General features: G+C 41.1%; 4 protein-coding genes across 4 annotated transcripts; 1 reads left to right on the top strand and 3 right to left on the bottom strand.

Annotated features, from left to right (window-relative positions):
* Positions 1-6445: 6445 nt before the first annotated feature.
* elp2 (elongator acetyltransferase complex subunit 2) lies at positions 6446-40637 on the top strand. Its single transcript, XM_073463518.1, has 22 exons — positions 6446-6581; positions 6736-6814; positions 14963-15033; positions 15109-15253; positions 17364-17441; positions 17744-17808; positions 17937-18003; positions 21343-21489; positions 21798-21893; positions 23201-23301; positions 28895-29026; positions 29556-29705; positions 30520-30711; positions 31223-31292; positions 31491-31586; positions 32901-32958; positions 34007-34079; positions 34860-35052; positions 37833-37954; positions 38079-38221; positions 39266-39379; positions 39951-40637. Exons 1-22 carry the CDS (start codon positions 6450-6452, stop codon positions 40141-40143), a joined length of 2517 nt encoding a protein of 838 aa, XP_073319619.1. The 5' UTR covers positions 6446-6449; the 3' UTR covers positions 40144-40637.
* Positions 40638-47953: 7316 nt separating this feature from the next.
* gabbr2 (gamma-aminobutyric acid (GABA) B receptor, 2) lies at positions 47954-239093 on the bottom strand. Its single transcript, XM_073463307.1, has 20 exons — positions 238988-239093; positions 237563-237688; positions 180732-180869; positions 137309-137479; positions 127276-127377; positions 121115-121180; positions 120070-120258; positions 119249-119491; positions 113298-113358; positions 106641-106721; positions 105541-105691; positions 105093-105225; positions 103133-103240; positions 98738-98860; positions 61352-61462; positions 59446-59670; positions 59090-59272; positions 58324-58453; positions 51270-51387; positions 47954-48888 (listed from the first exon to the last, which is right to left on the bottom strand). Exons 2-20 carry the CDS (start codon positions 237572-237574, stop codon positions 48723-48725), a joined length of 2511 nt encoding a protein of 836 aa, XP_073319408.1. The 5' UTR covers positions 237575-237688; positions 238988-239093; the 3' UTR covers positions 47954-48722.
* A 14103-nt stretch (positions 239094-253196) lies between these two features.
* On the bottom strand, positions 253197-266614 carry galnt12 (UDP-N-acetyl-alpha-D-galactosamine:polypeptide N-acetylgalactosaminyltransferase 12). Its single transcript, XM_073463542.1, has 10 exons — positions 265701-266614; positions 265290-265459; positions 264033-264222; positions 263544-263729; positions 263319-263436; positions 262640-262816; positions 259759-259890; positions 259397-259510; positions 257712-257867; positions 253197-256307 (listed from the first exon to the last, which is right to left on the bottom strand). Exons 1-10 carry the CDS (start codon positions 266051-266053, stop codon positions 256170-256172), a joined length of 1734 nt encoding a protein of 577 aa, XP_073319643.1. The 5' UTR covers positions 266054-266614; the 3' UTR covers positions 253197-256169.
* A 3771-nt stretch (positions 266615-270385) lies between these two features.
* On the bottom strand, positions 270386-287650 carry poc1bl (POC1 centriolar protein homolog B (Chlamydomonas), like). The gene is made up of 11 exons (XM_073463621.1): positions 287523-287650; positions 283891-284325; positions 281005-281174; positions 279325-279514; positions 278948-279133; positions 278130-278247; positions 276497-276673; positions 274651-274782; positions 274071-274181; positions 272665-272817; positions 270386-272122 (listed from the first exon to the last, which is right to left on the bottom strand). Exons 2-11 carry the CDS (start codon positions 284274-284276, stop codon positions 271991-271993), a joined length of 1755 nt encoding a protein of 584 aa, XP_073319722.1. The 5' UTR covers positions 284277-284325; positions 287523-287650; the 3' UTR covers positions 270386-271990.
* Between the last annotated feature and the right edge of the window lie 348 nt (positions 287651-287998).

The raw sequence follows: 287998 nt of genomic DNA, 5'->3' as shown, positions 1-287998 counted from the left end.
AATCCCACATTATCCCCTGGAGCCTGAGAATCCCTTATCATCCTCTCCAAATACACACCAGATATGTCAATCAAACCCAGCTGCACTGAGCCACATGGGACAGCTATGCTGACTATCTTTTTAAGAAAAGTTGCCAACTTTACCTTTTGTCTGTCTGGAGAAAGAATTCACTCTCATCTGAGCAGATGCAGGTCACCCAGGGTCCAAAACTGAGGAGGGGGGCCCTCAATGTAAATGAACTGTGGTTCCAAAGTGTTTGTTTATGATCTCAAACAGATCTGGTTTTGGTTAAAATCAGTAAAACTGCTGTTAAACGTTGTCAAAAAATGTAACAGAGCAGCTGCTGTTGTTTTGATATCTAAGACAAACTGCAACATAGATCTGGCTCGATTTTCCTGATCAAACTAAAAGAGAATTATCCTCTGGGGACAGATTTCAAAAGTGCTGAAAATCTGTCTGCCAAAGCTTCGCATGAAACCCATCAATAAAACCCATCATTTCCATTAGACTGTTTGAAGTTGTGGATTGCTGGACATACATTAGATGTGTTGTTGTTTTTTTTTACTTTTTCATTAAGGCAGAATGATGTGATGCATAAGGCACACATGGGTTTAACTCCCCCACAGGTGCATTTTTGCCTAAGATGAATGGCACAGTGACATTTTATTTCAGACAAACTGACCGACTTGGAGGTTACAATGACTCACAGGCATGTTATTTCTAGATGTAATAATTATGGTGTAGGGAAGAGACTATCCAGCATCCTCAGCTGCATGAGGTCCATAATTTGTACCTAATACATTCTTTTGTCTATATCTGGCAGCGTCACTTTATGTCATCTGTCTGTATCAGACGGTCTGGAAACTATTCTGTGAGGAACAACCGTTTTATCTGAGCAATACATCGCCCCTCTTCTTATTTTGTGACCCAGTGACTTGTATCCATAATAGGACTCAAAATTCTTTATCACCACCTGGATCTGAGCCCAACCAAACTTTTGCCAAATTCTTTGTATCCTCAAGTGGCTCCAGTAGCTATTTCTAACTTTACAAGTGCAGCCACTGGATGATGAGTGGTGAGTAACACTTAATGTTACACACACACACACCAGATGGCTGAGAGCAGATATGGCTTATAAGCACTGTGGCACTGTTAGCGAGGGCTTTTTGCTGCCTGCTTTATCATCAACTATGGTGGCTGGCTAGCACTCCGTCAGCAGTGGAGACAATGGCCATGTGTGTGTGTGTGTGTGTTAAGGCTGTCTGCGCTCTCAAGCCCAGCCAGTATTTATTTAAAACCCCAGAGCTATGCTTTAGTTTAACCCTCCCTGTTTACATAGGTTTCACTCCACACACACACACACTGCATCATTATAAAGGCATGCAAGCAGTTTGGCTGCGAGCAGACAGGGCTGCGTTCCACTTTGATGAATGGCTCTACTACTAACTAGATAATATCTGTATATGTGTTTTTTGTTTGTTTGTTTTTTTTTGTTAATCTGCTCTCAGGCTCTCTCTTCCAAGCGATGAGATGATAACAAGCGCCACTCGCAATGTGCTGTATCAACTTGTGCTGGCTTAAATGATTCTGGTCACAGAACTGGTCACAGAAGATAAGTCCAAGAGGCAGAAGAAGATAAGACATTATGATACATCCTGTAATATTTCAGTGGAAACAGTTTAGTTATCATCCAGACAAATAGCTGCCAAACAACACAATAGTTTGCATATTCTCATTGAGTTTTGTCAGTGCCATATATTTCTAGCTGTGAAGCAGGCTTGTTTTGCTAAATAGTATCTCATTTGTTCTGGAATATTCAATAATTGCTCCTCTGTCTCTAATCTCTTTTAGGCACATTGCATTTTGACAATTTGCCTGAAAAACCCGTACAAGCAGGAAGTCCCTTCTGTGCATACTCATCTGCACAGTCCAAGGGTATTACTCATTAAATAAAAGATGCTTATGCATAGTGTGATTGTGTTGCTAACAGCTGCTACTGTCTCTTTCCGTGCTTTAGAAGTGCTGACTTCTCCTCTCTCTCTCTTTCTCTTTCTCTTTCTCTCTCTCTGGATTGCTCTTTCTCTCTGGCTGTACAGCTCCTGGGACAGGAACTGCTGAGCCTGAAGAGATAGTGATTTTGCACACTGCAAAATGTAAAATGAGTGCACTCAGTCATATTTCCCTGTTGGATAAGAAGGTTGAAAATTTGGGATTCAAAGGAAGGATTTTCGGTGGAATGTTCAAAGATTTTTCCCCCCTGCATTTTGAGATCTCGAGAAAACAATTCATGCATACCTTGTGTGTGTGTGTGCATATACCGTGTTCTTGGTCCCCTTCATGCATATTTTATACAAGATTATGTTTCATATATATAGTTTTCACACCACAATTCACACATTAACATTTGCCTCCAGGGGAGAGATAAGCCTGAGATCGGAATACTTGCACTTTAGGTTAGCGTGTCCTTGACAGAGACCTGCAGCTGAACTCGTCCTCTCACAACGATACAGTGACCGGAGAGGCCTGTGTGAAGGAGAAGAGGTCAAACTGAGGTGAGGTATCCGGGTTGCATATTTAAGTTGGCCGCACACTGGTTTTTACTGACTAACCCTGAATAGTTTTACAGTTTAAAGGTCCAGGACTATTTATAATGTTAGATGAGTTTAAACCTGGCTGGCTTACAGGTTTTCATGTTAATATGGACTCAGGCTCAGGAAAAATGACACTGCTCACAGTGCGAAAAAGACGTGCCGCAGACTTAGAAACTGTATAAAAATCAAACATTTTAATATCTTCAAATGAAAAAAAACAACAACCCCAAAGCAGCAGTGCTAATAAGGCGTGGGTCATCTGTCATTTACAGCTCTCCTGCTGCCAAGCAGGCACCCCTCAGGGGCAAGGCTAATTTAATTGCATGTAAACACAAGCAGGCAGCAGCAAAGTGCCATGCAGACACACATCCCAGTAAAGCTCGGCTTTTCTGCATCTCCATTTCTGCTGTTACATAATCACGGATGCCACACATTTACTCATTATCATTCAGATTGCGTCCAGAACTTCTTTGTTGAAGGCAGACTCATTTGTCGGAGATGTTCTCTGCAGTTTGAAATAGCAGCAGGTAATACATAAATGATACATTAAGTGGGACCTGTGTGTTTCAACACATCGGTCACTTCCAAACATTGAAATGTGTCCATGTAAAACAAGAGAAACTCATACATTACATTAAAGAAATCGAATTAAAAAATATTTATAGTCTTTGATGGTGTATTTTCATCTGATACCGTAGTCTGGGTGAGTACTCAATTCTGATTGGCTGCAGGGTGTCAATTAAATACAGACACCTGTGGAACTACTAAGTAGTTCTTGTGGGAATGTTCACTGTTCTAAATTAATGCATTATAGCCTGTATCTAAAATGAGACTTTGAATCTTGCTAGCCCAAGGTTAGCTTTCTGGCTAATAGCTGACCCAAAGGGTTCTCAAGATAATGCTCGATTAGGTGTCCATTAAGAGGTATTAATGGATGACGGGGAGGCCAGAACATTGTTCATTCATCATCCTGTTCTTGTGCTATATAAAAATGTGAGAAATGTGTTTATTTAGTGTATTTTACAGTGTAGTTTCTAAAGGGGGTGTAACATGATGAAAAATCAGCAATTAGTAATCACTAAACAGTAGATTTGAATGTGATTTTAATTCCCTTCAAGGAGATAATGTATGTCAGGGAACATATTTATCTTATTTCATTTTGTAGATTTATTATTTTCATTATTTAAACTTTCACTTTTATATACAATACCAAGCATACTTTCTTTTTACACTACACCTCAAGCTCAGACAAAGCATTCACAGTGAACTGTTGCTAAATACTATTATTACCTGAGATCTTAAAAGTGTAATCGAATAAGTTTAGAGTCATTACATGCGCTTTCTTTTAGCCTGTCTCAACCACAAAGTTAAAACATGCTTGTTTGTCGGCGATTGAGTAAATGGCATTGAATAAGAAAGAAACTCTAAATGCCCCAAGAATATTTTAGTGTTAAAAGAAAAACAAAATGTCTCTCTATCATCCCTCAACCAGTTCATTATGGTAATTCCCTAAATTATGATCCACTCTCCTAAGAAAGCTTCAGAATTCCTCAGGCACACTAAGTTATTGAGCACTTGCACCAACATATGGCACAATGAAATGAATGAATAAAACATTTAAGGATATTATCTACATTGTAAAACATTTAATTTTCCTCTTTCATAAATACTTAAAGCATACCACAGTGAGATGGAGATCCTCTTAGGCATTACATGACAGATTATCACATTATCATGTTTCAGGATCCTGCTCGACTTCACTATTTTAAAGACAAACAAATCAAACAAATCTCAGATTTAACACCCACTATATTTGCTAACATGAACACAGATGCCATTTACTAATCATAAATAAATACACTACAATATCGCCACTGTATGTGTTAAGAATCTGACCTCCCAGCAGCAAACTAATTAGCAGGAATATGGCTTTCAATCTGTTGAGCGCTGTAGTCATATAATGAGGGCGTCAAAGCCGATGCAGAGTGTGTCCACGGGCTAAATCAAATTGCTTTCCTTGGATGACCCCGTCATTACTGGCAAAGAGAAGCAGTTAACTGCCACCCTGGTGCAAAAACATGTTCAGAAAACTCATCATAAAGGCCTATCCTTACACAAAATAGGACAGGAACGCTCCTAAATAAACCTCCTCTCTCTTTCCTGCAATGACCTGTTAAATTTGATCAAACTAATCCTGCGTTGTGTAAGCAGGTGGAGAGATTTCACCAGGAGACGATGATGAATGAATAGCCAGAGCGGTACAAAGATAATAGAGATGTTTTGCACAGACGCAGCTGTTTGGCTACGCCCCAGCTTTTGCCTTGCTGCCACTCCCGAGATGAGAGCCATAGATGCATGGGCATTCTCCACAGAGAGGTCGTCTCACCCTGCCAAGTCTGTCTAAATCCTGTCTGAGGCTGAGTGAGGAGGGACAACAATAGCAAGATGAACACAATCTATTTTCTCTTCAAGTGTTGGTGACAGTGCGCCTGTTCTGTCTTTGTCACACACATAAACCACAAGTCAGTCCAGTCAGAGGCAGGCCTAAAAAAGAAAAATAGACCCAGCCACCCCTCCTCCATCCCTTCTCACTTCCTCATATTATCTGGCTCTATCCCTGTTTGTCTTTGCTACATTGTCATTTATCATATCGTCTCAAGGGTTCACAGATGCCATCACGTTTCTCCCCCCTGATCATGTCAAGTGGGTGCCTGGAAACTCCTTGTGACAAAAGTGTCGCCTCAACCTTTGAAATCTAAAGAACCCAGGGGCGTTTTTTTTTTTTTAAACAGGCAATGCTGTCCGGCTGGCAGCTAGCTCAGCTGTGACCAGTCACCCTCGGTCAATGCTTGGCAAGGGGATAATACAGTCCGACACAGCGGTGTGTGTATACTGTGGCATCTTGATTGTTGATGGAACAAAATACTGCAAAGTGTCTTCTGTTATTTAGTTCATATATGTGTCGTCTGCTTCTCCTCTGCCTTAGACCCAAGCAAAAAAATAGACCTGCGTAAGTTTGCATTCACCTTTGCTATGATATGCTTGAACTTGTTGACCCTTAAACAGCCTACAATAATAAAGACACATAAGCTGTCCTCATGCACCCACTTCATACCCTGTGCATGCAAATGCTTTTAGCTTAGCTGCCACAGTGAACATTTGGGCTTAAAAAAAGTGTAAATAACATCTTTTTAAAATCAATTTGGGACCTCTGGGCTACTTTATGTCTGTTTTATCACGTTTTAAATCCAGTCCCCATCTTCTTCAGATGTTTAGGGTGAATGCTGCACTGCTGTTATGCTGTGAAGCTCCCAAAATATGGCACGAGATTGATTACATAATGACTGACTTTTCATTTTTGGGTGAACTCATCCTTTAATGAATGTAGGGACCAGCCTCCATCCACTGAAATCTCTACAAACAAAACTTTAAATACCCACCATCTCTGTTTTGTCTGACCTTTTAAGTTAAAGAAAAGCATCTCGCCTAATCAATCAACTCATCATTACCTTTTTACAGAGCTGTTAAATTGTGCTAATTAACTGCAGAGTGACAAAAATAAACGTGTGACCATCTAATTTGAAGTATCGTCTCTGGATTTGTGTGTGTATTCCGCCACCTAGTGGACATTCATCACCAGTGCACTTTAGTGAGTTCAAGCGCTTATTGTTTGTCTATCACCGACATTTAAACCTATTTAAAATGTAGTAAAATAATGAAGATATGATTTATTGTGTGAAAATGTTTCTAAAACATTAAAGTTTGCAGTCGACCGCTGGATATGGAACGTTTGTTAGCACGTGGCGGTTGTGCTACGGCCACATTTACAGTGACACCACAACAACTCCGGCTTTCAAGATGGCGGCGTCCGTATTTGAAACATGTCATGTAGCTTGTTGTGCAAACAGGACACCAAATGTTGTTTCTTGGAGTCGTGGAGGGACTATTGCTTTTGGGACGTGTAACTCCGTGGCTCTGTACGACCCACAGGTAGCAAAATCTGTCTAATTTCTACAGTAAAGTTAGTTGTCGGTGTTAGTTTTCACAGCTCATGATAGCCGAGCACCATTAAAGTTAGCTAGTTGTGAATAAACGCATATTTTCCACAATGCTTGATTAAACACACCCATTGGTTTTGCATTAGGAGAGAAGAGTCGCCGCTGTGCTGAACGGACACACAGGCAGAGTGAATGCTGTCCAGTGGGTTCACAGAGAGGACTGTGGTGAGTGTGGAGATGGAGGAAAGTGATGGAGCTGTCAAACAAATGGCTGTGATCTGTTTATATTGGTGCCTCGGCTATTTGATGTGCCACCGCGACAAATGCACAGGGGCATATGTATGCGAGGAGAAGTAATATGTATGCATCTAAAATTGAATCATGGGTGTAAACTAGTCCTCAAACTAGTGACTTCAAAGCTAAAACTTTGTGTAAAGTTTCTTTGTGGTATCTCCTCATAAGCTTTGTGGAATAAACACTATATGGTCAAAAGTATTTGGACACCCTAAAGTTAAACATTCCTAATTGTGAACATCTCATACTAAAAACCACTGGTGTGATTTAGCTGCCTTTAAAGCCGTTCTTCATGAAAGGCTTTCTACATGAGGCTATGTTGAAGGAGCTCAGTCCATTACTAAGCTACTGAGGCATTTATCGCGGAGTAACTTGGTTGACGCGCCACTCGCTATTGTTCGTTTGTTGTGTTGAATAAGAGTCCAGATGAGAGTCCCTTGATTGAATAATTGTGAATAGTTTTATTCCAATTCCAAAGTATATAACAAATTCTCCTTAGCGCCATAGCGGTCAAAAACCATATGCCCTTCCGGGTCAAAACACCTGCCAACAATAGTGACGTTGCTTCCTATATACACCTGTGCCCCTAAGTGACAGCACAGCGACACCACACCCACACAGTGTGAACTACAAAGACACCCATACAACATATTTGGCTCCTATACACCGGCCCCTAATTGTTAATGGCAAATAGACATAACAATTCAAATATAACAAAAAACAAAACAAAAAACAAAACAGAAAATGAGCCAAATGTTATGACAATCCAATTTACAATTCAGCATAGACACATTTATATTTCATGTACCAAACAGAGTTTTGTCACAGGCCTTTCAATAATGTTGGTCTTTGTCTGCAACCTCACAGAACGCACAAGTCCTTGTTTGTCTGGAAAAACCTCCAGAACCTTGCCAAGTGGCCAGGAACCACGTGGAGCTGAAGAATCCATTATAACCACAATATCTCCAGCTGTCAAACTTCTTTTCTTCTTGTTCCACTTTTGCCTCTCTTGGAGCAAGGGCAGGTACTCCTGTATCCATCTCTTCCAGAAAAGATCTGAGAGGTACTGTACTTGTCTCCAGCGCCTTTTCACATACAGGTCATGAGGTTCGAACACTCCAGGTGGCAATGCTGGTTTACCCTTTAAGAGAAGTATGTGGTTCGGCGTGAGAGGTTCCAGGTCGTTGACATCGTCTGAAAGCTTGGTGATTGGACGATCATTCAAAATGGCCTCCACTTCACAGAACACTGTATGAAGTCCATCATCATCCAGCTTCTGCTGATGTAGAACAGAACTGAGAACTCTTCTTACCAGGCGGATCATCCTTTCCCATACACCACCATGGTGTGAGCCTGCTGGTGGATTGAAACTCCAATGGATTCCAACCTGTGAGAGAACTCCTCGAATCCTGTCCTGATTCAAAGCAGTTAGAGCCTGCTTCAGTTCTCTGTCTGCCCCAACGAAGTTAGTGCCATTGTCTGACGTGAGGTGTGCCACCTGTCCTCTTCTGCTGATAAAACGCCGCAGAGCATTGATACATGCATCTGTGTCCAGTGAATTAGCCACTTCAAGGTGTACGGCCCTGCTTGCCATGCAAGTGAATATCACTCCGTACCGCTTGCAGGTTGACCTTCCTCTCCTAACTTCAACTGGTCCAAAGTAATCTACTCCTGTGTTGGTAAAAGGTGGTAGATCAGGAAGGATTCTCATCTTCGGCAGATCCGCCATTTTTTGTTCCACGGCTCTTCCATTGTAACGTCTACAAAAGATGCATTCCCCAATGATCTTCCTGACAGCTGAGTTGGCCTTTGTGATCCAAAACTTCTTCCTAACCTTTGACAATGTGTGAGTCCGTCCACTATGGCCCAGACTCTGATGTACATGCCTAAGAATGAGCATAGAGACGTGTTGATCTTTGGAGAGAATGAGTGGATGCTTAGCTTCCTCCGGCATGGCTCCTCTACTCAATCTTCCTCCGACTCTCAAGTGTCCATTCTCCAAAACTGGATCCAGTCTGTATATGGGACTCCTTCGGCTCACTGCCCTTCTCCCAGATGATAAAGCAGAAATCTCCTCACCAAATCTCTTCTGCTGACAGTAACGAATTATGGCCATTTCTGCTGTCAATAATTCATCCAGCATCAGAGTGCCACTTCTGGATTTCGTTGTGACCCGCTGTCCTTTAGCCCGCCTTGAACTGTTCTGACTGCTTTGCTCCTGACAATTAACCACAGAAGCCTCCAACTGCTTCTTCGAGCGACTCTGCGCCAACAACATGGCCTTCACTCTGAGGACCCAGGCAACTGCTCTCTTGAGCCTCCTCCAATCAGAAAAGTACGTAATGAGCTGGTCAGTAGGACTAGAGATGTCACCCACACTGATGGTATTCACTGCTACCTCTTTCCTGACCTCTTGGTCATCAGAGTCCATTGAGACGTCCATCACAGTTTTAGGCCAGTCTTCCTCCTGCTTCCAAAGAAATGCAGGACTTTTGAGCCACCTGCTGTTGTTCAGAAAGTCAGTGACCTTCATTCCCCTCGATGCATCATCCGCTGGATTGTCCTTGGAACTGACATGCCTCCATTGTGAGGGTTCAGATGTTTCCCTGATGGTCGAGATTCTGTTGGCCACGAACGTATGAAAGCGTCTGTCCTCGTTGTTAAGATATTTCAACACTGAAGTACTGTCTGTCCAAAAGACTGAATCTTCCACCTGGATGTCCAACTCTGCCTTCAGCAACGAGTCCACTCTGGCAGCAAGAACAGCTGCTGTCAACTCCAGTCGAGGAATAGTTACAGCCTTCAGTGGTGTTACTCTGGCTTTCCCAAGCATAAAAGCCACATGGATGTAATTTTCATGGTTTAACATCCGGATGTATGAGACAGTTCCATACCCACTTTCACTGGCATCTGCAAAATGATGTAGTTGGGCACATTTGATCTCTCCGAACTCCACTGGCTTTACGCACCTTTCCACATTGAATGCAGCCAACTGATCCAAGTCTTCCAACCACCTTTTCCATTGGGGTACGATATCCCTCGGTAGCTCATCATCCCATCCACAGCCTCTTCTACAGAGTTCTTGCTGCATAATCTTGGCTGACAAGGTGACTGGTCCCAGAAAACCCAACGGGTCATACACTGAGCTGACAACGGACAGCATGCCACGTCTGGTTAGAGCCTGTTGTTTCACCTCCATCTTGAACCTGAAAGAGTCGGTCTCAACACACCATTGTAAACCCAGAGCTCTTTCCACTGGAAGCTTATCCCGGTCCAGATCCAACTCTGTTAGGTCCTTGGCTCTTTGATCCTCTTTGATGGCTTGTAATACCACGCGACTATTGCTGATCCATTTTTCCAAAATGAAACCACCCCTTTTACATAGAGCACAAAGATCTTTTATCATTTGAATGGCCTCTTTTTCAGTGGCTGAACTCTTCAAACAGTCATCCACATAAAAATTCTGCTTGACAGACTGAATCACCTCATTCAAAAACTCAGACTGGTTGTCATCAGCAGTTTTCCTCAGTGCATAGCTTGCGCAACTAGGAGACGATACAGCGCCAAACAGGTGTACTGTCATCCGATGTTCCATGAGGTCCTGAGTGATGTCCCCATTTGGCCACCAAAGAAAGCGAAGGAAATCTCTGTCTTCCTCAGCGACTTTGACTTGATGAAACATAGCCTGAATATCGCCCATAAATGACACTGGTTCCCTCCTGAAACGAAGAAGAACTCCCAGCAAAGAGCTGGTAAGGTTAGGACCCTGCAGCAGTTCGCTATTCAAGGATGCACCTTGAAATGTGACTCCACAGTCAAACACCACACGGAGGGATCCTTTCCGTGGATGGTGGACACCATGGTGAGGGATGTACCACACCTTCCCCTTTTCACGATGCAGCTGTTGCTGAGGCACTTGCTCTGCATAGTTCTTACTAATGAGTGTGTTCATGTACCCAGCATACTCCTGGTGAAAGTGTAAATTCTTCAGGAATCTTTTCTTCAAACCCTGGATCCTTTGCTTAGCCACTGCAAAATTATTAGGCAAACAGATCTCCTTGTTCTTATACGGCAATCTCAAACAATATCTTCCCTCCTGAAGTACTGCTGAGTGCTCCATAATTTCCAGGAACTTGAGGTCTTCTCTGGACATTTCTTTCTCCTTTGCAGTCTTCTCATTAAACTCGTGGTTGTACTGCTTAATCAGCATTTCTTCGAGTTTACCAATAGAGATCCTGTTCACCACAGCCAAGGGCAGATCCGCTTCTGAAGCACCACTGTTTCCACTCAGTGGACCATTAACAACCCATCCCAGTACCGTCTTGACAGCATACGGGCCACTCCCGCAACTGTTAATGACCTCCCACGGTTCTAATATTTTAGGAGCGTTGGTTCCTATCAACATGTCAACATTTGCATTTATGTTCGGGATGTTCACCTTTGACAAATATGGCCAGTTTGCCAGTTCTTCAGGTGTCACCATATCATCAACAGTGACCGGCATTTTCATCTGGGTGAGAACTTCAGGAAGAACATGAAAGTTATTGCTGTCCAGATCAGATACCTCCAAACCAGTGAGAGAGTAAGCTGGAACAACTCTTTTTTGCCCCATTGTGCCCAACACAAAGTTGATTTTTTTTCCTGTGACATTCAACTTCTGCATTAGGTGCTCTGAACAGAATGTGGCTGAACTTCCTGGGTCCAAAAACGCATAAGTTTGAATGATGTGATTTCCTTTTGCGCTTTTAACCTTTACAGGAAGGATGGATAGCACACAGCGGTCCTTACCGGCCCCTGTATGTCCACATGTTTTGAGTGAAGTTGACTGTTTAGATGTTTCCAATGGTTCCAGGGCTGGTTGCCTTTTGATATGAAGCACAGTGGGATGAGTTTGACCACAAACCTTGCATGTCAGGCGCCTCTCACACTCACGGCTCATGTGTCCCACACATAAACATGCAAAACAAATCCCCTTTCCTCTCAGAAACTGAAGTTTTTCCTTATGCTTCTTTTCCATGAACTGCTTGCACTCCTCTAACGAGTGGCTACGAGCACAGCAAAGGCATCCAGCCTTTTCAGCCTTCCTTGGATCTGACATTGACTCTTTGCATTCCTCGGGCACTTCCATAGATGTTACTGTGGTGGCCATGACATTTCCTTTTATGTTATTTTTGGGTTGTGGCTTAAACCCAGCACCAGTCCTTATCCCAGCAACACCAAATGGCTCCTGTATTTCACCAAACAGAGGATCAGACAGAATACTGACACGACGCTCAATAAACACGACCAGATCAACAAAGCGAGCTGGTTGACTAGTTGTCTCCATTTTATCATGAGCTATTGTTCTCCATTGCTCCCTCATTTTGAATGGCAACCTGGATAAAATGGCTCTCATGTTTACGGCCATGTCCAGTTCCTGCATATACTGGAACTCCTCCATTACGTTGCAGCATCCCCTCAGAAACAAGGCATAGGATTGGAGTGCTTTCACGTCCTCAGATTTTATTGTCTGCCAGGCCAGAGCTTTTCCCATATAAGCCCTTGCAATTGTGTACTGATTTCCAAAATGTTTCTGGAGAAGATTCTTTGCCACTGCATAGCCCCGCTCAGGAGCCATATGCTGGCAGCTACGCACCAGTTCACGGGGCTGTCCTCTAGTAAATTGTTCCAAATAGTACAAACAATCTGCCATTCCTGCCTTTTCCTCCACTCCTTGCTCAAATGCTCTGATGAATGTCCTGTATTGTAGAGGGTCCCCTTCAAATGTGGGAATATCTCGTGGTGGAAGTGTCATCAGATGTTGTTGCTGCACCAGAGATGCTGTGATTTCATTTTGCCTGTGCATGATGGTAAGTACTTGTTGATGGTTTGCAGGTTGAGCAGTTGTTGAGTGATGTTGAACATGTTGTGTCAAATCATTTTGCTGTGTTGGTTTCCACACTTCAGGCTGGTACTCCTTTGCTCTAGGATTTAACACACTGACAGACTCCTTTTTCCTTTTTTCCTTTTCCAAATAGGAATTCATGCCGTTATTGGTTCCTTGAGATGAACTTTTCCCATCCGACGCCTGTAATACTGCCAGCCTAGCAGTAGATGCGGCTATTTCGGTTTCCAAGTCAAGCTGCTCTTTTTTCCTCCTCAGCTGCTGTTCCTGTTCCTCCAAAGCATGTCTTTCCTTTAAAGCTGCAGCACGAGCAACAAGTGCAGCCTTTTCTGCCTCTGCCTTTATGGCTGCAGAAGATGTGGTACTTGACCTGCAACTGTTATGGCTCTTGTGACTTGAGCGTTTGCTTACATTGGACACACTGTCATTAGGATTAATATCATCCATAACATTACCTTTTTCATTTGCATTATTTTCATCACATGAAATCCACTTTTTTGTATCAGCAATACAATCATTGATGGACAACATTTTTGCCTTGAACCATATATCATGCTTTTCTTTTTCATCACATGGCAATAAACCCAACAGACAGGTATGCATGTATTTTATCTCATCACAAACTTCAAACAATTCCCCAAGAGCTTTAATTACCTGTGGTTTATCATGCTGCCACATTAAACCTTGTAGTGATTTTCTTATATTGGCTGCTTTGTTAAACTTGGCTTTTCTGCCAGCTTGCAACCTGTCCAGCTCATTCGCAAGCGCCTTTGCAGTGAGCTTAACCACGCGTCTTGGAGTTTGCGCCTCATCACCGCCAGATGCACCGCTGAGCTTTTTAACAGTTTGCTCATTAGTTCCGGTCAAATTAATGTCAGACACCGCGTCATGAGTCTCCATTGTAATAGTCACTTAAGTCACTTAATCCACAGATCGGGCAGAAAACGAACCGACGAAACGCCTATTGCTCCCACCCTTCGGCAACCAATGCATTGGATTTATGTGTGCACACAATTTAAATGGCCATATAGTGTAGCGCTACACATACCTCCGTGCCTTGGGTGCTTTGCAGAGATCTGGCGGTCCGATGATCAGCTGATCCCACAACCCGGCGGTCCTATGGCCCGATGCTCCACAGCCAGCACATTAGCACCGCAGCTCCTGCGTCCTCCTCCAGATGCAGACGTTTTCCTCACCGTGTCACCGCTACTGTCCTCTCCAATCACTCCGATCCAAACCAAAACGTGCCGAAGTGTCCAAAAACAAAGCTCCAACTGATGCGGGAACCCGGCGGTCCTATGGCCCGATGCTCCACAGCCAGCACATTAGCACCGCAGCTCCTGCGTCCTCCTCCAGATGCAGACGCTTTCCTCACCGTGTCACCACTACTGTCCTCTCCAATCACTCCGATCCGAACCAAAACGTGCCGAAGTGTCCAAAAAACAAAGCTCCAACTGATGCAAGGTTTTTGACTAATGTTGAAGGAGCTCAGTCCATTACTAAGCTACTGAGGCATTTATCGCGGAGTAACTTGGTTGACGCGCCACTCGCTATTGTTCGTTTGTTGTGTTGAATAAGAGTCCAGATGAGAGTCCCTTGATTGAATAATTGTGAATAGTTTTATTCCAATTCCAAAGTATATAACAAATTCTCCTTAGCGCCATAGCGGTCAAAAACCATATGCCCTTCCGGGTCAAAACACCTGCCAACAATAGTGACGTTGCTTCCTATATACACCTGTGCCCCTAAGTGACAGCACAGCGACACCACACCCACACAGTGTGAACTACAAAGACACCCATACAACATATTTGGCTCCTATAGGCTAGTTGCAGGGACCTGCTCTCATTCATCCACTTGTGAGATTGGCCACTGATGTTGAGCGATAATCCTGGCTCGCTTTCACTGTTCCGGGTAATCCCAGAGGATATGTTGGTTCAGGGCTTCTGTGCAGGCTTGTCAAGGTCTTCCACACCAAGCCTGAAAAGCCATTCCCCTTGGAGCACAGAAAGCCTTCCTCGAACTGCTGCACCATAGATGGAAGCACATTGTTGTCTAAAAATATTGTATGCTTCAGAAATAAGTTGTACCTTAAGTGTAACTGAATGACATAGCCCAAGCCATGAAAAACAGCCCCAGACCAAAAGTGTGCAAAAGTATTCAGTCATCCACAGTGCATTGTAATTTTTTCACAGCTCCAGAGAGTCATCTTGTGTCAGGAGGCTCAGATAACCGGATCATCATCTGGGAGGCTCAAAATGGGAAGGTAAGCCACAAATTTTTATCAGTGTTTCAGCCTCTCATTGTAGATATCTCCTAAAATCTGCTCTACTATTTCCAGTTCGTCCAGTCAGTGGAGTTTAAGGGTCATACTGGTCCAGTTTGTGCTGTGGATGCAATCTACGTGGAGGACTCAAAGATCCTGGTGGCCTCCACGGCATCTGACTCCACAGTCAGACTGTGGCTCTGCAATGAAGCCAAAGAAGGTAAGATACTGGAAAATACATTTTATTAGTGTCAGCATATCGAGGTGTTTTGGTGCAGTATTTTGTTTCTTTTTTATTTGTGACCCTACAGGTGAATTAGTAAGTTTTTACAAACAGCTATTACCTCAAGACTGAGGTAATTAAGATACATAAAATATGTTTTGTATTTCAAATATCCTGACATTTTTAGGTGTAAATTTGCAAATGAGGCAATGTCTAATCAAATATGTGCTAATTTGCATATATTCCACAACATAAATATGAACATTGAATAAAGCAAGGATCAAAAAATGTTTTTTGCCTGTAGTGTCTGGTTCTTAAAGGGATTTGTATGAGGTACTTATCTGTAGTCGTTGTATTACCTACACTAGACGGTGGTTGAAATGCCCTCAGTTTGGAGAAACAACAGGAGTACTGGTGAAGGAAGCTAATTTATGCACTGCAGTAAATGTAGTCATCAACAAACATATATTTTAGCCTCCTGAAAATAGCCAACCTAAAGAAGTCAGTATAAGTTTTCACTGCCATCAGACAGCCTTTCCTTTGGCACTATATTTTCTAAACCCTAAACAAAACTCTGCACACAACATTGAAAATACTGTTGTTTGCACAAATCATTTCTCTTATCAAATAAGCCAGATAGACATTTGGATAGAGAGACTGCTGTACACAGCCATCAGATAAGATAGCGCTAAATACTTACAAATAAATTAACTACTTAACCATCAACCAGTAGGTTATTGGTTACACATACTGTAGCTTGTACAGAATTTTCCCCTCTCCTTCAAAAATCATCACTATCCCATTAATATATAGCAACATCTACTTGAGACCTCTGTTCACAGGGTGGATGTCTGAGCAGTGCGATCAGTGATTTTTCATTCTCAGAGGGTTTAATTTTAATAATTCCAGAGACATTAAAAAGTAAAACTATGCTGAAAATAATGGACAAATGTCCAAAATATGAACAGAATTTAATGTTTATGCCCAAGTAATCATTTCATGACCCCATTAATCCATCCTGTGACCCCTTTTACAGGTTCAGACCCCCAAGTTCAAAACCCCTGAGTTAACCTGTAGGATATTGTCATGAAAAAAATCCTCACTCTCTTTAAACATCAGCTGTGAAAGAAAGGATAAAACTGGTCATTTTTTCCAAGTGCCTTTCATTTTGGGGGGGAATGTTGGACTTAATCCAGAAAGTAACTGACTCACATTTTACTTAATAAATGAATAATCCATTATATTCAATAATTTACAGTTAGAATATTTGCCCATAGTGGCTGCTATAGGACATGGCAACATTTACAAACATGATAATTGTTTTGTCACCTCTGCGGTGCTGTAGAACTGTTATGATTGCATCACACCCATGACAGTGTGTCTATATTATCTTTATCTACACTCAAAATGGTTTTCCCATCGCTTAAATTCTAGGCCTAACAAGAAAAAAAGTGAGACATGTTTTTGCCACGTTTCCCGGACATAACTGACTAAATACTGTGTAGTGTTACCTTAGTAATGTAAGTTGACAGAATTACAGCAGCTGTGTTAGTTTCAATATTGCTTTAAGTTCTTCACATAGTTGAATATCGGTGGTCTTCCAAGCTGTCATCTGTTTTCCTTTTGTGTGTGTGTGTGTGTGTTTTTCCAAAGCTGTCACTACAGATGAACACTGATGCTGCTTGACAGTCATAGAAAGGGTGTGTGTGCGTGGACTGGACATAACCCTTGGGTGTATTCCCGGATAAAAATACTTTCTATGTCATGTTGGTGCCTGTATGCAGATTGTGGCAGATTGACAGACCCTCAGAAGCTGAGGAAAAAATGTGTCTTTAGGCAAATATCTCAGACAGGAAAAGTCAAAAGAAGTATTTTCCTTTGACACAAATATAAACACATACTATATATATATATATGTGTGTGTTTGTGTATATATATATATGTATATATGTGTGTGTGTATGTATGTATATATATATATATATATATATATATATATATATATATATATATATATATATATATATATATATATATATATATAAAATTGTGTAGCAGTGTTAGTCCTCAGCAGGAAGTTTAATTCCATGTGCATGTGTGTCCCTCAGCTCAGTGCCTCCATACCTTATCATTTGGCAGCGGTTTCATGATGGATGTGTCTCTGGCACTGTTGCCAGGCAGCAGAGGTAAGCCTAAGCTGTTCCTACATCCTTTAAGTTGTGAGCTGCATACACTCAGGCACGCAGACATTTTTCCTCTCATGTCATCCATCTCAATTTGCACCACTGCTTTAGTGCCTGTAACTGAATGTCATATTCAAAATGCTGGCCTGCCTTTGAAGTGTCTCATGTCATTTCGGCTCTCTAGTTTACATGCCTTTTCGTCTATTTGATGATGTTCTTCATCCTTCTCTTCCACCGCGCTGCCTCCATAAAGTCTAGTCCTACATGTAAATGTGTGCAACCTGCCGTTTGTGTGTTTCTCGCAGTTCCCATTCTGGCCTGTGGGGGTGATAACTCTCAGGTGCATCTGTATGTGCAGTCTGAAGGACAGGTGAGCTCAGATCAATACTCTCTCGGGGGAAGATCGTTTGTGTGTTCTGTGCCAAGTCTTTAATTTGAATTTCTAAAGTTTGAGGTCACCATTTTCACCTTTTTTTTTTTTAAACCACTCTACAACAGCTCCTGAAAGCCATGTCCCTGCAAGGACATGAAGACTGGGTTCGTGGAGTGACATGGGCTTCTTTAGGTGAGTGCTATTATTACTATCCAGGTATGCTTTCACATCGAACTTAACTCAAAGTTAGATATACATACAATATATATGTAGGTGGTGATCTGAAAAATGAAAGCAGAGAGCCCTGGTTAGATATTTCCAAATAGAAAATATCTACAAATTTTGGTCTTTCAGCTGCTCGCAAATCACCAGCATCTTCTCAAGACCAGTCAGATTTTTGGGGGTACCAGGGCTGAGATTTGAGGTGAGATTATTATTGATAGGTGGTGACAGTAGTAACGAAAACCAGGTTGGGTGTTGGGAAGCTAACAAAGCAAGCTAGCAAGACATTTTTGATCAGAATTATACATGTTTAGATTCTTAGAATTAAAAAGGGACTTGTTACCTCTGCGAAGGAGCTTGCATTTTCACCCCGGTCAGCGTGTTTGTCGGTTTGTTTGTTGGTTTGTCAGCATGATTACACAAAAACTACAGAACGGATCGCCACGAAAAACGATAGGTCTTGGCTTAGAATAGATCTCATTAACTTTTGCTGTGGATCCAGATAAGGGACGGATCCAGGAACTTTTTCTCACTTTCCTTAACATTACGAGATAGGATGTTCTTCAACATTTCGTTAGTTTCTCAGAGAATAATGCGTGGATTTTGATGGGAAAAATCCGGTCTATTTAGGCAGCTGGTATCTGAGTACAATTTGATGAATTAAAGGGGACTCTACTGAGGGTCGTTCTAGTTTTATTGTGTTAGTTTAATCAGAAAGGGATGTATCTTTTTTAGCTTGGAGTCAGTAAGAGTCACTATACTGTTGTTTTTTTCCTGCTAGAAGTAGCAGAAAAATTGATTTAGGTAAATAACATAAATTTAATTTATTACAAATGGAAGCTAAAGGACCAAACGTTTTGTCAAGAATGTTTTCCAATTGTATTGATTATAGCAATTTTGAAATTTGGTGCACCTGTTGTTTCTGATATGGTGATTTTTGTCCTCTGAAGTCTTAAAAGCATTTGTTTGTGGTCCGGATTATCTTAAGGATATAATATACAGGGTTTTCCTGTATTAAAATGTATAGAATCATACAAAAATAATCCCTCTCATCCTCACTTATGACCCACTAGAAGTATGTGGCGGTGTCTGTATCTGCAGAGATTCTGGCCTCTGCCTATATTTTCTTTATCTCATTAGTTTGATATGCTTGGGACATTTCTGGGTTTCAGTGATTCTGGGGAAAGATAGTTGATTGATGAGTCTCATTCCTAGGTCGTTAAATATTGACATTTGGGTTGGTGTTTGTAAACAGACTTTTGGAAGGTGTGTTTACAAACAGCAACCAGAAATCCTGTATAGTATGACTAAGCAAGCCTGCACAGCTGGAAAATATCAGACTTTGAAAGAGTCCGATAACGGGACTGACTGAATGCTGAGAGTTCGGAGGAGATTTGCAGTCACAACAAGTCAAAAGTGTATTTTGACCTTGATAAAGCACAAAGCAAGGAAGAGACAAATGTCTCTTTATAGAACATTAGATCATTATAAAATTTGCACTGGATACTGTCTGTTGAGCTTTTTAAACCAGTTATTCTGAGTCCTGCTTCACCAACCAGTGTGCTTTTCACAGTACTGTGATACCACATGTGCCACGTGTGGATCCAGTCCAGGCTCTACTAATTGTGTAACCCTCTTCAAGGGCACTTCATTACTGCACTGTTCTGCCTGTGTAAAAGCTATTTCATCTCCTCAACCAGCCCTCTCCACCAGTGTCTCCGTCCCACTCACAGTCTATGACCTACTCCACGCTGCCAAGCTACGAGCCAGCAAAGAGACGGAGAGAAGTTTGTTTATACCAAATATCCCCATAGGAATGACAAAAACCCCTCTACACTGTGATAGTAGTTAAATAAATCATTCTGTTCTTTTATGACTTGGCAGATGGCAAATTGCAGCACTAGAGGTGCAGTTTGTCATAGCTATCAAACACTGGGATTCAGAGCATGATGCTATATTCTAGTTCTGTGTGTCTATCTGTGTCCTATTTTGGAAATCACGATTTTCTTTCCATAGATTTTAGTAGTAGAATAAAATCACCACTATTATGAAACGTGTCTATCGCTGATTGTAAATTAAAGTTTTGCTGACCGGTGTGTAATGTGTGTAATTGTTTGCGCCAACAGGACATTCCTGGTACATTCAAGTGCACCATGTAAACTCAGAATTCTATATTCACAAGGCCATAAAGGTTGTTTTTGTTTTTTTCTCTTTCTCTTGGGCTTTAGTGTGCAACTTTGCGTCTTTGGAATACCTGTCTGGAGGAAATGTCCTCAACCCGCCTAGCCAGCGACTTCACATCATGTTATAACTTAATTATGATGGACAGTCAGCTGTCTGATCTCATCCCCACCAGGCTACAACATCATCTGATCTGATTCATATTTATTTTTAGGCTGTTATTAAGCAGACACAGAGTTCGAGCTTGTTCGTGGCTCACAAATTCGGTGGCTTTAGAACTGTTTATTTATCAGCTCTTGAATCAAAATTAGAGAGTGGCTGTAGTTTTTGCTTGCCATAAATGTCTGTTTGTTTTGAGATCTTGGCAGAAGGGTCTGAAAGCCGAAGATTCAGCCACCCTCTCCGCCCCACTCAATTTTGTACTCTTACCAAGGATGTTCAAAAATGTAATGAGTTAAGTTTACTTCATATGTTGCCTATGGGTAAATTCACAAATCTGCAAGTATCAAAAACAAAGCTCTATCAAAGAAAAACTAGTCACAAATGCAAGTAGTTTCAGCAGAGTTTCAGGCAAGTAGCAAAACAAATCATCATCGTCATCATCACATCATGACTGACTAACAATAATGGCCTCCCTCCCACCTCTCTCAGCATTCAGGAGGCCTGAGATGGTAACAACAGAGGAATTTTGATTATGTCTGTTTATCTTGGCAGAGGCAAAACTGGGCCAGTGGCCATTGGACTAAACCTGAAACGCATAATGTGACAGACGTGGGGGCACTCAGAGATAGTGGCGTGTGCTTTGTTTACCACCTGTCTGTCTATATTTGGCCTGTGCTCCTGCTGTCTTACTGGCCACGTCACAGTCAGCAGCATTCTTTTATAACGCCTTGATAGCGGTTCCAACAAAGGATTGAAGAAGACGGTCTGCTGGATGTGTAGATAAGCAACTATTTGCTAGCATGTTCACAATATAAAATGTGTAAGGTGATAATAAATCAATGTTTAGTTTGCTAAACTTCACTTTATTTGATAAGAACACGCTTTTATCAAAGCACCACACAGTGGATAGAAAATGTCTTTCACTCGGGAAGGTTTTCAGGTTGTCTCTCTCTGTGTCTCGTTCAGGTGGGGGGCTGTTATTAGCCAGCTGTTCACAGGACTGTCTCATCAGAGTGTGGAGGCTGTGTGCCAAGTCTGGGACAGACGCCGGCACAGAGGACGATCACACCATCATCAAAATGAAAGAGGACGTTTTTGAAGTGAAGGAGAGAGGTGAGCTGACGGTGCAGGCTTGATTATAAAAAGGGTGCTAATTAACCAAATGAAGAGACGTGCTTTTTGAAGATTTTTAATGGCAAATGGTGGTTACTGACCTTCATAAAATACTAATCGTGTGTATGTGTGTGCTTGTTTACCTTTTTAACACAAACTTAATTGATTTTCCTTGGAACCTTTGGAATTGCATGTAGTTGGCAACAAAAAGAAAGCAAAAAATCTCTACCTACCATTCCCTTTTTAATAGCCTAAAACTGGCATCTTGATAACAGTGTTCATCTGGTCTCTCTGTCTTCCTGCTACAGACGAGTCCTCAGTGTTTGCTGTGTCTCTCGAGACGGTCCTGGCGGGCCATGAGAACTGGGTCTATGGAGTCCACTGGCAGCCTCCTCTCTACAGAGGTACCTTGATAAAAAACTAGGGAAATGATTGGATTTTAATCACAAAATATGCAGATAATTGGCAGTAGATTCCTGCTAAAATGTCTTAGTAGTGTTTGTCACAATGTTTTCTTCTCAGAATTAGACAGAGTTGCCTCTAAACATTTCAATCACTTGTTCTTTTTTTCTACCGCCAGTGCAAGTAAACGCTTAGCTTGCACATCAGCTGTGAGACATTGTTTTTCCCACCCTTTGTCTTAAGATGCTATTGCTTACAAAAGGCAGAAGGAGACGGTGACACTTTCAAAGAAAAAGAAAAAAACGGGTGTGAAAAGTTAGTGGCTTAATTAGTTCTCAAGGGAAAGGCTGATGGATGTGCTAAGTCTTCTCTTTGAACTTTGGTTGCCTTAAAAATGTGTTACATCAAGATCACTTCACAGCCATCCGAGCGTTTGTGTACATCACACATTACACACACGTGTGTAGATACTTAAAGCAAAGCTGCACAATTATGCAGCAATTATGCAGAGGGCAAAGGTAGTCGCAGTTATTTTGTTCAAATCACATTTTCTGTCTTGATTATTTTTTTGATCATTACAAACAATATTTTTGCCATTATTAAGCATTAATTATAATAATTATAAAATGGCATGATACCATGCATACTGTGCATGAAAAATGCTCCCTGAGCTGATATCGCTGTGTTTTATGCTCAGGCCCGAGGGTTGATTGATATACATGACACAGAAAACAAAGAAGAGGATTATCTCACACTATATGGAGTATATTTAGTCAAATTTAAATTGAAACTAGCCAATGCTTTTTAATAGCTTGGCAGTCACTATGTTTTATTTATGATCAAAGTAGGATACTTTTTATTTTATTCATTCTCACAAACATGGGGAGGACTCAAGTAGGCCTGCATATAGCTCTGTATTTATACTCCATTTCACAGTAGGCCTACACATGCCAGTGGATATTTTCTTCATTCTACAAATGATCGGTTTTGTGTTAAGCTGGTTATAGCATCCCCCAATAAAAATAAAAAACTGCAAACACGTTTCTTTATTGTAGGCTAGTTATATAATTTCACAAATGGCCAAAAAATGGTAGTAATAATCTTGATAGGTGCATTTAATCTAATTTGTGCATTTGATCAGATTTTGTGGTCAGTGAGGGGGGCATTAATGGCTCTATTGACAGTAAAGCTGGCTTGTTTTTCTGACTGATCCCTAATCTTTGCTTTTTATTGTTAAAAATAGGATAATATTGAATCTGTATGCCGGTCTTGTGTGTGTTGTTAATTTTCACTTTGTCTCCCCCTGCAGGTGGTGAGCTGCAACAGCCTCTCAGTCTGCTCTCTGCCTCCATGGACAAAACCATGATCCTCTGGGCTCCTGAGGAGGGATCTGGAGTCTGGGTGGAGCAGGTAAGTGTTGTCTTGAATGCAGCTAGAGTGTATGCAGATCCACAGACCCTACAAACACACACATACACATGGTATGAATCACTCTTTGAAGGGAACACAGGGTTTGCCCAAACAACCACACACCAATTTCCCACTCTATTTCTGCCGGCTTCCCTTTCAGTAACTCTTGACATGATCCGGAGCTTGAGCCCTCCCCTAGTATTCTCTCTCTCCTGCTGTCAGTGCCCCTGTGTCGGTCTCCACTCTCCCTGACATTGAGGTGTCAGGAATAGAAGTGATAGACAGTGATGAAGAGGCGCGTAGCCCGGCGCACCACTGTGAGTTTAGACAAGCCGAGGTTGTCCTCCCCCATCTCCCCTTCTATCACTCACTCTCACTGAACCCCCTCTTTTACAGCCCATTCCCCAACACATCCGACAGGGGATGGAGAGGCTGGTGGAAGACCTGCCTGCTCCGCCTTTCTCCTTATTATTTTTTTCTTCTACGATCTGTCTTTCCATTTCACTCCTCACTCCCGCCTTCTGTCATTTTCTGTCCGCCACCTCCTCTTATTCCCCCACCGCTTGCCTCCCTTTCTCTTCCCCTGTCTCTCTCACATTATCTCTCCCTCCTGCTTTGCTTTCTCTCCCCCCTCCACCTCGTCTCTCTTAGCTCCCAACAGCTGCTGTTGTGCCAGAATGAGGCTAAATTTAACACAAGTGTGGATGGCGAAGAAAAAGCAGTTCTCTGCCCATCTGCCCCACAGCTTTTTTTTTTAATATAAATTCTCGAGTGGTTTAGGAGTACCTCAGATTACCTTTCCACGTAGCTGACAGAAACACGTACTCATGGGCACAGTTGCAGAAATATCAGACACAAACCACTGACAGAGACGTGCTCACATACACAAAATGTATCCCACAAATAATGAATAGACAAGCAAACATCCTGGCTCACCTCACCATGGCAGGCACCTTTGGTGTGATCACACTACGAGGTGGTGAGCAAGATTCAGCACTTGATCACTTACATTTTTGCGCCTTTGATCTAATTGTTCACATCCACAGCGACGAGCAACAAAGACCACAAAAAGGAGCAACCATGAAAGTCTTAGTTCTCTTCTCTGACAAAGGGGTTGATGATTAGGGCCTGAAGCCAGCACGGATGTCGCATATCCTTCTTCTTCTTCTACTTAGACAAAGGTGTTCAGTGTAAAAGACGAGCAGCAGTGGGTGTTTGAAATCAAGTCTTGTGTGGTCAAATCTCCCTCTACAGCTCAGGCCTTTCTTCTTGGTGCCAAAAATAAAAAAGAATAAACCCCCCTACCTGAAATAACCTTTTTGTTGAGTGTGTATGAGTCGCTCCTCTATTTCTGTTCCTTCCTGACCTGTTTTTTTTTTTTTTTTTTCCAAGCAAGACAGCCAAACCCTTTGAATTGATAGGTTCCCTGCCTACAAAGGAAGCTTAACCTCTGAAGCTCTGTCTCACACACAAACAACCACACACACAGATGCACACATGCAGCAAAGAAATGTCACTGAGTTAAACTGTTTTTGCATTTTCTTTCTATCTCTACACATTAGACAGAATTAAAGGCCTTTGGTCCTTTTTGAGTGTTTTCTTTAATCTGAAATCGCCTTTTTTCTACAGGATGTTAAAGTTTTTGGCAGAGCAGATTCCACAGCGCTAAATGACCGGCCATGTGTGTCTTAATTAGCCGATTTTTACAAAGAAGTGCTCCACTTCTTCACGCTGATTAGAGTAATTGGTGAGATTTAATGGAGAGCGGGGTTAGCAGTGGGGTGGATGGGGCCCACCACTGCGTAAAGCACATCTTACTAACGAGACACGCTGGTAATTAACATCTCAGACTGACCACAGTGGGCCACTACAAAGCCTGGAGGGATTGTCAGTTTGTGTGTTTGAGAAATAACCTATTTTCAGGCCTCAGCTTGTGTACTATTCTCAAGTTACACATGACCTTATGGCAAAATTAGTTAATATTTTTGAATATTGTATATGTGCATGTGGAGTAGGCTGTCTTTTAAAGAGTAACTCGCTTTCTGTGGTTGGATGTTTCACTGATAGGTGTGGTTTGGTCTGTTGAACCTGTAGCCACACCCAACAGTGAACTCTCCATCTTTTTTTTTTATTTTTACAATTCTGCTAAACGATTAGTTGTTTAAAGCTGCTCTGATCAATATTTTTACATGAACAATCAAATAAGTGTATTCTATGTTAAATGTGTTGCTTTTAATGACAAAGTACAGAGAATTATCACCTGATTCTGCAGAACCCCACTGGAGCTTTTTAGCGTATTTTAGCTTGTTGTTTTGGTTTTGGTTCACCGCTGTCAGTCATTTTTTAGACAGCTGTTTGCAGTAAAAATTTATTTTACATTTTGTATTTATTCACCCACTGTAAGCTACCTGCCCAGCACCAAATGGTAGACAGACAAAGTTAGCAACTAGCTGGGGAACGTAGTAGAGAATTTAGCAGCCAAAGAGCAAGGGGTTTTTTTTTTTCAAGAGTTGGTGGTGACCAAAAAAGAGCTCAAAAGAGAATAAATGTTGAATTCAGATTCCCCAAGTGGCCAAAAACACGATTTCAATTGATAGGTGAGTATATGTCTTTGTTGTGTTTACAGCTTGTTATGCTGCCAAAAACCACCAAAAGCAGGTTAAGTTTTTAGCTTGATATTCAGACTGAATTTCCAACAATGCTGTAGATTTTTGTTTCATTCCGCAGTTGCTGAAACGTTCAGAGATGTGCATAGCGATTCAGAGGTGTGAAGGCAAGCTTTTTTAAGAAAATGCTGAACATTTGCTCATTTTAATATAATGATTGTTTGCTTTTCTTGACTTGATATCATTATAAATTGAATATTTCGGCACAAAACAAGGATTTTAAACATAACATCTTGGGTTCTGCGGTATTTATTTTAGATTTTCTAGCTGAAACGATTGTCAACTGATTGAGACAAATCAACAGATTAATGATGAAAACCATCCTCATTAAAGTCTTTACTTTATGTTGTACATCTCAACAACAAAGAAATTGGAGGGAAGAAGCCTCAGTATGTCAGTCAGTATTTCGGCCTGAAAAGTTGATTCGAAAACCTGTCCTCCACACTGTATGGGTTTTCCCAGCAAGGCTAAGCCCATTCAGCACTCATCACCCACTTTCTCTCCTTCCAAGAATGATATATGCCTCCCCTTCTTTGCTGTCCTTGTTCCCTTCCTCCCCCACACCCCCGCTGGCCAGCGATAAGGCACGCCGTCCATCCATATTGTTCCCCCTCTCGTAAACAAGACAGATGACGGCTTTTTGCCTCTGTGAGTTTTTGCATGATTTACGGCGGGCTCTTGTGTGCAGAATTTTAAAATTAATCTGCTTAATGTTGCATCTCCTTCTCTCTCAATCTCACCATCTATGTTTCTACCTGACCGTCTCTCTGCCTCTGTCTGTCCCTCTCTCTCTCGGGATGGCTGCAGGAGCATGCCATTCAAAGCGAAGGCATGCCTTTATCGCTGTCATTAGTTCCGCTGTGTTTCAGCCTGCAGACAGGCGTTATTTTGAAGGTCATTGATGACCAGTGCAAGCTCCCTAAGAAGGCCGGATGATTGAGGACACCACTTTGCTGCCACATACAGTACACAGACATAGGGCAAGTGTGTGTATGCGCCCTTCAACGTGTTTGTTTAACATGTAATTAGTGCACAGTCTTGTGTGTTTCTCCTGCAGTTTGCCTCAGGTCACTGCTGCAGCTAAACGTGTCACTTTAAGAAAAGATAACAGGCTAAGTTGTACATATTTCCAGATTGTAATCACTCAAGTGTGAATTTAGCGCTTCTCATATTTCCTCACAGCCAATGTCTATATCATTTAAGGCCCAAGCTAATTAAAGATGGAGGAGATTTTATATATAAGTAGCCATACATGCTGCCGAGGGAGCAGCGTAGCGCTCTCTAGGGTTGTTTCAGCTGATATCGATTTGAATAGATCTGCCCTCTGGGCCCAGTTTACCTCCAAGGCCTCAGGACACGATAAAGCTTTTAATTGTTTGAATTCCTCAGGGCAGTGAGAAGCTGGCCTGGTCCACACTCTCAATACTCTCAAAGTCCTTGACTAAATAGTTTCTCTTTTGACTGTTTATGTGTTGAAGCATAAACTCACAGGAGAGAGTAGATACTAATGAATATTTCTGACGTGACTTTTACTGAAAGCTGTGAATATAAAAGTCTCTTTTATTGGGGATGAAGCTCGTTTTCGTCTTGTAAAAGCCTGAATATTGTCAGCTCAAGCTCTCTGTTGTTTAAAAAAGGGATTCCTGATTATTCAGATTTAAACATATTTCCATTAATGTCCGAATTGTTTCAAGTTATTTCTGTATAGTGCCATAATCCTTTATTGAATCCTTCCAGTTATGCAAGCAGCAAGATGAGATATTAATATAGTCTTGTTTTCTCTATTTGAATATGTAAATTCTGTTCTTTATGGATATTTATGTCACTGAAAGGATGAATGAATACAGGCTGTAATTCAGTTTTTACATTTTTGGAACCAATCAGAAGATTTTTACGTCACTTTATAGCTTAATATTTTTAATTTTTAGTTGTAATCAATTCATGTTTCCCCTGGTACACCTCTGTTTACTTTAAACACACCTGTTTTATTATTTAGATTTATTTTATTTTGTTCTCTGCTTCGCAAAAGAAACTAAAGAAACTTAAAGTGAGTTAGAATGACCTCTCTTTGTAATTGCTAACTGCATTTAAATCAAAATGGGCCTTCTGCCCCAGGTAGCGATTTGAATCCCCCAAACTCGATACAGAATTGTCTTGAATGACAAAAGCAGGGTGCTTGAGATTGGACAGGTGTTCACAATCTTAACGGAGCAATTTCTTATTTTCTAGCATTTTTCCTCGCTGAGAGGCAGTGATTATGGGTGTTTTTAAATTGGATTGGTTTTTCAGTAGAAGATCAGACCTGCTGAATGCTTCACTGTCTATATGATCTGCCCTGTGAACGTGAGGCAAGGGTCACAGCAGGCTCTCACCCAGATCCAATTTATGTAAATCCTTCTGTGTTGCCATTTTTCATGATTATTTGTTGAGCGTGTCATGCTGCGCTGAAATTGCATTCATTTTCTATTAGACAAATGTATTTTGTCAGAAAAAACAACACAGTTTATTCAAGTCTAATAAGTCCCATTTTGCATAATTTCTCATCTGACTTGTCAGCTTAATTTGCTTTTTTTTCCTTCTGTTTTTATCTGCCGTTATGGGAACTGTTAATAAGTCATAAAAGGAAGACTGAGGAGACATTTAAGAACTTTAACTTTTTCTCTTATATGTCTACTTCATGTATAAATCTGAGCCTGTAGCTTTACATGAATCTCACTAGGTATATGCTACATGTCTGAATGTCATATATGATGAACGGAGATGCTCATAACTCTGTCTCAGTCTCAGTCTACAGCAAATCAATGATTCTGACCCAGAAACTGAACACTCTTCACCCACCTGATGTCACATCTGAGTGTGTTGAAAATGAGTCGATGCTTCTGATCGGTAACGCCTCCACAACTTGTGTTTTTTTCCTGTCATACCAGGTTCGTGTAGGGGAGGTTGGTGGCAATACTCTGGGTTTCTATGGCTGCCAGATGAGTCCAGACGGCTCCATGATCGCGGCTCACGCTTTTCATGGGGCACTACATCTCTGGTGCAGAGACCAGAACAAAGAGGTTACTTTCAAATCAATATGATGCCAATTTTTGTAGCTTGTTAAGTTAGAAATATGCAAACTGTTTGTTTTTTTGCTGCAAGAAATGTACAAGTCTTTACTGAATACCTGGAATAGTAACTGTGCTTGAAGTGTTGTGCATTGCTACACTGTGAGAGAGACACTGATTAGTGTGATTAGTCACACCAAGTCTCCTGTCTGCCACTCAGTTTGACTGACTTTGCATGTGTCTTTGTTGGGTGTCCCTGTGAAAGGTTGGGGTCTGAAGTCACAACATATGTTCAGAGATAAACCATTTCAATTACGTCTGCTGTAAAGGTGAATTTTAACATTCAGCTCGAAACTGAAGGTGTTGATAACTAATTCAGATGCTTCAAAGGAGATCGACTTCTCAGACAGCAACACCTAAATTATAATCACCCACTCTCGTGTAGCTGCCAATCATAGTCAGCAGTTCTGGGGTTTTCCACGGTACAGCGAGTCAGAAGTTGAAAAGTTGTGAACTGACCACTGCAATACCTTCTGACCAGGGACTGTGGAGGCCTGGGGTTGTGATATCAGGCCACTTTAACGCAGTCCAGGACCTGAGCTGGGATCCCGAGGGTGAGTTCATCGTCAGCGTGGGCTCAGACCAGACCACCAGACTCTTCACTCCATGGAGGAAACAAGATGCCAAACAGGTAAAACAGGCTGAGAATCATTGATTATGTGCTGAAGCAGAAGACTCCATAAAGAGGCAGTTCTGTCTGCTCGTGAACACGCAGAGAGCAGAATCCTCCTGGTGACTTAGAGAGCGATGCGATGAGACGATATAGAAAACAAGTTTCACACGTTGACATAAGGATTTAGGCTTCTTTATTTCTTCTCGTCTCCTGTAAGCAATGAGTACTTGGTATACTTCTTTCATTTTAACACCAGCCAGTTGCATTAACCTTTGTGGGATATGTTCTGTATCTAATACATTTTCTACTTTCTGTGGTTTGCTTAAAAAATGTGAAGGCTGTGTCTCTGATTGAACTTCAGGAGGCTGTGAAAAGTTTCTTGAATTGATCATATATTTTTGAAGGAAGGAATCAAGACTTAAGTTACAAGGACTGATTGAGCAGCACAGCAAGAAACTCTTCACCCACATTCAGTGGGTTTTTCCAAAACCATGATTGTCAGTGGGTAAATCATGGTTACAGTCTTCTTTACATGACACAACGTCAAGATGCCAGTTTGCCAAAGGAAATTTGGTCGTTGTGGTCCATCTTCTCTCGTGAGAACATTTAGCATCTTAAGCCGGAGGTGTTTGATATGAACAAGAGTTTCATTGTTGTATTCGGCTTGGTTACAGACGCCTGCATGTAGAGGCCAAGAAAGCCAGTTCATACAACATCAGAAGGTCTATTGAAACGCTGGTACTTCCCCATGACAACCACATACAGCTGGTTGGCATCCTCATGACCAGAACTGCATCTTTATGATTATCTCTCTTTCTTTTTCCTTCTGCAGGAGACCTGGCACGAAATCTCTAGGCCACAGATCCATGGATACGACATGCAGTGTCTGGCGATGGTCGGAAGGTTTCAGTTTGTGTCTGGAGCCGACGAGAAGGTCCTGCGAGTATTTCAAGCGCCACGGAATTTTGTGGAGAACTTTGCAAACATCTCAGGGACCTCAAGAGAAAAGCTGCTGACATCTAGTGTGAGTGCCAAATTATATGAAAGGAGCTCTATTCTGCTTTTTCATTTTGTTTATACCTTTCCTTCAGTGTTTTATATAGATTCTTATGCACGGTAAGTGGCACTGCCTGAGGCGTGTGTGAGCTGACCAATCAGAGCAGACTGGGTATTAGGGAGGGGGGAGGCCTTAAAGAGACAAGAAACTAAACAGAGCATTTTGGACGGAGGGGGAATACAGTGCTGCACTGGACAGTATGAGAAAAATATGTGGTTTTTGAGCATTAAAACATGTACGTATGTACATGTATGTACACAAAAATGAGCTTCTTTTAATATCTATGATTATATTTTTTAAAATTAACTCTAGAGCCACATGTCCCTATGTCCAAAGATCGAATCTCACCAAAACTTTCTTTGTAGTTTCTCTTTTAGTTTGTTTTCCAGCTGTAAAATGTGCTGACTGGGCTGCCCCCACTCTCACATGGTTATTGATGTCTGTGTCTCTGTTGGTTCATTTATCTGCTCGTTGCCAGGACTCTGCCAACCTTCCAGAAGGAGCCAGCACACCTGCCTTGGGTCTGTCCAACAAGGCCGTATTTCAAGGTAAAATACTTGCTCAGCTCTGCATGTGAGTGTTTCAGCGCCGAGGGTCGAGCCAAGTTTTGTCTGATAATCAATTTTCATGAGCTCATTGCAGCAGTTCGAGAGAGCCTTTATTAAATTTTGGGTGTGTTTAACATTTAAGTTGTTTTATATTCAAATAGTCTTATATATTTATATGAATGTCATTTTAATTTTCAGGTGACCTTGTCCCAAAAACCAATGGAGAAGAGGGGCAATTCAACAGTATATCTGATCAATATCAGGAGTCTTACTTCCACCCGCTCATCATGACTGGTAATGTCAACCTATTTTCTGACATAAAACCGTCATTTCTAAAATGTAGTGGTTCATCTAAGTAAACCCTTATTCAATTTCAGCCTCCTTGATGAATACGTTTGGAGCCGAAATGCATCCCCGTCTCCTCCACAGCCTGATTTATATTCCTCGTTGCAACCCTCTCAGTAGCCTCAGTACACATTTAAGAGTTCCTGTCTGCCTGTCGCTTGCTGTTCTTATAAGAGACAATGATATGCTGCCAGACGGACAGTTAGTTATTACAGCTCTACTCCCACAGTGCCCGAGATCTGCTGGAGGCCAATGGTATTACAGCAGGAGAGGGGATGAGAGGAAAGGAGGATGGGTACATGTAGAGGGTGCACAGAAGAAGAGCAGTTTAGAAACAAAGGCAAAAATAGAGAAAGTAATTGTCGGAAATGCGCAGAAGGGAAATGGATGAGAGTGGAATGAAGAAAGCGTAGCATGGTGCTTTAAAACCCCTGGGCGAGAGGGGTGTCAAGGGCTGTCATCAGCATGATTGAAGGCACTCCTTAATCTGCAATGCTAATTAGAAGCAGGCTTATGTGATTGCAAAGTTTAAGTATCGATGACCCCGGGCTATGCAGGGAGCAACCAAGTGCGGAGACTGTTGTTAACAACGCATTTTCACTCGTCTGATTTGCTTCCGCAGGCAGGGAGACAAATGAATAACTCGGCAAAACGAGAAGATGACCAATAAAAAAAGAACACGCGCGGTGTAGCTTTCAATTACATGCAACACGAAGGCACCGCCGGCTTGTGCAGAAGCCTGCGGTGAGAGGGAGCGGATTGGCGACCGGCTAGATTTGATCCCCCTCAAAGCCAGCAGCCGTTAAGAGTCGGAGATAAAGTTGCAGTTGTTTCAAAATAGCTTTTTTTTTTTTTTTTGGAGAGGGGTAAAGCGGCAATTTGCAAGGCTGAGGGTTTTTACGCAAGCTAAATGCTAAAAGAGGCCGTGTGTGAATGTGAGAAAACATTGTCTGCGGGCGATCAGTCGTGTTCTCAGTCTGCCATGTAGCTTATAGTTCACTCTCTTCACTGTCTTTTTTTCCCTCTTTAAGTCACACACACACGCAGGCACTCATTCAGTACCATATCCGTCGCTCTTTGGGTTAACAGTACAGGGATTTAAAGGAGAGAAGTGATAATAGCCACGTGGGTGTAATCCTCATTTAGTAAATTAGAAACTGGTCGTACTTGAATTTTAAAACAGTTTCAGGGCCTTGCAAGTGACAGTTATGTAAGGATTTTGAAGTCTGTGTGTAACTCTACGTCCGTTGTGTGTATGTGTAGAGCCCCCACCAGAGGATCATCTTCTCCAGAATACACTGTGGCCTGAGGTCCAGAAACTGTGAGTATCCAAATGTCTCTCTGCTAACAGCGTGTCCAAACCCTCTCAGCCTGTCTTTAGTTTCAGTTACTTGCTGGTACAAACAATATCCAGAGTCCTCAGACGACATACAATCACAATTTCCACCATATATTTCCATTTTATGTACTTCCGCTCCATTTAAAGACATCAGAGTTTCCATAATCTGCTCTTAATGAAGCAACATCTCCAGATGGAGTTGTGTGTGTTTGGTTTTGCCCAAAGGGGTTATTGCATCTGCAAATGATGGACTTCCCAAAGCTCTTGGTTGTCTCTCTCCCTGCATTCAGCAGCCAATCAGGATCCAGCGTCCTGCCATCCCATGAGCCTCTTTTCCAGGCTGAATATATTGCCTCCATTTGTGGCCAATGTTAAATCCATTTACCTGTCAATCCGCCGTAAACATGACGTATAGCGTGGCCGTTTATTCGAGGTGTGGGCATTGTGTGTGTTGAAAAGCATTTTTCTACCTCCATTTGGCTTTGACTCACCTTTTGAATCATTTAGTGCATAATAGAAACATTAAGATGAGTAAGTGGTCAAATTATTTTCGTGGCATAAATAATGCTCTCACCATCGTGGCCAAATTGCTGCAGCGTTTGAAAGCGTCACTGCCGGGGAGTAGTTTCTCTCCACTGAGTTTGCAGGCTTTCACTTTAAAACAACCAGGTGATAGTCAGCAAGCTACAAAGTAATTAGGCTGTGAGTGATTAGCTGTGGCCGTCATCATTGTTCGTCTCTGTCGGCGGGAGAAGAACCAGTCATTGCAGATCAGTATTTTAATTTCACACTCTGTCTGCTTATTTACCTGTCAACGAGCAGCGATGGCTCGAGCCTCGGAGCTTGTCAGGGTGACACTTTGGAATAACAGAACACTTCATTTACTGTCAGACTGAAAGCGCTGTCTTTTGTTGTCGTCTTCTTTCACCTGTCTGTCTCTCAGATCCCTGTCTGTCCTTCCACTTGTTCAGTTCGGCTGTTATCTTGAATCCTGAATGTCTGTATGATTGTCCTTGTTTGTCTCCTGCAGGTACGGCCACGGCTTTGAGATGTTCTGTCTCGCGTCAGACAGCGCCAGGACGGTGGTCGCCTCTGCATGCAAGGTCAGTGTGATACGATCGAGGCAAGAGACCGCACCCCTCAATTAAAATAATTAATCGTGATTAATCGCATGATTGTCCATAGTTAACTCGCGATTAACCGCAAATTATTAGCTATCACTGTTTAAAGTTTGTCTTATGCAGAGTTGTCCAGGTTGCTCCTTTTTAAATGCAGTGTGTTCTGCCTTTGACGAGGGGGGAGGAGGGCTCTCTGAATCAGCTGTCTGCTTGGCCAGCAAGTGGTATTTGAGACTCGATGTACTATGAGTGGAAACGCAGGCCACATCGACAGTAATTGCAAATAACTTTGTTCTTGTCAAGAGAACCATCTGGCAGGGCTTTGAAGCTGAATTTGCCATTCAAAAGACCCTTTTCTTTAACCATTTCTGCTCAAGGAGGTTTGTTTCTGCTTGTCATCCACAATTGCCGCATCACTTCCTGATTTCACAAACTATGGAGCGGGCCGAGGGTCATAATGTGCGTGCGTTAATCGCACATCGTTAACTGCTGTTAACCGTAGCTGTCATTAGCTAGTTAGCTAGGCTAGTCGTGTAGCTAGCTAGCTCCTATTGGCTGACTCTGCCCGGACAAGGAGCTTGTTTACTATAAGACTATCACCTCATGAGGCAGTTTTGTAGTTCCAAAGTGCTCTACAGAAAAAAGAAAAGGCAAAGAGGGAGGAAGAAAAGATAGAGAAGACAGTAAAATAAGGATAAATTAGTGTATAAATCAAGAAAAAGACATTTCTTTTTATATCTAAGCTAATCTAAACTTTCTTTCCAGGCATCTAAAGCCGAGCATGCAGCCCTCCTGCTGTGGAGTACAGCCACATGGCGTCAGCTGCAGGTGCTTCCTTGCCACACCCTCACCGTCACCCAGATGGCCTTCTCTCCCAATGCTCGACTCCTATTGGCCGTTTCACGTGACCGCACGTGGTCTTTATGGAGACGGGACCTGCCTACACCTGAAAGTCCCGGTGAGAAAGGGGGAAGGAGTTGTCCACCTTAAAGGACTGAGTTATTTCAGGAATTTGGTTTGGAATGCAGTACAGCTCATTATGAGGTAATAGTTCTTCATGATGCTTTGCGAATAAATTTAGCTTAATTAAAAATGCGTTTGAATGAATTTCAAGACAAAGAGACAATATTGGAGCCTTGCTGGCAGACAACACCAGCTCCACTAATTCAAATTAATTAAAATAAGGTAAACCCACTGAGCAGATTTGTTCCAAGTCAAGCTGGCCTGATTGGAAGGACTCCCTTAATTAATACTGTGAAGAGCCAAACAAGTGATGCGTTGACTGAAAGTAGTCCAAAAAGGAGCTAATAAAGGAAAGATTATTTATTTATTTAATTCAAAATTTAACCACATTTTCTCTGCATATTTGTGTAAATTGACCACAATTCCCTTTTAGCAAACGTATTATCTTAATTGTAGGTGATACTTTGGATCACAAAGTTTTTAAATGGGTTACGAGGGCTTTCAGACGGACACTATGCAGAATATAACAGACAGCGCCCTGTAGTTCAACCTCATTTATTGCCGGAGGGCTTGTCAATATAGCAAAGTTGCAAGAGATTGCAGTAGCTCAAATCTGTAAAACATGCATATCATATCAGGATCAAGATGAAGAAGAAAATTCAACACTGTAAACAAATTTCTAGAGTTGCGCAACCCCTTTTTGAAGAATTATAGACACCAGGGTCGAGCGGTGGACACACCAACATCAATACAGTTTGTTGTCTTTCGCCATGTTGCAAACAGGAGCACCTGACACAAATTTTTATTTACATTATATAACATGGAGCAGCCAGTCATCTCCTTGTCCTTTTTTCTACAAGAAACAACTCTTTTTGTTTGTAATCACTGTCGATACATCTTCTTTTTCTGCACTTGTCATTATGGTGCAAGTTTCTCTGTATTATATAATTTCTATAATGCACGTCCTCTACCAGCAGAAGAAACATTAATCCCCATTCGGATTTGCTGAGACAGAGACACCATTCACCCTATCGCAAGACACTGTACCATCAACATGATTTTGAAGCTGTTATTTGCTTTTATCATGCTTTTGCAGGAAGGCATAAAGATTGAGTAAATCCTTGTCTCTGATTGGCTGTACCTACTCTGAACATAATGTAATTAATCATGTTTTCACTTGAGAGCAACTCTTAAAGTTGTTTAGCTTTAAGTACCTTGAGGAATGTGTGTTATTCTTTTTCTTTTTCACTCTTCAAAGCAATTGTAAGTGTAACACTTGATCATTATAGGCCCAGATGTGAGCTATCTTCATTAAACACTGGTTTTCGGTCACTGTCATCATATAAAAACAGTTATAAACCTCCCGGAGCGAGATGGATCAAATAAGAAGTGATATGGGGTCAGTACTTCTGTCGAGCCAATCTGTGCTTCCCTGCTCTCTGTTCACCTCCTGCAGGCCCTCTGTTGTAAACAAGCGCCTGCTCCTAGAGAGTTTGTTTATATGAGAGAATCTCAGACAAATAACCCGATCCTGCATCCAAGGTGAGCAGAACACGACGTTTAAGCCCAGAGGATTACCTCCCCACCTGGCCCTGGTAATGCACCTCGTGGCTCTTTTGGCAGCTCAGGACGGTCTTAATGGGCGCTGACAGAGGCTAACCAGTCCTGCTCTCTGCTGTTTGCCTGTAGAGTGGACCGCACAGAGGCAGGGATGGTGTTTGTGAGGGAGGAGAGGACGGGAGACAGAGGGGGGGGGGCATCCCGTCTGTTCTGGTTGGCTGCTGAATCACTCAAGGTGATTGTGAAGAACACACACACACACACACAGTCTCACAGACCAGACAGGGGAAGGTTAAACGAAGTCAGAGCTGATCAAACAAACTGACTCCCTCTGTTCTCACCTCCTCTGTGTCTCCTACCTGTTGAGTCTCACCACCCTTCCTCTTCCACCTCCCTCGTCTTCTTCCTCTTGGGTCAGGCAGCCAGACATCTTCATTAAGGAGACACTGTTACCTTCCTCTCTGTCTAATCTTTGTAAACCCATTTCAAATGCTGCTCTTTTATTTCTCTCACATATTTTACTTGCGTGTCCCCTCGCCTCCTCTCTCTTTGACTTTATCCGTTGTCTACGTCGAGCCCCCCCCCCCCCCGGTCCTCAGATGAGAGTGTTAATGGCGGGAGGTGAAACACCTGTCCGTCCCAAACAACACACCCTCAATTACGCGAGTGTGTGGGCAGAGATGTGTGTGTTGTGAGCACATAAACACGACACGGTGGTTAACTCAGACTTCTGCGGCGACACTGTGGTTTTTAAGGCTGTGTTTGTACATGCCGGCTCGCTGTGTGTGGAGAGCAGCACTGCCATGGACGCGCAGACAGGCGGCTGCCAGCAGCATACAAACAAGCTCTCCAGGGAAAACCAATCTGGGGTCTGAAATGACTTAGGCTGGGGAAATAAACACCAGCAGGTCATAAAGCAAAACTGACTGAAATGGAAGGCTGGAATGAGGTTCTCTGTCTTGTTTGGTTGTTTATTTGTCGCTCTGGAGAGACTTTGTCGCTACAGAGCAGCGAGGTGAGGAGCTACACATGCTTCAGTAATCAGGACACAAAGTTCTGACGACCTGCTCATGAGTCATCTAAGAGAAAGTGTCAGCGTGTTGTTCCCTAGATGAAATGTGACAAAAAACATGTAGTGTTGGGATTTCTCAGTAGTTTGAGTTTGAATTCAATCTTCATATCATCTCTGTACTTGTGTTTGTTGTGTCCATGCAGAGCCCCAGTTCTCTCTGCACGCACACACGGCGAAGGACACGGCCGTACACAGCCGAATCATCTGGTCATGTGACTGGAGCCCAGACAGCAAATACTTTGTGACATCCAGTCGGGACAAGAAGGTGATTTTCAGATACTGACTGATTTTCTTTTTCAAAAACGTACATGTCTCTGCCTTTTTAAGATGATAAAGTGATGGTTTATTTAAAAAATAAAGTTTTTTGTGTGTTTGTGTGTGTTCTCCAGGTGATAGTGTGGGGTCCGTGCAGATTCGAGGACTCTGGAGACTCTGTTCCTCCTCCTGAGATTAAACCATGTTCTTCTGTCTTGGATGTTGGCGACTCTGCTACCGCTGTGGCTTTCTGCCCTGCACTCTGTTGTGATAACAGGTTTTTATTTTTCTATTATGGACAACTTTATAAACAAGCTGCACCTTACTGACCAACCAAGATAAAATCAATGTTTCGACAACTGAATCCAGCTGAAACTCTGAGCTATTTTATGTAGATGGTATTTTATTTGGGCTGTGGCAAAACCCCAAATAACTGATAAGCTGGCTGCTAAAGAAAAAAGTTCACCAGTCGGTCGTTTTCAGTTTTTTACTCACCCCCTAGCTGAAAGGTAGGGTGAAGTTTTGTAGTCCACAAAACATTTCTGGAGCTTCACAGTAAAACAGTGTTGCAGTGTTCTCCTTTTCAACTAAAGTAGATGGAGACTTGTTTTAAAACAACTAAGAAAACATAAAATGGCTTCATACAGCTCATCTGTTGTAATCCAACTCTCCAGAAGCCCCAAGATCCCAAATTGATTTTGAAAAGATAGGTTGAGGAGATGAGTTAATGACTAATGGCTCACTGCAACCAAATGAAACCAAATACATGAATTATCTCCGCGGGCACTAATAGAAGTGCTTCTTATTTTGTTCATAGAATATTCTGCTTTAACAAGTCTACATGTATTGACAAGTATGAAGTCGTTTTAAGGCACAAGGAAGCACAGAAGAAGTTAGCAGCTATGAATCAGTATAGTCGGAAGTGTTAGAAGGGAACTATGGAAATGAAGAGGCAATGAATCAATACTGAATATATCATTGTGTTGACACGATGCAGAAGTCTGACCTCAGCTTCACATTTAATATGAGAATACTCCATACAACTACAATGCACCAATATGACTTGTGTCATAGTGGGCTGCTTGATCGTCTTGATATACGTGCAGATTTATCTGTCAGTGTGGAGCTTAAGTGCTGGATTCAGATGAAACATTTAAATCCTGTGATTTAATTTGGTTAAAGTATCTGAAATATGTAGTAGAACAGAGCTTTTGCACATTTTCAGTTTTGTCTCCAGGCTGTATATCAATATAGTCAATGAAGGTGTGATCTTCTGTAATGCAGACATGGATATGTGTGTGTGTGTTGGTGCCTTCCTCAGCTACCTGCTTGCAGTGGGCCTGGAGAGCGGCAGGATCTTGCTGTACAGGTGGAGTCCTGGCCAGGAGCCCGCTGGAGGACACGACTGGAGCTGCTGTGGACAAACTGACTTCTCGTATCCTTTGCAACAGACAAACACTCGGTTCATCTGAAGTTCCTGGTGCAACTTTGAAAGGCCTCCAATGGCCACTGGCAGTAAATGAAAATGACAATGTGTCACAGTAGCAGGGCTTCAGTGGTTCAGGGCTGGTGTGTGTTGTGGAGAAAAAGGCAGCAGGCTGCTGGATACGAATGGCTGTGCTCCTTAGAAAAGTGGAGAAGGCATCGACAGGCACTTGTGTGTATTCCTCTGTGTTGTTGCCTGTATGAGTGTGTGAGTCATCGTCTGTAGAGCTCAGGAAGGGAAGTGAAGACAGGTATCTTTACTGTGTCTTTGTGTCACAAGGCTTCTGCTGCTCAGACTTCAGTGCTGCTCACAACCACAGTTTCTGTCTGTTTAGCAACATTCAAATCAAGTTGGTACATATTTTTCACCTCCCTAATGTGTGTTTCTAATAATCCAAAGATCAGGTGAGAGAAGTTTGGAATTATCTATTTGTACATGTTTTTTTGTTTTTTTCATGTATTTGTCTGATGCCTTCCAAGCAGTATCCTGTTGTTTCCCTTCATCACACATGCTTTCGCAGACAAAGCCACTCTTTGGCGGTCAAGAGGCTTCGCTGGAGGCCCAGGACTGGCCGAGTAGGTCGAGTGAACAACAAGGATGGACAGCCTGACGGAGAGAGTGAAGTCGAGGAAGAGAGCTCCTGGGTCCAGCTTGCCAGTGCCAGCGCCGACCACTCTGTCAAAATCTTCAACATCAACAAACTGGCTCTTTAGCACCACCAACAGTGACACTATTATGTCTCTTCCTCGCAGAGAGACACTCGGACTTAGGGCCACAGGCCTGACTGTGGCACCAAGGCCACAGCTGCTCGCTGGCAAGCCATTCACTCCCTGTGACAGCCAGTTAAGTCATGGGTCAGTCGCAGGACGAGCCCACAGCACACATACCCCGCAGTCTGTCTGCACATAGCTGAACGAATTTGATGGGTGGAAGCAAGATGGTGAAAACACCATGACACAAGGGTGGTATTTTGCTTCAACACTTCAAAGTGTTTTAGATTCAGAGAAGATGACACTGTTGGATATCTTTGCAGATCACATATTTACGCTCTTTATCCGAGTTAACATTTACACGATGAACGGATGCTTTTCAGTAATAAATCAAGGAAGTGATCTGGTCATTATGATAATGCTATTGTAAGGATGTCATTTATAACGCAGTCATACGGTGTTTATTTGTTTAATTGAAAATGAATAAAAAATTTTGTATATACAAAATTTGACTGTGTCTGTTCCCTCTCATGAAGTTATGAATGTATTTTATGTATTTTTCTTCACTGGTTTCCATTTGTTTCTGAATGAAAATCAATCCTCAGACCTTGGAAGCTTGCATGAGCAGGACCTGTTACTATACCCACCCAACTGTATTACCACTCAGAAGGAAGCATGCATTTACTCTAGCTAACGTTACAGCTCAGGCGAGGAGGACACCATTAATGTTTACATCCCGCAATGTCACAAGCCTCTCAGGTAAATGCATGCTTCCAAAAAAATAGTTCCTACCACTGTTGACCAGTTTAACCAAATTCAATAATGTTTAGTAGCTTGGAGAGAGAAAATTGCCCACTAATCACATGAAAAAACAAACATTAAAGACGAGATATAAAAATGTACAGTTTTGGTGGCAAAAATATATAAATTCTACATTTTTATCCTGTAATCCTCTTATTTACAACCCAATTTGGGAACCAGGTGCATTAAAAACTGAAGGCAAGTGTACATTGTGAAAGTAAAACATGCAAAAAAACAAGAGTATGTTTCATTATAGGAATTGGGTCCAATCACTGCAGCACTGTCCAGTTATTGAACACTGCAGCTTTACACTATGGCACATCTGCTTTTGGAGACTGACTCAGGGTCCCCCTGACAGGATTCTCAAGGACAGAGGAAATACATGTTCTGGATTTACTACAGGTTCAGCTGAGTGTGCCGTCATTATATATCGGCCATAAATTTATCTGCAGAAGATTGTAACCACTGGCCATAACTCTCTCTCTCTAATCAGGGATCCTGCGTGGAGGCATCAGTCAACCCACACCACACACATACCTCCAGGAAATGCCTGTTTTTCAAACAGTGAAATGAGGGTTTGGGACAATAAGGCCATACATCAAGTGAATTTCCACATCATATATAACATAATGTAATTATTGAATCATTATCAGCGATGTTTCAATTTAAACATGAATGATCATCTTTGCTGGGGATTTTCATCGACACATCTGTGTGAGGAGCGCTGGTGGCGCGTTGCTCTGACTAGCATACTAATACATAAGGCATATGCTCCTTTCTCAAATGTCCTCTCCAGTGTGCCCTTGACCACTCATCTTGATGAGGTAAGATTGCCATAATGTGGTACTGAGGAGGGATTAGAGGTCCGTCTGAAAATCCTTGAATGCTGCAGATTAATGGGGAAAACGGTGTGCAGTGGCACAGGTAATAAACCACTAACAAAGGTTACTGAGACCTTAGACAGTGCTCCAGAAAGGGCTTTGAATAAGGGAATACTAGAGATGAATATGTCATTATGCTTTTGTGGTTTTCCCAGGCGAATAGACACATATTTTAAATGGAAATTGAGAGCTCCTTGTTTCCAGCGTTAAAATGGTGACATTTCAGCTTTTGTGAGACAGACAAAGACGAAGAACGTGTGTCAGAAACACATTTTGAACAGAAAGATTGTTCTGGGTTTATTGTCACTGTGTTGTCGGTGTGTAAAGTATGCATGCACTGTTGCCTTGCTGTAGTTTGTGAATGAGTCATATGTCAGTGTAAGTTATTTTAAGTGTGAGGGGGTGTATGTATTCTCCTGCAGTGTAGTGAGACTTTCTATGCCAAGACTCCCACTGTTGTGCAAACTTACAATTAGTTGTGCAAAGACAGGTGTGGACTGCAGATGATTATCAAAGATAATCTCATAAAAATCGTCCTTTACTCCAGGCGACGTTCAACAAAACATCATTCATCACAAAATCCTATTAACGCCAGTCCAAATGATAGAAATCAAAGTGCAACTTATTTTTAGCCTGTGGAACTTTTCATGGTGCTGGCGTAGAGCGGGTTTGAATTCTATCAAAGCCCTCTGCTGTATATGAGAAGCAGATAAATCCCAAACTAAAGCAAACAGTTTGCCATGAGGGGTCTCTCTAAAATCTAGCTACGTGACTATGGATTTCTCTAGGTTTGAACATTGTTGGAAACATTTAGGGAAATGCACTCAACTCAACGAAATATACATCAAAGGTCTGGGGATCGTTGTCATTTGGATTCATCCTCTGGGAACCATGAATGTCAAAATTTTGTGCCAAATTATATATAAGAGGTCCTGAGTTCTGCTATTACCATTGATGCTATTAGCTCAATCTTCATGAGAGTGAAGTTTTGTTAGCCAGAGCCTTTCAGTACATACAGCGTGACCTTGTTGTTGTGTTCATATACCATAAAATAACGTTATTGTGACGTGTGTGTTTCCTCCATCTCGACCCTCAGATCAATGCAGCTTAATATGTGCATGTGAGCATGAGTTGGATGAATTGGAAATAGCAATGTCTCGTGTACTTGTCGCTCTTGCCTGCAAGTAAGCCTTCATTTCTCCAATGGAGCCATCACATGTGAAGGAGGATACATAGACGCTTCCCTTCCACTGACATCCAGGTCAACTTAATCAACCCGCCTTCCATTTGCACAGCATGATCCCGCTGAGACGGGTGAGAAGGTCGCGCAGCATTTACACACACTGGAGCGCTTCTTCCTGTGGAAGCAACTCGGCGAAATCTGTGGTATCTTTGAATCAGTAAGCAGCAGCACAGGCCTACTGGATTTAAAAGCTTAAGTTCACTTGAGTCCCTACTGAGTTGTGTGAACAATTACAGCCATCACAAGGTTATCAGTTGTCCTGCAAAGTCACATACATAATCTGTGACTTAAAGGGCTACTTGGAAAATACTGTATGTTTGTTCGCTTTCTTGCCGGGAGTTACGAGATCAATACCACTAGCATAGTGTTGCATCTAGACCAAATAGGGAAACAATAAAACTAGCTTTGTCAAAATGTAAAAAAAATATGTCTACTGTAAACTATAAAGCTGTTTCGGTTTACAGCAGGCGGGGAGCTGACAGTCATCTACTGCAGGTACAACCCCACATCAAAATACCAAACACAATCTTATTAAGATTTCTGCTCGTCACTGCTGTGATATCTTTATGAAGACTATTTCTTGCTCTTCAAATGTTCACAAAGCTGTGAGCACCACTAACAGAAGCCCATTCATCTTCATTGTATTACGTCGAAGACAGGAAACTCAGGGACTGATTTCTAAAACTTGGGTAGTACCACTTTCTAATAATGTGTCCTTTATAAAGGGCTTGTAAGTTGCAATGGCTTCATTGATACATAAATTGTATGCGGATGCTTTATGCAAAGTCTTGAGCCATAAGAACAGCTTTCAGTTTGACAGGTGGTGAATGGGCAGCGGTTCATCCTCCAGCAACACAGTTATAATTTTAACTCTAACAGAACATTGAATATTTCATGTTGGTTTTTGTGTATCACCATGTGTGGCTACATACAGCCCGAGGCAATGTGTGTTGTCTTTGTAAAGGGGCTCTTTCGATAGTGTCAAGTGAATTCAGTTTCTGTTACTTACAGTCAGATGACAGTAGAGGATTTGGTCTGCCGGTCTCAGCTCCACAGCTTCTTGATGAGAACTGAGCACATTTTTTTGTCCAGTATCCACACGCTAAATATTTGAAAGTTAGGATAGAGTCAACAGGACACGTGCACACATATAAATGACACTCAACCGCAGATGCAAACACACAGTGACACTGTCAGGAGCACACTCAGACACGCACTCATCCCCTCCATCCTGTTTGCCACTGGGTTCCTCCTGATGGTTCAATTATTTATCGACCTCAACATACAAGGCTTTTCATTATAAATTTATTTTTCCCTTTGCAGTGCCACTGTGAGGGCAGCAGGCAGCCGGCACACTGTGTGTGCCTTTTGGTGTGCCAATTAAGTGCCCGAATGTTGACCGGTCAGTGTATCAATTTATACAATTAATGATGGTTGATTCCATTCAGCTGCTGGGTAGCCCAGACGTCTGTCTCTCTTTATCAGTTAGCTAACTGGTGGTAAAAGAACAATGTGGGGGACACTCATGGATTTAAAACAGAACTAGACAGTGAGTACATAGATGGTGGCTATTAAGTCCTTGCGGATATGGCAATTTTATTGTTTTTTAAATTTCTTCCTGGTTATGAGGCCCATTGACTTTGTGCAGTAGTTTTTCGCCAAGTGGCCCTGCCAGCATGTTCCCCCTTGGTCAAAAGACTTTACATTGTGATGACGTCATGTTAAATCTTTTCCTTGGCTTCAGGAAAGTTTGAATCGAATATTGATAATAGAAAGAGTCATAATTGACCTTGTTTGCAGATCAAGGTGTCCTGGCCACAGTTTTACAGACAGCTCTTTTACAGTGGCGGTCAATGGAGAAAATGCGTTTTGGCAACAGGGGAATCTTTCGCTGCAATACCATGTGTGGCCACTGGGCAAAAATGAGAAGCAAGGCTAATGCAAACATACAGTACTTTGGAGAAGCACAGTAATGATTCCACTGAGTGCAGATGAAGCAAACATTGCATTATTTTCAGTCTCACTTTATTAACGATGATGTGAAAAGTAAAGGCTGTCCATAACATTCAGACAATAAAAGAAGAATGTTATTCAAATCCCCCCATAACAACTAATGGCTCCAAAAATGTTCAGGTGTTCCAAGTGTGATACTTATTTTATACAACTTTTTCATATCTATACCTCATCTGTACATAACATAGTTACAGATACTGTAAATAAAAAAAAATGACTTCCAAGTATCCTTGTGGCGCATTTGTGAAATATCTCCTATGTAAAAATGAGAATGTACGTAAAGATCTTTTACATATACATATATATAGTTCTCTATTCTTTCTGTAATAAGAAAACAAGTTATTGCCCCTCTTGAACATGTTGCATTTAACATAGGTTTTGTTTACCATTTTTAAACTTTTAATTGAACTTAACTCCATGTGATACCACATATCAAACTGACAAAACAGTAACAGTATGGACCTGTGTGTTTTTTTCACTAAATATATACGTCATATTGTTATATTTTTGGACATGTATGTTTTCGTGTTCTCCAGACACCCTGATGACGACACATACAAAGATATAATTATATACGTATATGTCACTTGGATCTTCAAACTGAAAAGGTAAAAAGACCTGTGGCAAATACAAACCATCAGCATGACGTTGTTTATTACAGGAAATTATGAGCCCTTGACCTACCACAATTGCATTTGAACAATTTTTCATCCTTGTTGAAATGATTCATAATAAAAGAAAAAAAAAATCAGGGCACATTTAAAAAAACAGAACCATACCTGATGATCTGCATTTGGCATTTTTGATGGATTAAACAAAAAAGTCATTTTGCAATTTGGTAAATGCCAGGAGTGAGTTATTAGGATTGATCGTTTGCTACTGCTTTCACTTTATTGCCCTCAGTGAATAACTGCTAAACCAGTAGCATAGTCGATATGATGATGTTGAGTTTGTCCACTGAGAATCTTGGCATTGACATGTGTGAGCTGATCAACAGGTTAAAATAAACTTAAATCCATGTTGTGTGTGGAAACGTACTGGAAAACCAAATTGTAGGTGAGAGGATGAAACGACAGTGGGTTTGTCACGACAGTTGCAAAAACAGAGGTAACTCTGTGAATTATACATTTCATTTCATGCCGTCTTGAGAAAGCCAAATACCAAATATTCCATACATGGACACCATCATCAGGGTATCAGCAAATTGTACACAATCACATATAATGTAATATATAAAATGTGCAGTTGGTTTTTCTTCTCCTGAAGGAAGAACCAACCCTTGGATAATGTCTCTCACTCACTTGTCAAGTGACCATGATTCTCTGGTTGGCAAAGGTGCGGGAGAAGCCGTGACTCCTTGGAGGCCTGTGCTCGGGGTTTCCCTGCTCCTGTGCTCAGCAGGGGCTGTTAGGGGAGGAGCTCTCGCAGGAAGTCACCCTGATGTGTCCGATAGCAGGTGGATCTCTGCTAGCTTGGCTCCCACTCCATTTTTGTACTCCTCGACTTGCCTTTCAACTGAAGACTGACAGTATTTATGATCAGATGCCAGCTTGGGGAGGAAATCCACTCCGGCTGAAGTGGAGCTTTCACCAAGTCCTCCCACACTGTCCCATGCATTGAGGCATTGAATTTAAATAAATCTATGACACGTCATACAATTTACAGATGTGTGGCCAATGTTGTTGTTTGCTGGGTCAGCGCCATTTTCACCCTATGTATGTACTGTGGATCCTGCAGGCTACAGTATAAGACAACAGGCACAGCGCTCAACAGACGCCTTAAAAACTAAAAACCAAGACACCAATGGTGAAACGTATGCTGAGAACAAACTCACTTCTCACTCCACAGAAAGTCCTTTTTAAGTCCGGAGTCCCTGTTCGCTTTTCTCCTGCATGAGGACAGTTTTTACAAAAAAACACGACGACACTGTGTCGATGACCGTTTTTGCTCAGTGCAACCTTCTTGGACCGAGATCAACGGCACTGAATTTCCATAGCAACTGAGGTATGTTCACTGTTGCTAAGTGTGAAGTGATCTGACACTCAATACGAAAGAAAGCCCTGTGTCTGTGCTTTATGCTCTATCACTGTGACCAGCAGTGGTGTCGCCACCTTCTTGGAACTGAAAGCTACAGCCGGCTGGGGCTTATCACACGAGGCTCCCACGTGTTCATCGTCTTTTACTACCCCTCATGGAAATTCAGGTCAACCACTTGATTCAAACTAGTTGTGGAACTGGTAGACCTACATCCTTTCCAGCATCACTTCTTGAGTTTTATTTCTTCCGAAAAAGTTGTTTTATTTCAGAGTCTTGTGCCCTTTCGCCATTGACATGAACCCCGTCACCCTTGCCTGTGCTGGTTAGCTGTGAGGGCTAGATCAGATGGACATCTTAACAGTCTGTGGAGACCACTCTGTGGGGATCAATATGACCAGGCCCGTCACTAATGCCTTGTCTGAAAAGCACCTGAATTCATAAGGTGCTCTCTTTAAGTGTACATCTGAATGTGTGCATTTCTTGGCATATAACACACACAAATAACAACTGTGGAACACTCTTGTGGTGTTTTTTTTAGCTCTATATTCTAACATATGCAGCCTTGGAGACCTGTTAAAAGGCATAGCATCAATATTCTGTATAACATGCTTTCTGAGGACATATTAAGCAAGTTGTAAAGTATGAAAGGCCTATGCAAAGTCTGATGTGAAATCTCTGATGAGACCGGTGGTGCAAATTTAGCAAAGTGGATAGAAGAAACATGTGCATCTTGCTCTAAGTTAAAGGAAAGGGCCCTGGGTGCCTCACAAGCTTTGATGTATCTTACTTTGCTGCCCATAAGCTAATTCATCAACAGTTACACACATCACTCCAGATCTCTTTCATACATGTCTAATTCTTCGTAGGGAGCCATGTTTTATAAGCTTTCCATTTGAATTTTTTACGATAACCTCTGTCATAGCTCCACGCTTAGACCCCCTTTAATTGTCCATTCACAGCATATACAAAGCTTACAGTACATCAAAGTCAGAAATGATTATATTTACATGTCTCCACATGGATGGGAAGGGGTTGGATTATTTCCTTTGTTGGGTATTGTAAATTCCATGTCTCCACACAGGTGTCCAGTCACTGAAGCAGTGAAATACTCAAGTTAGATGACGAGCTCACACGTAGCAGCGAGCACATACATACAACAGATAAGGAACAGAGACAGACGACCCCCTCTGAAGCAGATAAGGCTACACGTCAGGTCAGGGCTGGTCCACTGCTCTCCTGCTATTGTGGTGTCAGTGTGTTTGTGCATGTGTGTGTATTTGTGTATGCTTGTGTGTATGCCTAGGCAAGGGGAGCAGATGAACAAGGGGACATTGCTGTGAATCATGGGAGTTTGTAAGGGTCATCCAGTGCCCACTCCGTGTCCTCCCACCCCTTCCTGACTGAGGGTTTCAGTTCTCAAGAGAGGCCAGGGTGAAGAGGAACGAAGAGTGAAAACTCGGCCCTCCCCCTCCCTCTCTTCTCCCCCTGTCCTCCTTGTTCTGAGACAAAATACGCACATACGCTGATGATATCAGTCTATTTGTTGTACAAAATAAGAACCATATGTGTCTCCTCTGCAAAGAGCCAGGTGGGGGAGTGAATGGAGCTCACAGGCCAGAGACCATTACCCGGTAGGAGGGGGGCATGTGTCTGTGCCGTGGGCTGGACCCGGGGCTGCCGTTGGGGCTGGTGCAGCTGGCATCAACCCCTCCTATGGAAGGTAAGTAGGCATGGTGCAGAATGGGCAGCTGCAAGGACAGTCGACGTTGTATGCTGCAGAAAGAGAAGGAAAGTTACAATGTAAGAGGCAGAGAGAGTAAGAGCATCTACTCAAGTGCTGTAGATAAGTATCATTTTGAGGTACTTCACATGTGTATTCGTATTTCTTTGTGATTCTGATAATATTCCATTTATTCAATTCCATATCAATTGTGCTGCCCTAATATTTTTGAATGTCAGTGCCAACATCTTTCAATAAAACAAAAGAAAAACGTCTTAATACTATGGCCTAATTTCACAGTTTTATTCATTATGAAAATAAATTAAAGAGTAAATTAACACCACTATGTTAAGTTTTTGTTTGTGTGCTTTTAGGGTTACTATCCCAGTTTATAAGTTGCTTTAATTTAGGCATGGTTATTGCTAAAGGACATAAAGTATAGCTACGGGAAGGAAACTTAATATTTTGCTCCAAGTTAAATAAAGACTGTGCTGATGCAAAAAAAAAGAAAAGAAAGAAAGAAAAAAGCCAACTACATCAATTGTTGGTCTGTGAGGGGATGAAAACTCTGGTCACCAGCATAAAGGTTGGATGCTCTATACTCCCATTCAACACCCTGACCTCCACATCCTTACTATAAGCCTAGCGACATAAAGCTAAAAAAATGGGACCAGTATGAATGTAACTACTTGGTATATCAGGCTGGATTCTTTATTTACTACATGAGATAAAATCATAGAAGATTATGTATTTCTATAAATAAAAACGGTAAAAGCAGTACATAACAAAACATTACATAACATGTCTAAACACTCTCCTTCAGTATATTCTAATTTTGGGTTCTGACAAATACACAAGGGAAAGACACAAAAGACAACGGTGGGATGTTACGCCAAAGCCAGAAATGGCACATGTAGACGACCTGCAGTTTACTAAGATTTTTGTAATCATAATGGTTCGGTGCTGTTTAAATGGAGTACTATTATAATCACATTTACATGCAGTGATAAAAGTGGACAGAGACATACTGCTCAGTTCAAACAAGCCCTCAGCAATTCTTCTAATTGTTTTTCCTGTATTCTTCAGCACCCACACTCCCTTCTTCACTTCTCCTTACTAAACCCTTAATCCACCGTGCCTCCCAGCTTCTGGGATCATCTGACAAAAAGAACATTTCATGCTTCCGCCTGCTGTGACAGTTCGCACCCTACCTCGCCAGTGCTAGTGCCACTGCCAGCCGTTTGCAAGAAAATTACATAACCAAATGCCAGTTATGTAAAAAATTAAGAGGGGGGGATGAAATTCAAGCCCATTCAGCGATAGACCTAGAAAAATGTCTTAATTAGGTGAACTTTGAAATATTAATGGTCCTCAGGCCTGTTCTATTTGAGATGGAAACACATTCTTTCCTTCTCATGAAGAATTTTTAAGTTTTCTGGTATTTCTGATGCATCAAATATGAATTGACATTACACTTAACAGTTACATGTACCTGGTGCATGACTTGGCCTTCATTATGTCACAAAGTGTTAACCATTCGTCCTCCTTTACCTTTACCTCTTTTCTCACTTCTTTATATTTGTCTCCTCTGTCTCTCTTGCTGCCTCTTCGTCTCTCTTCCCTCCATGTGATCAAACATTCATGTGGCATGGGAATAGCTCCGAGTGTTCCTTTACTTCTGTTCTCCTCCCTGTCTATTTTCAGAGCTGCTTCCAATGCGAGCTGTAAATCACTGGTTACATAAGCCTCTGTGAGTCTCTACCTCTTTCTTTCTCTCCTCCTCCTTATCTCTGTCTCTCTTTCCTATCGAAACATCCTTCTCTCTTAATCCATCTTCTCTCTGTAACTGCCCTATTCACAATATTTTACCCCCCCCCCTTCTCTGCAAGTCTTTCCCTTCTCCATCCATCTGTCCCTCTACATTGTGCATTCTTCTCCTGGTTCTAGTTAAATGAGCGTGAGAGTACGAGCTCTCAATGATGCATGAGGTCTCCCCCCATTGATGAAGTCGACATCCCTCAGCTTTGCAGCCTTATTAATAGTAAATGACTGTAGATCTGCATTTGTCGCATGAGTGTTTTGAGTATCCAAGACCGTCTTCTTTTATAAGTTGGGACAACAAATCAATCGGCTGCACGTCTTCGTGTGCAAACTGTACATGAGCATGTGTTTGACTGAAGCTGTAGTGAGTCCAGGAATGGTGGGAGAACACACAAAACACTCTTATGTGGTTATATGTATGTTGATGTGCGTAGGAGAGAAAAGTACAGGGCCGGTCCATGCTTTCACAGGGCTCTGTTGCCAGAGCAACCGCCTGAGAGCTGCTGGTGGTTTGCGAAACATGTGACGTGTAGTCTGATGAGAAAGCTGACAAGACAGAGGGGAGGGGAGAGGGACACGAGGGTAGAGGTGCTGAAGAAATGGGAGATCTCACTGTTCGGGCGAGTTGATATCCTCCAGGGGACCTCTGTTTATTCTGGAAGGGTCCATGGAGCCCCACTGTGCTTGAGGCTTCTGCTCCAGGTGGTTCTTTAGTATCGACTTCTCTCCATCTGCAGTGAAAAGACATGTAGGCATCATGAGAAATATGATAGGCTGTGTCAAATGGGATGTCACACTCGTAAGTCCCATGTGCCCGGCACCTGAGACCTGACTTAATACCAATCCTATCGCCTGAGTCTGGATCTGCATTTTTTCTCCAGGTGTTTGGGAGGAGGAGAAGTTTTGATCTTATTGTATGTCATGCTGCATTGAAGCCTGATGCCATTTAAGAAGCAATAAAAATATGCACCTACCAAATGAATGCATGAATATAAAAGTGTTTTCATTTCATATAGTTCACTCACACAAAAGGGAAAACGACTGATCAAAGTGTGTTTCTATTATTAATAATAATGTGTTTCTATATTCATACGGATTGCCTTATACTGTAACAAAGTTAGCTGCAAGTGAACGCTGAGACCAACAGTTTGAGGTGGGCCAGAGACCACTTTATTCGGTTTAACAGCAGCTTTCACTCTTAACCCACCATACCAAGGTGAAAATGGCCACTGATTACCAAAGAAAAACTCTCAATCAGCCACAATGTAAAAGAAAATTGTATTGGGCAAGTCTTAGTCATAAGAGTGATCTGACAATATGTCAAACTAGTCAGTTTCCTTTTTCCAAAAAGGAGACAGGTTGTGTAATTAAATCACATTATAAAGCACAGGTACAACATTTAAATAAAACAGACAGTAGAAGACAGTAGACAAGTAGACATGAAAAAAAAAGGGAAAGAGCAAAACCAAAAGAAAGAAGCCTTATCTAGAGAGGAAGACAAAGGGGAACAAACAAAGGCTTCCTAACACGATTTCTGCATTCTCCGGATGTTACAGATGATGAGGTTGAAACACAATAAGAGTTGCGGTAAACAACCTCATCAGCATCCCAAAATTGTACCTGGAGAGTAATGGAATGATCCCTTTTCTCCCCTACAAAGTTTTCTCTCCAGATGTCCCAGATTTCCCAGCACTTGCTGACCTGATTCACTGATCACAGCACTCCATGCCCCAATTGGACATCTGAGCTGGCTGAACTCTTTGGTGCAGACTAGTCCTCTTTGCATTTTGAAAAAAGCCTAACCTTGTAGCTCTCACAGCTGTGTTAAAAGCACAGACTCCGATATTTATACACTTCATTATGGATTCAGAGGATGTGTTCATTCCACAAAGATGTTTTTTTCAAGTGTCACTGGACCTCAGAGCCAGCCCAAGAATTTTACTGCACATTAAGACTTTTAACAGTTTTGAAATTAAAATGTTCAATGCGCAAATGTGTGGAACAAGAATCAATCAAGTAAATTAACCTGTAAATCTCAACATCTGTTCATTAAAGTTTCACATTTACTGGGAGTGCAGACAGGAAAACAGCACAAAGAACAGTGACTATTGGCTTTAATTAAATTTAGTCATAAGCAGCTGCTTAGTTTACCTGTGACTGGTTGATCTGCAGTGCACACATTTCTGCCTGTTGACATCACATTTTCAACTGCCCCCTCAGAGTCAGAGTCAATGGAGTGGCCCTCGGCTGCTGTAACCCTATTATTTATTTATAATTTATACTTTCAACTGTGCAACACTGACACAACAGTACAATAGTTTTGCGCAACATTATTTTTTTTGACATATTGTTGTTATATAATGTTATAAAATGTATTATGATGCACATATTTTTATGTATTTCTTATCTGCTTTTTATGTCTTATTTTTCTATTTATATTGTTGTAGATTGTTATATGTTTTAGAATGATGCACTTTGTTTCACATATTTCTTTATATATACAAAGTATATATATCTATTTACTGTATAGTGTTGTTATACATTCCTATATATTGTAGTATGATGCACATTTTCCATTTTTTAAAAATGTCTTATTCCTATATATATTGTTGTATACATGTATACATTGTAGTATAATACACATCTTTCTTTTTTTTTTTTTACATATTTCTAATTTTTCTATTTTTCTATGTATAGTTTTTGTTTTATATTGATATACTGTATATTGTAGCATTAAGTACATATTTTAAAATATTTCTTTATTTTTCTATATATATCATTGCTGTTGTTATATTTATTGTAGTATGTTGTACATACTTTTACATAATTCTTATTCTTATAATATAACTATATTATTATTGTTGTTGTTATGTTTTTATATACTGTATATATTGAGGTAAAATTCAGGTAAAATGTTTCACGTATTTCTTATTTTCTCAATGTTGTTGTTCTATATTACTAGATATTGTAGAATAATGCACATATATTTACATATTTCTCATTCTTCCCATTTCTATTTTTCTTATAATTTCTCTATGATTACATATAGACCTGTTTCTCTTCTACAACGGGAGTTACTCCAATGTAACACAATTTCCCCTCGGAGGTCAAGAAAGTACTTCGGATTTTGTTTCAGCCTAAAATCAGGTGTCAGCATCCAGTCTGTCAGAAAACCACACCTTAACTGTCATCACTGGTGTTCTCCAGCATCGCCATGTGCTGGTACATATTCATGAAGGCAGCCATTGAGAGAGAGAGAGAGGGGTGGAGTGTTGCTTCTCACCCTTTGTGAGTGAGCGTAATCGCTGTTGACACGGCGTTCTACTCTTATAACAGCTACTCATTCATGGCCCCCAACACATTTAGACCAGCTCTCTTATGAATACTGATGACTACAGTTAGGAGCCGGCGATGATGATGATGACTGTCAGGCATAAGCAGATTGAGGCTGGGAAAAGTTTATATGCTGCTGATCTTTAAAGGAGGCTTAATGACCTGTGATTTTATTTCCATAATGTGTGTCGGATTGATGTTTGTGAGCAGCACCCAACGCGCTGTCTCTCTTTGTCTTAGCTTGCTTCTCAGAACTCACAAGATCATTATCATGAACACTTTAACAACCTAGAGACTCATACTTTTCTCTCAGCATAAAAAAGTAATAGCAAGATGAGCCAAATATAATCTTGAGAGCAATATAAGAGCAGCACAGTATTCATTCAGTTTCAGTATCAGTCCTGTGTTTCCACTTTCTCTCACTGAGTCTCTCTTTAGCTCTCACTGTTTTTCTCACTGTCTACTAACTACATTCATTTTATCGTAAGGATTAATTGACCATAGAAATGTAGTTTTATTGATGAATTTAAGACTCCATTGGGAAAAGTATTCATATACAGTCAATACAAATTATGTCATCATTCAACTCAAATTCAATTGTTTTGAAATCCAGAAATGTCCAATTTTTTGCTTCCTCACCAGACAGCAAGATCCTGTGAGGAGGGAACTAGAAGGGCTCTACTTCTGTCTGTCGGTTCACCCAACTCCTTGGACATTATGTCCTGTCTAAATTTTGAAGAGATCTGCTACGTAGTTTGTAACTCAGAAAAAAGTTCCAAAAGGTGTGAAATACTTTCAGAACCTTCAGTCAAATAAAGACTTATTCTCTCACTCTGTCTTGTTTCTCTGTTGACTTCTGTCAGTAACATAATCTGTAGATCAATGTCTAAACCTCCCCTATTTTACTAACTTGTCTCTCTTTCTTTCTTCTTCTAAATATCAAACCTTCAGGGACAAAGTACCCTTTTAATACAAGAATTTTGGTGGTGATTGGGACAAGATTGAAACAGCTGCAGTAATACACCTATATAATGAACAAGACAGCCAATTTCTGTTCCTTTGTTGTGTCTGATCCCTTTGCCCCCATGTAAATGCTGGGTCATTAAACTGTACTCACTCATTAAAAGGTTGAGGAGGGAAATATGAAATAAACAACAGTTGAAGGCTGTCTAATCTTTTTAGAGAAGTGAAGTTTCTATTGGAAGCGGCATGCAACATGGTCTCTTTTGCTGCCATGAAAAGGGGCAGGAATGTGTTCTTTACCCAAAACAGGTTTATAAACATGTTTATTTCTCTAATTTATAGAAGAAAGATTGTTATCCACATCTTCTTTATTCCAAAAAAGTGTCTGGCTATATTTGTATCTGTTCTCTCCTAACAGCCTACAGTAACCAAGACAGTACACATAAGGAGTCTGTCTAAAATAGATGTATTTCTTTAAGCCCACACAATTTGAATCTTAGTTGACTTAAGAGAGCCGGGTATCAGCTGCCAGCTGCTGCCAGTACTTTAGAGAGATTACTCTAAACAAATGGAAAATTTGAGAATGTGTTTACTGAAATTACTGCTTGGGAATGTTTTGCCCATTTTCTATTTTGTGTTCAATGATTTGTATCTATCCATAGGTTTTAATGAGCACATTTTAACCCTGAAAGCAGTTACTTAAGATGTCTTGTAAAATAATTCAAATCACTGACTAACACAATTTGATGCTGTATTCTGATTGTGAATAATATAAGGTCAAAAATCTTTGACTAATTATCTTCTTGCTCTCTGTGTTCTGCTCCATCAACCAATTGTGCAACAACACAGAGCTTCTTTTATTTAAAATCTGTCTTCCTCAGGGTACCATCACATAATATCAACCCCCCGCCAAAACGCATTTAAAAGCCAGAGAAAATAATTGGGCTCAAATAGGAGGGTGTGCGTCTGCTGCAAAAGATGTGAGGCAGTGAAGAAGTAGAACAAACTAAAACACAAAGAAGTTGCATTAGACATACCGCTTCTTGAATGTCCTCTCTAACTGCCATCAGTTCATTACTATGAACTTTCACAGATGAGGAACTTCTCAGACAATTCCAACGCACTCCGCTCCCAAACCGCAGAGCGAGCGCAGCTGTTTTACTCCCTTACCTTCCCAAACTCAGACAGATCCATTAGACACCCCTGAGAGCGGCTTTGTGCTGGCGTGTGCATCAGACGTGCTGGATCTAACTGCTGTACATCACCATCGCCCCGCGTCTGTAAAAATGGAGCCTAATGCAAAGCGATGCTGCTGGGGTGTAACGATTCAGTGATTCACTTTGAGGAGCCCGCCTTCATAATGTCTAAGATACAGCTGCATCAATTCGAACAGCTTGTATCGGGTAGAAGTCAGGAGGGTAAACCGACCCAAGCTCTCTCTGCTGGAAAAGACAGATATGATGTATATCTTTATGTTTTAGCACCTGACAGTTTACTTTGTGCGTTCCCATATGCCTGTCTCACCCAGTGGTTCACATTAACTGCCTCCCCATCCCTTCTTTCATCTTCTCGCTATTGTTTTTCTCATTGTTCAACACACGCAAAATAATTAGGTGCAAAATGTGCAAGTGTGGACTGACTTTAACACCTTTATTGTCGAGCCCACAGTTGATAAAAGTGTGACTACCGGGTGTGTATAACTTGATAAGCAGCAGTGCAAGTATGCAGGTACTGTAGCTAATCTCATGACTCATTCTAAGAGACGTCACAGATGTGTGCTCTCAGACAGAGCCCTCCTGTGTCCCTTCTTCACCTGCAGCTGACAGAAGCTCCAGCAGTGGAGGAAAAAAAAAAAGTCAGGGTATTTCTTCAAGCTGCATTAAAATCCTTTACTAAAGCCAGTGCATATGCAAATGTTCATACATATAGCAAGGGTTTATTATTAGATGATATATGAGGATTAGTTTTCTTTTTTTTACATTGTTCTATTTAAAGTGAATATGCACACAAGTGAACCTCATTACAGCTAAGACAGGACACAGTTACATCATACTAAACTACACTTTTTTGGTTGAATCTTAGGTCTGTTTGCACTGCTCCTGCAATCTAGTTTTCAGCCACCAGTGGCAGCAGTTAACACAACCTGGTCAAGCTGCTCTCCCGTCACTGAATGAAGAAGAAATGATTCACCATCTTGGATTTCACGTTGGTCATTTCTGACTGAATGGAAAGCACCAACACTTCACTGGAGTAAAGTTATGTGGAAGAAGGCATCATCAGCATATTGTCAGTTGTCTGTGAAGTGAAGCAATCCCCTTATTGATTGTGTTTTTTCATCTTTTGCACATGAAATAAACTGAAGAGTATGAAGAGCAGAAGTGGCGAAAGTCCACACATTCTTTACTCAAGTAGAAGTACTACAGATAGTTGAGTAAAAAAAAGGCTCTGGTAAAAGTAGAAGTACTGATTCAACTTCTTCACTCAAGTAAAACTATGAAAGTTCAGTACTGAAATGTACTCAAAGTATAAAAGTAAAAAGTATGTTTGAGGGACACTTCTATCTGCAATTTTTGCACAAAGATAATTGAACCTCACGTCAAATTATATAAATTCAAGGACTATTAGACTTAAAGGTAGAATCAGTAGGATATGACTGAGCTGTTCATAAATGCACCAGAAAGATAGTTGATGGCTGAGTCTCATTCCAAGGATGTCAAATACTGACATTCTGGGTTGGTAAAGCATCCCACGCACAGCTAAAAATCCAGGCAGAGGGCTGCAGTGTCTCTGCAGATATGACACACTTACACAGACACAGAGTGTCCCTCTCTGTCTGTTTTCATTTTGTTATGTTTGTCGTGTGTGACATGCACTGAATTTTGGTTTAAATCAGTCTTATGAAAGCGGCTTGTAATGATGCAAAATATAGATAATGGACGGTTTCCCTAAAATGCATTGAAACTAAAGTGACAAGCCTGTTTTGAAAATGTAACGAGTAGAAAGTACAGATATTTGTGTTAAATGTAAGGAATAGAAGTAAAAAGTTGTAGGAAAAATAAATACTTAAGTAAAGTTCAGATAAAGTATTTGTACTGCATTACTTCCCACCTCTGCTGAAGAGCCTCCTCTTTTTTGTTAGTGAGCAGGTAAAGTCTTCAATGAGATGGAACGCTTTCCAGATAACAAATTTTACTGGAAAGTAAATTACTGAATGCAGGGTTCCTTCAGGATTCAACAGGCTAAATTTAAGAATTGTGAGAACTTTGTGTTTGAGTGCTGTAAATGCCTCCAATGGTTGAGGTCACACAGATAAGCCTAAATGGACTGTGACAGTCGAAGGGCTGCATAGAAACATACAGTCAGTTTCTTACCTTTTCCATCTGTGAAGTTGCGTATGCTGAGGATGTTGTTGGCGTCCGGGTAATGGTTCTGTTTGATGTAGGGAGTTTTCTCTGGGGTGTCCTGCAGCTGCATGGTCACTTCCTCCAGCTCTTTGTCCAGCTTTTTAAACAGAAAAACAAAGACATTATTAATTTATGTTGTTTTGTTATGGATTAGATACATTCACAGATAAACTAGCTCATTTAGGCAAAAGGTTATCAGCCAAATAGTACCCAGTGGGAAAACAACAAACTGCTACTTGTTCACTTGTAAAAACACATCGAAGAATGTAAAAGACTGCTGTCTGCAAAAGACATAATAACTTCACTTGTCCTCCAACAGTGTCTCAGTAGCTCTCATTTGGCAAAGACAACAGCGGTAATTCATCTCTGAGAGATGTGACAGAAAGCCGAGGTGATCGGCACGGGATTTAAAAATGTCACTCAATGTCAGCATAAGTCAACATTTTTATGAAATGAATCAGAGAGAACGTGCAGTCTGGCACAAAGACTCGCTAAGCGACAACATGATCTTTTGAAGTGATCACAGCTGCTTTAAGCCATTTCTATTAAGAATTAATTAAATGACTTTTTAAGTTCAGTGGAGTTAACTAATTTGCTCTTTCTTCCTTCTTATGTTGGACTTGTTGTTCAGTTACTGTGTCTTAGCCTGCCACCACTGCACCGGTGAACCTTCTTATAAATAAAAAAGAGGTGAAATTCGATGGGTAGTGAATGTGTATTCATCGGCTCAGACCTCTGTTATCCTCATGCGGAGGCGGTGGTTATCAGTTTGAAGCCCATCCAGTCGCGAAGTGTTAGCCTGGTTGACGCTGGTGACTGAGGTGGAGGTCTTGGAGTCTTCCTTCTTCTGGTTCTGGGTGAACTTTAACCTCCGGTTCTGGGTGGCTGCATCTGGGTTGGTTCTCATGGTGATGAACTGGAAAAGGAGTTATGGGTATTAGTCACAGCTGCACTCTGAGATACAAAAGCTACACAGAACTGTTTACGCTGCAGTTAGAGAAGTGTGAGTGTGAATGTGGTGATAATTAAGCACTCTAGATTTTGGCAAAGCAGAGTTATCCACTCGTGCTTGTTCACACAGAAACTGACCTTGGGAACGAAGACCAGGCAGAGCGTGATGGTGCTGCAAAAGATGATCACTAGTGCCACAATGCAAAACTGGACATTGGGCTGGTCCCGTGTGAGAAAAGACACTGCAGCACCAATGATGCACATGATACCCACGTTGTAAACACTCATCCCGATGTATTTGCTGTCATTGAGAGCAGGAATGCTCACGTTCCTGGTCTCCCATGCCAGGAAACAGCCAAATAACTGTCAGGGAAAAGAGAGGAGAAGATAATTGTTTTATCAGAAGTCTGAGAGAAGGTTACACAGACTGTTGATTTGATTTTGGTTATAGAAAGTCTGAACTCATTCATCTTGGTCAGTCCACAGACAGACAGCAGTGGTGGTGTTACTGCAGTTTTCTTTCATTTTTTCTACTTCTTGTCTTAACATCAGAGTTTTTCTTATTAAATCTTAATGCTCTGTGACGTTCAGTGCTCTTTATTGTTCTTTATAAATACTAATGGAGGGCAGGTTGTGAGGAAACACTTAATTGCATGTAGTTTTAAGAAAGAAAATCAAACAAAAATCAGTCTTATTATATGATAGAGCCTCAACGAGGAGAAATATAATCTAAAGACACTGTTCCAAAGCAGTCTTAGGTTTCATGCCTGTACAATGTTTATTCAGAGTGAGCTGTTTGTTTGGTGGAACATCAGAGTTGCAGTAGCAGCAGCCTGCTGAATTATTCACTGTGTGCTGTGTAAAGTGGCCTGCCTGTTTATTCCAAAGTCTAAATGAGAGTTAATGGAATGACAAGCAGCAGAATTAAAAGAGCAGTCATCAAGGATTAGTGTGCCTCAGGTGTGTGTTTGTATGTGTGTGTATGTGTGTATGTCAGGGCAGGAATGACTCAAACCTTCTTCTTGCTGTCCCTCTCTATGCCTCATACAGATGTGGGCTGCTGTCAATCACTTGATGCAAACTTTTCCCACCGCTCCACTTCTTTGTAGCCGTCTTATCATTTGACATCGAAGCCCAACTATTTTCCATCTCTCTGTCTTCGACACTTTTCGGTAGTATTTGCATTTGCTCAATCTGCTTAAGATGACTTACTGCTCTGTCTCCTCCTGTCTCTGTCTCACTCCTCACCATAGTGACGTATGCATAAATTACAGTTGTTCCTGCTTGTCGGACATTTTAAAACAGCCTGTGTGGTGGGGAAGTGGACATTTTCTTTGTCTCACATAGGATGGTAGGTAAATGTTCAGTATCAACTGTGCTCTGCTGATAAACTCAGACTAATGAACAGTATTCAAATGCAATCAGTGAACATAGAAAATTTAAATAATAGTTGATACTGATGGTTAGAAGACAGTCTTTTAATGTCTATTTGCATTAAGGAGTTAGAGAAGTAATTGTACAGCAGGACTACAATAGCGACCTCAAATTTCCATGTTGTGGTGAAGACTGTAACTGTATGTCCTTTTGCATGCAAGTATGGTAGATAAAACACTAGCTAATGGTTGAGTCATTGTAATATGTCTGGCAGGGTTGAATAGCACTGGAAATTAAGTAATAAAAAATAATTTTACAATTTACAGGAGGAGGAAAAAGAGGGATTTTGATATAAAAATACTTATATTTAGCATGTTACACAAGAGACATGAATAATTACCACAGGGACACAGGATTACAACTGGCAAAATGTATTTTTCATTTCTCTGTATGTTTAATGTTGAATATTGGAACGTATTTCAGAAATAGCATCATACTGCAACATTAATATGAATAGAACGGCATCAATTGTCATTCATACACATTTATGAGCCTCTTAAGATTCACATCAGCAGATTTGTACATTCATATCAGATCTCAAGTGTGTATTTGTGTGTGTGTGTGTCCAGCCTGTGAGCACATGATGAAATTTTGTTTTCTCTCCTCTCACCATTAGCAGTCCCTTGTAGGCATAGACGATGCCCAGCCAAATGGTCATGTGGGTGTTCTCACAGTGCTCCAAGAATGGACGGATGGCTATGTCTCGGCCTTGGGGGTCCGCCTGTTGACAACACAAACACAGAGAAGAGAGGAAGAATATTTAATAGAATGCCCCCTCAAAAAGTACCTACTTAATTGTTTTAGAAAAACAAATTAGACTGATGAAGAAAGGATCCGAAGTTCCAGAGAAACAGGCTTAATTTCCTTGAGGAACAATAAAACCGACAGAGAAAACCAGTAAACCAGCTGCAGAAGGAAGAAATCCTCAGTTAGAAAATCAGCTCTTTCCACATCAGTTTTCTCTTTGCAGGTGCTCTAATTTCACATTCAGGGACAAAAGCGACGCAGATTGTCTGCTGCTAGTCAGAATGAAGGGTGTCAGTGATCAAACATCCAGGTGTGTAATCAAACTGTGTCCCATCATAGCCACTGGGCTTCTCCAAAGTCGGCTCAAGTTAAATTAATCCGTGCTTAGGACGCTAATGGGCAAGACTAATGAAGCTTATTCATTAATGTGATTTACACCTTCCCCTTTTCTTTCTTGTTTCTCACTCAGCCTCTCACACTCTCTCCAGCCTGTCCCCCGACTCTTCATTTCTTCAGCTTTCTTTTCATTTCCACTTGTCTTTCACCGCAGTTGGTGACACAGGTGACTTACAGGGCAAATTAGCACCTGAGGTGGATATTAATACGCTAAAACACATCACCTCTCCTCTCTCTTTTTCACTTTCACTGCTTTAAAAAGCCTTTAATAAGAGCGTTCGTTTGCCCGGGATGAATTCATCTGAGGCCACGCCAATATATCAACTCTGAGACACCTGGGGCAAGGCTGGGCATTATGCCATGCTGCTCGCTAGGTGTGTGCGTGTCTCTCTTCAGGCTTATTTACAGTAGGACATGTCTGTGGCTCAGCAGATGGTGTGTGTGTGTGTGTGTGTGTGTGTTTGTGTGTGTAGATGTGCATAGGCATCTACAATATGAGCAAAGTCCTTTAAGGCAGAAAGCAAGATGATGAGAGATGAAAAAAGGGAATACTCAGAGCTCACTCTGAATACATGCTAATGTTAGCTTCCGTCCTTGTACATACTACACTCAGTGAGCACAGTGTTTGATGTGAATGCTCTTACCATTCATAAATACACACCTACACATACACATCCCTCCAGGTGCTTCACAATAGCTCTTCCACTAGTCATTTTGACCCCCATATTCTCCATTCAGCTCCCATTAATGGAAATTGCAGCTATTCATGCTATCCTCTATGACCTTGGTGAATCGACATTAGTGGTTCTCTATAGGACGATCACCTAAAATTGGAAATTGGTGCTTAAAGAGCTACGCTGATTCACCCAACAGCAACGAGAAATGGGCCGATACCGTATAATTTCTGGATATCCTTGAAGTGTATTATAGTACAGTTTTCTAGCTTTAATTCCCAGGTTTCTGCCTTGGAAATACAGCTTTCACACAGTGTTCCTCATGCAGCCTGCACCCGCCGCCTTTCAACATCCAATCCCGCAAAGGATTACGTATGCAGTTACACATCACACGGTGTGACAACCTAGCAGGCGGAGAACCCCCTACAACTCAGATGAAGAGTCAAATTTTCCACCATCTGCCGAAGATCTCCGTAACCTTCTGATGTCTCAAAACAGGGACACATTAAAGAGCGAGGATTGCTTCGGTGGCAGTGAGTTCACACACTTTGTAAAAGCACTCTTGTAACCCCTTCCGAGAGTTCCCGTAGCAACCGCATGGCTCGTGTCACTCATATTTTGGGACTTGGGATTCTTGTTAACTTTAGGTGAACGGCTGGTAGAGCCTAGTTTCTGCCTTAAAAGCCATCGAGGAGGTGGAGACACAGGAAAGTGGGGCAGGCGATGACGCACAGACAGACTATTTTTTCACAAGGAACCACAATTAGTTGACACAGTACAGAAAAGGGATCCTGAGACTTTAACATGACATTTTCATCGTGCAGCTGCAGGTAACTACTTCATGAAAAAAATATTTTTCAATCTATTTTCAACCTAAGTGATGTGCTGGGACTGAGCAAGAGAAAATCATGAGATATGCATGAGATGCCCTGGTTTGACCAAGTCTCTGGGCAGTAGCCAGTGGCAGGAATCATTTCTGGTCACAGGAAGTGACACAGTTTTATATTTCATGTAAACAATAAAGACAATTTTCATGAAAACAGTAACGTTTATCAGCTGTTACTACCTCTTCATACTGAGTCTGAGTTAGTGTGAATGCTCTGATTAATAAATATAAATAAATAATGCTCTGGTTGAGGTGTAGCAGACATGGAATATGTTTCACTTTAAAGAAGAAGCATTACTAGGATAAATATGCACAGGGAATAATTAAATGCATGTCATTTTCACTATTGACAGTACTGTAATATTTTGTTCCTCTTCAGAGATTCTATATGCAACATTCACTGCCACTATGTGTCCCACTAGAGTATCAGCATCTCAGATCAAAACAAATGTGCAGTCTTTAGTCATTTCCTGTTTTATTTTGTAGCTTATATCCCTGTGTGTCATGTTTTGTTTTACACTTCCTGTCTTTGTCTTATTGTCGCCTTTTGTTAATTTGCCCCAGTGTCTTTAAGTCTGTGTTTATCTTCACTTGTCAGTTTTTCTGTGTTCCTGTTTTTTAACCTGCCAAGTTTTTTTTTGTTGTTTTGCTTTTGGGTGTCTTTTTTGCTCCAAAATCTCACTTACTTAATCATTCCTATAATCAAACCATTTAGTGACCGCTTGTGTCCTGAGTAGAAGCATCTGTGGTTGTTATGTTTCTACATTTATTTACCCAGATTTCTTTCCTTTGATTTGTCACCCTTCTGTATAATGGTTCTGCCTTTACTCAGAGCAAAGATCCGAAGGACAGCAAGAGGCCAGATAAGAGCTTGTTTTCAAAAATAGATAAGTACTTTTAATTCAAGGTGTAAATGTATCCACTACAGTATGACATGTTAATTGCATGTTTAAATTTGCAACAAAGAAACCTGCAATGGTGTCAGAACACCAAGCAAAATCGTCATTTATGTATATTTATCTTTTTTTGGATGAGCGACCTCTTATTCGAACAACAATTTACCAAAAAGTCACACTTGTTGCAAATCATTCTGTTCATTCAATATGAGAGACACATTCTGCATCAGTGCTCTTTACATAGTCGGAGCTCCGAGCAAACTTGTGTCACTAACAACAAAATGATAAGACAAAATGAGATATAATGCTTATTAGGCTCGGGTCTCTATCGCAGCGGAGCAGACAGAGCAGAGCTCTCGCCTTTTGGAGGGAAGCTGTCTGGGGAGTTGCCAGGCAACAGGGCTGTAGGCGGCAGGCGGCCCCAAAGCAGTGGCGATGGCAGTAAAAGTGCCGGTTCACTGTCATTTTTCACAGCATTAGCCCTCTAACGGGATCACTCTGGGAGGGCTGGAGCGGGCACAGCACTGGTGGATTGTCTATGGAGAGATGAAGGCTAGATGAGGCAATGAGGGGAGTGATGGAGGGAAGAGGGAGAAAGAAATGGAGGGTTGGATGGGGAGAAGACAGGAGCAAGAAGTATGGAGGGACAGATGGAAGTCGAAGTGAATGGAATAATATAGTGATAGAAGGATAAATGAGATAGGGGAGAGGTAAGAAAAATAGATGGTGTCAGTCCTGTTTCACAAAGAGATAAGTGAAGAATAACTTAAAGTGAAGGGAAGAAGAAATTTCAAAAGGAAGCGATAACTGGAGAGCAGAAGAGAGGGCGAGTGAATATGTCAGGAAGAGCGATGGAAAATGTGGAGAGACGAAAGTAAAGATTAGATACAAATGATTATAAATTCCAACTATCTGAATATCAGATGTGTTTTCTTGACACAGAGAAACACAAAGATTGGTACAGAAGAAAGTTTTATTTTCTTCTTCTTTGAGCTTATTTCAGCCTATTTACTACACTTGATTTAATAAACTCTACCATGAATGCACTGTCTGACATCTGAGACTTTAGCGTTGGCTCCTACAAAAATCAAATCAAAATTTCCATTATCCGATTCACAATGTCATTGTTTGACTATTTTGTCTTCCAGGTTTGATCCTTTGATGCTGTAACAAAGCTGGAGAACAGGATGCTGTTTGGCAATTGTTTTTCAAGCCTGCAGGTACCATGCAACAATGATGTACTTTTGTGCAAAAGTCTCTTCGAGTTGACATTCATGCTATACTGAATTCATTAGAAACCATGACTGCCTGGAAGGAAAGACAACACATTAAAAAACCTAAATATCATGTTTTGGAAAATAATTAGATTTGTGGTAAACTCTCCACACCCTCATTAAAAACTGGTCCAATCCATTGGCAGAAATGGAATATTGTATTCATAATTATGTTTTCATTAGTCTATAATCATCTGAAACTATGAATCATTGTGTTTTTGTTACCTTAGAATAAGCCTACAGAGGTAGCGGGTCCTCTTCCATGGAGTCTGCCTTTTTGCACTGCCATGTTTCTACAGTAGTCCAGAACTAACAAACCAAACATTGGCTCAAGAGAAGGTCTTTGCGTTTTTTTTTTTTTTGCATTTTCATGGCCGTTGGGGAAGGTGAGGCGAGGGTTATTTCTTTGGTTGCAATCTGCAACCACACAGCTAGATGACACTAAATCCAATAAACGGGACCGTGATAAAGCCATATACAGTGAAGCATCCTCTTTTCCTCCACAATCGCAGCTACAAGGGCTTGTTTCTGGACATGGATCCCACTCTGACTATATGATGGCCTCTGGCCTGGTGGAGAGCAGGGAAGACAGACCAACAAGTGAGGGAGGATATGGAGAGCTCACTTATTGTCACCTGCAGCTACTTCACACAGAGGTGTGTGTGTTTTTGTGTGTGTATGTGTGTGTGCGCAGGCATATGTCCCCTTGGGCGCCAACATTCTGTGAGCACACATACGTAACGTGGCTGGGCCTGTGTGTGTTAGTGCGGAAAAGTGTGTGTATTGATGAGCTATCAGGCAAGCAGTGACAGAAACACTCCATCACTCATACTGGCAATTGCAAAAGAGGAGATTTCAGCACGGTGAAAGAATGAGAGCGAGAGATGAAGACGGAAGATAGGTGTTGTGGGTGGAGCTTTGGACTATAATATTTTGGAAATGCGGAGAAAATGACGAATGTGATGAAAAATGTAAAGCGGGGGTAACGCCACTGAGAATAGCGCAGACGGAGAGAAAATGGCAATCATGGGGAGGGGGAGAAAGATTTTTTTATGTCCTCAAGGAAGATTGTAAAAGTTTGATCATAAAAACATTGCAAAACATAACAGTGCTGTGATTATTCCAGGGATGAAGTCATTTACATTTACGTATGCCGAGGCTATTTCAAATCTCTTTCCGAACAGTAAGCAATGTCATATGCTGTATAGGAAATAACAACAACACATTTTGATTTTCTGACTGTGGATTGGTGGCGTTCTGAATGTCAGCGGGTGGCATCGTGCTTTGCCGATGCCCAGGGTACCGGCCCCCGCCAACTGTTTTCCTGGGCGCAGAGACAGGGAGAGAAATAACTGATACAGTGATGTCTGATAGAGATGTCACACAAACAAATCATCTGTTTTCATACATGCAGATAGAGACATTTTTAGCACTTGTCGCAAGTCTCTTTCAGCCTGTCTTCGCTGTCTGAAGTTAATTACTGTTATTAGGACTTTAAAGATTACACTTGTGATATTATGGAAAATCTTATGTATTAAAAGTGAGACCAAAGAAGTCAAATTCAAATGTAATTTTTGGTTTATCGTCTCGAGGACTGGGGAAAGCAGGAGAAGCAGTATCCTGAGAAATGTTACAAGGGGTATTTAAAGAATGAATGAGGGGATGTAGAAAAAACAGGATGAGAGATGTGGAGAGTGGCAGGGGGAGAAAAACACATCAAGAGCACAGAGGGCAAAGAGATGGAGAGATGAAAGGCATCCTGGTGCCACGGTAATTTGTAGGAAATCATTTGAAAAGCAGCGAGCACCGTTTTTCACCAGCCCTCTATGAAATTCTGAACAGCAGTAATGGCCTTTAGACAAGCAGACAGGAGAAGTGCATAGTGGGTGATTAGCTCAGCTGGTTGGACACGGAGGTTGACGCCAGCGATGCCAGGAAAAGAGAGTTCATACCCATTTTGGAGATATTTTCTTGCACGCTCGCCATGACATTAACCGCACATGTCCAGCTATTACCAAGACGGCAATATTAGCCTAATTTCCAGTTACAGACAGCAGCTCTGATTGCTTCATCCTAACCACAATCTTTCAAACTTGTTTAGTTTTAGCCCTAAATTATGCATAAGTTTGCCTGGAACTATAACTGCAGCATGAATATGCACCCAATTTCTCCCTATTATTCTTCCCATATGTCATATTTTACCTGCAGCCAATTGATTGTCTTTGTCGCTGTACAGTCTGGTTGGACACTGCTGTTGACACTGGTAGCAAGCGACAAAGCTGTTGCCAAAATAGTGCTTTTTACTCTAAAACAAAGACAGTTAAAATAGACTGACAAAGATAGTTCAGACAGACAGTACAAAATGTGTGTTTGCTGTTCAAAAAAGAGGAAAATCTAACTTGGAACTTGGAAATTTAGACCAACTTGGAGAAAACTTCTGTTTTTGAAAGAGAAAGGGGAAACATTTCATTTGGAGTCCATCTGTCCAGATAACAGATAATTATTGACAATAAAGTTGAAAACAGTTGTGATAATATAAAATTATAATTGTCGACAAATGCTGTACATTAATAAACACCACTTGTAAACTATGTATTAAATAGTGCTTGAATGCTGCCTGTAAATACAACATATTGGGGACTGAGAGTAAAGTGTTACTAAGAAAGGGCATAAAAGACAATGCTGGCTAGTTGTGGCAATTATAACCTTCATTCATTCATACCGAGATCTAGATTGTAGCATGAATATTATTGCCAGAGACATGTCAGCTGAACACAATCACTTTTTATGCAAAACAACAGCAGGCAGCAGCTCGAAATGGCACCGTCAAAAGAGCTACAGAGCAGATATCAGCTGACATTTGATCCATTGTGGTGAATGAGGCAAATTGCGTCATTCTCGCACACCCGCACCTCACCTGCTGCAATAAATAGAGTTATAATGACGTTAATGTTTAAAACCAGCTCTGCCTCCCACTTTGACAACCTGAGCCTCCCCACTGAGGGGGTGAGATTATCAAAGGACCTTGTTTCCGTACCTGCTGCTGAGGTGTGTGCATTAATAGCAAAGCACCTGATTCCAGCACTTGATGAGGCTCATGACTTGAACACCAGATGACGTACACCAGTCACCTTTTCAGTGTCTGAAAAGTTCTGCCGAATGGAAATCAGCAAAGAGAACTTTCCAAAGAGGCAAGGAGACATTTGGCTTTTGATACTGAGACTACCTCATTATCTGAGTTTTGCTCCTTTCCGCTCGAAATCTTTTCAGAAATGCCGAGAACTATAATCAAAATTAGACAGCAGACTTTGTCACTACATGGAAAGTGGTTTATTCACTTGACACAGGATTGGTAGTTTGAACCCCATCTCCTCATGTCCAATTGTTGAAGTGACCTTGGGTAACTCACTGAACCCCAGGTTGCTCCCGAGCCACTGGAGATGCAAGCTAGTCATTCCAAATCGGCGGTCCCAAGCTGGGATACATGGGGAGGGGTCTGTGAGGAAGGGCATCCAACGTAAAAAAAAAAAAGCTTAGGCCAAACCAAATAAATGTTTTTTATTTTTTATAGATATTACGATAACATAGGAGAAAGACGTGAAAAGAAGTGTTCATTTGTGGGTATACTTTCCTACTTTGTCAGCTGAATTGACCATTTAAAAAGCCATTGCAACATCTGAAAAACACATTACACTAAACTTAGAACAGTTATTCTTAGCTTATAAAAAGTTGATCGTGCAAAATCAAAGAATATCAGGCATATCTAGGGAATAGGCAAAGTGGTGTTAATGTAATACTTAGGCTAATGGGTTGAGTTATGATCTTCCCTTTATATACTTAATTAACAAAGTAAATACCAGCAGTGTAAGAAGAGTTTAACCCATGGAGATTATAATTTTCATACGCTACACGCTCTGAAGGTCTTCTTGAAAAGCCTTTGCTAAAGAAAGAGAAATGAGAGAAAGGAAAGGAAGAGAAAGCCTTGTAAGGAAGGGTTGGAAGAAGTGAGGGAGGTGGGTGTGAGAGAGGGAGGGAGGGAGGGAGGGAGGGAGGGAGGGAGGGTAAGGGTGGTGGTGTGCCCCCGGCCGAGGCTGACCTACATGCAGAGGGGCCATGGTGGCAGGGCAGCAAGACGCCGCTGGCACTCCAAGCCATGTGGATCTGAGCCATCCCACTTCACAGTGTGTGTGCGTGTGTGTGTGTGAATCTTACTGTATGTGTGTGTGGGCGTGCATGTGTTTGCCTGTGTCAGAGAGCTTGTGTGCGTTTTACTGTAGTGTCCTAGTCACACCGGATGGGTGACCAGGATATTCCACTCCAGTGCATCTTCACAGATATTATTCTGGCTCACTTAAGAGAAAGAGAGAATGAGGTAGAGGCCAAAAGAAAGAGAGTACCGAGAGGAAAGAAACAGATAATTTAAACTCTCAAAAAAAGAAATAAATTTAACATAATTACACTGTTCTCTGCACCGGTTATACATATACAGACACTTACACATACTCTTATAAATCTTTCAATCTTTAATCTTCATTAAACTACAGAAATCACATCTCACCATGCCGTTTCCATCCCTCTTAAGAGTCTCCTCCCCCTCCTTTCCTCCCTACCACTAATGATGATAAAATGATCTCTTTTACTTGAATGTGTCTGTCTGCATTTAAATATTTCTGCTCTCTTGCTTGCATCCACCCCCCTTTTCTTCTTTTTTTCATACGAGCCTGTAATCCCATTTGAGGACTAATCCTTCTGATAGAACCATGGCCCATCGACCTTCTAACCACCACTGGGCCAAATTGGCAGTGGCATGATGAATTTTTTTTCTGTTACTCCTCTCTCTGCAAGAAACTGGCACAATAATATGTTGACAAAAGACTGATTTCCATGTTGTTCAGATAACTGGCTGACCTACCATTGCCCAAAGACTGGAAACGAACCGGAGCTTCATGCAGTGAAATTAACAGCTGGCTCAGTTTTCTGTTTTCTTTTCTTTTTCACAGGAGCCCATCCTTGTTCCCTCTCCTGTTTCCAGCATTCTTTACTTTGAACCATCAAATTGTTTTTGACGTGTCAGCATACGTGTCTCAAATTTTACCTGAGAGTGACATTTTAGTGCCTTTGCTGGCTTTCAAAGGCTGTAAAGTGAAATGGATCGTCGCACTATCAAAGAAAACAGATAAGTGTAGTAATCCCAGCTCAGTGATAAAATGTACTGCATGATGCTTCAGTTATTGTGCTCCTGACAGCACCGTCAGCAGAGGTGAACACCGCACTGGCCAACAGGAAGTGGGGCCAAAGTTTTGAGCTGTTTCTGCATCAGAACATGACAACGTTTTTGATCCCCTTTCTTGTTATTTCCATTACAGTTACATGTAAGATGAGAGACACTTGCAATGCAAGAGCAATCAGTCGAAAACATGATGAAAATTGAAGTGAGTAAAAGAGTACAACACAGGGCAAGGTTTTCAAGTTGACTGATAAAAGGTGGAGAAATACAAAATCACTTTTCTGTTGAGCTGCTTGTACCACAACTTCAAAAGAACACACTTCAAAGTAAGGGAGCATAAGCTAACTACTGTACCCCATCCACACATGCAAACGCACACGCATACACATTTAAATGAAGGCTGAAGACAAAAACACACACATGCTGGCACAAGCACTGAGACGGGAGACACACATGCTCACAAACAGACTTATTCACTCACTTATGCATTCTCACAAAATTACAGCATAATGGCACACACACAAATACACAAATCTACATCATATGCACACTGCGAGACGCACACACACATACGGGTGCATCTCCCTGGGCTCCAGCAGGGAGCTGCCTTAACTGATTTATTAAGAGCTAAACGCGTCATTAGTGTAAGCGGCTAACCCTGAACATTGGGCTCATTAGAATATGCAAATGCTGCGGTATAGCCCGGCAGTCTGCTAGATTGCGAGCTAAGGCTTTCGTTATCGCAGGCTCTCACTGCTTTTATGGCTGCTATCCTTTAACATAACTCCCTGTCAGAGCGCTAGCTTTCATCAAAGTTCCCATCTGCACACTGTGAAGCTCAGGGCTGTATGTTGGGTGCAACTGTAACTGCCTTATGTCATTGTTGCCACAGTTATGGAGGATGTGAGTACATCATTACGGAAGAATTTACAGTGCTTCGGGATTAGGTGTATTTCTTGGGAGGTAGTATAATGCCAGTGAAGTGGGAATACTGTTAATGAGATCTGTACACTGCTGGAAGGAGGGTACCATTCATTTGAGCTGTACTGTAGTAGTGCATGGCTGCAGAGGCAGTGAAGAACTTTCTCTGGGTTTGGAAACAGCTGTGGATAACTTAAGAGGTAATCCAGGTCTTTGAAGGAGAGTCACAGACAGTTGATTAGCCGTGATGAGAAAAGTGTGCTTACTTGTGCCAACTTCCGCTGTCAAGAAACTCTAAATAAATAGACTTCACCCACTTGATTTTTGCTTGGTTATCAATGGGGAAGTCAGAGTGGTGAGCTCAGTTTAGTCATTTTAATACCAGAGTTCACCTCCCCACATGCAAAGAAGTTCCCCAGACACTATTTTGCTAGAGCACCGTTGCTGCATCCTGGGGTAAGCACCGCCCAAGATGATTGTGATTGTTTTTTAAGAGAAACAAACAAGCCACAGCTTTTATTCCCTGCAGCAGAATAAAAATTGGTGCAGCTGACACAGCGCTGGAAGAAAGTCTCGTTATGTGAGACTAAATACTGCATAGTAATATAAAATCATGGATTGGTGGAGCATTAAACTTGTTTTGTCTAAGTAGAGTAAGTTTCCATTAGTTTTAGTACCTGATGTTCAGGGTCCTGAAGTAGGTTTTCCAGACTTACTTTTAGAGCTGTACATAATGATAACTACTTCTTCAGCATATGGTTAATACTTTGCCCAGTTTGAATCTGCAGCAAGATGGGTCAACAAAAATACACTATATTGACTGGGATGTTGCTAGTTCACTGGAAAACACAGGAGGGCAGATTAAGACCGTCAAGAATTTGAGGAAATGAACACTCGGTCTCCATTTTCCACACCCCTGCCCCTCCCCATTACCCATGGAAAATTAAACCATCCGGTCACAAACACACTCCTTTTAACACCTGGGTGTCACTCTTTATCTGAAGGACCATAATCAGGATTTGTAGCTGTGAAGAAGCTCATAAATCCTGGTTGACTCAGTGACAAATGGAAAGCACCAAGAACCGGGGATAAGCCATCAGATATGACAAGTTACTCTCACACATCACCTCACCCTTAGGTATTTCTCCTCTTTTCTTTTCTCTATCTTTCTCGCTCTCATTTTCCTTCCAGCTATCTCTCCCTGAGCAGCTCCCCTTTCTCAAGTGCTTAAAATGGGCCTTTTTTTGGCCTGTTTGCCAGATTGCAAACAGGCCAGTGGTTGATGACTCCAAAGCTCATCTGCAGGCAGACAGACAGTCCACTCCAGAACAGATGGAACCAGAGTGTCCCTCTAAATCAACAGTCCCAGAGATTAGTGGAGGTGTTTGTCCAAAGCGAAGAATAACACACACATAGCACATATTTTATTCCACATTTTCCAGCAACAAACACACACACCTCTGTGCCTTTTGCTGCAAAATATGATGTATTGCATAAATCTCATTTTAATGGCAAATTTCTCCTATATAGTTCTGCTCCAGCTTCTGATTGAAGGGCTGAGGATGACATTCCTTGATGACCTTTTCTCTCTTCTTATTTCATCATTCCACTTGCAACACTCCCCCTTCTCCCATTCTTATTTCTTGTCCCTCTTTTCTCCTCAGGGCGATAATTTTCGATTTGGTTCAATACCAGAACGGCCTTCGGTGCCACTGCCCTTTATTGTGAACCAGTCAGAGTAATTATGGACCACAATACGCCGAAATAAAAGCCCACCATCATTATGTCTGTAATAACCCTTTTTCATTTTAGCTGCCTCACTACATTTCCCATCATCCTTTGTCAAACAAATGTGTGCCAGAGGCTGACTTTACGGCCAAGAGATAATTTCCATTGTTCTCCAGTCATTTTCTCCCTGCCTGTTTACACTGTCTGATACAAGACCATCCTATTATATCATATAATATCTTCCTCAGGAAATTACCGGAAATGATCTGCCATGTTAAACATTAATTGAACAGGCGGCCCAACTGTATTTAAATCTGCCACGAGCAAGCGCAATATGTTCACAGAATGAATTAATTTGCTTGCAGATACTTCCCGCTCCAGTACCTAATAACATCAAATGCAACAGTGATTCAACACAATAAGAATGCAGACTATAAATGACCTATATCAACCCTGCAAAAATTCATTTTTCTTATCCTTTATGCAGAGGGAGGAAATTGGCTGGGGAAGTCCCCACTAGGCATTTCCCTGGTAGAAAAAGCAAACAGCCCAACACCATTATTCTCAGGAAACATGCTGTCATTATGATATTTGATTACCCATGTTGCGTATGGACGGCTATAAGAATCTCTGTACTTCCAGTAGAGGGAAACCGCACTATCCTCTTTTGAGGAATCTGTGTCGCTCCCTCCGTCCCTGCAAACCAGGAGCAGTAATTGAGTCCTGTGAGGCCCCGGGTTGCCATGAGCCCTGTGTTGTGGTTGCTTAATTGGCTCTGTTATTCACAAGCAAGCCACATGGTACTGTACTGTATTAGGGGTACAGACCTCTGAATATTGTTTGTCTACTTTTCCAAGGAGAGCAGATGGCAATATTCATACTGACTGCAATTTTGCATCTTACTCTATGCATCTGTTTCTTTGATTGGAAATGCGCCTTCTACGGAGCTCATAAACTTCTTTGCTGTTATATAACCCTTTGCTTCCTCTTTCTCTATGTTGACGCTCTACACCATTGTTATATTTACCACTTTAACATCTATCCTCCCTCACTCCATAGCCCTCCTGCGTCTTTTTTTTCTTATCCTGCTCCTTCAGCCTGTTGCAGGATGTTTGATATTAACATAAGGTAAGTGACCATTACTGTCCAGACCATGTGACTTGTTTTTTAAGCAAATATTTTTAGCTTTAAACATGTTTAATATCTTTTCACTTTCAATTATAGCATCAAAAAGGATTTAAGACTCTCTGCACACTCTTGAAATAGTCTATCTGACCTTTAGTTAGGGTTCAAATGAATCTTTAAAACTATGACCCACATGCAGTCACACCCCTTTGTTTTTCTTCGAGCCATGTTGTGACAAGACCCCACTTAAGTGACTTGTTAACATGGATGTCTTCTGCAGTGCTAGCCTCATAAGTTTAAGAGTATGATATCTCATGAAAGCTAATAGCAGCAGACAGCTCAATAGAGCCCCTCTCCTGGCTTCAGCTAAAGGACTCAGGTGTTTGGAGAGCTACACTGCGCTGCAGAAATGTCCAATTACTGTACATGAATTTGCTGGAATTAAGTTGTACTGTCTTGACACGAGAGGAGTGACCAACCTTATGTCAGCCCTTATGTGGCCACTCGCTTCATTAAAGGTCTCTTGGCAGGTGGAGAGACATTAAAACCTAATGACTCACTGGCAATTCTCAGGTTTTTTTTTTTTTAAGAATCAACATTTTAAAAGCTCAAAATCAGATTGAAACACACTTTAACAATAGATTTTTTTTTTAGTAAATCTGTTTAAGCGCCTCCTCTAGGCCTGGCACTATCCTCTCCCTCACTTTTCTCTTTCAGTTTGTCTTTCTCACCATGCAGTTTCCATCTTCTCCTTGTCTCTCTCTGACTGAGAATGTTCATCTCATTCTTCTCCACCTTTTGCTCCTTCAGTTACTCCATCTCCATTTGTTTAGTCCCCCCAAATCTTTCTAGTCTCAATTTCCCTCGTTTTTCCTCTCAGTTAGCCACATGTTTCACTCGTTCCCTGCTTTTCATCTTTTTTTCTCCTTTATACACTGTCTTATTTCACATCCTCCTCCATGCCTATCTTCTCTCCTTTCTTTCTATTCTCTGGTCCCAATCCATTGCCTGCTGGGTCCGGCCTCTCGCTCGTCCTTAGGGAGAGACCTAATGATGCAGAAATGCAGCAGTGCTCTGCAGGAGCTCCATGATGCGCTGTGAGAGCAGGAAGGAAGCACACAAGCACACACACACACTATGAAAACACAAACATAGGCACACATACAAAAATGCACACTCAGGCACAGCTGCAAAGGTGCAATTGCACCGCACACACGTGTCCGGGGCAAGAAGTGACAAGAACGTGGCCAGTGTGCCACACTGAGGGCAAGGAGGAGAGAGTTATATGATAGGAGCATCAATAGCAGCCTGCAGGAGCTGACACAATGAGTTCAATGCCATTGGCTTAATATGACATCCCTGCCAACACCTTGCAGCCTCTGCATGGGAGACACACACACGCACACACATGCACATACCCACACAAGCATGGGTGAGTCAGACAGCCCCAGGGGCATCTCTCCACCTAGCTAAAGCTTGGCTCTGACAAACGCAACACCTTATGGTTGGCTACTGGTGCCCAAGGAGAAACAGCAACACAGACACCATCCTAATTCCATCCCTGAACTATTTCTAACAGTGCACAACAATGTTTTAATACGTTTTGTAACACAACACAACACAACATTCCCACAATTGGGTAGGCTTTTACGTCGGCCAGTAAAGGATTCACACCTTGCATTGTTTGTGTTTATCACCAAGCTAAATGTTGTGTAAGAGAGCGAGCGTGTTTAAACACTTGTGTGTGTACAGTACAGGCTGATCAGCCTTCTGCTACATCAGCAGCAGGCAGGAAATCCATAAGAGCTTAACAGTCAATTACTTCAACTGTCATTGGCCTACCTCCCCAAGGACGGCAACCAGTCACAACCAAGAATGATGCTGCGTCACCAATCACAGCAGAGGAGGATCCCACCTGAGACATGGAGGTGAGGTATGAGGGCAGGCAGGAAAGGGAAGCCAGATATTTTCAGGCGATTGATCGCTGTGATGAGTGTTATTGGTCTGTTGAACATGAATGTAAATAGTTAATTAACCTAGACTGCAAGATCTAAATTATCAATTACATACCACAGAGTCCCTGCTAGCTGAGGAGGAGCAGGCTCTGGGCTCTGTGTGGATTGAAACCAGCGCTTATATTGTATCAGCAAAGATGCTGATGCATTGCAAAGAAAAGCACGTTCAAGTAGATGAGGTCAAAGACATATCTTCTGCTGAAGTGTGCCTGAAAATGAAACTGTTAAAAAAACTTCCAGCGTTTTGATTTTCAAGTCCTCAAGGTAGAGATCAGTAAATGGAGCTCTCTTTTTCCCTTTGTCAGATATAACACACACTAGCTTAGCACACACACACCTCAGTGGTGGCCACTGAAGCACGAAAACTCATGCACACACTTGCTCTTCATCCAATTTTAGCCCATTTCTTTCACCAATCCAATATATTTGTGCTATAGCTCAGAAAACAAGCCCATTGGATCTCTTTCACTGATGGCGGCCTTCCCTCCGGTGCTGTTAAAAGACAGGAAAGGATGCCAACAAAGTGCCTATTTAGAAAGGAGATCAAAGCACAAGACAAATGCTTTTTGTACAAAGAGTGCCTCATTGTGTTACCATTTTAGCAAGAGCATATGCTTTACACAGCAATGGGCTGGATAACGTTAAGAGTACCAGAATTACTGTGTAGTCTGGCACAGGGTGTCCACACAGCCATCCACTGAGTAAAGCTTTCCAAGACTATTTCAATGCATCAAATCAGCACACGTTGTCATTATCCGAAAAAAAAATCAAATGCCCATCTCACAGTCAATTTGCACAGGCCTCTCCCTCTGTTTTGAACACACATAAAACAATCAAGTCATGGAAATTTCCCTGGCGCTTACAGTCATGCATGTCATTATCTTCCTGATTTGTGTCATGTGCCATCCAGATCCATCACAGTGAGAGCCTCATGCAAAATTCAGGAATAGAAGGCAGTGTATGCATGATAAATAGAGGTGGTGGTGAGGCCAGACCAGTAGCGCAGACACTTGTTTTGAAGAGTATTCTTTTTTTTATATGCTGTGCCTTGTTTTTGATGTTTTCCTGCATAAATTTGTTGTTTTAACATTTTACTCACCAATATCACTGCACAGATTTCAGGATGCATTGACATCTCTCTCACTTGTTATAAAGGTCCAAAAGGGCAAACAACAGAAGTCACAGACAACTATTCATGTTTTAAAGGTCCTGTGTGTACGTTTTTGGGGCAGAAATGGAAAATAATATTTATAGCAATGTTTTCATTAGTGTTTAATCACCTGAAACAAAGAATTGTGTTTTTGTTACCTTAGACCTTGTTACCTCTATCTACAAAGGGAGCAGGTCCTCTTCCATGGAGTTTGCCATGTTGTACCGCCATGTTTCTACAGAATGGAAAAACTCAGCACTGGCTCTAGAGAGGGCATTTTGCATCGTAACCTCACTACTAAATACCTACACATGCTACACACTGGACCTTTAAAAACGGTCTAATTTAGCCAAGCATTCCATATTTCAGCAGTGATGGTAGTGGTAAGATCTTACAGTATGTTTAACAGGTGTGGTGACCAAAACTATGAAAATACACAATATGATGATGATAGAGTTTTAGCTTAATGGCAGAGGCTGAGGTATTTAGTCCTTAGTATGGCTCAAGCTCCAAAAAAGAAAATATGCTCCTTCTAGACCCACAGAGACCATTATCCAACCTTTTTCTTACACAGCAGAACTCCTCTTGACAAGTCAACTGAACTTCATGTTTGAATTTGGTCACTTCCTGTCCTCTCACTGTCTTTTCTTCAAATTCTAGACATGTCTGTCTGTGACCATACTGTATTTTAAATGAAGAGAGATACAAAGACAGATAGAGGGAGGTAAACAACTATAGATCAGAGACAGAGTGATGTCTATCCACAGAATATAGTATCAAGCGATCGAACAGGAGATAGACGATTAGAGGGAGAGAGTAAACCCCAGCAAAGCAGAGTAATAGCTTCTCTCTGATGTCGCGGCAACATGGAGCTGGCAGTGTGACAGAGAGATTATTATTATCGTCAGATGGTCAGATGGTGGTTGTTTTCAGGCCTCAGCTGGTTCAGTTTGGCCATTGGGATCATCACCAGGTGCTCCCCCGTCCTCCCTGGGCACGGACCTACCATTGGAGGGCACTGCAGGGTTGGCGCATTCCCTGACAGGCAGGGTTGTGACTCGAATAATGTTAGAAAAACAGGACACATTTTTTTTTTCTGTTTTCACTGGTGCCAGATTTAGATCATATCGGAGTTTATCTGAATACAAGACCAACAGAAAGAACAAACGGAAGACAGAGAAAAGAGAACAAAAAGAAAAAAAATTGGACAAACAGAGGAAATGAAAATAGAAAAGAAAGCAAGAGAAAAGGAGGAAAAAGACAAGAGTACACAGTCTGTTTGAGCGTGTGTCCTTGAATTAATTTAGTTAAAAATGTAAGAATAGAATTTCTACTCTGATTGAGGCATATTAATTAAAAACCAAAGCCTTGTTAATTATATCCAGCTATCTGAGACAGATGAGCCCTGTGATGCGTTGTCTGTCCCTCTCTGTGACGCTCACCTCAGCTCCACTGGGGTTGTCCCACTTTAGCTCCAGCTCCACTGTCTCTAGTACATTTGAACATCTGGGATATACATTTACATCGCTGATAAAATCATAAGCCCTATTTTAACCTCTGTCATGGGAACACAGTTGCTGATTATTTGTACCTTACTCATACACAAAGTAATAATAATAACATTTTACACATTTCATTTTATTTCTTTACAACATTACATATGCTGTAAGAGGAATAATGCAAAGTGCCTCAGCGTCGAGCTGGGACTGCGCTGCAACAAACCGCTATTACTCCCTCGCTGCCACTTCTCATTTCTTTCCTTTTATAGGTGTAATGAAGAACAGCGAATACATCTCTCTCCCCCTCTTTCTTTGCTCTCTCTCATCTCTCGTCTCTCCATTTCTCGACCACCTTATCGATCGCCCAATCCAATCAGGCTCTTGAGGCTACGTGAATCTCATTCTGAGGACATGGCAGCACATTTAATCTGAGCAAAAATCAATAGCAGTATGTCTTGTGAGGGAATGTTAACTGTATATGTATTTATATATTGGAAATGATTTTGTGTATGCATATGTACAGAAATTCTGTAAATCAAGCTTTGAAATTGATGAATGTAAACTGATTATGAATTATGAAAAACACTAAAAATGTTAAAAATAGTGCCCACGTCGTGGCTTCAATTAGTCTGCACGGCGTAATAAAGAGAGAGCCACTAAATATTACCAGCATATATTTTTATATCCAATCTGGTATATACTTAAAGATAGTCTTACACTTCCCTTATGTTTATGCACGACTTTAATTAGACAGAGGTTTCAGGCAAAAAGGTTTTGTAATTACTCAGAAGTTTATTAGTGTTTTTGTAGTTTATTAAACTGAGGGATTTAAGTAATAAATTAAAGGGGCTGTATGTATTATTTTGTAGCAATTTACCTATGTTAATTTTCATTGGCCATGTGTGAGCATGACATGAAAAATGAGACCTTCCCCGTCTCTCGGTTGCCTATACAAGCCTGTGGACGATTTGCTTAAATTGTTTAAACAGTGCTGGACTGTGGATTTCTTTGCGAAGGACTTGGATCGGATTTTCCGAGACAGTCCAAAGGATGTGACTTTATGTACACCGTCGAGTGCTTCGTATATAAAGTAGAAATACTGTACCATTTCGATAAAATAATGCTGAAAGATAAGGAAATGGAGGAAATGCAGTTTTTCCATGGGTGCTTGCAACCTGACACCTCACTGCAGACACACTATACTCTCTATATGAGAAATGCTGCATTGCTGTTACGGCTATTTTGAAACTGCAGGGCAACTCTCCCATCACTCATTCATGCATACACACACACGCACCCGCCATATGCTCTTCCCAAGGGTTCATACAGCGCAGGACAGAGTCAGCCTGCATCTTTACTTTCATTCAGAAGGAAATATTAATGCTTCAGGATCAGGTAGAACCTAATATTCCTGTTTCACACCTTCTTTGCTCTCAATCACACAACGCTACTTTCCCCTCAGTAACTATCGTCGCTCTATCCAACTCACTCTGGCCCTCCCTCCTCTCCATACCCTCTTAGCAACCCGTCTGCTTATAATGACTAATGAACGTGAATACAGAATGTGTTACAGTTGCAGTACACTTAAGACGCTGTAGCTGTACGGCACTGTTTTTTTTCTCTCTCTGCATCAGATTACATCACAGCAATACACACGAGCGCACAGTGTCACACAGAGAGAACAGACCCATCCATTAGGATCACAGCCTAAGAGGTAGATGCAAGTAAGTACAGGCCAGCAAAATGAAAGATAGGTGGACAAATGCTCACACACACACGTGCATGCATGCATGCAAACACACACACACACAGAGTGATTTGGTGAAGGGCAGTAAGACAGAAGATGTCGCGCAGTGTGTCAGTCAGGTTAATTACCGGACAGATGGCTATCAGTGAGGTGGGGTGGGTGTGGATGTGGGGATGGCATGCCTGTAAGATAACGACACCTATTCTGTAAACATACATAAATAATGCATTTACATAGGACTGTAATAAGTAAATGTGCACACACACGCACACACACTCATAGGCGAACTGACTGGCAATCAGCAGATTGCGCTTCCAGCATGCTACGATCTCTTCGGTGCCATCTAATCATCTCCCAGCTATTTTCTCTTTCTCTCTCACCGTCATCAACTCTTTCTCTCTTTCTCTTCGCCCCCAACACCTCTTCTGCGTCGCTGCTCGCTCGCTCTCTCGCAGTGACACATCTCACCATTCAAATCTCACGCAGAGAGCGCCTGCCTCGCTGCAGCTGATAATGTGCAATGCGCCACAGAGAAGCAATCACACAATTTAACACAGAAATAAACAAGCAGTTCACACATGACATGTAATTCATCATTAATGACTGTAATTTTCTGTAGTAATCTGTAGTCCTGGGCCTTTATACAGTAGTTAACGTGTCATCAACATGCTACTGCTGCTCTTTTCTATTGTGACAACCGTGCAGTAAAAAGGAAAGCCAAAAAGCAGTCAGGCTCAGTTTATAGCATTATGCAATGTTAAATGAAGCAGTGATGGGTGAGATGGTGCGCTTCTTTTTTGATTTACTAGAGATTATGTTAACAAAAATCACTTGCTATGTCACATGTAGCTTTGGCAACAACTTTCATGCTAATGTTGCAAGATGTGAAACATTTCTGACGTCAATGAGGACACAAACACCCTACCGATTACATATATTAAACCTGGGAGGCATTTTCTTTGAAAAAAGAAAGAAAAAATAGAATGCCATGTAGCCATGTAAGAGGCAATAGCAAAGCTAAGTGGATGGGTATAGTTCAAGTAGCACCATATAGTTTACAATGTATTGATCCAGGACATTCATAATCTCCCTCTGCTCTTTGTGTTTCCGGAGGTTTAGCGGATGGCAGAGGTGGCTGCAGATACCAGAGGACAGAATGAGAGGGAGAGAGGGAGGGAAGGGATACTGAGAGAACTGAAACCAGGCCCAAGGACAGCTTGTTACACTTGCTGGAGTGTACAGAGGATCGCAAATATGTGACATTTATTGGCACATTAGAAAATGATAACGATCAGTTGCAATATAATGATGTTGGGTGCAGAGCTCTTGGCAGCGATGACATATTTTAAAGAAGACAGAAGGTAATTAACAGCTGTGAAATGTCTCTTTGAGCTCTGTCAGGCTGAGGCTATTACTTTCCTTAAAACGAAGATATTGATGGCTTAACACAGTAACCTGTGTGTCTGTTATCCACTTAAAATGCTACACATCAGATTACCACTTAATTGGAACCATTTAGCCCCTCAATGTTTTCTTCCCATCACCTACACCACCCCTTCTTTTTTACTTAAAGGGCATTATTAATAATGCCTGAAGCAATATTAATGCTCTGACTGCCAAGTCGAAAGCGAGAAGTGTGCGGGCTCTGCTCTTAAAATAAAAAAATAAATAAAAAAAGATGCACACTTAGATCAAAGTAAGCGGAAATTCACAGGGGTCAAATCCAATCTCGCTGTGCTCCACTCACAATGCCAAAAAAAAAAAGCCCTCCTGTGGGCTCTTTGAAGAATCGACTTGGAAACGACAGGACACAGAATCACAGGTTGGAAGAGGAGGAACAGAGGGTTTAAACAGAGGTGAAATTCACACGCGCGCAAACACCCAGTGCATCACTCAGTTGGGTCAGAACGTATCTGTCACAACATCGCATTACAGACAGATGAGAGCATGGCAGATTATTTACTACATGTATCCAATGACAACTGACGGAGTGAAACTGTGAACCTGCAAAGGAAAAACATCTCTCTGGAGGACTGAGCCGGGCATTTCCCAACAGTCTGACAAACCAGAATGTGAGAGGCATCGCCACCTCTAGCGATTTAAATTAAGATTAACAGCTTCTTATATAAACTGTACACACAGTATGTGTATCAGTCATCTCATTTTATATTTACAATGCTTGCATTTTCCACACATTCAACCCAGCAATACTTTTAAATTACAGTTTTTTGGAGCCATTTCTAACATATTCTGCATGCTTTTCCATACACACATATACCTGTTTCACAATAGGCAAAAAACATCTGGCTTTTGTTTTCAGTAGGACAGGGTAGAATTTGCATTCATTCCCAGGTCAAATGACTCTGCAGTAGTCACAACTCCGATCAGCATTGATGGAAACACGACACCTGGGTGGACTGGCTAATTTTGGTGTAAAAATGGTGTAAGTCAGATTCCAACTCAAATTAAAGCACCAAGTAACATTAAACAGGCCCTTGCACCCCCACGCACGTCGACCTGGCTGCTGAACAAAGGCCGATCAACAAATCTCTGAATTTTCATGTGTTTTTGTTCCTTTTCCACATGTTGAAGTTGGGTACGTTAGCACGGAAATACTTTGCTATCGATCTCTGTTCAAGCAGCACTTGAACATCCTTCAGTCGGCGCTGAGTTTAAAGAAAGACTGAAGTAAAGGCATATAAAAGAAACCACCTTAACAAATGTCACTGGCCTTCATGTCAGTACCAGATCAGTACTGACATCTCAACAGAGATGAGAAAAAAGCGACATGTCTTATTCCTTAGCTATTTCCATCATCAGCATCAGAAAAAATGATGTCTTATTCAGAAGGTTGGTCTGATGAGGTATATCTACTTTTTACTGTTCCCTGCTTCCCAGTATGCTTTTGACATGGCAATGACAATGGGAAAGAAACACCTGCATATACACGCTAATTTCAGTGTAAAAATGATAATATACACACCTACATCGGCACATTTCCACATACTTTTAACACAAATACCCAAAAGCATCAACACACACAACAACAGTTTGTTTCATCCAACTCCAATGAGTCAGGGGCGGGAGAGAGATGGGCGTAGTGCCAGCTTTTGCAGCGGCATTGGGTTTAATTATCTGACCTTCCCGTCGACTGCCTTGCAGGCTCCCTGCCGACGGCAAGTGCTAATCAATGTCACCCTCGGCAGTGTGATGATAAGTAGCCATGACACCCCTTATTCTCCCACTCTCTCACTCTGTCTCTCATCACATATCTTCAACTTCATCTCTCCCCAACGTCTCTATCTCAGTAGTTATAGCTAGTGTGCTCGCAGCTCTCTCCTCTTTTGGCTCTGTCACTCTCCCTGCAGCTCGTTCCCCACCTCCCTCTCTCTATATATATACCTCTCTTTTTATCCTCTTTTCCTCCCTCTCACATGCTTCTTACCCCCTGTCCTTTCCTCACCTTTCATTTTGCTTTTCTTACACTCTCCTCTCGTCTCTCTCTCGTCTCCCTCGAGTCTCCTTGTGTCCCCTATCACTCTTCCTCTGTCCTCCTATCTACAGCCCTCTATACTGTTAGTGTAAAGTCTGCAGTGTGCCCAAGGCTCAAGGTCTTGTGTAAAAGAACTCTTCCACTTAGCTGAATGTATTTGTATTCCCAGGCTCATAGTGCTGAGGCAGCGCCGGTACTTTGTTCAAGCAGTGGCGAAGTGCTCTCATCTCCCCATCACAGCTCGACCTTGGTGGTCTCCTACACCTGACTCCTAGGAGCAGTGGTGTATGTGTGTTTAGTGTGTTTATATCTGTGTGAAACTGGGTGGTGTCATGGATTAACCTTTCTGTAATTGACCCCTCCCCTCACCATGAGGCTCCGACATCTCTGAATGGTGCCTCCTTAAGGTGAACGCAGTTCTGCAGAGGCCGTGCAGCGTCGGTGCAGCATGAGGTCGTACAACAGCTTGTGGGTTCACATGAAAAGTTATTAGGAATAATATTGAAAAAATACTCACCAGGAGATCTTGCATTTACACAGTTTTCATCTCACGCAGCTGCTAATTTATTCATGAATCAATCGCTGTGGTTTGCTTTTTATAGTCGAGTTAAATTCCATTACTTACAAGGCAACACATTCATGGCGTGTTGAAAATGTATTGTTGAAAATGATCATTAGTGACACTATGCTTAGGTGTGATATCACTGAGCTACTTGTGTTGTTTAGGGTATAATGTGCTAATTAAGGGACAAAACACTTTGGAGAAACAGAAGCAGGGGAGAAAAATACGATAAAAGGCACATCCTAGGCCTTCTGGGTGTGTATCTTTACTGTACCTATGACAAAGTTGCCTCTTATAGTTAAAGACACAAGTTGTGCCAGGTCAGCCTGTACTTTAGTCAGTCAAGAACTACATTGACTGAAGCTTGGATGTTGCAAAGAAAAAAAACAATCCTCCATCTGGTTCAATCCCTGGCAAACAGTACTGTCAGCTATGCCAAGTGCTGCGTGGCAAGTCAGTAAAGGTCATACAGTATCCTTGGCACAGCACCACTGACTACTATTGGCTGGTCTTTCTATCTTGTCTCATTCTATCTAGACAAAAAGTATGATTAGCAGCAATAAGGATTGCAATAGTTCCTAATTAGAAGAAAAAGTTTAACTAGTTTCATATTTTACAATCCTATATCATGCGACTCTGCGTTGAGATGTAGTTTTTGTGAGGATTGTGTTTACCTATAATTAACCCCACCTGTTTACATTGATTGTGAAATTGACAGAAAAAATGCTGAAGCCCTGTCTGTCCTTGTTCTTGTCCATATAACTACATTAAGGATCCAGCACCCAGCCTATTAGGTCTAATCTTGAGTTGAACATCTTTTGTCTTATTTTTTTATGAGAAAGACACATACTTTGTGTGTCTGTCCTTAGAAAAGGGGGAATGATTCCTGAAAAGTCAATGCACACTGCCTTGTTGAGGTACAAATGTTTAAAATCCTTTATTGTGTTTTTAAGTGTTTTTAATCATGCAGCTACTCTACTAAAGGCTTTTTAACTTAACAAAGCAGAGTGCCTTGAGTTTTCCCAAATATGCAGTCAAATAGTAGCTTTCTTTCATAGCTACTACCAGTATTATTATCTACATGCAGATTAAAGCCATAAACAGAGTCATGGATCAGTGTAAAAATTACTAGTGCACTTGTTGAAGACCAAAGCATATTTCTGGATATTATTGAGGTGCACTGCAAGGTGTACTTGAAATGTGACTTGTTTTAAAATGTATTTAATAGTTTTTTATCTTTGAATTAATGGTGTATTCTTACATTGAATATGTATCTTATGCCTCAGTTAGTCAGTTAAAACAAGCTACATTAGATTGAATGAAGCCACATTTCACTCTCTTTCACCAAAGAAACTTGTTTCAATTGATAGCATGATCATACTCCCTATGATAAAGTACTGCAATTTATTCTAGTATTGTACCTTGGCCTTGCAAAAAAATTATTAAAAGAATATTTGCTTTTACTCAGTGTATTTCAGTCATTCCTGTGCTGCGACACGTCTGATCTCAACAAATTGATCTAAAATCCTGAATTTACCTACTTATTTATAGACTGAACCAACTTATTTGGAGATGTCTTGTTGAGTAAAATTATCTTGCTTCATGGACATGGACAGATTTTCACGAGTATTAAGTTATTTTTTCCTCAAATTCAGTGTTTATTTGTTATAAAGCTTTTAAGCTTTGTTCTGCTTTCTTTTTTTGTACCAAAACGGTAACAATCATTTTGCAGTGATGATTTATACCCGGTAGCTTATTCCTAATGAAAAGGCCTTAAATAATTACAAATCAAACATACATTTCTTATTTCTCTCTTTAATAACTACTTGCTGACATATAATTACTTGACATTTCGCATCAATATTCAGCCATTTAGTGTAAAAAGAGAGTTGTGCAATGTAATTGTTTTGAATGTTTAAAAAAGGTCAAGTGAAAACAATGATATAAACAAATTGTTATAGTTAGCTACAGGGTTGCTCATGGGAAGGCACCTGCTGGGATAAGTTGACTCGGTAACCGGCTGGGCTGGGGTTCGGGGTCAAAGGTCGACATTAATGATGGTCAAATGCATGGCTGGGCCAAACAATTGTGGGAAAAATTTGGGTCTAAGTGTACCTCGTCATCACCTCACTGCCTCTGGGACCCATTCATCATCATCGACGTCATCATCATCATCATCATTATCATCTTCGTCACATACAGAGTCACCAACATCATCAAGGGCTGCATCACTATCTCGAGTCTCTAACTAATCATGTCTGAGCCCGTGGCCAGATGAGATAGAGCTGCCTTTCCCTGAACTCTGTGTGTGTGTGTGTGTGTGTGTGTGTGTGTGTGTGTGTGTGTGTGTGTGTGTGTGTGTGTGTGTGTGCGTGCGTTTGTGCATGTGTGTATCCGCTGCGAAGCCATAATGGAATCCTCGGGGCTGTGGATGAGAGAAGAGGAGGAGGAACATTGATGGATGTGTCTGGTCACTGATGGAGGGTGTCTCTGGTATGAAAGAGAGATGGAGGGAGGGAGGAAGATTGAAAGAGAGGAAGAGGCTGCATGAATGGAAGGAAGAAATGTGAGAAGGGGCAGGAGGTTAGAGGGAAGTAAACAGAGGGGAAGAGAGGAGAAGATAGACAACATTATATTGATACAAATGGAAGGAAGGAAAGGAAGCTAGATAGCATAGTTAAGTATATGAGTGTTCGTGTGAGATGACATTAACAACGGCAGATATTATAATGATTAAAGCCCCGAAACACACACACACACTTATTGGAACATGTATACATGTGTATGTGTTTATGTGTGTATGCACCTACATATACATATGGTACAATATCCAGTGTCCACTTACAGCATACACTGGATAAAGCCTTAGCTGTAACTGCGGGAACTCTTGACACCACTTTTCATTTGGAAGACTTCTAATTGGTCAATTGCATACCCCTCATGCTCAATCAGCTGTTGCCTAGCAACTGCAGTCCGGGGGAGCAGTATAGGAGAGGAGCGGGGGGAAACAAGGGCTGGGCCAAAAGTGAGAGGAGAGCAAAAGAGAGGTGTGGGTGATGCTGGAGGTCGGGGCTAATTTAGTGTGTTTTGTCAGAGAGAAAGAGTGAAAGAAACATATACAGAGAAGTGAACGGAGGGAGGGAGTGAGGGAGGGAGAAATCACACAGCTCATAGAGATGGAGAGAAAGTAGAAAGGAGGTAAATATTGCCACCCAATTCCATTTTCGACAGATCCACTTGAACAGGCTCAGCCATGCACAACCACATGTCCAATTTACCAGCGAGAGTGTCAACAAACACAGCACCTCTGAAGCAGTCCTTAGAGTGCTTTCCTGCATGATTCACCGATAACGCTGTCAGCTTACATGTAGCGTACAATGTTGTCCCTCACAAGGCAAATACCAGCACGTTGCCAAAGCATGGCAAGACACACTGGGTCAATATTCTTCACAAAAATGATGAAATCTTGTGTAAACTGAGACCTGAGATATCCAGGTCGCCCTCATCTATCCCTCACAAAATAGATGGAGGCAGTGATCTGTGCAAAAAAAAAAAAACTAAACAAAAACACAACAAACATGAAAATGCTTTCAAACTTTTGTACAACTTTAATAGGCTAGGTTGTTGAAGCGCTGCAGAGGTAAAAATCACTGACTGCAAGACGAGAGCAACTAAATCTCATTTTAAATATAGAAAACTGCCATTGATGTTGATCCAAACTTCGACTGGGTAGATATCATGTCCAGCATTAAAGATGCCTCTCACAATCCTGCCTGGAGCCAGGTAGGATTCATTTAGGACTTAAATTGTCTCAGATGATGTCTGTGATGGTGCCCACAACCATGCTGTCTTTCTCTTAGATGATTGTCTGTATTAGGTATATTGAATAAACAAAGAAAGATTGTGTTAGTTGGTTCGCCTGCTGAGAAAATTATCTCAACTCATTGGAAATCTCATCATTCTCTCCCCTTCTGACATTGGAACAGTCGCACCCAGATGCTGTATACCTGGAGCTTTCCAATGCATAAATCAATGAAACTATTACATTTGAAAATGAACAGAGTCCAAACTCTTGTGAAACAAATATCCACTGAACAATGTTGTCTCTTAATATATATTAATTTTATATTTAATTTCTGTGAACGATTATTTGTTTTTTCTCCTTTAGCTCCTTGTCTCCTCCTGTTTTATTCTTTGTATAACATAATTGAAAATTCTCAAGAAACAGTTTGCACTTAAGTATACATGAAAACATACATACATACATATCTCCCAATTTCATCAGTTCATAATGCAGCACTCTTTATGTAGGTTGAGGTTTTAGTCCTGTCCCGGTGGACTAAAGTCGTGACTCTTCCTGCTGGAACATGTAAAAATGGGCAAGACTATAAACAGAACTCTGTATTCCCGAGGGAAAACTTATGACACACTTACTTTTGCCAAGGTCAGAGGCACCAGTGCACCATGCTACTCTGTGCCTACCACAAAGGTAAGGTAGAGCTATGCACAATATGTGAAGTGGCTATGAAAAGAATATGATTGCAAAAGAGTCTAATACACGTTTCTATTTCAAAGTAGTAATCTAGATTTGGAGAGTTGTTAACAATGTAGAACCACATGCCTTAAATTCACCACAACACTAGAACTTGACGTGCTCTAATAACACAACACATGCAGTCATAATACCTTACAATAACCCTAACAATGCAAAACCTTTCTTTTGGAATAACAATCTCTCAGATGCTCATGCAGCCATTCAAATCACCAAGAATGTGTGCACTCTGTGTAGCCTTCCCTTTTGTTCTCTCCCCCCCGTCCTTTCTCCCTCCAGAGGTGGTCGATGAGAAAAGGCCTAGGTAGGTGGTGGTTATCCCTTAATGACCCAGTTTACTTTGAAAAGGTATTGATCTCGGCCAGCGCTTTACTCAGTGCTAACAAAGGAGCCTCAAAGTCCATCTTAGCACCATCTCAGCATGGTCATGTGCTGCATGGATAATGCTGCACATGCCATTGTTCTTTGTTCTCTAGCTTTAATACTTCATGATTCTCAATTCTTGTCATGTGACATCTTTTTTTTTGTCATCAGGAACATGACTGGTCCTGGATAAATTATGTGTAATTCAATTCCGACCTTGTTTAATCCACCCAAATCTGAGATAAAATGCATTTATTCACCATCTATGTTTTATTTCCCATAAGACTATAATTTTGAGAATGAAGAGCCGACTGGATTTAATGAAATGTAAACAGGACTATCCTTTTCCGCCTGCTTTCGCAGAGCAGGCTGATAGTGAAACAGGAGCATCGTGTCCTTCAGATGGCATTCACACAATCAACAGTTGACTGCAGTGGGGAACGTGTGTGAGAGTGCAGGGGGAGGGGGAGCAACAACATCGTGGGCAGGTGATTGTGTGTGTGTGTGTGTGTGTGTGTGTGTGTGCGTGCGTGCGTGCGTGCGTGTGTGTGTGTGTGGGTGGAAAGCTGCAGTGTAAAAAGGATCACAAGGGTGTCTGCATTTTAGGGCAAAAACGCTGCAAATAACACACGATTTATATTCCTGTTGACTATTTTTCCTACCGTTGAGCAGTCACTAGTTTCAGTTAACGGCATATAAATCAAGTTGCAGTATCTTTAAACTAGTTTGAGATCGGTAACTCGCCACAGGAAGCAATCTGTCACCTTTATTTTTTGTTAAAAGACCAAAAGCACTCAATCCAGAGTCCACATTATTATATTTAAAGGCTGCATTACAGTGATGTAATTTTCTGAACTTCTGATTGCTACTTGGGTCTATGAAGTTAAGTGTACAAGGCACACATTCAAACGCGCAAATGCAGACTGGGGCTTGTTGAGTTGTGTTATATGGTAATTTATCACATGTTCTTATCAAACCTCTTCCAAATTGGTTTATTCAAGCGCTCGTAGGATATACCAACATCTGAGATTGAAGGAAAGGCTGTTGTGCAAAGCTGAATTGGTGAGCTGTGTTATTGGAGACTCAGTAGATTGATAGATTTTTAAGTTTCTGCAAGCTGATTTAACTCTTTAACTCTGATTGGCTTTTCAGCTAAGCAAATCACTGCACAAAAACAGAAACGGAAAGAGAAAGGGAAAGTCTCTTGAGCCTGTCGCTGTTGTATCCATGATTTCTCCCATTTAGAGCAGTTTGCACTTCTAATTGTCTCAATGCATTTTAGCCACTTCGAATAAACACTGCTTTATCCTAACAACGGTTTGTATATCCAAATTCCCAAGACTTCTGGTTCCCCTTTTTAATGACCATTACAGACGACTGCAACCTGGAAGTATGGAGAGGTATTTCCTCATGTGCGGGTGGCCGTCGGCAGTGGTCTTTGCGTTGTTTAGGTGCAACTTTTTGGTTGTCGTGAGGCTACGCAACAGTTAGCCTTTTTTACCACTAGTTCTTTGATGTTGGTTTGGTTTGTCTGGGCCTTAAGGCAGAATAAAACTAAAAAAACTAATCTTGTCAATCAGAAACTTTAATGTAAGGTCCATGAAAGTTTTAGTAAAATTGACATTGGTTAAGCTCTTCGATATGATCTCACAACATGTGCATACAGCCTGGCTGACCTCGACCCGCATAAAATCCCAGAGGAGCAGTGAGGACATTCACTGTCAGCCACACTCATCTGTCTGACTGGAGGAACTTTGCTGGCACATGTCTCACTCCCTCCAGCCACACTTTCCCCAGTTCACCCTCACAACAGCCAATCCTGGCTGGAACCGAGGACATGGCTCCCTTTGAAGAGGTAACACAGAATTGGAAAACTGATAGAGCAGGAGATGGTGAATTAAGAGAAAAAGGATAGCGTGAGAAAAAGAAACGCCAAGATGAAGTAAAGAGAGAGGGGGAAAGAGGAAAGAAATGTAGGAAAGAGAAAAGGGAATGTTTCAGGTCAGCCTGAGTCTTGTCCACCGGTATTGCTGTCACAAGCTTGTTTTTTCGATTTATTCTGCTTTTCAGCGCACTCCCAGGAGTGCAAGCAGGCCAAATGAGGAGAAGCATGAGAGGGATAGCACAAGGTGGGAGCTGGAGGTATGGAATAAGAAAGGGTTCTGCAAATAGAAAAGAGGCTGGTAACACTATTTTGATAGAGAAACGTCTTGTAAGGGACAACAAGGAGTGAAACGGATAGATGACAAAGGTGGAGAGCAAGAAAGAGCGACAGTTTCCAAAGTAAGCAAATTGACATGGTGAGGAAAAGAAAACACAATAAATAAAAGAGAGGGGATTGAATGTGAGAAAACCTCATGCCTGGGGGAACAGCAGAGTGTGTTAACAGGTCTGTGAGAGGAAAATCCCCAGTACAGACCAGTGAGTGGAAGAAGATGGATGGAAAAGATAGGTGAAAGACAGGTTTGTCTTACATCTAAGCCTGAATATAGATCACCCAACTGTTTCCACTCTAATCTTTTTTGAATTCAAGGTAAAAAGCTAACGTCCGGTTATTAAGGAACTACATGGTCACATGACGTCAACATCAACACTACAAAACAACAATACATTTGACTATAAATTTAAAGGTCTACAAGTTGTAAAGTTTGAGTAAGAATAGTTTTCCAGGTAAGTCTGCGTATAAAGACAGACTAGTAACTAAATAAGTAACTCATGTCCAGGTTGTAGGACTCATTCCTACAACACTTCATTTGCATGTATTTTTCAAAGCATAGTTGGATGGAACTTATAACTGTGAAGACAAGTCTAATTGCTTAAATAACCTATTTAGGGGGTCAGAGATGCATTATGCTGCATTTATGCTAAACTCAATAAAAATGATAATAAAGTGCTAGGCAGTAGCACTGTTAACAGTAAACCTGCCAGGATTATTGTCAATCGTGACTAATAAAAGGTGGAGTCAGGATAAATTACACAAAGATAGCAGGTGTCTGCTTTCAACTTCTGATGAAATTATTAATAAAAATAACAGATGCAACTGTCCTTCTCATCTGTTGTCTACAACATATCTGTTCCCTACAATGGCTTTCCCCTATTTTTAGACAACAATGTGTTTTCCCCATCCTATGACAATATTGTGTGTAAATATTATGAGAACAGATGGTGTTTCACAGCCTATCAGCAAGAGAAATAACAATGGAATCTGAGTTTTGCCACATTAGATGTATTTTAATGCCAAAGTAAAAAATGGCAACCTCATCTCTGACCATAAGATTAATGTTAAGGCCATCATTCCACCTCATAAAGAGAAAAAGTTCCACATTAAAGTCATACCTTGGCTTGTTAGTGCAGTGATATATTTGGAACAGATGAGTGCATTGTCAAAGCGCTGAGGGAAACCTCTGCGAGAGCTCCTAAACATCTGCATGGAAATATGCATGCATGAGTGTGCATCATTATCAGTCATTGATAATCAGCCCAGCGGATGTGTCTCTAGATGTTTAAAATATTCTCTGCATGTGTTGCCATCCTGAAGTGGGTTCCCTAACCTGCTATTTTTGTCTCACGGATCAACAGTGCCGCGCTCGTGTTATGGATGTCAGAAACCATGGCCGTTGCCATGGTGATGCCACACTGCAATATTCTTTTTGCAGCCCGCCCGCCAATGCTTGCAGCAGCTTCCAAGCCGAGAAAAAACGACAGAGGAGGGAGGGGAAGGAAGAGGAGACAAGAGGACAGACTAGAGTAGAGGGGGTCTGCGGCAGGATCCACCAGAATGCTAATGATCCTTTCTCGACGGTTTGTCCTTCATTATGCAGGAGACAATGCCCAGGACAACAAGAGAGGGCGTTAATGTGTACATAAACACACAGGCGATATGTACAAAAACATATCCATGCATGAGTGGGCACATACGGGCTGGAACATACACACAAGGTCATATTCACTAACACACGCCTATACAAAAATGAACAATTGAGTCAAACACACTCTCACATGCTTCAATACACGTGTGTGCATCGACACTTCAACATGTGTCAGTACTGCAGGGCTTAATCTGATGGCAACCAGCAGTCTGCCTGCATGCCATTAACAAATGCTCAATTATTAACGAGCCACAAAATGGATCTAATTGCTCACTGCCGTCCAACGTCTCCATCAGCATTCCCAGGACGTTCCTGGAGCAGCCGGAGTTATTCCTGCTCTCAATAAGCTCTCTGGGAGAAAAAAAGTCACTGATATTCAGAATGCAGTCTCAGGATTTAGGGGTCGGACCAGTGTAAAGAATCGTGGAAGAAGTGGATTCGTCATTGCAATCTTGGCCAAGATGCCTTTAATGTTATCTTATCTCATTTTTTATTGAATTCATCACATAAGGTTGTGTGTTATATGCAGTACAGACTGAAGAGCAGATCAGAGGCTAGGCTTGGTTTAAAGAGGTTGGGGACAATGTCAAGGTTACGAGTCATTTCTGTTGAAGTTATATCATCTACATACTGTAATTAAAATGAGACTCGGGGGGTCACTCTCCTCTCATTTTAGAGACTCAAAGACTTAACTCCCTACATGACCTCTGGCCCTTCTTTGCTTTTATTTGGGAGGGTATTAAATCAGTCATGTTTTATGAAGTATTCCTCAAGGATCCATTGTCAGCCTGTTCACAGTTTCATCTTCTTGCTAATGCTAATAAAGGATGCAAAGGGGGATGCCCTAGTTTTGCTAATGGTAGCTCATTAAGCTTAGCTTGCTGGATTCAGAGCAGTGGGCTCACCCCTGGTGATGCAGAGTATTGACTTGACCACATGTCCACTGGGTAAATCTTGCTTCTTCAGCATGAGTGGGACCATTTCTCCCAAAATCTAAACTACAGCCAGTTATCCACTCACAATATTTAGATGTACCTGTATCTCTGACCACTACAGGGCATAGATATGAGTACCCACTTCAGTATACCAGAGTACATTTCTCTCCTAAGCACACACTTGCATCGATGATCTCTCCTGAGTGTCATCCCACTTTATGAGTATTTGACCAAAAAAAAAGCACCAGCGATGTAAACAATGTGTGAGTACCCTTGTAGCTTGTGAGTCAATAAGGAAGCCCCCCCCCCGTGTGATAGTCTGAACAACGTTGGACTACCAAGCACTGTGACAGTTCAATAACACCACGTTGTCATACTGCATGCCCTTGGGTAGAGCAGGTAGATACAGCTCTGTGAACCCAAGGCCAATGTTATTCCCAGGTCTCTACAGTGGGGAAAGGAAATGCAAAGGTTGGAGGAAGGGAGGTTCTGACAAAGACACAGAGTGAGGGAGAAATGGAAAGAAAAAAAACACAACAGAGAGAGGGAATTCACAGGGGAGGAATGGCCAAGCATGATGTGAGAGCTCACAGGAAACTGGGTAACTAATGGTCCTTCTCCTTGCCCCAATTACAGTTAGTCAGTCAAAACTAGGACTTACTGGCTTCTGAGCCCTATGGAGACCTCCCACAATGGTCCTGTTTCCCGACACCCAAGTGGACGTTCAGTCTAAAATTTAAACTGTTAAACAACATTTGTTTGGGGAAGGGAGAAAATCAAATATGATCTAGAACACTTTGACCAATTTGATGCAGAAACTGATCCAGGTTAGGGCTGGCCTGAAAGTAATCTAACTATATTTTTAGGATATATATATATATATATATATATATATATATATTTATATATATATACATATATACATATACATATATATACATATATACATATATACATATATATATATATATGTATATATATATATATATATATATATATATATATATATAAATATATATATATTTGACAGCTCCTCAAAAGCACTTCATGAAAACTAGGACCTGGCAAAAAAAGAAAACCATAATAAGTGTGTAAAGGCAAGTAATAGAACAAGAAGAACAGTCTGGTAAGTTCAGTAAATGATATCACTTTACTGTAAGGAAGCCTTCAAACCAGAAAAAGACAACACTTAGCCATATCACGATATAACAATTTCCAAATCTAAGCGGGGTTATCAACATGATGACGTTACAATTTCAATATATTGCCCAGCCCTAATCCAGGTTCAACTTTTAAGACTTGGACTTATATAGCACTTTTCTGGTCTACCGACCACTCAAAGTGCCTGCAACACTTGCAACATTCACCCTTTCAAAGGCACATTTACACACTGATGAAACAGCCATCTGGAGCAATTTTGGGTTCAGTATCATGCCCACGGACACTTCAACATGCAGCTGCAGCTGGGGATCAAACCACCGACCCTCTGATTAGTGGACAACCCGCTCTACCTCCTGAGCCACAGCCACCCCAGTAGCCTCAGCTTGTGTGCAGCAGCCTCACTGAAATGCACCATGAGGTTGTGTTATTTGATGCAGTGATAATGTCAGTCGGAACAAGGCCTTATATTGTTTATTACCACAAACACTGTGTAGGTGCATACTGTGTTTCCATTTTCCCTTGCTTCTCTCTCCTCCTATTTGGGTTGCCTTCTGGTTTCTGGTCCCACCTGACAAGCCTGGAGGCCAGGCGCAAAGGAGCCCCAGGCTGCCTGTCCCCCAGCTGATCCCCAAGGGTCCACTGCTGCTGGTGCTGGAAATCTGGCAGGCTGGCCAGGCATGTGGAGCCTATGCTTCAGCCCAGGCATGCAGATCCACAACCCCAGGGGGAATGCAGACTTCTACACTGAGTGGTTAATATATTCACAACACTCCCCTGGCCGGGGGCTTAGAGTCTGAAAATACTCCATGAGGACTCGACTGCACACACTGACAACATTCACAAATGAATATGTTAAGCAAGGCTTTGCTACACCCTTTAGGCAGGCTTAAATATATAAGTGGCTATCATCACAAAGGAAATAAGGCTTTGTCTAGAGTTGTACAAATGCGCTAAGTATACCTTCAGAGCACGCCAAAAGGAGCACAAGAATGTAAATAAGTCTGGCAAGATATCATGCATCTCTACACTAGTTTCTTCCTCAGAGATCCCCCATAGGGATCGCTTCATCAAGGACTAAGACAGAAAAACCACAAAACTAAGAAAAGCTGACCTGCTCCCAGCACTCTTGGAAAAGCATTCACAGGATTTTCATTAATTGAAGACATTAAAAAGTCAAAACTGGGTGCAAGACAATGTCAGCCACCCTTCCATCCGCTGCAGGACCTTGGCAACAAGCAGGCTAACAACATGAAAATCAATTCAATACGACCAAAAGAAGTCTCCATAAAAGTCCACCATTAGACCTTGCCTTTCACTGCAGTGACCCTCTGACAACCTCTGTTTATCAGAAGGGTCGTTGACCGCTCCAACCCATGTTGTCAATTAAGGTGGACTAGTGAGAACAGTCTCATGACCTACATTCAGAAGCATATGCAGCTTGAAAAACAACTCATTAGGAAGAAATTTCCACTTAGCACTACCGATGTTCTCTGGTCTTCAAAGATTTTTAAATCATCAATTTTGTTGTTATTTGAACACACCCAAAGACATGGACATGTCCGATAAACCATGGCCTTTAAAGGTGGCATCAGATAACTCATTATTGCCAGTCTTCTCTTGGATTTTTCTCGCCTCACTCGCATTTTTGGTTTCACATACAGACGACAGACCTTCATTGATACATTCAGATGTAACGAACCACAGCTGCAGTGCACCTCATTACTAAAAATTCAGAGTCACACATAGATGCAGTACCCGTCCCAAATGTACCATATCCCTCACTGCACCAGCTCGATTACCCATTTTGCCATTACACTGCATTAGTTGCCCTCAGCCTAATGCGAGCCCATCTTTTTGTGTAACAACTTAATAGATTGAGGAATGAATCAGTGCCGCAGCCTCTTATGTTTAACCAGTGGAACACTGAACCATCTATTTAACGGCATGAGCTGATATTCTCAAAGCCATTTTAATATATGCAGCTCGAAATCTTCCTGACTCAAGCATTTAACCTAGCATCTTTAAGCAGTCTGCTGGACAACACTGGCGTTAAGATGTACAGAAAGACAGATAAACTAAACTGTGAAGCCATACTGCATACTGTTTTATATTTGGTAAAAATGGAAAACATAAACTCAATCTGCCAATTTCACCAAAACCTACTAAATCCTCCAAGAAAATAAACATGCAGCTCTGCCCTGCTAATTCACAGTCTGCATTCCCTAATACCACTGACAGTTACATGCTAACATGTCATGCCCAACCCCAAACACACTTCACACACCATCAATCCCTAATGCCAAAGCTACAGTATATTCACTTTAGCCAATTGGGCACACAGCTAGAATAGTCCTGCACCAATCCCAAAGATTCTGAATCTACTCTAACCAATCACAGCAAAGCAGAGTTCATTTCTACTCTCCACCATGCCACCTCTCCAGCAAGGAGGAAGTCATGCCAAGTGCCTCTTTTCCAACAGGCCTTGCCAATGTCTCACATCCAAGCTGGCAGATGTCCGGCCATGGGATGAGCACAGGAGGCAGTGATGGCTCACATCCTGACCCAAAAATAACAGGCACAACAAAGATGCTCGCACTACAGCCCAAGGCGGACATTTTGTTTGCCTAAACTCCAAATTGATAGGCATTCTTAGCAAGAATCTGTGTCATTGGGGATCTCCCAGTGGAGGCCAATCATGTTATATCAACATAAACAAAAAAACAAGCGCATGTTTAGACAAGATGTGGAAAATAAAAACATCAAAATGCACACTGACCTCCAAGCTGTACTCTTCCACAGTCCTTTTAAGTGGGTCCACAATCTGCCAGCAAATGAGGATGCATAAGTCGATTAGCAGCATCCCGCCAACAATAATCAACAACTTCTGGTCCTTTATGATCTGGAGGGGGAAAAGAAGATGAGATGCTTGTATTAGGCCAAAGCACACACCTGCTAATGTTATGTAATGATATGTGTGTCTGTAGAGCCATTTCATACAACATTTCTTATTGATCACCGTAATTATGTGATTCTCATCCCATCTCAGGACCCAGAGCCCTGCTGGTTTCATTCTAACCATCTAATCAGGGGCTGATTACAATGCATTTAGCTGCAATTAACCACCCACTGAGATAGGAAACCAGCCAAACTGTGAGTCCAAGAGACCAAGACCTGGTTCACTATTTGACACTGTGGCACACGTAGTATATTTAGCTGATTTTACTCCTTTGGCCGAGGGCTGAGAATCACTTTTGGACATTCAGTTATGTCAATGCTGTGCCACCAACACGTCGATTTTGTTGCCTTGTGGCAGGAGAAGGTGGTAAAAGATCCACCAAACAAGAGCCAACGCTGTCAACCACAAAAGCTCCTCTTTTGTACCATGAACTTTAGAGGGATGAAAGCCATGACCTGTTTGTGATCTTTATTTATTATAGCGTTTGACTGGCTGGAACGGCACATCAAAGGAAAGGTCAGGGAACACAGGCCGGGCTGTGTTTGGAGAGTATCACACGGCCCAGATGCAGCGCAGTGGTCTCGCACGGGTCTCCATCCGCCGGTGGGCTCAGGATGAGATGTGTGAGGGGATTGTTTTTTGATCTGGTGTCTTTTGATGTTGTTGGCACTGAACAAATATAGGCGAGGAAACAGAAATACTGCAATGCTTCAGTGCAGTTTAGAGGAAGGTAAGAAGCAGAGCAGGTCAAATGGCTGCTTTGAAGCCAATGAAAACATTTTTGACAAGATTGATAACAATAAAAATACCTATATATAAAAAGGTAACTCCATCAATTTCATACATTATAGTGTGTTTACAGGTATTGGGTGTACTACTGTATATGTGAAAAAGTAGTATAAAGCCTTTTGTGGCTCCAGAGGAAGCTGCATGTAATCTGACAAATTACCTCCAGTGATGTTGCTGTGTGGGTAACGTAGGCACCAGGTTTTGAAAAGCAGTCCACTGGTCTGTATTCCACTCTTATAACACAGTTGGACTCATTATAGACCGTTTCAAAACAAATGATCTAAATTGATACAGCAGAGCCAGAGAAATCACCTTTTCTTAATTCCACACATTCTTCTTTCTTTTCAAAACTAGGCGTCTACATTACCCACAATGCAACGCAGCCACTGAGTGACATCACTGGAGGCAATTTATCAGATTACATGGCTTTATACTACTTGTCACATATGCAGTAATACTCCATAAGACCTGAACACAGACTTTTAATATGTAAAATTGGTGGAGTTAACTTTACATGAAACAAATTTTAGTTTATATGGCAGATAAAACTTATTTGCAAAAGTTGTAACAAAGACATGCAAGATGTGTTATATTTTAGGGGGATTAGAAAAGAAAGTACACCACCATCTGTTGAACTGTGAAATGTTACTCTGACAACTGGGTCTGCTAGACAAACTACTTAATGACTCTAAATTACCTGAAGTGTTAAGTACTGTTTTCTTTCCCCCCAGTATTATTGGCACTCTGACGTAACAGTTGGGCTCTAGTGTCTTTGTGTTTCTGATGAAGATGTTATTTTCAGACAACCTCAAAGTGTCTACACAATTATTATGTATGTGTTCTTTAGCTTGCCCTGTGTTTGTGTGTGTGTGCATCAAGCAATATGTGACTAAGGAGTCCTCAGTAAATTACCGAGATAGGCAGACTGACAAGTAGCTGCCTGTCGGTGAGCGTTTGTGTAAAGGGTGATTTTTTTTCCAAGTGTGTATGTTTATCTGTGTCTGTGTTGTGTGCTTGTGTGTATTTGGAGAAGGAGGACATTGATTGACAGTCGTCCCCCCCGCGCACACGCACACACATGCTGTCTTTGGCACTGAGCTATTTAAGAAGTGAAGGAGTGCCAGACGCAGCCCACCGACTGGAACCCTTATCGAACACACCCCTGATTTACAACCTGTGCTCTCCCCAGTGTACAGGAAGAACGATGGAGGTAGGGGGGGGGGGGGGGGGGGGGGGGGGGGGATGAGGGATGCGGTTCCAGCCCCACTGTTCGAAAAAAGGATGGCTAGGCACTTGTGCTAGTCCCTCCCCTGACATTGGCTGACAGAGATTTCAGGGCACCAACAGCAACTATCGCTCTACTGAAGCCAATGCACCTGTACTCAATCAGTGTGGAGGAACTTGTGTTTGTGTGTGTGTGTGTGTGTGTGTGTGTGTGTGTGTGTGTGTGTGTGTGTGTGTGTCAGTGCCATGCAAACAGTCCTTGAACCCACAGAGAATACATCTTGAGGTTTAAGTGCTGAAATATGCAGTATGGGTGAATGCTTCTTCTGTTTTGTCTCCATTGGAACGGTAAGAAGGTGGGACTGGTTGGCCTGAGCAGAGATAATTACCAGGCCAGTGACATGTTACGGTGGTTACTTTTTAAATATCTTTACTTCGGTCTCGTTCAAACTCAATGCCAGCTGAACGACATTCAAGTGCTGCATGAACAGAACAGATGGAAAACTATTTACCCGCCACCGTCCTTAACTTCAACGTGCGTCACAGCACTGTGCCGGAAAAGGAACAAAAAAGGACAAGCTAAAGAAGAGCCTGGTCACAGCTCTTTGTCTTTTAAACGCTAATCTAGATTCTCCTTATCTTCATCTTACCTTTGCCCTCTTTTTTACAGCTTTCTTTTCACAGTGTCCAACCTATATTTTTTGCCATTTGTGCCACTTTGTTTGTCTTTTCACTTTCTCTGCCCTGCTTTGCCTTCCTCCTTCTGTCTCTCCATCCTCCCTTCTGTCACTACTTCCCCACATCCCTCCAACCTCTCTAACTCTTTGATCCATCCCTCTTGCCTCCCTCTCGTCCTGCTCTCTTTCTCTGGCAGGCCACCCACACTTCCTCCAATATGCAAGAGGGTGAGAGAGAGAGAGAGAGAGAGAAAGAGAGGGAGAGACGGAGGGAAAGAGTGACAAAGAGAGCAAGATCTATAAATACAAAAAGGCCGAGCACAGTTACAACACTCAGTGAGCTCGGCACCACTTTATATAAGTAGGCCAGTGAAACAGATTGTGTCAGATGTTTAAAAAGCCATTTGTATTTCTGAATCTTTTTTTTTCACAGAGAAGATTCTAAAAGCAGGTGCCAGGGGCTGCCAGTCTTTCAGAGTGTTTGTTGAAAAGCATGAGTGTGAATACAAGCACCCACACACCAGTGTTGGGCTTTTTAAAAGGCATGTGCAAGCTTCCTGGATAAGACTGTCAAGTCTAGATGTTTTAATGGAGACTCTTGTGTTTTTTATGAACTGGCAGTTATTCTATCCAACAGATGTACACGTGTGATAAGAAATAAAAGGTTCCTCCCGAGCCGGATTCAACCAGAAAGGATCACATGTACTGTGCCTGTAATGGCCGTTCACAAGGATAGATCCTGCTAATTTGGTAAGAAAAGAAATCTTCAAATTCTACAAATTTTAAAACAAACAAAAAATTAAAGGGGCAATTTTGAGGAAATGGCAATAATTTGAAGGTAACTCCAAAACGAAGTAGCTCAGCTAGCCGTTGAGCTAAGTGGCTCATTGCAAGCAGCGGGGGCTCGGTCACCTCACAGTGAACACGGCTGGACACCAGGCTAGGACTGAACCAAGACTGTGAGGCAGATGGAGGTCAATTTGAAGACAGGGGATACAATACAGAGGTGATTTTTCTGTAACAATGTTTCCAGGGACAAGAAGACACAGGACAGGAGAGGCATGAAGTGGCAGAAGTGAGCGAGAGAAAGTTGGGTATCAGCAGCGGGTTAAAAGGGGCGTGTAGAGCCGGAATATTTTCATATCTTACATCTCCCATTTGAAACTACAGGGGGCTATTGGACTATCAGCTCTTGCAGTACAAAGTGGTATTAGTAGACAAGACTAACTTCAGTAGACATCTCTGCAACCCCAGTACATAGAAGTCTTCGACAAAATATCAACACTGTTGTTTCTTCACACTTTGTTGATAATGTTAGTTCAGTTTTGTTCAAAATTCTGGCAATATCTTACAAATTGTCCCTTTAAAGCACATAAGCCAAGGAGACACATAAAGCTCTGATGTTTCATAATTGAACAATCAAATGTTTAAGTAAAATTTATTTTTTTTATACATCCTGGATACCTGGAAATGACCTTTTAATCACTCTCATATTCATCATAAAATATTAACACATTTTCATTACCTTCTTCTTCATCTTGACATTTTTGAAGATGGCGTGCACCCTCCAGGTCTTCGCAAACATGGCACCAAAAGCAGTTGTGTATCCAACAATGAGGATCCATGTCCGGACCTATCAGAACAACAGGAACACACATAATAAGTGTCGTGTTTCAAAAACGGTGATCAAGGCTCAAACGACATCTGATCTGACAGGTATTTGCATTTTTCTCAAGAAGTTAATTCAAAATAGCATTCTAAAAATAAGAAGCTGTCAGATTTATTTTCCGTCTCTTAAGTGTTGAGCTCCGGGAGAACGTCCTGGACCATGGAAGCTGTCACACTCCTGAGAGCATTTCATCTTAATGAGAGACAAAATGTAGACCTTTTCTTACTGCTTTAGCACAAAGGACACAGCTGACATGTTTTAAAAGCTTCGAATTTGAATATAGACTATGACATCCTAAAATAGCTACAGAGAGCTTCTGTATACCACGTGTTTGATGGCTGCATGTGATCCACATATTTGTTTTTATGTGTACACCTGTGTGTGAACATTCACACTGTCTGCATTCACCCATTTACACCTGGCTCTTTTCATGTGTCATTCTCTAGCACATCTAGAAAGCAATAAGGCAGGGACAAAGCACAGGGTAAAGAAGACAGCAAAAAAACCCCGAAAAAACCAAAACAATTACTCTGTCTATTCTCAAGGAGACCAGCACGTATTGATTGGTGGTGAATGGATCAACCTCTGTGCTCCCTTGCTGAAGAACCTCGTCTGCAGTGACAAGCTCTGTTTCGGCTCTGCTGCAGCGATTCAGCCAGGTGGATGGCAGCTCGAGACGTGCCCTGCCTTTCATTTACTCTGTTGTGCATGTGTGTGTGTGTGTGTATGTGTGTGACTGGGTGGGGTGGTATCTCAGTGGAAGCTGGTTATCGCTGTAATCAAAACTCTTTAATTAATCCAGCATCTACATAGTCACACAGTAATGCTACCTGGGGGAGACGCTTAATGTGCCCTATGCTAGCTAGAGACCCGCGAGAGAGAGACATTCAATCAGTTTTTACTTACTGTTGGTGTCACATAGTGCATTTGATTAGTGTTTCAGCAGCAATCTCAATATTTAAGCCTATTCTAAATATTTAAATCAAGAAAATAGCAGTTAATATCCACGACTAGAGAACTGCAACAATTAGTCGATTAATCGATTATTCAACTGAAAGAGAACGAATCGTCAACTATTTTGATAATCCATTAAAGTGTGTTTACAGGTCTTAGGGAGTACTACTGCATATGTGAAAAAAGTAGTATAAAGCCTTTTGTGGCTCCAGTGGATGCTGTATGTATTCTGATTAATTGCGTCCGGTGATGTCACTCAATGGTTAAGTTGAATTGTGGGTAATGTAAGCGAAAAGGTTTTGAAAAGGAAGAAGAATGTGTGGAACAAAAAAGGTGATACCTCTGATTCTGCTGTCTTGATTCTGATCATTTGTTTTTTAAACTGTCCATAATGAGTCCAGCAGTGTTAAAGGAGAGCAAATTCACATCAGTGGACTGCTTTTCAAAACACAGCACCTAAATTACTCACAACGCAGTTACCCTTTAATTGTTTTAGTAATTATTCAAGTGAAAATGTCAAATTTTTGCTGGTTTGAGCTTCTCAAATGTTAGGATTTGCTGCTTTACTTTGTCATTAATGATAGTAAACGAGGCGTCTTTAGGTTTGGACTGTTGGTTCGACAAAAGGAGTAATCTGCAGATGTCGTTTTGGGCTCTGGGCAACTGTTATCTATCTTCTTATAAACTCAATGAGTAATTTTAAATAATAATCGTCAGATAAATCAAACGAAAATAATTAGTTGCAGCTCTATCCATGACCACAGCTGTGCGCTTGCGCTAATGGAACAGAATATGACAGGCATACGACCCCAACTTCTATTCATTATTTTATGTATAAGTAAAATGTGTTGAGTGAACTCACAGTGCAAAGGGTCTCAAACTCTTTGTCAGAGACAAAACCCCCATCCAGGCCAAACAGGAAAATAGAGGCGTAAGAGAGCATGCCTCCAAGGATGATCAGGTTGTTCATGTAGGGACTGGACATCTTGATGAGTCTGGAAGAAAACACAAGATTAAGATAAATCATAATGGAATTAATTAGACTGGGTCTTATTCATCAAAAATGCTACAGTATGGAGGAGAATGAAATGTGAAAAATAATACTGTACCTGCAGACAGTTAAAGGTTAATAATCATTCTCATGCTTTGTTGTTCTTTTATTTCAATACCATTCAATCTCCCGTGATTCTTCTTGTCCTTCACTCATTCCCCTCTACCTTCTCCCTCAACACCAACCCCTCATTTACTTTCCCGCTGCACGGTACGTTTATCTGTCAAAAGGATGTGCTTCACCCATGCTTAAAGCTGACCTGTGGTTGCGGTTCTTGATGTTGAAGAACAGGAAGGCCCCTGCCATCAGCATGCCCAGTATGGTGATGGTGGACAGGATGCTGTAGAGGGGCACGTTGATGTGGCGCCGCTGCAGACGAACGAATGTACGATCCTTGGGTGGCTCCACGCCTGAGAACAGAAGGTGTGACAGACACAAAAAAAGGTTTCTCTCAAAATGAGTGAGCCTCAAACATAATGTAACATTGAAACTTCCCACTCATATGTTGTTTTCATGGTATATTACAGTATCCTACCTAAAATGACTATTATGTAATTCAACAACAGTGGTTTTCTGGACATTCTCACTCTCACAGTGAGGTTTCTCTCTCACTTTGACAACTTAACTGGTCCCCTGCAAATCTTTTTCACTTCAACCACAAAATAGTGACACTGCAGCAAACATCCAGTCATTTGAGACCCATTTCCTGGTCCTCAGTTTCCCCGAGGTGAGCGCATGGCACTCTATGCACCACAGTCAAGTTATTGTGGTTAGACACTGCACTTTCTTATCTTTTCCTCTATTTTTCTCCTGCCAGTGTGCCAATCGATCGCAATGGCATCATCTTACACATCTCCACTTACTGTGGTCAGGGATGTGGAAACAAGCATCTTAGATGGTGCTGTTCTGGAGTTTCTGTATGCGGGGCAAGGCCAAGAAGATGGAAGAAGAGTGGGAGGGTGGTTGTGGGGAGAATAGCCAGGGGGATCGAACAAATTACAAAGTATGTCAACACAAGCGAACGCGGGAGGGGTGAAAAATGGACTGGTAAATAATTTAGTTGAGAGAGGACAGTTTAGAGTGGTAAAGGAGAGTAGCGAGTCCCTACACTGGGTGGTGCTGGTGGTGGTGTCTGAGTGTGTCTGAGTACTTATGTGTGCTGGAGGGAGTTTGGGTTCAAGTGAGCAAGTGGACAGGAGCGCTCAGGTGGTAAGTGATGGTCCTTTAACGTATATATAAACACAGCAGATGCATCAGGAGACCTTTTTCTTCTTCAGTGATTTTTAAACCACTGCGTCATTGCTCACACAGTCGCACAAAACTGAAGACATATACACACATATCTAGTTGTCCTCTTACCTTGGAACCTTATGGAGTTGTTGATGAGATCCAGCACATCAGCAATTGCATTGTACTCTCCCACCTTCACTTCCTGGCCCTCTGTTGAATAATACACACACACACACACACATATAAGTAAACATTAGAATAAATACAAGGACTTAAACTGGCTGCTAGATGACTGCACCCTTTTGTCTTCACCCTCTGGGCTGGTTTCACAATTTCAAAGCAATTAAATCCGCTGAATAAAATAGTTTTAAATTAGGCCGATAAGTCTACACCGTACTAGTGGCTCTGTGAGATATTGCTTTGTGCTAAATGTTAATGGCAGCATACCAACTTGGTCACAGTAATAATGACAGTCTGCTGATGTTTAGCAGGTTAGCATGCTAACATTTGCTAAATTGGGGCTGATGGTAATGTCATAAGCTTTGCACATATTTGGTCATGAACCAAAGCATCTGACTAACTGCAATTTTGAGCTGATACAACATTAAAACATGAACAAAGTTAGTACAACATGATTGAGCAGAACATGAATGGAACATCAGTGTCTTTACCAAATGTAATGGCAAACTATTCAATGGTTATTGAGCTCCTTCTCTCAAAACTACAAACGTCAGCCTCATGGTGGTGCTGGGTGAAAAATCTGGGGATCAGCAGAGTCATGAAGTAATTATCGTCTGGAAACGATGAATGTCAATATAAAATAGTGTGCAAATCCATCCAGCAGATGTTAATATATTTTTCCAAATCAAAGTGGTGGACTGACCAACCAACAGACTGATCCCTTGAGCCACTCACATAGCTAAAAAATGAAATAATGTATGGTGTTATGGCCAACCGCCCAACATAACACTTCGTGGTTAGACAAGTTTTCAAGTTTTCTATCTCATTTCTCTGGTGGGTTTTATGAAATCTTTTAGGTTGCCAACTTCATTATGCAATAAAGTGCTGAAGTAATAGTTGGCTGATACAAAGCAGGTTGAAGAGTTTATAAAATGTAGCAGCAGTGATCCTTATTTGGAGAAAGAAAATCTTTGAGAGAACAAATACATCTAATTCAAGCACTAATTGGACACTTCAAGCTGTACGGTCTGGCACAGTGTTGCAACCTCACAAAGACATTTAAATCACAGGATCTTTTCGAAAACCCATTAGTATTATAACAACAAAATATCCCTAACATAAAAGCACTCAGTAAGATTATCTTATAAAGACCTCCAGTGGTAGCTTTTCGATGCAGCTTAAACCAGGAAATGGTCCTCCTGATTTTTTTTTTCTCAATTATCAGTTTATTTCACCTCAAGGAGATCTAAATGGCACAGAAGAGCAGATATCAAAGAAACCAGCTGTGATACAAACAGGCAAAAACATACAAATGCAGCAAAACCAGACTTTAATAGCACACTAAAATAATCCCCAACTGACGCAGGAAGGGAACAACAAATAAATGCAATTGTAGCTGTGTATTTATATTGTAATACACATTGTCTTTAGTATTTTGTAGATGGAGTCAAAGAGGTGTAAACTGCTGTACACCCCAGCCTGTAAACACCACTGTCTCTGTGGAGTTCTGCTCAAACTTCTACACAGCTATTTCAGGATTTAGTGTTTTCTCTTTTAGAAACAACTATAGGTCCCTCAGGTGTAATATTGGGAGGAAGCATGACCTTGTCAGACAAACCTGGGCCTTCACTCTCCTTCTCTCATAAAGATTACTCACTTAAAGTGTGCACCAGGGAGAAGAGAAGAGAAGGGGGGGAAGGGAAGAGAAGACGGATTATTCTGATTCTTTTTTTTTTTTGGTAAGCACTACAAACAACCTGCAATTTTGTCTGGTTTGTACGCACAAATCTGTCTCTGTTTCTCCCTGTTAACACTCTTACAGCCCCATTGAACTCCTCAGCGGCATTGTCCTTGACTAGGAAAATGACAGATAACATCAGCTATTGCGGCATCACAGGGCACCGCGTTCCCCTCTCCTCTCCTCTCCTCTCCTCTCCTCTCAATGAATCACCTCATTTGATCTCCAATCCTGGCATCAAAGCATCAGCAAATGTTGAAAATGTTCCAAAGACTGTATGTGACAATTTCAGAACAGTAAGTTTTATGTGCATACACAATCAGGATTTGTATTTCTCAAAGTTGGCGATGCTGAACGAGGATCAATAACGATGTTTCCCTTGACCACGTCCTTTGTTAGGATCTAAACAGCAGAAGGGATTGTATATCAGCACTCTTCCTTTGAGATGCTAAAATACTATCCCAGCACTCTGTCCCCACAGGGAATATTGATGGCTGCGGCAGGCTGGTAAAGCTCTACCTGTCATTCAGCCTGTGCAACCTTTCATGCTTTTTTGTTTCATTAGATCCTTTAAACGACTGTAAATTCAGTGGTGAATTTGTTAATTGGGCATGAAACAACTTTTAACTTCCCCTGACATCTGATATACGAATGAGACTTAAAAAAGACTTAAGGGAGAAGGATGGTGATATTCTGCATTTTTTTTTACTACCAAAAAGTATGCTGCAAATACCCAATAGTGCACTAAATAACTGAAAATAGTCCCCAAGTAATATTCATTTATTTATTCTTGTTTGAGCGATGTTTGTTAAAAACTGCAATGCCATACTATTTGACGAAATTTCCCCGTCTTTTATTATAGTTTTCTTTAGAAAGTATATTTTTCGTGAAACGTTTCTAAATGTCTTTATCTTCAGTGGGAACGAATGGGCTTTGTGCTGAAAGCCATAGTAGTTCATTTCCACCGTTACCAATAATAACAGCACGTCCATCGGGATCTGGGGAACATTAGGGAGCTACACAAGGGGTGAGCAGGGTCAACAGCACGGTTGTTACCTTTTATTAGTATGAATGTCATCGCTAAATGTATAGTAAACGCAAAAGTACTCAATATGAAGACTGGCTTCTGTCACTGTGATATAGTCATATATAATTGTTTTTTTTTAATTGTTCTTGTTTTTAGATACTGTTGTAAGGATTATTTACCATATGACAAAAACAAAGACAGCAATTTAAATCACACAGTATCAATAAGACAAGAAAATGCAATATAAGCCAAATATAAAGATCAGAAAATACGTTTTCTCTTTCTCAGTGTAGTTAGCTCAGTCATAATTCTCAAAACTGTTTCACTGGACATGCCTAAAAAACATAAAGAAGATATATTTGATTTTTTTCTGACGCACCTGCAATTCAAACACAGAATTGATTTGATTTGTCCTTTTTGGAGAAGAGACAAATCAAATCAAAGTGGTAATTGCTGGACCTGATTTAAAATACAACTCTTTTATCATGCCAAATACCGGGTATCTTTTATCACACATACTCGGACACACCTCTGTAGCAGTCTTTGTAAATGTGATTAAATCAATTTGGAGTTCTTGTCCACGCTGTTGGCATTAGTTTTTCTTTGATCGAGTTATAATTTTATTTTGTTTTATGCCAGATCAGTGAAATTCTCACATGGAGAAAAAAAAACTAAAATAAAAACACTGATTCATTGAGAAGCATTGGTGGTACAGTTCAATGATATCCTTGTGAGCTATTTAAGTTGAAAGGACTGTGAGAAGACTATTGCCTGGAGGTAAACTGACAGCAGGGAGGGTGTTGCTAGTTCAAATTCCTGATAGAAAAGCAGGAAATTAATTCTTACTTGAGGGGTGCTGTAGACAGTAAATCCTATCACTTATCTCTTAAGATCCAAAACATCTTAACCTTTTACCCACACATATCACAACCTCACCTTGCTGATATATATATTATTGAAAGGCCATGTTTCCTTATCTACCAGGCCTTGTATTGTGTTGATTTAAAATCTGTACTCAGAGGGACAGTGACTGTGATCAAGACCTCTGGTAGCAAGCTATCTCTTATCCCCATGAGAGACAGTAGGAATAAGAGCCATTGAGGCCCCTGACTAAGAACGCCTGACAGGGTAAAATGGAGGATCAGAGGCTGAGGACAGATGATAGGGTCATGTTGGGGATCACTGCCTTTTGAAATATTCAAGCTGGGACTGTCCCTCTTCTCCTCTCCACCCAGCTCAGGCTCTCCATGTGTCAAAAGGGTGACAAATTCAAGATCCCTGACAAGTGAGGAAGAAGTGATGGAATGAAGGTTAAGGAGGGATGGAGGAGATATAATAAATCTAGGAGAAGATAGTGAGATATAGCTGTGACACAGGGGAGGATTTGGTTGAGGGAAGAGTGTGTTTGAGACACGGTGGACAAGCAGCTCAGCTTAGGGAGGAAGAAAGAGAGACAAAGTTTGTAGCAATGATTTAGGATAAGGCATTTGTGTCATTTTTCTGAACATCTCTGTGATACTGTACTGTCTCTTTTTTCACACAAGCACTTTCCTCCAGTCTTTTCTATTTGACTGCTCTCTAATCATTCAGTTTTTGTGACTGCCTTCTGTCCCAGTTAGTGCTCCTCCTGCTGTTTGGTTTTATTCTTGCAGGTGACCTCCAGGTAGAGATGAGAGGGTCATCAGACGTAATGCTGTATTGACATGCACCCATTGTATGTCCCATTTAAACGTCTCCTCATTCAATGCACAGAGGCATTTAGAATGGTTGGCAAAGAAAGAATTTCATTGTACAGGAAAACAGTAAACACTTTTGTTCACAGGTTTTCATGAACAAAACAGGTCTTTTTATACAATGTATGGAGAAAGTGGATCTAGTCAAAATTGTGGCAGATGAAGTTTAAATGTAAGTGGTCCTCTGCAAACTAGTTCCATGTGAATTGTGTCTTTGACATACAAATAATGAAAGCAAGACATAAATATACTTAAAGGGGAATGCTTGTGAACAGCAGAGAAACACATTTTGCCTTTTATTTATGTATTTTTTATTGTTCTTTGCATTTTATTTTCTTCTTCTAAATGTCTGACATGTAAGGGAAGGCCTGATTTTAATGTTGGACAATAATCCATTTGCCTTTTAAAATTTCCTCTGCTGGTTGGGAACACATTTGTTGCTTTGCTGTTTGAAGAAATGTTAAAATATTGATAAAAAATATTGCCGGAAAAAAAATAGTACTTTTTGAGTGTGCTGTTGATGTGCATTATTGTCTTGCAAAGCACAAAGGAAGAGAGAAGCCACGAACAGCTGTAAATAAATCAAATAAAATTGTGTTTGAATGATGACTCATGAAACAAAATCTATCTATTTAGTCTTTGGAAAATCATTTTTCTTCCTCTTGTGTAATTGCTAGTTTCATTTCATTCACAGTTTGATTAATGCCTGTCTGAACACATTTTTTTTTAATTTCCTGTCATTGTAACAGTAAAGAACACTGATCACTAGTCTATTAACTGTAAAAGCAGTATATCATGATAAATGGTATGAAGTACCTACTGTGTACAATTACTATCTAAAAAGGAATTGGGACACATTATCTTGTTTTCGCTACACTATACACGTGTCCATGCAACACTAAAAACTCTTACTTCGTGCTACAGACATGTGTTCATTTTGTCTTACTTAAAGGTAAAAATAAATATTTTAATGACTATAAATCATGTGTGGTCTCGCTTTCAGTCAAACCCACTGAGCCTGGGCTGGAACAGCTTTAGCATACATGCGCAGGGAGAGGCACACACACACACACACACACACACACAACAGAATGTGCATAAGCGCACACATACTTTTCTCTATCTCACATGCAGAGTGTGATGTAAGCAGCCAGAGGGATCGAGCCCCTCTGCAGTGGGGAAGATAAGATGGTTAGGCGGAGAGGACTGAACAGCCCCATGCAGTGTGCTACATACAGTCTGGGGAGCCTCGGAGCTGGGAATCCCCTGCATTGAGATGCAATCTCTGGGTTATTCTCCCACTCAGCAGGCCCTGCTGGCTCAAAAACAACCTCAGGATGATGCTATGAGGACAGAGATTACTGAGGCATGTTTTTTACAAACCTCAACTGTCCAGACATACATACTAACACTACAGAGGAGATAAAGCACCAAAGAACACCATGGTCCACACTGACACAGAGAGGACATGCAACTCCATATAGAAAGGCTGTGGGGACTTTCTTCACTGGAAAAATGTCTATTACTTTTAATGTTTATGTTTTTCTGACAACCCTTGCAGTCATGCGAATAATGACTATCCTCTCTAAGAAAAACAACTAATGAGATAAATGTGAGTACAAAGCTTCTGACTTCAAAACTGTTAAATCCTTCAGCCTCCCTTTTCCATGTGTGTGACTCTGATGCAAACTTTTCCCTAAGCCCTATTGGTCAGGACCTATTATAGGTACCAGCATATCAACCGGGGCAGCCTTCTAACTTGAGAAAAATTGTAATTTGCTTTCCAAAAACTGTGGAAAACAATGTCAGAATGTCAGAAAACAATTGCAGGTTTTATTGAACAAAGACAAGCTGTAGTTGGGAGTTCAACAAATTATAGCGATAATATTAAGAGGATTCAGGTAAAGAACAAGTGGTGATGTGAAGTGAAGCGAGCTGCATCACAGCTGTATCAACATGGCAGAACAAAGTTCTTGATGCTCTGAAACAATGTTTTCCATTCAAAACAGATTGAGTAAAGGCTAAGGTCTTAAATGACTGGAAAACCTGAAGAGAAGACTGATCTAGTGTAACCTAAGGAGCAGAGAAGTAGTAGCATCAATACCTACCTTGAAACTGATTGAATTTTATTGTGCCCATCCTCTCTCCGTTCCGAAACATCACTTGGCCCTGAAAAGATGAAAAAAACAAGAATTAATATGTGTCTTTAATCTAACACATACCATACATAATTAAAGTAAGAAAAACATCCTATTCTGCTGAAGAAGATGCAGCATAAGCACTACAGTGAATTCTAGTAGCAAAAAAAAAGAGCTTAGTTCAACTAAATTTATGCACAGTGCTTTCCCGATACTGGAGTGTTGGCAGGCAAAGGGCAGAGTCTCGGCTCCTGCACATACTGCATCTCATTTGATTAGAAGTGGCCAAAATTGATCTGTTTATAGAGGTAAACAAAATTATCTTCGGGCCAATTCATTTGCTAATATCCTTGGAACAACATCAGATCAGCGAGACAGCCCGATTTAAATGTGTTTGCTCACATTGGTACAAATCTGGGCTCAGAATGCATTTAAATCGCAATTCTTTAAGTGTGTCACACATTTGGCTTCAGAGAAGTGTGTAGTGGTCAGTGAGTGCAGCCGAGGTTTTATTCGACGTTTTATTTCTCAATGTTCATTTCTCGGCAGGAAGGTGTGCTTTTGTCGGTCAACAACCACCCTCAAACGACAGGAAAATAACAATGGAAAGTCTTTGATTTGAACATAAGCAATTTCAAGCCAGGGAGCGTAGACGCAGACAAGGAAGACAAAAGCAATTCTACTTTGTGGCAATATCGTAAGACACATTCAAATCAATTTGGCTCCTGTCGGTTTATCTCTCCAATGTTTTCTCATTCTTTCTCTTCCTCTTGTTCTATTTTCTCCTTCACTCTGTCTCTTTACCCCCCTCTCCCTCTTCATCTACCAAGACTGCTCAATTAATTCAGCCCGCCATCTGCTTACAGAGCTCCTTAATTACACATTTAACTGGGTTTACATATTACTGGCTGGCTAACAAAGGTGAGAGCAGAGAGCGAAAGAGATAGATGGATAGATAGATAGATGGATAGATAGATAGAGAGAGGGAGCATTTGCATTGGCTGATTAAAAGACAGCTGAGGGGGAAATATGGGGAAGGAAGCTGGAGAGCTAATTTTGCCTCAAAAAGATGGCAAGCTTTGAAGTAGCGGTGCGGTATCCCACCCCTCTGTTTGAATCCCAGTCTTTGTATGGCATCTTTGATGTTTGAGTGTGCGCCCGCGAGCATGTCTATGTGTATGTACCTAATATGTTGTCACATTATGCTCATGTGCATGCATGTGTGATGCCTGTCGTGCAAGCAGAGCAAGCTACTCCTGAGACATGGGGGTCTCCAATGCTACCTTTACCCTGGTGATGTACAGCAGATCCTCTGCTAGCAATGCCACACCACAGTCAATCTGACTTGCCGACACTAACAAGTATTCTTTCGTCACAAGCTGCTCTTTCCTACAATATGCTGTGCAATTATGTCTTAAGTGTAAGCAGGACTGTGCTGTGCACCTCAGTTCATCTCATTAGGTACTGCATTCAGATAGCGGTGGTGTGTAAACAGGGTCAGACAATGTGGGTTGAAAATAGGGGAACTTGACTTGAACCCGTAATGACTGTGAGTGCATGTATCCAGGTTTCTAGAGTAGCTGCACCGTCATGCTCTTGCTGTGCATTAGCATCACTACCATAATTGCCCTTCACATCAGCAAAAGTGGAGCTATCGCAAACCTTATTGAAATGGCATGCAGTTATTTAAACAGGCCCCCAATTTGTTCTCTCAAGTGTATACACGGTTTGCAGAATATGCAAAGTATATCAAACATATGCAGAGGCACCGACTCTGACATTCTTAATTGGAAATAAATGTCTGTGCTACAAAGATTAAATTAACCTCTTTTGACCAAAATTCAAAGAAGCTGCTGTAAAGCCTCTTTCCACAAGGCATTATGCTCCTCTGCAGCTTAGGCAACCTCACTGGAGTGTATTGACCCAGACAGGTGTCCCTTGTCTAGTATTCAAAGGACGTTCAGACCTGAGACACAATGGTGGCTGATGGAGCAATCACTGCGTCCAGGCGTGTGTGTGTGTGTGTGTGTGTGTGTGTGTGTGTGTGTGTGAATGTGTGCTTCTGAGGTGAGACAGGTGGAAGCAGCCAGGTATTACTCTGTGTGTGGAGGTGAGAATACTGTCAGTGACAGGAGTGCTGGGGTCAAATGAGACGTTGGTCTGTGGGCTGCAGGTGTGACTTCCTCTGGGTTTTCAAGGGTTTGAGGTGGGAACACAGCTGATGTGAATGTAGCCGTGATGCACACACTTACACATTAACAAAACAACAGATACACATCACGCACACCCCCTCCTCTCTTTCACCTCAGTGTGTCAGTTTGACTGTCAAGCCTCAGGCTATGCGACTCACCATTACACAGAAAGACACTGATACCAACACTATGACCACTGACCACAGTAAAAAAAAACCCAGCAAAACAAACCTTTACCCACACACTTGTCATCCCCAATCACAACCCATGTGGCTCTCCCTAGTGGATTCTAGTGTACATCATCCTGTGGTTCTGGCAGCTATCTGCACTCTCTCCACCCTGAGAGTCTCTCCCAGCAAAGTCAGCCTTCTTCTCTGTGGCCCTGACAGCAGCCAGATCAATACTGTGGAGTCCTCCATGATCACTCTCCTGCCTCTGCTCCAGATTCATCAGCAGAACTAAGATCAGCGCAGAATGGTAACGGTTTGGTCCCGTGAGACGTGCATGTGCACATGGCAAAGACAGAGTGTAAAATCATGACATAAGGAACGACACAAGGCTCAAGCCAGGAAATGATCCGATATGATCAAGAACACACGCACATATAACATTTAATCCAAGGGTAAACGACCTGAATTTGCTGTTTCACTGGTGCTTGCACATGGATTCATTGTATTGGAAACCTTGTGGAAGTTTTTTGCAAACCAAGAGCGAACCGATTAAGTTGTGTAATAGCTGCTTTTCTGTATCTGAATTTGAAAATAGCATAAAAGATGTATGCAGTGTGGAAGGAAAATTTGCCTTCCTATGTCTTTGATTGTCGTGTGTGGGTGGAAGTTTCTATGTGCGAAGTGTGTGCTACATACAGGGAACACTTTTGATCTCACTTCATGTAATCCCTTAAAAGAACAGCTATAATAGTCGACAGATCTCAAATCTTTTGGTACAAAGATGAATTTAATTATTCTGCCAAGCTGCCGTCTTCAAACGACATAACTGTTTATCACTCGCACAACATTCTTACACAGAATGTTTTTATTCTATTGTGGACTTGTGGTTGTACAAAGAAAACATCATTATTAAGGAATTTAGCTGTTTGAACAATATTATGTACTGTATGTAACTGAGGTTTCTTTTTCTGTAGGACATAAATAAAACAAGAGCATGTAGATTTACATGGACTAAAATGTTTGCACTTTTGCACTCTATGCGCTTTCGCACATTTCATGTCTGTATAGCCCTGTAATGTAGGAAATACTGTAGATACATTTAAAATAAAGAGACAGGAGCTAAAACATAGCATTTCAGACTGAGGGGGGGAAGAAGGCTGCAGTATGAGAAAACTGATGTGTTTTGTTTAATTATTAAAGTGTGTCAACCTATTCTAGTAGTAAGCCAAAATAAAAAAAATGATGAACCTGAAAATGAGCATAGTATGTCTCCTTTAAGCACTACAGTACTTCAGAGCAATGTTAAGTAGTTACAGTAGTAGGGCCATTCTTCATAATGAACACTTTTATTTTGGATTTAAGGTCAGTTTGAGGCACGTATTTCAGTATTTTTTTCTCAATCAAAATTATGTCTGAATATATTATTTCCTGTAAAAGTGTACATGTACTACTTAAAAAATCATTATTTTGCTTTGCATGTTTCTGCCTTATTTAGTCATTTTTTCGGGCAAGCTTTTAAGCTTTATTGCCCAGTTTCAAACATTTGTTAAAAAAGTAATCTAATTGAATAAGTTACATAACTGATGAAGTAATTAAAAAACTACATAACTTTTACTTTTACATTACTTTTTTCCGATAACATTTTCGACACAGCAACCAGTAACGTATTATGTCCATAACTAACCTTCACAACACTCAAGTATCACTACAGGATTTGAGTACTATTTCCACCACTGATAGCTGCAGAATTAACATGAGACCATATAGATATGAAAGCAGAGAATACGTTTGCAAGCCTATCCAAACATCCTCATAAGACTTTATCTCACTTGTGTGCCTTGGGTAAAAAAGTGAATGAACTGTTACATGGCCATCACTATTCCTTTGCTGTTTTGCTTCTTCAAGTCTCTGGGGAAACACTCACTGTCAGCCAGCTCCTGATCAGCAGCCCTGAGTGGGTCTGTGCCGAGAGAGGTGAGACTAGAGGGGTGAGGAATGACGACCTGGAGGATTTGGTGCAGTGCTGAAACACACATACAACCCTGTGGGAAGTTAGTCCCACAGGACCTCACAATAACGTCAGTAGCCTGTACTAATTTTCTTCAAGGATATTTTCCTCTCTCTCTTCCTCACTTGTCCAGTTAATACAGTATAAATACTGTATCCGTATTCTGTATTTCTACCTTATTGTGTGTATCCACTTCTCTCTTGTGTCCCACCTTGACTTTAGTCCCTCACCCACCCTTCTACATTTAGTCAGCATTCATGAGAAAATGCAGAGTATTACACTGTACCTCTGTAATTTCCCAGTAGCACTCATCTTTCTCCCTTTTCTCTTCACTTGTATTTTTCAGGCCATTTATTTGTAAACACAGTTATGAATATGATATGAGTAATGTTCTAATGTACTGTAAGGCCCTGCATGCCTACTGGCTGTCTAGGCTGGGAGCAGCATGGCATCCTCTAATAATGGAGTGGCCTTTACAGGGAAGAGGAGATATCCTCTAACGGCTCAATGGGAAGTGAGAGCAAGCGCGTGCAAACACACACACACACACACACACACACACACACACACCGCTTGTAGCTAGCGTAGCCACCAGGATCAATTTTGAATGCATTGGAGTGAGTCGGCAGCACCAAATGGCATCACTTTAGGCTTCATGCAGACAAGGATGGCTAAGTTACTTTCTCTGCAAACAGGCTTCCAGCCTTACAGAGCAGTAATTAATGCCTCTATGTGCTGTTCTGACATTTGCCCAATCCATACTGTACAGTCACTGAACATGTATAATTTACATAGTGTATACATGCATAAACACTTGAGAGATGGTTTTAGGATGCTTCTTCATCAGCAGTAACATATTTTATGGTGTTTTGACTGTGTAACTTTAAACCATGTTTGTATCTTTATATGTACTGAATGTATGAGCGTCTGTGTTTCTCTCACTATGTGCCTCAACAATATTAACAAAAACCTAGTCTGACTCACAGGAAGTAAGCTTTTGGTATAAGGTTGCCATTGGCGACTATTTAAGTGGGCATTTTCCGGCCTTTCTGCTATCTGTGTGTTACTGTTCAAAGTCCCTGTTGCTATTTGCAACGACAAGAATCTCAAAGCTAACAACAAGCTGAAATTGCCAATTTGCCAATTGCCTAGACATTTTCATGCCACAGCTCGCTTCCCCACCTGCACCCACCAAAACAAGTTCCTTCCTGACACTGTTTTGCAAGAGAATTGTTACTGCACCCTGGACATAGCGGCAACAGTGCCCCAAGACGATTGTCAGTGATTTAAAGATATACAAACTAGTCAAAACAAGATGTGGAGAGGTCTGGCTATTCAATACTAACAAAAAAAACATGTAAATGTGCAGTATGTGAGTGTCTGGAGAGTATCCTTGTCAATTAAGTGTAGACAGTGGGCGCTTTGAAGGCTCAATGTATGAAAATGCGTGATGTGAAATAACCCATTCTAACTTCCAGCATATCAGACTGCACCATACCTTAACCGAATGATCACATTTAAAAAAATACAACAATCTGCTCCATAACTTACCGTTACACCAAAAAAGTTGGTCTCGTTCATGACATCCAGAACCAGTTTTCCCACTTCGCGGTCATCCACAGTGAAGTTGTGGTAGGTGTTCTGCCGTTGTTTTACCCGGAGCAGTTCCATCACGCGAGTAAAGGTTTTAGCAATGACCCAGATTCCGTCGTAGGCAAAGCCATGAAACTTGCTGGCCTCCACACCTTTCTGCTGAAGCTCTCTGCTGTACTCCCTCTCATACTCCTTAGGGGTCTGAAGGACAGGTAAAAGAGAGTTTTGGATTACTTCTAATTCACTTTTATTGGTGTAACTTTGTCCAAGCAGAAGGGACTATTTTCCACACAATTTGAGATACAAAGTTACTGGAAATGCTGTTTCGGGATCAATGCCTCTGTGCTGGGTAGTGCATTGTGGAAAAAAAAACATGATTGATTTTGGTTGAGATGTCTGCTTTAAAAACATGCATCTAAGATGTCTCTTTGTGGAGAAAGCCCTCTCATGTCTCCACAGATCTACAGGAAATGTTAAAATTACTGAAAAGTACAACAACTTCCAGTGATGACTAAGCACTGGTCTAAAAACAGATGACCCATTCCAAAACCAAGACAAAATGTTAAACTATTTTCTCATACTTTATATACCTCAGACTGCTATATCATTGTAAATGTATCAATAGCATTAGTCTTTCGCTATAAACATAAACATTAAGGTTGAATGTATTTGTGTTTGGTTATTCAGCTCATTTGTACTTTCAATTCTTCTCATGACACATTGAATTACTCGTTGTCAACATTAAAGACTTCTGAAGTACAACAGCGGGTGTCACTCACTCTGCCAGAGATGCCCTTGATCTGGCGAGCGCTGAGCGGCTCAAAGTCCACACTGATGTATCCCTCCATGGCCGTGAGCAGCTTCTTGGTGGTGCAGTTGGTGGAGTTGGCCTGCTCCCACCAGTTGCCCTGGTACCAGCCGGGGATAATCCACTGGTATTTACTGCCGAACATGTTCAGGTTATATGCCTGGGAGGGGTAGAATAAATGGAAGTTGAAGTAATGTAGCCACAGGGAGATGCAGTATGATTTATGGAGCTTAACTTATGTTTAATCGTTCTTACTTAATGTGAGCAGAGTATATCTAAAGCTAAAGATTGGCCTGAGAGTTTAGGTCTAGTGCCAACTGAGTTTAAGAGTCCAGCGTGAAAGACTAAGAGGGATCTTTTGGCAGGAATGGAGTTCAATATTTATAATTATTATGTTTTCATTAGTGTATAATCACCTGAAACTTAGAGTCACTGTGTTTTCTTTAGTTTAGAATGAGCCTTTTATATTTACAGAGGGAGTCCTCTACAACGAAGTCCACCATGTTTTTACATTAGTCCAGAATAAACAAACTTAACACTGGCTCTAGAGAGGGCCTTTTGAATTTTTTTCATACTTTTCCATTACCTGAAGACCGTCATAGATTCTCCGCTTGAGAAGGGAGGGGTGAGTGGAGAGGGGTTCAGTTGGTTGCAGTCTACAACCTCATTGCCAGATGCCACTAAATCCTACACAGTGGTCCTTTAATACATGCTGTAATCATTAATTAAGCACTGAGGGCAAAACAACATGAGCCCAAACCATCTAAGTCCAAATCATGTGACCCCAAAGAATTAACTGATAAATTGGGTTCACATAATTAAATTTTTGTTGCGTTACACATTTACAGTTTACTATTATGTGTTCACAACCCGATCACATCAAGTCCAAACCATTTTTCAAAACAGAGCCTTACCAAATGTACATAAAACAACAGATTTTGTTGGTATACCTTTGCACAACACAGAACATTGGTCAAGTTGATATCTGTAAGTTTATACTTAGAGTGTAGACTTACACAGCAGAAGACTTTGGAGGCCAAATTCTCGTCAAACTGGCCAATGATGATTCTCACATCGTTGTCCTGTAAACAGAAAGAATAAAACGTTATGACCTAATTGGCATATATATATATTATATAATCAAGATTATATTGCATTGCTGTCACCTTACAGCAAGGTGGTCATTACAGTCTCTTTCGTGACTGCCTAGATTTAAAGTAATGTTGCGATACCCGGCAATGGCGCTGTAGAAAAACATATACCTGTGCTAGCTAGGATGAGTTTCCAGTTTCCTTTTCTCATCATTCTGCAAAATCACACTTTAGTAACAAATCAAAAAAGAATCTGTCATGTTGCATGTACTGTATTTTTATGATAATGTCTCTCAGTAGCTATAAAGTATGTGCGATCTGAGTGGTGAACCAGTGGCTGAGAGGCTAGGGCAATATTAAGTCGCATTGTGTCGATCCATAACAACAGAGACATTAGTGTCAGCGGGCAGAATTGCCTGCCTTGCCAGCCATGCTGGAGAGCACAAATTTACATGGGGATTCAGAGCACATGGCCTGGTGATTGACTTGGTAAATAATTCAGATCGCCCGGGTAGAAGTGCAGCATGTTTCATGGTAGAAAAAAAGATCAGGCTCTGGGGCCAACAGTCTGTCATTTAGTGTGCACAAGCATATGTATAGTACAAGCGCATATGCACAAAGGCAGATGTGTGCATACAGTATGTGTGTATCAAGGCACACACACATTACTGTACAAAATTGCAACCAAATCTAATGCAATAATACTGACACATGTTTGATGAATCTACATCTGGTGGACAAGGCTGGAGGTGATGTGTGATACATGGAGAGAAGTCTAATTCAACCCTGATTGAGGGCTTTTCCTCAATGGTTTTTTGAGATTTAAATAAAGGTTGAATGAAAGAATGAATGAATGAATGAATGCTAGTGCAGACAACCAGACATACTACCAAATACAGAAGGTCAGTTTTCACCAAGCAGTATAAAGAAAATGTAAAGACTGATGTTACTGAACACTCAATTTAATGGAAGACTCACTTTACTAATTTGGTATTTGTCACCAACAGTCACCTTGTAACAGGATTCTCATTCTTCACAAACGTACTTAACAGTGAGTGTGTTTTCTACAGTAACGTCATGTACTTTAAGTGCTACATGCAGTTCTCAAGTGTAAGGTTCCCTCCTGTATCGATTAGGTGAAAATGCTATACATTTCTAACAACCATGCAGTAAAACCTTTTAGTTTCATTGCTGACTACATGCAGGGTGTTTTTGGAAATGCAATTACAAAACAGAACACCCTGAAAACATGTTTTACAGTAGATATAGGTTGAGTTGTAATGAAAAATTAAAACGAAGGCAGCCTTCAATGGAGTGACAAACCCACCAGCTGTAATCTCAGTGAATCTATGCTGTCTTGCCTTTATTCTGGATAATAAGAAACCATTATGAATACAGTTCATGAAGTCATCTTTCCTCAGTCAGTCCCTATCGTCATGCATTCAACACACAGCCTGTGAAATAAGAAACCCCAGTCAGTTTTTGTGGACTGCCTAAGTCAGGAAACCTGAGACTCAACAAACCATTCAGATTTTGTCCTTACCCCATGGATGCTCATTTGAATAATACCGCCCCCAGTCTGAGTATCTCCACCCACGGCCTGAGAACCACCTTTGCAAACCTATGCAGTTTTCTCATAAGCGCCAGATCCACTGACATTATGTTAAACTAAACCGACTTCAAACTTGGATGTTCTAGGTTTTGCTTTATTTTATGTTGTTTTACTGATCATTTTGTAGGTTACTCTGTTGAATTAGGTGTTAGCATGTTGCTTGGCTAATGCTATTTCTAGTCTGGGGCGACATGGACTACTTAGTTGGCCTCATTTGAAGCTTACTAAATAATGAGTAGCAGGTTTGATGCTGGTAAACTTTTTTTAGTGGCCAGGCCAGTGTCAGCTGACCAATCACAGTAGACTGGCTTTTTGGCAGAGGGGCCTTAACAGACAGACAGGAGAGCTGCTAAAGCAGGGTGTTTCAGAGACAGGGAGAATGGGGATAGTATGAGAGAACTGACGTGTTTTTCAAACATTAGAGCATGTAAACCTTTTGTAGTAGTAACCAAAAATAAAAGTATGAACCTGAAAATGACCATAATATGTCTCCTCGCAATAGATAGATAGATAGATAGATAGATAGATAGATAGATAGATAGATAGATAGATAGATAGATAGATAGATAGATAGGGTTCTAAGCGTCTAACATTGCATATGGGACACATGCACACTCACACACTAAAGAGGATGAGAGCTTTCAGAAAGCTGAGCAGCTCAATCAAAAGGCTTCTCTGGCTCTTTCTCCACAGTGCCAGAGAGCATGCTGGGACATTTAAGGGGCTCTTTTCTATAAAGCCCTCAGTGTCGTTGCACTGCTGTGGCTCCATCACAATGTGTATGTGCAAGAAGGGCAGGTCGCAACTTTTCTGGGGTGCATTCTTTGTTAGTGTGTGTGCATGTGTGTGTTTGTGTTTGAGTGTGTGTGTGTTAAGTGCCAGTGGCTACTTAACACTGCTCTCCCTGGAGAAATGGCTCTGAACCAAAATGGCCAACAACCACAGCCTCAGTATGAATTCTGGCCCGCCTGGCAACAACATGGAAAGACTATGTGGTTGTGGGCTATGAGTAAGCGCGTTGTGTTTGTGCATTACAGAGAGACTGGGGCACTGTAGGGCCCCAAATTACCCTCATTGCTAGAGCTTTTATATAACTATAACAATAATTGTTCTCAAAGAGGGTAGTGTTAAGGGCAGCCTTGACTGCTTTATCCATGACAGGGCTGTTTGTAACTTTATGATGGTGATTTATACCTGATAATGGTTTGAGTAATATTGTACCTCATAAGCCCAATCAGGCACTGTTAAGGCTTATTAGGCACACACACATACACACACTTACACACAGGACTAATGATGGTCTTTTATGAGGTTGCGGGAGATGTGATTTGTAGACTGGGCAATGTGTTGCTTCTACCCACTAAACCATCCCCCCGTCTGTTTGTGATGATTACTGTGCAGCAAGTGTGTTGTGTGCAGATGTGAAGAGGTGCACACGCGCAGGATAGATTTGTGCATGATCTCTAACTGATCCTAGGTGAGTATTAAATGTTATACACACACTGTTATGACCACAGATCTGGCATTATTATCTGAACTGGAACTAACAGGCTGCTGCCTTCAAAATAAAAGCCTCTAAAATGATGTCTGTATGTGGCACAATATCTGAGCGTTCATGACCTTGTCACTAAACTTAAATTTTGTGAGAAAAAAATTGTTGCTGTGTTAACTGTTTGAGTCTCGGACCTAGAATTTGATGTGGATTGGTCCCTGAAGCTGGCGTGAGGAAGGCTGTGTGCTCTGTGGTGCTTCATCAGTTTGAAAAGGGAGCTAAGAAAACACTATTATCAATAACAGACCACATGAAATAAACAAACCTATAATGATAATATCATTGCAAACTATTTCTTTGAGCTTATCCTCTGTATCTATAAACCCACAATCAATGTGGCATCCATCCTGTATTGTATAAATGAAAACTTTCAGTTTTGTTTACAACTAGGAATATATTCTTATGTTTTATGTTCTAATCATGGCCAACAGGGCTGCAACTAACGATTATTTTCATTATCAAATTTTTCTTCAGATTATTTTCACAATTAAGTGATCAATAGTTTAGTCTTTAAAATGTAAAAAAAAATGTGAAAAATGCTCATCACAATTTCCCAGAGTCCAAAGTGACATCTTCAAATTGCTTCATTTGTCCAACCAGCAGTCCAAAAGCCGTAAACTCTTCATTTACTGCCATTAATGACAAAGAAAAGCAGCAAATCCTTACATTTAAGGAGCTGGAATCAGCAAAATGTTTGAAATTTTATCGATTATCAAAATAGTTGACAATTAATTATATTTTGATCAACTAATCGATTCATGAACTAATGATTGCAGCTCTATAATATATAGTACCAACTGACAGTGGATATGTGTGCTGCCTTTACACTAGCCATGAATTGAACAACTGGTGCGTTAATGTGTAATCTTAGTAGAAAAATGACTTTTTCAATTAAAGGTTACCTTGAGAATTCAATAGTTTCTTACAGCCAGCTCATCGGTATCAGATTTCAGAGGTAATACCAACACTGATCTATAGAAATAGCTGCTTTTAAATGAAGCAATAACTACAGGGGATGTTAGTTTCAAATTAAGCATACAGTATTTGAGAATAAAATTGAAAGTAATGCATGTGTGTATGGCCCCTTGCAGCATCAGTGAGCCAAAAATGTTTAAAAAAGAAATGGACCATCCTCTTCTACGTCAAATCTGAGGGGCAAGAAGTTTGAATGCATGATAAATAATTAAATCATCATAAATAATACAGTGTTTTGGACTTAATTTAGATTTCAGGACATTTTTTCTCATGTGGCCCTCCAATGAGTGCAAGCTCCCTAAATTGGCACGAAAATCTTAAAAAGCCTTGGTCTATAAAATGTCTGCCTGCATTTTCATTTCATGGTCAAATTAAAGAAGAATAACTTGATTGTTGCTAAGATTAGAAGGAATGTGTGGGTGCATGTGCGTGTATGTGTGGGAGGGTGTCTCAGTCTGCCTTTGTTTTCTGATGTTGTTTTGTCAGCCTGTCCAGCAAGTTGGGACAGAGAACAAGAGATAAAGATGAAAAAAGCAGAGAGCGACAGAGAAATGTAGAAGGCTGCTTCGACGCCTTGCAGCAGAGATGCCTGTCTGCTTTGTGAATATTCCAGCTGGATCACAGATGTGAGCGCTCTATTTGTGGATCACACGGTGACGCCATGCCCCCCTCCCGCCCCTGCCCCACAGACGCTGTTGCACGTACACAATCGCACACAACACTGTACCAAAAAAAGACCAGCTTTCACAACGAAAATCTGTGTCACCCTCTACCTCATCATATTACGTAGCTGTCGGGGAGACAGCGAACGGCTGTTGCGAGACGAGCAGGGAAACAGACCATTAGGGTGTCAGAGGACCCCCGCCCACCCCGTCCAAACGTTCTGGAAAAGCTTTCGAGGCGATGCTGTGATTTGCATATTTAGAGTTGATCAAGGAAGGATGGTGTCAGCTTAAAATGTCAGCCCTCAACATACAGAGTTACACATAAAATTTAGGAAAGACAGCTTATCTCCCTGTTCTTTCTCTATCCCTCTGTCTCCACATCTCCCTGTTGCATTTCTTTCAACCTGCTCCATCTTTCATACGTCATATCTCCCACTACTCTTTATTTCTTTCTCCTACTCCACCCACTCTCTTCACGTCCAACATCTATTCTCTCACTGTGCCATGTATGTAACTTCCTGTCTAAAATATAGTCATACTCCTTTTCACTAGTTAAGCTCACCAGCTTCAGATGTTTGATTTACTTCCACTCCAACGTTTCTACTTTAAACTGTATGTGGAACTGACTCGCGACACATATACAACTGGTAAATGAGGCCAAATGCATCTCTGATTGCCTCTGGAGATAGTTTGGATAATTTAGCCTTCACACTTGGCTGCATTAACATTTGAATTTCATGCATTTTTGCTTCATCATGCATGTTAACACCAGGAGTAAGTGGTGTAAAGACGAACAGGCCTAACATCTCAATATTGGCCTGATAATAGCCTCATTTTGTTCTGTCTCATTTCATTTCAAAGGAGAGAAAAAGAGAGGAAAGAAAATAAGAAAATCCTGTACGAGTGTGTGTAAGTGTGTGTGTACTGTATATCCTTAAAAGGCCCATCAAACATCCATTAGTCAGAGCAGGTCATTAGAGGTCGCTGTACAGACCCCCCAGCCATTACTGCGTCCTCATTATGACTCCACAAGACTCATTGAGAAATACTCTGCTCTGACCAGTCAAACGATTCCTCATTCAGGATTCAGTCTGGATGACATCAACTCATACACAAATACAGTATTAAAGAAATCATAACTAAATGTTGTGACTCTAAAATCAATGGAACCCAATTCATTTGGTGTATCTGAGAATATACTTAATAAAACTGACCTTGAATTAATACCATTTTTTTTATTTAGTAAGACAGATTTGTTGAGTTCCCCGGCGGGATCGCTTACCTTGAGCTTCTTGACGTTGACACAGGGGTCGTTGGAGAAACTTTCTGTATCTGCGATCTGAATGTCCGCTTTTTCCAACTCATTAGTTAGATCATTCCTCACCTTAGAGAGGAAGAGAGAGAGACAAGGAAAGAGAAAGCACATGAACATGGATGATCATTTCCTATGTGAGCTGTTCAATGGTCTGCTCTTTTATTTATGCTCTAACCCATTCCTAGCTCTGTGCAGGACTGTGGCCACACAAAGACACAAAGCCTTATGCTGAATCCAAATGTCCACCCTCTGGACTTGCAAACTGAGCCATCTCAGACTTCAGTTGAACTGTGACGTGTTCACTGTCATCACGGCAAGTCTGCGAGGGCTTGAGAGTGCAAAGCATATACAGGCCGCTGACTGGTAGGTCAAAAGACTACAATATTAAAATGCATTTTGACTACTTCTATCGCCTGTACTTCTACATACATGTATTTGCTGGCCTCAAGTATTCTTTCAATAAAGTAATTGTTTTACACATGTATAAGTTCTAGTTTCTGAACTTCTGAAGTTTTTTCATTGGTAATATTAAAAACTTCAAAGATACATCCATATTGCAACCAATTGTGGGTAATTAAATCAGTGAAATCCGGTCTCGCCGACTTCATTAAAGGACATGTCAAGTACACATTACATCAAATAAACCTTTCCCAAAAATGGTTTATGTCATTTTCAATAATTCTTTGCTGATGTATGGTCACGTGTTGATTTGTCTGACAAGTTTGGTTTAAGTTAGTTATTTATTGCTATAAAAAGGGAGTGTGAAGTCATGATTAACAGATTAGCCCTGCTTGCGTTTGAGTTGGGCAGGTGCTTTGCCAGGAACTGGGCACCACAGCTCCACCGCCCAATCACCAGAGAATGCTGGTAAATGGACAGCGTTTATATAGCACTTTTCGAGTCTTACAATCATACGCACACTAACAGACTGATGGAAGAGCCATCAGGAGCAATTTGGAGTTCAGTATCTTGCCCAAAGACACAGGGACTGGGGATCAAACCACCAACCAACCCTCAGATTGGTGGACGGCTGCTTTACTCCTGAGCCACAGCCACCACAGATGGTAGCACCTGTAGCGGGATATTCTGGCTTCATTTTATACAGTGGAAGGAAGAAGAGACGCCTCATTCATCTTTATATACAATAAGTGGTTTAGATCATACACTTCTTAATGTTTTTTTAATTGGTTTTGCTCCATACATACAGTTATATTAACACTTTCAGTTATCAGATCTTAGATTTGTATATAACGTATAATATGGTGTGAACTCAGCAGTAAAGACGTACAGTTCGATGCAGGCTATCTGATGTTCTGAACTGGTGTCTGCATGTTTTACCTGAACCTGTGACTAGAACAATAAAACTACAAGTGTTTAATTGTTTCAGCATGACAGAGACATGTTCAATGCTGAAGACATCAAACCATCGTCTTTCTCATTTAACTCACTGTTCAATGTGGAGTTGTAACATTCACATTATCCATCGTGCATTTGTCACAGTGACACGCATTAGTTTTTTTCTCAGAATTATACAAGAAAGCTCAAAAACACGCTTGAAAGGATCTCGGCTGGTTATCCAAGGCTTGACGAGAAGCAGACATATGTGCACTACTGTAAATGCATCTGCAGAAGCTGTACGTCGGCTTTGATGTATTGATTCAGTGGATGGTGGGTAATGGGATCAGAGAGGGAGGAGAATGGAGCAGGTACCCCACCGTGATGGTGAGCTCGAGGTGGTTTATCATACTGCCTCTCTCTCACCCCTCACAAACACATTCTTTGATTCATCTGTCAGGCTCCCCTTCTTAAAGCTACAATTTTAGAAATGTTATTTTTTTCCACAGCATTGGAACTTGTCAGAGTAGGAAAAGCACAAGTGTAACTAATAACGTTAATGATGGCTCTGTTCCATTTAGGTGTTCCAGTAAGGCATGCCGGTAAGCCAGCATGCACAATACCTGGGCCTAATGTAACACACTGTATTTAACAAGTCAAAATGTCACACTGAGGTTTACTGTGGACATCTCCTCCTTTCTCTCTCTTTGGCCAATTTTTTTCTGATGTCCTCCGGCCATGCCCCGCAGCCATTGGCCCCCTCCATATCCACCCGAGAGCTTGGCATTAGAGACCATGTTGATACATCAGAGAGTTTGTGCGCTCAAACGGGCACAGTTGGCAGAAACGACATGTAACAGCTAACAGATGAAGGCCCCGTGTGTTCGCCCTATATTTGTCTGTAAATGTGCATGTAGATGTGTGCCATAGTTCATATTATATTTATGTGTCTTATATCACTTCAAAGACATATTGACTACTCCCTTGGCAAGAATGCAACTCATATTTATATTCGTACTGTATTTATATAAATAGAAACAAAGTCCCTTGAGTGATTGGGTCGGCTTGAATTTCTGTCCCGAATCCGATTTTTGAAGCGCAAGACAAACTTGCAGTCAGTGTTTACCAATATACTTTGCTATTATTGTAATTATGAGTCTAATGAGAGATAAGATCAGGAGGGGAGACATTAGCCACTGTCTTTGCCTCCAAAGTCTCACAAGTCAACTTGTTGAGCAGTTGTGAGTGTGTATGGTTGTGCTCACGACTGCATTTGTGCACAGGAGCAGAATATGCCTCCAGAAGAGCTTCAGAGAGAGGTGGAAGGCAACATCTAGTATTCAACCATTTAAGGACAAAAATAAAAGTGTGGAAGATACTGAAATGGACAGCAGAGAAAGGGATTAAACTGAACAAGTGGATTTAAAATATTTTATGGACATTTTACTGCTGTTCTGTGCTGTTAAAATGTATGATTGTTGCTATTAACTGTGGATTCAGGCTGGCCAAAGCCTTGTTCTCTGTCAATAAAGAAACTACAAGCTCCCATCCTCTTATCCTGTAAGTGTTTCATACTTTATAGATGGATTTCAGGTGGAATATATTGAGCATAATTACAGTAGTTGGCATCCATAACGATATAAATCCATGAGTGCTACCACTACAACTATTACCAACACCATTATTTTGACTATTGCTCCTGTTGTTAAAATTAGTCATTACAGCTATATCATTTATTCAGCCTGAAGATTGGTGCCATCTAAAAATCAATGAATCTAAATAACCTCAACTTTATTTCCCTCCTGTCTCTAAATGTCTGCTGTCATAATCGCCTCCTGCCCGGGTTCCCCCTGGAGGGAGCTCTAAATCACTCTGTACATCACTCACTTCTGTACAAACATTCCCTCCAATGTACTGCCCACTGAGCTGAAACAACAGGGAGGCCAGTGTGGATCGATAGGACCAGATTTTGCTCTTGAGGAACAATTGGCGTGGTGCTCTGAACAAGGTACAATGTCCTGTTGTGTTGAACGTTGATCTGAAAGGCCGGGCAGCTGCAACGCTAAAGAGGAAACTAGCTTTGACAGCTGCAGGTTAGCTCTGTATTCGAAAAATGAACACATAGGTGGATGGAATAGGAACCTACAATCACGAGACAAGACGCACTGATGATACGCAGACACACAAACATAGATAAAAACACAAAGGCGTACACACAAAGCCACTCAGGTATAAGGGAATATAAAGCCCTTGTCACAAGAGGATGTTTATTGGTCTGGTTTTGCATTTCTCCACTGAGATGGAAAAGGACAAAGGCATCTGTGTTTATGTGGACTGAGTGTATTAGATAGAACGATGGAGACAGAGGGGAGGGGGGCAGATGGATTGAGGGACAGTAAGAGGGGAAAGTGAGCAGCTTTTCCTGTGTAACAAAAACATCCTCCATTGTCTGGGGCAGCCTGGGAATCCCCAGCAGCAAATACAGAAGAGAAATAATCCTACTGCCCTTCTGGCCATGCATGCATGCACACGCACACACGCACACACGCACGCACACACACACACACACACATGCACGCACGCATGAACAGACACATGCACACAAAAATATGTAAGTACACACATGCATATGATGGACAAAATTTCAGATGCACTCAGTTAAATGTTTGCAATGCATCAATGTTTAGAAGGGACATTAACACAATTTGATTCTACTTAAACGTAGCATGTGTTCATCTATCAACCTCAAACTAAATGAAGATAAATAGGGAAGCTGAGGAAGTCAAGGGAAACCCTGTGATTCTTTGAGGTGTATATGACGGAATGAAGTATCTTCCCACACCTACACTGCATGTGGATGTTGTCCTTCATTCCACTGACTGTGGCAAGGGGCTCATACTTGTTCCACTAAGGCACAGTTACATGTACAATATAGAAAAAATTAAAACTTGATTAGTCACTTACTTTTTAGTCTTTCATCAGAGCTTTTTAATATTCATTGGCAGTGTGCTTCTGTCATCGCTACAAAATCCATCAATCATTCAATAATTCCTCTTCACCATTTTGAAGGGCTGCAACTAATAATTATTTTCACTATGCCACTTGGATTCTCAAGTAATTGTTTGATCCACAAAATGTCATAAAATACTGAAAAATGCTTGTAACAATTAATTGAAAGTGGTATCTTCAAATTACATTGTATGTTTGACCAGTAATCTGAAAATATAATTGGTTTACTGTATCACATGAGACAAAAAGAGCAGCAAAACCTTACAACTGAGAAGCAAAATGTACATTTTGTAAGATTTACACCTCATCAATCAGACCTTTCAGCTTTTTCTATTAGACAGAAACATAACCAATCATGTGTCCATTATCTACAAAGTGCTAAACACAGACTATTCCATTTCAGTTTTTGTATGATGTAATGTTTTGAATGGGAAGTGCTTTCAGTTTTGTGAGATGCAGTGTTTTATTCTCCGTACCCCTGTCAGAATTCCAACATTTGATGCCACAATTCTTTAGAGGATATGCTTGCCCAGGGACTGCTGAGGAAATTTAGATATCCAGCTAACACTGGGACAGTCAATTACTGTCCATTCCTGTTAAATAAACAACAAAATAAAATAAAGCAGCTGGCTTCAAAACCAATCCACAAACAGATACACTTGCCCCAAAAATAAAAATCCCACCCTTCAGGCAGTAGAGAGAGAGAGTTAAGCAACTGCCCTGATGCAGAGTATGTGAACAGCTTTTTGATTCAGATGGTACCAGTATGACACTATGAGACAGACTGCGGTGGTCTAACCTCAAATCATTAACACATCATTTCCAGACACATTCACCCTTTGCTGTGACAGGTGCGACTGCATGTGTGCGTCTTTATTAGTGTGATATGTACTAGAGTGTTTTATCTTTCCATCTGTCTGCTGGAGCATTGCGCATGTGTGCCTGCACTTTTAAAATCTATGCGTGTGTCTACCAGAAGATCTACACCAGAGAGCCAAAACAGAGGATGTGACATGCACAGTTTCATTCAATTTGGGCTTTTTACAAATGTGGAAATGGGATGGTTCTCTGCGCACATCTGTCTCTCATGCTGAGTGCTTCATCGCCATACAAATCGCCATGCAAATCCCAGAGTTCAGACTATAATGCCAGTCATGTGCTTATACAAACTAGCGTGACAAATGGTGTGATGACAAGCTCTCGAATGGCTTCCTCTCATGGCCTTACATGCCCAGTACAATGGCATGAATGAGTCATTCAGGAGAGGAATTTATACAATATTACATGGTTATTTGTAATGAACAGCAGCTGATGGCTGAAGACTAAATTGTGAAATACACAAACAAGAACAACAGACAAGCATTTTTTAGATTGTGAGTGAAGATTTCTGTAAAAGGGAAGAAAGACAGAGAGGAACTGAAAGAGTGGATGCTGAGAGAGTAACTTCTGCTAAATATATCAGTGGTCATAGTGTAATTAAACACTTGAGCTCAGAGGGTTCCAGGCAGAGGACAGAGTCCTAATCCTGCTCTCAGTCAGGTTTGTCATCTGACTCACTGATGATGGCTGCTCTGTTCCTGGGTGATCCCTGTTTGTCTGGCAATCTCAATAATGTTGATTACTCTGTGTGTGTGTGTGTGTGTGTGTGTGTGTGTGTGCGTGTGTGTGTGTGTGTGTGTGTGTGTGTGTGTGTGTGTGTGTGTGTGTGTGTGTGTGTGTGTAAATAGACACCTTTACAGGAGCTAACACTAACCTTTACTCATTCTCATCTCTCACTACAACAACCTCAACCCCCGCCCCCACCATTAATGGAGCATCAGTGTCCATCCACAGACAAGGGTGCATGTGTGTCCCTGTGTTATTTGTGCGTGTGCGTGCGCCTTAAAATAGAAATGGCGAGCTGGCTTTAGCTAACAGGTTACAGTCCCAAGGGACACCATATTGTATGTATGTGCGCGTGTGGTGTGCATTCCACTGACTGAATCCTTAACTAGCGTTACATAACATTAACCTTGCCAGCAGTTTCCCTGGGAAACAGCGCTGTGGATCAGTGGGGGAGAGAAAGAGAGAGGTAGAAGTGGTGGGGATGACAATGACGACAATAATGTCAATAGTATGCTTTTTATGCAGTGTGTGAACACATGCACACTGTATATAGAGTGCAGTACAGTACTTACTAGGGGGGTTCCTAAATTCAAATCAAATACTAGACAGGGTGCAAATATTATTGTACATAATCATTTAAATCATGTAATACTTGTTATTTTCCTTATTTGTTTAGTGTTATTTGTTTTCAAAAGCCTCCAAAGAAAATAAATGATAATCCATTGAAAGTGACTTTAGGCTTAGTTGTTCTAAAAACCCAATCAAACACTGTACATTACTGCAACACATTTTTCGATGCATTCAATAATGTTGTGGTTCTTCCTCCGGGCAGCTGAAGGTTTCCATTAATTTCAGTACAATTTGTAAATCAACTTGCAGAGACATGAAAACTTCTTGAGCGGGGTCATTTTGTGCAGTGCACTCATGTACCAATAGTATGTAGTACATTTGAAATATTCCATTTCCATGTCCTATGGTAATGCAGTTACAATTGCAGAGTACTTTATTGTAATAAAAATTTTAGAAACCCTAATTCTAAAAAATGTAGGAAGCTGTGTAAAACATTGTTAAAAGAGAATGTGAAAATTTGGCACAGTCGCTCAGAGGCAAGCACACTGCCTTCACTATAATTAGTTTTATTGCATAGCATGTTTTGGTCATCCAACCTTGGAACAATAGTCTACCTGACGAAGGTTTGATGACCGAAACATAGTATTCAATGAAGCTGATGTTAAATGAAGACAAGATGGGACTTAGTTAATCATTAAGGACATTTTAATTCAATCATTACGATAAAAAAGTGTAGCTGGAGGGTGCCCTGGTAGCTCATCTGGTTGACTGTCTTCTCCATGTACTAAAGTTGAGGCCGGAGGTTTGATTCCACTCTGTGACCTTTACTAAAGTGAGTCCAAGTAATGTCATAAAAACTTTTTTGAACATCTCAAGAAGCTGTCCCTTGGGCATCTGTAACTGAAGTTGAAAAGATGTCTAAAAAGCTGTAGAAACTTTCATTTTGAAGCCTGTAAGGGTGTCACTTGGATATCAACAGTGAAGGTTAAAAAGACATCTAAAAAATACTTCACAAAAACTTTCAGAGACATTGAACTTACCCACTCAGCCACTATGGCTTGTTCAAGATGTGGTTTATGTCGCTTTTTTGTAAGTTGAAATGATGGTCCAGGAACAACATTTATTATGATGTTCTGGGCACAACACCAACATGGCGATATCGGATACACTGTAATCGAACCAGCAACTTTTGTGACCATGCAGCTATGTGGCATGGTCTGTTACCATTTGGCTACCAAGGCACTCCAACAGACACATTTGGACCGCTATCATACGGGGTATGATTTTCACAGTAATGACCATGTCTGTTTTGATGGTGTGTAAAAAGAAGAAGTGGGAGGACGTTGGCTATTTACAAAAAACAATGTATTATTTGATAATAGGAAAACACAGTATGGTCCAACAATCGTCAGTTATTGACATTCTGAAATAACCATGTAAGCTCTGAGTGTGACATATGAATAATATGAAGTATACACATAATGTAGACAAGACACTGTCCAACTTTAAGGACAATTTTTTTTTTTTTGTCAACCTGGGGTATTTCCCATAAATCTGTCTATAGGGGCTCGATGTTTTGCGCTAACTTTGCATTCGCCACCCTCAGATGTGGAATCTGGGGTTACAGTGCCATCTGTATAAAAAGGTAACAAATAGACTCATAATGCATTCTATTGTCTTGCTACATGCTACCGTGATTTCCTGATGCACCACAAACCATAGCGCTCTGAACTTGACAGAGGATTGTACAAATCATGAAGTACGGAAGCGATGCTTGCATATTTGTAAATCGGGATTAGAGGCCAATCTCATGGCAGGTTGATTGAATCGGGCCGCCCGTCTTCCTCCCGTCCTAAGCCCCTTGGCGCTTTCAGGAGGGGAGCGATAAAGGGATTTGGGCTCTCTGCGATTTGCAGTGAGACTTCTTATACCCTCCCCCCCCCAACACACACACACGCGCGCACACACACACACACACACACACACACACACCTCCACCTCCTACCCCCAGCTGCTGAGCAGATTGTTTTCAACCAGGGCCCCGAGGCAAGAACCCACAATATACGTTTCTCAAATTCATGGCATGGCATTTTTTTAACTGAATGTTCCTGTGTCACTGATGTGATAAAATGCATTTGCTTTGAATTTAGGTTGTCATCCAAAGGTCAGACCATCCCGCAAACAGGAATAAGTCTCATTCATTGTGGTGTAAAATGATTTTAACACGTGGCATCTTTTGTTAAGGTTTTAGTTAATTGGTTGAATTGGCTTGAAATATCTCTTATGTATTTTATATCAAAAAACTGCTCGACAATCAGCATGATAGAGGAGAGGATGTTTTCTTGGAGAATGCAAACTTCTGCCCTCCTGCTAACGAGTTCTCGGGCTTTAAAATGTGTTTCAGTGCCAAAAATATCACAAGGGAGTTAGCTACAAGTGCTGAGTCAATGCAGATAAAATTCTTCATCTTCCTACAAATGACTTCCCACAAAACTGGCCACGTACAGTAGGCTGAGTGGTGCTCTCTGCAGATTATACAGGATGGGGACATTAAATTACATTCCATTAGTAAATAAATAATCTAGAAAAATGTTATATGTAACATTACTGTATGTATTATTGTACTTGTAACATCTGCTTTCATCTCTTTCGCTGGAACAAAAGTGGATGGAGACACTATTTCTCTTTTATTTCAAGCTAGTCAGTTGCTTTTATTCAAAATGAAAGACATGGGATATGGTCTAAACACTTTTAGTTCAAAAGATGTTAGTCTTCACATTTCTGTGACTTCTGTGGAGTTTTACGTGGGTAGAAAAATATAAATTCAGTCTACTATTAGAGAATAAGTTGAAGTTAATTGATTGCCACCCACTTAAATATGTTGGCATCATCTGAATGATAATTGGAAAAACAATCCCCAACATTGTTCAGTGCTGGTACCACTCCCAGGCCCTGTATCTGTATAAGACAAGACATCTGAGACAATGGAGAATAAATTCAGTGTATTATAATAGTGAGATGTTAACCTTCACCTTCAGAGCATGAAAAAGTTTCTCTTATAAGGCTCAGAGGCACGGCTGGAATGCATAAAACTACACTGACGTTAAAACAAGAATACGGGAAAGAACATAAGTGTGGCTCCAGCACAGAGTTAGAAATGAAAGTCCACTGGACATGGTTCACTGTTGTTAAATATTTACATGTCCACGAGCTTTATATTTTTGTATTTGGTCTACTTTCTTGCCTTGTGTAAGTTTTATGAATGCAGCATTTATGCACAATATAAACAGAAAGAAAGTGAAACTATTGAACTATACAGTTTGATCCTCATTTCTTTATGTACAGAAAAGGCTGCACGGCCTTCTGATGGAGAACAATCCCTTTTGTATCAACAGTGGGTCTCATTTCCTATATATGCTCTCTCTAACATCTCAGGTCTCTTTAGTATCTAGTCTCTAAAGAATAAACAAGGAACACTGACCTCTGAGAACCTCTGAACATCCTGTGTGAGGGTCCCCACACGGCTCCAGTTGTAGTAGTTGAGAAACTTCACTACTGCAGGGTTCACAGCGTTGTCTGATGGGACGGTGCGGAAGAAGTTGGGGTACTTTTTCTTGTCTGCCAGAACTGGGGTTGTTGCTGCAAATGACAGCTGGAATGAGACAGAAGACAGAACAATACAGTGAGCCTGACGGTTAAACACAACATTCATAAACTGTCAACTACTGTGTCACTTAACCTAAGGCAGTGAAACCTGAGGGTGTGGACGAGTTAACTCTTTCAAATTACTTTAAATGTCAGCGATATAGTCCCATCAAAGTGTAACTGTAAATAGATCTGTAAATATTGGGTGGCTATCAATGACCCCTGTATGCATGACCTTTCAAACTGGCTTCATACTGTGCCTGTGCCTTTGCCTCTGTGTGTGAGTATGTATAGGTGTGCAAGTTTGTGTGTTTGCGTATGTTTTGATGCCAAAAGAAAAGCAGCTTAGCGATATGATTCATCTCTGGGCTCGTAAGTTAAAAGCATTTCCATTCTTTACTTAAAGCAGGTTTTGAATCAGATTCCTCAGACACACACACACACACACACACACACACACAGACACACACACCAAAGAATAACCTCAAACGCTAATTGCCTTTGTACACACACGTATTATTCAGTTCGACCGCTGTAACCTAAGCAAATTTGCACATCTCCTGTAAATCTATTCATGTTCAAAAAAGGTACCAAACTTTAAAAGGCAAACTTTTTAAAGTATTTTTCCAGAGCATTAGCACGTTAATGATCTAAATATGATGTAGCAAGCATAAACCCACACTGAATGCATTATAGTTGGAAAGGTTGCAGTGTGTTAAGCTGATATTGGTCTGGTGAAAGCAGCTAAGATTTATTAAGCGATTAATGTGGTGCGAGCATGCTCATGAAACCCGATGAGAATGTCTTTAAATGTATTCCACTATGTTGCCACTTGAAAATAAAGTGTAAAGCCCTCTTTTTTCTCTACAACACAGACACTATCACCACCCACAGTCACAGTTGTCCTCATTTCCACCCTTCCCACCTTTCATTTGTCATTTCCGTGCTAATCAAGTTTTGCTCTCTCCCTATCTCCCACTATGTCGCATATTTTCAACAGTAGGTCACTAATTTTCTCCAGAGGCAGAAATGGCTTTAATTAATTTTTCCATTAAGATTAGAATTTGCAAGTTTGCACAATATAACAACCAACATGTGCTATAATAGACAAAAATCTGCCACTTCATTGTTTCATTTGCACTTTTTGTATTCAGTTTATTTCTGTTATAAACAGAATCAGAGTACTTTATTTGCAGAACTGTAACTAATATGCGTACTATAAAAACAACCTCGCAGTCATTTCACATGATGTGTTTAAAGCAAAGCGTGGCAACACAGTTACAGACATTATTACCGAACACCAAAGACACATTTGTAAACATACATAACTTTCTGAAACAGGTACAGAATATTTAGGCAGCTGAAATGAGATAATAAGGCACTGTACTCTATTTTCAATGTCATATCTCTGCTAATATAATGAGCGATATGAATCAGTGCGGGGTTAATTACATACTTTGCAGAGATTAGGCAGAACTTGTGATTCACGATAGCGATCAACACTAGGATATTATAATTCTGACTGAGACCAAGAGGTACACCAGTAGATTTCCTAAAAGTGTGCTAAAGCCTTGAGGAGTTCAAGCACCTCCTAACTTTAGGGATGACTGTGATCTTCTCATTAAGCCTCTGTCCACTTCCAGACATCTTCACTACTTATTAATCACAGCACTGCTCGTATAATTGTACACTCACTGAAACCTGATACTGTAGGTTGAAAAGAGAGTAACCTTGGATGACAGAAATGTAAGAAATTAACTAAAGGTTTAGAGGGCATCCATGAGTCAAACATCATTTATGGATGGCAGGACTGACAGTCCCAGGAATTGACTATATGATGCAAGGTAGCATGACAGCTCTGATAGGACAGCTTGACTTGAGTGGCTTGGGCAGAAATACAGGGAAATCAAAATAGAATTTTATTTCTTAAATATGCGTAAAATGAAAGATGACAAACAGGGTTCGACACGAATGGCCTCCTGTCATCCTGGACGAACACAGCTCTTACCCAGGAGGCCTCGTGGATGAAAGGGATGTTTAAATGTATGTATAAGTATTGTAACTCGCAAATGACAAACTGAGCCAAGTGCTGACTACAATGTAGTGCATCATCCAATGCTGTTACTGTAGTTATTATGTCACATCGCCATAACTATCTTTATGTCAGGGCTAGTTACCATCCCAAGCTGGCTACTTAGCAAGAGACCTATGATAAATATGGCACATTAAAAAACAAAAGTGTGCAGTAAAATCATTATATTTTTCCCCTGATAATGATAAATTGTGATGAACAAATTGGCAGGAGATGAGCTGGATAGCTGTAAGCAGCCTTAAGGCAGTTAGCTAATAGATCTAACAGCTAAACAAACAGTAGGACTAAGAGTTTAAGTGTACTGAAATACTTCAACTGAGAGAGTTTGGAGGTGAAAGTACTTTGAATGTGAATACTTACAACTAGGGTTAGGGTTAGGGTTAACTAACAACTATTGATGATAAAAAACAATTAAAGAAAAATACATTTTGATTTTGGGACTGTTGATATTCACAGAACCTAAATTGGAGGCCTGTCTTTTATCACACAGCCTCTATGTTATCAGCCAAGCCATTTCAGAGGATCCCAAATCTGCAAGTCGTCATCCAACCAGTGGGAAACCCTCAGTTTGGCCTACTAAATCACCACTTTCTGCACAGACCCACAGGGGGTTTGTGTTCACACATCAGCCAGACAGGCTTTTAAAACAACACATGGATTACAGCCATCAATTAAGCAGGAAGAAAGGCCTTTATCTTGCTACCACTGCTAAATCCAAAATCACCCACCAGTCTTAGAGGGCTTCAAGGGGTCTTTCCCGCGTTGCCTTAATCGGCGTTTAGCTAAGGCTGTTTGCTACACCCACACTGGGAGATACTTCTATGGATCTCTAATAAGAGCGATTGATCTTCTCAAGCCAAATTGATTGCACCAGTTCTCTCATGACTTCACTGGGAGGAGACTTTGTGGCCAGCAACAGCCTTATTGCTTCTCCCCCTTAGCTGTTTTAGTTTCGCCTGGGTTGTGTGTGCTTTGTAGGAGTTGTTTTCGCTTTTGGCAAAATTGTGTGTTTCGTCTGTTACAACACTGCTCCGAGCTGAGAATACAAGAGGAACTACAGAAAAACAATATCGACCAACAACTAAACATTCTGAATTTAAAGCTATTGGAGATGCAGATGCTACAGTGCTGGTTATCCATTTGGTTTTCTCTTAGAAGGGAAATAGTATCAATGTTGATTTGGTTCAAGAGAAAATGTAAACATGTCACTGATAAAGAACATATTAAAACCAGCAATGTATGATGACTTTCTCTGATTAAAATAACCAGAAATGTTTTAGTAAAGGGCTGAGAAACCATTCGGATTGTCAGAGAGAAAGCTTATTGTCCCAGCTAATTATGTTCACATGCTGAAAAATCCAATAAACACTTGAGGATTATTGAATATGAGGCAATCAGATGTGTCGAGTAAAGGCCTTGACATATAACAATCAAAATAAATTTGAGTTTTAAAGACAAAATTGTATAATTAAAATGTGGCCTACAACTAGAGCTACCCACTCATTTGAGGTGAAACGGGACACTCAGCAATCTTTTGCCGGCTCCAGGGTTGTTGTTCAAACTAGAGATTGTAATTCAGCATTTTTGTATGACCGCCTCCGTGGACACAATGACAATAGAAGTCAGATCGAGACCTACACTGCTGTCTCTCAAATAGAGGCACGTCTCACCAAACTCAAATCAAAAACAAGGCAGTGCTGATCAAATATGAACTGAGATTCTGTGAGTACATTTCCTATGTTTTTAAAAACATATTTGAATTATGTTATTATATGTTTCAAAATGGACGAGTCAAAACCAAGCACTACTAAACTCGCAGTATGTCACCTACTGTAGTAGCAGCAGTGCAGTGCATTTTGGTCCTTGAAGGATTTCTACCTTTTGAGCAAAAAAGGAATATCACAGCCCCTTTTCTCTGTTTCTGGTCATGAAGCACCAATTCTTTCTACTGCATGGACAGCCTAGTTCTATGAAAGGACGTCAGTGAAATACTTCTTTAATGTCCAATCATGATACCAGGCAAGTTTCTCCATCTGTTTTGTGTCAGTAAAATCTAGGACAGGGACAAAATATGTCTTGTTTAGCTGCTGAATCCAGGTCAGCTGATGTGAGGGGCTAAAGTTTACTCAGATAAAATGCATGATTTTTTTGTACACAAGTCTATAGGCCAATCTAAGTCAGCTATAGCACAATTTTGTTAATTAAGACAGCCGTGATGAGAGGGAGCTCCAATGTATTATTTAAAGTATAGCCTAGTCTTTATCTAACTCTGAACAGCCTTTTTCGGAGGAAAAGCCAAAAATAGTTCCATGATATCACACATCTGAGAGTAGTGGCTTATGTAACAGGGTTTTAAAGAGGGCCAACCCAAATAGGATGGTCTTTGGTGAAGAGCTCTATACCAATGTTAGATTTACACATGCCGTGTGCACATACACACAGATCATGCACAGGTTAAGGCACATGCATTCACATAGTCTCTAACCACAGATGTCTCTGATACACACAATCTACAGCAGCCTTCCTTTCCTAGCAGTAATTAAAACTGTGGAAATGGGCTCCGGGCAGCTTCTCCCTCTCATCTCACCACAAGGTCACTGAGGGCTCCCGGTAATACGACTGAGGATCCGTCTGGCCCCACTGAGACATAACGTTTTTCTCAAGTCTCGAGGTGAATCGCTGATACCATCGCAGTGGAGATCTATTCAGACATCCTGTACACACAGTCGCTTATTCCGTTCTATTTGAAGTTTGAACAAAAGCTTTTCTGCCTTACAGTCACAATCAAACTAGTCATTTTTATGCATGGGTGAAAAGTGAGAGAACATCTCAAGTGAAAAAGGTCTGAATCAAACTTCTTAATATGTCAATCACCAACTGATTCTTTGTAAGTCTTTTGGCAGTTGTCATGACGGCTGTCCATGGTACTGATTCTGTTCTGAGCTGAGCTACAACTCCACTGGTGAGGATACACAATAAGAGCATCAGTTTACGGAGTTACTGAGTTTCCTGTAGCATAACTAGCAAATTATAAGATGCTAATACTGTATGTTAAACTAAGACATGAACAAAGAAAAGTTTAAACCTGGTAAGTGTAGTCATTGTGAGCAAGTTAGCATTTAGCTCGATGTGCCTAAGTAGTCTCACAAAGTGCGAGCGTTGTCATAGCACATGGTGGTTGAATCGTTACGGAGTGGTTACCCAAGGTACCCGAAAACTAGAGGGTCTTGGGTTTGATTCTCAACAATAAACATGAATATTAGGTTATTTATCCAGTCAGTGCCCTTGACCAAAACAGTGGCTTAGAGCTGGATATGGTCACAGGGCGCCCACTGCGAGTTAAAATTCAAAGATCAAATTTTACTCTGTTGTATGTATGACAAGAAAACCTGTTATATATTTTTTGGATTTTAAACTACAGTAAGAACAGTAGCTTTACTTCTTTTTGTGTGAACTTCAGCATATAGATTCATAAAGTTTCTTAAGTCTGAAATGATCCATGCAGCGTGTTCTCTACACTTGAGTGTTAAGCACATTTTCAGTAACTACCATGAGCTACAACAGCACTAGCCAAATTGTGAGGCTGTACTTAGGCACTTCAAACTAAATGCTGACATCAGCATGCAAAGTTGCTCACTGTCTTGGCAGGTTAGCATGTTTAGCATGTTACTGTGAGGTTGACACTGGTCAACCTCATGGTGGTGCTAAAGGAAAATTCAAGGCATAATCAAAGACACTGGGATTCATCATCTGGGAACAATGAATGCCTGTAGAAATGTCATGTCCAATCGTTGCTGGGATAATTCAGTCTAGGGCAAAGTTGTGGACCAAATGACCAACGGACAGAGTCATCATTAAAGCAAAGCTATAAGTATGGCTAAGAATGAGATTAGTAATTGACTTTCCATTTGACAGAAGCTATAATAGCTTCTCTCTTAATTGATTATTAGTGCTCTTTGCAGGAGTTAGGCGTTGTAAGTCAGTGGGTGAGACAAAGGTGGTTTGTCTTTCTGACTACACTATAACACAGTCGCAGCTAAAGACCTAGATATACTTGTTAAAGCCCTTATTACCAACATCCACTGCAAAACATCTTCTTTGTTTATATCTTGTGTAATATACCTGCCTGATTTGGCTTGGGATTGGTAATCAATGGTGCATAAATTAAAGGCAACAAGCCTCACAACCTATGCTAGTGCCAGCAGTTTGAAGGAGAAATGGGAAGATGCAAGAGAGTGTGCCTAATCACATTGACGGATCTAATAGCATTGATTGGTCCTAGCGGGACTGCTTCGCAATAGGATCTGCTGGTGCTAATTGTGTAGTTGGCCTTTGAATAATGAAGTGGCTATCATGGAGAGGCTAGATAAAAAATGAATGGTAGGTAAATATCAGCTCACTCACAGTGCTTTGCTCATGTCTTTTCATGTTTGTTATGCCAAAGGTGTTACATCACTGACTAATCTGAAACTGTGGGTTTGTAATCTGACAGTGCCATCAATGCATTCAACACAAAAATAAAGACTTGCACAAAAATTCATTTCAGGAAAATTGGAGATCCACCGCCAGTGTTTACCACTTATCCAATAACAAGTACTTAAAAACAAGCTGCCACTATTTGATCAAGTATCTTGGTACAAATATCAATAAGACCATAAGTTCTGTGGAAAAGCATGATCAATATTTCAACAACAAACTGACAAACCTGTGAAACATCCAAAAATAAAAGCATGCTCTCTGCTTTTAAAATTACTTTATCTCCACAAAATTTACCTTACAAATTCTACTACAAATCTCAAAATGTCGTAATGTTTGTTTCTGAAGATTTGAAGCTTTGCAATGCAAGTGCTCTGCAGCAGGTACTTATTGGATATTGACAAGACATGAGTAGCAGGTCACACAAAGGTCACACATAAAGTGTGAATTGCCTACACTAACATCAGTGATGCTCAATCTTTGACATAGAGCTAGTCACCAAAAAGACTCAATGACTACATTTAGCATGTTTTGCAACATTATTAACCACTTAGAAAAGAGCAGTTTGCAACAGCTCATACATTTTGAGGCAAGCATAACCGAATTATGTTTTCTATTAACATAATGACTAAATATTATTGATTAACGTACTAAAAATTTCCTATAATGCCTGTCAAATTAGGGCCAATATTTTCAAGGGGTAGTCTGAGGCCACAATGAAGTGAAGTTACCTGTTTCAGACCTTGATTGGGTGCACCTCAGAATAACAGACTTTAGAGAGGAGCTTTGAGGAAACTTCAGCAAGTAAGTGAAAAGTGAAAGGAAAGGTTTGATAATCACATGGGATCGTATCAAACGACTTCAAACGCTCAACCCACCTGTGCCTATTATTTTTACCTTCGCCCACAACACAACAGATTCAAAGCTCATCCATCCTGACAGAGCCCTGAGACCCCGTGCAGAGTAATAGCTAGGTAATAGTAGTGCTGTTGATCAGGATGCACGGAGGTGGTCCTGGGGTTTATTCAATATTCAAGAGAGGCATTTGGCACACCATGGGAGCCCCCAGCTGGAGAGGCTGCAGTAAGGGAGAGGCTTTGGACCCCACACCGTCCAGAACTCATTAGCACCAGGATAGAGGGGGGAGAAAGAGATGAATATTGCTGGTAGATGGTGGAGGAATTGAGTGAGAGGCCTGGTGGTGATAGGAGGAAAACGACTTAAAGGAGAAGAAAGATGAGATTGGAATTATGAGCCAGTCATGAAGTTCTGTGTGCGTGTCTGATTATTGATCTTTAACTGCATAGTGAAGTTGGTGTGTGTGGGCTGCACGAATACAAGCAGACAATGCACTGGAAACTGTATTCATGCATATCTTCACATCATACCAGATCATCATATTGCTCGGTCAAACATGAGCTGGTGGAAAACAGCAAACCATTTTCCAATTGTGAAAAGGGATGTGAGGCGGTGCACTGAAGTCATCTCATTTTAAAGTTGGGAGTTAAATAGAGAGGAGTGAATCTGCTCGACTCCGCTGCAATTTAGCTCTGCGGTGTGAGAGTGATGGAGAACATATTGCCGTGTGGATTGACTACTAGGAGAGATTTCAGATGTACTAATAGCACACAGAGAACAAAGTGGCTTCAGGTCCACATTAGACAATGCAGCTTCCTACACGGGGCTTGACCAGTGTACAAAAGCTCTGCACACATGTACAAATGTATTCCAAATCACATAGAACAATGGTTAAATTCATATTTAATGGAGTGAACTGTGCTCCACTGCTAGGAAGGGCTGCAGCTAATGAGAAGACTCATTTACTATCATACGTGACAAAGAAACACAGCAAATCCTCACATTTAAGAAGCTGGAACCGTTTCAGTCATTTCTTTCTATCCACTTATCGCCTGATCGTGTGATCAATGCAGCTCTTCTGCGAGGTACACTACTTTAGAGAGAAATCTTCACATGTAAAGCAACAATTTAATTTTGTTTGTTTTTAACTAAAATTTGCTTAGAATCATTAAAACTACAATACAAATCCATGAAAACTGGATAAAAAATCATAATAAATTTTCACACTGATCTACTCACACATGAAAAACCCAAAGACTTGCTCAGGCTGTATGTAAGGGAAGGCTCCAGCTTTTATTGGACAGTTATACCCTGGACACGCACACTTGCACCTGCACACATAAACGCACACTTGAAGGTGGGCATCACAATCGATTTTACAAGGTATTGGTTTTTCATTTTTGCAAATGGCTGAGAGCTATTTGAGAGGAGGCGCATTAGCCATGTGTGTATGTGTGTACTTTATGTGTGTCGACAGTAAGTGCTTTGTATGTGCTGGGCGTCCACGCAGAAGCTGGAGGACAGGAAGTGAAGGCTGGATAGCGGTGGTGCTGGTAAACAGGCGATATGAGTACATGTGGACATGACAAGAATCTAAAGTAATAATATAGGCCTTTTGACCCCCATTACAGTGATCATTGCTGGTGTGTTCAGAGGGAATTAAACAGAAACAGGGAACATGATGAGAAATGAAATCTTGTGTAGTACTGATACTTCTCTAATGATGGGAAATGAAAAATCTCCCCCTATTGCTTTTAAGGTAAAACATTTACTGATGTTTAGGGATAAAACTTGCTAAATGAATGACAAAACTATCGCTTCCTTTTTAATAACTGATATAATAATTGATTTTAAAAATAGTAAGTCTTTCTGCACATATTGAATTAAAGTTGTTGCAGAAGTAATGCTGCGAAATCTACGTGTGTACTCTTCTCTACAAAAACAATTATCACTATAAAAGTATAGAGGATGCACTACCTCTTTCACTGTCAGAAAAAGCCCAAAGGAAACATTCATATATAGTGATAGAAACAGCAAATCTCTCATTGAAACAGGTTCAACAATTATGAAAGCCACCTTCCTCTATGGCAGGACCCTGCATATCATCACATACTATACCCACTAACTGGCCTCTAGACAGGTGAGTGATGTGGCAGTCGCCCCCTTCTCTAATAGCTTATGGCCTGCTGCTGCCCCGGCTCTAACATGTCAATCATGTTATAGCTAATGCCAACATGTGCGCACCCACCCATGCACACAGACTAAGCTATGTTCTGTTTGTGCTTGCCAGCCTCGCACAGCACCCCAACACATCACTCCGATATCAGGTCAAATGGCTTAGACCTGGTTTCCAGCACCTCATTCTCAGTGGTTACACCTTTTCTTCCTCATATCTGTGTCTGGCTTCTCTCACTGTCAAGAACTGAGTGCTATTCTGGAAAAATGTCAGACTAAATAATGTGAGGAAGAGCGTCTGATGGCAGGTCTAATGTGATTACAATGATGTATTACTTTTAAATTTGATATCAGGTCCTGCAATAGTAAATCATTTGTACGCCCACATCCGTTGTGCCTGCATCCTAACATGCATATAAAATTGCTGCACTAGGTCTGATGTTGGGACCAGCCTTGTCTGGCACCTGATTACGCATACATGTTGCCCCTAAACCGGTGCTGTGCACACATTCTACCTTTCCTGCACCTGTGTTCGGCGTTTGGATTGCCCTGCATGAGCGTTCAATCATACGTGCTATGCTGCTGAATTGCTGCTGAGCGAGGCACAGGCTTTCATTTACTCGCCGCAGGTGTTTCATCCAGCATGCACGGACATCCCACCCACACACGCAACGCCTCCTCTTCTAAGGTCCCCCTTGTTCAGTTTGGTCCACGCATCATTGACAAGTGTGACGAGTAGCCAAGAACAAGATGTACAAAGAGAAAGTGAGGAAAGGGCTGAGAAGATAGCAGAGAAGAGTGAGAATTAAAGGACTGCAGAATAGAGTGAGGACAGAGTAACCTGTTTTGCTCCAACCTGTAATCTCAAACACATTAACCATCCCGACAAGTATTTTTTGCCTCAAATCAAGCATCAAACCAACTGTTAAGCATCACAATAATACAAAATCCAAGATGTAAGGCTCAAGCTTAAGAGTTAAGACTCCAGTTAATTACTGATAGGCTGATGGTTGCTCATCTCACTTGTTAATGCTGTGTAAAGGAGTTTAAACTCAGATTAAGATGCTTAGGCTCTTCCCTCAAGCTGACCACTTAAAGCTGCATCACTGACACAGGCTAGATAGTGGAGTATGCTTCTAGACTCTGTTCTGAGGTCAGTCGCTTGTCTGACACAATCAAATGTGTAACATAGCTGTAGAGTGTCCATTAAGTGTTCTCATGCAAAAGTACAGATTAAGTCAAACAAATATTCTTGATTTGAATGGCTGTTAAGTCATTTTCTAAAGTTGTAAATCAAATGAGAAACATGGGCAGTCGCCGCCTCTCCTGCATCATCTAACATCACCCAATAATTCATAAGGGCCTGTTTGTTGTACAGTATTGTATGTGCCTGGCATGTTAGATGTGAAGCATAAATCAATAGAATGTGCCACACGTCACCGCCCTGTCTCTGGGAGTTGGAAGCGGGAAAGATCAGAGACCCCCCCCTCTCATCACCTCTGCCCTGAAACGAGCTAATAGGACTCAGCCGTTCTTCATATGGCAATCTGTTGACGTGCTGTCCTTGAAAGATGGAGATGAGTGGCAGTGAAGCATCGCTATCACAGACGGTGATCGGGGTGGAAACATATTCTTATCGATCCAGGTGTGGTGGAGTGTATGGCAGATATTGACCGGATCGGATGTGGAGTGAGAGGAGAGGATATGACGCCCACTTGAGCTACAGCCTGGGATGTCACTTACGAGAGCATGTTTATGAGACAGATGCATGACATGATTTCTTTGATTTAAGAAACACAGGAAAGGTGCGGCCATTCCTATCACAAGAAGATGGTGAAAAACTTGTTCATGTGTTATTTCAAGTAGATTAATTTGATCAACTAAAATGAAGCATGAAGGATGCTGCCAGGATGGTAACAAGAACAAGAAAGAGAGAACATATCAACCCATTTTGCTAACCTGCATTGGCTACCAGTACTCATTAGGATTGACTTTAAAGTCCTATTATTGATTTACAAGGCTCGGGACAGGACTAAATGACCTACTCTTTGTCATTTTATAATTCTTCAGGGCCTTTTAGATCCACTTAGAAATACAAATTATGACACAAATAAGAAAATTGGCAGCACTATTACACTCCCTACCCAAGGCTGTAAGAGATGCAAGCTCCATGAACATTTTTAAAACAACAATTGATAACTAATTTTCTCAACATTGTATTCATTCCTCCTCTGTTTAATTCTTATCTTTTACATATTTTATTATTCTTCTACCTTCTTTTGTTGTATTTCTATCTTTTAATGTTCCTAGCATACCTGTTCTTGCTATTTGCTGTCTCTTTTGTTTGTTATTCATCCGCTTGCATGGTTTTATCATTTGTATTTTCACTCATTTTCCTCATTATTGTAAAGCACTTTGAGTCACACTCCCTGTACCAAAGGTGCTATGTAAATAAAGTGCATGGTGTCAAATGACTGAAAAACTGTAGGACACAGGAGTGATACGACAGCTGTTCTATTTCATGACACTGCGTGACTGACCACGCTTTAGGTGCTACATAGTATCACTGCATGCTAGCCAAACCTTAGACACAGAAAAATCAGTGAATACTCAGGTGGGAGGTGGGGGCTGTGAGTGATGGTATTCTGCCGCCTAGCTCCATAACTATTCTATTTATAAATTGAGATTTGATACCGTAACCTGAAATCTCACTGTGCTCCCTGCTGCTGCCACTTGGCTGCCTATGAATGATTAATGAGCAGATGCTGAACTGTAGAGACCATTATTGTTCTTTTCTCCCCTGCCTCCCTCCCTTTCTCTCCATCCATTGCTCTATACACTGATTCCTTCAGGGAGGCAGGGGATTACATTGCATGAGCTAGTATTTTTCTCTCCTTACTCGGCCAGGTTGTGGCGAATACACTGCAAAAAGTGTCCTTGTATTAAACTGATACTCCTGCCAGAATCTTTTCAGCATCAATTTCCCCCTGTGGACTTAAAAGGTTGCCGTAAAAAGGCTTTTTCTTCATGAAAAATTGCAGCTGTGGTCAGCTTTATAGGCGCTTAAACTTATTTTCTCAATCAGCTTCTTTCTAGGAGTAATGGGATCCTGCATGACCAGACTTTTTTCCTGCCAGAGCTAAAACAGTTTTAATTATTTCCAAAACAGTCATCTCTGTGAACAGATACCTGTCTATAAATGCAGAACCTGTGGGCAAGGGACAAGATTTTGGCACTGGAAGGGTTCTGGTTTCTGTTTGTTGTCCATTTGTTTGTTTGTCCCAGTAGTTGAGATCAGTCAAGTGTGAGCGGCAGTGTTTCCCCACACATAAACTTTACTTGGGCGGGCCGCCCAGGGCTATTGACGGCTGCCCAAGTATATTTGGCGATCAATTTTAGCATTTTTCACTTTGAGTTTTTTTGTCCATCTTAGAGAACGATGCCATCCGGAATCGATTAAATAGTGGTCAATCTGCCCTTCGTCTTCACCTCCTGTCTACTGATATTCTCACATGCTCTGCAGAGAAACAAAAAAGAGAGAGCGAGGTTCTCAGGTATTACATCTGTACTGTAATTGCACTGATTGTGAAGCGACCACTACCATTTAATGCAGGCCTACTTATGCCATTGTTTCATACAAGCTTGTAAGTGCACCTGGTTGCTGGGATGTCATTTGGTACCACGTTGGTTTTGATAGTTTCGGCTACATAATTAACAACAAGCTTCCGCCAAACCCGAGAAAACCTGTTGCTGTGAATCAGAGGGGGAAAAAATCCCAAACGATATAACATGTTAAGTCTCATTTGTTTAATCTGTGACAAACCAAAGTGTATAAATGACATACTGTGATTTAATGGGAGGGTTATCTGTCTGGCCATTCCTCGCCAAGTACAATAACTTTCTGGATTCTTCGTGCTGAGGCTGCCAGGCAATCAGTGAAGAAGTTGCTGTACCTTGCCAAGAAATACCGACCAATTTAGCAGCCTCAACCTAACAACACTTGGGCTTCTGGACACAAAGTCCTCCCTTCAACCTCTCTGTAGTATAACAATCCCACAGTTCCTGAATTTAGTGGACATTTTGAGACTTATTTTTCTTCCCCTAAAACAATTTGATGCCATTTAACTCCCATGTTACTGACATAAACTCAAACTGCTGTTTTCTATCAGTGAGGAAAATACAAAGTTTTTCCTTTCAAGGGGAAGGTGTTTCAAAGTCAAATGATCACGGATTTGGGGTAAAGTAGAAAAGACGTGACACTTGCAAATCACTCCACTCGAACCAAGCTAATGCAGTTTTGCTAATTTCAAGCTAATATCAAATGTTTTACTTTTTCTGTTCTTTGAGACAACAGCACAATGTGCACACGTGCACAACCACACAGATTTTCCATGTCCAAACATGTACTAAATGCTCCCTTTAACATGTTAATGAGATGTTTCATCTCATAGCCTGAGAAAAAAAGGGGGGGAGCTGAGACGAAATTGCTTACTGGAAAATCTGTAGCCCCTGAGGAGGAACATACATGTTTACTGACGCTCAGTAAAGTATTAAAATATTTGAGAAAATGGCACAATGTAATATTCATTCTATAATAGGTTATGTATGGGCAGTGCAGGGGAAACCCACACACAGGCGATTCATGTTGTGAGTGGGCAAACATTTCACTGGAGACAGCCAGCATTTGCAAATTACTATCTTTTAAGTTGGCAGACATCTAGTTTGCCTCTCTCTCTCTCTCTCTCTCTCTCTCTCTCTGTCTCTCCCATTTGCTGGAGAGAACATTTACAGCCCATACTTATGGGACTCTATCTGTCCCATTTGGTCCAATAATATTCGGATGTGACTCTTCCCCTTGCTTTTCAATTAAATTGTTAATGAAGGCAGTGATAAATAAAGCATGGGTACGTAGAACAGATATGGCGTGCAAGAGAGAGAGGGAGAAGGGAAAAAAAAAAAAGCACAGACTCGGTGCCAAAGCGAGAGGATGATGCTGGGAACACCCAGATGGCTACATGAGCAACGTCGTCTCCCTCTCTCATTTTTGTTCTCCTGTACATTCTCTGTCTTTTTTTTCCATCTCTCTCTAAGGGACGGCAGCATCTTGTTTTGTATGTAAAGCAGAGCAATAATATGAGACGGGGAAAATGAGAGGAAACATGCTGATTGCTCCTAAACAGTTAGAGCTCGGCAGAATGAAACCAATACTCTGAATAAGAGAAACAGGTGATTTCTGTTATATGTTTCCTTTCTGTCACACTTTATATCTCCTGTAATTCTTCTCTCTCTTTTTTTCTCACAGTCTCCCTCTGCATCTCTGTGTGTCATCGGGGTCAGAAACTCAGTGTGGCAGGTCACTGCACATTTCTACTGGCCACTCAATTTTCTTGTCTGCTACTTCAGAAATCTATGTAGAAGGCTTTAGACTTGTGAACACTGAGTCACTGGTACCTGACATTAGAAGAATAAAATATATTGTGTCGTCATGTCACCTTAATCACTGACTTTTCTTAACTGAAAAATGTCTCATTAAAAATAATATCTTTTTAATATTAACATGTCTGCCATGTTGGCAGGTGACCTGAGATGTTTACAGGCCACAGACAGCATTTAGCCTGCATTTGGCAGATGGCAGGTGCAAATTTCATTCCCTGGTGATAACTATGTTGATAAATGCAAATCATCATGGGGTCATGCATGTACGTCTGTTCAAGCCGATATTAGGTTATCACACATTTATCAGCCCAGTCGCCAGAATGAATTGTTGGCAGTTTACGTTCGTGCGAACCACAGATGCGTTACTATGTTAGTTGTCATACGTGCCATAACATTTCTACAATACCTGTCATGTCACGTTCACATTACACGTATATGAGTTGACTTTCATGTTGGAAAAAGGTGTTTAGGCAAGACAAGAAGGCTGCAAAGCCAGAGACCATGATTTAAGACACTGGATATTTGTGGTGACAAAACCAGATATTTTAAGCCAAAACATGATATTTTTCTAACCCTCACCAAGAGGTTTATTTGTCTAATCCCAAGAAAACCACAGCACAGCGTTGCATGTCCACCACAGACAGCAAACACAAGTTTATGTTTGATCTGTAAAATGCCCCTTTCTGTGCATCCAATTCTTTAAACCTGCATTAATTGATTATCAACCATTATATTGTTATTCATTTAAACTCTCAAATAGCTTCACAAATACGTTATTGATCTGGCTTTAATATCTGTGCCTATGTGTGTATGTGCATATGTCCGTCAGTACCAGAATCCCTTGATCCACTCAAGCAAAGGATTCCATTTCAGACGAGAGGCAATATGCGACTTAATACAGCACTGCAGCACTGCTGGAGCTCCAGTGACTTGTCCCAAGTCTGAGAAGAAGCTTGTGGTGGGAGGGCCACTATAATTGGTTATACATCCTTGAAAAAGCTCCCCTGATGTCAATATTACTCAGACCACCAAGCCCATTTCCCTCTCTCTCTCTCTTTCTCTCTCTCTCTCTCTCTCTTCCTCCATTCACAAAAAAAGACAGTAATCCTGCAGATTTATCTCGGCTGCTCTCACCCTCTCCTCCCTCCTTCTCTCATCTTTCCTTCTCTCTTCATCTCTCTCCATTAGACGGCTAATTTGATTTGCAGGCCATCTCTTCTCTACTTACAGCCAGGGAAGAGATGGCCTGAAGATATCAGTCGAGAGATGAAGAGGCATAACATGCTTTTACATACCAGTGTTTCCCTGTGACAAGCACCTTGCATTATTTATGCATGTGATTACAGCTTCACACAGTTAGTCATTTGAGAACATTTCTTAGTTATTTAAAAGTCATTGCTATCTTGCTTTGAGGGGTGCTAGTTATTATATTGTTCTGTACTGTGAACCACTGTGCATATGAGCAGGTAAACTGAGTCACTTTCCTGAGAATAACGCCTGCAGCCACAGTGAGAGTTAGCTGTGAGCAGTTAGCTCACACCAAAGACAGTACTTCTACATCCATTTTCCATTCAACAAGCCAAAGGTGTAAATGTATCTGTCTGACTATGAAAAACTGACACCAACAGTGACTTCAAATGCTTTCTAACAAAATATTTGGCTTTTTTATCCAGGATGTTAGGGCAGAGTGTTTGGCTCACCCAAGACTGATGGGATCAGCTCTGATGTTAAGATAGCAACTGGGTTAAAAATGTTTGGATGACACATGCTGCTCTTAGTTCTATTTCTGCAAGGTGCTGAATCGTTGCGTGGAGACACACAAACATCAGAAAATGGACAAAGATCTTGGAGCAGAGATTTTGAGGCTGACCGTTGCCGACTAGGATTTTTATCCATTATTGCAACAGTATGAAAAAAGATACAGCTGTGGTCAGTTGGTAACTAATTAATGTGTTGTGTTTGCTTTCCGTCTTTAAAACATTTTTTTTTTCACTGACGTGAATGTAGAAAACTAGAAGTCCATCAAAACACTTACAATACAAAATCACATGATCTATAATTTTACAGTCCATGAAGTTGATGAATGGCACACCTTTGAAAGATTTTTTGCTGTATAAGAGGAACATTTGACAGAGAAGATTAAAAAATGCTGGACTAAACACATAACACACTTCCTCCATCATATTCCATTCATCAGCAAATAGGAGAATAGTTGACGCCTCTTCTTTTATAGTGGGGGGCTGGAGAGCAATTTTATCACCCTTTTGATCTGACATGAGTCTCACAGTGAGAGCTGGAGGAAATGCATTATGCATTACTTGGAAAATACTCTATGGAGATTTATTGAGAAATTACGTCAGACTTGTTCGTAAATCGATTAGTTGTATAATCACAGTGTTGATATGTGCATGCAATCTCAGTCAGATACAGTATGTTTCACTCCATACTCACTGCTTAATGTAATCTGAGTAATAGGGTAAATGACTTGGTTTCGCAGAGAAACATCTTAGGAGTTTATGATGAGATCTGAAGAGCAGAGAGGGAACTATAAAAAAGGCATCACAGCAGAGGACACAGGAAGTGGTGGAAAAATAGCTTTGTTTGAAGTACAAAAAACAAGTGCGTGTGACGGCACACTCAGGAACTATTTTTAACACCTGAAGAGAATTCTTGTGAGCATCACTGATTCTGTAAAGACTCAGCCTCGAAACGTGAAAAGCATGCATCCAAGCTACATTACAAACACACACATACATTGTAATATACTTGTGTTTCTCTGATTAGTGTAAATAGCCTCTTTAAAAATCAAACTGCGACGAGACGACTCAACGTGCTCCCAAATCTGCTTACATCCACAGCCTCACATCCATCAGCAGCACAATGTGTGAGGCTGGAACATAAGTGTAGTTGAGTTGAATAAACAGCAGGGGAATGGAACTGAATAATCAAATGTGGCTCTTCACTCGGCCCTCGTTTCCCAACATTTGACCTTTCGTGGGCTTGCTGGATTACTTCTAACAGATTATTCCTCCAGAACCAGAGGGGAGCCGTGCCCTACGGCTTCACTCAGCCAGGGACAGCGCTCCCCTCTGAGATGGAAACGAGGCAGAGGCTGAATACCCGCCTGGTGTTCATGGTTTCAAAGCGACACCTTCAGTGGACATCCTTGCTTGAGATGCACATTACATGCACATACATGTACTCGTAGTAGGAAATAGAGACATATTCGAATGCTCTATATTTTTTCTGTCTCTTAGACAGAACATTGAGCATATAGCACTACGGAAATCCCTTGGAAAGTAGTGAAATAAAAAAAATGGAACAAAGATTTTAGAGAAAATGATCAGCCATACAAATTTCCTACACAGCCATATAAATTTGCCTGGATTTCATAGCTGGCACTGCATTTTGTTCATTACACCCAGAAATTACATAACATGCTTTGTTGTGTCAAGTGGAACTGCAAAGGGCTTTATTTTGGAGGGTAAGGAAGCACACTTTCTGCACATGTACACAAACAGCAGCACAGCGCTCCTTCCATTCCAGTTATGGACAGTGCACTAACGTGCACAAAAGCTTTTTTTTTTAAATTCTGAAATATTACATTTTTCAAAAAATGTCACTGCTAGGCCCCACAACACAATTTGGACAGCCAGAGATCCCCCTTCAGTTCAACAATGGATGAGCCCAGTCAAACATTATGCTCTAATAGTGGTACAGAACCAATTCAAATGTGTCTATTATGAACCATTGTTGAAAAATGGCATTCATACCTCCTCTTACATGCTACAGTAAATAAATCGCACTATGCCACCTGTTTGCTACTTTGTCTAGACAAAACAGCAGCACATGAAGAGTTTTTTTTTTTTTTTAGGATTGGGTTAGGGTTAGGGTTTCTGTAAAGTAACCGATCTTTGTTTGCATCCTATATTTGGGTCATCTGCTTACCCTCTCTCTCTCAAAATGACCTGATCAATGCAGTCATACAGGTAAAAGATAGGTTAGACCGTAAATTGGCATTTAGTGTATTTCAACCAATCCACTCTGGGTGAGTCTTCAAGAAACCACCGTTATAGCTACAGTATACCCTGCTCTCTGAACACCCTTTCCCTTCTCTCTTCTTTTCTCCTCTGCTTTAAAGATAACATTAGAAAAGTTGTAGAAAACTTCATGTGCAGTCTTATAAGTAAATTTTAATTTCAATGTAAACACGCACATTGTCGCATACAAATATTGAAACGACAATACACATACTACATGCATGTCTACACAACATTATGTGCATGAATTATAGATAGTTAAATACCGTAAAGAACTGTGGTTGACAAAATGGAGAAATAGAGACAGAATAGAGTGGTTCAAATGGACAGCCTTAAACAGAGACAGAGAGAGAGAGAGAGACAGAGAGAGTGAGCACGAGAGAGAGCAGACAGTCTGAAGAATCCTCCCCACATAAAACATCTCTTCTGGGGCCACTCGGCCACTGACACCGGTCTTGGTGTACCATTCATCGCAGCCATCTGCTTTTAGCCAACACACTGTGATTGCACTTTGCAGTAGTATTGACTTTGTGTTAAATCCTGGCCTGTCATGGATACTCACAGCAAGCACCTTCGGCAGTCCTCTCCACCTCCTCCGCCTCGCTTTCCCTCCCATCCTCCACATCCCCATGTCCAATCCACTCACATTGATAGATACACTCTGTGGCTGTGAAAAGACCATTTTTTTCCCACACAGTTGCCTAAAAAATATCTTGGGGCAATGGTTAATGAACAGCTCCCAACAACTGGGGAGCCTCTGCCAAAGTGCTGATGGCATCAGCCTTGGGGCATTTTATAAAACAACTCAGAAAGATTCAAGTGGCTCATCAGCTGATGTGTGTCCACAGCTACTTAGTGTGTCCAGGGTGTCTGTACTGTGGAAAACATCTTGCAGTGTCCCTGAATAGAAGACAGGACACCTGCCTTTGAATGGCAGAAAAAGTCAAAACTAAATAATTTTGTGAATCAATTGATTGTTTCAGTAATTTTTCAAGCAAAAATATTGAAAATTTGCCGGTTCAAGCTCATTTGATGCAAAGATTTGCTGTTTTTCTTTGTCACTGATGTTAGTAAATGAAAAGTATTTGGGCTTTAGACTATTGGTTGGACATGAATGAATGATGTCACTTTCTATTTTTCACAATTTTTTGACATTCTTTAGACAAAATGATTAATTGATTAATTGTGGAATTAATCTGCAGATTTATTGATAATGAAATTAATCTTTGGTTGCAGCCCTATAGCTATAAATGTTGAGCTAAACTGGATCCAAGCTTCCAAACACTTGACTAAACACACTTCTACCGTTTCAATTGCATGACCCACTGGAAATCACGAGAAAGAGCGTGGGTTGGTTTGCAGGCATTGGCACACCCACCCCCTGCTCTTTCATGGGTCAGAACGGCTCTATCCGAGATCACTCATTGGCTCTTGATGATCAGCTGATATCCCTAAGTGCCACCTACAGTACACATCCATTCACATAACATGGTATCTCTTATGCCTTTCCAGATCCTTCTCCACGGCATCAGATTTATGTGTGTGTGTGTGAGAGAGAGAGAGTATGTGTGTGTGAGAGAGAGAGTATGTGTGTGTGTGTGTGTGTGTGTGTGTGTGTGCATTTTCAGTATTGTTCTGTCAGTGGTGACATCGTTTCTGACTTGAATTGAAGATTTATAGCATATCAAAGGCTGGGACTTGTGAATACCTACAAACGCTGGCGTCGTGCATGTGTTTAGGCTTACTCAAACACTTTCATGTCTCCTCCCACTCCAAGTTTCTTTACTCATTTTAGCCTCACTTCTGATTTCTGACTGTATTAGTACCTTTATTTGATATTCACAAACTGCATTACTGTTCTGTGCAACATTCCCCATCCCCAGGGGAGGCTACACTTGCCGGTTTCTCCAGAGAGAAGAGAGAATAGCAGATTCCTCTCCACTGCTCAACAGCCGTCCAGTCCTCTGGGCAACAACTCCGCCGCCTCCCCTGCTTGTCAGAACACCTCTTTGCCATGCAAATTGCTTTGTTTTTTTGACACTCTCGCTCTCCTCAAGCATCCTCTCTGAGCAAAAGGCAGTTTGAAAGGAGAGAAAAAAAGGATTTTTTCTCTCCATTTCAAAATTCAGCCTTTGAAAGAGTTTGAGCCCATGCTGATGGAGGAAATGCTATGTCCCGGTGGATTTATGACTACAGGGTCAAAGGTTTGGGTTTTCACATTGGGGGATTTTTGTGAGGTGGACTGTATCTAGCTGTAATGACCATTTGAGTGGTTATAGCTGGGAATCAAATTGGCACAACTGGATGGTTTTGATAATGACTGCTTCAGAAAGTTATTGATCTATATGTATATATGTTTTATTAGGTGTATGTGTGAGTGTTCTGTCAACATAACAGCTATGGCTCTCTGGCAGAATGTTAGGCCACTTCCACAGTAGTGGTGTTTTGAGTGCATATTGATGCTTTTTCTGAACCACTTTTTGAAGCTCCCTCCCCGGAGCGTGGCTGCGGGGTGGTTAGCACCTCCCCTCTGCTACACATAGATGCACATACTAAAAAGCCAGTGCCCAGGTTTTCCACTCATGCGCTTTAACCCAGAAGGAACCCTAAGGTGAGGCTGACATCAATAAGATTCTGCAGAGGGGCCACAAAGAGACTATCCAAAACTGAGAATCACTCCTCGGAAGTGTTTTTTTTTTTTTTTTTACTGACAGTCAACCAGCTAAAACTGTGGAATATAGAGAAATTGATCTGATACCATTAGAGCGAATAGCTTCAACATTTAATGTGAGTTTGAATGTTAATTTTAGCCCTAAAGAGTTGGTTGATAAATATAAATGTGGTTGGCAGAGAAGGAAGACTTTGTCTTGACCCACTTGCAAGGACTTTCTCCTCCTCTGAGAAAAGGGGTAACTGAAAGTTCTCTGCATGTCTGTGCTCTGTGACAAACAAGATTCCAACAATGGTTTTCTATTAATAATAGACAGTCGAGCGTGATGCACAGAACACATTGACACACAAAATGGGCCCCATCGTTTCTATGGCAAGGAAATGACTTCCTTATGTTCTCACACACATTCTGGGGCCAACAGCTTATGGGCAGCTGTAGCTCAGGAGGTAGAGCGGGTCGTCTCGTATTCAGTCTGCATGTCCAAGTATCCTTGAGCAAGATACTGAACCCCAAATTGCTCCTGATGAGCAGTTGGCACCTTGCATGGCAGCCTTTGCATGAATGTGTGTGTGAATGTGACGTGTGTGTAAGTGTTGTAAAGCTCTTTGAGTGGTCAGTAGACCACTGGAAAAGGGCTATTTCAAGTCCATTAGATTAATATTTGATTTTAAGCCACCCCTAGATCATAAAGTACAAATTTCCCAGAACACAGATAGTAAGAATAAATTCTCATGGTTACCAGTAGAAAAAAGGCTTGCCTTAAGCACTGTCAGAGAGCAACAGCATGTATTCTACTAAACCTGACATATAAAATAAAATTATGCAGTTACTTCGGTAGTCATTTCACCAGAACAGCAGGTGATGGTTAAATCATGCTAACCCACATCCTTCATTTTGCCAACAATCATTAGAATATCTTCATCCTATACATACATAAAACTAACAGCAAATCTTAATTCAAATACCATTAATATTGCATTACTTAAGCAGCTCATCAATAGTCTTGTCAGCCATGTATAGCGTCTTGTTTTTGTTCCCTGGTGATTCCCCTTGAGACTAACTCACAAGCTAATTTGTCCTTATACAACCTTCCACTCGCTGGGTAAGCAGAGACGGAAATGAATGTACATCAGCATGAATGTTTAAAAAAAGTGAACGAACACTTTGTCAGTGTTACACAATTCGAGGCTCATATGTGATGAACATGATGTATCACAAATGTGATGTTGCATATGGTGATCATGATTAACTAAATTGCAACCAGTAGGTAGACTAGCTGGTGCCATTCTCACTCAGCTAATGGGAATCCTTTTCAGTAATTAATGAACTAATAAATACATAGCACAAAAGGATAAGTCAAGGTTGTGTAAATACCTCAGAAAATGACTTAACAATGTAACTTGGCAGTGCTACAATGGCAGGTCATATGTTACTGTAGGCTTATTTGCCAATTAGCAATTTTTATCAGCTATGAAAAAGGTCTCACCTCTTTAATATGTGTTATTCTCCGCATGCTACTTTTAAAAGTCAAAGGTCCATAACAGCTGAAAGACATATGTTTACAATAAAGATTCATCAGTACTGCAGTGAAGTAGCCTTGATAATCCTGACAACATTTGCCAAAAACAAAATGACAGATTGAGAGAAACTGCACCAACAAAGACATGAAATGCCACCTAATATATTAGTTATTTGCAGAAGTTATTCAGTTGTATTGATTTGGGTCTGACCACTTCTGATATTGCTATAGCTTTTTCTTCTGTGATATTTATTGTGATAGGAAAAAATAAAGGAAATTTCACCAGACACACACAATATATTATTCAACGAAAACAGCGCTCATTTTAAGGTTGGGATAGGTGGCCTGATTTGGTTGTTCAATTAAGGTTGCATCGTTGCTGATCAAACTCTGTTTATCCAAGAACCCTTAAATTTAACATATTTAAGTAGGTAATATCAGATTGACTTTTCTTGTAGATTAGTCATGGAAAATGAGAACCTTGTGAGTTTCCTTTGTATTACGCAGCAAAAAGTTGTAGTTTGTTGAAAATAATTTGCCTTACTTGACAAAGCGCATCGTGCAGTGTGACTATTGCACATACACACACTACAATGTTACTTCTGAATGTCACTTCTGAAGCATGCACATTCTGCAGCCCTAACCTTGGACTATAATAAATGTACAGTTGCTATTACCTGGATGATAGTCTGGAATATGCAAAACCTTGGGAATGTTCCAAGTTCCAGAGGATTCCTGTTTAGACACCCAAATTAAAACCCTTTCCATGTTCACAGAAGGAAATCTGTCATGCACTAAGAAATGCTTAGATTAAGGTTAGATGAAACACTACGACAAAGATAGCCACATCTAAGTGTCATCACAATAGACAAAATCAAATGTCAACCACAACATGGAGCTAATCAGGAAAAAGCCTTTTTATCCTCACAGGACTGTTGTCTGGAAGAAGACCTTCAGTAATGCTACCTGCCACACAACTACACTCTCTCTCTCTCTTCTATAGTCTGACCATGATTATAGTGCCATACAACGCTTCACTGCAAACGTGACTTGGATGTCAATGCGGCCTGTTCCCACACTCAGCATGCTGGGTATATATCAGCGACTCATCTCCAAGACACAGGCTCCAAGGTCCTTCAATGTGAGACATGCCATTAGGTCTCTCTCTCTCTTTCTCTCTCCTCTTCTTTGCTTGAACTCTCAGATGTCATTGCTGTAACTCCACTTCGGTTTCCTGTGTAGATGTCATTTCCTTTGATGTTGTTTTGCGGGGAGTATAGAGGTGGATTCGCTGTCCCACATGCTGTCTGTATCAGTGTCATGTTAGACCTTCTATCAGTTAAAAATAGCAATATTCTGCTGCGCGGGGCTGAAGCCATACAAATAAACTGGAAAACTAATCTCTGATTTAATTATCATCAGAGAAGCTATGGCCTACTAGAATCATGCTTAAATACGCCTATGTATTAACCTGAATGTCCTTCAGCCGTGCTTGTTGCTCGTCTCTGAACAGGTGGATGTTTGCCAACCCTCTAAAAGGTGTCCCCCCTTGATCAACAGTTCAGTTGCCATAGGGAAAGGCAGTAGAGCAGAAGGCACCTTGAGCAGCTAGCTCTCAGTCACTGTGGTATTAGGCACTTGAAAAGAGGCAAGTTAGGAGGACTAAATAATAGGACTGGAAGTGAGCCAGGGTTCAAGGCTGTATTTTGTGTGTAAATTGTACTACCCACAGAAAGTTATACTCTTCTTTTCTCTATTCCTTAGTAATTATTCATACCCACGGAGCTAAAGAGATTAAAAGAAAAAACAGGTGAGAGGAAAATACCTGTGGGAAAGTTAATATCCACAATACAAGCACATGATCTTGAAATAAGACTCTATAGATTTTATACAGCCATGTTAGCTACATCGAGCTAAATGCTAACCCCAGCATGCTAACATGTTCCCATTGACAAGGGTGCTCACTGTTTTCATCATTTAAGTTCAGTGTGTTAGCATGCTAACATTTGCTAATTAGCACTAAACACAAAGTACAACTGTGGCTGATGGGAATGTCATTTTCATGATATTTTGTCAAAAAGAATTTGATGATGCTGCTTGATTAAGCGTTAAGGGTTATTACACTTCATCCTCAGGGGGACATGAAGGTCTGTATAAAATGTATTGATAATCCATCCAGTATCCATGTAGTTGCTGCTAAGAAAATCTACTCAAAACCACAAAAGTCAACTCAGTGATGGCACTAGAGGGAATCACTTCAGTCATTAGGATACATTGTGGGAACCATGAATGTCTGTCAGTTGTCATGACAATTAATACAATAATTTGGGCCAAAATGATGCACCGATGAGCCAACCAACTGACTAACAAACCAACATCGCAAACCCCAGAGCACAAGTTGCTAATATGGAGTGTGTCACCAAATATCTGGATGCATGTGTGTGTAAGCACGTACGCTTGTGTAATTGCTAGAATCAAGTACATATCAGCCATCCGAGTGGGAAACTGACCGAAACCATTTCAATGCTACCTCAGCACAGCATAAGGAGCCACCACACAGAACAGATGTGGGCTGTGGACTTCGAGCCTTGCAAGTGAAGGAAAATTAATTACCAAGGGTCTGAGTCAATCAGCCATGGATTTTCAATTACCCTTCGAATGGTGGCCATGAAACAGCTTCAGCTGTGAAATATGCTGTAGAGAGGTCTGAGAAAACAGGAACCAGTCTGGGGATTCATTTCACTGAACTGCCCTCAACACACGTTGAATTTTTCAATGATGGCATCTGATAGCATCTGGCCTTTGCTGTGGAGAGCCACTCCATCGAGTGAGGGAGAGAGAAAGAGAGAGACACAAGAAGAGGCTGAGAACTTGCCATAAGGGTAATGCAAAGTCTGTCCAGCCATACAGAAAACTCTCTCGCTCTCTTTCATGGCCTCCCTCCTTCCATCTTACCTTACTCTCCCTCTGACTTTTCAATTTCCAGAGACCTGCAGGGGCCAAAAGGCTAGCTCAAAGAGGACTGTAAATTTTTAAAATTCCATCTGCTGGCGTGCGAGGGAGACATGGTCAGGGTCTGAGCTGGGCTGGCAGTCAGACAGGTAACATGAAAGACCCCTGAGCAAGATGACACCAAGACTGAATACCACTCAAGCCTTTGGTTTCTGCAGGCAAGTGTTGTACTTGAATGAGATGGTGCTAAATAAATGGTGGAATATTGGAGGGGATGAGATAACTCCTTCCGACCATTTTCTACATCTCCATAAGGTAAAATAGTGTAATAATTCTTATCCATAATTCATTTTAATTCAGTTAATCGTACTACGTTATAACAAATATAAGCCAATGACTTACCAATAAACCAACATTTACATATCAACTGTTCACGTAAGCAAATCTGTTTATAAGAAACCTTTTGCTAACCTGACGTGTTAGATGGTTTGTTACACAGAGCCGTCTGGGAAGTCGCCCTTAGGAACAGTTTAGAAAAGGCACTTAAAAAAATAATCGGCCAGTGATTGGACGAACTACCTGTCTATCACTGTCTATCACAGGACAACTTCCCGAAGTCAGTCCAGACATGTGAAAACATCAGTGCTGTTGTGCTCTTTTTTTCAATAAAATACACTCTCCTGTTCACAAACACATAATCTCGCAAATCCAGCTGCCTCATAAGGTAAACATTTTGTCACCCAATTACATTTTATATCAACATAATAAGATGCATGTGGTTAAAATTTCCAAGAGTCAACAGTTAAATCATTAGATAGGGCGTGTTTACTTTAAACATTAAACCAAACCATGATCTTTCCTGGGAAATGGGATTATTCAGCAATTAAGTCTCCTTTTTAAATGCAATGGAGACTGTAGTACGTAAACATAATATCCAGGAGCTGATAAAACTGGAACTTTCTCATATTGGTGCGTAACATTGGGAAATAACTTAATATACCTTTACCTAATGTCTGAGGGAAGAAACTGTTTATTTGGTAGCTTTACATTTTGGTAAACCGTTCTGGTGATTAATACTCAGATTTAAGGATGAATACTGCTAGCTTATAGAGGAAGATTCATCTACAAGTTAAACACAAAGACTCTTCACTGGATTGGATCATCTGTATTTTCTGTGAACAATGAACATGTTCTACAGATTATCGCCCCCATTCATACACAAAGGAGACATAGCTATATGCTGATAAATAGAACTTTACCCCCATAATCTGCAAATATCCGTTTAGCAAAGCAGAGGCGGGTGTTCAAGGGTTCACTGCTTACCCCATAATTATACCAATTAAGCTGATTACTCCCACTGTTCTCTGCCGGTGGGGGAACAGGAAGTAATGCCACAACAGAGCCTGAAATCAAAGTTTACCTCTGCAGGATAAACACCCAGTCCAAGTAAAATATCTATCCAGGCACCATCGCTCGCTTTCTCTTTCCCAGCCTGATGGATCAATGAAAGCAGGGTGGAGGGTTCAAGGAGGAGGGGGTCGGTATAGATGAAGGGAGGAAGGGGAAGTTGTTCAGGAAACAAATCGATGGACAAAATAAATATTCACTCTCATGAGTGACCCAACGTTATCTTTTAACAGCCTCTATGTATTCTCTTTCTTAAGTTGTGTGTGCCGAGTGTCACACACTTCAGCATGCTGAAAAACTCACCCTGGAGTGGATGAGTGAAAGCAGGGTGAAGAATAAATCAGCACTGTTTGGGCTGTCGATAAAACCATGTAAAGTTTGAATCGGGTGTTCTTACATTTCCAGCACATCAAGCAGTGTGTCCTAATGACACAGAAAATGTCAAGATTATTATTGGCCAGGTAGTAAGCCAGATAATGTGTGGTTGGCTCAGGATTTTCTAAAGTGTAACTGTGTGTATGTGTGTGTGTGGGTGAAAAAAAGAAGAAAGCACCAGTGGTTACTTTCAATTATGTCCTTATTCATATTTAATGGTGTTTATTGGAGCTTAAGGTCAATGGTGGTGTGTTTATGTGCGTTTCCTAACACTGAGGGAGGCAGCCGGCGCCCTGCTGGTAAGTCTGTGCTGTCTCTTTAAAAATGCACGCCGTTCCGCCACAGGAAGCGGTGACCCCCCCTAAGCCTTAACCTATTGAGCGGTAAATATCAGGTAACATGGCCAATGAAAGTCCACATATCACGATCATCATCCTCCCTCGCAACCTTCTACGGCGATCCTTGAGAATAAATGCCACAATATCTGCTTCATTTAATGAGAGGAATCTATTTAAGATCGCTGAAAATTTGGAGCACTGCATTGATTTCCTATGCATATGTGCATGAGGTATAGCCCTAGGGACACTGTATACGTCTTAGTGTATATCCACATGAGTTGGCTGTAATAGATCTTGTTTCAACATGGAGATTCGTTAAGCAAGACAGGAAGAGGTTTGTAAGGCCAAGTGCCAGGATGTGTGAGGGGAATTTGATACCATATCAGCGTTTAGGAAGATGAATAATTCCCGGATTTTTACTGTGATGGAATTCCAAGGTATTTCATGCCTGATTTCATACCAGTACGACTTGAAAGCACTGTCATCAGTTTATGCAAAAATACAAGCGCTGGTGTTCAGACAAGCACCACGGGAAACCTTTGAACTGAAAATTAAGTATCACCCTCTCAACTGCAGGAGATGGTATTAAAAATTGGATTGAAATGACTGAATACGAAGCTTTGAATGGAAAGAAAGAAGCAATCAATATGCAGCATATAAAACTTCTAAGAGAACAATGTAAACCTTTTGAAAAAGAAGGATAAAGGATAATTGTTTGTGATTGTTTTTTGCCAGATATATCCTCTGTGTTTTGTTTCATCAGCAAAATAAATTAACTGAACTGATGCAAGTAATTATTCATCATCGACAACAGCAGAGCAGTGCAGGGAGGATTGTGCGCTATAGCTTCACAGAGCCAGACTTTATCTTGCAAGCTCCATGTTCACTGTACAATATTTAAAGCATTATGTAACTTTTTTCTACCTTAAAATAACAGCCTCAAAATCATTTTGATGGTACAGTGTCTTGTAATAGGGTGAATGGTGTCTCTGTCTCAGCTGCTCCGCCCCCCTATAACTTTTCTGCACTAGGTAACTTCAGTGAGAGGGTCGGATCACAGCCTTACATATATGTTGACTTCAAGATACAAGTTATCAAAACATAATTTTGTTATGATATAATGAGTTTTGTTCATGGTTCGCATCTACATTATGTCAGACATAATGTTAGAGACCTGGGATTTCAGTCAGTCTGGTCAGACCAATAACTGGATGAGACAATACTCACCTATTCATATTAGTGAACATTGAAGACAACCAATAAAACTAGACACTGTACAAATATATGTAAAGCATGATTCTACAACTGCATGGATCATTATTTCAGACTTCTTTAGTAACATTTTTTTGTTAATTTTTTTAATTTTTTTTTTCAGGTTAAAAAAACAACAACTAATAATACAACTGATCTTCAAGTATTTTAATAACATTTCCTTTTACTAAATATGTTCAATGTAAAGGGTCATAAAAATAATGTGTTTATTCAAGTATTCATGATTCAAGTATGATGAATAGATGTTTCCAAATTGTTATTTCTGTCTCATGTCATAAATCCCACATCAAGTTATTAAATTCATACACACTGATGCAACATGAAACTTCATTGGTGACCCTACAAATTGAACTCATGTAAAAAAAAAAAATAAATAAAAAACAAAAGTCAATGTTTTAGGCATTTTCCTGTAGATATCTCATGGAAGGAGAGAGCTATCAATCATTTAGTTCAAATCCCATGCAAAATCATGTTTTCTCAATAATGAGAAAATGTTAAATGTTGCATGTAATAGAATACCTGACCCAAAGTGTGCACAATATAGAGTGCCCTGGTAGCTCAGTTGGTAGAAGATAGGCCCCATGTTCAGAGGCTTTGTCCTCGCTGTAGTGGCCAAGGTTAAAATCCAACCTGTCATTATCGAATTAGACAACACGTGAAGTAGCTAAGAAGCAGCCGCTAAAAGAAGCCAGTTTTGATGCAATTGGATGTAGAAATACCCCCAAGTCAGACACAAACTGGCTTATAATATCACAAGGGTATTTATAAATGCAAAAGTCGGTACAAGTTGAGAATGCATCTACTTAGTGTGTGTGTGTGTGTGTGTGTGTGTGTGTGCGTGTGTGTGTGTGTGTGTGTGTGTGTGTGTGTGTTGTACGGGGATATCAGACCATATGCACATTCTGCTGAACATTCTGCCCCACTTTCCCTTTTTTCCCTCTGTCAACCGGTGGAGCTCAGTGGTCATCACATACAGTAAGTGTACGGATGTATAACTTGACCTGTGCGTGTGAGATGAGTATCTGCAGGCATTTGTATGCACCTGTGTGGCTGTTTGCGTGTGTATATATACATACACTGTATATGATGTGAAGAGATTCAAGGACAGACAAGTTCCACTCTGTACTAATGAGCTAGCTGTGCTGCTCTCTCTGCTTTGTCTCTCAGGCCCTCCTGCTCGCGAGCCACTAAAAGGTTTGAATTAAAATTTTAAACAGAGCTGTGCCGTGCAGACTGCATCTCAGGACATGTATATATAAAAAACACCTCACATAACCCAAAGCACTGTGAGTCATATAGTATTTGTGCCTGTCCATCACGTCTGTAACCCGTGTTGTCTATTTAAAGCTCTACAGAAGAAAACAAATCAACTTAACATTCAACAATTTCTAGTATTCCTGTCTTTTTTCACACAAGGTTGTTATGTAGCATTGTCTTGACCCTCTATAAGGTTGTGTAATTCCAAAGCATCAGTGGTTAGTGGCCATCTTAGTGGCTTCAGTTCTAAGCCAGTGGCTTGGTCAAGGACATCCACAGGAGAAGAAACTTAACATACATGTTTTTGATCATGGGGGAAACCACGTAATGTAGAGAAACCCATGCAAACAAGGAGAAAACATGCAAACTCCTCTGCCCCAGGACCTTCTTGCTGCGAGGTGACAGTGCTAACCACTGAGCCACTGTCCTGCCCATGGATCTAATGTATCGTATACTCTAGACATACAGTACTGCACACAATATAACATCATACGAAGGACAGCCTTATATAGAAATGGCCTGCTGTACACTATAACGACTTAATGGTGCCATGAAAAACCTTAAAAGCTGCCATTTGAAAATGTCAATTTTTATTTTACATGAGGAAACTGTTCAGTCATTTTGAACATGCACATCGTGTTAGCAATTTACATGTAAATGTGATGCTGCAGCTACAAAACAAAGATAAATCCTTTGACAAATGTCACACTATAAACACATCAAAACGCTGCAGCAAGTATGTTATGACTATTCATGAAAGCCGTTTCCTGGCCATGTCTTTCTGCACTGTGAAACAGCACAAGCCCCTATCTCTGCCAGCATAATTAGAATATGGGACTTCCTTGTGCCAAACGCTTCACCACGTCTTCACCAATTATAGCAATTTCTACTTTGTGTGCCCCAGGGTTTCTGAGGCCCTTTGAAAAGGAAAACCCCTTTTGTTACAGGAGAGACTGAGGGGAGAAAAGAAAGAGGGAAGAGAGTTACAGAGAAAAGGAGGGAGAGCAAGAGATTTGACATGGAGTGAGAAACACGCTAGGAAGTGCAAGCCTACGACAGTCTGCATGCGCATCTCTGCTTCTGCATCTGTGCATGTATGGACATGTTCATTTATCCATCTGAACAATTGTTTGTCTGCCTGAGTCTAAGCCTGAGTGGCACAGCTGTTCAAAGAGGACACCAACTGGCAGTGGGATTTGTGATTCAAGAGGAGAGAAGCCGTTTGCCTACTGTTCACTGTCTCCAAAAAGAAAAACAAGTCTTCGAAATCAGGTTGAATTTACCTTCTGGCCACAATTCAGGGGAAAAAATAAAAACATACAATCCATTTATCTCTGAAGTGACAACTGGGAAGACAAAACCTGTCTAGGTTACCTCACTCTGTTTTGTTTAAAGAAAATTTCATGAGTAAACAAATAATTCTAACAAATAACAAATACAGCTTTCTGCATGTTAACATTTCTGTTTCTCTCCCTAATCATATGCTCTGGAAGTAAAACAAGGACATTGTGGTTAAAAAGGTTGGTGTGCATCTTAACCACAAGACCAGTATAATTTATAGTAACATTTGTATACATTTACAAGCAGTATACAACAATTTAATACATGATTTATAACATACTGTATTTAGCTGTTAGCAGCCATAGGGACATTTTAAGTGTATCAATGTACAGTACTTGTATTTTACTACAGTGTATATAAGCATTCATTATTGTATCTGTTTACACACCAGCCTTCACTTCTGGGTTCCACAGGAGGCTTTATATCTGCTTACAAATGCATTATGGTGTGTAATAAACCAGTTATGACATGTGTATACACAATGCTTATAAATGCTAAAAACAGGGGGCTTAAAGTAAAGTGTTGCCCAATTTTACCTGTTTAAATTTAGCCTTTTACATATTACAGTATCAGAGACTCTGGATCATAATTATGCGTTGCCTGCTATTTTTGTGGACGAATATTCTGAACTGTCCTGATGACAATAAGCTCCCTGTTTGAACTACATTTTCTTCTTGGAGCAGGACATGCAACAATTTTAACATGCATGGAAAAATAAAAAAGTATTTCTGATTGAAACTCAGTCAAAACTGAAACAGCATGCTTATACAGGTTGTTTGTGGTAATATATGCTAGTCCATCCTTTCACTGTCATGACATTTCACTAAAATAAAAAAAAATCAACCTCATTTTGGCGCTAAAGGGAAATGTAAGGGTATATAACCAAACTGTGTAGGCCTTGTCCAGTATATTCAGTCTGGAACAAAGTGGTGAACCACCCAACCAACTTTGGCAACCCCAGGGCCAAGCCGTCATGATAGATCAAGATAAGAGCACCAACATGCATAATACTTAAACGGGCAATAGAAGCGTTTTTTGTTTTATCGTATCATTGTCACAATATAACTGCTGTAGAATAATGACACCATTGGCTTTGAGATTGGTTCGCTTCGCTTGCATTATAATTTTGTCTGCCACCACACACGAAATCTAAAAGGAAAATGAAGGCTGACTGGAGATGCAGTCAGGCTGGCAGCCAGGCACCATTTCTATCAGCTTTCACGTCTTCATTATTGACTTAGTGAATGAACTAACTCATGTTTTTGTCCTGTATTGTTGGTAGTTTCTACTCTGAGGAAAACATGTATTATCCCAGTTGTCTTTGACAGCAATAATGACAATTGGAAATGGTGGGTGGAGGTGGAGGTGTGGAGGTGGAGGTGGGGGAAATGTTCTGCTTAAATTTTTTCCCAATCAAGACATCAAGGACCCATTACTCTGTGATAATCACATATCTCAATAACTCGTGTAGCTTCTAGGTGAGAATATGATTGGACAGTAATTAGGCAACTAGACGACATCGCTCCTGAAGTACTGATCTACTAGGACTAAATCAAACTGGACCACTTGGAACTCTGTTATGGTTACTGTCATGTCATTATGAAATTATGAATCATGAAAACATATAAATATGTACAGCAAGACAGAATCTCCACATTTCTTTGTTATTTATGTAACTTTTTAATATGATAATGTCTTCAAGACTAACTTGATGTTGCCTGAAGCTAGAGTGACATTATCATTCATCACCCCTCATCATACTGGATTCCATTTGCAGCCGCAGACTAAAAGAGACGTATTGAATGACGGCACCAATAGGGAATGAAAATAGCATTGAGCTCAGTATCAACCTCAAGAAGGCTTAACGCTTCCGCATTCTGATGCCCCGATAAAGTCAAAGACGATCGTGTGGGAGGAGAGGGATAGAAAAGAGTGACAAAAAGGAAAAGGAGCTGAACTAAGAAAGAAGGTGGAGGGATTGTTAAAGTCTCTCTGCCTGGAGCTGGTGTTTGTGCCACAAAACACCTTGATCAATTTTAAGGCAGATGCAGTTCAGTATACTAGAGGCGTGTGTTATGTAAAATTAAGGTAGATACAGCCATCAGGAGCTGCATCTGAGAATATGATGCTTATCGTCATGTAGTTTGCTACTGTCAAAGTGTGTGTTTATGTTTGTTGTGTGTGTACAGGTATTAAATTAATCAATAAAGGCCAATCTACTGTGAAAATCAGCTTGTTACTGTACATGTAAACTGTACAGCAGGGAGGGGTGAGAGAAGGAAGACAGGATGGAAAGCACTCTGTAATGATCTCAGGAGTCTTTCTCGCTTTCCATTTCCTCTCTCTCACCCACTAACTTTGTCCTCATCATCTTACTCTCTCCCCTCTTCCTCTCTCTTCCTATGCCTCTCTCTGAAGGGGAGTTGATGTTTCAGATATTAGTGAGCTGTGTCAGACAGTTAAACTGCCCTTTATCGATCCTCTAAGCTTCACTCTTTCCAAGCAGCCGTTATGGTTTTAATGGCTTGTAATGGAGCCGGGTTCTCTTTGATGTCCAATTGCTAAGCGAGTCCGCCCTTGTTTTTTTGATATCGTTTCAAAGGATCTTCCTAATGCCGGCCTCAGAGAAGCCCGTTTCCGACACAAATTTCTGGGTCGATGAGGTACCCAGCCCTGTGATTCTGAAATGTCCCTGTATTGGGAGAAAAATCAGTGGAGATGAAGGCGGGCAGGGTGGAAGTGGTCTTTTGGGGTTTTGTGAAAGCTCAATGGCGACATGGTGCTGTGATGTAGATTAGACGAGGCGTAATTAGACATTACTGAAAAGAGAAATTGACTCAGCCAGATTTGAACATGACCTGCACAGACATTAAAACACAGAAAGTCATCTTAATAGAACTAGTTGAACAATGCATGATCAGTTAACTGAACCTCACAACTATTCTTCTTCTCCTTTCTCATGCTCCCTCTTATTAATCTGCATCAGCAAAAAGGTCTCTGTAAAACAAAGATAGAGGTGTTATATTTATCACAGTACCCAGCGTTACTTTCTAAGCCAGTGGTTCCCAGATAAAGATAGATCTGAGGGGTCACAAGATCATTAACAGGGCTGCAAAGAAGAAAAAATATTTACTTTGCTTTTGCACTGACGCACATCTTTTCTTCTCAGAATAACAAAGTTATTTGGTATCTGAAGTGACACAAAACTATATACTACATACAGTACATATACATGCAGGAAAACTCTGGTCTGCCTCCTGCTAATCCTTCAATTGTATTTGTCTGTTTTAGCTAATCTTTTCTTCCTCAGATCCTTTTATCTCCACAATGTGCCTCCACTTGACTTTCCTGCTACCTCATGAAAATGTTTCCTCATGATTTCTTTTTGACTCTTCTTTAAGGTAAACAAAACTGTCCACGAGCCTGCGTCAAATATTCAATTAGCTTGATTAAGAGGATGGTCAACAAATATAGACAAGTCAGTCTCTCTATGTTTGAACTCTATTTACTACAGTGAATTAATTTTTGATAAAGATTTACAAATTTAATTTATCACAAGATTTTTCTTATGATAAATTGTCCGGCGTGTAGGATTTAGTGGCATCGATCCATGTGGTTGCAACCGTCTGAACATTCTTTGCCTTTTCCTTTGTTACGGTAACCACTACAAACACGAAAGTCCCTGTGTGTGTGGTTTGTTCTTTCTAGGGTACTGTGCATACTGTACGTGGCAGTGCAACATGGCGGATTTGTAGATACACCAGGCTCATTCTAAGGTAACAAAAACACAATGATTCTTGTCATCATATGATTATACGCTAGTGACAAAAATATTAACATTGCATTCCATTTCTGCCAAGATATTTCCTGCTACATCCTGCACACTGCACCTTTAAAGGCTTTATTTTTATACAGAACCTAAAATTTGTATACACCCAGCTAGCTCTTCAAAGTGCTATGGACTCGATGACCTAAATAAGGAATATCAAAGCCTGCAAACCCCAAAAGAGAAAAGGGAAAAGAGAAAAACGTGGAAAGAACCAGGATGTGGGTGCACAAAAACATAGATGGGTGTGTATGATAAAGTCCCTGTACGACACATCAAAAACAAGCTTGAACTATTAATATGTCTAGTTTGTTTATTGTTGCTTGTTGGCAGGTCTCGCACCATCATTAGAGCCATGAGTATGACACAATGACTCGCTGTGTACTCGCCCTCCTTCAGAAAACTACTGGGGAGCAATAGTACTTGAATAAAGAGTGGAATTGAGCATGTATTCATCTCGTATTCCTGTTGAATATGTCTCACAGACCTTGGTGGCAATGAGATGTGTCAGTGGTGAAAAGAAAGAATAAGAAACTGTTTCCATTTGTAGTTTCTACTTCCTTGGGAGGAACAGAAACAGAAAGATGTTCCGTAAAAGCTCTTGTTCATATTGAGTGCCTATACACCAGCATGTTTATTCAATATGTGACACCAATAGTTGCAACCCGTTAACGGCTTGCATTCAACAAACGCTGCTAATTAGCTAATTACTGTGTTTCCTGTCAAATGGCGTGCATTCGGCACTGCGAATAGGTACAACAGCGTGTGTGTGCTCAGCTTTACACTACACGCTGGTGCATTCTACAAGTGCAGGCAGCATTCATGACAAAAAAGTCTGATTAATGCAAAGTATAGCTTCTAATTAATTTTTCTTCTGTCTCTTTTGCCTCTTTTTTGCCTTCAGTGATAAAAGAGGGAGAAATTGTGACAGACTCCAATGAGAAAACATTGAAATTAAGAGGAAGTCTTCCTACTTTTACATCTGCGCAGCAGGCTCATTTGTCTGAGAATTAGTTTTGCTTTAAATGTCAACACTCGCCTTGTTTAACTTCATCAGGAGTCTGTCCCAGAAATCTGTAAATGTAATTCACAACCCATAAAAAAGGATGTTGAATCATCCTTCCACTCGCTTTTCAAATGGTACCTCCACGGATATGGATAACATGACAGAATCAAGTCTCAGCCCATTAAAAAGCAACAGTGACATCAAGTGCTTCTCCAACCAGAGTTGAACTGGTTTGGCTTTCCTGTTTCCCCCGGTTCCTGCCTAGAAGCTTTGAGACAGTATGAAAATCAAGCCTAATTGCCTCTCTTAAGCATCCTGTCTTTTTCCCTCCGGTCCTGTCCTGAGTCACAGGCAGAGAGGCGACAGAGGGAGAGAGGATGGGGTCAGAAATGAATCCATTAGACTGCACCTTGTATTAAGTAAACACAGTACATAAATACAAATACAACAATATGAATGCAGTAAGAAGAGTTTTTGGAGAGTCACTTAACCTTTACAGGAGAGTTTATATAACCTTTAGTTGCCCACAGAGGAAAAAACTGCACACACACACACACGAAGAGGTACATAAACTTTTCTCATAATGCTGATTTATGATGATCTATTGTGATGCTCACACCATCCTTGCCCTTGCACTCCGAGATTTAAGCCTAAACTTTGAAAGTCATGAAATATTGATACGGTACACAGGAGGATTTGACGTAAGTGAGCCAGAATACTGCAGTGCTAGGCATCACATGTTTTATTGAAGCATCCAGTGTAGCACTCAGAGAGAGTGAGAGAAAAGAAATGGGAAAAAAGAAGACCCTCAAGAGTTGGTGGAGGCTTCAACAAAAAAGAGAGAATGCTGCACTGGATGCAAACTTTGCTGTCCCTAAATTGCCTGGTTTAATGAAGCACCAGTGATCGATACAGCAAGACGAAGAAAAATGGGCTTCATACACAGGTAAATATTAGCTCTGTGTCCAGGTCTTGACCATAATACCTTGAGAATGTGCAGCCACTTTTTCCTCCACCTCTATATCGACTTCATTATTCAGTGTCCCTATAAGATAGATGAATCAGAGGTTTGTTCCTAAAGTTTTGCAAGCTTTGCATTGAGGCACAGGACACCTGGAAGTATTGAAACTACATCATGAAAACGAGTGAACAAAGGATCCTAATTTTCTGCATTACCAAAAACTTTCCATCTTTCCCTCTTCCTTTATTGTATTGTATGTATCTTAACATGTGAAACTGTTTTTTAATGTGAAACTAGCTGCTTATGCTGCCATCTTGACCAGGACTCCCTGGAAGAAGAGACTAAGAAATAAAATCTACATCATGCGTCAATAAAATCTTTCAGTCTTTAAGTCTTGTTCGGAAGTTCTTTTTTCCATTCCAACTCAAAAGAGAAAAATAAATATTTGCTTCTTCCTGCACCTTTTGTAGCCATGGAAAAAATACTGACATGACACAAAAAATCCTGCCTTGCACAATGAAAGTCCACTTCTACAAATGATCAATTCTGTAGGAATAATGTTCTCTTGTCTTCTCCTTCTCCTCTAAATTACAAGAGGCAAAATGATCGGCAAGCATAATTTTTCATTACACACTTGACGTGGCTGAAAATGAACAGTGCCACCACTGATAGGCCTAATTGGTGAGCGAGAAGGGGCCAGCAACTGGCGCAAGAGTGGGTTGAGGCTATTTCCTGGCACTCAATGAGCCATTTACAGGAAATAGACGCCACTGCTGTGGAGAGGAAACAGGGCCTCTCGTAAGTTAAGAAAAAAAGGGTAAAAGAGAGTGCAGCATGTTGACTGGGTACAGATACCTGTGCCAGCGAGTATTTAAAAAGCTCGCCAAATGCTTTCTGGAATTATATGATATCATGGTGAGGAGAACACAAGATTAATCACGGACCAAGATGGCTGCCAAGAGGATGGCTTCAACAATCATTGTTTTGTGGATATAAAAACACAGCAATCAGTGGCATTTGTGGCTGATGGCAGCTCGCAAACACAGCTGCGTCTTGCCCTGTTTCTTTGAATTTCAATTTTATGCTATTACAGTCTATGTATGCTCCTGTCCGTTTATTCCTCCATCATTCCCCTAAATCCGCTCCTCGCCATCTGTCCATTGGCCCTGGTAGTGTCTTATCCACCATTTTAATTTGCTTGGGCTGTCATTTTAGCGCATGTACAGTACCGCATTACAAAAATGTGAGTGTAAGTATGGACCTGAGCAGACCTGCTACAGGAAGAAAGGAGCCACTTTGACATCATCACAACATGACATGAGTCAGAATGAGAAAGTGTCACGCAGGTCAACTCTTACATGCAGCACACACAGATTAACAATACAGCAGGAAAACTGATCACTATGCCATCTGTGCACATGGCTGATCACTAGTGTTCGAGTTGTCTTATAGACCACGTTGGCTTTGGGTTTGACGATGTTGTTTTATCTGGTTTTATTTGAAGTTTTTAACAATGGACACATTTCAATAGGAAATGATTCTTGATAATGACACTGTTGTCATTCACGATTTTTGCATTGAGCACCGCTTTTTTTCATTATCTGGTATTTCTCCAGCCAGAAATTCTGATCGGAGCTGGTGAAGGTGTGTTGCTGACAGAGACGCACATTAAAGAATCTGAGAGAAAATTCTGTCTCAATAGACCTGTTATACAGACAGTAATTTATATTGAAGGCATCCTTAAATGTGTATAAAGATTTCTGCATGATCACATGAATCACAATTTCGCAAAAGGAAAGGGAGGTAAGAGAATAAAGGAACACTGCAGATTGTTACAGGAATGAAACTGAAGATACCCCATCCACAGCTACTGTTCTGAGCTAAACCACAGTAGATATACTATATACTTGTTATCTTATGGAATTGTAGGTTATACTTTATAATAACCATCTTTAATAAATGGAACCCGTTAGATTCTCCACAAAACAAAACACAAAATGCATTGTTAGCTCCCTTTTGTTATCTTTCAAAGGGCGATCCCAATGTGAGACACTCATTCATTCTGCTCAGAGAACCTGGGTTACGCAAAAAACCTAAAGTTTTTCATGTAATTCAGTCATTAAATAGTGACAATCCTAGCATTCTGGTGTTTGCTGTGAAGTTGTTTCCTTTGTTGTTCATAGTTTTACCTGTTTTTTTTACAGTAGAAGCAACTAGCAAGGCTACCAAAAACTAGCCTTATTAATGTCTCAGTCGATCATATGACCTCGGCCCTGCGGGATGAAACTGTCCGTCAAGAGACTCACAGACTGGAACAGAGTTAATGCAGCTTCCCACTTCTTTTTTCTTCTTTATCCTCTGACTCTTTTTCTCCACCCTTTATCTTCAAAATTACTATTAGTATTTGAATCCTTGTATCATTTCCTAAACATATTAAAGATTTTTTCAGGATACATTTCTTTCAAGACCTTGTTCCACCTGCTAGGATCAAAACAATGTAGGCTATTAGCTTTTAGTACATAAATATTAGCACCGTTGCTACCCTTCAAAAACCTGTTCTGCTTTTAAGTATGAGTATGTGCATTCAAGTGTGAGCATAGATCGTAATGAACGGGTGTGCAGTGGGAGTTTATTTTTGTTGAGCCTTTCAAAGCTGACTTCATTAGGCATCAACACTGATTGAAGGCTATTTTTATGGGCGTATGATTAAGCTTTATTCCAGGAGTGCTTGTTCTCTCAGCCATCTCTACTGTAGATAGTATCTGCGAGCTCCCTGTTTTGATGTTGAAATGATGAGCTTGTTGAGCCTGGCCCATGAAATCACCATGAAAAATTCTCTATTTCCTTTCAAACCAACTCAACTCATGCAGATGGGGTGCCAGGGCTGGGGAATAAATATGCAGGGTGACAGAATTCACAGTTTTAAAAACAGATCCCCGCTAATGTGGCACGATAAATGCTGTGGGGTACAAGATTCCAAACTCTTGATCATCTGTCGTCCTCTCTCCCTTTCTCGTTGGTTCAGGAAACACCCTTCCTTTCAATCCCCTCTCTTCTTTCCACCCTTCAGACAAAAGCATTATTCTAGCTTGGAGCAACGACTAACTACCTCCCACCACAGCTGTTGTCATAGCAGAGATTTTTCTGTCTCTCATAAAAAAAACTGAAGTATACACTGCATACAAATAGCTTATTTCATACATACATGATTACACGCACAGATTCACATACACGCAAAGTATAAACAAACGCACACATTCAGTAGGAACACTCTGGGCTTGAAGATGGAGCAGAGAAGCTCAGGGCAACCATCTAACAACCTGACAAAGTGCGAGGAGCAGCTAAACACAAAGGTAAGAGCAACAAAAAGCTATCTGGTGTATTGTTTACATCCAGTGACGTGTGTTTCTGCAGTGCACATTATAGTTGCTTGGTGAGTCACACTCAGATGAGGATGTAGCTCAGGTCTGCAGAGACATCTTGGATCTTAGAAAACAGTAACCTTTGCTTCTGACATTGTACCACACCAGAAATATAACAACACACAGGCATGTATAAGCTCTCACACTTGTATACAGACAAATGCACACACAAGTAATGGCAGATAATTACATCTAATATGATACCACAACACTTAGAGACACCTGTTTCACCCTGGTGTTGGACAGCTCACTGATTGGAAAATATCTCTAGAGTGCCCTTGCACCTACACGCCTGCATGCCTAAAAAAAGCTATTTAGTTGCTTGTGGCAACAGCGACGACGTGTTTTCTTAAGGCATCTCCTTTAAACACAGGTACTAGGTGTTTTCTCAGTCCTTCACCTTTACATTTTCCCTCATTCGAAAGCTGTCTGGTATTCAGTCAGTGTCACAGTGTGTGTTTGGGATCAGACTGGCATGAATTTGTTGGTGCTGGTCTGTGTATTAATAGCAAAAAGGGGTCTGGAAGGTAAAGTGCTCTGGGGAACACACTGTACCAGGCAGAGTGTTCTGCAGAGCAGAAGATTGCTACTGCACTTCTCACAGGTAATCACAGCCAAACACGCCAATAAATAGAGAGGAGAACATGCACACATACAAACACACACGCAAACAACACAGACAAATACTTATAGGCACTTCAAATTCAACTATGGCTTGAACCCCTCATTCTGGACTGAGATCATTACCACTGAAGAGGAAGTGAGTGCAGAAACAAAAAAAATGGCTCATCCTTTCATTCCCTCATCCTGCCGATCCTTTCACTCCTGAGTGACCCTGACAAGACCGCAAGCGAAAAGGAACATGAAAAGCAGCAGATTCAGAGTAATTGCAAGCGGGGGAAATATGCCACGAAATGTGACATTCTGTTCAAAATGCAGCCTCTTGAATTATGCTATCTCTTCCAAGCACAAGCTTCACTCCTTTCTTATCTGTGCCCGATAACCTTTGTAGTTTTTGCAGTGAATGGAAGGTATTCTTTGGAGGGAGGCATTTCCCCTGTTTGGTGCTGCAGTACAGTATCACAGTCAGAGAAACTGTAAGCAATGACTCAGGGGGTCAAAAGTTTACCAGATGGAAGAATGGCTGGTGTTTAATGCCTACAGTGAGCAATCATTAAGTTCTACAAAGTTAATGGCAGCAAAAACCATTTAGCATGCAAGAGTATAATTGAATGGTAAAATCTATTATAGGAATGTCCTGTAGGTAATTAACATTGACTGGACTGAGTAATAACACTTTTATTAGCTCATATCATTGACAAAACACCCTAAAAACATCTTTTCACCTACATAAGACAGCATTGCACCATGAGGAGAAGCCCTCAGTCAGTTTTATAATTTGATAATATACTTTCCTTCATATGCAAGTCCAGAGATTATTGGAAGCCGAGCTCAAATTTTCTAACATCTGATTTCGAGTGCTGTACTGTACGACAAGTTTGAGCCATTTTGCCTCTGATAGTGAAATGAAGGCGGATTCCACGGATTAGAGCAACGCCAATTAGACATTCACCCTAGCAAGGTTAATGAAGGATTAAGCCATGAGTTGGGACCCCTGTGAAAGTCCAGGACCTATCTGCAAGTCATAATTGTAAGGGACGAGAATTTTTGGAAACTCAATTAAGTAGAAAAATCTGGTTTCTGATAGTAACACAAAAAAGGAAAAAACATTTTACACAGGAGTCTATTTAATCCTGATGGACTTGCAGTGACAGCATCCAGACATCACAAACGCTTGCACACACACATGATGACATATACAGTACAAATCCTACCTGCACCAGATTCCATCCCTCCAAGGACTCTGCGATGATGGAGGTCACAGAGGGGCAGACGCCACCGAAGATCATCAGGTGTTTGGGACCATAGCATATGGCATCAAAGAAAGCCCTCAGCCCCTTGGCGTTGTCACACTGCAGACGCAGAGAGAGGAGGAGGAGAGACACGAGAAAAGGAGAGAAAGGAGACATTTTGATTAGTTTTTGTTATAAAAACGGAGCGGAAGGAGGAGTAAATGAGAAAAAAGGTAGAAACATATTGAATTTTCGATGAGAGGATAGCGGGAGAAAGTTATAGAATATATTCCGACTATTTTGGGCTACAGTGTAGCTGGCACACAAGAAAAGAATCTGATCTTCAGTCCCAAATAAAAACCTACAGACTTGATTGATTATAGTTGCATTATAAATTGTTTTTGTTTTCTAGCAGGAGAATAAGTTGTGTAAAGTTTTGGATGATAGTCAAAGATGTAAGGCATTGCTAGATACTCAAAATAAAATGAATCAATAATCATCATCTGTACATGAAAATGCTGTGGGTCATTACTCTTCGACATTCTGTGGTGGATGAACTACAAAAACAGCACACTCACTAGTTTACTTACTGTACACTGCGCATGAAAAACGATATGACATTTAGATAACATTTAACTTGTTACACTCTCCGTGGCACAAGCTAACACGCAGAGTAATTGCAGCCTTGCGTGTGTGTGCTTTGAAACCATCATGTAAAACAATGTTTCTCACAGGCTGCAGCAGCAGGCCCCCGCTCTGATCCAGTGCTGCAGAATGCAGCCATTTCACGTCACTATGGCAACCGGAGGAAAAGAGTGTGCGAAAAGGGAGAGAGAGAAAGGGAAATAAGAGAAGAGAAGAAAAAAAATCTGTGTAGGTTTCTATTGATCGCTACATGAGCTGGCTAACTGATTTTGCTGTGATTCCCTGATTTCCACAGTTTGTAATGATATTCCTATCAGCGGTAAACACTTCCCCTCTCAGTCTTCTATTATTGCTACTCAATTCAGGATGTGTTCCAGCGTGCAGCTGACAGATAGATGGACTGACTGACTGAATGGCAGGTGGTGTGTGTTTGTGTGTGTGCGTGCGTGCGTGCATTTGTGCCTTCTGACACAGTCCATCTCATCTGGAGAGTTATTTGACCTTGTTAGCCATCAGCCGGCAACTGAATGAGATTTCCCGCTGAACAGCAGCACAGTCGGACCTCGGCAGCGCAGATTGAAAAACTGAAAATCGAATGTGGAGGAATGAGACTGTATGTTGTGATCTGCTGGTAACTTTATTAAGAGCATGGCAGGTGTCATGCCTGCAGGGTTGACACACGCACACGCATGTTATGTTCCTCACTTGTCTGTTTAATTGTTTTGAGAGGAGGAAGGATGCTGCGTAACACACGTGAACTGCTACAGCCGTGTTCCCTCTTGGCACTCACCCCGCCACAGATGTAATCATGTGCTGGGATTTAATTCATCAGACTTTTTTTGTGTGTGTGAATGCCTTTCAATTTTTTTAAATAGAAGACTAATTACAGGGGAAAAAACTGCTTTCCCCTGTGCACATACATTCATGCCGATAGAGAACAATGCATGCTGTAATGCCAGTCAAAAATAGACTAGATTGCGGATATGCCTCAGGTGAAATGAGAGGGAGAAGATGTGATTAGACACAGTGGGGATTCCTTATCCTGGCCACACAGCTGAATAAAACAGCACGCTATTAAAGAAGATATTCCATTTGCATACTCTTATCATTCATTTCTCTCCAGCTGGCCATAACAAGGTGGGCTGGAAGGATTGCGACTCTCAATTGGTTACCATGCAACAGGGAAGAAATGTGGGCAACTCAACTTGTCAATGTGCGTACAATAGAGCTTGGTGATAGTGCAGGTTTAAGCTGATTTATTACGGAGAGTGACAATGTAGTGTAGGTGGTAAAGAATGGTTATGGTCCTCACTCCCCTTTGCAGCAAATAAAACTGTTTCACAGCATTTTAAGCCCAGTTTACATGTGTGTATGTGTGTGTGTGTGTGTGTGCGTATGTGTGTGTGTGTGTGTGTGTGTGTGTGTGTGCATGTGTGCGTGTGTGTGTTTGTGTACACATGTGCGAAATGTTAAGCCAACCTCAGGGTGTCTGTGACCACGCTGTGGATGTTTCCATATTTGTGGGTGTGATAAATCCTGACTTTGGCAAAAACCTTTTGAAGTCTCATCAGTTTTTCTTTAAAGAAACTACAAAACGGCTTTGCTTTAAGCTTAAAAAACCCAAAGCTCATATATAGAGCTGCAACTAGGACTAACTATTTGGTCCATTTAATGCCAGAAGTATTAGGGACGCACCGATTTATTGGTTTAACATCAGTATTGACCAACATTCTTCTTGTTGACGGCAGGCGGCCTATCGGCAAGTAAGATGGCATTCACTGACAGCAGCTGCTGATGTTTATCTGTTGTGTTGTATCAGTTTTGTACTGTCACATTCATAAGTTACTGGCTCATAAGGGTAAGTAAGTACTAAACATTTTTTATAATTGAGGAGGTAGCTATAAAGCAGGCCAAAAGGGCTTCTGAAGCATTTGCTATAAAAAAATAGGAAATAGTGAAATATTCTCACCACCATTTCCTAAAGCCCAAAGCAGAAGCATCAAACTGCTTTTGTCCAACCAACAGACCAAAATTCAAATATCCTCAGTTTACTACCAAGACAAAGACAAGCAGCAAATCTGCTGCGACTCAACAACATGTCGCTCTTTTGCCTGATAAATGACTTAAACTATTTATCAATTATCAAAGTAATTGCCAATTATTTTTCTTTCATCGTCTAATCATTTCATCAACTAGTAGTGTCACCTCCAACCACATCTGTAATTTTCTCAAATGACAATAGAATTGCTCAACTGAAATGCAGTAAGCAATTAAAAATCACTAAAATTAGAACCTCTCGCTTTTTCACAGAGGAAGGAAAACAGCAAGAGAAAGCATAGCTGCGTGTTCTTTTTCCTCTCGACCTCAGTCCATGCTTCATTCATCCTCTCCTATTTTTACCGGGCACACATGCACAAAATCTGTTATGTCTGCTCACAGAAACCTTGACCGGTGTGTTGTCATGCCACACTTTGTGTGCTGCATGAGGGAGGAGGCCGCAGCAGGGCCCCGTGTAGCGATGGTTATATTTAGTCTCTCATTAGGTAGCACAACCACTCAGACATTAATCAATACTTATTCAGCTATGGAGTCTCTGCAAAGCTTAATGCCAGATAGACGAAGCAGGAATATAATGGGACACAAAGAGTGAAAAGACTTGGAGATAGTGAAGGTGATGGTGGGAGAATGGGGCAGAAACAGTCAGTTGAATAGAGGGAGAGAAAGAAAGGAGTGAAGAGGTATTAGCCTGACATTAAGCGCCTGCTATAATAAAGCCAAATCAACCAGTGTTATAGACCTGCCCTCCATTATAACCCCACAATGGAGTAATTCATGACTGTGAAAATGATTCAGTGGCTCTCTGTGATGCTCAGGAGCTGCACCGAGGCCTACAGATTTGCCTACAGTCTGACAATTATGGAAAAGATGCATTTATCTGGCGATATAGTTTATTGAGTATAAGTCAAATCCTTACATCTTATTTCGTCATTTCCATGTACAAGCCACTCTCTCCTGATATGTATTTCTTTTACTTGTTATTCTTGCATTTTCTTGTTCAACAGTAATACATCTATGTCTTTTTCAAGGATAGGTATAGGCTGTATTTTACATCCCAATTTTCCCCAAGAAATATGCTCTAAACAAGGTGCAAAGGGAAACAAATATAACTCTCCTGAAAAACACAACAGGGTTCTGAGAGGAGAAACCTAGTACAATGAGGAAGGCACAGCAGCACTTTAGCTCCCGAGTCGAGCAGCAAGAAATACTACAGTACTTTATTTCCCTCTTCCCCAGTCTGAAATCTAATTCCTGGCATTTGGAGGCCATTTGGAGCAGATCGATGGGGTTAACGCCCGTAGTAATCTGTTTGACCGCCTTGGGAGACGGCCAAGGAAGGTGTGTGTGTGTGTGCATGTGTGTGTGAGAGTTGGTAGGGTGAGGGCTGAGGGAGGAAGAACCTGGAGATAGAAACTCAATGGAGGAATATAACCCTGTATAATGTTGAGGATCCATAGACTGGAAATCTGGAATCTCAAGTTTTACTTCAGCGGCTGGATTTAGAGCTACTTGCTACAAGGTTCAGGCTACGGTATATTGCTGTTGTTACTTTTGAGAAATGTCTCCTCTTCAGCTTGACATTTTAGTGCAGTGAGTTTGCAGCACTACGTTTACCATTTAGAGGATATTACAGATGGGACAGATGGCCAAGGAGGAGTTTATTTCAAACGCTCCTCAATACATTGTCTCCATTACCTCTCCTTCAATCTGACCTTTACACAAAGCTGCTGAGATTCATCCTTATTGATATAGCACTACATGATGACATCAGCTATTGTGCTACTGATTAATCACACTCAATTAGAGTAAATGTGAGGAAACAGACGCCTGAATAAAATGCTTTTTTTTTTTTTTTTTTTACTCATTATCTACTGTTCCCTGAGATAATTTCTATCCATTATATATTGTTAATCAAAGTTCTGTAACTTTTTGGGAAACCAAATCTCTTTTAAGGTCAGCATGCATTAATGCACTTTTTTCTGAAAATAACTTCACAGCACATTTTGGCAATAATAAGTCACTGTAGAGGATTAAAACATACAAAATCCCAAATCTTCACCAAAGTTTGAGGCACAAAGTTTAATAGTTTTCATCAGAGAGGCTTTATGATTAAAGCCTCTCTGACTGAACATAATACAATGCAGTGCTTTACATTAAGAAAAATTACTTAAAACAACTAAAAAAAAAAGCCCAACAGTTAAACATAGTCGAGTTTTTAAACTCGTTAGGACAGTCTCAGTTTAACAAGATGATCATCAGCAAGAAACAGGCAATTTAGTTATTTAAAAAGCCTGTCAACGTGTCCAATAAGACAGGACCTAGACAGATATGCAACATGGGGAATGTTGGAAGCGTTAGCTTTCCCAACAAACTTTGGTAAAGATTTCGGATTCTTGACTTATGATTGCTCAAATAGTCATTTTAGGTGGCCCTGCTGTGAGCTGAAGGCTACATTTACTCAAGATGTATGAACAGCACTAAAACGAAGTTTACTTTGTTTCACTATCATCATATTATAGTTATTAATCTTACATAGCCACAAATAGATACATTACCTCAACTCTATGCATCCTGCAAACAGTTGTGTTTAATAGGAAAAATATTTTTTTGTTGTTTTGTTTGACTTGCTTCAAAAACAACTGCACATGCTAGCCAGATCAAGACTTATACGACAGATGGTGGTGGGGCTTATACCACTTTTGGCCACTGTGGCCGCCAGAATCAACTGAAAATGAAGGTTCATTGTAGTTGCTTCGTTGTAGTTTAAGAATACCATTTTAAAACATGTACATTAAAAAAATGCCAAAGATGTTATTATGTGACCAAACACACCAATCTATCACCAAAAAATGTCACATTTTCTGTTAAAAAATTTTACGCTTCTTGGCTCACACCAAAGCACTAGGTGACAATATTTAGATTATTACCTGATGTAAATTAACCCTCCTCAGGGTCAGCCACAAAACTGCACACCTAGAACTTGTCCTGAACTTGTGTTTCTAAACCCAAACCCTCCATTCTAACCAGCGCTATACGTGTAACATCCCTGTAGAGACCACCAGAGTTTGTTACTGTAATGTATCTGTGCATGTGCATCTTCGTGTGTGTTTGTGCGAGCACACGTGTGCGATATTGTGACAGGAACAAGAGCTGATCAGAGCACCAGGCTGGAGCTAACCATGATGAAATGCCTTGTTAGTGCTGCAAACAGAGGCAGCTGCACCTGTCCCTCGTCTAATGGCAAATTACTGCACCCAAATCAGCAACCTGAGGCCCAACACTGCACACACATGTGAGTATGTGTGAGGCAGAGACAGAGAGAACAACAGAGAGAAACGGGGAGGGAAGAGCCTGATCTGATGTCAGAAGCAATCTGCTCTTCACACACTGCGTTTATTCATGACAAGGCCAACAGCACAGGTGATTACTGAGAACAAAATCCTCAAGAATCCCACAGCAGAAAATGTGCCTTTACAGGTTAAGACTGGATGTGTACACGCAGTCGACTCGTCAACCTGTATTATGATAATGTGATGTCATTTGCCCACAGTTGTAAACAGTGTATACATAATACCTATGCGTGAACGGGTTTGCAGGGTTCCAACACTTTCTTAAACATCACATTCAAGGACTTTTCAAGGACTTTCCAGGCACAATTCCCTCAAACTCAACAATTCACCCAACACAGCATAGCTTGAGACACAGATCAAGGAGAATTACCTCTCTACCGCTGAGAATTTGTATAATGAGAACAAGCAGGTTTTAAGTTTGGCTTAACGATAGCATTCTGGCTCACATTCACCTTCAATCACTCATGTACGCACGTTGGCCTTTCTCAAGGCAGGTGGCACGTGAAACAATTACACAACTGCGGGGGGACTTTCAATGACCAACGTTTGTATTTTCAAGAGCTTTCAAGGACTTAATTTTTCCTCTCACCGTCATACACTTTCACGGATTTAAAAGGCTGTGAGAACCTTGATGATATGTGTGGTAACAACATTACCTCTCTCCATCAAATATATAAAATCTGTGCAACTTTCACCCTTGGCTTCATGTGTTTTATAGACATTTTTAGTTTAGTGAGTAGATTTTACTTGCAATGCCTTACTGAGGATTCTACTCTGTATTCTAAGAATATTTCTCCTGGAAACCCCAAAACACCTTGAACAAAGTCACATGTTGAACACACAAAAATGGAGAATAAACTACAGGAAAAAGTTTTCGTGTGTGATACATCACTCTCTATAATATGCCTATAAAAGAATGAAAATCAATAAATAACAAAATACAACAATACTTCCAGGAGCTACAAACATTTGTCAGTGTAAATCCACAGTTTACTACAGTCAACATACAGCACTGTCACTGATGAAGTCTCCTGAACATCCATCCTGCCCTCACACTGTATATACCCCAGCATCATGTCCTGATGTTTTGAGCATCCATGCAGCAGCAGTGCAGCAGATGCAAAACGGTGGTCTCCCCTAACAGCCACATCTGCCTCCTGCATGCACTCCTCATTGAATTACTTGCACATGTCCAAGCCAGGAGAGGAAATGTGAGCCTTGCTGAATCCAGCAATAGCTTAAACATATGCTTGGTGTTGTAAAGCCCTATAGAGTTAGCAGAGTGCAGCCAATAGGTTAGATCTAAAGGAGATTATCTATTTCCCCATGTACAAACCCAACTAATCCTCTAAACTTTGTCATGGCTGTCAATACCAACTACTGTCGGAAGAATGAGGGAGGGTGGGCTGTTGAGTATGTGAATTTGTCTGCAACAGTTTGGTAAAGTTTTATTATGGTTGTTGCAGTATATTTAATCATTCTAGCTGTATATTAATAGCAATTTAATAAAGAGGGCTCCCTTTAATTCAGTAGGGTCATTCTTCTGTCAATTAAGGTCAACTGCTGCTGACTGAACCTCTCAGACAGCGTTGGCAGCCTCATCCTTACAAACAGAGACGTAAAATCTTTAAGAAGCTAGAGCTATTTGTTCCCCATCAATGAGCCCCTTGGCAATTGAGTGGTCCGCTGGGGTATAACATACCACCCACCATGCCTTTTCTCTTTCTAAATGACCAGGAAGACATGGCTGACAGGTAATTTTCAGACTTAAGGAACCAATGTAAAAAGCAATAGCCAAAGCTCTAAGTGAGGTACCTGGAAAAAAAAGTGCAACAAGAGGGAGAGAAAGGGAGGAGGAAGAGGTGAGGATGATGCATGAGTTGCGTATGCAGCGAGCATCGAGGCTCCTTGTGGTAACATTTAGACAGCGGGCCCTGGTGTATACCAGGAGAGTACACATTGATCGAGAGAGAGTGGATGAAGTAAAATTGAGCGCAGGACGGGGTGATGGAGTTGTTTCTTTTTTCAATTCATTCCCTTCACATTGCATGCCTGCAACAAAGAAAGAAAAAGAATCGAGGAAGCCACCACTTGGGAGAGACTGGCCTTTAAAATCCGCTGCGACAGACTGACTGAGCTGCTCAAGCTGATGGCTGTTTGCCCTCCATCTCCTCTTCTCTCCACCTCTCCCTGCAGTCTGGCTCTCGTTATGGCACTCAATCTATCCCTCGCTTTCTGGAGAGCTCAGATGGCCACCGGGATAACCATGATGGCACGATGGATGCCTCCTCGGTGGTGACAAGTCTCTTTCTCTCGTTTTCACTTTCTGTCTCTGCCACACACACATTTCTCCCCCAGTGCTCATGCTTATTCTTAAATACACACACACACCATATAAATCATCATCCTTCAGCAAATGTGTGCCAAAACACAATCATAAACAAACACACACACATTAACACGAGCATCGGCTCACTCACGAATCTGAGATAAGCTCAAATTGGCCAGTGGTACTAAAATCACAGCGAACACATTGCACCTTTATTAGCAATCTGTGCTGTGCAGGAAGCAGACGCTGTGTTAAGCCTATTACAGGTTGTTGTGCTTTTGACAAGGCCTGACAACAGCTGGAACATGTCGCGCTAACCAGTGAGGGGGACAGACGGACCAAAGTGTAATCCCACCGAAACGAGCCAATCGCTCCCTGAGGAGACATCGGATGAAGAGAAGGGAGAGGAGAGGAGAGGAGAGGAGAGGAGAGGAGAGGAGAGGAGAGGAGAGGAGAGGAGAGGAGAGGAGAGGAGAGGAGAGGAGAGGAGAGGAGAGGAGAGGAGAGGTAAAAAAAATAGATGGATTCTTAGTTAGATGTTAGCTTTGTAGATGGGTGATTGATTGCAGTTACTAGTAACTTTCTGACAGCAGACATTTTGAGTTTTTATCATAGAAAAAGTAGAGTTGTTGCTTATAACTTCAATTCAAGTGCCTCAACAAGCCATCACAGTGTGAGAGTGGACCAACATGCGCAAATAAATCAGTAAATCTTTATTAGTATGGCGCCAATTCACAACAAAAGTCATCTCATGACACTTCCCATTCAACTGAGCAGGTCTAGACCATACTCTTTAATTTGTTCATTTTAATTTATTTTAATATTCAGTGAGGACAGAAACAGGGGTTTCTAGGAACACTTCAGTTGTTTAATGTAAAGCTAGCCCTCTCCCAGTTTCCTCCAAGGGTCACTATTCTCCTGTATTTCTCTCGATTTATGACAAATTGTCACACATTTTTCCCCTTTAAGCTATTACAACCTGTTTCTGACACTGTAGAGCAGTGTGGTGTTGCACCTTGTCCTTCTCAGTGAGTGTGAGACGAAAGGTAAAATGGAGAAGACAAAGAGATACTCAATTTCAGACGTCCTGGAAAGAAGAATTCCCGTTCTTACAAATAGTTTTAAAGGAAAGAGGCATGCATTTTGTAAAATCTTGTCAATCACAGGGGATCACACTGGCATTAATCACCATCAAGACACTGACAAACACAGGGCAGTGGTGTGAACAGACTCTCTAAGGGGCAGGGGGAATAAATGAATGAATGAATAAAACTGATTAATATTAGTTTATAGCAGTGATCCACACAAGTTCACATCAGAGGGGTGTATTACTCTGCATGAGAATTAAAAGTAAGTTAAGTATTTAACATAAAAATGCTGTTATTATGTCGTTATTTTCATCCTTATTAACACAGAATGCATAAAACAAAGTCTCTGTATTGTAACTGTATTGTAATTGTAATTGTGGCTGGTCCAGACTGAATATCTCAACAGCTCTTGATGGAATGGCAGGAAGTTAAGTATTATTATAATGGTAATGATGATCATTCTGGTCATAAAAGAAGAAAGGTTGTTTTAATATCTGCCCGACAGAATTTGGACGCAAGGGTCCAATAAATGTCATGTACTTTTTACTTCACTGCAGAGGTGCCCTTACCGATGTATCTGCTAACTAGTAAATGATAGAGATTGGTAGATGGGGAACGTGGACCGATATTGGCAAGAATAAAGAGAGAGGGAAAGATGCCATTATGAAGTTAATTGTTTCTTGGCCCCGAAGGTCCTCCACTCACTCTCTTGCGTATGAATCGAGTAAAAAGGGACAGTTAAAAGAAAAAGAGGTGGGACAAAGGAGGAATGAATTAATTAATGAATTTGGTTAATGGTGCAGTAGTAAATGGGAGTCAGATTGGTGTTATACAGGTGTCCCGGGCTACTGCAGAGAGACAGAGAGAAAACTTCTGCAGGTCTGTTAGTCATTCTTCCAAAGACAAAATGAACCATGGTCGATTTTGACTCAAGGCATTCCTCATAAATTTTTTTGCTTCTGTTTTATCACTGACAGCACAACCCCAAATTAACTGAAAATGAAAAATTGCCACCCTTCAAGATACTTGTAAGATTATGTTCCAGTTTTTCTCAACTGAAGCAGCCTATAAACTGAATAATACGGGCGCACATAAAACCCCTCATATATTTCTTGTCAATTAAAGCTTTATGGACAACAACTGTGTAAAAGTTTCTACCCAATCCATCCCTCCCCCCCCCTCTCCGCAATCTATCTGAAAACTCTTCCAGCGTAAACATACAAGTCCTGCTGGATATTGCTGAACTCTGCTTTCTAAGAATTCACATTTAAAAGTCCCTGCCTCCACTTTTTACAAGCCCTCTCTAGCCTGTTTACCTCATATAATGCGTTCTGGAAGAGTGGAGACCACCAGTCATATCCAGGTTAGGAGGAACAACAGTTGGATAAACATTTTATATTATAGTTGAAACATGCTCAAACTAGACCTCGACAGTCTGCATCAGCTGCCCAACAGAGAGCAGCAGTAGAGTGAAGTGCGTGTGTGTGTGTGTGTGTGTGTGTGTGTGTGTGTGTGTGTGTGTGTGTGTGTGTGTGTGTGTGTGTGTGTGCCACCTTCCTTGGAGATAGTGCTGCTACCTCTACAGTTAATTATAGGCTAATATGTGGTTACAGGAAACATGACAAAATACTTGAGTGTTACAGAGAGGGTTTTCATCTTGTCCTGCTGCTTATTTAAAGGAAGCAGCAAAGTGTCCGTCTATGCTAAGCTAGTCAGTGGTAGGCTGTGGCCTTATACTGAATGGATAAATATGAAAGTAAGTGTATTAAATACGTGAAATAAGTGTATTTCGGTTTATATCTAAAAATGTAAAACTATTCCTGTAAAGTGTGTGCCTGTGCACATGTGCGTTCTTTATCTCCTTTAACTTTCTTCCTGTACAGTAAATTTTAGCGTCTAGAAGATACAGCTCGATTACTTTATTTTTTTTGGAATTCTAATTTTGAACAAACTGTATCTACTGTCCTCTGTTTGCCTCTCTGCTCTGCCTGTGTATGTTTGTAGCCTCACCCCACCCTCAGTCAAACAGCCACATAGAGAGCAGAGTAAAGAGACAGAGACAGAGCAACGTAACCTGGTCGTTAGGTTTTTATAATGCCCCGGCATGTCGCTGTTATTTGCTGGAGGCTACATACCACTGCTGAAAAGTTGACGCCTACAAATGTCCCAAACACAGAGAAATACTAAGAAAATAAGAAAATACAGGCAAAGGGCTAGACCCCTGCATATACAGACATCATCACACACTTCAAGTGGACAATAAGAGATAACTGAGAGAGATTATTTTTGAATGCACGTACATTCTGCAACAAACTGGATAGGCCAAAATATGTCAACTTTTAATTTCTAGTATATTTACTACATTTTTATTTAAGCTCCAAAATAGCTGGATCCTACAATTCCAATGATTCCCACTATACACTCTTTTATAAGTGAGACTTAGCCAAGACAGGGTCAAAATAGCAGCATCAAGGACAAGACGACAACAACAACATCAAATCAACTCACAATAAGGGCAGTAAGTGCAAAAATACAGTTTCATAATACAGTGAATACAGTGCGAAGACAAGGCAACAATATTTAGGCATGTGTGACGCAATAGCAGCTGGCAGTGACCACCTCCATTATTCTGCATTTAAATTCAAACTGTCGCTGACTTCACCTGTCAATCATTTTGGTATCATGTTTTCATTAATTCCTTACATGCAAAACATAATGGGAGTTTATTTTAGATTCAGTTTGTCTTTCGAAGGGCACTTCTCCCACCACAATCATAACACAAGTCACGTCTGTGCTTGTGTGTTCAGATGACATTGCCAGTAGTCCTCACTGCTATTGGTTATCTAATAACGGCCATTTAGAGAGTGGGAAAGGGAAGATATTGCGGGTTGACATTTAGTCAGGTCTGAAAGGACAAACGCTAGCAGATTACTCATCCTTCTCCAAATTAGGAGGACCATCTATTGGCAACTTTTATGACAAGGCTGGAAGGAAAGCAGCACCTGTCTTTATTCCACACAAGACAGATGGGAGTCTGGGAAGTGTAGGCACGGTGGACTGTGGAACGTCAGAAAACTGCCTGTCATATTGGTTGAGTGGGTGCATGGAGGTCTGTGCTTGTGTGTGTGTGTGTGTGTGTGTGTGTGTGTGTGTGTGTGTGTGTGTGTGTGTGTGTGTGTGTGTGTGTGTGTGTGTGTACTAAGTAGGATAGAGCAGAGAGCAGTTGAGGCTGCCCCTCTCTGCAGCCTAGGGATTCTTCTGTCCACGGACATCAATCTTGTTACAGCAGAACGCCGCCTCCCAGGAATCCTAGCCTAGTCTCTGTTTGGATTTAGGACCTCTCTTTCATTTTTTAAACCTCTCTTCCTCCCTCCCTATACACTACTTCTTTCTCTATTTCATCACATCATCATTCTTTCCCTCTCACTCTTTCACTCTTACGCTGTCTCGCGGTTACTTGCACCTCTCATCCTCTCTCTGTCACCCGCTGCCCTCTCTTTTTCCCCAATCACTTCCCACCTCTCATTCATCCCATCTCTCTGTCTGCTCTCATCTCCAGGAGGTTTAAAGTTATTAAGGGTCAGGGCTGTAAGCATTGCATCATTAATACATCTTCTCTGGGTGTTGCAGTTCTCTGCTCAATCCAATTAATGTCTCAGTTAATCACCTAACCGTATTTTTCAAAGGATGCTTTCAAAGAGTGGACTGCCATAACATGGCAAGTAAATGTGCTTATCAATCATTAACATTCGCTGAAAGCTGATTAAACAGTCAGTGACAGGAGAGCACAGAGGACTGCAGAATAGCTGTTGGAGATGAATGGATACTGACATCCAAGTGGAATGAAAAGACACTGGGAAATACATTTCTGGATGGGTAGCAGTATTATTGGTAACGCTTTATATTAAAAGGTGCACTATGTAGTTTTGGGGAAGAAATTTTAATCATAAGAGAAAGATCTTCATTGACTGATTTTTTTTATGCCTAAGCAAACTAAATAAGTAAACTCTGTTTGTTTTCATGACTGAATAAACTGAATAAACAAACTCATCTCAAAAAGGACAGCACAATTTCATACTGTTTTACTTTGACGGACCCTGCCACCTCTCTAGCTTCAAACAGCGTTCTGGGGACCTTATTCTCCTCTGAGAACTTTTTTCAGTTTTTCCAAAACTACATAGTGCTCCTTTAAGGTCCTTGTAATTGGTGTGAGTTAAGAGTAAGGAAAACTCTTACAAGTCCTTATAAGATGCTATTAACATTAATTTGTAAGACTTTGTCATAAGACATGTGTAAGCAATTATAAGTAAATAGTTAACAGTTTATAGACTGCTTGAGAATGTTAATCAAAGCCTTACAAGTCTTTTCATCTCTTAAAATGTCTTATAATCTAACAGTAAACATGTGTATGATGACATTATTAACACGTGTATAGTCTTCTAACACATAATAATGTTAATAAGCACTTACAGTAAGTGTTACCCTTTTATTTATCTTTAACAAAAGTGGGAAAGCACCACAATTATGACTATAATTTCTCTAACTAAAACTTGTAATTTTACTAATTTGATCTGTTGCTTTGACAAATGAACCAAGTGGATTCTGTGGATGTTTTTCAGAGGTCCAATAATTACTCTGCATGAGCCTGCTTTAGACCAGCAACGATTTACATCAACTGGGAGGTCCACAGCCACCAGCACACATGAACTCACTGTCACCAACACACGCAGACACACGCAGACACACACACACACACACACACACACACAAACACCATGTACCCTGGGATTCATCAACCAGCGCATATTTAACCAGGCTGGGGGCCATGCCAACAGTGTCCACAAACAATCATCAATCACCAGTAGCTACAAGCACACCACACACATGGACATACACTCACACACGGACAAACACACACACATGCACACACACACACACACACACACACACACACACACACACACACACATGCACCATCCAACCAGGTGGTCGACTCTTGTCTCACAATAGCTAATTTCCGGGCCAAATAAACACTCCAGTTGAAGGCATTGACTGTGAGTGCTTGTCGTTTCTAATGAATCGCTTATTGACTGGCCTGTATTGAGGTGACTGGAAAGACATAGCAATAAAAAAAGAGTCTCTCTCTCCCTCTCTCTCTCTCTCTCACCCTACAGGGTGACGGTGAAACAGGAATGTGACAGCCCGAGCAGTCGGACAATACCGTCTCGTTTGAGAAGCTGACGTACAACACTGTGTTGCCATAGCTACCTAGAAGAGAGAGAGAGAGAGAGAGAGAGAGAGAGAGAGAGAGAGAGAGAGAGAGAGAGAGAGAGAGGTGATGGAGAAAGGAGGGAGAGAAGGGGCCAGACTGCAAAGGAAAATTAATTTGTGTACAAGGCCATGTCGCAAAGAAAATTGCATTTTTCCCTTAGATGGGGACAGAGGGAGAAGCTGTTGTTCGTCCCGTGTTTGTGTGGATAAAAGTGAGCGTGCTTGTCTGTGTGTGTGTGCGCGTGTCTACAGCCAGCCAGCCAGCCAGCCAGATGCCATCTCAGTGGATTGTGGGAAGAAGTGTTGCAGGATGTCAGAAGGCTCTTCATTACAGAGGCTTTTAAATAAAACAGACTGAAAGGCTTAAAATAAGATGCAGCCCATGGAGCAGGATACACACACTAATGCAAAGTAAAGAGAGAAATGAAGAGAGAAAAAAAAGCGCTCTCTGATGAATTCACAGCGTGTGTGCCTGTGTCACATCCCTCGCACACAAACACCAGCAGGCAGAGAAGAACATGTGAAAGAGCGCACTTTGCATGCATCTCTCTGAAACACACACACACACACACACACACACACACACACACACACAGTGAGAGAAAGATTTTTCTCTTTTTGTGGCATGACGAGTCGTCTGAATTCCACGGCTCTCTAAGTAGGTCATGCAGCCTTTTCAGAGTTCCACTCCTCCCCACGCTGCATCAAAAATGCATAAATCCCTGCACATTCTCCCTGCTAGCAGCTTCCCAGGCCAGCTAAAGCACATCTTTAGTGATTCTAATCCCATCAAAGGTGGTTCTGCCGGTATGTAAACACAACATGGGATAAAAATGCCTTCTCTGGCAGTTACATTCATGACTGCTCTTTTTTTTTTTTTTGGGGGGGGGGGGGGGGCGTTATAATGCAGCAGTCCATTTAGTGAATAGTTGCTGGTGGGGGCGAGGTGCACGGAAGGCACAGCGTTGTGTTTGGCTCAAGTTTGTTTAAAATAAAAGCGAGCCAAGCATTTTGTTCCCACCAGCAAAGCTAGGCTGGTTCGCCGATGCTATCTGCAAAGATACACTCCACTGTCAGATGAGTCGAACGAGGAAGGTACAAAGTGAACACAGTTGAGATAAGCACTGGCATGCCTCCGGACAATGGAGGAGCAATCAAGAGATGTTACCTTTACACAGTGTTGAAATGTTACGACTGATGTTCACAGGCCCTTTTGTAAGAGCTGTAGTGTGAAATGCATCAAGAATAAGATGTCTTCATTGTCCTGGTTCCAAGAATTAAATCAATGACATTAAAAACTACTTCACAAAATGACTTGTTAAGCTCTGAATCCTTTGCTCTTTTAATTTATGAGAGAGTCACATTATGCTTGGGCATGTGACAGCTATGCTTCATGTCAACCCAAAGTTCTCTCTCTCCCTCGCTCTCTCGCACTGGGTATTGAGTTCTTTCATAGATGAATAATTGAGTAGATCACAATAATAGTCTTCCTCTGTTACATCCCAATCTCTGACCACTGAGACACCCATGGGACCACAAGTGACAGTCATCACCAGTGACTCTTCGCGACTGCATCACCTATCACAGTGCTGTCCTGCATGTGTGTATGTGGGTTCTGTGTGTGCCGGTGCATGTGTCCCTGAATAATTTAAAGGAGAGCTAAGTACCTATTCTAAATTACATGTAAGAAAACCACATGAAGAGAAGCTCTGAATGCACGACCAAATAAGATTTTGTAATGTTAATCAATGTATCCAGTCTGTTTATAAATCAGCCTCTCTTCTGCCATCTGAAATGTTAGACTCTTAACCCAAAGCCATTCTAATTTCCTGCAATATAATTTATGACACAATGATCCCTATTGATTTTTTCTGTAGTGCTGGTTGAGATCCAGCAGTAGAGGAGACTTATATATCTCTTGTCACCAGAGCAAGTTACATTTTGCCTGGCCTGACCTATTAGATCAAACCTGAGTGAATCAAAGCTGGAGGTAAACACTCAAACCAAACCAATTTAGCTCTGATTTGTGCACTCAGGACACACATCCATCAAAAAAGCAAAGATGAAATTGCAAACTTTGCTACACATACTAATCAGCTTTGCCTCTCAAAGATGCGCTTAAACTGCAGCAGAAAATCTCAAATCTGCCGGAACAATCACAGTCTCCCTGTTAAAGTTTGGAGTTTTGGTGAAGTAGAAAACTTTACTTTGCTGCTATCCTCTGGGAATGCATATCTGTCAGGATGTCAACATGTAATATTAATGAAGACCACAATTGTGGTCAATAAGGATAGACTATAAGAGGCCAGCCTTAAAGACAGCCCTAAAGCCAGTATTGAACCCCGCCTCATAAATAAATCAACTGGTGTTAGACACCTTCAGTTTCTTAACCAAGACAGTCTGCAAGATTTTAATATCAGGGAGACAGAAAAGATGCTGCTGCTGCTGCTGTGTGTGGTGTGTGTGTGTGTGTGTGTGTGTGTGTGTGTGTGTGTGTGTGTGTGTGTGTGTGTGTGTGTGTGTGTGTGTGTGTGAAGAAACATATATTCTTCCCTGGTGTGTCACTGATGGACAGTCAACACACACAGACAAGGACCCCAACGGCTAAGCATGGTGGTCTCTGTGGAGAACGTCACAATACAATGATGCCAGAGTCCGACACAAACACATTCACTACCCTTTTAAAACGATACTAATGGATGCACTAAAATGCAGGGCTGTACTGGATGTTATTAATATTTTTTACATTTGCTGCTTTGAATTTGTTTTATTGTGTTTGCATATTTCATGACAACATCCACCCGGAAAAAAACCTCAAACAAAATCGTATTTTTAAAAGTGATTCATTGGATTAAATTAAAAAAGTTTTGTTTTTTTAATCGAAACCTCTGACTTTCTTCAATGATTATAACTAAAATTACTTGTTTTAATTTAAATGCATACAAATAATGACTGAAGCCGAATATTTTGTTAAATAAAAACAAATCTTATGAATTTTGGAAATTATTGCATTTATCTTTTTCGCAAATGACCTTTGGACTTTACAAAGCTCTGGAGTTATTGGAAATGTTTCACACAAATCAGAAACGATCCTACGCAGCCAACGGTGAAAGCTTATTATACAAATAGCACTATAATGAGTTTAAACAGAATGAATAGACATAATTGTTTGGTACAGCCCAACTAAAATGAATGCATAACATACAACTATTTACCATTGGTACTGTACAAATACGAACAAGTACAAATCATTAACAGGAGGTGAGACCTTCATACACATCTCTTTGATAAGAAGAGGATTTCAAATAATGATTCTGCTTCAGTTCTCTAATTGGTAGCACCAACCAAATATGTGCATATCAGCATTGGCAATCGGCCAAAAGTGGATTAATAATCGGGAAATACTGGCATATCAGATATTATACAAATACTGTGCATCCCTATTACAACATACAATGTGGTGCTATAATGTGAATCATTCACAAATAAGAAGAAAATCCCTTGTTCGTCATCACTATAATTAAAGAGGCCTCTCAGATGAGTAGCAAAACATCCTCAGGACTACACAGCACATCCGACTGCCTTTGAGTCATCCAGGTCGAGATACCAGACGACCTGGATGAATGAGTATGCTCACAGAACATTTTAATAATAAGAGGAAGGGTAACATTTTATTGACTTCTTCCACATTACAGCATTGCAGTGCATCACCCTGAAAAACGGCCACAGACCATTCTTATGCGTCCTAAAGCCAGACCACAGTGGAGGCAAATCAAAACTTATTTCCATCTCAAAAGGAAGCTGGGGAGATATAGTCGAATTCAGAGGTTGTTTTGGCCTGCAGGGGGAGGGATGGGAGTCTTCTTCGGTTTGAATCTCCCAAACTTTAGCGTACAGGCAGCTGAGCTTAATGAGTGTTGTTGAGCTCCGGTAAGCATGGCCTACCAGGCAGCTACAGAACACCACACTCTTTCTCCTCCTTACCTTCTCCCTTGACTCTCAAATGCCCAGAGGCTTCTTTTCTTTTCCAGCTACCCAACAGCCTCTCACACGCAACGTGTCTTACAAAGACCGAGAAGCAACACTGAAGTAACTACACCTCCAGGGCCTGAACACAGTGCTCTGCTGCCCCTTTGAGCTTGCTACCTTTGACTCTGTGTGTTTCACTTTGTGTACACGTGTGTATTTGAAATGCGCCACTGTTTACTCGAGTGAGAAAATCCGGAAATCCTCAACAGCGACTGCCCAAGGGTTCACTCCTAATTGCCCTCACCACAAGTAGGCCAGAGCAGTTCATCTCAAATTGACAAAACAGAAGACAAACACAAAGCAAAGGCATATCACCGCAGGCAGGCAGGGTTCCTATATCTCCATTTAATCCTCAGAAGACTTCAGAGCTACTATTTAAAGATGTATCTAAAAGCCTCAGGCAACTGTAATGAGCTTAAATGACATAACATATAAATAGCGGGTATATGGAGTAGATAAACAAGAATAACCATTATGAGATGAAAACAGTAAAAAGTTAAGCAGATAAGACACAGAACAACACTACATAAAGATGTGTGCCTACCTGCACACCTGATTGCCTGCATGTTTGCGTGCCTACACTGTATTCAGCGTATGTGAGTGTGTGTGTGTTCCCCTCTCTGACAGGCAGTAATGAATAAAATAACAGTGGAGGAAGATGAACTACTTCCTCTGTGAACTCATCAGCCAGACATTGGCATGCACCACTGCCTCCAAGATGGCTGCATCGGTACCCCCCTCTTCCTTGTGAATACTGTCTGCTATACAGCTGGCGGTGGGAAAGCACACTGCAGGTGAGAATATGGTCGAATGTAGATGCACTGTTATTTTTTCTGCCAACAGGCAATAGCATGGAAAATAAATTTAGTATAGTACTTTGAAATGTAGCACAAAGAATGATATTCTATGTGAAGGTTTCCTGTGTGAATGCCTCCTCTGATTCAAATGAGGTAAAAGTCTGCCGAGGAGAATAAAGGCCTGTTTACTGATCCGATCAAATTTAAAACAGTTCCCACATTTAAATATGTGTTTGTACCTATAAGCAGCTTGAAAGGTGGATCGAATTAAACAAAATCAAAAGAATCTGATCTGATTTTAGCAAGCGTCCACTGCAGCACAAAGCATCACAGGAAATAACTGCCAGTCAGGTATGATGATAAACGCGGACGGCTGTGGTGGAGGCAAAGGAGTGTTACTCTGGAGGTTCTCCTTTCATGTGTTTGATGTGTCCCCTGGAGGACGGCGATGCCCCAGGGGAGCAGGCCAGGCCAGAAGGCCTTTGATGAGGCACCTCCACTGGCTGTGATCGCATAAAACTGCTCCCCTCTCATTCACCTGCCCCTGGAGATGATGCTATGACTCTGATGGTGGGATGGATCTGTTGAATAATACAGGGAATCAGTGCTATTGTATCGAAGCCTGAGCTTATTGTATTGCAGGAATATTTCTATGGTGGACAAAAATCCAGAGCAATATGCCCAAACAAATAATGCTTATTTGCGATTCTGTAATTGCAGATGAATTATTCGTATGACTCTCTTTTATTGGCAGACACAACACAATAAGTGCATCTCCAGCTCGATCTTTCTTTCTAATCTTAAATCAAATTTACCAAGGGATGCTTTACTAGAAAAACATAAGGACTCTTAGACAACATTACAATGACAGTGGAAACTCTTAAAACCTCATATGCAGTCTCCAGAGTTTTGCTGTAGCGGAGGCCCATGGCTGATACACACACAGACGGACAAATTATTTAAAACGTGATCTCCGTCAGAAAAGACAGCGTGAGGGTGGGGTGGAGGCACAGAAATGAAAAAGAAAAAATGGCAGAAAGAAGATGGTAAAGTTCAGGAATGACAAATGAGGAGAGAGGGAGACACAAATTGCGGAAGGAGGCATGACAGAGAGGCAAGGGGAGAGAGAGAGCGTGTGAATAGGAGGCAGAGAAGGAGCTGAGAGTGAGAAAACGAGCAAAAAAGGGAGGAGGTAGAAAAGTTCCATCACTGCTGCGATGATGTGGGTGGAAGGCAGCGCGTGGGCAGATTCATGGGAGAGAAGAATGCGGAGGGAACTGGCTCATGACTCTCTCTCTCCGACTCTCCTCGCATCAGCTCATCCACGGAGATGCAGAATGAGCATGAGACTGTTCTCTTTTCATGTCTCCACGTTCCCGCACACAGCCACAAACCGCTGGTAGATAATGAGGGCTGCAGTCATTAGGGGGAACAAGGGGAACCAAGCCTGTGTTTGTGCGAATGTGTACGTGTGTGTGTGTGTGTGTGTGCAAGTCAATTGCTTTGACAGAACAAAGAGTCATGTCAATCAGCAAGGAGCGATCCCGCCCCTTACTTACAGTCTGTTTCATCATTGGTGGGAATGATGAGATACAGAGCTGGGTGGCGAGCGCGGTGATGAGATCGTAGCACGTTCTCACATAAACACACATTGCCACATTCACTTTCTACACACACACGCACACACGCACACACACTCACACACACACACACACACACAAACCATTTGATGTTTCTTCGTGCCTCCACTGGTCGCCAAGGAAATGGGTTTTTCACTCACATCCCGCTCGGTCATCCTGCAGCATGTTGCCATGGCAACAGAAAACCTGTTGAAGGGGTTAACCGCCTCACCGGTGTCGGGAGAAAGGTTTTTTTCATGTGGCGGTGTTTGCAGGTTTGAGCTGGTCCGACACCAAAAATGTGTGTGTGTGTTGGTGCATGTGTTAAGTGTGTGTGTATCTATGTTTGTGTTTCTGCTCGAGCGTTTGTTCTCATTCGTGTGTGTGAGAAAAATAAGGCTGACGAGGGGTAGAGGGAGAGCATGAGTGAAAATGAATGAGAGCAAAATCACCAAATGCTGTTGTCTCCATGGCTGCAGAAGTTCAGTGTATTTTTAAATGAACCAATTCATCATAAATCTGTGTTGAGCGTGTGTCACACACTCTCCCACTGTGCTCGTCGGAGATAACCAGAAAGGTTTCCAATGCTCCGAGGCACTGCAATTAGATGCATGACTGTCATTACTGTATACAGCCCACTCCACACACACATTCTCACACACGAATATATGCGCACACGTGGATCAATAAACTGCCTTTGCGTGCAGAGAAATTAAATACCACTTGAGGTAACAATCTGTATCTGCATACCTGCATCAGTACTTTACATTGATGGATTTCAAAGACAGAACTTGACAAAGAAGAGTTTGTTTCCTCAAAAGAGAAATCACAGTGGTACAATTGGTCAGACCGTAATCCTATTCAAATAATCCACTAATCAGAAAATTATGTACAATGGGGGGAAAAAATGTTTTGCATTGAAGACAAAAAGCAGCCCTTAGTTTTAAAGGTGCTGTTATGACCAGCTCACAGGCCACAACAGAGTAGGTAATAATAATAAATGCAATGAAGTGTGAAATTCAGTGGTGTATGAAAGTATATGAATGCAATGACTTATATGAGGCACGTGCTATCAGTGTAAAACAAAAAATGACAATGCAAAAATAGTTAATGTGTCACCATATCAGCGTACATAACTCAAGGCACCTCAGCACCACCCAGTCAAAGAAAACACACACATACAAACACACACTACACCAAGGCAAAGGGTGCTAGGGCCGTCGGTGACTTAAAGGTCCTATTTGTAAGAAAAGTTGATTTTTTTAATCCCTTTCCCAACTCATCAAATACTTACACATTGGGATTGTAGGTCGGGCTGGCCACTATCCCAATGTCTCAGTATTTAACGAGCTGGGAATGAGTCTCAAAAATCAACTTATCTTACAAATTGGACCTTTAATGAAAAGAGAAAGCAACCAAACTACTTGGCATACTTGACTTATTTATTCAGACAAGGTAGTAAATTTTACAAAATCAACTCCATCTGTCAATCCAGGCTGTTTGTCTGTCTTGTCCACACAGAGAACTTAACCCAGTTTTAAGACAATCCTACTTCAATACCTTCTAAGCCCCAGCAACTGCGGTGCAGTATGTTGGCCAACAAAACCAGTAAACACAGCTCTCTTTTATTAGCCAGCCAGAAGGGAAAGATTATAGTTGAATGAGCTAAATACTTTTTTGACCCCTAAACACAAAAAAGAGACAAATAAATCTGCTTTGAAACATTTTGATCATTTTTTATAAAGCATCGCTTTATCTACCTATAAACTGTGGAAAAGTTTCAGCCAGACTTTTTATGCTTTCTAAACAGAACATACTGTACGGCCATGTACTGTAGATCTGAAAACATTCACAGTTCTTCCTATGAATTAGTTTTCACTTACGATCATTTCTCCTCTTAAGTTACAGCTGAAGACACGAGAAGAAGTTAAAAGTTTCATAATTCTTGTTCCCACGACAGGCTTCATTTTGAGCAGCGCACAGCAGCATGTCTTAACAGTACAATATGTTATGGCATTTATGAATGCCTGTGTGGTTGCTCTTTTTTGTTGCAGGGCAAAAAGTGCTGAAAAATGATGATACTGTGGTTTGTTGCAGAGAAATTACATTAGTCACACACACAGAGAAGTTTACAGGTCTTCAGGGGTCGACTACCAGCACTTCTTCATGATTACTGCTGACATTCTGTGATCATAAGTTTAGAGATGGATTTTTTTCTGATTATGTGCCTGACTCAGTGTTTTTTGTTTGCTTACTTGCTGTTCCCCACTGACTAATTTGGATTACTCTTCTCATCAAAAGTAGCATGGAGACTCATAGTCATCCATGGTTGTTTTAATTGTACAACATTTCTATTAAATTTCACAAAATTCTATGTAAGTACATCTAAATAAGTAAAATTTTGAGGTAGTTGTACTTTACTTCCATTTTCTGCTATTCTTTTGGAGACAAATGTACTTTTGACTCACTATGTTTATTGGATAACATTAGTAACTAGTTACTTTTCATACTGTTTGCTGCATCAGAGCCAAATATAGTGCATTTTTAGAATCTGAATCAGATAATCATAAAAATGCTTAATATCTGATCTGATAATCGGCCAGGTGGGTAATCTGCCATCCCATAGTAAACAGCATATACATGCATGTAATATATATTTATAATATAGATTACTTGTCCTTTTGATACCTTACTATATTCAATATAAAACTTTTACTTGGTTACTAATTGTATGGGTGACTTTCACATTTACTAAAGTAATATTTTAACATGGTGTGTTTAATTTTTCTCAAGTACAACTTTTGGGCTGTGATGTAATGTAACTTGAGTATTTTCATTTCCTGCTACTTTATACTTGCATTCCACGACCTTTTGGAGGCAAATATTGTTCTTTTAATTCCATTACATTTATTTAATTACTTTTGTTACTAGTTACTTTGCAGATTGCAGGCTGCATCAGAGCCAAACTAGTGCATTTAAATATAAATTAATCTGTTTTATTGGCAATTGAGTAAATACTACCAATCAGATCAGTATATCCAATATATGTAAAAATTACCTTTACTTGTATTTTTGATACTTAAGAACATTTAATATCAGATACTTGAAGACTTTTATTCAAGTACTATTTATATGGGTGACTTTCAGTTTTAATAAAGTCATATTTTAACAAGACATCTTAACTTAACTAAGATGCTTACAGGTATAATAGATTGAAATAAATACAATTGTTGCAACAAAAGTTCAGACATAAATTTTAGCCGATGCATTCATTTAACATCGAGGATTTTTACTCGTATATTAAACAATTTTGGACTATAGTTTAAATAAGGTAATGATACATTCCAAGTTCAGACTGCCTGAGAATTTGTGTGTATGTGCTTAAATGTCTCCCATTCGCTATGTTAATGTGATTCAGTTCATTAGCGTTAGACAATCAGACGACTGCTAACACAGCAAACACACAAGCTCCATTTCTGGTTCACTGAGTATTCATGTTCTCTCGGCTCCTTCAACGTTCTATATTGTCACCAGGGCTGGTCTCAGTGAAGAGCAAAGTCAGCCTCAGGCGCCTCTGTACAGTATATCTGACCAAACCATGCACACACAAGTGCAGATGATGGCAGAGGCTGTCTAATACAATATATAGCTTATCTGGCTGATAGAGTTGAAGGGCTTGGGGAGGGACTGATGATGCTTCCAGGCTGCAGATCATGGTGGCAAGAGCAGCATACAGCAGCTATATGATGTAAAATCAGTGCATGAATTAAATGGAGTTCAAAATGGCCACAAACCTTATTTGTGTGTCAAACATGACAACTGCGCACTTCAAAAATCAACAGAAAGGTCTCCAAAGCTTTTCTCAGAGGGACCTACAATTAGATGCATGACTCAATATGCAAGGCCATACAAACACACGCACTGAGGCATAAAGAAGGATCAATAACAATCCCTTCTTTCACAGATCACCTCAAATACAAATGTTTCAATGAGTGAGTTTGTTAAGCACATGTACTGGCAGAAAACGTGCCTCTGTGCCTCCTATTACACAACAACCTAAAAAAAAAAACTCACCCAATGTAGCTAGTGTGTTTGGTTTCCTTCGGTTTCATCTTTTCATCATCAAAACCTTTCAGCAAGATTGATCTCACCTGTCACTTCAGTTTTCTCTTGGTTATGACATCCAAATCCCAACATTAGGAGGACAATATAGCAGAAAATAGACTGAAGACACTGAATCACAGCACAGAGACATAATTCATGGTCTATAATCGAGATGTTACTCGTAAATATGGCAGAATGAGTTTCACACCATGTAATGAAATGTACACAGAAAATGACCAAAAAATGGAGCTGTCATCTGAAGATGCATGAAACAGCTGAGTTTTAGATGAAGATGGAAAACCCTTTCTTTCAATCAAAAAGATACCCTCCACATCTGACCAAAGGAGACTATAATTCTTCAATACACATTGAAGAAGATACACAGAAATTAACAAATGACAGTGAAAATCAGTCGGTGTGAGTCGGTGTGTCTCCAATTTAGACTCACCCTCTCTTTTCAGAGAAGGACAGAGATAAAGCTCTGACAGTGATGTGTCCTGACATCCCCAAAACGTAACCTGTGTCTATCTGCATGTGCACATCTGTGCGTACATGTCGGTGTGTACATATGGACCTGCATGTTTGTGCGTATGTGGTTTATTCATTTGGTGGTGAATCACTCAGCTCTGGGGGTCCCAGCTGACTTCCTTTCACCCTGCCAACTCCCACTGATCTTTGCTTCCCCTCACTCTCTCTCTCTCTCTTTCTCTCTCTCTCTTCCTGTACTTCCTGCCCTCCGTCTCTCTGCTGTCAGGAGAAAACACACCGAGTTCTACAAAAACATCAGCATTTCAGGAATTAGAAAAAGAAGACGCCTGGTACGTGCCAAAGCACCTTTGACATTTTTACATAAGGCTTAACATTACTATAAAAGAGTATGCATGCTCAGGAACAGACATTCAAAAATGCATTTTGTACTAGTAGAGATGCAATTAATTAATTAATTTGGTGCTGGAAAAGCAGCAGTAATGAGTGTCATGACTTGTTCAGAAGAGGTACTATGTGAAAACATAACAATCTGCACCGAAAACATTTCCCACCCCTCTGGGGCCCCTCTGGAGCAGCTTTTTTGTGGCTTCGTCACAACCAACTGACTGCTCCATTCCGCTAGTAAAACAGGATGTTTTATCAGGCAGGGCCAGTGGGGACTTGTACTGTCTGCCCTCTGATCTGTGTTCCCATCAGCTGGGCCAAGCTGCTGGACTAATGGGCATCTGGGCAGATATTAGAGTGTTGTGCTCTACAGTTCCCTGCTAACTTAATGAGAAAACACTGGTTCCCCATACTCCTCCTGACAGAGGAGAAAAACAACGAGGGGAGAAGAGGAGAAACAGGGGGAGTGTTCATTAGAGGAGGGAAAATGTACTGTAGAAAGGAGGGAGACAGCATGAGAAGGTGATGGAGAGGATGGATGTACTTTAATCCAGATTAGAAGGGCTAAAAACAGATAAGTAATGTGAAAGAGGATGTGACTGACTACTCAGCACACAAATAGTCTTGATATTTATTAAAACACAACCAAGATGATCCAACATTGTCTACCCCTCTAAGTATACTAGGGCAGCATCTACTGGTTATTTTAATAACCGCCACCAAGGAGGTTATGTTTTACTATACCATGACAAAGCAATGATTTTTGTGCACCCAGCCGACATAACTAGAAAAACAAACACCACCCAAACCCAGTATTCCTCTCTCTGACTGAAATCTGACTATCTTCTTCCAACTAAGCTGGTCAGGTCTAATGAATAAACCAGTGCTGTGACTCCAGGCCCAGGAGAGGACCATGCATTACTGCTATTAAATGTTAAATGCCTTGCAGAAGGAGCCTGGACTATAAAAGCAGCAGCAGCCACACTTGGATGGGGAGGAGAGAGGAGGGGGAGCTGGCTGCGTTTGCTCTTCCTCTCCTCGGCACAAGTGTCAGCTGCGCTCCCCATCTTTTTAGCCACTGGTGTGGAACGGGGCCCTGCTTGTTGGGTTGGGGGGTGGGGGGGGTTGAGCAGCGTGGGAGAGGAGTTTTTGTGCGTGTAGGTGTGAAAGGTTTAAGGGGAGTGCGTGCCCGATTCTGATTTTCTGGCCTCAGCTGCCGGAAAAGGGCCCCTCCGGCTGGGTTCAGGTGCGTGTGCGATCTTTCAAACTCTTCCTGTCTTTATTTTTACTTTTTTCTCTCTTTTCTTATCCCCTCTCTCTCTTTCACTGTGTCTTTTCTCCCTCGCTCTACATGGCTCTGGGATACTGACTGAGTTAATGAAACTTGGGACTAAAGCTTGCTAGAAACTTGCTCGCCTACCTCCTGATAACTGTCATGTTCAAGCACTGCAGGAGAGATATTCTACTGTCTAACACGCACATGCACACACGGCATGGCAAAACAGGCAAACGTACACAAAGCAAATTTAAGATTGCGGGGACAAACACACAAAAATACACACTTTAGTAGCAATCCCGGCTCATTAGAGCTTTCCTCTCTCTTAGCCCTGCAGGTTAAAAACACTTCATATTAGCCATGCTTCAAACAGCCATGCTGGAGAGGGATAGGGGAGAAAACTTACACAGTTCCATTATTCATGTTTTCATGCATGCCGCAATTTGCACATCCAGCATATTGCATGGAGAGAGAACATACATTGTATGTTCTTTAAACACACTCATGGGTTTAGATGAAAGAGGAAGTCAAGTGAAGGCACAAGGAGCCACAGACATTATGTGTATAAGGTATTAGTTGACAGGAAAGGAAAGCCCAATTAAACATCAGTGCTGCTACAGGCTATGGATGAGACCTCAATGTGCACAGATGTGCATGTTGTTTAAGTGTGTATGTACACACATTCAAGTGTGCCTATTAGAGTGTCATGGGGTAAAGCAAAGAAAGAGAATTAAGAGATGATGTAAAGAGGCGAGGGCAAAATACAAGAGATGCTATATTTACTCTGTGCTGCACGCGAGCACTGCTGGCCAGGCTGAAGAACGAGCTTTGAGTGTGAGCTATAAATAAACTGTACCACTACTGTACTTATGGCAGTTGAGAGCACAATGAATAGGCTCAACGAGGCAAGACAAATAGGAGCTGTCAAAAAGGGAGGGGGAAAGACCTTTGACTGCAGGTTCTTACAGCTACAAGACCCTGGAAATATTCTTTCATGTTATGTTTGTGTTAAGAAATTCTCTCTGATGTGTCCCATGAAAAATTGAGTCGTTCATCACTTTATCTGGATTTGGAAGCATGGAAGAGGTTCATGAACTTAAGCTGTTCATGAACTTAAGCCTACATGTGATAAGTAATATAGTAGGAAGAATTGTTGTAGTAAATCAAAGACGGTCAAATCAGTTCGGACACCAAAACTGAAATCCATCACCAGTAGCAGGTCATAATAATACCTAGGGGTGGGTATCATAATTTGCATTACGATGATATTCCACACAGTACTGTTGGTTGAATCTACTGCAGGTATGTTTGATATAAACACAACATTCATTCATGCATGAAATTCCTACACAGTAAAATGTTCCAACAGTACATACAGCAGTAAATCCAGTAATGGAGGCATTCCCCCTGGTAAATAGGGGTAGGAATCACAAAGTTATTCATGATATGATACTATCACAATACAGCGATTCTGTGATAAGTTGCAAGACAATTATCTACGACACACCACGATGTCTGAAGAAGAAAAAATACCCATAACAAGGCCAAAAACAGAATTATGTTTTATCAGTGTCAAAAAAAAATCACATCACATTACTGTAAGGCAGTCAGGAACAAACATCAGGATATGATATCCAAAATATAAGACAATAAACAGTTTCATATGATGATAATCATATAATATTGATATACTGCTCAACCCTTATTTAGAGTAATTTTTTTTTTTAAATAAAGATATCGACATTTGGCGCCAATGTATTGATAGTGTACTGCAAGAGGAAGTAACCATAATATTCCCATATCCATATTTTTTTCTCACCTCTAATCATAAATTATAAATCTGCAGCTGGCTGCGCTATTCAGGATGTAAAAAAACAAGTGCTAGTACTCCTCATACACTGACATGCAACATTAGTTTCTTGAGCTGCACAAAAGAATGACCCTTTTTTTTAGTTCAAATAATTCAACAGAATCTAAACTGATTTCTGTGAAGCACTCCTAGTGATCCTGATTCCAGCAAAAAAGAAAAAAAAACCTATTGCATTTGGCAGGAGAGAAAAAAAGTACAGATTTAATGTGCCACCTCTATTGTCAATCTTCACCACTACCTTCAGCAGCATTGCACTCCTCGAATGTGCAGTACGCGCAAAGCTGCTGGTTACGACAATATAAGCCGAGTGACAGTTTTTAGCCTGTAGAATGAAGTCATACTACCGCAGCTGTGTGAAAGGGAGCTGTGAGTAAGTGTGTTGTCAACAGCTTCATTAAAAGAGAGCAGGACATCGCGACCTCGACTAACCCAACAGGCTCGTCCATCATTACCAAACCCCGCCTCAAATGACTCTAAATGGATGCGCACCACCTCCTGGATTTTTACCTGACAATCAAGACAGAACGAGCCTTTTCTTCATGTGTTTTGCAGCATTTTCTCTATCTCTATTCTCTCTTCACTCTCTTCTAATCATCTCCGCTTTGCTCCCTCCTCCCTCCCTGCCTGCCTTCTTGTCTCTATCCACCCTTTTCCTTCATCTCATCTCTACAGCTATTCTCTTTCTCTCGCTCTCTCTCTCTCTCTCTCTCTCTCTCTTCTAAACCATCACCCTTAATCTCGCCGAGAGCCAAATCAGCAGATTAGATGGAGAGTGACTCTCGCTCAGACTTTTCCTTGCAGTTTAATGTTCCGTTCAGAGAAAGTTAGAAGCAGATTAAATCCAAGAAATCTCTTTCTCTCCTCCCTCTTCAATCCTGGCACAGGAATGCAGACATGCAACAAGCAACAACAAATCTTCCTCAGTGCCTGAGTGCTGATTAAAATATCACATGCTAAAATAGTTTGGATGAAGTGGGGTCTTTGAGAGCACAAACAAACACTCTCTTTAATCCTTACTTATTTTCATGTGATCTCTGTTTGTTTAGACTTTGCAAATGTACTATCATTTACATGTGTGATACTTTTAATTGGGGGATTTGGCCTAAATGTGTGTTTTAAAGCAATTTATTGTTTCTTCAGGCAAAAACAAAAGCCTCCACAGTTTTGTGTGTCTGTGTATGTGTGCTGATACAAAACCTTTAAAAGCAATGTGTTAAAAGATTTAAAATATTCATTGATATTCGATCTATTCCTCAGCTTAAAAAAACAATGCTTCACATACACATTGTAGTATTTATTGCTCAATAAATAATGCAGACTCAACAGAAATCCCTCAAAGTCCGCTTGTCACCACATACAAACTTGTACTGGAAAACCTATTAATGCTGTCACCCCCTCCAGCTGTGACACATGTGAGTAAAAGAAGCATACCTTAAAGGCATTGATTTGTGTGTGCGTTAATCAACAGAGCCACAAGTTTAATGCATAGTGGAGTGAGAGAGAGACAAATATTTACAAAGTGACACCCCCAGAGAGTGGCGGTGGCCTGCCACCATGATGAAAAGCGTTGCTTCCACTCGAAGGTTAATCAATCTGTTACACAATAATCAGGGGACATGACAGCACCAGGGTCCCTGGCTTAAACACAAGCGTCCTTGGGCGCATAATGATGATGCGTGACAGAATATTTCCTCCAGGCGTCCATAAGAAGCGCACGGCAGACATCCATCACAGCCAAGAAGAGGGGTAGAGGTGGCGGAGACGAGGGGAAAGAGTGATGGGGAGGAAGAAATTAAAGAGGGAACAAGGGATGTTGTAATACAAGTGTGGGGGTGTGGATTGCCGGTTGCCTTGAGGATCAAACAGCAGGCATGAAGGGTGATGAGGAAGCGATGGCCTCAAAGAAATGTGGGCTGTGTGGCAAGTCTACGTGTTTATGGGTAAAAATGGCAGGTGTTTCTATGGGAACCTTTCTGAATGTTACTGCATGCACTGAGCACACTGACATTACATTACAATAAAGAGAGCATGAACACACATGCAGCCAGGTTTCCTCTGGAGATAAAAAAAAAAAGAAAAAAGATCCCTGTTCTTAATTTTTCTTTTCCTAATCCCGTTGTGTCTCTCCACTGCTCTCTCTCGCTCTATATTTATAACACACTTTAAGATACTTCTCTCCTGAATCTGAAGTGCAGACATAATTCATTTACATACTGAATGTATTCCCCCTTTTCTGTGACGCTGAGCTGCGATGCGTCTGCTTTCCTTTGATCTTACTTGAGATGTCTCTTGATCTCAATGAGACTGGACATCATTTAGAAAGGACCACACGTGTTAAAACGCTCCCACCATTCACAGTGCATTTAAAGCAGAAAACCTTCTTCTCCAATATCAATAAACGTATATCAGAGCGTGACACATGTAGGCAAAACCATACATGAAAGGAACAGTTTGAGGCAATGAATGTGTTCCACTGTCATGATTTACATAAAAAAAATTCTTTACATGTATAAAAATCAAAAACAACCCAACATGTGTGACTATTGAAGAAATAAATCTCAAAAAATGGGTCACAAATGCATAGCTCATTTTTTTAGAAAGGCTAAGTGATTACTGTTGATTACAGCAGCGAGATGTGTAAGTGGGACAGACCTTAAATAAACTACAGCGCTTACGTGCAACAGGGGTTTTAAAAAAAAATCATTTTAGGAAAACAATTAAGGTATATGACGGAGATGAATAAGCCATTTCAAACTTTGGCTACTCAGGCAATACAGACTTGCTGGTAGGATCAGTTTGTTGCTGGGATTTGTTGACAATAAGAAAAAAAAACATCAAATATTGCCAGTCATACCCTTATAAAATCAACACATTGCTGCATTCCTTTGCAAACATGTGGAGCGACCAGTTCAACCAACCTCAGTAACCAAATGTGCCTTGGTTAGGGATGTTACTAAGAATCTAATGAGCACTGTAACAATGTTAGAATTGCTCTTCAAAGATGGGATAACCATCTATATTTGCAGGGTTGCTAAACACTTATAACACTATACCGTTCCAACAGTGAAGCATGAGTAAGGCAGCATCATGCTATGTGGATGATTTTTAGCAGCAGCAAGTCAGGACTGGATCTATATTGAATGAACGATGGACGGAACAAAATGCAAAATGAGTCCTTAACAAAAAGGAGACAGGACCTCCGGAATACAAGGACCGACTTTAACAGCAGGGACCAAACAAAACCCTGAGGGACTTCAGGACATTGATTCACTCATTCAGTCCGACACAGCTGGAGAGGGTGTGCAATGAAGGATTGTAAACCCAAAAGCCCTGATCCAGTTATAACCTTCAAGATGTTTTCTCAACACAAACCTTAAGTTCACTGGAAGTGCATTTACAAAGTACCGCACAAGATTTTCTCATTATTGCATAATCCTTTTAATACATTTGCAGAAAAGTGAAAAATGCGCTTGTCATTACTATATCTATCTTTTAAATACTGTACATTCTTAGATTTTAGATTTTGGGGGGATGGATGAGACAAGTCCCCCTCAATATTAGAACATTTGCATCCGTTGCCCCAAAAAACACATGAAAGCAGTAGTGGAATTTCCTAAGAGCCTTATGAGCCTCTGAAATGAAAATATTTTTGAATTTTCACTTGAGGCACCTGAGTTTCTTTTACATAACTTAAGACTATAAACTGATGCAAAATAAGGCACAAATCTGTGCATAGAAAATCACAACACAGTCAATGAAGTGTTTCACGCTCAAGGGGGAGGAACTCCCGCTTAATATGCCCCCCCCCCCCCCATTTTGAAACGAAACCTACACACTTCTGTGCATTCAGTACATAACTTTCATTCTCTCTATCTGTGGCACACACAAACAGAGAGTGTGCTACTACTCTGATTGTTGGTGGCAGATCTATCTCTCTGCGTTTTATTTTTTCCCTATGATAAAGCCTGAGGAGGAAGCGCCAGCTCCGCAGCCGTCCTACTCACCCAGCCCCCTCACCCACAGTTCCCGGTGGGTGGTGTTTTCCTCGCCCGCCTGCCACTCGCCCGCTGCTGTGCCGAGCGCGACATGTGACAGTAGCAGCACATGGCCTCCCGGCACCCACCGCCCCTCACCAACCAGCCCCCCTCACCCCAATCCTCTGCAGGCATGCTCCCCCCCCTCACCGTCTGAGAATACCCCGCAACAAGCTTGGCACACTTGTCATGTTTCTTCTCGCTCCCCAGCCAGCAACCCCAAATGACTATCTCGGAGGCATGCACATGCACGCAACAGTACATTCGATACACATAGACGCATATCAGTGTAATTAAACTCAGAAAATGACACAAACACACACACGGATGCAGAAATGTAGGCACATGAAGATAACGCTGCGTGCCTGAGAAGTGTAAGCTAGGTCTGTGCAGATAAATCCGTTCAGATTCAGAAATGTTGTGCTTCTGTCTGAATATCATTGCGCGCACCTTTTTCCAGCACTGCTCTAACATCATTAGAGGGGGGTAAACATTGTTCCAGGTTGTGAGTCAGATCCAGTCGTCCTCTAGCTGTGTTTTCCTGCCTTCTCAGCCCTTTCCCAAAATCAATCCATCCATCTCTCAAACATCCTTTCCTCTCTTCTCGTCTGTGTCTATTGCTCCACCACATTGTTCATTTCCCTCTCTTCACGTTTCACCACAATCTCTTATTCAGCCTCTAAATTATTCAGGTGTACTCCCATAAAGAACATGTTGGATCTCTTGGACTACCAGTCATTTGCACACTGAACAAATGTGTATATCATCAACAAATTCTGTGCATATCTATCATATTAAAAGACTTTCCAGGGACCTTTGTGAGACACTTCCATTGAACATGGGGACTGAGATGTGAGGGGCAGAAGCTGTGTGTAAATAAAATATTATTTCCTTGGTGAGTTGAGCAGGATCTGAGCACTGAAGACAGTCAGTCTCCAGTGTCTAACCAGCTGTGTTAATATTTCAATTACCCTCATGAATAAATGAATTAAATAGGCACTAACATTATTCTTGGTCTGCCTTTGTTTTTGTGGGAGGAAGCTGTGACATGACACTTGTGCCAAAGCCTTCTTCTTTAATATAATCAGACTGGTGAGCTTTAGTTCCTCAGTGATTTGGGAGATATGGATGGGAATATTCTTACCCAGATTTGCAATTCACCTTTTTTTCTTTGTGTTTCATAAGAAAACAAACTCCGATTTCAGCAAACCAATGATGAACCCCAGAAACCCAATGATGCAATGAATGATAGATTGCTGCCATTTCAGAATCTATGCTCTATATCTATATCTAAATATTCATTGGACTTCATTCATTCCTTATGGCATTTATCATCAATCAGTCATCATTTCTTTGCAGTATCAAGTCACATCTGAACCCAGGCTTTAAGGGCAAACAATGATCGATCAATAGGAGTTTGATCAATAGAAGATTTGCATAGAAAATCAATGGCTAACACAGCTTTCAGCAAAAATAATCATGTGTGGTTTTACAAAATGTGTACTTTATTTAAATGTTAATTATTGCTAAATGCATCTCAACTAGATCAGCTCTTAAAAAATAAGGAAAGATTCTAATTTTGAATATAACATCCACTGCTTTCTGGCAATAATAGTACTCCAGCAATACTAGCACAACTAACTGATCAACACAAAACCAACATTACTACTTTTCTCTTTTCTTCTCATATTGCTTTCTAGTATTACTTCTCTTCCTCTCAGCTTTGCCTCCATAAATTCAGCATATAAAAGCTTTTTCCATCTGTCACAGCTTATTCCGTGTAGCAACAGAAGCTAGAAGACCTTTCTTTTTCAGACGTCGCTGACATTTACATTTGCCCTCTATCAAAGAGAGAAGAATGGTCATGACCCCGTGTCCCCCTCGCCATCGTTGTCACACATTCTGCCTCCGGGATTAACCAAGCTAACACCGATTCCCCCGCCGATGCCACTGACAGCGTGAGTGGGAGAAAATAATATTCAGACAACATAATTTTATACGGCAACTTTGAAACAATATTCAGGCCATGATGTTTTTAGACACATTTTATCTTTCTTCTTGCTGTTTTGCTCGTGCATTATGAGTGCCTTGGTGAGGGGATAGGAGCCCATGTGCACAAAATAAATTGAATACTACTAACAGAAAAATACATTGTTTACTGACATTGCTCATTCAGTATTTTTCTATTCTTTTTTATTTGTTCACCTTGTGAAATGAAATAAAATCAATAAATAACACTACAAATTCAGCATTCTCCCGCAAAATGTCCTGACATAGAAACTAATAAGAAAAGCCAGTAAAAGAAGCCAAAGAATTGAATACTTAAAAAAATAAAATACAGATCAGACAAAATGGGATGCTCCACACAATGAGACATGGAAGGCCCATTCCTGAAAATGTGATTCCAGTGAGCTGAAAAAGCCGGCATGAAGGCCTTCTCAAAATCAATAGAGGCTCCCCTGTGTGTAAGAGCAAGTCAACAGAGCAGAGAGCAGCACAGAGTCGGGGCATACAGATAATATTTATGTAGAGGGAGGCTGCCAAAAACCGCCAGGGACCATGTATAATTCTGATTCATACATCTTAAAAGCAGTGATCTAGTAAATATGAGGCATGTTCACTTATTCAATAAGAATACATCCAGCAACAGGTCAGCGCTGGAGAATTGTTTAGTATGCCACTTTTAAATATTCATGCACACATCCCCGGGATTGTGTGCCTTATTTCTTTTTAAGTTCAGAGGATGTCTCTGATCACACAAAAACACACACTCATTCATTCACGTTTGGATACCTTTGCATGTGGACTGAGCGTGTGGGTCTGTGATCACAGCTACGACAGGACAGATCACAAACGTGCCTGTCACAAGTTGTGTCTATGTTAATCGAGTCGACAACATCCATGATGGATGTCTCTGGTACATACAATTAGCAGGTTTACCAACCTCATGAATAAGTGCACGGCATGTGCACACCACCAACTCTAATTGATGTCCCCTTTCCACACAATTTGCATAGATGAGAAAACACTGCATAGCCAAAGGATCCTTAACATATTTGTCTGCCAAGGCCGAAAGGTGGAAATGCAATTGCACTGAAACAGCCATGTAAAAACGGCTTAAAACATACATTTTAGCCTCATTTCTGTTTTTCTTTTCTATTTTTCCCCCACAGGAGAGCCTTATGGTTTTAATGGCTATGCTAATTGCTAATGTTCCACTTGAATACTAATAAGGGTAGTAATTAGTGTAACATGGACTGTAGCTCAGTGCGGACAAGAGTTGATTTTCCCTTTTAAAGAGGCTGTAAAATGGAACCAAAACCGCTGCCAGGTAGTGGACATTTAAATGTAGCATTTGGGTTATTTGGCAGATGCTTAATGCTAACAAAGTTTACTCTTTAAACACCAAGAACTTCACAGTTGGCAGACTGTTATTGGTGTCCTTTCTGTCAGATTGAGAACAGCTAGCCTAACACCATGCTGGCCAATAGACAGCTTGTTTACAATTACATCAGCGCAAGGTTGTGATAGCTCTGTCTATGTGAATATAAATGTTGATATGAATACACCTTAGGAGTAATGCCCTCCATCTGTCCAGATGGCCCTTGGAATTATCTGCTTTACGTGGGATAATGAAATTTCACTCACTATTCAACTGCTTTCTATTGAATTAACGTGATAGGCATCGCCCCTTCTCACAGCTTGGGGTGTCATCAGCCCAACCAGCGCTCCCCGTTCATTTGGCACATCAATCACAGACAACCGAGGCAATAAAAGCTTACAAAAGCCCAATAACCATCACAGCACGAAAAGATGGAATGAATCATGGCAGAGATGTTCTTGCTATACTGTAAAATGGGGGTCTCTCCCCCTAAACATAGTCCGTAATTTTAGAGACAAACTGCCTATCGCTATCTTATCATTGCAAGAACTCAATATACTGTATACATTACTCTGGCGATTTAATTGCTTTATCTATCTTGTATAGTGTGTTGAAGTGGCTTAATATAGCTGGTGACATTCACTCCCCTGACGGTCTTTTACCTTGGAATATCAAACATAATGAAAGGGTTTAATAAAAGATAGCGGCCCGTATCTTTTGGCAGCAGAGGTGAAGCCTTCCTAAAGCACCCCACTGTGGCCATGAAACATCACATTATGGAAAAAATCAAGTGAAAATATGATTTCACTTGATGGTAAGTGATGAAATTGAGGTGCAGTCAGATCCATATTGTCAACAAACGGCCCATTTTTAAGAAGTGGCAAAAGGGTGGCGTCGGTTGTTCTTGGATGCTTCCCAAATAGGAAGAATAAAACCGGCACTCTGCCATCACCCCGTTTTTAGCCATGAAATCAATACACACAGTTGGGCTATATGAACAGAGGAGCTGCGTTCTGGCAACAACTGTCGTGCATTTGGACGGAGGCAAGAAATCAGCATGAAAGTAAGAGCATCTAATCATGTAAATAGTGTTATCCCAAGATAAGACCGTCTGAGATGAGGATTATTAGATTATACTAAATATATCCCCCCCAATCTCTATTCAACATGTCAATTACGATCCAAGATTTCCAGATTTCACGTTTCAAGAATTCTTCAGAAATCAATGCAAGGGAAATGGTTGTTAATGGGCTGTGGTTTGATGTGCAACTCAGATAAAACTTTCAAAATGTCATGTTTTAAATAGTCTTGTTCTGATGATCAAAGTCTCTCGAGGTGTTGAGAGAAAAGCCCAGACAATGAGTTAAAACACGTTTATGTCCCAGCATGACATACACAAGTGATTCTTAAGTTAGATTTTCTTTTTCTTTTCTTTTTTTAAAAAAGCAGATTTGGTGACGCCAGTATCTTGTCTCTCAAATGTTTTTAAGTTACTAATGACTTGTGTTCAAAGTTGATTGTGAGGAGAAGGAGGAAGACAAAACAAACTCGAGGTCAGAATGAGCATTTCATGATCGCACTCATCCTCTTGAAGAGATGTGGAATGAATTTCTAAATACAGACTGCCTCCTTCAGTATGCATTGTCGGCCGTGCTGTGTGTTGAGATTGTAATTTATTTGTGGCACGTCAAAAAAGTGACTGCATATTGTAAATTCGCATTCAGTCTCATGCGGCAAGTGTGACGAAATGGTCCCAATAGCTTTAGCTGACAGTGCCTTAATGACATGTCTCCAGACTGCTGATTGATGTGAAGGCCAGGTGGCAGTAAAGGAACACAGTATCACCTGTGGTTTGTGACAGGGGTGAACAGGAAAGCTGGAGAAGACAGAGGAAGTGTGGCTCCTATCCCTGGAGTTTTGTTCAAGTAATATTTGCCAACGTTTACAAATGGGCAGCTTTGGTCTTTTTTCTTTTTTAGATGAAACATACAGATTTGAGCAAAAGGACATCTAAGCATTTGGCATTCATTAAATACATCTGTAGCTTTCAGCTTCACCACTAGAAATCCCTTTTTTTTAACCATTCTTTACATTATTGAGCATGCTGCTGCAGCATAACACCCAATCACATGCATTCTGTAACCAGAATAGGCCTGATGTTAATGAACATAAAACCTCAACAAACATTTGATTTAAAGGGCCCTGAATCTAATGGGAGTTGTACGTGAAATGTAAGTTTTGAACACATCATTTGCACTAGTTTCTTGCCTGGTCATCAGATTAGCTGCCTCTGATTTATTAACCAACCGGCCCTGTATCAAGTGGTGGCTGTCCCTAATACCATTTTTGGGGCTTTGAAGCTACAATAAGAAGGTCCCTTGAATACGGATGGACAACACAAGCTATCATACTTACCTTAAACTCGCAGTCTAATGGGAGTCTAATGAGAGACTCGAGGAGAATACTTAAACCACTGTCTATTCCGTCACTGCCTTCAAAGACTCAAAATTCAACTTTACAAGCAAGTGACTGCTGAGATGCTGAAAGTTCACATGCACTCACCTGTTTTTTATGCACGGGGTCTTGAGACTAATTAAAGACTATAGAGGAGCTCCATTTCTCATTTGGATTTCTCTTTATCAGTCTTCTGCCTCTTTTTCTATGTAGCCAACACATTTCCTTCCTCTTCATTTTTTTTTTTTTAAAGCGGAGCATTCTAATACGGATTTGGACATTGATTACCGTGGCAATGGCAGAAGCTTCAAAGCATTCGGCCCTAGTACAAGTCTTTTGTTAATAGCTATAAGAGATAACGGTCCTTCAGAGAGAACACAGCCCTGTGTAGGCATGTGTTTGTATGAGCTTACGTGTGTGTGTGTATATGTGCATAGCAAGAAATGGACTTGTAAAAGGAGACAGCAGGCTAAGTCATTCGCTCTTCTCCCCATAAAGAAGGCAATAAAAGGCTCTTGCCTTACAGTAACAGTTCATTAGTTAGACAGGCAGCCGCAGGTCCCTCCAATCAGGACCCCACCCCATCTATCAGCCACAGTCTCACGTAGCCTCGGTAACACTAAGTACTCTTTACAGCCACAATTTCTGCTCTATAGCCTGCAACATGGTTTGTTTAGAGAAGTATTAACCAAAGAAAAATTACTTCATCATGTAGAGCAGCTGAGAGCAACATTGACAGCCAAGCTACTTCTGTGTGTGATGGATTGAGTGTGTGTGTGTGTGTGTGTGTGTGTGTGTGTGTGTGTGTGTGTGTGTGTGTGTGTGTGTGTGTGTGTGTGTGTGTGTGTGTGTGTGTGTACTGTATATGGATTGGGGTTTGTTTGCCAAATGGAGATGGGATAGCTCAGCACAAAATGCAGCCCACTCCTGGGTGTTACTGTCTCTTTTACCATTGACAAAACACAATTCCACTGATACATTATAAGAAAGCACATTTTAATCTGTTTTGCCATCCATTTATCCAACTATCCGTCCATGAAAAAACATACGTGCACACACACAGACATACATACACGCACAAAGATTAGAACTGAGCCACGGCAGCTAGAGCTTGGTTGGAAATATGATTAGTTCATGAATATCTGTAAATCGACATTCTGACCACTTTCTTGCTCTTGATTAACTATGAACCAGCTGCTGTACAAGCTACTAATTACTTAAATAGTTATTACTTTGTCATGAGTTACTATTTTTGTGTAACTTCAAGTAAAGTGAAACATCCTGCTGAGTAGTCACCAGACTCATAAATTACTAATTACTTAATCATTAGTTACTTATTTGGTGTAATGTTTCTTGCTTGTGCCACTCAGTGGCTGGTTCACAATGAGCACGCGGCAAATGGACAAAGGTCTGATGTGTATCAGAGGTTGCTGGAGCAGAGAGCTGCAGTGAGCCACATGGACTCATGCTGGGGCTCACTACCAGCAACAAATCACAATAGTTACACTTTCAGACAATCAGTGTGCAATATAGTCAGTGTGTAGTCAGTTAAAGCAGGAAAATACTGGAAAATGCACTGAGGATCACAGTGTTTGACGACCGCAAAATCTAAATGGCACACACACTGGAAGAGGAAAAGCAAAACACGAAGTGACAGTTTGTTTCCTCGCAGCTGGATGAGCACAAAAAGCATGAGATATTGCTCAAGGAAGCTTTAATGTATTAAATCCAACAGTTTGTGACTGTAATAACTGTGAAGGCTGTGCTTCCGACAGGTGCTCCATGAAGGTCCTTATCTGTGTGACTTGAAAATGTATAATCCTTCAGCTGAGCATCTCTTTCTGGAGAAGGACAGAGGTACAGCGCTGAAACTGTCCTACTCTTGCAAGGCAAAAAGAAAACCAACATATGAGACAAAAGACTATGAATGTGGAAGTGGAAGTGTGCGATGATTGCTTTTAACAGTGGGAAAGCTTCCATTACAGGGTTTACTGCTGTCTGGCTGTTGGTGACATGTCATGCAGATTTTTTGTGCATGAATGAATGTTGAATTTGTATTGAACACAACTAACAAATATATAGTCTGTGGAAGTGGGTGTCTAAATAAGCTACAACACCATTTGAGCACAAAAAAGGATTTTGAAATCTATAGTCACCATCTGTTTTCAGATTATTGTAACAAAGACAAAAAACAGGGCCAATTATGTAAACAGTTTTTTTTTTTTTTTTTTTTTTATCAAAACCAGCCTGGGCAGTGCAGCTCTGCCCTGATGCCTTATGTTGATCAGTCACAACGGGTATACATGTTTGCTTCCATGCAGTCGGGTCTTTGTGTGTGGGTGGGTGTGAAGTGGAGAAAGGCTGTATGGATGTAGGTGTACTGTATGTCATGTTAAGACGAAGATAAAACAAGAAGGCCGTTATTCTTCTGTGGCACCTGCCTGACTCTCCACACATCCCCCAGCTGCGGCCATGACAACCACCCTGCCCTCTGGGAACAAGTGTTAAGCGCCATTGACCCCTGGGGACAGGATGCACACACATATACTACAATCATACACACTGCATGCTGCCAGAAACATGCTAATGCACGCACACATACACACACACAAACACAAAAACAACAGGTCACCGGCCCTCAGAATCAAACATACAGGACAAATGCAAGCACCAGCGTTAAAATAACTTTCTCTTTAAAAGTTGCATGCGCACACACATCCCTTCCTGAGAAGCCAACGATGGTGGCTCCTTTTTTTTTTTTTTTTTTTGGCCAAGAATTACATGAGCTTTAATGTAATTACAGGACTGACAAGGACAGACACTCTCTGCTTATTGCTCTGTGCTGGGCCCCCTTGAGAGCGACAGACAGGAGCATGCACAGAGTACTTGTCCAATCTCTAATGACAACGGCACACCCTTTCCACCATAATCCTTTCATTTCTGTCCACTCACGGGAGAGGGACGGGGAGGCAGAGAGGTGAATGTGAGCGTGTGTGTATGAGAGAGAGTGTGTCTGTATTTGACGGGGTGGAGGAGTGATGAATAGTGAAAGGAACAGGCAGTGATGGAGTGAGTGGAGAAGGTATAATTTGAAGGATTATGGTATAATAATGAGTAGAGAACGAGTCATCCTTTAAAAAGGTCATCTGGTGTAGCAGGAATGTGTTCAGAGTCCGCTTTGTTGAAAGGTGAAAGGTCAAACAACATTAGAAGGGGAGCAATATTAAACATTTGCAACCAATCTCACACATACAACCTCTTTCTCTCTTCTGCCTGTGTCTCTCACTCACGCTCATACACATATGCGCAGCCTTTTAGTGATGGAAATTCTCCAGACGTGCAACAGCAGGGCACCTCTCTTGGGGTTGCTAAACATGAGCACACAAACACATCTTTTCCTGGATTCAGAGTTCAGTAAACAGACCAAAACATTGTCGATATCATTCTGAAATTATTAACTGACCAAAACAAAAATAGTGAAAGAATCCTAATGCTCACACCACATTTGGGAGTTAGAAAAAGTGATTTTTCAGTAGTTTGTACTGAAACAAGCTATAGCAGCAGATAAACATTCGCTGTGTTAATTGTCTGTGCAAATGGCTTGGCTGGAGATCAATGGCAGCTTTATGGATGCACCAGCAGTAGCAGCCAGACGGACTGACTTAGTGTTGCACTCAACATGGCAGCAGCCATCTTGTCAGTATTTTCAGCAGCACTGAATGAAGATGGGAGATTTTCATCCTCATCCCAGCTATTATCCATCGCTATTTTAAAGTGGCATTTTTGTGTGTATCTGCGTCACACTCCACCTCAACTCTACACCTTCCCCAATCTGGTCCTCCTAAAGTCCCAATTTTCTGCCTCCCACACCTCTTCATCCATCCTCCCACCACCGTTCCTGTCTCCTGGGTGATTTCCCAGTGGGTGTCCCTCCCCTCACCACCGCAGTACAGCCATGTGAATCAGAGAGTAACTGTTTGTTTAATGCTAATGGCAGCCAGATGCCTGCTTCGCCACTTTTTGGAGTCATCATTGTGCATCTCAATGACGGGAGAGTCTTAGTGAAAAGAAAGAACAAGACAAGGAGGGGGCATGCTGACAGATGTCTCATCATAGCATCTGCTGGGAAAACACAATAGCACGACACAAAGAAAGGAAGATTAAAATTTGACAATGACAAATTCATTTGAAACCTAATTGATTATCACAAACTGAATTCATTAAAGTTTTTTCCGCAAGACCTTGATGCGTGGCTGTAATTAAGATGCAATGAATTCAGGGCAAACATATGTAGAGTTTTAGATACTGTATTAATCTTTTCAGAAGCGACAATAGACAATGTGAGAGTGATTATATATCGTCTATGATTTTAGATATATTTATACTGTGATATGTCATAAGTGTTGTCATGTGTGATGTGATTTTCTGAACTCACCAAACTGATTATTTATTGAAAATATCACTGTGTCAATATTTGGTGAAAGTAACAATACTCATCCCGACAATATTGCTGCAATATAAATTTCAAGGTATTTTGTCAAGAAATATCCTGATATTTGTTGCTCACATGTATGAAGTGCTTTTGAGGAGATTTCAAAATATTGCCATATATATTATGTGTGGTGATTTAGTGTTATTATTTTAAGGCCATTTTGCCTGACCCTACTCCGAAGTGATGGTACTGACCAAAGTACAGTCCACTGACCAAGCCATGCATCTGTCTGGGCTGACAACAGGGCACTTCACTGTATATTATTTCTTCAATGGGCTAAAAAAAGAGCTGAATTATGTTCCAGCCAGTTGCACTCAGGCAGATTTACCAGTACAGAAAAGCCACGTCGACAGGAAGATAGTAAAAAAAACATGTGCAGTAATGACAGTGACACTCTTAACAGCATTCTAGCTGTGCTGAATTTTAACAGGAGGCTCCAGTGATTTTCAACAATATCAGTGTGGGGTGATTGGGTCCATCTGGAAGAATCACATTCACCAGTCTCTGAGATATTCAAATAAGTCCCTCCGCCCACACATCCAGGATACATAATATTTCCCATCCTTTCTCAACCTCCAGCTGCACTCATGTACAAACACACATTTTGACTTTGCAAGCCACCAGCGGGACTTGCTTAAGGTGCTTTTGAAATTGAATTCAGCCATTGCCTCTCTCATTCAATTAGCCCTTGACTTGGTCTGCAAATCGGGCCCTGCGGGGTGACTACACATACGAGAGATAATGCCCAACACTCTCTCTTGCTCTATCAAATTAGCAACATACATGAGGTTCAGTAAAACATACTGTAATCTACTCCAGGAAAATTCAAGGTGGAGAAAGCTAGAAGGCTAATTTCTTTTACACATTTGAACTCACCTATTGAATTTTACTGCTCAGAACACAGTTATTATCTATCAAATAAAGCATTGTTATCAACATGTTAGAAAGACGATGTTGCCCTGTGGTCAGTGTGGAGTAATGTACCAGAGAAAACGAGCAGTCAAACTTGACTTATTTCTCTTTTTAAGCTTCAGGACAAACCTCCAGGTTGAACAGTAAATAGTGGTCAAGAGGTCAGGTCAATTGTGGTTAAAGCAGTGGTAGACAGAAAATGATGGACCCTAACCCGAGTATTGAATCCGACAAATGTGAGAATCCGCAAAGCCCAGGACGTCTACTGTGTGTCTTTTCAGTGAGTAAAGAAAGAAAGAAAGAAAGAAAGAAAGAAAGAAAGAAAGAAAGAAAGAAAGAAAGAAAGAATTCATGCAAATTTTGCACCTTCCATTTCCAATTTACACAAGTAAACTTTAGATTTATTTTAAATTCCTTGATCAAATTAAATTAAACAAAAAACAGCGATGATTGCAAGAGTCATAGAGTACAATAAAAGATAGAAAAAATACTATGTGTAAGGCAGTAAAAAAATCTAAATGCATTGTACAAAGAGACATCGATTTTTTTTGTCATGTCACACTGGTTTCAAATGGCTGTTGAAAATTGTTTTTAGTGAGGTAGTGTTTTTGACTACCCCCACATAGTGACATAATGAGGAAGGATGGATGAATGGCGCTGACGTTGTACAAAGCAATCTGATGATGCTGTGATTCTGTTTTTATTGGAACTGAACAACACTCCATGTCGAACTGCTCAAATGACCACACTGTCCTGACCTCGGGCAGTGCTGCAGGGGTGCCGACTGAAAACAGCCTTGACCATATGTGGAGTGTATGTGCCATGTGTGTATGTGAGTGTGTGAAGGGAGGAGAGAGGTCTGTGTATGCAGTGACTGCATGTTTTCATGCAGTATGTGTATGAGCACACTTCCATTTATGTGCTATGCTATGTGTGTGCTTGTGTGTCACAGTATCTGTTATAACGACAGCTTCAGGCCACATTAAAAGCCTCTTTTATCAGGAAAGTTCACATTTATGATTGTCTTGCTCAAGCCCTTCAGGCCACTGGCGGCATGACTCAGACAAAGGTCAGCAATTAGTGCTCAAATTTAGTGACTTCATTAAACGATGACCCATGTTTCTCTAATTTCGCCTGAATCAGTGAAAAAATAAAACATTAAAATAATACTAAAACAATATTCTCATGAACTGTAAAATTATATCATTGAAAAACAACACAAGATCTTGGAAGCCTTTAACAGATCTAATGTGCCTACCTCATTGCATGCAGTAATTGCTTCTTTTCCACACAGCCATTAAACGATGTAGCCTCAGAGAAACAACGTAAATGGCATTACATTATGATCCAATAAGAATTAAGAGGCTGGCCATTTCCTCTTCCTGGTGATATAATCCTATTTCGGGATCTCCATCCCATAGTCCTACACATCTCTTTTTCTCTCGCCTCTCTCTCCGATTCTCCCCTGAGATCCTGTTCGTTCTATGAGGAGGGCTGCTGCACATTGATCCCCACTATCTGTGTCAGGTCAGTGGATACAGCCACACTCAGCACTTTCTGTATGCCGAGAGAGTACCCGAGGCTGTCACGGGCTGCTTTTCCTTACTATCCCTGAATATTCGCCCTCTCCTAGGAACAAGTGACAGGCAATCTTTGTTGACCCCCCTGGGTCACCGCCTCGGTGCAGAAAAGTTGTCAGATATTTAGATAATACGTGGCAGTACAGTATGAGACCCTGACATATAAGATGTCCAAAGGCGCTGCTTCATTTGGCCCCATGTCAGATGGTTTTACACAAAAGCTCAAAGGTGAGTTACAGCGTGTGAATCAGTAAGATCAGTAAAGGGCACTTTCTGAATAAATATATATCAGACTTACACTACAAGCAAATGGCACTTTGCTAAAACAAATTCCCCTTAAACACTAAAAAGAACCAACAGCCCTGAACCAGCTCGCTTTGACTTAAGACCTACGCTTAGCAGCATCCTGACCTCAATTATGGTAATGCCTTTTCGCCACAAACCTAACTTATTCTGACAAAATGACAGAATGCCTTTTATTCGCTCAGGGGGGTGTTCTTCCCTCTGTGAACAAGGGTACTGTACGGCGGTTTCAGGCTTGCCAACATGTGCACAAATGTGACATGTTGCATCTAGTCCTCGGAGTAAAGCAGGAGAAGCAATTCATATCTGTGTGCAGTATCTCTAAACATAGGTCACTGCTAACATAGTCTCAGGAGGGCCATAGTACTGCATGAATGGACAGTCATATACTATAAATACCCATCTGCATACAGTATCTGGTGTGCTGTTCATGGCCAAGATCAGCATCTCCAACTGCAGACTCTGTGTCTTTGTGGTCATATTGATTTTCCTTTAAAAATACATGTGTTCATTCTTCTGACTGCCACAATATAGGAAACATGATAGCACGGGTGCACGTTCACTAAAAGTTCATGAATGAGATTTAAGTTTTCTTCCAAGAAGAGCAGACTGCTCTTTTCAAAGTGATCACAGAAAATAAGATCCCAAGACATGATATCAGATTTCTCTCTGCCTTAGATGAGACACTTCTTGCCTTCATCGATACATTTCCCACAACTGACAAGAGGTGTTGGATTACTGCTGACGTATAGGTGGTAGAGCTGTCATTTTGCATTGAAACTCTAACAACCATCTGAGCGTAGATAAAGGACCTTACCGAATTCAAAACACAGTATATAAGTGGCCGTGTCTGGTACTCCAGCTTGGTTAAAGGTAAGGCATTTTACCGCCTGCAGTAACATCACCACAACTAGGCCTGCCACAGTAACTACTTCTGTTGGATGGTATATTGTCCCAGAAAAAGTGTTGATAAATGATATTATTGTAAATTAAAGACCATTTTATGCCACTGATATCATGATGATATAATAGAATAATAATGCAATTACACCCTTTCAAAGAACTCTGAAGTATTAAGAATATTCTATTATATATATATTGAAATATCCTTAATAAATAAGACATAAATAAAATAAAACCACACAACCAGAACAATAAATAAAATGGACTCTTGCGCTCTGTTAATAAAAATTGCATGTAACCACAACAGGTAATATCAAAGTCAGCCAAAATGATCAAGATTATGTACATATATTGATAAGACAATACGTTTTGGCACCCCTAGCTTTTGAGTTTTCCTCAATCTGTGACACGGATGTATCTCAAATATTCTAAAACTGGCCTTTTGCCTTAGTCCCTCCATTAACAGAACAGTTCTCAAAACAAGTCTGACTATTACTGTGTTGCGCTAACAGTACATAAGACTAGAAAACCTTTATCGAATGAAGAGTAGTATAAATCTGTCAACTTTCACAGATATCCTAGTTCATACAGTTCATACAATCGCATTTAACACTTTTTTTAAATATTGCAGTCACATTGTGCATACTTGACATACCACAACAGTAAATTAAAAACTACCAGTTCAAAACACATTGTAAACTATTCTGCTAAAAAAGTGATCTTTCCTGAGTGGCTCTTCTCAAGGGCCCGTCACACATCCTATAAGCCGGTGAACTAGCGTAGCTTAGCCTTGAATGCTCTCGCTGCCCAAAGTCTCCCTTCCATCCTCTTCCAGTGCTTCCTGTCCTCTCCAAAGCTTTGATCAGCTAAGCCTGCAGAGTTACAGTATCAGTCCTCGGTTACACTAAAACCCACACTCACACATCTAGAGCTGCGGTGGAGGCTCCAGCTCCAGCTCTAGCTCCAGCGCTAAGCCTCCCAGTTGATATAATCCATCCTTCTTCTTTTCTACCTGCAATGCTCTGGTTTTAAAGCAAATATGTATTCTCATCTGCAACTGCCTCAGCCTGCTACAATGCCAATGTTACTGAAACATATTAGGAGTCTAGCTTTGGCCTGATCAAACTGGTTCCACACCAGCCCACATTAGATCTCATATCCAGTCTCTCCACGTCAGGACATCTGCTCAACTTCTTACTAACTGCTTCTCCAAACCTCCAACAACTAACTACCTCATTCTTGCAGCACAGCCTCAGCTCTCAGGCCTGTTACTGTGGGACAGCCACCTAGTGCCTCACCATCCCATCATCAGCACCACCACCCAGCTCCACACCACCAGGGGATGGACTGGGCCTGCCCTGTCTACCCATGGCTCCACCGACAGGGGATAAAGGGATAAAGAGCCTCTGCTCAGGGACTGATTACTTACATCTGCCAGGCTAAATCCCAGTGCTCACACACATACACACACACGTGTACAAACACAGCACAGGCACACACTTGGCCCGCTGCTAGCTGCAGCAAACGCACTGATGCATGTATTGTTTTCTGACATAAGCATGTGGTATGTGAGGGAGCTGTGCAGATGTGTGTAGTGTGTGTATGTGTCTGTGTTCAGGACTTTTATTCATGTGTAAGTGAAAGATTATAGGTCAATAAACGCAATAATGACCACATGTATGGTAAATTGTTTAAAGCCCAGTCATCACTCACTTCGTATTATTGCTCCTATAAACATGTCAAAGGCTCCAAAAGCAATATAGTCAACACTTCAGCAATAACCCTGTCCTGGGCAAAGGTCTGATCCACCTGTAAGTGTTGAGACACACTCCAGACCATTTTGTCTGATACGAACAAACAATAATAGTTTCTCATATCTTAAGATGTTATTGAAATCATGTTCCTCCCACTAAAGTCTTTGACTTTCTTTATTATTCCCTGTAAACGACGATATTATGTTGCAGTAATATATTGCCTTTTGCACTTCACAGTGTTCTCTGTGGTCTCTTGTTGACTTTAACCATGCCAGGATGTGCCAGACGATTTGCAATAGCTTGTAAATATACTCTAAGTTGCTGGCAGGGTCCTTTTTTTGAGTTATTAAGGCCAGACCTACCAGGCATCCTTTTTTAAACAATTAATCTAGTAAGAAATACATGTCTATGAGGTCTGCCACTTATAGACTGCTGCAGGAATGAGTCCAAAAAACCTGGAAATAAGTTAGCATTTTTGCACTTCTCGTTCCCTCCTCTCTAAGTCAATGGATTTTTTTAATGGCTTTTTGGTTTAATGCCTGAAATAAGGTCTTTGGATTACATAAGCTTAAGAGATTTTCATGTTTTGTTGTACCACATAAAATATGTCAGTTACAGAGGATGTCGGGGACATTAAATATCATCATAATCATACACAGAGACTCATCTAGTCCGTCTTTACAACCAAACTTTAGTTGCAAAGTATTTTAACTCTAACTTTCCAACTTGTGGATTGATCAGTTTATAGTTAGTGTGTATAGTACAGCGTAGTAATACACATAATGGTAGTGAAGTCATGTGACGACGACGTAGTTTGTTTATAGCGTAACATTAGATTTTTATTTCTATTGATTACATTTACGCTTCAAAAATCATATAAAGGATGTTCATTTGTTAAGATTATCTTGCTGAGTAAAACGTGTAAATGTCATAAACTTGTGTTTGCCACAGAGCTTATTTACCAGGGTGATGCTAACTTTCGGGTTAGCCTATAAATACTTCATCCCTGCAGCACTCTATAGGATAAATGAAAATTATGAGTGTTGACCATATATTCCAGTTAGCAAGCATCTGGGCACTGGGCGAAACCAAGTAAGTGTTCAGTGCAGTTTCCAAAAACATGATCAGAGCTTGGATTTTGAGCTGGCCTGTATACGAAACAAAAGTCAAATACCATGGGATTGGCAGTGCCACAGTGTAGCAGAGTTTAGCCTATGACCACAAAGTCATCAAATAACACTGTTCTTATGAGTTCCCATTGATTGCCAGTATTAGAAAGCGGCATCACCATCAGACAGTCCCAGTGAGCGGATGTCAGGCTGGCCCACTGACCCCTTGCTTGCAGCTCATCTTTCTCTCACGGGGAATAGAAGGGGAAAAATCATAACTCTCATAAGAGCATATTAATCCCATGGTCTGAGCGCATGCCGCCTGAGAGGGCTTACCTCTGTCAACAGAGATATGTGTGCTCTTTCACACAGACACACCTGTGCAGATACACTGCCAGATACAGTACAAACCAAAAGGACTACTGCTAAGGCAGACGTGACAAATCGAGATAAATTATAAATACAGTTATTTACTGTCGTTTAATAGATTTATCTTGCTGTTATATTTTGACACTATCAGCATCCTTACATGCACCTCCATGTCCTCCAAAGCATGTAGCTCACTTAAAGCCCAAAAGGCCCATTTAAGTGCTGTTGACTGATTCAAACAACTCCAGCGCAAACAAGTGAAGGAGGACTGTTCATCTTCGAAGCTTGCAGACATTTAGCTACGACTCAACTTCAAGGGGGACTTGGAGCGGCAAACTATTGTTGTTACTGTTATCAAATAAACAGATGTTGATTTGGAGTTTGGACGCTTGTGAGATGCAGCTCCTTTCAAGGGTGCAAAGAGCCAGAAGTGGAATCGTAGCTACATCCAATTACCGCCATCTTCAGGCATGATGAGAACAACCTTTTAATCGTTAAAAAATGACACTAATTCGTGACTAAAAAGCGTTATAGCGCAAAGCCATACAGACCTTATGAAGTGACGATTGCATAAAAAAAATCAGCGTTTGATTGAATTTTCCGACTGGGTGACGGCGCTGAATGACATCAGCCTTGTCATTCTGTTTTCATCCTGAGATTGCGGTAACTATCAAACCGTCCAGCGCAGGGAGAGCAGGAGTGAGTGCCTTTACAGTGCCCGGGTGATGCAGTGCCTCATGATGCCAGCTTACATTTAAATGCACTCTGAGCGGCAGGCGACATGGATGAAGATGAGAAAGACGCACCAACACCTGTCATTTGGGGGGTGCACGACATGCTGCACACACACCAAACATTACAGGACACCAGCGTTTCCCCTTGGACGCACAATGTGTGGAGCGTGCGGGGCAATGCGCGCGCGCCACACACACACACACACACACATGCACGTGACATGTACACACGCGCGGGCACACACGCATACACACACTCAGCCTCAGCCATATACAACTGTTTTAAAACACGCCAGAGACAATCAGCTGCAGCTTAATGGAGGGATTTATGCTGCATGTTTACCTCGGTGTCGTAGATTTTGGTGATGAGTGAGAACGAGTACTTCCTGGACTCCCGTATGTGCTGGATGGCCAGTTGGACCGCCGGCTCGATCCCCTGGCTGATGCTGCTCATCAGGGCCGACTCGTTCATGGGCATAAGAACCATGATGGGCAAGTTTTCCCCGTCCCTGGCGAACCAGCTGTTGTCCTGTCCGTGTTTGGTGCGGTCGTTGCACACCTTGGCCAGGGCAGGGTGAAATAGCAAAACAGAGAGGAGCAGGCATCCCGTCGGGAGGAACATCTCCCAGCCGCTGCAGTCCCTCCGGGCTGGAGCCATGCGACCGTGCAGGGTGACCAAACGAGATCCCGCCGTACCCTCACTGTTTGGGCATTGCAAATTCGGGCTCGTCCGGGATGCTCAGACGCCCGCCCGTCAAGGAAATCGTATTTCAAAACAGAGCAGACGCGAGAGCCGCAGCAGCCCCTGCAGTGGGCAAACTGGTCGTACAGATTATGACTGCAAACTGAGAAAAATATTTCTACCCTATAACAGGGACTCTGTAAGAATATTCCAAGGGCGCAGAGATTCGCGTTGCAGAGCTAGTGCCTCTCGATGTCCGTCATCCAAACGATCTCCTCTCAAAACAGCCCCTCTAATTCAACCCCCCTTTTCACCTTTCATTTGACTTCACCACTTAAAGAAGCACAAGAATGTCCTGAAGGATGCCCCGAAAACAGGAGGGCACCCTCTAAGTGCAGACAGGAATCAATCACTTTCGCTGACAGTTGTTGCAGATACAAAAAAAATCACCTCCGAAGTAAATTCCCAGCCAAGAGATGGCAACTGTGGGCATCCCAGCCAAACGCACCGCCGAATCTGACAAATTACGAGACGAGAATGCGATACGGAAAACAGATCAAATCAAACAGAGCTGATGTCGAAAGCTTGACCGCAGAGGTCCGACGGGGAGATGTCGAGAGAGTCTGCCTTGACAGCCCGTGGGACTGGGATGCTCATCGCCGATGGTGCGTCAGAGAAGCGCTGAAGCCGCTGCTGCTGCTGCTCACCGTGCGCGCAAGAGGGAGCACTGAATGTGGAGGAGGAGAGGAAACGAGGGAGGGGAGGAGGAGGAGGATGAGGAGGAGGAGAGGGATACAACAGCCTGGTGGAAAGGCTGCATAGGCTTTATGCAGGGCAGACTCATCAGCGGCTTGACAGCCAACGGCTGATTTACTGAGCTTTTTATGTTATAGGAAGCAGACGACGTTTCAGACATGCACTGAGCGGGCTAGTTAAAATATATACAGGGCTGCATACACGTGTATCTCTGTTATGTTGCGCGTCACGCAACAGTAACATTAAACACTCTTCTTAGAGCTGTATATTCAGCGACTCATTATGAATGCGTTTCCTCAGGGATGGAGCGATTGTTCCCACACAAACCTGGGCTTTGATTCCCCGTGCAGCCGTACCTGCCGACGTGTCCTTGAGCATGATGAGACATAATAAAAGACAGTCTCAACCCGAGGATGAGAGGAGGATTCCCACTTAAGTTTAAAGAATAAATATTCAGAATCTGCTTGTTTTTTAAATGTTTTATTTAGTTGTCTTATAAACAGAGTGACAAAGGAAAGCAGTTAAACAAAATGTGCCAAACGCAGACTGTGAAGTCAGGTTCAGACACCCTGAGGTGTCCTTGTTGGGGGGGGGGGGGTCCCAGGAAAAGTTCTTTACATTGGAACTGAGAGAGGATGTATACCAATATAGCCATTATGATTATCCTCTTAACTCTCTCCTGTAATATCCTAAATTTGTGGAGAAACACAGCAGAGTTTCAGCACCATGGACAGCGGAGAGTTCATGCTGGAAGCCTCTTCGCTGTCCATGGTGCTGTACTGAGCGAGGCAGCAGCAGTCTACAGCAGAGCCGCTGGACATCTGCTCCTGTTGACATGTGTACATTAGCCCCATTACCTGTATTTCCCCTGGGCAGGTACACATATTTTTATTCATGTCTCCGTGTGCAAGGATTACATTCTCCTGCGGCCCGGGGTGAAAAAAAAACAGGCAATTATTGCAATGGTTTGCAACACAATTCATGGTACTGTTAAAGAGGCGTGGGAAGTGAACAGAATAGGCTGCCAGGGGGTAACTGCTCTCCACATGTGGGAAAAATATGAAAGCCTTTCAAGTCATCATCTGCAGCTGTATTTCAAAACAGAGGCACATACAGTTTGACCTACGCAATTATATCACATGCACATTACAATCAGCGTCAAGGGCTTTCTGAATGAAAGAACAAATACGAGGGTAAAGTGTTTTTGAATATGTCACAGTGGATACAGATGTGAACTGTGGCTGCATGACTCTACATTGCCCACAACATAAAGAGGAAGCCACACATTTAGCTAAGTTGTGAGATATTCAAATGGTGAAATATTCAAATCCAAAGTGCAACACAGGTGACAGGATGCAGGTCTTCCTTTTCAGAGGCTGATGATGACAATACTATTAAAACAGACCATCTGCACGCATTCAATATTTTCCAGATGAATACACTCTGTCAGCTTGGCTTGCTATCAGAAAAATGGCATTAAGAATTGCATACCAAAGACTCCTAATCACAATATGATTCCCACCCCTCCTCTCACACAACCAGTTTCCTCAATCTTCATTAGGGGTTTAAAGCATAAAGCTGTCATGGTTGATATGGCAGAGCTGACCCTCCTGGCTTCTTAAAACACAGGTCATTTATCATACAGCCAAGCAGCTTCATGCACACAACACACAGAGGAACTGGGAATAGCCCTGGAGGATTGCTCCAATATCTAGGTCTCTATTTCTCTTTGACAAGCACATCCCTTATCTGAAAGATTTTACCCAAATCAGACATCTTAACTCCTTAAAAAAGACTATACACGGGAGGCGTCTTGTTATTTTCTGGTTGATTACCATCTTTACCCACGTTTTGGAAGTCAGAAATATCTGGCCTCTAATTTATGTGACATGAATAACTGGCTGAAGAAAGTAAAATAAGGTGAATACAGTAAGCAAAGGGAATTGAAGCAGATCAAAAACAAGCTCTACTTCTCCCTCTAGTCATCCTTCTTTCTATTCAGAGTGGTCCAGATGAAGAAGTAGGTCAAGTTGTTGTCCCATCTGTTTGTTTCACATAAGACAACATCCCCTCCTGCTCAAATCGTTCCTCCAACACCCAGAAAGAAGAGAATTAGCAATATGTGATAGAGTGAAAACGTTGTTGAGTTGAACAAGGTATCATACAGCGTGTGAAACTCTTTAAATACAACGTGTGGAAATTAAAATTCAAATGGCAACTAAAACCTCTGAAAATGTGTCTCAATTAGCATACACTTTGGTTTGTATTGTAACAGCATCGACAGACATTTACAGGTACGATCAATCAACACCTCTACATTGACATCGTTTGTGGGGTTTTTTTCTAGTGTATAAATGCTACGTGTCCTGCTAATGATTGTCGCAGATGCCCAAATGAAAATGTCCATTTCATTTCAGATTATGAATCATTCATTAAGCTTTCAATCAGGGCTCTGCAATCTGCCCGTCCTCACTAAACGAGATGTCAAGCCAATATATCACCACTAATTGGAACATACTTGTGTGGTATGAAGGGCACACAGTGAAATAATTATGCAGATGTTGGTGCTTGAGCAATCAGAGATGAAATTTCGTATTATGACTGATGTAGCAACTTGGACGACAGCTTTCAGGTAGTGTGAACGTGTTTATTCGACTACATGAAATTCTTTTGTCTTATGTACCAATGGTGTTAGAAATCAATCAGAAACTAAGGAAAGGCCAAGTTTTATGCAACTGTACCGCCAAACACCTGACACCGGATGCTGAAAAGACTCACAAATTCAGCATCAAATCCACACACACACACACACACACACACACACACACAGTTGGCTGACATGTCCCCGTTTAATAGAGATTAATGGGGTGGCCTAAGGACATCCCTCACCAAAAGTCTAACAATACGCCACAAGATGCTCTATGAATTTTAAATGCCAGGTATTCAGAACAGGATAAATGAAAAATGATATTTCCGATGCTCTCATATTTCATAGCTCGGACGGTCGTGCTTTTGTGACTTGTTTACGAAATGAGCAGGAAACTGGATGGCCTGATGGAAAATTAATCAACGTCGTGACACTTCCTGGAAAGTAATTCTGTAACTGTATGTTTTTTTTCTCTTATAACCACAGTTGATCACATCACAGTGGGCAGGTGAGATGGAAAGGTTAGCCTATTTATCCATCCATCCCATCACTAATTCACTATTTAGCCACAATGGGATATTATGTTGGGGTCACATTCCACATCCATGAACATAGAAACAGCATGAAAAGGCTTTGCTGTGCACACAAACACACAGTACATACAGTATAGAATAGACTTTGATTCATCCCGGTGCAGTACCTTAGATCACAATTATCTCACACATGACTGATCTAAAAACTAAAACCCAAGGACATCGGGCTCTATCTTAAAATGGCGCAGACAAGTAACTCTCCCATACAGCGGGGGAACATTTTATTATGAATCTCTGAGATGCTTCTTCCCCTTGTTCTCGACACGCTTGCCCTGCCAGTTACAGTGGCAGCTATTTGAATAATTGGTTTCAGAATCCGGAGTCACAGTCCTGCAAATTCCATGCATACCAACAAGTTGAGGAGCGATTCTTCAGCAGGGCGTGTTCAATGCACGGCGGTGGAGAATGCATGTTTTATGAGCTTGGAAAACATGAATATACGGCAGACAGCCAACTAGGAAATTTCCCCTTGTGATAAGGAAGAGGAATGACTCACACTGGCTTTTGTTGGGGTTGCTTGATACTGAAACTTCCTAATGAGAATTTTTGTAAGTTGTTCGAAGTTTGTGCAACGCATTTAGTGTCAAACTAAGTCAGACTTGCCTTAATGTTTTGTAACATCTGTGGGATATTATCCTTCAACATCTATCTTACTGAATGTTTTATTTGACTGCAACTGGAGGTCACAGAAAAACCTCAGAATGAGTTTTTTACAACCACATATTATACAGCAGAGTTTTAGACTCATGGCATGCAGACTCTTTAACAACTTAAAAAACAAGAACTATGAAGGAACTCACCTTGAAATACATGAAGACAACTGTGTCACATCTCCATCAATTCACCAAAACACAAATGAAGAACCAGCAGGACACAGGCTTCTTACAGGCTCAGCAGGACGTTGAGATGAAAAGGAAGCAGGTCAGCTAGAGAGTGAAAATGAACAACACATTCATATTTTTGTCCGATAGTACAAAAATGTTTTATGTTTTGCTTCACTTTTCAAGGAGGTTACAGGTTAGTCGTATTTAAAAAGTTGAAGCAGTGGCATTTTGTTTTAAGAGAGCATGCATCCCTGCAGGTGTTTTGAGTTATACGAACTGATTAGACTTCTCATTCAGTAGCTTGAGGTTTCAAAAATTCAAGGAATCCAAAAAAGACGGAAGGGTCATTGTGTCACTGAATCTTGCTTTGGTGCCAGACTGTGGTGACAGTGTTTTTGAAGTCTATCGGGGATGCATGGAGAAACACACTGAAACTTAACAAATCTACATCATATGACTTCAAGAAAATGAAAGAACACACGTCAGAGAGTAGGTTGATTGCTGATTTTTTTTTTTTCTCCAAATGATTGACAGGGTTAATAATATTGTGACCAAATGGGACCGACCCAATAGTGCTGATGAAACTGCAATTACACTGCGAACAGGAGCCTCTCCCAAACGAAATTGAGGGACAAACATGTCTATAAAAGAAAATCAGTCGTTAACCTACTCTCTGAAGTGTGTTCCCCGTTTTCTGGTGGCATTTCTTTATCAGAAGTCATACGACATAGATATGTTGGGTTTTAGTGTGTCTTTCCATGCATCTCCCATAGACTTCAATACAGCTGTCATCACAGAAGCTAAATTAAATCGCAACAAGTAAAAAGCTGATGTTAGGCTGTAAACAGACTACATTGTCGGCCATTTTTAAGACACGCAAGCTTTTTATAATTCAATTGTGGAACATTTAATGATGTATTTTATGTTGTAGAACAAAACATGTAAATATCTTTAGCCTGTGGTGACCACATTTAATCGAAAACCAATTCAAAAAACCCACTGACTTTGAGACAAGGGAACCGGATTATGCAAAAAGGCTAACACATTTCTGGGTTTTAGGATTCATTGCTACATCACTTTATAGTACAAAAAAGCTGTTAAATGACCCACCTTCAGAGTCTGTGTTGGTGAAAACACACACTTGATAGCATTAGGTAAACAGTCTTATTTCGACTTAAACTGTGTGTAGGACTAATTCAACATATATACTACATAATATTTACACACTGAGTAAATAATTAAAACAATTAGCCAAACCAAACGTTGCAGTTAAACTAATGTATGCCTTATCTGCCTTATCTAAAGTTAGCTTAAGTTCGTGGCTAAGCTAATCAGGCTAATGTTGAGACTTTTTAAAGGTAAATCCAAACCAATAGGTCGTTTGAAAATAACCTTACTTACCTCTCTTTAGAAGGCATTTCCAGACTCTTTAAATACTCCTCTATCCAACTGGCACGAAAATTAATCCGCGGACAGCACAATGAAGACGGTTTTTACATCATAAACAACTACAGAGTTCTTGTGATGCTTTTAATTACCGGAAGTGAGAGCGCATCGTTCGCATTGTAGGATGCGTCAGCCATCTCTGGAGCTAATTGCTAGCATTTATGTGTTAGCATGCCAACATGAAGACTCTGCAAAGAGGAGAAGTGGCTGCACTAATGTTACTGACCTGTTCAAGGCTGACAGATGCGTCACATGACAGTCAGCTTAATTAAGCTGTAGATTATATAGATGGAAATATCTATTGTTTTGTATATGTTATCATTTTCACATATCCTGTATGATAACGGTTAATATTTTGAATGCACTCCATCTCGAGGTGTCACTTCAGGCTACTGTTTGGTTTAAGAAACAGAGTCACGACTTGGGGAAGCGAGTAACATTTTCTTTATTGTGCCTGGCAGAAGCTATTTTACATTCAGGCAAGATAAAAGAGTCTTTGAGGAGTCAAAAGAGCAGTAAGTGTTGTCTATGACCTACAGGGGTTTTCAGAGTGTGGCTGGTATTTATCTTTAAGAAAAACTGATGCTTAGCATCGTGACTTGAAATTTAATTATCATTGCAAAAGTGGCAAATGCAAATACATGAAAGGCACAAACTGTGGCTAGTTCACTGACAGGCATCAACCATAGCAAATAAAGTTAGATACTAGACTGCAGGGTGTACCCAGGAGTCCCAGGGCCAGAAGAATGCACAGAAAATGCGCTTTGCATGTTTCTGATTTGAAGGATGTCCTCTGCTGTGCACCCCAGAGAGATAATCTTGAATGGGCATGCTACATTTGTCCTGGTCAGAAGAGGTTATCATAGCCTTTCTTATTACATTCTGAAATTAAATCAAGAATATGAGAAGAGACTGTGTAAAGTAGGCCACTGCCTTCAAAAGAGCTTCAGCTGCGGCTGTGCTGTGGGAGGACACTATTTTGATTACTGTCAAGTCTTAGTAATAGCAAGAACTATGTCTTACATAATCACACTTACAATGAATGTTCACCGTCATCTACAGCATAGCTGCTCTATGGCAGGGCTGATCATTTTCGCTGCAGTTCCACGTGCCTGTGTAGGTTGAATAGAACAGGATTAAAACAGAGTACATGCTCAAAAGCAAATACAGATACATACAAAGATAAATAGATATTTTCCTCAAAATATCTTGTTCGGTGTGGTGGTGTATAATTGATTCGCAAGAAACCAGTACATCATGTATGATCCAGGCAAGGATTTGTGCCTTGAGATTAAAGAAGTATCTCCTCTCCGACATGAAACACAGGCTGAAGATGGATCCAAAAACTGGCATCCTTTTGATCTATGCATGTTAAAATTCCTCGTACACCAGAAAGAACTGTGTCTGACTCATACTCAGTGTGTACTTGATCCCACCTAGAGTTACAACATGGGTGAGAAATATCAACATACCACATTTGAGAGGGGGGTGGGGGGTGGAGGGGTGATAATGCATAGTGAAAGCCAACCTCTGTCTGCTGTCTGGTTACTGTTTTCCGAGATTGATTAATCACTCTTGACCTGCAGAATCATATGCATCTAATCTGACATTGGGAAATCTGGAACCTGGGAATTAAATGAACAGAATTGTTCCTTTTAAACTACACAGTTTTCAGACATGCTTAAGGGTAGAGAAACAAGATGGAACAAGTCTGCGGCATGCAGCGTAACCTCAGGTTTAAAGAGGTTCAGTCTAAAGTCGGAAGTGACAATATGTCAACGTGTCGTCTATGTTTTAGTGGTCGGATGTCAGATCGTCAGCTTGATAATTAAGGCCCGGGGTGGCGAGAGAGCAGGGTAAACGAGCTAGTAGGAAAGCTGGAGTCACGCTATCACACATTAGCCCCAAACTATTAATAAAAACTGTCACTCTAATTAGTGGGTATGAAGAGATACATTCACACAGAAGCAAGCACAAGTATACTGACTTACACAGGCAAACATTTCCACAGGCACATCCACACACACATTGGTAGAGCCAGAGATCACATGCGGGGCCATTCTTCCGCACACAAAAGTCTCTTCCAAACTGTCGCCCGGAGTAATAATACAAACACTTTCAGGAGAGTGAAAGGAGGACAGAGAGGAGGGCAGACAGAGCAGAAAAGTTCAAAGGGGGAATTGAGGGGAAATTAAATAGAGAGATGAAGAATAGGCTTCACCAAAAAAAAAAAGGGGGGGGGGGGGGCAGAAAAAGCATTCCCGGCATTTCTCTGGGTCAAGTTAATGACAGACGTTTGATGCATGTGCACGTGCCGTCCCGCTGAGCACACGCCCAGAGATGGAAGGGGTGGACGGCAGCTTTCCAAGACCTCCCACCTCAGCTCACCCCACCAGCATTAATTATACACAACCCCTTTCCATCCACCAAGACAAAGAAGTGCTCACTCTTCAAAGCCATTGGATGATTTATACATGTGCGAGCCCGTTGGTGTGGATCTCCATGATAAAAGATGGCTGAAGAGCACTTCAAGATATAGTTTCTCTTTCAATTTCACCGGTGATTCTACTAATGGAAGCAGGAGATGCCCAGCCTTTCTGAGCTCCGACGTGTGTATTGATCTGTGATTGCTTGTGGAATGCTGACATCCTAATGGCTCAGCAATGTGAACTGTGGAGTGCAGTGTCCAGTCCACTCGTGCAGTAATACAGCTCAGTCGTAGGATTCATGAATGTGTTTTATTCCTTTCAGATCCAGGGCTGCCCTTATGATCTGAAGGGGACACAGCTTTCTCAGAGAGCTGCACTCGCATCTGGGTTATCATCATGAAGCCAGACGTATGAATAGTTCCTGGAAAGAGAATAGAAAGCTTTTCAAGTGTATTTTAAGATTTTATCATCACCTGAGTTTTGTTCTTTGGCAGTGTTAGCTGCTCTGAAACACAAAATGTGTGAGTGATTTGCTTTTGATGCTATTACAGTCACATTCTGTTTACTTTTTATGGAGAAATTCAGAGCTGGCATGTTGCTGACAATAACTGCTTATGCAAACATGTTCAAATATAGAAAACATGTCAAATGTATGTGTTCTTATACCCACTTATTTATGCAGGGAAAAGGATAAAACTGCATGCAGACAAACACACATATATATGCAGACACATGCATGCCCACACACAACTGGCTCACACACTTACACACACAAACACATACAGACAACGTTGACCATAATTGAAAAAGGCAAGCACACACAAATAGATGTAGATGCGGTGAATTGTACGCTCACACTCCCCAACAGCCCTGTATTGAATCTTATGCAGTCTTCATCACGATGTAACGCAAACCATGAAATGAAATGAAAATTTCTAATATCAATTATGAATATGAAGCCTCATTCACACAAATATGTTAACCGAATCCCCTCTGAACAATAATATTCACACAAGCCAGAACGGCATGTTCAGTTTTATAATAGAGCGGGTGCTGCTGCTCCAGCACATTACTCACAATGGTAAGGGAACATGCAAAATATTTTTGCAGGCAAATGGCTTAACAAATGAAAGCCATGAAAGATAGATGAGGAAGTCGGTGCTTTATTCATTTTTGATAGCCAGGCTTAAGATGCATTACCCAACCAACACAACACGCCACAAGCTGACAGTCCCAGAAATAATGGGCTTGAAGGAGCATCTGTGATGGCAGAGGTGTGCGTGTGCTTGTGTGTGAGTAGATTACGCCGGACAGTGGCTTAGAAATGCTGTGTTTCGGAGTGACAGGCGGACAGCTGTTGTCTCTTCCGGCTCGTCTTTTCATGTGCACCAAAAGATGTGAAAGGGGTTCCACATTAAAGACAGCTGACTCATGCCTATATATATCCACCTGCTCGTCTTGAACTGTATGTGTGGAAATCCCTCAAAGTACTCTGCCACCTCATTAAGTCACAAGCAAACTACTCACCTCTATATTTACCCTCGCAAAATATAAACATTACCACTCTCAAGCAAGCATACACACTCACACCTGTTGAGCAGGTCTCCGTCCTGTGTGTGTGTGTGTGTGTGTGTGTGTGTGTGTGTGTGTGTGTGTGGCCCCAGGTGCCCATTAAGGCCCCCCCTAGTCTGCCAGTCAGGCAGGCATCAGATCAGCTGATGTGGCTAGATCGATAAGCAGGCAGGCAGACTCTCTTCATTAGAAGTCCCCGGGGCCAGGCCACCTGCCACTCACTCACCGGCTCCAGGAGCCTCCGGCTGCCTCCGCTCAATAGATTTTGTGTCTCTGTGTCTTTCCTTGCATCTCTTGTGTTTTGCTTCATGAAAGCATGTTAGTAGAGAAAGAAAACTACATACTGTATCTGCCACAGTGCTGACACCCATCAAGACCGTTACTCTGGCATCCAGTAGAAAAACTGCACCAGAGATGGATATGATGCAGGACAGTCGGCAGAATGAAAAGTTGGCATTCTTTGCTTCTGCAAACTGTGGACACATTAATTAGTATGTTTTATATACATCATATCAACATTTTTACGATACATGTCATATCACATTTAGATTACATGTGTATGAGCAGACAATTACGTCCGAAAGAGGAAGGGACTGTGGTGACATGACAGCTATATGCAGACAAACCACTGTTTGGGACGGCGTTCTGACATTCCTAAGCATGAAACCATTGGATATCTTTAATGAGAGGCCACTGTCTGTGAGTCGAGACAGCATTTCAACATTTCTAAGCATGAAACCACTGGATAGTTTTTAATGACATACCACAGTTAGAGAATGCATTTCAACATTAGTGAGCATGAAACTACGATGCGTTTCTATCAAGACGTTGGGACATTTTTCAGCCATGTTAGTGGCAACAATACCAGATATTAATGTACAAGAAGTCGGGATAATTTGGAGCCAGAAATCAGGTATTTTGAACAAAATGTCCAGACAATTTCCAGTCGGTCTGGGTTTTATGAATAGCGCTCTAAATATCAAGAAACCGTGTGCCATGACATGCCATTCAGATTCAGAATTCAGGAGGCATGAAGAAATGATGACAAGGTAAAGAATGACATGAAAAGAATAACTGAGGGCAGGAGTTGTGACTTTATTTTGAAAGCATCCACAGGTGGTGAGCTACTTAATCCATTCAAAGGGAAGAAAAATGGAAATGTGTGTGTTCGTGTGTCCTTCTGTGTCAGGAATTCATGTAAGTGAATTCCACTTGTTCACACAATGCATCATTTACAAAAGATGAGAAACCTTTTAACATTATGATACTGAAGATTTAGATTAATAGATTCAGGTTACAAATGTGTATGGTGTGTGAAAATCATTCTTAGTCTTATCATGTTATTTGGTTCAAAATAATAAATCAAGTCAGAGTCTATAATTTGGATCGTCCACCTTATCAGATGGATTTTTTAGTATTGCACAAAAATTAAAGGGACCACATGTATTAATGCAGCATGTTTAAGAAATCAAAATGCTTATGGTTGTAATTTTAAGTGGTAATCAAAGAGCTGCTGTGGGAAGCAGTTTGGATGTAACCTAGCCAACCGTGCTGGCACATTCGGCTTCCCCCCTTCAACATTGCACAAAGGTCTAATAGCTGTGGCACTTGAGCTTGATGAAAGCAGGCCGATGAAAGCAGAGTTAGGCAGTAAGAGGAGCTGGCCCTGCTCGCTGCCACTCCTCCACATGTCTGCAGGCTCAGTACCAGCAAGCAGGCTAAATGAGCGCAGTCTTACATGTACCATTTTCCATGCCACTACCCGCTGAGCACTGCTCACCTGTCACTTTTGGGTACTATTATTCACATTTATTCAGAACAGTGTGGGCACTCACAGTTGAGCTTTCCCCGGTGAAACAAGGGCTGTCATACGCATTTTTTGTGCATTTAGCAGATGTTCTTATCCAGGAAAGCTTATGTTTTGTGCTCCTTTTCATTTTTCATGTCAACATCGGAGTACAAGGGCATCCAAAACAAGTAAAATGTATGCTGCACTATTCATCAAGCCTGTAAGGCAGATGTCCACCGCAGTAATGAGGCTGATGTGACCCAGTATTAAAATAGGTGCATTATGCACCTATTATGTACATTATGTTTACATATGTGACAGTATGTATGGTACATTGTGTATGTACACTATATGTGCCACCTTTTGCGACCTACTGATCCGTGGATCCACCCTCAACAGAAGGGCCCAGGGGCAGGGGGGCTGGATCGTACCAATGAGATCCACCCAGCAGGGGTAGGTGAGGTCAGCAACCACAAGCAATTAGCGCATCATCTGACAGTGTGAGTCTTCAAGTTCTTGTCTCTCTGCTGAGAGATTTCCGGAGCCCTGCGATGTTGAGCCTTATCGATCAGCACGCTGGAAAGGTCAGTGTGTTGGCGCACTGCCGGTACCCCCCCATGCTCTGGCATTCACTAGAACTTTGCACCCAAAATGCACTGCTGCCCAACCAGGATGGCACCATGTGCCACAAGAGTCAGAGTGTGTAGCAAAGGGATGCCAGTGACAATGTTACTTTGGTTACTTTTTTATATGTTGTACTTTAGTCTCTCTTTCAAACTCAATGCTGAATGAATGATTCAAGCGCTGAATCGTGCTGGAAAAGGGGCAAAAATTAGTGTCCACCCAAGTAATGTCTCCATCACTGCCAATTTTGTCCTCTCCCCCTGAAGACAAAACCCAGATGTTAGTGGGCGTTGGGTGGGTTTTTTGTCTCTTGAAAGGGATAATAGATAAGTACTAGAAATGGCTAGGAACCACCTAGCCTAGAGTCATGATTGTCTGGCCATTTCACTTGCCTTTTAGTTGCTTTCAAGAACATCTCGTGGTCCTCGTCAGTTTCACCTTTTTCAGCTCAACTCCTCCCGCTGAACAGAAGAATCCGTTGCATTTGTACTTATTTTAGAAAGTGAAACTACTTGAATAATGTATCCTGTGTGGGAGTGGAATCACATCGAGAGATGTCCCCTGATGAATATGTTTTATCAACACTGGATAAAGCATCAGCTCAATGACTTAGATGATTAATACTATGTGTTTCCTGCATCAATCTAAGTTAAATTTCCATTGCCAGGGTAGTTGGTTGTCTGTCTGACCAAGCAGATCATCGTCACATAGGTAATGAATTATGCAGAGGCAGGGATAGTTTTTTTTTCTTTTTTTCCCTAGACTTGGCGACTGCTAAAGAACTCTAAGTGCTGCCTCTCTCTTAAAAGAACATTAGCCCGCTCTCAGATGCTTGAGCTTGGAGCTTGACTGCTTCCTGCTACTTTTTCCTCACCACTTTCTTATCCACTGCCTCTGCACCAACAGATAAGATTAATAGACTACAGTAATTAATTCTCTGGCAGGAAAATGATATTTAAAAAAAAAAGAAAAAGATTTTCATTCAGAATAAGCTGAGAATATGATAACGCGGTGTCTCAAGCACACTGCTGGGTAAAATAAATCATGGACAACAGTCTACTGAGGCTGGTGTGTTATATTTGGTATACAGATTCATGCATGCTCGTGTGCGTATTGTAAAAGCGAAAGAGACCATCACAATTAACTCACACAGCTGACACCGCCTATGCAAAGTGAGTAGGTGTTTAATTCACACATGACTACACCCAGACAGCAAGGGATCTGTTCATTTGACCTGCATCACTACCCCCCTTAAGTGAAAAAGCCCCTCAAGAGAAGGCAGAATTAAATTTAATCATACACTGTGAAAAGCAGTGTCAATGTCTTTAGCACTCAAAATCAGGAGCACGTCAAGGTGTAGGACTTATTGAAACTCCTGGGAGGCTGATGTGGAAATACAAATCCAGGCAACAAGATCCCACTGTATCAAAAAAACTAAGTCTACACAGAGTCTAAAATCAACACGTGCAAGGAATCTTCTCATATACTGAACACAGATCATTTCTCTGATGTCTCTGAAGAAATTTTGGCCTTGGTCGTTGATGATCTACCTTGAGGATGGATGATCTGTGTTCCTCTGACTTGAGTTCTCCCTGATCTGAGATGCGTCATGGTGGGATTATTATGTGGTTAATGGGTGCGTCGGACTACTTGTCGTCTCAACATTTGTTTTGATTTATTATATTAATACATAACAAATTAACTGTCCAAATTGCTCCAAATAGTTTCAGGTTAAATCTCCTTTATCGCTACGGTATGTTAATTTGTATTTTTGCAGATCAAATTTGGACATATTCGGACAATTTGCACATTTGTATGAAATTGCATTTATTGTGGGGCTAATAAATATGCCTTGACGTTACACATAATATGCCTATGAATGGTCTACTAGCTATCCAGTATAATCTAATGTTAAATCTTTTCATGGGCATCATTTAAGTATTTTGCAACCTCTGTTGCACCAGGACCATCTATCTTTTCATTTGTTATTAATTCATATGTCCATCTCTAATTCATATGCATTAGTGAGTTCAATCAGTTATCAGCAGTGCGATTTGGCGGCTGCGCTGGGAGCGTTTTGGGGCAACAAACACACAGAATCCTATGTAGGGACACTAAATTCCAAGGGCCAACCCTGGAAAGTGGTACTGACGTCTCATCTAACTCTCAGCAAGAAAGCGAATACGCATATTTCCCAAAATGTCAAACTATTCCTTTAACGTATGTACTGTATGCGATGCACATTGCAAGAGCACAGCTGGCAGCCTTTAGAAAGAATGAAGGAGGAAATCTGTAAAATTGGAACAGAAACACAATTCCCTGTTTAATTCAGTCCACATAATTTGTAAACTACCACTGCTACTTTTCCTATTTCCCTTTTCACAACCTGAAACTGTAAAATGGCTCGAGGCCACTATGTAGACCTGAATATAAAGTATGTGTTGGAAAGGATTAATAATATCTCAAAAACTGAGGTAAACTTGACTGAACTGAGGCAAGGTTGATCAAATGTCCAAAAACACAGTGTGCGAGGAAAAATAAATCAACCACGTCTCATTTTGTCCAAAGGAAATACATACAGCATATTTCCCAGGGGGGGAAGAGGCAGTCCATTTAGCAAGCAATCAAGTAATCTGATGAAGTGAAATGAATGGGAGAGGGGTGGAATGGTTAATCGCCTGTGGAAGCATTTTATCTCGTAGGAACACATTAAAGAGGTATTCTGTCAATGTAGGCTATGTTGGGGGAGGCTGTGAAAAATCACAGTCTGCCGGGGTGTGAATCAATGTGACTCTCGTGTTCTCTTTTGCAAAGTACATAATTTCTGCCAAATGTGACTTGCTCTTAGGTTTCAAAACTGCATCCAACAGGGAAAGAAAATAACGTATGAAGGGGTTGCAGCAGAGAAACATCAGAATCTGAAGAGGAAAACATCAACACAGGAAAACGTGCACAGAATAAGAAACGTAGTACAGAGTGTTGTCTCCATTCCTATTTATATCCCAATCCATGTCATCTACGTTAGAAATAACACAGTGACAGGCTCCAGTTTTTAGTGGACAGGGTGGAATACGAGCTGCGACTGTTCTCCCCTCTCTCACCGTGGAAATGCTTCTCATAATTAAATACATCGTAGTGATGGGAACGACGACTCTTTGAAGGGAGCCAGATCTTAATGCTCTATCTTATTGCTTATTGTTGCGGGTTTCTCTGCAGAATAATTATTAGAATAATGATAAGATTAGACTCAAACTTAGACATCCCACCAGTACAATGTCATTCCACATGTGCACTCGGTTTAGCAGCAGTAAATGACTTGCATTCCAGCGCTTATGTCAATGATCTGCATTGTAAACATTACACGAGGTGACACCACATCCCTCTGCTTTGTCAGTGGAGTTATTACTTTAAATTCACCCTTTGTATGAAGTGTGTTATTTAGAATAAGTTACCTTACCTTCAATGCAATTCATGCAACGTATTAGAAACTTACAATAAATATGTATTAAAACATCGAAAGCGGCAACAAGAAGCTTCAAAAGCATTTTAAATTGCAGCTATTCATAGAGTAACGTGTCATGTGCAACAGCGTTTTTTTAGTCTAGATTCTGTCATAAAAACATAATTGAATTCCCTCAAATAGATGATACATTATTCAACAAGTCAGTTGATTAAATCATTGAACAACACAAGAGAAACTGCTCCTGGGTAAATGAGAAGCAGCATCTCTGACGTCTCTCACTGAAACTTTCATCATATGCGGAAAACCATGATTAAAAAAACCTCCGACACTACAAGGAAAAATGCTCCTGAGGTCATTTTCAGGTTTAAAAATAATAAATTTGGTCCAGTGACAAAAGTTACTGACTAAAAATATGCTGTAATCTGAACATAGAGAGTAACGGCCATGCTAGCGCCTCTGTAAGACTGTAGTCTACTGAGGCACAGCAATGTGTTTATTTTGCTAAATGCTAAGGCTAGCATGTCGCCAACAATACTAACGTGCTGTTTAGAAGGTATAGTTACCAAATACTGTCATATGTGTATATTATTGTATTTCCTTATCTATTGTGTATTATGGTTTTATAATACCGACCACCGAAAGCTGTTTGTTTTAATTATGCCATACATGTAAAAGCCCAATTAGGGACTAAAGTTGAAAATTAGCAATAGCTATAAACTGTATTGGAATTTTTGGAACTAAAACCGCTAAAACATGAATAATAACTTTTCTGTGCTGATCTGAATGTATCCCATCTGTTTCAATAAATCAAGAACAGCAAGAAAACAAGAGTGATGGTTGATCAAAAACCACCTGTTGTATTCCTCAGTCTGCAACAGAGCGGCCGTGGTCAGAATCATCTGTGTAGCAAGTCTGTGCAAGTGACAAGTGGCTCATTATCAAGGACTAGTCCAATGATGTCATTAACAAAGCTATGGTCTACCAATTTACACTTAGAGTGACAGTAATTGAAAAGGGTGAGAAAGCATCCACAATCACCTCCATAATCAAAGTCAAATGGTCCCATCTACTTGTTTAAATGATTCACACTTTTGTCCAAACTGCTCAGATTGAGAGAACGAAAAGTTGGCAAATTATCAATCTATTCTAGCGAGGCTCTAGCTGTGTGTATGAATTCTTGGATCCAAATCACTGCATTGCAGAAGGATCTGTGAAGTAGTGAGCTGAATCATATTTTGGAAAGCCAAGACAATGTTCCTTAACAGTGCTTGGTGAGGTCCAGCTCTACAGAAAAAACAGTGGAGGTAACTCGAGGCAAATAAGCAACAAGAAAGCTGCCTTTGATGATGAATACGCTGGTTTCACAGACATGGATTAGATATGCCTGATCCTACACTGATGTAGGCTTTCAGGGTTTTAAGTCGAGGCTATGAAACGGGTCCCTTAAGTATTTGGAGAAAGTTCACATTATTCTTTCCACGGTTACTGTGCTGAAATCACACTTCAGTATTTGTGTTTTACATCATTGTTCTACAAAGGAATGTTTTTGAGGGAATATATTTGCCTTCAAGGATAAGAAAAAAAATCAGCACAGTATCTGTATGTAGAATTTTTTTTTTTTCAGGGACTACAAAACTTCAACGAGTAGATAATGACTGAATCTTTCTAGATTGTTGGGGGGTGAACTATCCTTTCAGCTCACATCTCACACTTGTTTCTCTTGATTTTCTTCACAGCGGACACCATCGGATGCCGCCTGCCATTTCACGGCTGCACTTACAATTCTGAAAGTCTCTAGAGTTACTGCCAAGGTCAATCGCTGTTATGTTTGTCCCTTGACTTCTGTGAAAATGAAGAGTTCTGCCGAATGGAAATGGCACACATGATCCAGCAAAAATTCCAATCTTGCTCAGACACAACTGATGAACTGTGGAATAGTTGGTTATGGTTATTTTAACTAATTTACCGACTGAGTGACTTCATGGAAGCCTTGCTGCTTTTTCCGCTACACGATCCTCCTAATCAGATGCCGAGGCAGTGGCGGTGCATAGGAAATGCAATGCTATCTCTGTATCTAGGCCTCACATGTTTACTGCACCGTCTGGAGTCCCTCCTGAAAGTGAAAGTGTGTCATCTAATGTATGCAGCCAACAGCCACTGCTCCTGAGCTGCTCTGGGTATTGGAGATTATATAAACTAAACAGACATGCAGTGTGGAAATGGCCTCCTGTCAATGTGTGTGTGTGTGCGTGTGTGTGCTGCCCCTCCTATGGTTCCTCCAGCTCCCTGACAACTGAAGCCTGAGCATCTCCAAAGAGTTGCACCGCAGGGAGTCTTGTTTTGCATTATCATTAAAGACGCATATGGGGTGAGGGAGAGTGTAGTGCTGCATGTGTGCCACACCGGATCAAAAAACTAGGCCTACGCTGTGCACAGAGATTGCAACAACACAGGGCGTTTCTGTGCACGAATTTGCTGAAGTTCAGGATATTTTATAGTGCCATTTTGTACTGCACATCTCACAGGGAAGCACCCAGAAGATTAGGATGAGACGGTGCTAGAGAAAGCGGCATCACAGCCTTCCGCAGCGCTTCACATTTTCCTAGGAAGCAGCCGAGTGTTGTCTAGGCGGCATTTGTCAGAATGTGAAGATTTCTGGCAAGTTCTCCATCAGAGCATGTCATCCTGTGCGAGAGAGAAACGAGCTCGTCTCATGTGGAGCACAAATGTTTCATGCTGGTATTTTCAGCAGTGTGGTACGCTTTAAGAGCTGGAATTAAAAGATGCACTCATGTGGAATTTTAGATTTTCTTACATGACAAAAATGGGACTTTTTTTGTACTTTTGCATGGTTTTGTCTTTCTCAAAAGGCATGCCCCCCCCCCCCCCCCCCCCCCCCCCCCACACACACACACACACACACACACACACACACACACACACACACACACACACACACACACACACACACTCAGATCATATGAAACAAACAGCAGAGCATCATCAATGAGTAATTGAGAGAGACTGCAGGGCACAGCGTCAACACCAGGGGGAACAGGGAGACTTGGCGTGGCAGCGACATTTCACCATCTCACTCGGCAGCTGGTGATCAACCCAATCAGATATGGTTGGAAAGCTCACCCCCTCCCTTCCTCCTTTCTATTTCTCATTTTCCTTCTCTCATTACCCTCCAAGCATCTTGATTCACGTCTCCATCACAGTTAAATGTGGGTAATAGCCTGCTTTTGTTTTTTTTCCAACGTGAACGCCAACGAGTCACAGTTTAACGGATATGTAATGATGAACAGAGAGATCGAAAGTTTGAAAATACCGATGCACATGTTAAGAACGTAAAACTCAGTATTAACGCATTAATGAATATCAACTATTTTAAGTATGTTAAGGAATAGCCCCACAGATTTTCTTTCTATGAGAGACAGAAAGACAACATTTGGTCTAGAAAAAGACAAGACATGTGGCTACACATGACAAAATCAAGATGATTGATTCTTACATATTTATCATGCCTGAACTAGTAGAAAAAGGTGATAATCTTTTAAAAAGCACAAAATAATCATATTCATTTTACACCCAAAATGTAACATTTACATTGTAAATTGAATCTGTTCTGGATCCAGTTGAAACAAGCATTTGATGAAACATTTCCGTAACATATTGTATTTATTCGTTAGTCACATGGGGTTACATATTTTATCATTTTCAAAACAACCCTGGTGAAAATACAGGTTTATATCATCCCTTGTGATTAACGACTAAAAAAAAAAAAAAAGATGTTAACAAAAAGTTTCTTTTTTTACTTTGACAGATTTGAAACATTTAAGTGAGTGTTAAAGGGAAAGTTCAACTAAAAATGAAATTTTAGTCATTATCTAGCCATCCCAATACCAATGGAAAGTCAGGTGAAGTTTCATAGTCCGCAAAACATTTCTGGAGCTTCACAGCAAAACAGCGTTGCAGTATTCTCCTAAACAACTGAAGTAGAAGGAGACTTGTTTTAAAATGTAAAACAACTGAAAAAGAACATGAAATGGCTCCATACAGCTCAACCAGGGTGTTATCCAAGTCTCTGGAAGCCTTGAGATCCCAAATTGATTTGAAAAGAGTTCTTTAATTGGGTTATGCCAAACGAACTTCATGGAGCCATTTCATGTTATTCTAAAGTTGTTTTACACTTTAAAACAAGTCCCAATCTACTTCAGTTGTTCAGGAGAACGCTGCAACACTGTTTTGCTGTGAAGCTCCAGAAATGTTTTGTGGACTACGAAACTTCAACCGACTTTCTGTCAGCATGATGGCGAGTAGATAATCAATTAATTTTTTATTTTGGAGTGAACTTATCCTTTAATCTCAGCTAGAACCGTAAGTGCTGTAAAAGAAATTCACTTTGGACATAATGGGTTAAAAATAAAAAGACATAAAGAGCAAGAACAGGCAAAATCACATTTGTGTTTACTTACTTTGATTTTCAATTGACAAACATATTTGATCCATCTGTTGGATCCAACAAATACAAAAATATTTGTTAATCATATCCTTCATTTTCTTCACCACAATATAAGGCCACTGGTGTTACTGACAGCATTAATACACCAGACATGGTGTTAAATTCCAGCATTATCATTTGTGCATGTTTACAACTTAGATATGTTCTATGGTGGATACAACTCTTATCCAGTAAAATCAGCCACTTTACAGGTTCAAGTGCTCTAACAGATCCCTGGAATATCGCTACTGTTTACGACACAGATTTGGTTGATATAAAAGCCCTATATGACCTGCCAGAGATATGATCCCACACTGGCGAATATGAATTTTACTGTGGCTGCGTGTACCGTATCGCATTAGCATACAATATAACGCCAGTGTAAAAAAATGTTTTACTATGTAGGACATGTCTGGAATAACAGATGGCCATTGGGTGCAATAAATAAACCCCTTTAATAACAATATAATATTTAAACTGCACTCGCAGGCTAAAGACACAATCTGACAGAAATGGTAAAGTCGTCACTTCTTAAGTGCTCAACACATAAAGCATTAGCACTGCATTAAAAGGGCCATTTCACCTGTTCCTGGTGAACCTGATCTCTCACGGATGATACTCACTGAAGCAGCTTTTCGTAGTCTTAAATCATGACAGGGAAACGCGCTTGCCAGGTGGCTAGAAACTTTCCTTAGGCATAAGGAGTAAATTATCACCATACACAATTTTTAGCTTTATCGCCCAAAACATTCACACAATCCCGTGACAGCTGATGGGACAGCAAAATGGACTTTATCCATCCTCCATTCATCTTATTGTGAGAATACATTCTGAATCAATAGCAAGAAAATCTATTTCAGTCCCCTAACGTCAATTCCAAACAGAGCTCCTTCGAGGCCAATGAGACAACAGCCTGTGAAGGTTAATGGTGAGGAAGAGGTCACAAATTAATTAATTCAGTCTCCTCCATTATCTGCTTTCCGCTGTCAAAAACTGTACTCCTGATGACTCCTGTTCATAAATCAGACCTCAAGCACATGAGTAACAAGTGCTCATCCGAGGAGGGTTTTGGCTGGCGCAAGTCCAGAAAGATAAGTCCTCCGCTGCACACCCTTTGACACTGAGAGGGAGAGTTGGTGATAAAGGATTGGGAGAGGACCAGAAAATCAATCAGGACGCCATCTGGCATCACAGCACTCTGGAGACACCGACAACTGTCTACGCCTCTGCCGTGTTTCCCTCAGTCCCTCTGCATAGCCGGAGGGACAAGCCACACAAGTGACCACAGCTCCGAACAGAGGCGTCTGATTCTGACGGATGGAAACAGAGGCGGCGTGCACAAATCAGCACAGGCCACCAGAGTAATGCATGTACACTCAAGGGAATACCTTCTTGCCTGTGCATATGGTATTCTCAGCAGGGGAGCGTACATTGTGAGAGTGTGCAGATATTTTGTCACAAGTCTAACTATTTTTCTCTTTCTGTGTCATGTTTTTATCCGACAAAATATACATTCTGTGCAGGAGCATCTTCTTCATCATCTGAACCTGAATGGATCTCCTTAAATAGAATTATAATCTTTTACATCAGGCACTTTCTCTGGACTCCAAGTGGAAAAGTAGGATGGGGAGGAAGATCCTATTATTCTGCTTTTGGTGTTTATGCATTTGCATTTAAAGTTATATTAAAAAAGTTATATTAAAAGTTATACTTTTGCAGTGAAGCCATGAAAAACACTCTTATCTTCTTCTAGTCTTCTCTAGAAAATACATAATTTATAATAAACAGCTGACACCACATGAGGCAAATCCAGCAAATATGGCTATGATTTAGTCTTCTGAAGCTGCACATAATTTAAAAAGCACAAAAGGCAAGTACACTACGTAGAAAAACAGCTGTTACAAAAATTACAAAACTAGCAAAAATGACCCACGTCATTTTACCTCAGTTAAATTTGAATTGCAAAATCCAGACAATGCAGATCGGAATAAGAGTTATCAGTAGTTAGGTGAATACGTTGAAAAGGTACAAGGCTTTTTTTATAAGCCAACAGTATGTAAGAGTAGCAAGCACTCAAGGTTCATATCAAAATACCTGAAAATTTGTCCCACTTTCTTTTGACAAATAGGAACACAGTGAAAGAAAGGAACCTGCAGAGAGGAGCGTTGGCCCCCTCTACAGGAGTAGAAGGAGGAAAAAAGCCTCCTGATGCGGCTCTGTAAATCACTCTGTCAGCCACAGAGGTATAAAGTAGTTGTTTCCACGCAGACAAGCACACACGTTTCAGCGCTCATCCATGTGTGCATAAAGCAAGTGAGCAAAATAGATCTCATTCTCAAAGATTGCACCAGTCGTGGATTGTTTAGATGAAAGACAAGAGGAATGTCAGCATGTACAATTGTAAAAGTTATCACTAATTCTCAAGCATCTCCTTGATTAGACAGAAAAATAATACATATTCCAGTAGGCTCCTGTCTCCCAGCAACAGCAACAAATAAAAAATATTCCCGTAAATATTTAGAAAGTACTTCATCAGCATAATTTTTATCAGTATAATGTCCTATTGGTCCATTAAATCCAGCTGGCACAAAAAATGTGCAAAGTTGACTACTGGAAGGGAGCACAGCAGCTTCTTCCTTTGGGCTCCTTTAAGAGCAAGGCAAATATATCAAAAAAACATTTTGCAAGTTAATCCACCCATATCCCTCCTCAGCATATTGGTCCTGAATGAAAAGTATGTTCTAGGTAAAATACCATTATATTCTCTCCTCAAAGAACCACTTTTGGTGGGGACTGTCAGAGCAGGGCTGGAGTGAGGGGGCCGGTGTCCTGTTGTCTGTCTTGTCCAACGCTTGAACACACTTCTGGCTCATTACATGGTACAGACTCCCGTCCTGAAAACAAGCAGGTGGAGAATATGCATCATCAAGAAATTGAATATTTATAATACTGAAAAACAAAATCACCGGATGGCTAGTGTTGCTTGTTTATCGCAATAATCATACTCAAGATAATGCTGGTCATAATTACATTAGGATAATTTCACACAACTTTGGAAACATCAGACATTCATTGTCCTAATACATACAACAATAATATACGATAATATACTATAATATACAATATAATAAATATAAAGAGATGATATATGATGTGTATTGTAATGTTGCTTTTATTTGGTATACAAAATGTGTGAAAGGACTGCTGAAATGCAACTCTCTTGTCGTTTATAGCCGTTCACTTAACCGCAGTGAGCTGAACTAAACATGCCTAGCTGAGACTGACACTGGGCTTTTAGGGAATGGCGAAAGAGCACTGCTGAAAAGGAAAACAGTGCACTAGACTGGATTGAAGACAAAACGAGAGCATCATTCTGAAACAGAATGCAGCACAAATCAGTTTATGGCAATTATCTTTTCATAATCACTAAAAGCCAACATCATAATTGAAAATAAAATCTGATTAAACACCCAGCCCTACTCTTGGCAACAAACAGTTTAAAGAAGAAGCTATTAGCACAGTATAATACATGTCTAAAGGGAAAACTGCTGTTCATAAAGCAATATTACATCATGATTTATTTCCAACACTTTTTTAGAGCACCACAGTTCACTACTGGAACACAGACAGTCCGCCCTGATTGATCTGCCTATTCACTCACCATTTATACCCCTACTGTCCAATTCTCCACTCCTCTGCCTCTTGCACTCCTTGTTACATCCATTCTGTCCTCACTGGATCCATTTACATTTAGATAGTGTGGTTTAGCAACTGGCATCTTTGTGGAGCGACTGCACTCAACACATGCTAAACAACTCGCAGCATTGTGTGGTGAATATACCCAGCCTGCTTGTGCTCTATGATTTAGAGTTTAGCATCAGACACACTGGCACTCGACATCTGTGCAGTAGCTCAGCTGTGTGCTTGACATGACTTTGAGTCGGAAACATAAATTACATTTTGGACGTAGTGATTCAGTTCTCTCTGCTTTGATCCAGTTATGACACTTAAATGATTTACATTATTATAGTATGAATTTGAAAGGAAATAACTCTGCTGGTTATACAGTGCTTTATCAAGAAGATAATTATACTAGGACAAATGTATATATCACCCTGCTCTTGTATGGGTTAAGAGAGAAAGGCATAACATAATATGAGACCTCCAAAACACTTTCATTGCCACTGTCACTTCCTGTCTCATTACTTCTTCACTGCTGTCCAACCACACTCACTGCCTCACCGGTTTAATCTGGATATAATAGATACAGACAGTAAAAACAGAAATATGCTCCTTACCTCTCGGAGGACAAATTTCTGGTCCGCAGGTACAGGCTGCCCTCGTTTTCTACACTGTTGGACAGTCAGGTAGGTGCTGATGTTGTCACCCGCGACGCATCCGGAAGGTTCCCTCGTGTTATAGCGGATCTCGCCGTCCGTGGAGTGCTCAAAGAACTGCAGCAGGGGACGAAACAATGAGTTTTAAATCTCATTTGAAATGTTATTGCTGAAGAAGAAACCATAAAAAGAAAGATTTTTTTGCATGTGACTCAAGTGTAAATTTGTCACCTAACTAACAACTTGCATTTAATTTTAATATAGACAGAAGGATGTAATTTCTGTCACAGTCAGAGCATGTGAACATGAATATGTATGTATACATGTATATTTGTGGAGAAAATATATACAGCAACAAAGCAAATGGACACAGTGTACTGAGAGATGGTAGTGCGCACACAGGCACACAGGCACACACACACACACACACACACACGTAATGCTGGTGTGTGCGCAGACTATGAATAAAACTAATGAATATGATGCTGAAACATGCAGAGCCCTTTCATAAAGCAGACAGCACAAGCACTGCTGAATCCACTTCCTACAGAGACAACATCAGGGTGTGTCCGCAGAGGGCTGCTGGAGTAACAATGTTAAATTTCACGGTGCCTCCTGGTCTACTGTCAACCACAGAGTATACAGGTGTCAACACACACACGCGTCTTTGTATCGACAAGGCCATCGTATCATTTTTCAACCTGGGAGGAAAGAACTAGTCTACTACTTTCAGCTGTGTCAGATTACTACTACAAGCCTTCGTGATTTACAGTGAAATAAGGTGACTGTGTTACTTTCAGGGAGACCCTGGAGCTATTGACGAACATGATTAGAGCAGTCTTAGAGATAAGTAAAAAGAGGTGACCGCAGGGTGATAAAAGAGGAGAGATGAATTCAAATTCTTGTTAAATTATCATTGGTAAAACTTGAAAACACATGAAAGACTTCTGTTAAATTGGAATAAAACGTTATTAAAGCTCAGTATAGCTTGGATAAAGCAGCCTTTAACCTATGCAAAATGTAGTTTTGTAGTTTAAATTTGTAATTGAATCTTTAACTTCCAGCGAGTAAAAACTGTCAATCCTAAGACTAGCGTTCTCAGATAAACTGAGACGGATAAAATTGTGTCTTATGGTGACACTTTCTATAAATGGCAGATCTAATAATGCATTACATTATAGTCATTATAATGTGCCCGGACTACCTCACAGATTTTTTTTCTCTGTTGTCACTTTGGCATGGAGGTATTATACATTATGTCCACCATTTATAATACTTAAATATACTAAAATATATAAATATTTATAATCATGCATGCCAACTTATAGCAAGGTTTATAAAGAGTTACCTTTAGCAACCTCATTCTGGCCCATTTGATTTTTTTGCTAGTAGACATATAGTATTAGCCCATTCATTAGTTCGCCTGTGTCTGTTGCTAAGCACAAAAATACTCACAGAGACATAGGGAATATAAAAGGCTTGACACTTTTTTCAAATCTGGCCCTTTTAGTTGAATAGACCTGATATAAAGCCTTCTAAATGCATTAAAATGTCTTATGAATGTGCTTGAAATACATTATAAACTTTACCTACATAGAAAGTGTTACCTTTAAGGGTTTATGGCCTGAAAGACTGACATCCATTACCTGGTTCTGACCCATGCCATGACACGGGTAGAGGATGACCCTTTGGCCCACCACCATGTGTTCATCTACAGGGTTGTAGTCAAAACAGTAGTTGATCTTGCCCCGGTTCTTCAGCTGTAACAAGCAAAAAGCAGACGCGTCAATCAATCTTTTTAGGTACTGATAAAATACAGCTTTCAGACTCTCATACATGGGTGAGGAAATTAATGACAAAGTTCATCTTATTTTAAGGAAATATCACACATTGATAAGTCTCTAATCTGCACTGCTCAGCTTGATTAAATTCAATTACACTGGTGAGAATTGATAAATCCAGACTCATAATTTAAACCTAACAATCAAAGACTCAGATGTGTACTCACCATTCCAAACATGCCTGGCTTATCCTCTGGGATGCTAATGTCTGGGTAAATATTATCCAGATACCACTTGAAGTTCTGACAGCCCAGCTTCTCTCTGAGCTTCCTCCGGTCTGTCACGTCTCCAAAGGCCTCCTTGAAACAAAGACCACAATCAATAGTTCCACATTTCTTTTCCACTTTTCTGCTGTAATACCCTGAGATCCAAAACAATACGTTCAAAAGGAGACCTGAATTGCTGTAATATGGATATTACATGAGGTGAGGATCAATTAACGGCATCTTATATTCAAGACTGCATGTGTGTATGCTCTTGATGTATCAGACAGCTGCAGTGTCAGAGGATACATTTATAGCATAGTTCTCCGCTGAAGTGGTATACAATAGCACCATCTATAGTTGTTCCATAACTCTGCACATTTACATCCCTTATAATAACACGGCGGCCTTGAACAAATAGACCTGCCAGTATGCATCTTGTTTGGAGCATTGAGTAATTAATGGAAAGTTCTCCAACCTATTTTATGTGAATTTTACAGTTTCTGAGTGTTTATTTTATTTGTAATTATTTTATTTTTCACCTTTTTGCATCGGCAATGGTTGAGAGTTGGTTAGAAGGCGGCCGGAGGAAAATGCCAAAATATGGAGGGACAATCAAGAAATAGTTATACACTTAATGTGATGAAATGAAATGAAATGAAAGACAAACACTCTATGTCCTGGTCAAACAAGAGTGAACAAGAGTGTCTGTGTGTGTGCATGGTAGTAAATGCAAACTATGTGTGTGTCCTCAGATAAAAACCTTTATGCATACCTAGTTACATACACCATCTGTTCCCTGCTGGAGCCAATGGTTCAACAGCACTGCAGGATGATGGATGCTGGTGGTGCGCCCAAACTAATTAGCACCACATCAATTGATTTGGTCAAGACAGGGATTCCCAAAGGAGAGAGGAGGGGACCAATAAGGACCATCGGAGGACAGAATTAAGGACCAGTACAGGTCCTACTTAAATGTCGATAAAGAGCAAATGTAAGCGTAACTAATGGTCTGATAATGATCCTGTATATTGATCAGTAACAGGAAAAACTTAAGGAACATCTCAGGGTCAATCTAATGTACATAAGAGGCCAGAGAGATGCCAATTTGGTGGGAGTGAAGAGGAAGTTGGAAAACAAGAGAAACATGCTTGAAAATGATACGCTGCTGCATTTTAAATCTAGTTTATTTAGGTTTCACACCGCCTTATAACTTATTAATCAGGAGTTGTAAACATAACTCACATGGAGTGACAGGTAGTTCAACAACGTCACAGTTTCTGTGACACCCGAAAGCTGAAAACCCCAAATATAATGTTACTTTGTTCTGGGCAGGATGAGGATGTAATCACCTGCTGGAAGTACTCAAATTTAGCATTCAGTATATGTGTTAGACTGACTCAATCGTAGGTTTGAAAGCAAATCGGGCCTAGAGGTGAAGACGTAGTTTAGTCATACCTCAAGTTAACTCAGACATCTCACTGCCTATGTATCTTAGACAAAGAGATTCAGAATGTATATGAAAAGAATATCATGATGAACTCATTGCTCAAAGTTACAACAGATATTAATAATCTTTTCATAAGGTTCAACAAAATCTGCATCTCTGTATTTAAAAAAGAAATCAAACATTTTGTTTTTTTCAGGGCTGATAATGATTATTAGGTGACCAATAACCAATAATTGGAACCAATATACATTTGCAAAAATGTCAGTGTGAAAATTTAGAATAACAAGTGATGCAAAGTAACTAAGAACAATTGACTTGAGTGCTGCACTCAAGTACAATTCTGAGGTACTATACTTGAGTATTTCCATTTTCTGCTACTTTATACTTCCATACCTTACATTTTAAATGGCAAAAATGGTACTTTTTAAACAACTACATTTATTTGCTAACTTTAGTTACTAGCTAATTAGCAGATCCAGGTTATTCAGTGTTGATAGACTATTACTCATGTCTTGTGATCAATCAGATAGTGGGTCAGAGCCATAGTATTGCATTTTCAAATTAATTTATTTCATCAGCAACTGGACAAAACACTGAATATCTGATCATTGCCCAGACTGATAATCAGTTAATCATTCATCTGAAACTCACAAAAAAAACTTCTGCAAAAGCCAGAGAAACAGCTAAATAAAATAAATTAGATCCTGGAAAATTGTGTCATAGAAGATAAGAAGAAGAGTAGCAGCAGTGTGTGATTAGAGGCTTTGGTGTATTGGGTTTGTCATGCCACTGTGACGCTGGCAAGGCTGCCTCCTCTTAGGGAGATGAGCGCCACCTGATCTGTGTTTAGAGAGCTTCTCTTCTTAACTACACTGTCACTCCCAGCCCAGCCCCTCCCTTGCATGCACACACACAAAGGCAGGGCACCCCACGGGTTCGCGCTGCTCTCACCCTGTCAAGGACAGGTGGGTGACACCCGTTGGCACCGAGTGACAACGGAAAGGTGGTAATCACACACCGGAACGCCCTGACACCCTGTCACCTTGGGTGTCTGCCGCTCATGTATCCCAAGTGTCACTTAATCAGAGGAGCTTTTACACCACAGCAGGAGTGCGGTGTGTTAATGTGTGTGTAATCTGTGGGTTCATGTCATTTTGTGCATGTGGTTGTGTGTGACTGAGATTGTGTACATTGGTGAAATCAAGTGATTAATCAGTCCTACAGTTTTGTAATGACTGCAGCTGCACAAAAAAAAATACACTGCCTTCACAGAACTCCACAGAGGAAACAAATCATTTAGTCATTAACATGCTTGTTTAAAAATAGTTTTAGTTATGTGTTTGATACCAGCAGCACATTAACACGTGCACACACACACCATCTATGCAGACTCACCAGTCGTGCGTGGGGGCTTCGATGGTAGTACACCTCTTTGTATTCATCCATCCAGACCTCAGCGGCTCTCACGCTGTTTGCCAGAGCTTTGCTTCGTGAGTAAGGGGCCTTTTTAGGGAACACATGACCCACATGGGAGCATGGGTGGATCTCCAAGCTGCCCCCACACTGCCAAATCTAAGAGACATCAACAACACCACCGGCACCAGGAGGATTTAGTTAGCCTCTCGCCCATGATTCAATCATTCAATCGTGCAACACAAAGCACAGCCTTGTTATGGAGGAGTTTGGAAAGAGAAAAGCTGTTTTGTTGTTGAGGCAAAATATTTTTGGGTCCTTCCCTTTGGGATATTTGGTTTTAGAGGGAAGGGATCATCAAATTCTTCACTGTAATTAAAGTATTAGGATTTTTGGCGTGTTTTCACTGGTTGTTCAGTCATAATTCTTTCAGGATTGTTTTCACAGATAATGAGGAGTCGTCACATGATGCAGATCATGGTAAATTTGAACCAGATCTGTCCTGCCTTTTTATTGCTGTGTGTCGCGGTGTCTAAAGCTGTGCATATTGCATGTCAGTATGGAGACAGTATATGAATTACGGTTATTTTGCACAGAGCTAGGGCCTCACATATGTAGAATACATGAACACACACACACACACAGAGACATCATTTCTCACCCTGAAGGAGAACTCCAGGTTCTCTCCTCCCCACACCTCCATCCCGGTGTCGTATGTCCCCAGGTAATGGAAGTACCTCTTGCTCACAGCAAACAGACCACCTGCCATAGTTGGAGACCTGAGGAGGAGAAAAATTATAAAATTTTAAGTTATGACTTGTCTGGACGAGACAAGTGATACATCAGCAGAGGGGTGGGGACCAGCTGACAGTAGTGGTTTAAGTACCTGATGACATCAGTGGGTGAGCGTCTGCGTTTCTGTTCATGCTCTGGAACGGCATGCCAGGTAAACACCAACCGCCAGTCAAACCCCCCGATCTGAGGTTCACCAGAGTTCCCTAAATACTGGAACGTGTTCCAGTCGATCACATCAATGACAGGACACACCACAGCCGATGGCTCCTCTTTGATTCTGCAGCAGAGAGGAGAGAAAGGCTGTTGACAGGGAGAAGCAGTGCTTTGAAGCAAGAAAATTGTTCATCCCAAATGTCAACATTTTGTGCTGCCCTCGCTCTGAAGAGAGCCCAGTTACTGAGCATATTGAGTCTGAGTCAAATACATAACAGCACTCCTTTAGCTGACTGGTGGAGGTTCAGTGCTTCACTCTGTGACACTTCTGTTTGGCTAAAAGAGAGTCTTTTTAACCACAAGGACACACTCTGACAAAATACACAGAGAAAGAGTCTCTGAATTCTCTTGCTGAGGATTTTCTGACCTGTGGAGCAGGGGCTCTAACCAGCCTTCATGACACTCGCAGTGACAGTCGAGGAAGGTCAGCACATCTCCCGTGGTAATGGACGCCCCCAGCAGCCGGGCCCGCACCAAGCCCTCCCTCTTGGTGGCCCGGATGAGACGCACCTTCTTCAAACCTGAGATGTACTTCTCCAATGGCTCCTTCAGATGAGCTTCAGGAAATCAAACAAGTAAACAAATGAACACATCTGATAAACGTGTGTGTATGAGGGCCAAGACTGTATTGAGAGCAGTTTCTCAATATCAAAAGAATAAATGGAACAAGGCCAAGAAAACCACCACAATCTGCTACCAGCTTTTAGCAGCAGCTGGCAAAGCTGATTAACAAAGGAAGGAAAATGGTGTTTAACAGTGTTTGATACACAATTATGATCATTCATCAGATGTTTTATCACTAAAACACTAGCACAGCAGTACTTGTATGGGTTTCAATGATAAAATGGGCTTTGATAAGTTATCTCAATAATCTGTGGCTCTTAAAAGGCAGTCGGCACCCGCACCAGTGTTCTGATCCTTTTGTTCGTATGTTGATTTATTGGATAGGACACAAACATATCTGGACTTCTATTACATTAACATCTATTTTTCTGTGTTTGCGCTCTAAAATTTGATTGTGAATACTGACTAGTTTTCACTCTATACACTTCCTCATCAAACGCATCCGAGACTTGATTCTTTGGTTTATTTGTTCACCACAAGTGTTGCGTGGCCAATGTTAGCACAGAGGGAGACGTTGGCATGCTTCATTCCTCGGGTCAGGAGCCAAAAAGTTTAAGGACCACACCCTCAAAGTGTCTCAGCTCGTGACATCAGCGTGGGCACAGAAAACAACTAGTACACACTCGAGCCCTTTGACGATGAATCCCTCTTTTGTTAATTTATCCACAGAATGAATGCTGGGTTCTTCATTTCTTTCCTGTTAGAAATATGGCAGCCTGATGACAAAGAATACATACTAACAAGGTTCTATGTGGCATTGATGTCTGTGAGTCTATCAGGATGTGTATTAAATTTCCCTTTAGTTTCACTACCTGTCACTACCTGTCTGTTTGACTTTCGTAATGGCAAACATGTCCGTCTCTTCTCCTCCTGCCTGGTTTCCCCCTGACAAACCAGTGACTGCCACCTGTCTGTGTGCCTCCTTGTGTGTCCTTCTCACAATCCTCTCTGACAACCTGCCTGCCCATCAGTCAAGCCTGTCAGTGCCCTTCCATCATACCTCTGTCGCTGTAGTCATCCACCAGCACCACCTCCTTCAGCAGGATGTCAGGCGACGTCTCTAGCACACTGTGGACCGTCCTCAGCAGGGTGGACCAGGCCTCATTGTAGAAGGCGATGACCACGGATGTTGTGGGGAGAGACCGGTAGTCATACTTCAGCTCTCTGCAACTGCAATTTAGGAAGAACTTTAATTATTAGCTAACTGCGAGGAAGGTGTGACTGGGTTGTAAAGGGCAAGGCAAGCAGGAGTTATTAATCAGGCCCAGCAACAAATGACTCACTAATACTCATTTAAGGACTACAATGTCTCAGTGGCCGTTACTTTGTGAGCTAGATTTGAGCTTTTCTTGTGATCAAAAACCCTTTTGAAATGTATATTTTTTTTGACACCACTCAACCAGTGACTTACAGTGGGTTCCATCTCTCTGCCAGCCTGCGGTGCAGCGACACTCTATCACTGACATAAGTGTTAATCTGATGCTTTTTGATGCTTTCCTCCTCTTTTCCTTTCTCCTCTCCCTTCAGATTCAGCTTGACGGCTCTCCCCATTTCCCCCAGGGCATTTAAATCCAAGGGGGGCTTCTCGTAGACGGGTCTCTTGAGCTTTTCATTATCCCCCTCTCTCTCCCCGGGGGCCTCTCGTCGATTTGTCTCGCTCACGTCCCCGGAGTTGTGCCTGGAAAGAATAAGATATCCCACTAACGTGACACCAAAGAGGCAAAAAAGTAACTTGGGTCGGTTCCTTCTTCCGCAGACTGCCATCGTGTCGCTTCCTGCCTCGGTGCAGAGTCCTGATGGGGTTTCATGCCCCGTGGAACTGGCCTCTGCTGGCACCTACTGCTGCTGCTGCTGCTGCCGGAGTGACTCCCTCAGCTTCACCGACCGCACGTTTCCGTTCCACCGCGTCAAGTTTACTCCGCATACTTTCAGGCGCTTTTAATGTGAGTTAGCAAAGTTATCAAACCGCCTCTTTAATGTCAAACATGCCACCCAAACCCGTTCGTAACCTGAAAGTCAAACTGAACCTGGTCGTCCTAATCTTGACCGACGTTGGAGTACTGTAGGACACTCCTCCTCCTCCTCCTCCTCCTCCTTCTTAACGGTGTCTGTCCTCAATAGAAGTGTGAAAGGGATTAGCAACACGGATTAGTTTAGTTATCTCCCGGGATTAGCTAGCTAAAACTACCTGCGGACTCCAACTGGAAACAAAACTAATCTAGGTCAAATCAAAAACCCCGTCCAGCGTTTCGTCCGGTTTTCAACGACAAAATTAAAAGTTAAATAGACACATATCAGTCCGTCCTCGGGATTATAATGTGTTTCCAGCTGTTATGTCGCCACACCGCTTTGTACGGTGGTACTTAAAGCACAGGCTGAAGTTTGCCCCCGGGCTACTTGAACTTGAGTGAAAGTTTTTACCAACTGTCAAACTAGATAAGCCAGCAACTACGTTTCCGGTTTAGGAGTGTCAAAGTAAAATTCTGCAGCGTGCCTGAACTTCACTGCAATGCAATTTAACAGAACAGCAGGTAAGAGTCAGTGTAGTTGTTTGTTTTTTTCTTGGGACGAATAAAAATGCCATACAGTGTTTTTCAGAGGCATATTAGAATGCATACAATGCTATGTTTTCTGATACACAAAATAAAGAGTGTAAATATAATTAACAATTTCTGATTGTATTTTTTCCAGTTAAGTCACAACGTTCGCGCTTTTAACTTGAAGGCAATATAGTTGTACCGGAAGTTCAATGTATTTGCTTCTGTAACTAATTGAAGTTCAACCGGTGTATCGGCAGGTAAATCTTTCAGAAGTGGCAAATATCATTAGCTTGGATCTTTAATCACAAACAGACACTTAGAGGTGACTTTCAATGAGCGTTTTTCCAAGTATTAGATACAGAAAGATAATTTATAGACCTCTTCCGGGTACGTAAAGCTGTTGTAATCTATATTTTCTATAACAACCCCTTTAATGACCCTGGGAAAACCCAGGATCCAAGAAATCATTTAACTCGGTGGTCGTATTTCATTTAATATGCAGCCAGTTGTCGATCATATGAAACTGATATGAAAACTCTTGACACCAAAGATGAAATCTGACACAAAATGTATGTTTAAGCAAATTAAAATGCTAAATAATTAAGGCGACCATTCAGGGCGAGAAGGTAATTTGAGTGGCATAGTGTTTGATCGAGCACACTTATTGTGAAAATTACAAAGAGACACGGGTGGGCAACAAGTCAGCCGGAGTGTTGTAATATGCCACGGTAGACTGGGCTCGTCGTGTCTGTCAGAGAGACAATATTAATGTTAATGCATGAGGGCGTTTTCATTTAGGGCTGGATGATGGATAACATTTTCCATGCAACAGATATTTGGTGCAAATGTATTAACGGGAAAAATCAAACAATGGTGACCTTGAATCAGGCACCTTTGGGCCAAGTTATTATGATCCTCCTTGTTGTGACTCCACAACAGACAAAAACAGCTTTGTTCATTCAAGACATTAGGACTGACAGCCTGTCAAAGTTTTCTTTATATTCAAAATATGTCTGTCATTTTTACTTTACTATCATTGCACTTCAATTAAACCAGTTCCTTATCTGAGAGAATACGGAAGTGGTAAACTAGATCCTGTCTGTCTGTAATGACAGACAGATCCTGTGACTTTTATGACTGCATGAATGTTTATTTCCATGGGGGGAGACTGTGACAGTGACATTGGAAAAGTGGATGGACAATGGCAAACACAAACACAGCACAACCTAAAGGGCATGACGGTTGTGTCCTGTCATATCTTGACGGAGGCATAAACAGACATTTCTATTAAAGAGACCCGCTGTCTGTTAGTACCCTTACAAAGAGTATACTTTATTAAGTAAACTTAATTAAAGTTCAAGTATGTTTCCCAAGTATAATTTATGTAATAAGTACACTAATATCAATGTACTAACAGTGTATTTTCACTACTTCTTGGGGCTAAAATGGCCCACTTTTTAGTAAGTATGCCATACTTAAGTAGTAAACCTTGAGTACACAACTAGTGTACATCTCCGTTTTATTTTGCTCTGCAACTATAGTAAACTTGAATATACTTTTAGTTAAGTAGTTATGTAAATCTAGTCCACTTTCTAGTGAATGAAAGTATAATATATGATAATATAATATATACTAAGAGTATTCAACTTTGAGTACGCAACTACTTTACATCTAAATGAGTTAGAGGGGATGGCATGCAGGAAAGGGCCTTAAGTTGGAAACCCAGGCCAGTGCACTGTGAACTATACTACAAGTGAGGTATACTGTTTACTCGTTACATACTTATTTAATAGTTTTAGTCTGCAAGCATACTTGTAAGTTTTCGTAAGAGAACTTAATGTCATACTTTAAAGTATACTGCTAGGTTACAATTAAGGTATTATTTTTCATACTTGAAATATACCTTAAACTGTACTTTAAGTTGACTTGAAGTGAACTCATATATACAGTATACCACTTGAGCAAAAGGTTAATGAGTACACATATAAGCCAAATATAGCCTAACTAGACTTTTCTGTATATTCATCAGTATAAACCAAGTATACTTAGGTATATCTTTGTTAAGTATATCTCTGATAAGTACATCAAAAGTAAACTGACAGCATATTCTCTCATTTTTTAGTTTAAAAGAAGTATACTAATAACACACTTTGTATAAGTGTATTTTTATAAGGGAAAGCACACAAGCCAGTGCGTAAACAGATAGATGAAGCAAATAATTGTTGTCAAGGAGTAGTCAGAGAAGATTAAATTCATGCAGCAGGTCACAGGAAGACAGCTACAGCAGCATCAAAAGGATACAGTCTTCAGCACTCACTACACATACTATTTATAGCATACTGTGAATACAGATCTGTACAGTGCCTGATTCAGTTTGTCTGCAGCCTAACTGGAACAACTGATCTGCTGAATAAATATTTGCGTATATCACTGACATCTTTTATTTCCTTCCTCTTTTGTTTTGTTTTTTCTGTTTCTTTCTCTGCTTCATTACTCAAGCTTTACCCGGCTTTATGGTTTTCTTTCTTTTTTCATCACACTTGAACTTGTATAGAATCATGATTTACAGTATAATTAACTTTTTTTAAAATTAGCCCAAAAATATAATCCAACTTTTACCATACAAGGAGGAAGGAAGTATCTTTTAAGTGCTGACACTTGACCAGTCTCAGCTAAGTAGCATGTTTTTGTTGTTGTTTTCTTTTTTTCTTTTCTTTTTGGACATTAAACATCGGACGTCGGATTATTACCCCAACTATGTAGATAACAAATTATTTAAAAATATATTGTAAATTGAAATATGATCTATCCACTCATGCCTCAGGGTCAGTGATGCTACCACTTTAAACCGTCATGGTGATATAAAAAAATATATACAGATGAACAAAATTCAAAATACTGTAACATGACTAAAATTCTTTCACCAAACTCCTTCAATATTCACCAAAGTCCACCCTCCTTTCTTACTTAAAGAGCTTAATTTTTACCACATTAAATGTGGATCAAGGATAGAGTAAACGCACATAAAATTAGAGTAAACGCACCATGTGCAGTTTGATGCACATTAGCTAAAACATTAATTTAATCTCACAGTAGCACCAGTTTAATTCTTCTAAGCTTGACCCTGTGGCCAGTTTATGGACTCTGGCCTGCTACATTGATGTAGAAATGTATGTACTGTATATGTGGGTCTGCCATTAGTTATCAGTGTTATTCGCTTTCCTACCAGTAGGTGGTGCCAAATAACAGTGAATACTGTATTCCCTGTCTGAAGGGATGAGGAGTGGGATGCTGTGACAGCTTGTCAGTAGATGCCACGGTCTTTAGTAACTTCACATAACTGTTTCATGTTTTCGTTTAAACTTTCACGAAAGAAAAAGTCACAAGTAATGAACCTGCCACTGCTACCTTTTCTTTTGCCGTATGTGGCGTTGTATATGACAGCTAACAGCAAAGATAAGATAAAAGCTTTGCATGTCACATTACAGGCAGTTTATCTGGGCAACGTACTGTGTGCAGAGCTGGGATCAAAAACAAAGAACAATAACAATATGCATCGGTGGTTAGTTTTTTATTCTTTCAATCATCCCAACAAACAGCTTTAATCAACCTCAAAACATCCATCCATCCATCCCATGTCAGTCACCTTCTCCTTCATATCAAGTAATCATCGTCATCCCTTTTTGCATTATCAGTAGTTTTAGAGGTGCTTTAAAATACCATTGCCCCACTCTGGTCCCTTAAACCAAACATTATTTACAAAATGGTAACACAAAACAGGAGTCTTCTTACATGTTTACCCACTGTATCCAATGACTCGCATGAATATCTCATATTCATTAAGTCAAAGGGCCACAGACGCCAAACATTGCTCAGTGATAAGCAGTCTTAGGCAAATACAGCTGCTATTCAACAAACATTTCAACAACAGTTTCACTGCGTCTCTCGGTCCTCGAATCCCAGTAGAAACACCAACATGGTCTTCAGTGGAAAAAAACACAACAAAACAGGAGTATTTTTGATGCCGTTTCAAGTACAGTTTACACACAGGAGTCTTAACAAAACAGTCTGGCACAGCCAAGTTGAAGGATTAAATTAAACAGGCGCTACCTTTAAGGCTTTTTGTGTCTAAATAAGATCAAGTGCATCAAGCCAGTGTTGTTTTAGCATTTTAAATGTTCTAAATACATTTGACATCCACTGGCACATTTCATTTCGGCACAAACAAGTTCTTTTAGGGTGACAACCTTTCAAAAGGCACGCTGACAGATGTTTTTAAGGTATTCTTAATTTTACACAACAGGGAAGAATAGATTACAACATTCCTGTCAATTCGCTTAGCCCTCTGGGGCAAATTGCACTTGGTACAAATGCTTAATGATTGCTTCAAGTCTTGTTCAGGCAGCATTCTACCCTGAAACTGGCTCCACAGACACGAGATAGAATTGAGAGGCAGTCTAGTATGACCGCAGCGCCCGCTCTCCCTGTTTTCCTCTCACATGATGGAGCATGTTAGGAAGTGGCTGGTTCAGGGCAAAAATGCTGCTGACCTTACATTCCTGGCGCGTCTTCTTTGAGCAGCTCCTCTTCAATTTTTTATTTTTTTTTGACAGAGTTTAAAAACAAGCGAGGATTTAACAATAGTAATTCATATTAATTGCACATCAAGGTAACATTTTGGAGTGCAGCATGATTTTGTATGTCGTTTTTCTAGAAAATGCTCAGTCTCCATTTGCTTTAAAAGGCACTTCTTTCATGTGCTGGTCAGTCAGGATCAGTTTTTCGCTGCTTTCGAGTCATCGCGTTAGATGAAAGAACACATGATAATAATGACACTTCAGGTGTGCGCTGGATTCCGTTTTGGTTGCAGAGGCACTTGGATGAGCAACACGAAAGTCTCAAGTTCAGCTGGTCTGCTTAAAAAGACCAAATAAACTTCTCCTTGCAATTCTCATGTCATTCACACGGGTATAAAAGCGTTGAATTGGGTGAATCATTGGCTTAAAGTGACCTTTTCACCACCTTTTTTTTTTTTTGCTCTCCATTCCCATTCAGTGCAGACTTGGAGAGCAGACATTCAGAGAGACATCCATTGTAGTAATTGCACTATGGCAAAACAAGGTCACTTGAGGTTCCCTGCCACTTTCCTCTCTTCCTCCTCCTACCACTCAAACTTCCACTGCTGGGTTTTGTCTCCCGTGGTACATCGCCTTATCTGGACGTCCGTGCGGCCCTCTTGCGTGCGGTAGGCTGTCGCACACATGTCAGAGTGAGGGTGGTAGATGGTCCCATCCTGAAAGGATTTAAGGAGAAAGTTTGGATTACAAAACAACAGTCACTTATGGGTCGAGAACTGGTTGCATTGCAGCGATATGTGACATCGGCAAACTTGTTGTCTACTATTTTTCAGCCGTAAGTGTAACATTTAAAGATATACGGTTAAACACGGTTGTCTGACCTACCTAATGTTCCTGCTTATTTTTGTATAATGTGTTGCTTTGCTAGTGTCTTTGATAAACCAAATCTACCCTGTCAGTCAGACTAACTAATTTTAGGTAAACACAAGCTGTTAGTTTCTTTAGTCTGTGGCCCAACAGGTAAATTAGGTTTCAAACTCTAACTTTAGTGGAAGTGTTGTTATTATACGAAAGCATCAAACCCACATTTTAGAGAAACGAGATGTACACTCTGAAATAACATCAGAGAAAAAGAAAACTAAATGGTCTGTAAGCTAGTGCATGATTCAGGGTTTTTTTGGCCAAAAGTTACTGTAAACAAACATTGTGATTGGTTCTATAGTGGAATAATGACGTCTTCTTGCGTGTGAACCCCTACCTGTCTGAACTCCCAGATGATACTGGGTGGTTTGACTTCCCCGTCGCTAGGGCAGTGCCGCATCCCGATGGAGGTCTGTCCCTCGGGTACTTCAGCACACAGCTCCGTCACCGAGTTGAAACGGATCTCCTTTTGAGATGTGTATTCAAAGTACTGCAGCAGAAGAGAGACATGGTTATTTGCTCTGTATATACCACATAAATGGGTGGTTGGTTGCCATTAAAAATGACTTAAAAAAGAAACTGGAAAAGCAGCAGTCACTGAGATTAAAACACTGCTCTGCCTCCTTTCCAATTGTTTCGGTACATCTCTCTTTCTACCTTAATCTCTCTGCTTTATTAAGAAAGCCTTTCAGCAAGCACAACGGTGCAGTTTGGCATGCTTTATTCTACTAGGATTACAGGATGTTTTCCTCTCGCTCTGCTTTGTGATCAAGTCCTGGCTAAGCTACCATTGCATGCCGTGTCTGCGTTCCTGTCGAGGGATCTCATCAGTGAGGAGTTGGCCCTCTCAATCAACCAGACATGAGCACAAACCAACCCCGCCCCCCCCCCCCCCCCCCCCACTCCTCTGGTGTCATCTCAATATCCAGGCCCATCGGGACAAAAGATGCAACACTCCCTGGGCTACTCGTTAAACGGAGGGTCAGGTAATCAATCTTCATACTTCCCCATCCCTCTCTTTAAATCTCATACATCTTTCAGGTGTATCGGGGCCCGTAATGGTTGTTTCTAATAAAAGACTCAAACTTATTTACCCAGGCTGTGCCATTCACTCTGACTGCAAGGCTCATGTATCTTTTAAAATGGAACGTGGGTTCTTATGTGGGCCAGGGAAGGGGGGGAGCAGGAGGGAGGCCATGAAGGGCCCTCAGGTTTTTGTTTCAGCTGGGGAGCCATTAAAACATTGATTTTCACTCACACATGGTGCTTTTTTGTGACTGTGGACACCTGATGCGGCACATCAGTGGGGTAATCAGAGATATCAAGCAGGTTGGAGATTCACAGAAAGGAGCTCAGCCTATTGTCTGACTGCAACATTAAATATACATCCTCACAGACAAATAATCTGCTGCTTGCTAAACCATCCATCATGGAGCTGGCAGGCATTCAGCTTAAAAAGTACCAGTGATTCAATTGTGCGATATTTTTGGGTATAAGGGGATACAATGCCAGACTTACTTTTTCCCTTCATTACATTCAAGTCAGGCTGGACACACCAGCAGAGAGCAATTTTCTGGTGTGAATCAACTGTGGCAGCTCGTTTTAGGGGTTAGCAGAAAGCGTTGACATTTCAAGAGAAATCTCCTACTGGGCCAAGAGAGGTTGTGAGACTGTGACAGAAGAGCTACGTGCACAGGAGAGATGGAGACAGACAGAATAAAAAGTGTGAAATGCCCGATGTACCTGGTTGCCTCCCTGGCCGTGGCAACCAAACAGAGAGAGGTGGGCACCTGTGGGGCTGTGCTCTGGAGCGTTGTAATCCAGACATTCGGAGTGAATCCCTGAGCTCCGCACCTGGCAGCAGGAGAAAAATAAATATCAATACAACTTTAAAAATGCTGTCTTTTATTGATTCATTCACTCCATCTCCAAAATCTCGCTTTGGAAAAAAAACATACTTTTCTCTGCTGTTTGCTTATTTTCCACATCAGCACACAGCTATTAAGCAATCAATATGAAATACTTAAACCAATTTTTCATTGCTGTGCTTTCAAGTCAAAACGTCAATATTTCTATCTCAGAGAAAATGCCATATTTTCATGTTATTTCATTATTGTTACCGTTTCAAGATTTTTTTGAAAATGCTCTTGTTGCATATAACATTTGATTGATGCCAAGGCGAAACAAGTAGCAACAAGGTAAGGTGATGGATGTTAAGACGTTCAGGCCCAAGAAATCTTTTGATTTGAAAATTTGACACATGCTGCACTTTGATTGTGACAGGATAATTAGTGGAATGCAGATAAGGATAGCAGACACTCACAGCTCCATGCCAGCCTGCCCTGTCCTCAGGCACATGTAGGTCAGGGTAGATATTCTTCAGATACCAGTCAAAGCTGTTGCATTTCAGCCTCTCCCTCAGAACCAGCCGCTCCGAGACATCCCCATAGCTCTCCTGTAAGTACACACAAAGATAATAAGTCATCTTTCCAAAACCGTGGGTGAAAAAGTTACATTTCATCAGCAGGAGAGGATGCAAACATGTATTAAGTATACATCATAAAAAGGGGCATGGAGTAGGATTTTTTGTTGAAAATATTTAAAAATTAATTTCAAGTATCAGCAGAATGTGTAGAAATAACAGTCTTGATGTTATTATGTCTATGTATTGTGTTACAGAGATATGTACTGAAGTTGGCATGCTAACCAGCTAGTCCCGGCCTGTAGTTCCCGCAGTTTGCAGTTGCTGTGAGGACATGCTGCCCTCTATTTGTTTTCAGTGTGAATTTGACAGGTGGCAAATTTCTACATATTGCACCTTTAAACAAAACAGTCACACCATAAAATTAAATATTAACATCCTGGTTATGATGTTTGAATTCCTACATCTGAAACTCCACAACCGGGACATAATTGCATACACCATTAAAACAAACATGCAGGAGTTAGGTCACACCTAGATAAGGCGTGTTTGCTAAGGTGTGGAACTTCAAACCTTAAACAATTCAAAGTCCAAAATATTCACACACCTTCATTTAACCTTTGCACTATCTGAGGGTGGAATGCAACTACCAGGTCTGACGGACACACCTAACAATTTAGTGTTCCAGTGTTTCAAGATCGGGATATAAGGAGAATTTGTGGAGATTAGCAACAGAGGGATGCATTTTCTCAAATAAACAAACAAATAAATAACCCCCTTTTAAAACCTTTCCCCGAAACTCTTAAAACATTTAAACCTTATCCAAATAAATCCAGGATACGAACATTCATTAAACATTAATGTTTGGTGTTTTTGTGAAAAACAGGCAGGTACGGAAATTGATTTAACAATAAATCTGGAAGACAGTAAAGTGGTCCTCCTTCAGTTTGAACCAAAACCAATTAAAACAATACAGAGTAACTCAATGTACTTCATGACGAAGAGTATTCCAAAACAACATTATTGTCTGTAGCTCTACAGTCTGCTTTCACATTATGACAGCTGCAGCATATTAGATACGGAGGTGGTGATCTGGTCTGGCAGTGCTGTGTTCAATCTCCCCCTGACCAGGTAATTTATTGTTTGATCAAAGATCCCTGACATTAATAATGTAGCTTTTTTTCAGAGAGGTGAAACTGAGATACATGAATTTTTGATGGAGCCCAATACTCAGAACCTGAGAGGCACACGTTATCGCCTGCATGCTCGTGCACGCCCTCTCAAACATACGCCTGACCCAGTCAGACAGACAGTGTTTCGTAATGTGTTGACACCTAGACAGGTGAATCATATCATATGAAACATCAAAGGTAAGCCACTCTCTGGAACATATTAACATGGTGCTGCTAGGTGTAACATGGCATCGCTGCAGGGCTTCATACATGACCAGCTGAAGGAAAAACAACTGTGTAACAGGTTGACTAAAACATAGTTCAGTGCCCAGAGAATAAATTGTCCAAATATGATTCAGGGAGTATTGTAAGCTTGTTGCATTTCTCATAACAGCATCACAGAAGTGCATCCAGCCAGACACACTGTTTAAAAGTTCCATATTGTACATAAGTGAGTGAACATAAGTGAATAGAGATGCTGCAGCAATAAACAATCTGAAAAAAATGTCACCATTAAAGCATATAAACATTTTCTCATCTACATGCTAAACACAAAGTTCCTTTAACTGTCTTACCTTCCGGGCTGGGGGGTTCCTGTTGTAGAAGTGTTGTTTATAAGAGTCCATCCAAACCTCTGCAGCTCGTACGGTATTCTGCAGGAAGTTGGGCCGTGCGTAAGGGGCCTTTTTAGGGAACACGTGGCCCACATGAGAGCAGGGGTGAATCTCCAGTGTGCCCCCACACTGCCACACCTGAGGAGATTAAACACATACCATAGCATATTGGAGATCTTTTTAGTTTCCTTTAACCTCATTATGTTGCTTCTTATAAATGTTTGATTTAGATCTTTGTGGATAAATAATGCTCCAAAACAGGTTTACCCAATCCTTGTACTGTATGTTCATACCTACTACAAGATTAAATATTGATAAATGGAGAATAGTGGTTAAATGATGGAAGCTGGAATTAGAGAACCAGCAGTTACAAGCATATGGTTATCATTAACTAAGTACATTGTCTATTGTACACCACGTGTTGAAATGATATGTCACAACAACTGGTGAACTTTGGCTCTTGTGTCTGTACTTCAAGTTTGACTTACCTGCAAATAAACTAGCAGGTAATTTCTAAGTTGCAAATAGTAAACTTTTCAAACTGTTCAAACTGACAAACAAGTCTCATTTACAATAAGTCTGCTCAAGGGATCAGTCCATTGACTCATTACATATAGTATATAAGCCTAAATGTCTCCTTGAAGGAGGATACAAACCTTAATACGAATAGAATAATATCTGTGGTGCTTTACTAGAAATGCGCTCTAAATGACAAACAAAGCTGTGTGCTCTTTACCGTCAATCTCACCATGAAAATTCAACCTTCTTGTGACTCATAAGACTGCATTTGAAAGCATCTCGGATTTATGGTATAAATTTGCATTATATAATTGCCACGGAAAAACAAAAGGGAAAAAAAACAACAACCTTAAAGAAAGAAAGGTTGTTAACATGGCCTTTCTTTATACTTGGCTGAGCTATGCTCCAATTACACAAGGCAAAATCATTATCATATATCCATAGCCAAACAGCCATTAAATGACAGTCCCTTCCATCTTAATTCACCAGGCACTTTACCCTGCTCCATATCTTTTTACCACTCCAAAAAGAGCATTGAAAACCAATTCACTAAACATAAATTATGTATGGCAAAATGTCCCAGTGAGAGGCATTTTTATTTCCACATGCATAACGCATCACTCAGGGGAACAGCCTATTCGTCTTCGCACCGAAAACACATACACAATTTACATCACCTACCCTTGGATGCTCCTGCTACAAACTCACACGTAGCCTAAAATCTGTGCCAGTTTGATTGACGCAGACAAGTGAAAAGTGACACCGACGTCACAACAAGGCATCAGCCAATATCGGGGTGCAGTTTCAGACGCCGTGGCCGACTGTGATCTGACACTGACATGCGTCTCTCACATCAACTACCCGCTGACTGCTTGCTTTAGATGGATGAATCAAAGGATCAGGGGCTTTGAAAAAGATTCCCTTTGGTAATGAAATGTCAATGTGTCAATTCTGCCTGTGAGTAAGAGATTTTGGTAATGAAGCCAGTTAGATTAGTCACTCTGGTTTCAGATTGCTAAGTGGCGCAACAACTGTAAAGTAGTGACTCTGCTTACTGAAGGAGAACTGAACTCACCCTGAAGGAGAGCTCCAGGTTTTCTCCTCCCCAGACCTCCATGCCCATATCATATGTGCCCAGGTACTCAAAGTAGCTTTTGCTCACAGCAAATAATCCACCTGCCATTGTCGGAGACCTGGGAGAAACAGAGACAATAAGGTCACTGTATAGTGGTAATTTTCAATCCTGCATTCCCAACAATACGCCTAATACGTCAGCTTAAGAGCCACTTCATTAAAAGAAGCCTTGAAAGATTAACTAAGCTAATAATCATGCCTCTGGTACTGTAAAGAGATTGCTCTGCGCATAACCTGTCTAGTGCAAATTTGCATAACCGTTCATCACAGTTGGTTGTGATCTCAACAGACCACAAGAAATCCAACAGACTTGACCCTTTCAACCCATAGTGGTATGTGCAGCATGCTTTTCCTCAATACAAGACTTTGTGTTAAGTTGCACTTTAAAAGATGCAGCTTCAGCTTGAGGCAGGGTGTACTAAAATTTACTATATTCCTGTTTCTGCGAGGAGGATTGTTACTTAGGATGCAACACATGTTTTCAGTACGGGCTTGTTAAAATTTAAAACATTTTGATAGATTCCCTGACCGACTTGATGTTTTGATTCAAATGTTTAAAAGATCAGTCAAACTTTCTTATGGTGTGATAGAAGTGGAAATGTAGTAAGTAAATAATACAGTGATATAACACATGCAGTAACAAATTAGCAGTGAGAGGTGTATTTCATTGTTGAGAGCAGAGCTCTACACTGATACTGGTGCCAATCTGATAAAGTGACCTCCCATGGGAATAGACCTTCTGAAGTATCATGCAGTCACCTGATGGGGTCAATGCGAGACTTGCGCCTCTTGCGTTCCACTTCAGGGACGGAGTGCCACTGAAAGGTGAGTCTCCAGTCAAAACCCCCAATCATTGGCTCATCCGTTTGCATGTAATACTCAAAGGTGTTCCAGTCAATGGTGTCGATCACGGGGCACACAATGGTACTGGCATTCTCACCGATCCTGAACACAAAGCATGGCAAATAACATGCAGATACAAAACATGGAGAGAAAAAAATATAGAAACTAGAAAAACTCATCAGTATTTAGTATTGCTTCCAGTTTTGATCTGTATTCAAGTTAAGTTTGTACAAATGCAAAAAGATTAAGTTTCTTTGGGTTTAGATTTTACTCATTTAATTTGGTCAACACACCTTTCCAGCAGAGGCTCAATCCATCCAGGGACACACTCACAGTGACAATCGAGGAATGTCAGTACGTCACCAGTAGCATAGGTGGCACCGATGAGACGTGCCCGGACAAGACCCTCCCTTTTATTGGTGCGGATGAGCCGCACACGTTCCAGATTACTGATGTAGTCAGCTAGTTGGGACTTCAGGTAGCCTACGTTTCATAACACACACACACACACACACACACACACACACACACACACAACACATTTTTGTAGCATTAAAGTAAAGTTGTTTCCTCGTCCTATGTTTAACTTATCTTTCTCTAAAGCCAACTTCACTGATTTTTAGAAATATTGTCATAACAAGCTAAGAGATACACAGGAACAAAGCAGCATTGGGATCTATTTTTGGAGTTGTGTTTCTGGCAACCAATATTTCAATTCCCTTTCTTCTGTTTTGGTCTCCACCATTTCCTGACAAATGTATTTGCTCTTTTGCTTCCTATGCCAGAATTAATTCACAAACTAGTTCCCCACTTTATCTGTCTTCCAGATGGTGCGTACAGTTAGTTTGTCGGAACATTTTTTCCTTAAAATGGCTGCCTACCCCCTGGTCAATGAGTGTGACTCAGACTTGACTAAAATGTTAATTTGCGGGCTGCAAAACCACAAAAATAAGCTCAAATTTATTAATGTGATTCAATGTTAACATAAAAAATAGTAGTTTTATTAAAATGTTTGCTGATGAATGGATTACAATTTTGTAAACACTTCAGATATACATATACATATGTACATATCAGATGAGTGGCACTGACACACCTTTAATGGCCTAATGACAACTGAGATGAATACAAGGCTTGGTATGCTACACCCGTTCAACCAAGTAGGAAACATGAGAGAAAGCTGTCAGTCCTCCAGTCGCTGTCTGTCTGTAGCAACCGTTCTGGTCGGGGAGTGGCATGTCTAGCATTCCATTTGGTCGGGGTGGTCAGAGGAGAGGAAATGATGTCATGGCAGCTCAGTGCACACTGAAGTAATCATTATGGTGTAATGTCTCCGATACACAGAGACTAGACTAGCTGGGACAGAATACTAATTCCATTAAGACAGAAGGACATCAAGCTACACCTATATCCAGTTTCTGAGACAAAGTAGTATCGTTCTCAGAGTTAGCACGAGTCTGCAGAAATTAGTCTGAATCCATTTGCTGATGAAGACCGTGAAATGCTTGGAAAAGCTATTTAGCGGACCTTTTAGTGGAGATAAATTGTCACATATACTCTTCCCAGGATTATGAATTAATTTCAAATAATGACCAATGACCAAAAACAATGGCAACAACTTCCAGTTCACCTTGAAGTAAGTCTAAACCTTATTCCAAGGTGCCCTGACTTGTTTCCGAGGATGTTTTACTAATTGCTTTCAGAACATACCCAGAGGGATTATCTATTCACTTCTCTGTAGATGGTATCTTTTCTCTATATAAAGCAGAGTCCTGCTTGACTCGTTCTCTCACACGCTGTCAATGTGAAGAAATCAAAGCACAACTGAGGGTTTTTTTGTCCGCTTTGCTAAATTAGGCCAAGACTGTCAGCCCAGTTTGCGCCTGAGCTTTAAAAGACTTTTTTTTGGTCAGTTTTACTTCTACTGAACAAAAATTACAGTGTTTATTTTAAATGAGTGTGGAGGGTCAGACCTCGGTCACTGTAGTCATCAATGAGGATGATCTCTTTCAACAGGATGGCAGGTGTGGTCTCCAGGACACTATGAATAGTCCTCAGCAGGGTGGACCAGGCCTCGTTGTAGAAGGCTATGATCACAGAGGTGGTAGGTAAACGCCGGTAGTCAAACTTCTTACTTCGGCATCTGAGGTATGTTTATGTGTGTGTGGGTGGGGGAAGAGACAGACACAGATGACATAAGCATAACGAAACAACAGCATCCTAAATCACCTCATACAAGCAGAAATTCTGGTTTCATACAGCCAGAGCAGCTTCAGCAACTATCGTGGAAGGGGGAGGTGTCTGGTCTTAATCCAGATGGCAGTCATTAAAACAATAAAGTGCTGCAGAAATATGGACGGGGGTGGGGAGGGTATCACACCAGTGAGCAACATACCACAGCAGTGCTCTGGGAGAGACCACAGAAACTTGAACAAACAGTGCCGAAGAGAGCAGAACAGAACAGAGAGAGGGGACAGGGCCAACACTGGATAAAAACTCGAGTGAAAAACTTGAAGGGCTTGAAGGAGTGAGAAAAAAATGAGGCACGGACAGAGAGAGACAAAACTCGAGGAAGTGAAACAAGCTCTAATTTTATGAATCAGTGGTGTACAACACTGAAAGAGTGTGACCACTGGCACAGGGTGAATTACTTGCAGTAATTTTGTAGCCAGAGTCTCAACCCACAACTATGACAGTGTTTGAAGTGGGTTGGGATTAGAGCAAATATGTTATGCTCCTGCATTAGTCACAACCAATCTGCAACAGTGTTCACAGTGCTGCAAACCTTTCAGGATGGAGAGAGAAGTACAAAGTTAATCTGCCACCAAACATGCTCCCAGGAGGAAACTGATGTAACTATTGAGTAGGTGCAGAGCTGCAACAAGCGTATAAACAACACCTTAAAATAAATCAGCTTGAGAGGAAACAACACATTTTGTTTGTAATTGCTTATATTGTTGCTAGGCATGAAGTCAAACAGAAATGCTAATGCACTTGGGAACGTTTGACAACAAAGAGGCATTCACCATACATTATCGGATATCTGTGAAGGATGCAAGCCACAAGTCTGACTTCATGTACAAAAGCTGACAGTGACTGACTGGTAGTTCTATGCTGGATGACCATCACAGCTCAGCTAATATGTATGAGGGGTGGGGGAGCGGATCAACCTTGCAGGTGTCCACAATCAACCTTTTTTTCCTACGAATTGAAGAGATTGCAGTATTTACAGTCCTCTAGGGATGGCACAATGTAAGATTTTATCATGGATTGAGATAAAGAAACACCCAGGATAAGCTGATCGAGGTAAATTTCCATTATTATAGCCTTACATGAGAAAAACATGAAGGAAAACAAAAAGCAGTCTAGCTTGATAAAGTACAGTCCTGGATTGATTTATTAGTTTTTTTAAATTGTGATGTGTGTCTTATCTGTGATACAATAAAAAAATATTTATTTCTTAACAAAATGTACAGTTAAGTCATTCCAGTACATTTTAGTGCCAATTTAAGCATATTGTGATGATTATTGGGTCGATATGCAAAATCGCAATTCAAGAGAAGGGAGGGGATTACTGACTGCAAAACAAAACAGGAAGTTAGCTAAAATCACACTTACACAGCTTTAAAAAGAATAGTTTGCGCTCATCCCTGATGTGTAAAGAGATAACATTATCATGTATCAAACTATTAAAGTAAAACTAGCTGACATATCGTCCACAAAACAAGTCTGTAAGCTCATGAATAGAATCTGTTCATACAAAAATAGCACAGAGCACCAGTGTCTTGTGTCATGCAGCTCCGTCATGGTATAGGCAGGCAGACCGTGAAGCACATGAGTTGTGCACGGCACTTTCTGTGTACTAACCCATTCCTTACTCTGTCTCCTCTATCAATTATTTCAGACACAAACCCTCACTAAAACACAAAAGACCGCAGGCACAGGCAAAAAAAATAGTAGGCTTGTCAAAAATGTCACTCTGCAGGCATACAGAACCATCATGCACTGTCATAAAAGTGAGTTCGGTCGGTGCAGTGACTTTGTTTAAAAAGCTCCACAAGATGCTGCTACGGATTTCCATTACGCCAGAGGAATGATGATGATATGTCTCGTTTTAACATCATCCACGCATAAGCATGTGGTTTGACTTTCAACCTTCTGCTGAGAAGATCAAAGCATCTTTCCAGTCTTCCTTTGGATATGCAGGCGTCTCGCTGCTAAAATGGTTTATTCCAGTTTCACCTGGGCGACCTTCAGCTCAACTTAGATCCACTGCTAAAGGGAATTTACGCTTCACAGGGACACTTCATATAAAACAAACACATGGCTTTTACACAAATGATGGGTCTCGCCTCATTGGTGGATACCACATCTGGGTTTCATTAGGAAGGGAGGCAGTAAGGGATGAGGCAGCGGCGGAAGGAGAAACTACTAATAAAAGACATCAAACTCTGTGTTTCATCACAGAAGAGGTGCTGAGCTGAGAATAGCTGCGGACGACAACTCTGGATGGAATAAATCCATTCAGGCAGAGACCCGCTTACGCCGGCTTCTATAAGCCCTGCAATGCATCATGAGAGCCTTCATCCTTGTTTCAAACTGTCAGTGGAAAACTGATTCCAGTAAAGAGCTCAACTTAATCTCTATTGAGTAATTTATCCCTGACACAGTTGTAGCACAGCTATCAGCTAAATGCAGCATCCAAGGCCAGAGATACATAGACGTTTGGAAAATGTGAAGGGCAGGAAATAGAAAATAGGTGATTTGATAGAAAACAAGTTTTGCCAACTCAGGCTGTTGCAGTCCATTAGTCACTTTCTGACTGGTGGCTCATTCTTGTTTAGGATGCATTTACTCACTCATTCATCCTGTGGTCCTGGATGTGTCGATGGAGGGAAATCTTATCACTGACGTAGATATTGATGGCATAGCGCTCCACGCTGTCCTGCTCCTGTTTCTTCTCTTCAGGGCTGAGGCTGAGGTGCGTGGCCCGACCCCATTCCCCAGGTGCATTGCTGTCTGGTGGTGACCTTACGTAGAGGGGCCGAGCCAGCAACCCGTCAGCCCCGCTCTCCTCTACAGAGAGCTGTCTCTCCAGAAGATTGTGTTTCTCGTCATCATCGTCGACGGATGAAGAGGAGGGGAAAGAGGAGCGTGCTAGCAGAAGGTAGCCCAGCCACAGCACCCAGAGCAGGAAGCCAGCCTTTGCCAGCACGCCCAGTTTTCGAGAGCAACGCCCCCTCATGACGGAAAGCCTCCCCCAAGCTTCTGGGTGCCCTACAGGACACAAGGCTCTGGAGAACAGAACGAGACACAGAGTGAAATAAAAAACATGGTCATTAAGATTTTTATACAAAATGTCAGAAACATAAAATATGTAGTTAGTCACTGTGAGAAAAATCCAACAATGGCACCAAGTAACAACCACAGATAGGAGGAGATTTACAAGATTGAGCTCTTTAATCAAGACTCTTCCCATTAGAAGGAGGTTTAATCAAGTAACAAACTCATTCACAGTTAAGTGAAGATATTCACCAAAGCACTTAAACCCAAGAAAGACTGTTTGCCTATAAGTTCACAAGAGCCCCAAGGACACAGCTCCAATAGACGAGACCTGTAGTAATCAACGCCAGCATCATAAATATAATCACATGCTTAGGGCTGCATTAAGATGCTCGTTAAATACAAATTGCAAAGATGGAAGAGGCTAAATTATGGCTTACAGTAGAGTAATGTGCTGAATAAATTGAGTCTGTGATGCACTCCAACGAGAGATGTGCTACCCTGATGAACTTCATTACAAGTTTTAGTCACACTGCATCACAGTGAGGAGGGTTTAATTTAAAAGATTGTAAAAAGTTGCATGGTTTATTTTATAATTATTTAATTCCCAGTGAAGTTTACCGTTTCAGGACACTGATGTAATTTTAGACAGTCCAACCAACGTAAAACCCAAAGACTCTTCGTTTACTAACATTAATGACCAAAAAAGGTGGCAAATCATTACATTTAAGATGCCGGAACCAGAAAATGTTTCAATTAATCAATTTCCGAAGTAGCTGCTGATTAATTTTCTTTCAATTGACTCATTTAATCGACTAATCGTCAAAGCTCTACACTAATGTAAACAATATATTGGAATATTCTTCTGATAAATGTTGACTTGATTGTCAGTGAAATTTTGCAATGTTCCTAACCTGTAATAACACATTGTAGCAATCAGTTTTGTGTTGATGCCTGTTAAACAGCATTCCCATATCTTCATAAAAACTGTAACAGATATGGTTACAGTGATCAAACAGTCAGGTCCAAGCAGGCCTTTTGTTTACAATTAGATTAAGGATCAGGCATTTTGAAGGCTTCTCATTTTCGGATTACTGTTCGCCTCCACTGAGTCACAAAAAAAAGGATGTTGCTCATAGATCTGGGTGGCATATTTGCACAAGGATAGATCCGTTTTTTCCTGATTTAAAAATAGGATTATCCTGGGTTTGGAGATGCACGAAGATGGCAATTTTAAACATTCGTGTCTGACAGATCAGCTTAGCATGCCAGGATTTGAAAGAGGCCTGCGGTAAAAACAGACCACTTAGCTATGTTGACACTCAATTGAATGTAATCACATAATTGTGTTGCATTAATATTAGAGCAGGGTGCCTTTTACACTAGTGCCAGCCTGTGCCAGACAAGCTTAGCAGCAATACTGATGCAAAACACACACACACACACACACACACACACACACACACACACACACACCAATAGTGCTTCTCCTTCCTCACACCAACCAGAGCACAATGAGGGTTATTCCTAATTCTGCCAAAACGCTGGTTACAGTTTGACTTTAGGTTGCTTCGGAGAAAGCACAGTCAAATCAAGGTGAGAACTGTGTGTGCTGAGTGCTGTGTGAGAGTCTATACAGAGTCAGAGAGAACTCAATTTTCACTGTGAGTTATTCAAGGCTGCAGCAGCAGCAGTGCAGCCCTTTCACTCTAGTCTGGGCCCTGGCCAGAGGACTCGGGAGTCCTGAGGTTACAAAATGGAGAGCGCCTGCAGACAAAACCCCCTTTTATTAGCTGTCCATCACACCTTCCAGTCTCACTGAATCTGATAGCCTTACTGGGGAGCTGTTTGGAGCGAGCAGGAGGGGGCAGAGGCCTAAGATGCAGCTTAAATCCTGCCCCAGTTTTTGGCTAAGAGGGAATGAAACAAAAAAAAAAAAACACAAGAAGGGGAGTGATGAGGTTTGCTTCTTCCCAGGCTGCAATCTGTGGTGCATGTTTCACCCCGTCACGCTAACAAGACTTTAAAAACAGGGCGCTGTGAAGAAGATGAGTCAATAATTTATGTTAGCTATACACAGGAAACAAACTTGGCTTGCTGTTGGGAGTCACTTGATTCTCAGATGTCGGCACTGACTAAGTTTAATATGTGGCACATGAGAGTTGCTCTCCATGGTTAGTCTGGAATGAGCAGTCTGTCCTGCACACTGTACAATACACACTGTACAATACACGGCTCATTTACTCATCAGCCAGTCCAGAGATAAGAACAAACAGCTGTAAAAATTGCAAGAACCCAGTGAGCACAAGTAGAACAGGTTATACAGTACGAACAGCATACACATTCATCCTTCCCTTTAGCCAGTTGTACTTTACAGACAGGATCAGTGACTCTACTCAGCAAGACAACATCTCTTTGCTGATTACATTCTGCTCGTGTAAAATGGACAGCAACTGTTTTATAGGAGCCAGCCTGTGATGAGTTGTGAGGACAGGCTTAACTTAAAAGCTGGATGCTGACGTTTTGCATCACGATGTGTCCAAACAGACTTGATCTCTGACAAATGTTGCTCCTCCTCAGCAGATGTGGCTGCCAAAAAGGCTCCACATTGAAAGCAAAAGTAAAACTCAGTGTCCTCCGTGTTTAAACAGGATGAAATGTCTCCCCGTGGCTCTCTACGGTCTGTCTAACTACGTTTTGTATCTGGGATGTTATCTTTTCGGTTGTTTGTCCAGGTTCATGACGCAAGAGGTTTCACAGGTGTTTGGAGAAGGAAAATATTCGATTGGAGAGACAAGCAGTGACACCTGCAGTGCCAAAACACACAGTTTTGCTACAGGTCTGTTGAATTAAACTAATATTAGGATAGCAGCTTGTGTTAGAGTCAGCAGAAAGGGTGGAAGATCGTTAACATGAGGATTAACGCAGCAGTGACTCAGGGGACTGATGACAAATCTCAATTTTCCAAAGAAACGACAAACGACTATCGGCAATTTAACAGCCGTGTCAATAGTCTGCGTTAGCTTCGCTGTCAAACCAAAGCGCCGACAAACTGTGACTTTCCTGGTCAACAAGTACGTAAGGAAGTCAGCGGTGCATGTTAAGTTACGAACAACGAGCAAACTGCACTTTGAACGTTACGTGTATGACAGTCACAAAAGCGCATTTCTCTGGAAAACAACTACGATGTTAGCTTGTTAGAGTTTACCTTGACAACAAGTTACATGTCTCGGAGTTTCTTCGAGGTTGCTCAGGCCGTTGTTTGTCAGCCCGACTGCGGTCGTCCTCCGGTTAAACCTCTGGCTTGCAGATGTCAGCATACCCACATCCTCTCCTCCACGTTGGGCTTCTGACCTGTGCGTCAAGGCGACCGTAAAAACAATACAGGTTCCGGTGAGGCCTTTCATAATAAAAGGACGACGGGGATCTCTTCACGTTTAAAATAAATTACAAGGTACAACAACATCAGCAAATACAAATTCAATACTTAATATACGTTAAAAATTTACTATCCTGGGTTCTTCAGGTTAATTAGACAGGATACAAACACATTTCTGACTTAAATAAGCGTTGGAAAATATGCATAAAGATGATTTCAGCCAGGCCACTCATGACTGTTCTTGCACTGGTTACATTAGCATATCGTCTGATATTACCGTAGTGTTTCCTCATACTAGCTTCCCT

This window comes from Pagrus major, chromosome 3 (genome assembly GCF_040436345.1).
Source record: "Pagrus major chromosome 3, Pma_NU_1.0".
NCBI lineage: Eukaryota > Metazoa > Chordata > Actinopteri > Spariformes > Sparidae > Pagrus > Pagrus major.
Note: the sequence above shows the minus strand (reverse complement) of the source record. Positions and strands in the feature narration are given on the sequence as shown.

Coding starts and splice junctions, on each gene's coding strand:
- galnt12 (XM_073463542.1), bottom strand. CDS start 266,053: ATGGCAGTCTGCGGAAGAAGGAACCGACCCAAGTTACTTTTTTGCCTC. Junction 265,460..265,700: donor GCAGAGAGATGGAACCCACT/GTAAGTCACTGG, acceptor CCTAAATTGCAG/TTGCAGAGAGCTGAAGTATG. Junction 263,730..264,032: donor TTAGAGCCCCTGCTCCACAG/GTCAGAAAATCC, acceptor TCTCTGCTGCAG/AATCAAAGAGGAGCCATCGG.
- elp2 (XM_073463518.1), top strand. CDS start 6,450: ATGGCGGCGTCCGTATTTGAAACATGTCATGTAGCTTGTTGTGCAAAC. Junction 21,894..23,200: donor GCAGCCTCCTCTCTACAGAG/GTACCTTGATAA, acceptor CTCCCCCTGCAG/GTGGTGAGCTGCAACAGCCT. Junction 31,587..32,900: donor CCACCCGCTCATCATGACTG/GTAATGTCAACC, acceptor GTGTATGTGTAG/AGCCCCCACCAGAGGATCAT.
- gabbr2 (XM_073463307.1), bottom strand. Junction 105,692..106,640: donor CAACTCCATAAGGTTCCAAG/GTAAGAGGACAA, acceptor TTCTGTTCTCAG/GCGTGGAGCCACCCAAGGAT. Junction 105,226..105,540: donor ATCAAGAACCGCAACCACAG/GTCAGCTTTAAG, acceptor GTTTTCTTCCAG/ACTCATCAAGATGTCCAGTC.
- poc1bl (XM_073463621.1), bottom strand. CDS start 284,276: ATGAGGGGGCGTTGCTCTCGAAAACTGGGCGTGCTGGCAAAGGCTGGC. Junction 272,818..274,070: donor ACGGCCAGGGAGGCAACCAG/GTACATCGGGCA, acceptor CTTCTGCTGCAG/TACTTTGAATACACATCTCA. Junction 272,123..272,664: donor TCATCTGGGAGTTCAGACAG/GTAGGGGTTCAC, acceptor AAATCCTTTCAG/GATGGGACCATCTACCACCC.